Raw genomic sequence first — 229,614 nt, 5'->3', positions numbered from 1 at the left:
ACCACTACTTGAGTCACTGACCGACGCTATTTAGTCAAACTAATGATGATGCACAGTCCAAGCCATCCCTTGATAATTAAACGAAAGCTCCATCTCTTTTGCTGTATTAGCTTTTTTTGGGTGTGTGTGAATTAACAGGTGCACACAAAAACACATCGAGCTGCAGACACTTTGTTCCTTTAAATCACTTGTGGCATTGTTAGCTGGGAAATGACTTTTATTCAGAATCAATTCTCTATCACTTGTTATTGATTAAGGAAAGTAAAAACTGTTAACATTTTTGTTTTGAACATTTAGTCAGGTGAGCCTGTTTATTGAGCATGCAGCATCTGCTCGAAAATCTCTCACTTACCGAAACTTTCATTTACCATGTTTTGGCTGTCAGTGTTTTGGATAATATTAGAATCTGCACCTGATAATAATCTCATTTATTGTTCTTATTTGTGTTATTTGTTTCTTTTTATTGTTTTTAGACTGCTCTTAAGGTTCTACTGTAGGTTATTTCCAGCATGTTATCATTTATGATTCCATCTGCATATTTCATAATCAAATTTTTGTTTAATTCAGATCTTGTGACATATTTTGTGTTATCTGTTTTATGTTTTTAGGCTATAACTAATTGTTATTGCCTGTCTTGGCCACGATACTCTTGAAAAAAGGATTTTTGATCTCACTGCTTGGTCATTTGTTGAAATGCTTAAAACGACCTCATTCGCATCCTGTCTCCCACTAACAGTCAACATGATCTTTCATTAACCTTAACCAAGTTTTAGTTGCCTACACTTACCAGACCAAACTAAACCAAACCTTAAACATGACAGATCAGAAAATGCCCATATTATCACACTTTTCCACTGAAATTTTGTCATTTAGGGGTGAGGACTTGTAAATAAATACATTTTTAAAGGATCTGTGAGTTTCTTTTCAACATTACTGCCACGTCTCAGAAAGGAAGTTTTTGCTCATGGTGGACATGCTCTACACCTACAAGTTTATTAAAAATTCAGGCTCCATCCAAAGAAAAAAAGAGTTGTTCTGTAATGCGTTCCCTTTTCTGGCCTGATTGACTCTGATACCACCAGTGTCTCTAAAATAAAATGCCCATGTGTCCCTGTAAACACACAGCATTTGTTCTGAGGCAGAGTGGCACAGCAGAGCTGAGCAGAGCTCCTCTCCAGCAGCACTGAGCCTGACCGAGCCAGGGAATAAGTAAATGAATAAATAGGCTGATGTTGAATTTTCCCCTCACTTGCCTCCACTGACACAAATAGGATCTACAGTAATTTATAATGCTGTTAGAGAGGCGGCTCTCTCTCTAACCGAGGTGTCTGTCACCTCGTGTGCAGGAGGCCTCTCAGTGCCAGAGTGGAGGACCTGCGGCACCCCAACATCCTGCTTTGCTATTCCACACACACGGTCCAAAGGCTAAGTGACATCAAGCCTCATTATTGTCATCACATGCCACATTTGTAACTGGTTAGCGAGCAAATTGTGATAAAATAGGCTGATGCCCCTTCTGAGCATCTCTGGCTGCACAAGCTGGACTGTCCACAATGTTGGGAACCACATCTGTGTGGAAGAAAAAGAGATTGAGAGGTGCTTTTTGTGGCAAAAATACAGGTTTTCTTCTATCTTGTACACTATTTATGTAACCGAATGCTTCATGTGAATAGCTGTGATGTTAGTGATCTTGATGGCACTCTGGAACAGGAACTAGTGAACTGGAATTGCTTTTCTATCACCCAAAAATGACAAAAAATAACATTGAGTTCTGTAGCATCTATAATGCTGGAATTCTATATTACACCAGAGGCTGTGCAGTCGGTTACATAAGCCCTGCATTACCATTTATGTGCTTAGTATTTCTGAATGCATGACATCTCTATGCTGTCTCCGGTGAGCTACTGCACATGTTCATATACTAGTCCCTCAGTCGTACAGTTCTTTTCCCCCTTTTTTTTCAATTCATGCACAGAAATAATGAGGAGGAAAATCTCTTGCTTGCATCAACCTCAAATTGGTGAAATGAAAATCTGTCTTAAACAAAGGGAAAGACCCCCATGGTGTATGGGTCTACAGTTTCTGTCACATATATTCCTTGGAGGTTTCATGTGACAAAACACAGAAAGTTGCTTTGTCCCTCCTCTTGTCACGTTACATAGTTTTTTCCCCCCTTCCTGTTGTCTGGCTGTCTGTGCTGTCAGCCCATAGCCTGGCACCTGCTCTCATGTTTCTAATTAGTCTCATTTAATTAATTATATACTGCAGCACATCTCCTTATTTCTGGCTTCCTCTGGATTTTATCGCCTTTGTTTCAAACTTGCAGAGAAGATCAGCTCAGTTTAGGGTTGTGACTACCATTCCAGTGTGCGGATTTAACACTTTTTGGATGATCAACTCACTACAAGGTGTTTATTTAAAGCACTGTGATGCCCATGTCGAAGGGAGGTCTGGTTGAGAAACCATTTAACATTACTTCATTAAGTTTCTATGTATTTCCTGTTTCATAAAAGTGCTTTGTAATGCTGTTAGGGCAGGTGAAGTTGTTGTTTTTCTGTGGGTTGTTGTGTCATCTTGGTAAGGAATACCTGACGGCATACGCAGCTTCCCAGCTGCCACTCCATCCTCCTGTTACACTGTGATGCATAATGTGCTAAAGAAAAGGTTTCATCAAATATTTACCACCTAATCAACACAACACAATAGGGAAAGATCAAACCTTTGACTGAATAGGTCAACCACAGGTTCATTGAGTTTCCAGCAGAGAAAATAGAACCGTATCAGCCATAGGAAGACAATAGTTGCATAGCTGCACTGTTACATTCTGTGGAAATCCTTATAATATTATTATTTTTTATTCTTTTAGAAATGTTTCTTTTTGCATTGTCTGCCCAAAGATCTTGCCAGCTTTCTTATATGTACCTTGAGGTGACATCATCCCTTAAAGCACTTTTCTTTCAGATGGACCCTGGGCTCCACATTTAGAAAAGAAGCGCTGTCCTATAACAGCTTAGCTAATCAGTCATTCATTTATTCATTCCTCTCATTTCACAGATTATCATTTACACAGAGAGACTTACATACAATCAGCTTGTAGTATAAAAGTCAATGGTTTGTGTGACTGTTAAGGAGATGATGTGAAAGAAAGGAAATCATTGGAAAAGTAAATGGCTGAACTGAACAGTGAGGTGAAGGGGACTTTTAAAGAGTCCCTTAGTTGATGTTGAAATAAAAAAGAAAGTACAAGTGACATACATGCAGGACAATTATGTGATGTCCAATTTTTACCATCTTTGATCCTAAAGGCCACAAGTGTCTACCATTGCAAACTATTTAACATCTCTCTCACAAATAAAAAACACTTTGTATTACCCTAAAAAATATCTATTGTCCAATAGATCAGTAGATTTCGTATTAAGCTCATCATCATGTTAAAAAATGTCCTTATTTTCTCAGTCTACTTTACAACACCATTTGTTTGCCCGCACTGTATTGTTGTGATGTTATGATTTGGGAATTAATGTCCCTTTAATGAAAGGTGATTGCTCTGCCATATGAACTAAAAACTCACTGGTTACTGCTGGTTACTTGAGCAGTTTTTAGTTGATAAACTGCAACTAAAGTAAAGGTTATCACTGATAACAAAGTCTGTAAATATAGGATATTTCTGGAGTTTGAAAGGTGAATTTACAGTGAAGTACTGTAATATAAAACACTTAAAAACTTCAAAAGCAAACTGGTATTTCTGTTTGCTACATTATTTGACATTCAATTCATGAATCTAAAGGGTCTGATCACCAGCTGATAGAAAATAAGAAAAAAACATTTTTATTTGTCAGACGTTTCTCCAATCTTTTCTTTTTTTGTGAAATACTGTACAGTTTTATCTCTCCGGGTCTCTAAAAAGTGAAACAGTCTGAGAAGAGAAAATCGCCCTTTGACTGACCTGCTCATAACTTGTACACATGCATGGGCCACAAGGACGTATTGCTTTGTATTAAGGGGTCAAAAGCAAAAAACAACGTTGGGAAACATTGTGTTAGATGTATTTTTCTAACAGGAGTTTGCGTTCTTCGAGGGGTGTTTATGTTTGTGTTGTGTTCGTGTCAAGAGGTCGTGAGAGTGACCTGACTTGCTGGAGCACTTCCACTGCTGACAGCTGATCAGCTGACACAACACAAGGCCACATATTGTTTCCTTGATGACTATCAAGTGTTTAAATTTTCAAAGTGGGATCACACTTCTGAGCAACTCTGAGCATGACAATTGAATTTTGTTTTTTTTCTGAATGCAACAGCAACAATATTTGTCTGCTCTGTGAATAATTACATTTTCTCTTGCTTTGATTCGGGGTTTGTTTCTAAAGGACCTGTTTATGGAGAGAAAATGACAAGAAGTCGAGTTGACAGGCCTGGAGTGAGACAGTTAAATGCCCCTTGCTGCTCTGGATAATTAATAAATAAAGTACCAGGGGAGTCCTGTCATGGCTTCCTCTATGACAGGGGCTGTCTCCAGTGCGCTAAAGCATTAAATGACCAATTCCTGTCAGGCTAACTTCCACTGCACTCCCTTGGCACCCTCTTTCTCATTCTCCCTCTCTCCCTCTCCCTCACACACACACACTGTCTCTCTTTCTTCCAAAGAGAGCTACTTTGCTCTCTTTGCTCTGAGTTTTTCAGCGACTGATGGCTCTAGTTCATTTCTGCTGAATTAATTGGTCCCTGAATGAATTCTGTTGACAGGGCAATTCATCATGTGTTTGGCCTGACAGTGACTGGGGTGTTGGGAGTGTGGTGGTGGTGGTGGTGGGAGGCGAGGGTGAGGGGAGCAGTAGGAGAAGCTGGGGTTATAGGGGGGAAAGGATGGGGGTTGATGATTCTGCCCTCTCTTCTACCTCCTTCTATTATTCCCTCTTCTGCTAACAGGAATAGCCTGCATCAAATTCTGCTTTCCCCCCTCACTTCTCTCTGAATATTTCCCAGCTCTCCCGGTTGCAAACAAACACGCCTGGCTGACAGATCCAGCTGATTAGGGAGCTCTCCTGTCTGCTTTGGAGGATATCCCCATTACTGGCCAGTCAGGTAGCAAGCCCCGTTAGCCCAGGACCACCAGTGTGGGACCTGACACGTTCACTAAGAGAGGTGCATTGCATTAGGCTTTAATTGCATCATGTATCACAAAATAGCCATTAGGGTAATTATTTACTGGTGAAGGGTAAATGAGGTTTGGCGCTGGGCTTAGCCAGCCAGGCAGCTAACCTTGTTTTGGCGTTCACCTATATGCAGATATAACAGATCTAATCGCTGGTCACCCAAACCCTGCTGTCCCCCCTCCCCCTTTTCTCACACTTGCTTTCAGTCAAGCAGGGCACTTATTATGTCCAATCAATCAATGCTCACTCATTAGGAACCTCCCCTCAAGTATCCTCTGGATGGCCTCACACAGCAAGAGTCAAAAATTACCTCATAATTGCTGCTCAGGCATCATAACAAGCTAGGCTGCCCCAGTGACACGGCCATACAAACAGGTCTAACACAGGAATTGATGGATACTGGAGAATCGTATTATATATTGCCATATCCAATTAGATACAGCACATAAAGCAGCAGATCCATTCCCTCTTTTCATAACGTCCAAACCAGTGCTCAGATATAAAGACGTGAAATGCATTTTCATATTTTCTCTACAGCCCCCCTCGTCTTGGTGTCACTGCAAATGATAACATCCTGAGGATTTATTGTACATTTGACAACCCAGTAACCAAATTATAATTCAGTTGCTGCGGCATATTCATAGAACCACTGTAAATTGCACAGAGAGAGTGTTCAGTCAGCATGTATTAGTGCGGAGCAGCTCGAAAAGGTCAACAGTTAGATCTGACACTGTGGTTTGAAGTTATGCATGATGAGGTTCACTGTTCACTTTTATAATAGAAATAGAAGGGTTTCCTATTACTGCCAAAACTGTATTTTAATACACATCCTACCACATGAAGAGCTCCAACCTGTTTCTTATTTTGAAAATAATGATGAACAGTATTTAAGGGATCATAAATTTTCAAGATCAATTGTTCCATATGTACATGCTTTTGTCTTGTGTGACTTTTAGTCATAATAATTCAACTTCCTCTGGAGCAATCTACAGAATGAGGTCTGCACATTAAGATAATTACTGCTTATCCAATGTGGAGTAATAACATTAATGTCACAGTAAGATATGGAGCAAAAAGTTGAGTATAAAAAGATGAATTAAAAATCATAGCTGCAGAGCGGCCTGTTTTATGTAGAAAATGTGCAGTAAATCAAGATTTCAGCACTCATGCATTATCTTGATTACTGAACTAGTTTTTGATCTGAATAAATATCTTTTTAAAAGTTGAACTTTTACTTTTTTGTATATATATATTTTATATATATGCTTACACTTAGATTTTGTCAATCTGACACAACAAATCTCATTCTTGTGCTTTTACTGATGATTTTTTTTTTATTATTAACTGAGTGTTTGATGAGCAGAGACAGTGACAGGTGCTGATTAGAGCCAATCAGATCATCCCACCGCTCTTATATATATATTCCAGAGGATGCTGTTGTCATCTGGCATGCTGCAGTCAATTTGAGCTTGATTGACAGATACATCCAGGTTCACAGTTTATTGGTTTCGGAGGAGAGAGCCAGATATGCCAATTTGGACAGGAAAGTGACAAAAAACTTTCCATCTAAATAGAATAATTCTGCTTCTGGGAATTCTCAGCTGGGGAGAGGAAAGAGTCAAGCTCCTTTTTTCCCCCTCCTCCTTTAACAAGGGCTGTGAATGACAAACATATACGACAGTTAGGGGCTGACAGAACATCAGGTTTTGATGCTTCACAGGGGAGCTATGAAATAAACAACAGGCAGAGAAATTGAATTACAAAGCAAAAAGGGGGTTGCTCCTTGTAGACCCAGATGCATCAGAGTGCACAAAAAAAACACCTCATCTCAGTATGTTTTAGAGGATCTTATTTTCTCTTTTTACAATGCTGAAATTTGGAGGAAAATATGCAATAGGAGGATGGAAATTGAGTATTGTACCTAATAAACTTCATAATATTTTCATTTAATATCATATCACTGCTGTCCATGCAGGATCAGAGAGTAAAACTCACTTTTTCGCCATTAAAACAAGATTGAAAATTGTGTCTGGACCAAGAAATTGATGTCTGAATTAACAACTGAAAAGCTCAACAACTATATTATATATTCCCATTCTTTCTGACATAATTTCAAATGTTCATGCTGCTTTATCAAGTGCTCCCACAGCCCAAATCCTTTGCAAATCGCACAGTGCTCATCAGGACAGTGTCCACTTGTTGTAAATCAATAATGATATAACTAAGTCATACAAGGCGGTGGTGGCGGAGGGATTACGGAGCGAAGAAAGAGTGAATATAAGCTCTAAAAGGGATTTCATGCATAAACCTCTCCCTGCAACTTAGCACAAATTGAATTCAGGCACACTGCTAGAAAAATTAATTCAGCTTTACAAAGCGAGGAGAGGTTAAACACTTTATGTGCTGCTCAGTGATCCAAATCATGGAGAAAACATTTAGAGGCATTCTCACTGTAGCACCCGTGCACCATGTGATCCTTATACCTGAAAAGTAAAAACATTCATCTCAAAATAGTCTCGTTAGGTACCTGAATTCATTGTGGTATTGTTTTTTTTGGTTGTTGTTTTTACCCATCAGCTCCCAGAATATAAGTTATTTGTCATCAACACTTTATTTTAACCCATTGTTTAGCATTTATAAGCAGTATGTAAACATGTAATATACTCTTTACACACTATAATGTAGTTTTAAGCAATAATAAGGACATTTTAATCTATTTGTCAACAATTATAACTTCTGCAGAATGGAAGTGGGATCTTTCCTATAGTGAGACCATTCTGGTTCAAAGTTATGGAAGTCCGGTGTCATTGGTTTCGTTCAACAATCCCTTTGATTTGACTCCTGTTTCATTTTTATTGGGGAAAGGATCTCAGATACCAAATATATCAAAATGTGCATTTTCAGTTATTATGGTGGGTATGATTACAGCCTCCAAAATAATTTTGAGACATTGGACAAAAGCAAAATTTCCAGATTTGAAAGATTGAGTAAATGCAATGGTATGCAAACTGCATCCTCAATAGATTAAAAGGTAGTTCGGAAGATGGGACTTCCTCCAGGGACCTTTTCTGGACCTATATAAAAAACCTACATAAAACTGAGTCTCTCACTTCTGTATGTGCTATTTATTTAAAATCTTTTATTTCCTACACCATATCTTGTAATAGTGTGAACTCCTGTAACCCTGAAATGAGGTCTTCTTACTGCCACGTACCAACCAATTCTTCAAAACATCAATATAATCTTAAATGCCAAAAACAATTATTACTTCTCTTATCAAGCATCAATAATGGGTGTATAAACAAATAATGAATGACTGTAATAATTTTACATGAATATGAATAATGAAGTAAATATGTTATATTTGAAAATAATATTACAATAATTGCGTTTATCAACAAAGTATTTATTTTTTAATAAATACTTTGTCACGCTCCAAGACAACTGAGCAAACTCCATCTGCTGCTGGATGCCATGAGATGCAGCTGAAAGCTCCAGGAGAAATCTACAGTGGTAAGTGAACCATGAGTTGAGACTTTTTTGTTGAACTACTATTTCCGAAGTCAAAAATGACTTTCATGCTCACCATTTTTAAACCCATTAAAGTTAATAATCATTAAACAAGTGTAAGCATGTTTATTGTGTGGAATCATTAAATATGATCACAGCTATATTATACTGTGTTATCAATCATTCACTGTTTATATACCAGTTACAGATGCTTAAGTCAAAATTCAAGGTTCTAATACATTATACTTAAAAATGTCCTTATGTTTGCTTACAACTACATTATAGTGTATTATACAGTTGTGGAAGAAGTATTCAGATCCTTTACTAAAGTAAAAGTAGTAATATAGCACTATAAAAATATTACACATAAAAGTGTCTCTTTTGTGTTTTTCTACAAAGTAACTTTAATTGTCAAATAAATGTAGTGAAGTAAAAAGTACAATATTTCTCTCTGAAATGTACTGAAGTGGAATTATAAAGCAGCAATTTAGATTTCCAATATGGAAATACTCAAGTAAAGTACAAATACCTGAAAATTGCACTTAAATACAGTATATGAGTAAATTTATTTAGTTACATTCCACCATTGGTGTTAAAAACCATGTATTAAGTGATATATACTAGGGGTTTAAATAAAGTGTCACCCTTAACCTAACTTAATATCACTGTATTGACAGATCAGTCCAAATCAAGCTTATGATAAGTGCTTTTTGCATTTCAAGGGCTAAAATTTAACAAACAGGATTTCTGAGGCCCATTTGTTTGAGTTTTGTTATTAAAATTAAAGCATTTGAGTCCAAATTAGGGCCACAAATAAGGATTATTTTCATCTGTTGATTTTTCATATTAACTTGCTACAGTCCAAAACCAAACATATTAAATTTACAATGATATAAAACGGAGAAAAGCAGCAAATCCACATATGAGAAACTCAAAACAGTACATTTTTGGCATTTTTTTCTTAATAGATAACTTAAATGATTAATCAGTTATCAGAAATGTTGTCGATTATTCTTTTTCCTATCAAATAATCGTTTCAGCGCTACTCCAGATAGTCAAAAACACCATGAAGCCCCTTTTGCGTAAAAGATTTCAGACACTTTTATTATTGTACAAGTGAGACCAGCATAATGAAAGTGATAATACCCATGAACATGAAAGACATTTTTTCTTACTGTATTTACAGAGAAGTGTCTTCACATCACACACAAAAAATCCTTCTACAAAATGAACAATTTGTAAATAACATAATTAAATAAACTCCACCTACCTTTAGGTTTACAGCTGAATATGCATATGATGACCATCTCTGCACTGCATAGAATTTATACATATACTTTTCCTCATGAACAACGTGGGTTTTTCCTAATAATAATACTGCTCTCATGATGCATATAGGCGACCTGTAAATAAACATTAACATGAACTAAGTCTTTGGCAAATGCAAATACATTCACTTGACAGATGAGAAAACCATCATTCCAGCTTGATTCAAAGAAATAACTTGGCCTGCAACATGTGAGGGAGCTGAAGTTAGGAGGGAACATGTTTAAGGCATTTAGCTGAAACCGCCGTGCTGCTTTTTGACGTCATTGGAGTCGTCAGAATCATCCAATCAGAGTGAATCTGGACGCTTCTGGCATCAAACTAGATAGATGATGATACTGGTTTGACTTGGGATGGCTGTTATATCCTTTTCTGTGGTTGAATGCCAAAGACTTAATAAATTTAAATAAAAATGTAAGCTGTGAGAACATAGTAGTGCAGGTCAAGGCAGTGACATGATGGGCCTTGAATTACAGGAAAAACTGTGAAACTGTAAGTGCCTTTTCAGACTGAGACTTATTAGACTTACAGTCAAGTTTCATGAAATAAAGCAAATATGCATCATAATTTTTCTGCATAATAACGCTCCAGTGTTGCAAACCTCCAAAATAGTGCAAAATTAACAAAAAACAAAACACAAAGGGTTTTGCCTGATGACCTCTTGTATCCTGACAAATAAGAAATAGTAAAACACTAGCCAAGCAGTCAGCAGTTTAGTCATTACGAATTATAAAAATGAAATAAAAAAATTATTTTAAGAATATATTTACTAGTTTCTTGAAATCTTGCAAATAGCGGGCCATGGTGATATATTGTCATGGCTCCCTCTATTTTCAAACGGATGTTTCTTTATTTATTTCATTTTCATTTTTACATCTTGATTGTGTATCACAGAGAACATGTCCTAATCTTCTCATGGCATCAAAAGCGGTCGATTTACTCATGCTGGATGTTTGGTCGGTGACTGTTCAGATGGATAAAAAAACAACGTTAGCCTGCCACAGCCTGTATGTGCTGCTGCTAATCTCCTCTGATCTCACTGCGCTGCCATCTGAATCGAGAGGGAGACGAATGGAAAAAGGAAAAAAGGCTGCTGCTACATTTTAAGCTCCGGACAGCGTCCCTGCTGAGAGCCGCCAAGAAAAGGAATGTACAGTATTGATCCACGATAGGATGAAACCGTGACACTGCTACATGGGGAAAATAAAGTCTGATATTTTAGTTTTCAGTCTTTTTCTTTTTTTCATTTTTTTTTTTAAACCACTGCAATGAGCCCCAGTTTTCATCGTGTGTGTGTAGCAACTTTCAGTGTCTCTGGTGATGTCTTGTAGATTTTTTTTTGGCTTTGAGTGTCCAAAAAAGCTGCGAGGAGAGAGGAGAGAAGTCGTCTGGAGTCCCAAAAACCGTTAAGTTTCTCATTGTGTGAGCCGGGAACATTTTATGCGCAGTTGCTCAGTGTCCAGTGGACCATGCCGCTCACACCGGGGCAATATGGAGGCTAAGGCCATGGTCCTGCAGGTTGATTTGGTTTCCATGGTAACTAGTGACGGTCATAGGCAGTGGCAGCAGTGGGAGGGGCGGAGCCTCTCGATGCGGCACTATAATAATAAGGGGAACCTGAAAGTTAACAGAAGAACGAACCATTTGAAACAACAACAAATACAGTTTTTACTGCCATTTACCAAATGTATTATCATTATTATAAGTTTAATTGTTATGCTGCTGTTTTACACATTATTTCATACTGAAAAGCTCTTTTTCTTAAAATGTTTATGGTTAATTGACCGTTCCCTCAGCCCTATCCCCTTAGTTACTGTTGCTATGCCTGTCAAACTTTCCGTTCTTGCACAGTATATAATGCTTCATGTTTACAATGACGACGGAGGCAGATTTACCACTCTAATTTTTTATAATTTTTGAAACAATGGGTCCTAGAGACAGAAGGTTTCTCATTTCTAGCTGAAATTACAACATTTGCCAGCAGATTGTATCAGCTGTAGCTGTTAGCTAGCTAGTTAGGTCCATGACTTGGTCATCTCCAGCTGACTTTTTAATGTTTCGAGTTGAGTCATTTTAAGATGAGAATCTTGTAATAGTGGTCTTAAATATGCACTTGATGGCTACATAAATGATGGTGGGCTAAAAGACTGAGGCTAAAGCTACATGTCCCAGGCAAAAAGTTAGCATCCTCACCAATTGATTAAAGAAACAGCATTGTTCTTGTATTGCAGTGTGCAGAGCTAGTTAGCTTAGTATTATAAGTATAGGAAAAATGTAATTATAATTATAATTACTGTATTTTCAGAACAAACAGTTCAAAACAGTATGTTTTTACTTTTAATCAAAAGAAGAACAGAGCCCCTAATGTTAGCCTCAACCCTGATAGCATCCAGGACCAGCTTTCACACAATTGGTCTGCTAGTCATGACAGGGATTTCATTTTTTTGGTAACCTGTAACCCCACATAATAATGCAGTTAGTTAATGATGTGCGTCTGGTTTTACAAGTAATGCTCGGTTACTGCTGTAAATAGTAAGCTAGTTAACAGGACATGCTAACGATTGCAGCTCAGGACAGAGCAGATAAACACACACTTCATTCCTTACACTTTTCCTCTTGTGTACCACCCTCCAAACTCTTTAAAGGCAGAGTTTCGCTTTTATTACAGCCCCATGCACACTTGCATGCACACGCTTAGGCATGTGGAGAAACCCAAAGCTTAATATCCTAAGCCTGCCGTGCCTAGTTACGGTTGCTAAGGCTACAATTGGACAATCACTGTTCAGGGGAGGGGTTTAGTGAACGGTCAATTAATCGTTCTCATTCTGTTTCTCACTCTACTCACTTAGTAATGCTGGGTTGCTGAATCGCCAGGCTTCATTGTAGGTTGTGTACTGTGGATGACTGTAGGGGTTCCCCGAAAACTCACTCCCTGCAAAACAAAACAACAAATCAATTAGCATTTCAATGCATCAAACCATTACCCCTTCACATGCAGTCATTTCTCGTCATTCAAAACAGGATGCAATTTGAGGGGGAAAATGATAGTCATCGTTGTGCGACCAGTCAAGCAAGTAATTTATTTCTTTTTCATTTCACTTAAGTTATGCAACACTGAACAATACAGGATGTGACACTGAAGGAGGCTTTCCCTGTCCCATTTATGGATATCTACCCATTCTTCTTCCTCCAGTATATTCCAAACTGGCCTAATAAATACAGAGTGGTAATAAACAGTTTCATGCATACATTTTTGATATGCTGCAATAAATCCTGCAGCCTTTCTTGGAGGAATTTTAACATCTCCAATCTGAACCCCCTCCGGTCTGAGCTCTGGTGTTTGGTTCAACAGAATTTCATTTCTGGGGAAGTAACTTGGAGCATGTCAGTAAGGCACTGCTGTTGGTTCAACACGCTTCTTTCTTTTATGAGACAATAAAGGCTAGATTTTTATATGAAGCTGGTGAGAAATGGCTTTGCTTTAACAGTGTTTTGCGCCTGTCACTAAATCTTAGTGGTTGTGTATAGGATGAATGGGTTGTAACACAAAACCACAAGCCATGGGATTAAGGTCCTCATCTTTTGCTTTGTGCCACATAAGAACAAATGGAAAGTAAAAGTATGTTTGACTTGATGCTTTTCCACCAACATGATTTACACATCTCCCTTTGTTTTTACTGGTAGCTGTTAAATGGACTCAACTGTGTGCAGAAGTATGTCAAAAAATGTAAAGTCTACATTTTCAAAATAGCTTTTCATAATAGAAGCAGAAAGAAAAACTACAAAGCTCTTAAAGAGTGCATGCCTACTGTGTGTCAAAGTTTATTTAGATTGAAAGGCTAAACTAAATTAATTATTTTAACAATAGAAAATGTTTAGAAAACAGATCTGCATCAAAATACACATAGCTGTAAAGCATAATGGGATACATCTGGCAGATTTTATTTTCAAGTAATGTAGTAATACATAGGAAATTAGCAAAAGTGATTGAAAATGCTGTATCTTGCAAGGGCCAGTTCACCCGAATCACAAAAAACATTTCTGTCTTGAACACCACAAACAAAATTATATTCACGTTCATTGTACTGAGGTGGCAGAAATATAAGAGATGGATATTTTATAATCTGGACAAATAAAACTATCTGCACTGCAAGTTACCACTATAGTTAAGAAGAAATATGTATATTTATAATTTTGGTCAACTGTCACTTTACGAAATCCTTTAAAAGCATTTACAAAAGCACTTGTTCTTTGTTCCATGACCTTTCAAGTTTCAATGAAATGTGTTTGCAAGTTTGTTTGTTTTAAAGATTACCTGCTAACAGAAAAACACATGGGACAGTAAATATAACCTTCTTGGCTGAGGAGATAAGGAAACACGTCATGGCAGCCCTTCATAAAGGAGAAAAGAGAAACAGCCAGAGCCTGTGATGGGTTGTGTGATTGGTAAATTATATGCTAACACAGGACACACACCACTGGTTTCCCCATCCATGTGGTTTAATCACATCAAAGCAAAATGCCGGCTGTGTTTTGGTGAAAATGTGTGTGGTGATACTGGAACTGAAGAAGCGTATAAGCCCAGCACCAAACAGCATCCCTGCTCTATTCCTGGCAGTGAAACACAAGTCTGACCTCCTCAGAGAGACAGTGATTTGAATATTTACCAGGCTCCCATGCCTCTGCCTTTTGACCCTTAACTGTTTGCTGTGAACCTGAACTGCAGGTTAAGTAGAGGAGGGGAAAGGGATATGCTCTGGAGCGCAGAGGCTGGGGAGGGCTGGTAGTGCTGTTTATCGACGACTGGTGCAAACGGCCACGCGGGGAGATAATGAGCCAATAAGGGAGAGAGGAAAGCAGGAAGAAAGAGAGAGAGAGACTGTCCTCTTCCCTGTCTCTAATCACTTATTCAGCCTGTCTAATCCAATCATACACACAGAGCTAATATAAGGGTGTGTGTGCCTCTTACTCTGCAGGTCAATATTTATTGCCTTTCTGCGTAATTTGACGCTAAAGTATCTTAAAGTGCTACTATAGCTTCTACACCTGTTCATTTTGAGGGCAATGCCACCTGTTAAATAGACCCTAATGACAATATGAAGCACTAATGTCATCTCTCACTCACCAGGAACCATTCCAGCGAGCGTGGAGGTTGGGTAGCTGCCCTGGCCTGTGGGGGGAACGTGAGGGGGATACCCAGGTAAGGTTGTGTTGGCCATATCTCGACCTGGAGAGAAAAAATAAAACAACACAAAAACACATAATGATTTCCAGTTTTAATTTTTGACCTGGAGAAATAGATTATTTTACTGAGATTTTGGCACTTTTTCTGATTCAAAACTGGAAGCTCTGCATTAAAATTAAAAATTTGGATGTAATATACTGTAGTGGAAGAAGTATTCAGAGCCTTAATTAAAAGTAGCAATAAAGAATTGCAAAAAAACTCTATTACATGTTAAAGTCCTGCATTCAGTTAAGTATTATCATCAAAATGCACTTACTGTAAATATCAAAAGTACTCATTATGCAGATGGGCCTGTTTCAGAGTGTTAATGTTCAGAGTATTATTAGATTTATTATTATTTATTTATTATAGTATTAGAATAGTATTACTGATGCATTAATGTGTGAGCAATAATTTAATAATGTAGCAGGTGGAGCTCATTTGACCTTCTATATATACTGTTGGTTAGTTAAATCTACACAAATTCATCATATTTTACTGATTTTATATTTCATATTTAAATACAAGTAAAGAACTATAGCTGTCAAATAAAAGTAATGAAGTGAAAAGTACAATGTTTCCCTCTGAAATGTAGTATGAGTATAGTGAAGTATAATGTAACATAAAATGGAAATACTAAATGTGCTTAGTTACTTTCTATCTTTGCTTTTAGTGTTCAGTTTCAAAATGTAAACCAGCTACTGTAATTATATAACACAGCCATTTCATCACTTTTGACAGACAAAAATATGATGTTACTATAGACATCATGCCTCATCACCACCACCGCAAGTCAGTCATCACAACAACTCGATTTTCACTGTAGTTTGGGTCAAACATTTCAAAGAACAGTGTCATTTAAACCTGTCACTAAACACCAGAAGGCATCAGTGCGCCTCCCTAACAAGTCAGTTAAAAACAAGAGAACACCTTCTGCTGCTTTGAGGCAACTGAATACTGGTTGCATAAATATGCCCCCTCTTTACTGAATCCCATAAGGCTCCTCTCTTTCCCTCTGTGGCTGTAAAGTCCGAGCACCCTGGCCCCTCTGCAGAGCGTCACCCATCCGGCTGAAGATATTCAGCTCTGTAATTGAGAGTGACGGTTGGGTTGTCCTCGCTAGCCACGGGGACGTTTGGACAACGGCACGTAACCCCAATCTGCACAGGGGCCAGGGTAGGAGAGGCCGCAGTTATATTGTCAGCAGTGAGGGCCACTTGGACTCAAAGGGGAAATCATCTCCCAATGGAGCTTTAATGAGGAACTAGTGGACAAAATGCACTGTAACACCACAAGACAACTGTTGTCCATGTTGTTGCCTTTACAACCAAAGTCCAAGGAAACTCTCGACTTCCTAACTACCTTTTGTTTGTTTTTAATTGTTGAGATACTTTTTGCATCCTTTAACATCAGTGTAGACAGAAGTCATTTAAAATTTTTCATGACATACATTACAAGATCAGGATGGTTTTGCTTTTAAATGTATTGTTCCTACTTTATTTTATTTTGTTTTGGAAAATTATACATGTTTATTCATCTTTACTGGATAATGTTTAAACTCTTCTGTAGTTTTGCAGTTGTCTTTTGTTTGCAGTCTGTTTGTTGTTGTAACAATAGTTTTATGCTGCCCTCTTGGCCATGTCTCTCTTTTAAACTTTTACCTGGTTAAATAAAGGAAGTTGAATTAAAATGAAGATATAACATTTATGCACCTGGTAGAGAAAACTCACATTTTTTTGTTTCGGTAGACGGCACCACACCTAGAAGGTCTCAGTTTAAAGTGTTTGACACATCTCTGGGATATGCAAAGATATATATATTACATAATAGGACAAAAAAAAATCAGCTGAGAATACAACTCTGTTGCAACACTTTACCTCCAAAAACAATACAAAACACATTCATCTGTCTGAATATTGAAAACTGAATAGTGCTGCCAATTAGCATCGCTAATGAGAGCATAAACCACAGGCAGATTCAGGTATTGACTTAAAAATCCAATTCATACATGTGCAATATCATGAGCAACTTATTTGTTTAATTGAGGGTGAGCAAATTAGCCCTCTGGGTACTGAAGTACCTGCTACTACAGACTGGCAGGCATACTGGCTGCAGTGGGGGCCACAGGGGCCGGGGAGTGAAACGGCTGGTAAATCTGTTGAAGAGGCAGGGTGGCAGGCCTGGAGGGTAGAAGGATCCTTGGAAGCCTTGTATGGCTCTTTCTTAATGTAGGGTGATGATGGATGGATGACAGACTTTTTTTTTCGTAAATGGAGGGGGGATGCATAAAGAGGCAATGCCAGAGAGACAGTCGCCCATGTGACTTTCTACATTTGCCACATACATACATACATACATACATACATACATACATACATACATACATTATATCCCGACACAGACATAAAGGTAAACACATCAAAGGGAAAATCCAGCCAATAAGAAAATTCATATTGTGCTACTACACTAATCTTGGACTATAAAATCATTTACAAACATAGTAAAAATACTGAAATTAGAGCGACACGACTTGTTTTCTGTTGTCATGTCACACTTTTAGCAGTTGGTCCATCGAATTAGTGACTGATTTTGTGGCCGAAAGCAATTGTGCATTTATTCAAGTACAGTACTAGTTTTGAGGTACTTTTAATTTACTACTTCTATTCCAATACGTTTCTGAAATATGGTACTAGCTAAATCTATTTTACAGCTATAGTAACTCGTTACTTTGCAGATAAAGATTTTATACACAAAACATGTTGTATGATCTCAGAAAATACACCTGTCTCTTAATGAAAATACCACACTGTTGGCATAGAGTCCTAGGAGTTGTTATGGGCTGTCTTTGGACATTTAAAACAAATGCCAAAAAAAATTTACTTTTCCATTTGTGATCATGAATTGGATGATAAAGAAACGATTCAGTCTCATGTTGAACAACTGCTCTCTATTATTAGCAAATCTCAGCACTGATGGCTGTATTGTATGAAGCCGGGTGAGATGAGTCTTTTGGTTAAAGCGCTGAGACTCGAGGGCTGCAGAGTTAGAGAGCTTTACAGAGAAGAGTGAGGTCATACTGGACCTTTCATTTATAATAAGAATTAGTTATCCACAAGCCAGTGCACATAAGTCAAAGGGAGCCATGGGAGTACTGTAGGTGGGGGGTCCAGCAGGGGTGAGGCCATTGTGTGTGTGTGTGTGTGTGTGTGTGTGTGTGTGTGTGTGTGTGCATGTAGACATTGGTAACTATTGTCTAACTGTCTCAGCAAATACTGACCCAATCTTTTCTTCATTATTATTGCAGCAGCTACAGCTGCCATACATGTTTAATAACAATAAATACTCTTATCTTTTCATTAGCTTGCTTCAAAGAGATGAAATACATAATGAGAACAGGATCCCTGCCTTTACTGTACAGTCTCAAGGGAAGCATCTAGTTTAATTTCTTTAAAATGTGGCAAAACTGCCTAGAAAGTTGCTTTATTGTAACTAGGGATGAACCAATTACACTTTTCCCTCTACTTTTCCTCTTCAGATAGTGATTCCAATTCACACTGGCCAACATTGATCCGATATCAATGCTGTGTTTTTGTTTGTTTCACTGGTGAAACTGATCAATTTTGAGGAGCTATCAGTGCATCACTTCTTAACTATACATGGACACTCTCATACACCAAAGTCCATTAATGTTTGTGCAAATGATTTTAATGATATTGTTCTAGAAGGTTTATAAAATTGCATTTCTACAATTTTATAACATCAGTAAATGGCTAAGAAACTGTATTTAATGGGAGTTAGTCACTACCGATAACCTGATCAATGTTAGTCCTTATACCGATCATGTATATCGATCAGGGCATCAATACTTTCAACTTAACCTTCCTTAATCTTTATTCTTACCTTAAATAGCAACAATAAAACACATTGTGGTGATTTTTTGCTTAATTTTTGAAGGAGATGAGTGAAAATCATCCATGTATTTTAGTAAAAGAACAAGTTATTGTTTTAATATGCAAATATACGAATGCAAAAGATTGGAGATGTGAAGAACATGTTTTTTAAATGGTTTGCATTACCCAGTAAGAAATCAGTGAATAAATGTGAACGTCAGTCTATGTATGCTGAATGTTTGCCATCAACTTCAGTCTTTTTCATCACATGTTGACACTGATAATAATAATCACAGCCTCTGCTGAATCCTGTTTTTGTATATTCCAGGATACAGTTGGCAGTGACTGCCAGCAGCTCTGTGACTGTTGCTTTATGTCCGCTTTAAAGCCCTCTTTCAGAGAGGCGCCGGTTCGGAGAACTCTCTGTACAGCAATGATAGCCTCATTAGCTGCTTCCTAGCCTTTGTTGTTTTTACAACAGAGATGTGTGTCCAGATTCTCATTAAAAGATGGGCTTCTTTATATTGTCTGCTTCCTCTGACAGTCCCCTTAGATTGAACGCCAGCAAATCAAGCTATTTATTTTCCTCTGCCCTCTTTTTCTTTCCCTGCGAAAATCAATTGAAAGATTTTTTGGTTTGCTGTTACAAAAGCCTGTTGATTTCTGTCTTAATTTGAGAAGTGGCTTGTAACAGTCACTGATGAGCTGGGAATACAGTATTTGATGCTTTTAGTGTGCCTTGAAATATCTGATTTTTACAGACAAGACTGTTTGTCTTGTGCCTTTGCAGGTATTTGACAAAAAGGTACAAAATGAGAACAAATGACAGCGTTAAGTACTGCTGTTAATTTTCCTGATTTGAACTACACAGAGTGACTGAAAACATACAGTTTCAACTATTTTACCACTGAAAATAAATGTTTTGTCAACCCTTGATTATACTGTGAGAAGACAAAGATTCATGGGTTTTCATCTCAACCCACAACAACGTGACAAGAAACGTTATGCTCAGTTTTTGCATGAACATCAACTCAGTATCTTAAAACACAAACAGAAAAGCAGGGTGACCTCTCTATTTGGCACAGGAACAAAGTCATTTGTGAATGACTCTTTTGCTTGCAAGAGTATTAAATTTAGCATGACAGGGACACCTTCATGTTTGCTACAACAACAACCAAAAATCTTTGACCTCCATTTTCTAGGCTATATGCAGAATGGGGCAATTTATCACAAGCCAAAAAATCTCAGCACCCTAATTAATTACAACTAAGTAAAGAATGTTTGGAGAGCCAAATTGCTTTAATTCCCCAAACACCGGCTGAAAGTCATTCATTATCAAATGTGTGCTCAAAGGTTAGTTTGCTTTTGTAAAGACGAAATAAGCATTAATTTCGGAGCCTGGGCCTGCGTTTCCCCCTGTGGGGAGACAGGCGAGCGGTTTGTCATGAGGCCACACATCACTGACGGCAGGTTCGCTGTCTGATCTTTGCTCGCTGCTCACTGGACAACGGCAGGTCTTGATACTTTCTGTGTCGTTCCCTGAGAGCACTCACTCACCTTAATTGAATGTTAAGTGTGGATAGTTGTGTTTGCTGGTTGAAGTTTTGTTTAGAGAGCTGACAAAGGAGTGTACAGAAGCAGCAGCCTGAGGAGGAGAAGTGTCATTGACGCAGGGGCATTAAGCCTTTGGAGGCCTCCATTAACAGACCCAGCAGGGAATATGTTTAAAGAGTCTTCAGTGAGTGGAGATGTGTAAAACTCCCACTGAGTGCTCATGGGAATCCGCTCAGCGCTCGAAGATGGCTCTTAAGTCTGAACCACCATCAAAAAAACAGGTGGGCTCTGACTAATTTCAGGAAATACAGAAACTCTCTATAGAAATAGTGGACAATTGGCAATATCAAGGCCATCTCTTCATTTATTTCTCAAAATACACAAAAAAGTTCTGGGCTCCTCCTTCTGCTATTCATAAATTCACCCATGGCTCACACTATTTGAATTTTAAGCAGTTCAAATGAACAAGAATAAGAAGCACTTGAGATGAAATCCATCTCTCGAAAGGAATTCATCAAAGAAATTACTTCCCATATCAACAATAGAAATTACCTCACAATATGCAATTGTCCTATCCACATATTCATGGAACCCTTTGGTGTTTTTATGGGGTAAGAGGGACTATTTAGCAGGTAATACAGCATTAATGTGGAGGAGAGGGAGAGAGAAAAAAACAGTTTTAATGGAAGTGGCTTCTTGCCTCTGAATTTCGATGATGTGCACAATGCCCTTAAATCCCTTTCTTATTTGAGCCTGCTTTGCAGGTATTTTTGAGTCTTAATAGGATAAGCAGAGGACACAAAAGATTTCTATCTCTCAAGTCTTTCAGTTTGTTGAGAATCCCGATCTCTGGCAATGAGCACTTCATGAATCATTCATTTTTAATAGATTATGCAAATTCCAGGACATAAAATCAACAAGATCAATAACTGCAGGCATTTTAATTGGTGTTCGAAAACATTTTAAGGATGAACATAATCTTCAGTTCTTTCCCCCGTAAAGACACAATTAATTTGAAATTGGATCTCGGCCTAAATACTGCAGATAATTTACTACTTTTTGCGTGGCTTAAAATTCCTCTGGTAGGCTTATCGCTGGCAAGTAAACTGTAATACTCAGCCATTAGAGAGACCACACACCTGAATATCACCTAATATCCACACAGGCAGGCACTGAGGGAAAACCAAGCAGAGGAGCCACTAACTAAATACTAATTACCAAGTGGAAGTCAGAGTGATGTTTGTTCCATTAGTTTGACCTCTGCATGCTTTATTTCTCTGCCTCCAGTGAGAACTACCACCAGAAAAAGGCATGGAATAAACGTATTAACTAACACAAAAGCAAGTAATGTGCTTTTCATACGCAGACACACACATACACACACACACACACACACACACACACACACACACACAGAGACACACACACACACTGATATGCATACAATCCCATCTTTCTTCTTCTACATGTCTCTTTGCACCTGTAAAGCAGTAAGGAGACCCTCTCTCTGCAGAGACCATCTAAAATATCCCAGGTGCAAACAAAGCTGCCTGCAGAACCAGGCCTGCTTTCTACGGGGCCATCAGTGCACAAAGGACAAACACACACCTTTCTTCTCAGGAGGCCTGCCTTACAGGGGAAATCTACCTCCCACATATTAATGAGAAAAGAGCTCTTTCTTTTCTCATAAGACTGCTTGGCTATCATTTGAGAAGGGGGGCCGCTGCAATTTTCAATCACCCTGTCCTCCCCCACGCAGAACTCGTTGCCTTTGATGGCTGCTGCATAATTATATGAATTTTAATAAAAGCTCTGTATATTAATCTCAGGCCCCCGACAGTCATCGTAAACTTTCAGTAAACTTAACCTTCTTCTTGGTAATAACACGGCAACAACGAAACAATATTTCAATTAGCCAGGCAGTCATTAACTGTGACAAGGAGAGGAGACGACAAGGGGGGAGAAAGGAGAGAGAGAGAGAGAGAGATAGGAGGGTGAAATAAATGATCATGGTGTTAAAGTTAGGCGGCAGAAATGCCAGAGCGTATTTACCGAGGCACATTACTCGTGCTTTGAGACACACAAACTGTCTCCCAGCGAACAAATCAAGGAGCAACACAACAGCAGCCAACAAGCAGTCAGTCCTGCATGGTGGCCTTTTTTAGTGAGACCTTGATACACAGTCATAGTTCTGATGTGCTGACACCCAAAGGTCCTTGTCCAGTGGTGACTGAACAGCTTGCCCCCCAACAATCTCTCTTATCGCCCTGCTTGCTCAGCAAAAAACCAGACGGAGGACAGCTGCTAAGCTTTTATCGCATCATCGTACCACCTTTTCAGCTCAGAGTGAAATGGTATTAAAAAAGTCTTCACACTTAACTTTTTGGTTTGCTTTTATTTTCACACAGTTCATTTTTTTTGTCAATTGCACAAGCATTGTTTTTCTTGTTCTTTTACATTGTTCAAAACCCCCTCAGCTGAAGCTGTGGCTCGGCAGCATAAAGGCGTACTGTATGGCACTTGATCTTACCTACAGGGTAGCTTTGCGACACACTGGGGCCCAGGTCTGGGTTGGCGCTAGAGGATAAACTGGGCTTGACTTCGTCCAGGCTGGAATTCAGGGCAGGGAGCGAGTACTCATTAGCCTGGGAAAAGGACAGTTGAATCATTACACAACCAAACAATACCTAGATGGAAATCCTCCCTTCTCCTCCTCCATTAAGTGCTCCACACAGGCCTGTGCGAGTATAAATTTGTATGAGAGCATTGTGTGTGTGTGTGTGTGTGTGTGTGTGTGTGTGTGTGTGTGTTCAAGCTGCAGGGTGGCAGTTCAAGCATATCATGAATGTATTTTGGTATTGTCTGAGAGGAAGTGGGATTTTGAGATGAGTGAAAAGCCAAGGCGTCAGCTGGCCCTTTGTGCTTGACTGCAGTCTTACCCCTGATCAGCCAAGGGAGAAAGCAGTTCTGCTTTGTTACAGGCGCACCATGTGGCCCTGTTTGAGAGACATCCATTCACCATTTTTTCTCTTTTTTTTTTTTGCTTTTTGCTTTAAATTTGGAATCTAAACCACCTTTAAATTTCATTACCTCTTATCTCTGAATAGAATTACTTGTACAACTTGCCCTTTTGTCACCATTTAACTGTTTGAGTTTTTGCTTCTTGTGTGCATTCAGATGTTGTGTTAAAGAATTAGTTCACCCATATTTTTAGCGCTAGCAGTATCAAGTGATCCAGATAATTCTGGTTTTATGTGCCCAGATTTTGAGATGTCCACCTATGAAATTTCTTGCCTCTTGAAACTTCCATCTCAACCCCACTGTCACAGAGGTGAGTCAAATTTGTGCATTTTTGCTGCTTTAATTTTTCAAAAAACATTGACAGTTTTAATTTAAAAAACTCAACGGTAGGACTGTATTGTTTGAAAATGTTCGATACTGGTGCCCATATGATACCTGAGTTACCTGAGTACCAATACCAAAACAATACTTCTTTACAGAACTTTATCTTTTCATTTAACAAATGAAGCCGAAGATATCTGATTCAAAAAATAAGTGAATGTCTTTCTGGAAACAATGTCCTGGTTACTCTCTGGATAATCAACAACTGTTTCTGAGTAGAAAGTAGTTCCAGTAAAAACTGTTCACAGCCAAGTCTGAGGATTATCCAGAGTAACTGGGACATTGTTTTGGGAAAGATGTGTTGCTGTTGAATTTGTTTTTTAAGTAAATGTTTCAATACTTTGAGCTCCACAAATTAAATCCCATTCAGTTGAATGTAAATGTCAGAGGCAGATATCTAAAAATCTAAAAACCAAATGTGTCTTTTTGTAATTTGGGTGAATTTACCTTTCAATAATAAAACTTTATTTTTTACTCAATCCAAAAATAATCTCTCCCCAGCTTGTCTCTCATCGTCATGTTTCCTTTGTAAATCCGCTAACACTCATGGCAGATGTTAGCAGGTTTTTTTAATGAGATGAGACTTCCGGAGTCTGAGTGTTGACAATGTTTGTCCAAAGCCCAGTGTGAGTCTGAGTGGCTCAGTGGGCCGCGCTCCCACAGGGGGACGCCCGTGACCCCGCTCTTGTCTGCCACTATCACCGATAAACTCTAATTGTCTGCTACAACTGTTCACTGGCACAATGTCGGATGTTTTCCTCTATTCTCGGAGGCTTCAGACGCCAAACAGACATTTTATCATGCAGATAAAGGGCAGAAGGGGGGAAACTGAAAAGATAGGTCTGAAAGGGATGACCAAATGGCTAGCAGAAGTGTGGGAGGGGTGAATCCATTGAGTTTTGCATCTCCAGAATGGGTTTTTAATGCCTCGCTACAGAACCCAGACACTGGCTAATAGGGCCACATTTTCCAGAGGAGAGAAAAGAAAAAAAAACGTGAGGCACCCATGAAAGGGAAAGTGCTCTGATTAATATTGCATTAAATTAAACCAGATTTTTCTAGACTGTTCCTGACCTCCTTTTTCCTTTTTTCCCTTACTTGCCCTCTTTTTTAGTCTAACCCTTTTCCCACTGCCTTTTAATACTCTCCCTGACGCTCTTTGTGATTGCAAGTCATTTCCAATTCGTTTTGGTATTGATCTTCCAGTAGAAATCAGTTTTGTAATTAGCTGCAAATTAGGCCCTCTTCTGGAGGTGAGGCCTGTCCCACTGATTTATCACCTGCGTAATTCGCTCCGATTGGAGAGAAATTAAAATGAACTCAATTAGGCAACTGCTTTTGCTTTATGGGTCCGACTTGTAGTTTGGTGGGAGAAATTAATAGTCTCGTGTTGTTTAATAGTATAATGAAAGTAAATAAAGGTTATCCATTGTAATAAGCCCAGAGCTTTTAATAAGCGGTGGTTTTTGGCTGTCGTTTTGGCATGGGGGTGGCTGTTCCCCAAATGCCTCTTAATTTTTTAAATGAGGATGGATGGCGAGTGTGCTTTTAATGTTAGAAGGAAGGAGCAGGAATATACAGTTTCATACATCCATTTCATGAATACATGTTACAATAAAGGCAGCCTTCAAGACTCTGTCAGTCAATAAACATCAAGATATGACACAGACTTGGAAAATAAACAACAAAGGCAAGAAGCAGCAGTTAAATAACAGCAAAAATGAAGAAAAATCTAGTTATTGATTAATTCTGTGTTGCCTTACTGTTATTCTCAATTATAGGGGATACAAGGAATGTGTTTTTCATCACAAAATCAATAATGTGTGGGCGTTTTCCTGGTGATCCCGCCAACATTATACATGCTTGGTTGTATTCCAATACTTGGACATCTCAGACGTTTGTTTAATTAGCTTTAGTTTCTGGATATGGTTTGGGAATATTTGTGACAAAAGTGTTTTTTTTATGCTTCATTCAGCATCACATGCACAATTTGGGTGTATTAACTGTATGTGAAAAGTGGTGAGTTGCAGTGCTACTAACCTGTTCAGGTTTGATATGCTCCGATGTAGGGAAGACGTCAGGGTACGAGGGGCGTTCAAAGACCCGGTCCAATGCTTCCAGCTGCTGCTGGGTGAAGGCATCTGCCCTAAGGTGTTTCCGTAAACTCTCCACACTACCCTGAGAATCACTGTTTGGGCCAGAACCATCTGAACCATCTACAAGAAGAAAGAGCAACAATCGAGACACTGACCCTGGGAAGCTGGCCTTTACTTCAAGCTATGCACTTTATATTCTCCTCATGTTTTTTCTGTACCACCTCTGTGGGGGATCTGAGGAGGACAGAAAGGGATGGAGTACAGGTTTTTTCCACTCCTTAATGGCTGTAGTAAGCCACTGGCTACATCACACAGGCTTTTCCCTGCACCCCCCACCACAGTAGTAACACCATCATGATCTAAAAACCCTCTGGTAATTGATGGATTACCATCACTTGCAAATATATACATGTTGTGGCAAGCATGTATACTAATGAAAGCAGCAGCTAGCCCATTATAGTGCCTTTTCATTCCAGTCAGAGGATTTATTCCCCCTCCTTCCCCAAAACCCTACTGCCGCTCACTGAAATCAAGAGCAGTTTTTTTTAAATGCACAATTTCCCTTTCACAATTCAATACTGCTTTCATTCTCTGCAAGTGTGTGGTTCCATTTGGAAACAACGGCGGAGGACAAGAGGGTGAATAAAATCGTACAGTCTAGTTCAATCATGCTGCTCTCCAAACACAGGAATTTTCTCCCGACTCCTGACCTGATTACCCGACTGTTGGGAGAAGGATGCCTTAGCTTTTCCCCTTGTCACTTGTGTGCGACGCTTTAAAGCCTTTACAGACCATCTTAGCATACCTCCCTCCCTTTTTCCTCCCTCTGTCTCTCCCCCAGCCCTTCTCCATCACCCCCAACCTCTCCTGGCTGCAGTGGCTGTGTCTGTAGGTCTCCTCCCCGATCCCAGAAAGCTTCAGCTCCCTTACAAATCTGTCATTCTAAATTTGCGGCAGATTATGTTCTCCCCTCAGTGGGAGAGTGGTGATATATGATATGCAAGGCCCCTATTGATTGCCTGATCTGGTGGCAAGAGGGAGCTGAAATGAACTTGAAATGAACATCATGCCTCAACTCATTGTGCGTATAATACTCTACTTAATCCCACATTTTTCTCTGCCATGGAATTCAATTGATCAATCATGTCTGTGTGATAGTACCATTTGGGAGGGTTATTGCCATTCTATTCTGCTGCTTGACCTTTTTTCACAGACTGAGGCCAGAGGATGAACCCGACTCTCCCATGAAGGGCTGAAGGAGCTATAAAAGAGTGTGTGAGTGTGTGCATGTGTGTGTCTGAGCACGTGTGAGCGTGTGTAACCTGAAATTGTGCTGATAGCTGCAAAAATGTCAAGCAATAAATAAGTTATGAGTTTGCTAACAATGTCTTGTTAACTACTTATTCTATTATCACTGCACAAATGAATGCAGGACTTATTTACAAGCGATGCACCGATACTATATGCCCGATCGTTATCGGTGCCGATACTGACCTTGTTCGGTCGATCAGGTTTTGGCCATGATGTGACTGATCCACATTAAATTTAGCTTCTCGTCAGTGTCATTATACCAATCAAGGGCTTTTTCTATGAGTTAATTCAGTCATGGCGGGCTGCCAAGTCAGTTTTTAGTGGTACAGTAATCTGTCCTTATGTTACCTTACATAAGGGTAAAGGGAGCACTGGTAGCGGATCAGTACTCGGTATCAGCAGATACCCCGAGTTGTGCTATCGTATTTGGGAGAGAAAAAGTTGAATCTGTGCATCACTATTATTTACCCCTCAGTATATTATCTGTTATGTTGTTTAGCTAGTGAAACTCTTGATTTTACCTCTAAATTTCTTCTTACGTCTCCTTATATTTAGGGGAAGCAAAACACTTTTTCCATACTGTATGAGAGTATGTCACCCTCCAGTAAAAACCATACAATTCCACATTTTGTGACACATAAATTGAAGGATTACATGCTCCTTAACCATTTCAAAATCCACCATATTATCTCAAAAACGCTTTGTCATCTAGCTTAAAAGGTGGTTGTTATCTTAGTTTCTGAAAGGATGATATGTTGGAAATATGTAGTTTTCACAGGACAGTGATGTGTATGATGTATCTGCCTGTTCCAACCTTTTTATGAAGCTATATTTGCTCACACTAAGTGATATAATCAAACCCAAGATGTCGTGTTTTTATAGCTGTGCCATTACAGCAAATTGAAAATATTCTAAATGTTTGGTGCATCATTTTATACACAATTTCCCAAATATTTTGTAAAATTTTAAACTTTTGTATCTTGAAAGATTTTGAAGAAAGTTTTGTGGTTTTTGAACAACACATGACCACAAAACATGTTTTTAAAAATGGACACACTGGTGGGTGCTGTAAAATTTAAAGGAATCATTTTGGGAAATAGACTTATTCGCTTTGTTGGCGAGAGTTTGATGAGAAGCTCGATACCACTCTCATGTTTGTCTGTTAAATATGAAGCTTCAGTCAGGAGAGGGTTAACTTAGCATAGCATAAAGACTAGAAACAGGGAGAAGCAGCTCATTCAGGTGAAAATTCAGCACGTTTTCTGCACAGACTCACCTACTATAGCTGCTGCTTGTCACTTTATCAAACTAAATTGTTCTCTTTGCTACCAAAGCAAATAGAGTCATTAATTACTTTCCATCAGCCCGAGCCACAACATATGATCAATACCTCCCACCATATTTGTCATTCACCAATGTGGAATACACTTCCCACACCAAGACAGACCATCCTGGGTCAACCTACACACTCTTCCTCCCACTCAGACTGAGGACAGTCCCATCTGCCCTCCCAGCTACTGATTGCCATCTGACAAATCAGCAACAACTGTGTTTTGGTGATGAAGATGATTCTGGTGTAATTACGCTTCATCAAGCATAAATCAAGTTTATGCATCCATAATAATTTTCAAGACTGTTTTCCCAAGAAAAACTATAGCATCAGTGGCTTCAGCAAATGCCCGAAAATGTTTGTTTACATTCAAGTGACAAAGCCCTCTAGCGGTCGTAGACTCTTGTCCGTTTGGAGCAAAGGAGGAAGTAGTGTGATGTTATTATAGCGCCACAAAATGTCAACAAAACGTCAGACTTTAACACCGGAGTCAACTGTTTGCTATCTACTTCCTACCGACAGTCAACGTTGGTGTCTTTCAACCATGACCACAATTGTTCCCTAACCTTAACAAAGTAATAATTTTAACCCAAAGCATGCTCTTTCCCTAACCCTAACCAAGTTGTTTTTGTGTCTAAACCTAACCAAACCTTAACCAACTGTGTAAGATGAGAAAATAGATTTATTTTTCAACAGTTTTGGAAGGCACAGAGAAATGATGTCATGCTGCTGATAGAGGCGTCAGATTAGAAATGTGTCAATCTGAAGGGCAGTTTTCTGTATTTGTGTTTCGTCTGTGCTCAATCTTGGCAGAAAAAGGCGACGCCATGGCATTTCCATGCACCAATCAGAAATCAACAATATAAAAATCTGATGTTGGGTTGTTTGTTTAGTATGTTGGCCAGGAGACGCCACTGTCAAGCAAATCTGATCAAACTTCACCTGCACAGACCTGATAAAGCAGATTAGATGACTTTTTGGGCATTAAATTCTTATTCATTTGTACTAATTATGTTTTTTTTTCCAAATTTAACTTTGATTTGTGCTTATTTAGTCATTAACAATTAATGTTACATAGAAATATTTACAATTTAAAATTTTTTTCATGTGCTGTTAAGCACTTACTGCAAGAAGTCAGATCCATTATTTCCAACTCTGCCCATTATGCAGCGGTGATACTCACTGGAGTTGAGTGTATTCATCTTGACATCAGTCTGTATTAACACTCCGGTAACGAGGGAGCAGCCTCTATCAGATCAGATAACCAGCTCTATAAAGCAGACTCCTCTCTGCGGGTTTGGCACCCAGAGGTCACGACCCCTAGCAGGAGGCTTTAGCCAACAGCAACTATGGGAGTGGGAGTGAGTCTGAGTGACTGCTCGCCAAACAAAAACAGAACAATTATCATGAATGAAGCACAGATTGAGTTTGAATAGTAGTATTTTCAGAAAGTCTGACTCTGAACAGGAAAAGAATGATTTCATAATAAAAGTTTAAACTTTTTTCACGCAATGAAAATAGAGTTTCTTAGTTCTTGTTAGAGGCACGGGGAGGTGAGTTGGCACCTTGAGGTCATAAAAGCCCCCCTCAGATGAATGAGCTTATACGCTCTCATTCCCTTAACACATTGTTATGTATTTCACAATAATACACCTGTATAATTTCCCGCCTGGTTCAATTCTTGGCTAATGAAATCAAATTAAAACAAATTGGATGAACTCAGCTGCATTTTGTTTTTCTAATTGAATGTTTTGATTATGGAAACATAAATGAAATACTGTATTTGGAAGGTGACATGTTTGTTCTGCATCACCAAAGATCTGCGATTAGTGTTGAAAGAGATTAGATGATAAATTGATTAGTAGATCGATGGAAAATTAGTCAAGAAAAAATGTGATCATCGAAAAATGCCCAAAAATTCTATGTTTGCAGCTTCTCAAATGTGAGAATTTGCTGCTTTTCTCAGTTTTATATCATTGTAGGAAGGAAATTAGAAGACATCACTTTGGGTTCTGGGAAACTGCATTTTTTAGTATTTTCTGACATGTTATGGGCTAAACAATGAATTAAAATAATCAAGATATTCCTTAATTATGTCCAATTACTCATACGATTCAGAGGGGAACATTTTGGAAATGTTGCTCACTGTTGGCCATCAATTTGCTGTGATGTTCCTGAGCTTTTAAAGGCTTTATTAATCTAATTTGGAGGTTGCACTTTGGTGCTGACATTTTGCTGCGCTCTGAGTTCCTGTGTTGATTCTTCCTCTCCCCCAAAAACAGATGCTGATACACAGAGCAGGGTGTGATGGCGGCCCTCTCCATCACTCATCTCCATCCACACACACGGTTCAGTCCTCATGACGCTCAGAGAGGAGAAATAATTAATTCAACAGCTACTGAAGCACAGAATCACATCCATTCTGACTGCCACTGGCTATTGTTGTTGGGTTTTGAAATATATGATGATCATCTTATCATGAAATTTCTCTCTTGGTATTTCTCTCATAAATCAAGAAGAAAGCCCTGACACAAAGCAAGAAAGCGATCAGAATGGCAGAAATTAAGAATCGTCTACAGGTCTGATTGTGCAATTTGTGGGGCTGCTCTAAAAAGGACGTGCTATTATGACTTTGAAAGACTGGACACACTTCATGGACGCTGCATGTTCTCAACAGACCTCAGAGCTATCTGCACAGGTCAATTCAACTTCACTAACGCTCACTAATAACAAGAAGGTGAACAAAAACATGCATGAAAGCAGGTTTGTACTTAAACTTTAGATACTGTATGAATGATTTTTATTTCAGCAGCTTAAGCTTCTCCTTTGTCTTTTCTGAAGCCTACAGTGTCAGAAGCAGTGAGGGTGGAGGAGTTGGGATGCGGGGTACTTGGATGTTAATCTGTGAGGTAATAGCTTTTCTCTGCAGAATTGCAAATTCTAATAAATGTCACTTTGTAAAATGTGCGGATAGCCGTGGTCACCACGGACACCATCTCCAGAGGTCTCTCTCTTTCTCTCTCCCCCACTCTGTCCATTCGCAACAATGGCTGCCAAGTGTAACATGCTACTTTTAATTTGCAATAACACGTGACAATAGCAGATTAATGGCTCTTATGACACCTGTGTCCCTGAAGCTCCTCTTGCCGAGACCCAGTGTACATAACGTGTGTCACACTACATTATCTCTACATCCCTCCTGTAATGGGGGACCTTTTTTTAAGGGCACTGCTGACTTGGAAACTTAGGAGCTGTCTGCCTGCTTGGCAGAGATCCACAGCGACTGCCTAAAACAAATACTCTGGGCTACACAGCCAATCCATTTCAGCGGGGTTTGTGTTGCACACCGCCTCCCCTCCCTAACCCTTCCCCTCCTTTCCTTCGCTCATTTTTGTTCATGTTTTCAACCCTTGATAATGACTGCTTGTGCCATAATCATCATGAGGCTTACCAAGTTAAATAGGGCTCAGGCAAGCTACTGTGCTGTGAGGAAATTTAATCCAAGCATTAACTGGATATAGACTACTGCCTACTGAGGGAAGCAAAATACCTCTGAATAGCAAACAAGGCAACACTGAAACACACTGAAAAAACCTTCTTTAAACCAAAATTGACCATGAAACATGACAATAGCAGAACAAACATGTTTCTTACTTCTATTTGTTTGATTTTAGAGCCAGGAATTTCCACATACTGAGGTCTTATATGTAGCTTTCTTGAATAAGTGTTTTTTGCCTTGTTTGGTTAGAAAAACGACTAACCAGTTTCGTTATAACATTTGATCATTTCCAGACATATTTCTATAAAAAGGGAAATGTCTTGTTTTTTCAATGTAAATGTTGCAAAAATGCATGAATGGAAGCAAAGAAAGAAAGCCCCTTAAAACAGTTGATGGTATCTATGGCAAATATGGTCAAATATGGCATCTGTGATGATTTTCTTTTCTCAACAATACACCCCTAAAATAATAATACATGGTTGTATAGGGCCATATACACCCCAGGTTATGACATACCGGAGCTGCAGCCTAAAAAAAATAAAACTACTCACTATTTTCCTGATGACACTCAATTTCCAACAAAACTGAAAGTTACTCATGGTAAAAACCTCCACATCCCTCAAAATACTGAGGGCATAACTTAAGTGTCCTAAATGACAGCTACAGCCCTTTTTCAGAGGACACTTCAGCCTACCAGTTGCAAGATCTTGAAATTCGTTTTTTTTGTTTTTGTTTTTGGGGTAAGGTGCACTTTAAGAGAAGACAGCAACAGGACAATAGTGTCTACAGGGTAACATCGTATGTAATATACTATTCTTACAAACTGTGGCTCGAGGCAAGACATTGCTTTTGCAACCGTGTGTGTGCGGCCAAGGCCTGGGGTTTATGTTTTGGAAAGATAAAGTATCCCTGACCCTGTGATTCCAGGTAGGCACCAGCTGGCCATTGAGAGAGTATATAAGAACCACGGCTCCCTCCGTCACCCTCAGCACAAGTCCTACCCTGACGCAAACACGAGCATACGAGCTCACACATCCACACACACACACACACACACACACGCACACACACACACACACACACACACACACCTTTCTTCTCATTCATCGTAATGCTGGCCGAGCACCTAAATCACAGAAATGGCAGCACATCAGGGGTATCATTTGAGACTGAATAGCCATAGAAACATGGCGCTGTCACCTGGAAGACCTCCACAAAACAGACCAGCTATCCCCCTCACACACACATACCTTATTTCTCTCCATGCCCTTTAATACCTCTTTGCCCTTCAGTAGCAATCTGCATAGAAATGTGTGCATTCTATCATTCAGTGACTAGACATTACACCCTGGCTAATATGAGAGGTCCTCGAACGACTGAAAATGAACCCTTGAAAATACCAGACGTTTGCATTATGCCTCCGCGATTGCATCTCTTACAGGGAAAGACTTGATTATGTCATTTGCCATGTCCACGTCATGCTGGTTTTTATATCTTTGCCAGGAAATCTACCTCTGACAGGTCATTAGTCATCCCTCCCTCCCTGCACGCACATAAAACATCAATTCCACTCAATATCCCGCAAACCCCCGTGCTTCTCAACAAACGCTAGAACAAAGAAGACGCTATGTAAACTACTGCCGTGCTCTGATTAGCTCTCATTCCAGAGCACTGCAGAAAGAAGGCACTCATTCCCCACCCTGTTTGAGATAACTGCCCCTTTTCAGCAGCCACATCATCCCTCCATACCCATACATGCCTTGTAACATGAGTGCATCTGTTTAGCTATTCTCATCAGCTACTTATGTAGTGACATTAAGGAAGCCTATTGCTTACAGAACCAATAATCTATATCGCCTCAGGCCCCCTTATATCCACTAACCTACTACTTCAGCAGCTGAAGTGGAGCCACTTCTGTTCAAGAAAAAAAAAAAAAACCTCCACAGAGCTATAGCGGCTTTCTTGACTGACCTGGGTGGTTGGCTACATCATCTTGACATGTAATTATCTAAAGCCCTTTAATCACTTCCATAAAGATTAATTGCAGGAGACAACAGCGGAGGTCGTGTCTTCAAATCAAAAGACTCCTTGGCAGATTGACACAGCGGTGTAACATAGTTCAGACTTAGGTGTTTTATAAGGGTCATCTACTGGAACTGAAGCAGGTTTTAATGCTGTAATTGTAAGTTCAGCAAAGTGGGTTTTATAGCATAAAGCTGCAAAGAATTCTATTTTTAGCTTCTTTTTTTGGGGGGTTTAGACATTTCTGAATGCTAATCCTGAGCTGAGTTTATGTGTTTTTTTCCCCTCAAGACAAGAAAAATTCTCTTACCTTCATCTCGTTTCCTCTTTTCACCATTGGATCGTGGAATACCCAGAATCCCATTGATGGAATAGGATCCTGCAGGGTCATTGGAGGCGCTGGTTACAGGCGGAGAGGCTGTGCTTGGTACTGGGAAGAACGCATGAATACAATGAATACATGCATGTACAGTATATGCTGTGATTCCATGTGATGGCCCTGCTGAAGCTGATGCTGTGAGCTGCAGTGTTACCTATAGTATGGCCTGGTGTCGACAGGGATGTCCCATCCGGAGATGGATGGAAAGGCTGCTGGACTTTTGTTCGGATGATCCTGGGGAACAAAGGAAAAGTAGACGTCACAGCTGCTTTTCTATGACCCGACTTCTCATCCTGGAGATTTCCAAACTGCCACTAATGTGAACGTACTGTTAGATCACAGCAGCTACTATGTAGATATTGTGTGATTAAGATATCAGACGCAACTCATACACAAGACGGGATCTGGTCAGTGGTTCTACCTTAAAGGTGAGGTGTGGAGAAAAGTCTTCATTGCACTTTTGGTCTGAGTGATCTTGCAAACAAAGCATGAAATCACATCAATTCACCTCAATGATCAGCTTCACTGACTCTACCTGGCCCACACTAATCGGCTCTCTCTCCCCCACTGTGGAGGGGGTTTCACTGGGGCCAATCGCAGCCCTATAGTAGCCCTTTGCTTCCCAGATCAAACATCTCTGTAGAACCAGCGGCCCCCATGTGCCAATGCGGATGAGGTTGTATTGATCGGGGCTTGGGGAGAAAAAGTTGGGGATTAGTCACACAGGCAAACAGATGCAAATAGAAAGCTATAAATTATATGTGACAGGAAAGCAATAGTTCCTTATTGCCTTGCACAAGCTTACGCCAGCATTAGATTCCTTTAATCTGAATGGCACTTGGGGAGAAAGGGAGCTGTCACAATAATTTGTAAACTTTAAAACTATTCATCGGGAATGCCAGGAGAGCTATTTTAGAGCACAAGGAAAAGAAGTCGGGTGAGGTCTATGGAGCCTTTTAGGGTTGATTTCTTTGCACAATTCAGATTTTGAACATTTTATTTCAGTAGAATGAAACTATTTACCCGCTCAGATAAAACTGAACAGATTATAATTTTAAAAAACACTCCTCTTGTATTTTTCTCCATATTATCCAGAAATGCATCAGATGATTTGGATATTGATGTTACTGTAGGTGCCAGAAGGTGTCAGAGGAATAAATCCAACACTGTCACAAATTTTAAAAAAAGAAGAGAAAACTCCCCTTGGAGGCAAAGCTACCTAACAACAAGCCTTTCCAGAGAGCGCATATTGATGTTTTCATTTTTTTCACTTCTCCCCATAACAGTTATTCGACCCCTTGACTTGTGTGTGCTACATAAATTCAAAGACTTTATTTGGTATCCATGTTCTTGATATTGAATAAGCAATTTGGGAAAATGAATTAATGACCTGACTGTTGCTGAAAATCCCCTGAAGAAATATTAAAATTGCTTTCCTTCTGAATCAATAATATCTAGCGCCATTGAGGACCTTCTTTTTTTAATGTCTACCAGCTGGGTAGCGTTACTTGTTGGTTGTGGTGGCCCTGACTTGTAGTACAACACTATCTCTGTCGCAGTTAATATTGCATGCAGGGGAAAGGTGTTTAAATAGAGCATCCTCTTTTGTCAACAGTCCTGAGGTCAGACTGTCTGCCACAGAAACCCACGACTGGCCCCAGTCAGAATCAGCCAACTGGAAAAGACTTTGGCTCCAGTCTTTTGCTTTTTTTTCTGAATTGTCTTAAATGGGAAAACTCTGTTTGAACACTTGAAGTGAAAACTTCCCTTGTCATAATTTTTACTCACTTTTTCTAGGGATTTTTTAAACAACTTGAAGTAGCGTCAGATGATCTGGAGTCAAGTCTGCCATAGTGATTGAAGCACTAAGGATGTTTTCATTGATTTTTGCGGACTGCTCCTTTAGAAATTCAAACATGTATTGAAATATTAACCTCCAGCTAAATCAAAACAAATGTGCGTGTCGTCTCATTTGTGTGTATCCTCCATTGTGTGTGTGTGTGTGTGTGTGTGTGGCACTGGAGTACAGAGCCAACCACTGAAATCTTACTTCTTCTTAAAAAAAAGGAAAATATTCAGCATTAAGCCATAATAGAAATTCTAAGTAGCTCTCATACTGTATTTGGCTGATAGAATTACAGTTCTTTGTATTCACAATTTAATTTCCCACATAAACAAAGACACATAAGGCTCCCCCCGGTCCAAAATAGAAAGCTTTAATTGGAACTGAAAAAACTTTATAGGGCTCTCTTAATGATATTAATGTACGTTTTGAATTTATCACATACATGTGTCTGAGCCTCCTTAAATGGGGCTTTTTAAGCAGCCACGAAGCATGAAATGAATTTTCTTCAGCCTTTTCTCTATTTAAAAGATGTCTTGTGTGGAGCTGTCCATGCTCTCCCATCAGCTCATTAAAATGTAATGCTGATGCTGGCTCTATGGAACAGTGCCTCTTAACCAAAGTTCATCACCAGGGATCTCTGGTGGGGGGGTGAGGAGGGCTGGGTGGTGTGGGGGTTGTGTCCTGGGTCCTCCTGTAGCTGCCTTTCTATAACAAAAGTGCTGTTTCTGAATTTCTTTAAGAAAACTGATGATTTGTAGCAAAAATAATGACACTTGAAATGTTAAATATAGTGTTAAATATAGATAATTTGTCATATGAGCGTTTTATATGAGTTGTAATGCCACAATGAAGGCAAAATTGATACTGCACTTTTATGCATCATCATATTGTTACATCAATATTAATTACAGCAAGATATCACCTCCAATTTTAATGCAAGGATTTAAATCAGGAGCCTTGTTGATAAACAGGAAGTGATTATTAAGCCTCACAGAAAGCGCTGTTGGTCTTGCTACAGTATATTTCTGTAATTTTTTATTTTTCACCTTATTTTCACGTGATGCAATATTTCACAAACTACAGCCAATCTGTTTCACCTTAATTCCGTTTTCAAGCCATTTCTTAAAAAATAAAATCTTGCAGAAAAGCCAGTGTTGCTCGCTCTGCTCGCCCTCTCTGTGCAGCTCCAGCACATTAGATGTGCTAAAGAAAATTGGCCTGCTTTATAGGGCCACGGGATCTGGTCACCGAATATTGATCGGTTTTCATCTCGACAGATTCACTCAGTCCTGGATGTACTGCTGATTGTTGAGGGAGTTTGGTCTGAAAGATTGAATTGCACCTCTGAGACCGGAGGCAGCCTCGGCGTGCCGGGCAGCACAAAGTTGGTCAAACAATATTCCGTTGTGGGTGTTGCGCTTAGCACAGATATCCTGTGATAAATGATTTTCAGTCTGCGCTCTGTCAGCCCTTCAAGTGTTCACATCCTGCAGCCCGTTTGTTAAACCCAACTAAATTTACAAAAGGAAAAAAAAAATCAGAATATCCAAATTTTATATCTGTTTTTTTAGGTTATATTTTAATTTTTGTTTCCTACCTGTTAATGGATGACACGCTGGGAACAGTGTCGTTGTCGCAGACGCCTTCTGCCAGCAGCCTGTCTCTGATCTCCCACGCAAACATGGTTGGGTTTTGTCTCTTGTAGTCTGCGATTTTGTCCACGACCTTTGGCGTGGCCACTTTAGGTTTAGACCCACCAATCACCCCTGGTTTGATGCTGCCAGTCTCGTAGTATCTGCAAAAATTAGATTCTCCAATGAGACGATGGCTTGCAATATTTAATAGGTAATTCTGCCGATAACCTAAGATAGGCGTTTAATATCATTTTAAACGCAATGATACACCCATAGGTTACAAGCTTTGTGCAGTTATAGTTTCTGCTAAGAAAGTGTCCAAAAGTCAAACTTTTCCTCAGCAAAACATCACACTTGAGGGTTTTATGAGCATAACTGGCGTCTTCAAACATTGACGATGCCTCTAAACAAACACATTTTTCCTTTAAAAACAAATTAAAATGCAAGAAAAACGCATTAGCGCATGCATGAAAAGACGGCAAAGATGTCATTCTGTAAAATTGCTTTTCAATCTTTTCAATAAGCACGAATATCGGAAGAGAAGCTCAACTGAACGATACTAATCTTCAAAAAGAGTATTTATCCATAATTTAGGACGATTCAAATACAATTAAACCAATTTAAAAATGAAAAACTTTTTTTGTTGAGTTTTGTAGGTTCTCCTTCACCACCACCCCCACTGCACATGGCTGTATATTCAACAACTCCCTTAAACCCAGCAGAGTCTACCTGGCTGCAGGACTTGGCCGGAGACTCTTCACCCACCTGCCCAGGATCTTGCTGACGCAGCCGTGGCTGACCCGCAGCTGTCTGGAGATGTCGCAGGGCCGGACGCCCTGGTGGGCCAGCTCCACGATCCGCTGCCTCACCACGTCCGGGAGGGGTCTGCCGTTCACAAACACCCCGCCGAGCTGGTTCACACCTCCGTGCCCTACGTGGGATACAACAGCAGCACACACACAACCGTAACATTACATAAAGTCGTAAGGGAGAGGAAGGCGCAGGTGAGTATGTTTTTGAATTACAGTGGAGACAAAAATGACGGAATAGCCTCTATAATACAGCATAACCAAAGGTGCCTTACTTGTTTCTATGGAGCAGGTGGATTTACACGTATTTATGGTGTTATGGAGAAGCCTTTAAGGATGCATGAAACGCTGCAACATTCCTGTTTGAAAATAACCTGTTTCGTTCATTTTTATAAAAAAAAAACACCTTATTTTCTTTTTTTTAAATTTGATGTAATCAGAAAGTTGTTTACTGCCATCATTGAGGCATCAATACAATAACAATACAGCACAATGACCAAATAATATTTTGTCAGTCATCAGGCATTATTCCAAATAATGAATGGATGAAAGAGGATTTGGAGGTTTTGGTGATTTAAGAGAAAGCAAAGAGTGGAGATGAACACAACACTGCAACTCAAATGTGAATGTGAATATATTTGAATTTATTTTTTATTTTTTAATGGAATAAAAATGCACATTGCAGCTGAAAATTTGTCTTTTATATGCACGTTTTTGTCCCTCACCTTGTGTTTAAAACAAAGCAATTCACCTTTAACTTTAACCTTTTAAAATTAATTACAATAATGTCTCCAGAATAGTGTTTTTCAAAATAAAATAAAACACAAGGTTACATTCAAATACTGAACACCTAATTATGCTGCATATATGCATATATTTTTGATTTTATTTTTCATCTGTCACAGTGTTATTGTAAAGCTTGTGCAATCACTGCATTAAATCCAACCTACACTGACCCACGTGGGCCTGTGTCATAACTGCTGTTTAATTTCTAAAAATAATTTAAAAAATTCATTTATTTGAGTCTCCAGTACTTTGAAGTTTCTCACAGCCAAAACACAGACCTCATATTTTCTTAGCAGCTCCACGGCTCATGTTGACTATTAAATTGCAGGCTCCCTCGTTTTCCCTGCACGGTAATTTTAAATAATTGAACGAGCTTTGATTACTCATATTACATATTATTTGTTAAATGAAGAGGCCATCAATTATTCACACACATCCACCAAATTACAAGTAAACCACACTGGATGTGGACTTCAGTTGGACTTGCAGACCTTGCTGTTATTTGAATAATTTGAATAATACACGTGTAACTAATGTGTCCTAGCTTATTAGGCCTAAATACACACACACACACACACCCACACCCACACACCCACACACACACAGTGCGCGGGAAGCTGGAGGGTGATACACGTGTAAATTACAGAGTACCTGCCAATGCATGTTCTTTGTTTACTATGGCAAGTTAAATTTCTGCACATCACTGCTCCGTGCACAGAAGTCTTGTTGTCATTTATTATAGTCTATTATAGTATATTTTAAGATTTTTTTAAGCAGTAGGCTATGTTGGCTGAAATTTGCACACAAGCTGAGGTGTGAAATATGAGGAGATTGTTTATTCCACTATCAGCCTTATGTTTCCATGTTTGCCTGCGTGTCAGTTTATTAGCCTGTAACTGTTTCCATGCGCCAAGATGCTGTTAGCACATGAAACTCGCTATGCTCTCTGCTACAGGCCTTTGTAATATGCAGAAAATACCTATTTCTTCTTATTATTTTTATCCGCATGTACAAGCTGCAGTGGCAGAGGAACCCGGGTTGTGCTACTTACGGTGCATCGCTGTAAAGGGGTCTGCTTTGCAGTGAATATCCATTGGATAGCAAAGGAAAGAGAGATAATCAACTGAAGTCGCCGTTTCGCCTTCCTGTCAAGGATGAAAATGTGAAGAAAAAAAGGTGATTCTACTCGATGGAGGGACTTAGTTTGCCCCTCCACCCCGGCTTCAACAACCGATCTGATGGCAACTTCTTCCCCCAAAAGTTGCCTTTCTTTTCTTCAACAGTCCGGTCCGGGAGCGGAGGTCTGGCAGGTGCGCAGCATGACCGGAGGATTGTTTCAGGAATACGACCTGTGTTTAGTTTATCTGTATTTTTTTCAAAGCCGTGGAGTGACCAGAGGTAATTCTCACAGCGTGCCAGCGAAGACACCGCGTTTCTTTTAAACGAGTGAAACGTTGAGGTCCAGCGTGCAGGGCCCGGTATCTCCTCAATCCTGGTGGCCTTGATTCACGCGTCAAAAACGTCGGAGAAACACGCACACACACGCGCGCGTCGGGTTTCTCTGCGCTGGATGCGTTAGGCTGGATCTTTGGACTGGGAATGAAGCCTCTCTCTGTGTCTGTGGTTCTAAAAGCTGCAACCCTCCCCTCCTCTTCCCCCCTCTCCTCCCCTCTGCAGACCCCCCTTTTGCTTATATGGATGACTTGTCAGACAAAGGCAATAGATGCCAACACTTTGTGATTCGCCAACGCAAAAAACCGGGAGTCCAAATGAGGAGGTCTCTGGGTCTGACACACCGGCAGGAAGGGGAGGGAGATAAATAAGGAATGGATTCGGAGTTGCAAATATCAGTTTATTAGACATTATAACAGCTGTGAGTTATATGCTCGCTTACTGGAAGTTTTGAATCAATGAAATAGAGATTATTTTTTAAATTTGTGTTTCTTTCTGATCTTTTTCCCCTTTATTACACGGACGAACAGCCTGTCTCTGGGAATATACAGGATATCTATATGTGCACAGGTCTCCTCACAACCCGGATTTAGCTCGAGCCTTTGAATTTTACCTTTTTATTTAATTTTCTTGCTCATCTGTCTATATGTCCCCTGTGGAACCCACGTAGGCCGAACATAATTTGTTTCTAGCGTTATTTCTTCCTTTAATTTGATATAGAAAATGTTAAAACTGGTGGCTAATATATGTAAATGCTGACGTATTGACCTTTTTCCATTCAGCTGATGGTGTGATGATTGCACTGGTCCGGACTGAGAGCAGTGGTGGTGGGTGGAGGTTGGAGGTGAAACTGCTCTGCACTCAGCAGTGCCGCTTAACTTCTGTAGATGGCGCTGTATAGTTTCTCAAATTTGAAGGTGCTGTCGAAGTAGTCCAAAAAAGTAAAACTTGGGGTGCACCTGAGTGCATGTGGTCAAACTGATAAGTAAAAATATTCTTCTGGAACAATTATCCCTATGCATAGATCCATGTAAGGTGTTGCAAAGAATTTAACTGCAGAGAAGTCTTGGCCTACACCTGCAGTATAAAGTCATCTGAATGGGAAATTAAACTAGACGATTCATGATGGAGTCATGTGAAAGTCAAGGTGCGTCGTTTTGGATCCTATTAATATCCTATTTTTAAAAAAATCTTCTTAGAAATAGTTATTTGTAATATTTTAAATAATCAAAAAAGTTGTTTTAATTCACTACATAATTCTATGATTCTTTAGACAAATATATAGAGAGATACATTAGAGAATAAATGTATAGGCTATAGTAATAGTTATTTTGTGAAGCACTTTTCTTAACAAAGTTACAAAGTATTTTACAGTGTAAAACCAAAAAGCAAGCAAAAAAGGAATAAAACAAAAACATAAAAATGCATAAAGATGTATTTAAAAATACATAAATAGGAATAAATTAAAATCTCAAATTGATCGAAATTTCAGTCAATTTGTAATTTAATATTTCTCTATACCTGAAGTGACAACAACAACAACAACAACAACAACAACAACAATAATAATAATAATACAATTTCAAAATAAAATACAGAATTTCAGGTGCTTTTCTTATTTTCCTTGTCATTTTATTTAATGCACGCGCTCTCGCCACATATTTGGCAATTTTTTTTGAGGGGGGGTAGGTAGGGTTAGGGGGCATCTCTTTGGGGCAGACGGCCACATCTCGCGCTCTGCCTCCTGGTCAGGTTAGGGGATGATTTCTCTTTTTGTTACTGTTTTTGGAGTGAGCTTCTGGTACAATATGTAGCACTATAGGCTGTAATTTCACACCCGGCTGCACATTTCCCTTAAAGCTACATTCTTTTCTCTCTCTCTCCCCTATAAGACCCACCACCACCACCCCCTTCCTCAGCTAACCCCCCCACCCACCCAATGCCCTCCTGCTCCCCACAATTTGATCTCCCCACTGCAAAAATTAAGCAGGAGGGAGGGAGGGGCGACAAAATGCTGAAGTTGTTGTTTTGAACACATATCCAAACGTATACACCGTTTTACTTTGTTTGGTTTGTGTTTGAACAGCACGTGCGGTGTGGCGTGTTTGACTGTGGTCAGATGGGCCTTATATCCCCTCTCTTTTCAGGAAGGGGGCCGAGGGTCTATTCAGCTGCTACAACATGGGGTCAGAGAGCTCCTAAAAAGCCATTTAAACAACACAAAGACTGAATCAATTAGCGCCTCTTTTTGTGTGCGCAGTTTTCCCTTTAATAATTAAACCTTTATACTTCTAATTATCTGACCACTGAAGCCAGAAAACAGCCCAAATTCATCTGTTTCATAAAAAATAAATTTGAAAGAATTTGCATCAATTTTCCTACAATTACCGACTCATTTCCACTCTGACACACAACTGCAGTGTTTACGACGATGCCACTCCATGTCAAGAGTTTGGAAAATGTTTTTGGAGCCCGGGTGCACCCATTAGGAGAGGTGTAATGTATTGACAGAGAGCAATTTATCTTTTGCCCCGCTTCCTAATGGCCTGTGCAGAGGAGAGAGGAGAGGTGGTATGGAGGAGGAGGAGGAGGAGGAGGAGGAGGAGAGGGAAGAAGCAGCACCGAGGGTCCAGCAGCTCCACCCGCCGAACATCAGCTCACACTTTCAGGCAAATGTGGGGAGGATGATCGAGGCGTCTGGGTGGTGGTAAAGAACTTTTATTTCTAGAGGTGGGAGAGGTGTCATTTATGTTTTCTTTCCTCCTCCCGTGCAGACTCTGCTGGTTGTCTCGCGTTATTCCAACGTCACCAATCGATCTGAGTTTCCCTGCAGAGGGGAGCTGACACCACTGGTTGTAAGTTGAATATTAATCCTTTCGGATTTAAGGGAGGGGTCTGTCAGGAGATTTATGGTGATTTAGATGAGTTTGTGGCGAAATCAAGGCTGGTTTTGGACTATTTGCACTTTCTGTAAATATGAGAGTAATGTAAAAAAAATGTGTAGCGTATAAGATTGTCTGCATGCGTAAATAAATTCTTTTTTCAGACTCTTTATTTGACTACATTTGTCAAAAATATACATTAAACGTCAGCTTCTTGCTCTTAAAATACATACAAATGAGTAATAATTATAATAATTTTAGATTTGAACGAAACAGGAGGAGATTTCAGAAGTTCAGCTGCAGCCTCCCTGCAGTAGGAATCCTTTAACACTAACAACAATATCTCTTGACACTGAATATTGGATTTCCTCACTGTGTCCTGTGCTCCAGCAGCAAGGCTACTATACTCCGGGCTACAAATCTTGCTGGCGTGAACAGATGGAGCATCAATTTGATTCTATCTTCAACACCGTGAAAGATTGATTTTGCACTTGCTTTTAATTTTGCCCATAATTAATTGGATCATTACAACTGTTTTCCATTGATCCCTTCGTTTAAGTGTAAAATTAGAATGTGATCTTTGTTTCTAATCATTAGTTTTATTCATTTATTTGTCTGTTTGCTCTGTGGAAGAGCATCCTACAGCAAAAATCCTCTTTTTGATAACTGAATATCGTTTATCGCCAGTTACAATGCAGTAAAACCCAACTAGCCCAAGTTTATGAAGAGTTAAAAACTCTTCATAAACTTAGAATGTGGCCTTTTGATTTAAACACACACACTGGTTATGTTCAGTATCTCTTTATGAAAAATTGCTATAATATTCGTATAGTTTTCTATATTTTCTGATAGTTTTGCATGTATGATATTCCTATAATATCTCCAATAATGTCCCTGGAATTTTCCAGTAACATGCACACAGTGTAATTCGGATTTTATTACAGGATTATTATGGGCATTAATGTAATCAATCGTTAATTTGTCATCAATTGTCAGGCTGCATCTCTTTTTAATGCACCTAAAGAATTTTTAAAAAATAACTTTATACGTATTTTCTGTAATTATATAAAATAACATGCCAATAATGACAATGACTCCTCAAGTACAAAGTTAACACATATTCTTAACCTTAATGGTTCAGGTGACAGGCAGGATAGTGAGAAACTGAGAAGATCGACCACTGCAGCTCACACAGTAACAATAAATTATTTTTTAGTCGTTTACTTGATTCCAGGGATGTGTTGGTGAGTTATCCACCTCACGTTTAAATTAAATTGTTGTTTTTGTTTGTAGAATACTTTTTAAAAGCTGAAATACATTTTTTAAAATGGCAAATTCAAACACTATGAGTCGCTTTTTTTTTGGATTTGTTTCTATTGGTAGTTCGATTACCAATTCGATGCCACTCTATATTTCAAACAATTTTGGAAGTGTACTTAAATCTAAATATGTCCGTTTAATGCAGCCGATTTCAACGTTTACTGTCTTTGATGGGAAATCATCAAAAATTAAGAATAGGCGTAAAAGTCAATGCGAAAGTTTACAGCTGTCAGGGTCGTATTTCAGATGATAAAACCCACACAGGAAGGACTTTGAGCTGCTCTGACTCTGCACTGTAACTGTAAAATCCAAACAGCTACCTGCATCCAGTTTGCTGTTAACTCCAATTAAGTTCTTCTTATATCTGCAGTGTTTTTCAGGTTGGCTGTTCAGCTGATGATCTGTCCCGTCATTAGTCCTCAACACCACTCCCCGCCAACACACACACACGCACACACATAAGCACACAAACACACACACTGAGTGGTTCCAGTGATTTTGTATTGTATTAAAGATCCAAATGCAAGTGAGATCAGGTTACATTACTTTGATTAGAAAACACTTTGTTAAATTACTTTTCATACCCTGAGCACAAAAGCAGTCAGACAGTTGCGTTTCTGAGCTTTTCCATGCCTCAGGTACAGCAAATCATTAAGAAAAATTAACATCTCATTTGCATTTAAACGTGAAAGACAAACATTACATATTATAATAATAATAATTATTATTATTTTTATTATTACAAGCTTTTAAATCTAACGTATCAAAGCTAATTTCAGCATCTAATTTCCTTGTTTTCATATACAAAAAATATAAATTACCATAAATATTGCAAATATTTCTGACACGTCTTTCCATCTCCATTGCATTAACACACTAAGTTGGGGAATAAAGTGCCAAAGACTTAAAATACACTCTCGCTCCTCATTCATTATGCAGATTTGCAAGTAATTGTTAAATATGCCCTGCAGTGCTGGATTAAAAATAGGTCTGTATCTTGTCATTTTCAAAAGTAGCCTATTCTCCATGTTGCATTTATTGTACTGGGGAAAAGTGCTAAATCCCTTCTCTTCCCCCATCAAACTTTCCACATGAATAGTTAAATATGTGCCCCTCTGGTTGGAACCTAACAAAGACTGGAGAGGATTTACAGTAAAACTGTAGGGGCATTGGAAACTAAAGTCAGGAATATTGCAATACCTTTACTTTTTCTACAAAAGTTCATCCTGATTGTCCCTGATTTCCAATTACAACATTTCCATTTATTATTTTACACAAACAAGTCACTAAACTAAAAAAAAATCATCCTCATCATCTCCACCTTCACCTCCACCTACAACAACCACCACCTCTCTTCCACTGGATAAAGGCAGCACACACCAGCCACTCCTTCCATAAGGCCCTGGGTTCATCACCGGGGGAGAAGCTGATCCCACGTCTGGATCCTTTAGTGGATCAGTGTGTGTGTGTGTGTGTGTGCAGCAGAGATCAGCCTGAGGCGGCTCGGAGGTGTCCCGCCAGCTGCCTCTGTCCCAACCAGACAGCCAACAGCTTCAAATCACATGTCAGCAATATGGGAAACAGAGCTTCTGTCCATTGGGCTGCTGACATGTGTTAGCCTATGGCATGTGAATGCATAATGTAGCAGTCACCTCCTGGTGGCAGGCTTTGACCTCACAAATGTAGATTTTTTTTTTACCACACACAAGTTGATTTCTTTCATTTTCCCTCTTTGTCTTGTTGTTATCTTTCATTTTTCTTCTTTGTCTTTACTCTTTGTAATGATGATTTGAGGAATGTCAGCTGCACAGTGTGATTTGCTGATTAGTTTGTGTGTCTGTGGGTGTGTGTGTGTGAGACTGTATATACACATATATTCCTCTCCCCAGAAATCTACGGATGAGCAGCTCCCACATAAGCTCCTGATCACTTCTGTAAATGCTTCCTGTCACCTTCAGTGGTGTAATGATCATGAAAATTGTGACCTTGATCTATGGAAAGCCATAATGTGACTGAATGGCCTCCTCCCACATACTTTCTCACCGGCTCCGAGCTCAGAGGTACGCCAAAGGACGGCTCCAAGGAAGATTGTTTAGTGGTAATAAAAAGCCAGTAGTTTGGCTTGTAATGGTTCGGGCATTCCTCCTCTCCACAGCCATTTGGCTAAATCTTCAGTGATGGAGGCCTGTGTGAATGTAGATGAGAATCTGGGAGATGTTGACACTTGTCCTCAGGCAACGGGGAGATTTTATTGTCTGGTGGTCCAACATGATAAAGCGCATAACTGTGTTTAGGGGATAGAAGGGTGCAACATTGATGTTATGTCCTGTGCTTATCATTTAAGTGTAGAATTTAAAAACCCCACTGCCATGTTGCCATGATGTTATTGTGCACATATTGGCGTTGGAAGTTGTCAGCTGCTGGTTTATTATCATTGTTTACTTCTGGACAGAAAGAGGAGAGCTGTAATCTGTGACTATGACCATAAAAATACATACTTTTATGGCATCAGTCACATAAGACACAAAGCTGGAGTCTGTTTTCTAAAGTGCATTGTTTTGTGCTTTAAATAAAGTGTCTGTTTATATGAATTTTAATGTGTGACAGTCTGATGTGTGTGGCCCGAGAGCAACTTTTTCCAATGTTTGTTTTTCATTTGTGTTTTGCTCTAAGTGAAGATAGAAAAAAAAATCAATCTCTGGCATGATGTCGCATGAATTCTCATTTAGTCTGGAAAGTCTGGTTTGCGCAACATTGTTTATGATCACACCCTTGCCAGCTTTTCATATTTAAACGAGCAAAGGTTTAATTACCAAATGATGACAGTGTCATATGGTGCCATGATGGCACAGGGTGTCTAATGAATGCAGAGGAGCGAGGGATGCGTACGCGACACTGAGTGACAGTGGGATGCACATATCAAAACAGAAAAAAAGAGGGAGAGACAGTAAAACATCTGTAATTTGCAGTTTACTAATGTTCAATGGTTGCTCATGGATTAAGAATTTTAAACTATTGTCTGCCAGATGGAAGAGAAGAGGGAGGGATGGATTGTGTGGAGGAGGAGGGGGCTTCTAAGCAGCATATTTACATCTGTATATAAACCCTGGATTTAGTAATCAGACAGAGGAAAAACCAACTGCCTCCAAAAACACTCTTGGGCCATTTCATCTATTACCTATTTTCCAGCAGCACAAACATTAGAGAATGATTCTCCCATTTGTTTGTTTTTTCTGAAGCGTATTTAAATTTTCCAGGACAGCTTGTAGATTGTGGGGAGTTTTGTGCACGACTTGCTCTATCTATCTCGATATAATCACGAGACAGTTTGGCGTACCGGACCTGGGTCTGCTCACACATCAGAGTTAATTTCACTTGGATGTTGATGTGCTCTGAAATATTGCACTAAAGTAATATCAGTTAGTGGGCCGCCAAAAGATGTACATGCTTAACCAGGCATGAAACCTTGCTGAATTACACCGTATTTATACTTATCTCAGATCAGCGCATTTGTCATTAAAATTTGGTCTGGTTGCCTGTCTGTTTTATGGATCTGTTTAATGATGCACTGTGTAATAGTGTTACAATGTATAGCCCAGCTATTGGCACATTTCACTCATCAGCATCAATAAATAACCACAGCAACCTTTCATCTCAACTCAGAGGCTTCTTGTATCCCACAATCCTTGTTGTTTAGCTCCTGAACAACAAATCATGTACAGTATACTTCATCAGTGGGCGAAGAAGTTCTCAGATTCTTTACTTATGTAGAAATACTGCAATGTAAAATATACTTAATTAAAAGTAAAAGTCCTACGTTCAAAATTTCTAAAAGTACTAAGTCCACCTATCAGTACAAACTGTACACAGGGTATCAAAAGCAAAAGTATTCATTATGCAGAATGGTCCCATACATACTGTTATATTACTACGTATATTATAATATTGTTTTATTATTACTGATCTTGTAACTTGTAAGCAGCATTTAAATACTGTAGCTGGTTGGGACAGAGCAAATTTTAACTACTTTATACTGCTGGGTAGTTCGATCTATAACAATCATATGTTTTGTTTGTAAATTATGAAAAGTAACTAGTAACTATAGCTGTAAGACAAATGAAGTGGAGTAAAAAGTACAATATGTGTCTCCTAAATGTAGTGGAGTAGAAGTATAAAGTAGCATGAACTGGAAATTCTTGAGCAATGTACAAGTAGGCTACCTCAAAATTGTACTTAAAATCATAGAGTACGGTCTAGACCTGCTCTATAGGAAAAGTGCAATGAGATAACTTCTGTTATGAATTGGCGCTATATAAATAAAATGAATCTAATTGAATTGAATACTTAAGTAAAGTACTTGAGTAAATGTACTTTCCACCACTGTACTTCATGGTGCTGCAGATCATTTTCCAAACCATGGCTGTAGACTTTTTAATTTTTGAATGTATATTCTTACTTTCCTGACATCCATTGATTTCCAAACAGTATGAAAATCATTCAGCAGGCTTTTTGAATCCTTCACTGCTTTATATTTGACTTGACTTGACAGCATTCACAGTGATGGATTACACAACTCAAGCAAATTCAAAGTCTGCCAATTGATTTTCATACCATAAGGAAATGAATAGAAATAGGTCCCAACCTTGGGGGTCAGGACGGTCCAAGGGGTCGCAACACAAGTCTGAGTGGTCACAAGATGGCTTACAGGATAGAAAAGCAAAAAAGTCACATTTCTTCTAAACAAAATCAGGTTTATTTTTAATAATTAGACCTCTTCAGCCCTCTAAAAAGCATTACAATAACATAAACTAAGAAGGTATAATCATCCCCTGGTTGAAGTGGCCACAACCCGTAGACATATGCAAGCTGTGTAAGGAGATAACAGGTAGAAATAGCTTCTTCTAAGCCAAAAAGGTTGGGAACCACTGGCCAACAGGACATATTAAAAAATCTGAATCACACCATGTTTATACTTATCTCAGGTCAGTGCTTTCGTTATTAAGAGGGTGTGAAATAGAGTGTCCTGGTAGTCATGTTGTCTAAGACGCGTACCATGTGATCGCAACATCCCTGGTTTGACTCCAGCCAGGCACATTTGTTGCATGTCTTTTTGTTTTCTCGTCTGTCTCCACTATCTGCTATCAATAAAGGTTAAATTACCAAAAAACAAAAATAAGAAAGAAAAGAAAAAATAGGAACGATATAGTGTAGTTTGCAAAATAGTCAGTTGTAAATGTATTCATAATTATAAGTAAAATGTTAAAACAATCAGTGTCACTGGTACGGTCTTTTAATCCTAGATTCATTCAACAGAAGTGGACTGTGGAGAGCTCACCCTTTCATTAGTAATTAAGTGCTGTTGTCATGCTGTGACGTAATGAGTTTACCCTGGCCATCCATCCTGTGACACTGAGAGCTCCTCCCACTGAATCACACACCAGGAAACAGCACATGCGTGTACCATAGATATTTAAATATGTGATTTGATATTGTTTTAAAGAAAAGAGCTGACTCCTTGTTTTCAGTGTATGCTACATGTACACTTATGCAGACACATGTTGTAGCAGTTGTTGCCAGTGATATATCTGGGCCCTCTGACTGTACAGGTCTCCCATGGCTCTCTCCCCAGGACTGTGAAAACATCTGTCACGGCGGCTGCCATTTTCCTCTGTGGTCAGAGCGTCAGGTGAAGGTGCTGCCTGCTAGCCTCATGACATGGTACACATGGGTACCTCCAACAACAGTGCTCATTAACAGGCAAATGGAGCAGGAGCCCCAGCAAATTGAGCAGCGTTTCGCCAGGATCGGCCCTGCCAGATTGTTCAGATAGCCAAAGTGACATCACCAAGTGCCAGCCCTCTTTGCCCCCACCCCCCTCCAAAAAAATTAACATCCCTAATCATCTGCCAGGCTAAACATTATTCTTCATGATTCAGATCAGCCATGCTTGCCCTCCACTCAAAGAGTATCTCTCCTCTCTCTGGGCCAAAAGCAGCCAGCCTTGGACTGATTGCTCAGCCTTTTGTGCCCTTCGTTTGTGAGAATGGCAAATCGATTCAAAAATCATCACCCATGAGCAGCTATCATGCAGAGTTGGGCGCGTGAGTGTTGCAGATATGAAATGGAATTCAGGAAAACAGAAAGTGGGGCCCTATTTTTGGAATAAGTGTCACTGAGAAATAAACTCACAAATAAGTTTGGGATTTTTTGCATAAAAATTAAATGATTGAATCTGTGATTTTAACCCTAAACAATAGGGTCACCCCACCACCAAAATAACACAGAATTAAAACCTGCTCTTAAATTGATTGACAGGACTTAACACTACATAACAAATAGATTACTATAATAAGTATTATGTTATGAATGTTTTCTGATGCTTTTAAAGGTTTGTTTAGGTATATTGGTATCAACTGGAATAAAATACTGTTTTTATTAGCACAAACTTTTCAATTATTGTATCTGAACTGAACTTAAATCATATGATCGAAAAATGTTAGGATCAGGCCTTTAATATCTTGACAATTTCAGCCTTTTAATAATTTAATAATGTTAATTACCAAATTTCTTAATGATTTACTCTTTTGTGCCCTTCTATATTATAAGATTTTGCCAAAACTGACATCTGAGGAGGAGCTCCTTGTATTTGCTCTGGTCCAGTATATTATGACTCTATTAGTTGAGCTCAAAATGGAAATAAGGAGACCAAGCGCAAATCTTGCATCTTCTTTGTGTGGACTGACATGTTTCCCATCTGAACCAGAAATAACCCCCAAAATTTGAACCAAAAAAGTGAACTGCAGGAAGAAAGATCAACAAGGGGAACAGAAAGGAAGCTTGGCATATCTAATTAATTACTGTATATTAGAATGTTTGTTTACAGAAACAAAGTGCTACAAGAGGTCTGATGTTAATTAATTTAAAGTGTACTTCCCCCCTCACTCCCCACAATGTGTTGATGACTGCTGCTGAGGTACTTTCATGGCAGGTAAACCTATGTCTCATTGGATTTCCATCAATGGCTCTGAGGTGTGTATGGAACAAAAGCTTGCCACACAGATTAGGGAGAGTGTTAACATGATTGCTGATTAATAACACCAATTAGAAACAGCAAGGCAACGAGAAGAGCAGATCAGCGTGATTAGGTCAAGAGCAAGCAGGATTGTCTGAAGTGTACTGTCTGAAGAATCACAACATACATAAACCAGCTCGGCCGTAGCATTTCATATCATGTCCAAAGGTTGAAGGAAGACAAACGTAAGATGTGTTAACTGCATCATTGAGGAGTAGACTATCACCCAACATAGTTATCTGTCCTCCAGCTGTATTTATAGATTTTGCAGAGCACTGAAAAGGAGTAAGAAGTGCTTATCCATGTGTCCTGTTGACTTTTTTTGTTGCCACTTTATCAGTGTGTCTGGAAGTCAAGCTCAGGGCTGCACACACAGTATAACCAGAGTCTCAGGAGGTCTCTCTCTGGACAATGATGTATTTAAGCCCCTCCAGAGGTCAGATGGACTCTGTCCAGAACATCACCTGCAATCAATAGTGTTGGTAAACCAGGCACAACTGAGCAGACATGGAGGGTCCTCTTCTAAACACACTGTGAGGGAACCGCATGGGCCATTGCACTGCTAAAACTGTGAGAAGAATGGCTTGACGCGCTGTTACTTAAGCACCGGCGACTGAGGGAGGACTTATTTATGTTGGGCTCCACTGGCAGACTCACATTGTTGTCGCATTTCCCCAAAACTTGGCAGCAGAAAATATACTGATCTCACTGAAAAAATAAAATAAACAGCATTATATGAATTTATGTAAAATGTCACATCAAGGTCAAGGTCTATGTCTTTTTTATTCATATCCAAGCGTTGTTTTGCAGGCTGGAGATTCTGCATTCAAAGACAAACAACAATTTAACAGACTGCAAAAAGACAACAACAAAAAAATTTGTTTAGAAGTGCCTAGAGTAGAGGTTATGTTTAGTTTCCTCTAATCACTGATACTGATTCTTTCCTTTATTCGTTATTGTAAAGAAGCAATGGGTGGAGTTGAGACTCACCTACAAGTTTTCTAGCTTACTTTCCAATTTGTTTATAATGCTTTTCTTATTTTCCAAAGACAGGTTTACAAACCAGAACACAACGGGAAAATGCAGGATAAATTCAATATAAATAATAAATAAAATATAAACAATATCATCATTACTTTTTCCATGATTCGCCTTTTTGTACACTGCCTTAGAGTTCCTTTTGAACTGTTGTTTCAAAAGAAACTTTAAATCCAAAAATCTGATTTTTTGCATGCAGATTTTTACCCCCAAAAAAGACTAAAAACAAAACAGAGGTAATAGATCACATTCTCCTGAGTGACTGGATAACAACATGGAGAGAAATACAAACAAAAGGAAAAATGAAACGTTATTGCTCTCTTAGAACTAAGATAGCAAGTCAAGTACGGTGGAATAAACAAGTCACTGTGAGGGAAAATGTAAAGGTAAACCAAGGTATTCAAGATATTCAAGGTATTCTGTGGACTGAAATGTGAGTTCCAAAGTCAGTAAACATTTCCACTGGTGGCGGGTCAAAAGCATTAAAGTTTGGGCACATTTTGTATTAGTACATGTATTTTTGGTATTTTTATTCGACATGATTATTTATTCTATTTGGATAATTTTGTACATCCAGATGCTCCAAAATAATCTTTTTTCTTTTATGTTCAACTCCAAAAAAGACTCACCAAACTCACAACGGTGGGGTCTTCTGCAGATCTGACACATTTATTGCAGATTTATCTTTTCCACATATCCAAATATCATTCTGATCTTTGTTCAGTGTCTTTTATAGTTCTGTTTTCTGACCTGTACTGGGGTCCGGTTGAGTAACAAATATGACATACAAGTGTTCAGATCTTTATCCTGAGCAAGCCTTTCCAAAGTTGGTCGGATTCAGTTATGTGTCTACGAACTTGAGCCCCAAAAACGATGAATGCAGAGGCACCGAGTGTCAACTGCAAGTGGGTTTTGAAGAATTGGCATAGTCATTTAGGCAGCACCTCACATCCTTCACAAACAAATGAAGCCCCCAGTGCTTCAAAGTGAGATTGATCTCCTTTTGAGACTCGGCACAGAACACTGGGATTCTGAATATTGAGAAAGGTGCCTCTCTCCATGGAAACCCAGTATAAGCTTGCCCTTCCCCCCATCCCATCCTCCACTGGAGTGATGTAGAAAAAGGGACCCGGTGGAGTTTTCAACTTCATCAATATTCACTCATTCATCGTGAATCCTGGCAGCAAATTCTCGACTGTATTACTGGATGGATGTTCTCCTTTGTCACTGTGAGGAGTGTCTGAAATTGAATTTTAAATTAGAATAGAACAATTTCCAATTTTTATGGACTCCGGTCACAGCCATATATATCACTTAATGATGGAAAACTTTTCAATTTTCCTGTGTAGGTCTTTGGCACAATTCAGCCATTAAATAGGTCAGGGATGAATGTGCATAGTTTACTCTCAATTCTTAAAAATAGATGGGAAATCCTGTGTTATGTTGATAAAACAGCTTATTTGAAAAAGCATAATCAATAAGAAAAAAGGATTACCTCATTGAATTTCACCTGCCTGCCTCTTTTATTGTGTTTCTTCACTATGAATGAAAAGTGTTCATCAACATGATGAAATAAAAATCAGCTGTTGATAAAGATGTTTCTAGCAGGTTTAAAAGTCAGTGAACCCACTAAGTGAACGGCTCATAACTGGTCACCCTCGCTCTCAATGACCCATGTCAGCATGGGTCACAACATCTGCAAAAGCCTGTGACAAAGAAGCAGCGAAAACTCTTTTCATGGTGCGCTGTCAATACGTGTTGAAATTTGGTTATTGCATGATTAGCATGACAAACTGCTTGCAGTGTAATTAGATTAGTGTTCATACATATCAATGTGAGAAAAGAGAGACCTTTCTCTATTTCTGTAGGGTTCTAAGCATCCAAAAAAAAACAAAGTTTTTTTGGTGGACAGTAAAATATGACACATCAGTGGCATGTTTGCTGTTTATATTGTTATTTTGGACATATATAAAAGAAAGCTATCATGTTATCTCAGCCAATAATAAAGGCCAAAATAATGTTTTAGCATCAAAGCTATGAATTTCAGTTTTTTTGTTAATTATTCCTTGGTGTAATTCAAAACCTTCGAATCCTGATTAAATGTTCTTTTAATCACTCAGCTTGAAACCTGAATTAATTACAAATCTGCTACAAAAAGTGTATTTTGTCATAAAAATGTTAATTACCAGGGGGGTACTGACCTCCCTTTTGGCTGTTGTGTATCCCCAGCTGAGGACAGGGCGTTTGTCCACTGTCGCCACTTAATGACGGTAATATTAAACACTCACAGAATGTTGTCACGCTTTTGTCTTCATTCATATCAAAATGAAGTTCTTGGGGGCCCACATTTATCAATCACGGCAGGGCTCCAGCTGTTCGCAAGTCTTTGGCCAGGCTTCAACAGCCGGGCTTACAAATTGTCTCTGAATAGCGTCGAGCAAGGCCCCTTCAACCCCCTTTTGTCACTGTCTCCTGACAAATGCTCCTCGGCTGCCTCTCCCAGACACATGTACATCCTACCTTCTGCTCTCTGCTATCAGATGGCCTGCTTTGCATTCTCGCATGGCTCACTATGAGCTGCTTTATCTCCACGGCTGCTGGAAGCCCATTATCAGACAAGGTTATATCATATCTCTTTAGCTTTGAACTGGGATTATTATGCAAAAGCTTTATACTGTTTTCTCAATTTAGCCAATATGCTTTATGAATTTTATAGCTAGAAGGAAAATGCTTGTCTTTACATTTGCAGTGTTGTTGTGAAGAGAAGTTGACAGTGAGAAAAGGCATTGTATAACCTGTTTAACTTCCATCAATTTGACACTTCTTACAGATTTTACAAAAATGGAAATATAAATGTTGGTTAAGTGGGCTTTTTAGGGGGTTTACTGTCTACTTAATTTTGTGTAATTGCAAACACGAGTTAATCAAACATGGGTCATTTGATGAAGTCCTTTCAAAGAATTTAGAAAGCTATTTAATTCAGATTGACTGTAGCACGCATCTTGTTTATCAGGCTTCTGTTTGTTATTCTTTATTTGAGTCCTCATTGACTTCCACTAAGTGTTAAAATCACATTAATGAATGAAGGAAAATGCAGAACAAAAACACAAACAACAGAAAATAAGTCAGCTGATTTCACAAAATTCAATCTATTTCTTAAAACGTTTTTTTTTCTTGAAAAACAAATGCATTTACCTATGCATCATTTCTGTTCCCCGTCAGCTTTATTTTAGTAATTTAAATCATATTGATGTGTGTAAAAGTAACCCTTGAGAACAAATTGCTTGACTGCATTACCTCACAAGTTAGAAGGAATATTGTTGTCAAATCGTCCTAAAATATACACAACATTTTCTGTCCATTGGGCTTAAATCAGCAGTTTTCTGTGGACAGTTTGGCTGCAGTTTGGCTGTTTTCTGAAAGACAATAACAACTAATTCTAAGAACCAAATTTTTGGAAATGCAGTAAAAAGCACAGTGTAAAGAAGGCCATAGTTTGTTAGATCACATGTTCCCAAGTGACTGGATAACATCATTGAGAGGAAAACAATCAAACAAAAACAGATTAATCAAATTTCAGTGCCAAGAGGTATAGTGTGTTGGTATTGGTATCCCAAAACTAAGAGATCATGCATGTCAAGAGATAAACAGGAGGATATAAGGGAACAAACAGGGGAATAGGACTGGAGGGGGAAAGGGGACTCAGTATACAGGACCTTCATGTGAGGAGGGCCCACAAAGACACTTGAATGAATAGCCGTAGACGCAGGGAGGGGCCCATAGAGAATGCCTATGTACAGGGTTCAGAATTTTGTGCTACGCCTCTGGGAACATATAAAGGCAAACCAGTCAACTACCAGAAACGCTTTGTTCTCTCTCCGTCCACAGCATCATTTAGAGCTGTCAAACACAGGCTGGCTGCCTCTGCCCTCAGCTGACCGACAGCCAGCACTGAACCTACATGTTGAATCATCTGTCAGACTCTCAAAAACTCCCGCTGATGGAGACCAACTGAGACTGACAAGCTACAAGTGCTTCCAACACCAGCACCTTGTAGATGACAGCAGACAGTTTTAGCCTTGAGTGATTCAGTGTTGAAGGACAGGCTGAGCCACAGTATTGCCCCAGTAAAATTAAAAGCAGGACAAAACAGTATCTGAAGTTAAAAATGATCAGTTGATGGAAATTATGAAAAGTAAGAGGAGTTTCTTCCCACTTATGTTTGAAATATTCTGTGGCAGCCAACCATTCACACAAAACTTCACACAATCTTTTTTTATTTCACATATTTTAACGCTAAAATTATGTTAACAATTTTAGGTGGTTTTAGCACCTTTGTGCTTCCTACCATGCCTGTAGCATTTTCAGTACTTTTGTATTAAATAAAAGATGCTTCAGTTTTGGTAAAATGGTCAGTTAGAGGATTGGTGAGAGGAGCAATGTCAGTAGCTGCTAGCCTGTGCAGTTAGCTAACCACATATTTTTTCCCATAAATCTGTTCTTTAAGGGCACCTTAGCGCTTCCTACGAAGCCATGTAGTGCCAAACTTAGCTTTAGTACCATATATGAAATAATCTGTACTGCTCGAGGTTTCTGCCTCTAAAAAGCACGTTTTTCCTTGCTACTGTCGCCAAGTGCTTTGCTTATTGGGTCTCTGTAAATAATATTATAAAGAGTACAGCCTAGACCTGCTCTATAGGACAAGTGCAATGAGAAAACTTCAGTTATGAATTGGCACTATATAAATAAATTTGAACTGAAATGGTTCAGTTTTGGTACATTTAAAAATAGCAACTTTGAGGCTTGGTGAGCGCAATCTCATCAGCTGCTAGTTTGTGCAGAGTTGACCATACATTCCCCCCCTAAATTTAGTCTTTAAGCACACCTTAGCTACAGTGACCAGATGTCCTGGTTTGTCCGGGATTGCCCTGGTTTCAAGCTGGGTGCCCCAGGTGCCAACAAATATCTGTAAAACACTACCCGGTTTTCAACATTTACTACCAAATTGTGGTTTTCATTACAGTTAAAATAATAATTAGAATATGAACGTGCGGTACACTTAAGGGTCCTTGTTTGGGGGTTTGAAAATTGACTTGAATTGGATAAATAGTTGTGATCTACACCAATCCCAGAAGAGGAGAAAAAAGAAGTTGCCAGAGGATTTAGAATCTGTATAGCTTTAACTTATAAGGGAAAATTTCCTGACAACACTTTGTTCTGTCTGATCATTGTATATATACACAAGTTTAATCAGAACCTATTTTCCACTGTATTCCTATAGAGGTCCTGGCCTTGAAATGTGGCTACAGTAAATGACTCAGTCTGTACATGGTGTAGTGTTTGTTGACCAATCTCCAGAATTCATAGCAAAGAAATGCTGCATCACGTCAAAAATGAAGGCATTACCACCAGATAAAAAATGAAATTGTCATCTGAGAACAAATGAAATGTTCAGTTTGTCTTTTGTGTCCATTTCAGAGGAAAAAATTAAGACTGATGGGCAGATGAATTAGCTGTCCTCCAAGGTCAAACGCTGATTGTCTTATTACTCTATTATTTCACTCTGGTGGAACTATTACCACTGACACTTTTTTCACAATATTTTGTACATCCACACCAGGAGAGAGAGAGTGAGAGAGATACAAATTGATTGTTTGCCGGCCAAATCAGTCACAGTCATCTTCGGTGGGTGGATTAATGGCTTTGATGGCTGTTGCAGGTTGAAGCAGAGAGACTGGCTGGAGACAAGAGAGATTGGTTTGAACCCCAGGGAGCTGAATGGATGTGAGTTGCATGTAAGGTTGCTTGGTTTTGTATAGAGGGAGAGGCTGGTGAAAAATGTGTGTGGTGGAGTTTGGTGTGTCCTCAGGATGCACTTTTGTTCCTTTGCTATTACAAGTGATTGAATACCATGTTCACGCTTCCCCAACGTGTGTCAACCAGCCGTCCTGCTCCCATACTTAAGATGTCATCTTTAATACCCGGCTTTTTAACTCCATGGGTCATTTTTGCAGTTTTACATTTACTAGGGAACAAAACCTTTTAGTTTTACACATTGGAAGCCCCCTAAACTTTTCATGTGAAGATTATGGCATGGAATAGGTAAATTTATGGGGTGAAACAACTGAATTTGATCCTTAAAAGACCAAAGAGAAGCCCTAAATGTTGCTTATGCATCTCAATCTGCTCTTGCATTAAATATGAACAGTTTCAATAAAAATGAATAGTTAATTTAAGCACCCTGTCCCTGAATCTTGCAAATTAAGGGAAATTTGAGGCATTAAATTCTGATATTTGACGAATCTTGCGTTAATATTTAGTTGCATGTGTATAGGTGGGGTGATTAAAGCTTATTCAATATTCCATTAGGGATGTTTGTCTGTTAGTGTTTTGGTTTGGCATTCTAAAAACTGTCCTTATCACTACTGCATGGCAGCACTTTTATGCAGAACAAATTCAGTTTCGTTTATGGCAGTTTTTTTCCAAATAATTTGTCAAGCAAAAATCAAAAAGGTGACACAAGATTTGGTGAGAAAATAGCTCTACTTCTACTTGGTGTAAAAATATTTAAAATTTTGTCCACTAAAAGCAATCAGTCAGTCATAGATATTGTAATTAAGTTTCAGGGGTGGAAGGAAACTACTAAAGTAAAATAACTGAATTAGCAGAACTGTTAGCAGTCAAATCTACTTAATTAGCAAAAGTAAAAAGCTCTCACTGGTAAGAATTGTTCCTGTCAGAGTATTGTTGACTCAAAATAAGCTATGTTAATTCATCAGTAATGACAATCAACAAATTAAACCCTCCCAAACAATATTTCACCCAGGGATTTCCTTTTTTCAGATTACATTATATGCTCCTCCATAGGTAGAAATGAACTAAAATGCTGTAGATAATGTCTAAAATAAATTTTTTTCATGGTCCCTTAAAAGTCGATTTTAGAGATACCAAAGAACAGTGATATTTTTATGATCTGATCTCATGTTGAATGTAGAATCTGAATCTCCAAAGTAATTAGTAGACTAATTCCAGCTGTAATTCCAAATATTTGTCGCAAGCACTTGATTGGGGTCAGTGCCTCAATACTGTATCAGGGGAACAAGAAGTCTCATAATGATTTATTACCAGCCCAGCTGCACATATTATTATGAAATGAGTTTATTAGTTTTAAAGCTAGCAGTAATGTTCTTTTGCTTTAGGGGAGCAGGCATGGGCGACGACAACCTGCATTAACCACTTGACGTGAAGGCTCCATTGTACTACATGTATCTCTAATTCGGTTCAGTACCATGACATCATGCACATTGCAACTCAATTCAGCTGTGGTACATGATTGTATGAGTTGGAATAGTGAATGAATCTTTCATTGTTTCCTGTCATGATGTCAACTGTTTGCATATAATTCTTCTTTCACTGTCTTTATCTACAGGCATCTAAAGGTTTACAAGCTTTGCACATATCTATCATAAGAAATAAAAGTTTTTCAATAGAAAAGTGCAGCATGTGGCTCCTCACTATTTGTTTTCATAGTTGTATAGTCGTATAGTTCATAGTCTAGAGAATAATAACTGAACAAGAATGTTGTTACTCTAATGGGAGGGAGACAAAATGGTTTCTCTCACCATTATCAACTCCATTTCTTTCTTCCATTCCATCTGATGATCAATTAGATCTTAATGGATAGCCTGCTGTGCTGTGAGATGATGACCAACATGGTTTCTTTTTTGTTGAACTAAGTAAATGACAAAACCACACACAGCAGCCAGCAGCACAGAACTGAACGTCCCATTCAAATCTGTCTGTATGTTTCAGTCATTGATTACATAATTTTAAATATGTCATTATTGGATTTGTTTGTCATTTTGAAATAATTTATTTCCACTGTTGGTGTTTAAAACGAATGTTAACTTCTTGAGCCTTAATGAAAGTTTCTATACCAGTAAATCCTTTATGGCTTTCAGTGTTGCTGTCTGCTGAGCTTCTTCTTCAAATTGGACTTCTCCTTACTTTTTGTGTAAGGAAATTTAACTATAATCATGCTGCAGCTATTGTGCATGATTTAAAATTTTTCAAAAGATGACAGAATAGAATCGTTTTTGTCAACTTCCATGGCTTCCACAGTCCTGTATAGCCAACAAAAGTTGACACTAGCCCACATATGTACTTTATAACGTTCAACATTTGGGAGGTCCCATCTTGTTAATACAAATTAATTTTGTATTTCACTCGGAAAGTAGATGCTAGAAAGCTAGGCTAACTCACTTCCATACGGAAAGTAGAAGAAGAAGAAGCTGGTTAGCCTAGCTTGCTAACGTTAGCACTGATTCTCACTAGATGGTACTTTTGGTTCATGGTATTTTAACACCTGTTGAGTCGCTGACCAACCCTGTTTCCTAGAAATTACATTTATGTATTACTAAATTGTTGTCCCAATTACGTTGTGGCAAACGTAATCACTGACTGGATTGTGTTCAGAGGCAAGGAGGTGGTTGGGGTGGATTGTCTGCTAACAAAGCACAGGACATTGACTCCAGAGTCTGTGGTTCGCATCCAGACTCCCATTTGTAGTTAGGTTTAGGTTGTTTGGGCAACAAAAGCACTTTGGTTAAGGTTAGGGAAAGATCGGGAAAGATGTTAATAAACACGTAGTGTCTCAAGTCACTATGGACGTTTTCTGTATTAAACCAAGACCATGATCTTTCCCTTTAAAAATAACCATAAGAAGTTTAATAATGCTGTAGTGACTACGATCGAATATTGTATTGTAATGTATATAAATGTGCCACGTTCATCCTGCAAATAACTTGGGTAGTCCTGTGACCTCAATACTTCATGATGCCATGATTTGATTCATGACACGGACTAACTAACATGTGGATTAAAATCACAGATGGGACTAAGGAATAGCTAACAACGTTGGCCCCCATGTTGGTTTTAATGCACGCCCACTCATACATTGAACCAATCAAATTACAGTACTAACATTGCCAGTCACAACCACAAATTCACCATGCAGAAAATGTGTTTAATTTATTCTTTTTAGTCATTACAATTTTTAATTCTAATTCTTTAAATTAGTACACAAGTCAAACAAACACCAATGATATATTTACTGAATTCTTGACAAAAAAATCATTTTAATTTAACACCTATAATTTTTCTAAACTTTTTTGGTTTATTGCCATTTTATTTCTAGAGGTAAAATATTAAGTTGGATATTTTTCAAAGAATTCTTTCACGTGAAACTCTAAGAACATGTAAGTAAAGTGAGTGTACTCTATTAAGCATCCTTACTACACAGTTTGTCTTTTTAGACCAAAATGGACTCATAACTGGATGTTTACATCTGTCTTCATAATAGAATGTAACAGTATAACATGGTGTTTCAGTCCTATGCTCATTTCAGTACAAATGGCAAGTCCCTATTTCAAATGACAGCACCATTAGTAGGATAAATATTCTAAGTGAAAGCAGCTAAAAACCAATATTCACCTGGTAACCCAGCACACATTAACAGTCCTGCTCCTCTCGTAATGCTAAGTCCTCGCACACTGCCTCTGACACAAAAGCCTGATCAACATCCAAGGCTGCCGCTTGTCAGCTGTGGAATATATAAAGATAAATGATATTATGTTAAATTCCACTTAATGACAAATTTTTAATTTTCTGAACATGGTCATTTTCTGGCTAGTGAATCAAGTGTAAGGAGCTAATTACGTGAGGATCTGAGCAAAAATAACTCCTCATTTTCAGGGATAATGGAAGAGAAATGTTGTAGATTAATGGCACTATTTATCTTTTTTAAATTTCTATCTTTCTCCGGTGATGGCTGTGCTCCCCAAGGAAAATATTCATAAAATGAAATTGAAGTCGTAACTTAATAGGTTATTAAAAATTTTGAGTGCATATCACTTCTCTTTTCGCAGCGCTGTAAATTTAAATTGAAGTTTGTGGTGTTCAGAGTCACCAGTGGAGTTTTTTTCTTCTTTTTTTATGATGGCACAATAGAGGAGGAACATGCATCTTTGTCAGAAGGTATTTGCTATTCTAATTTTATGGCAGGCCAGATTATCAAAAAGGAATGTCACAGTGTTGGCTGCTGACAACACCTCAGCCTTCAGCCATGTGTTTCCATTAGAGGCCCTGGGCCGTCCAGGGGTTTGTTCCCTCTATTATTTTCCATTTCAGTCTTTTATCTTGATTTAAAGTGAGGCTTGCTGAATACCCCCCCCCCATTTCGATTCCCCTTTTAGGAAGTGAGAAATGCTATACTGTGTAAGGTTTCACAAGAGGGACTGGTGTACTCTGGGGAGGTGATGTAGATCGGTTCAAGGTGGAATAACTATCTTTAGCTATGCAGCGTGTTTGGAAATGCAGAGAGGAGGGACAGAGTACCTGCAAGGAACAGAGAGGCTAAGCAACCTGCAGAGTGTTGCTCTCAAGGTCATAGGGCAAACCTTTTCCTCCAAGCCAAATTTATGATACATTTTTTACTGAATGCATCCTGGTTATTATGAGGCAGGCCACAGTCCAATAAATTTGTCTCAGTTATTGGTCAACAACAATGAAACAGTTTTTATTTGTGTTTCAGAAGTAAAGTTTTATGTATTTTGTCTTATTACAGCTTTGTTTATGCCAACTTTTCTACAAGCGAAAAACTCTGTGGATAACCCCTTGTGTTTGGTTGACCTTGGCGTTACTTGCTGTCGTACTGTATGTATAAACATTATAATAATAATTGCAAAATCAACAAAGTTATTTTTCTTTAAATATATATACATTTTTTTCTGACCTGATTAAAACACAGTATGTAGAAAAACATGAAGCATGGGGATACCCACCGAATAAGAAAATATGCATCAACAAATGTATATGCAATATGGACATTACATGCATAGATTCTAACTCTGTCAGGCCTCTTATGAACAAACTGTTACAAAACTCCAAAAACAGAAATCCAGATAGACTTATTTAGGAATTTGGAGGTGTAGTGCTGAGTAAAAAATACTGTCAACACCACTCACAGATATGGAGCATATGAAAATCAGAATCAGATCAGAATCAGAAATACTTTATTGATCCCCGAGGGGAAACTCTTTTTTTAGAAAATCATTTGACTTTGACATTGCCATTGTATTTTACCATGTTTTACAGCTGGGGTCTCTGAGACCTCAAGCAGCAATATGACATCAGTTCAAAATTATGTTTATAAACAGTTCTCTTAATATTAGGAAAAGTCATGAAGGTGATAAAACAAAGTATGTTTTCTGAGGTGATAAGGAGAGCCTGGGGGCCCCAAGACTCCAAACAAAACATTAGGGTTAAATAATGTTATGTACAGCATTACTGTATTTTATATAGAAAAGGACAGGTTTACGACCACCAAAAACATTTAAAAACATTTTTAAAGGGTAATTACACATTCTCACATATATTTATATATAGATATGTGTGTAGAGGTCACTTGTACAGCAACAATAGTCTTTTTCAGTGCAATTATTCTCTAAAATTGTCTGACAGTCAACCTATTTAATACCAACTGGGTTGAATTTGTGACAGCCAACCAGCATGCTATAACCTCCGGCCGTATCATAAATGAGTCTAGAAGTGTTTATATGACACATTCAAATACAACTCCAGATCAAATGGCCTTAGTTTGCCCAAGTCTTCTTATGAAATCCCTTCTTTCTTTCTTTCTTCCTTTCTTTCTTTATATACTTCTCCAGCCTCTTAATTGCTATGGTCTCTATGGTCAGTTATGAAACACTAATAGTTTTTGTGAAGTCAGAGCGCTAGCAGAAGACAAGAACTGGGGCTTATTATATCGTTTGACTGCTTCAAGACAAACTGGAGCGTAGGGATGCTCCAAAACACTCAGCCCGCACAAAAAGCCAAGCTGGAGCGCCTGTCAGTCAATCATCCTCTCCAGGAGAGTCATATTACTTACAGTCTGAGAAATTGTGATACGGAGGTCTCCAGTTGGCTTGAAATTAATAACATTTTGTTCCCACGTTTCAAAAATGGACACAGTGCAAATGTATCATTTCTTGGGCAAGGGGCTCTCTAGCATCCCCTTAAGGATCCTTTCTTTTTTCCCTTTTTTCAATTTCTATTTAGAAATTCTGCGAGCTCAAAAACCTTAAAATATAACATGTAGGAATGCTCATACAATCCTGACCTGTTTATGCGGTATAAAGTTGATAGGCTGTCAAGCCCCCAGCGAAAAGGCCCAGGATGAAGCGAGCTATCCTTTAAATTGCCGGGGTGATATTTTCAGATAATAAAAGAAATAAATCAGACAATGGGGCTGAATATTTCATTTGTTATCCATATTCCTTATGGGCAAAAATGATACAGAAATGTAAAAACAGCAATTCCACTTTACCCCCTCTGGAATTGTAACACTTGAGATGCTGTTTTCATGTCTGAAGACAAAGTGCATGCTTTCCCTCAGCCTGCAACAGATAAATCTAATAGGCAGTCAGAATTACTGGTTGTAATGTTGTGTAGTCTTAACCTAGTCTGCTCTTTCACTATTTTTATTTCTGTCAATCTCTCAAACTAATGGATACTCAGCAGAAATAGCTGGGGACTGCTTTCTATTTATAGATTTATAGAATGTAGTACAAGGCCAAAAAGAGGTTAGTCGAACCTATTTTTTGTTAAAATACTTACATTACGACTACAAATATAACATTTCACCTTGTGATTTCCTTTGAATAAAGTGTGCTAAATGGTACTAAAGTGTATTTAATGCATTTGAATTTACACTGATACATTTACTGACAACATGTTCTCTGCTCTTTTTCCAATTTCAGTAATAGAAAATATGATGATATGTGATGGCCTAATAACACTGTTAAGTATTCATGAAAATTATATGTAGGTCATTTTCTCAGTAAGATTTGTATTAACATCTGTTTGCTTTGTCTGTGTCTCCATTGTTAATCCAATCTAATTTAACCCCATTATTACATTAATAAGATGTTTTTCACCCTGTGAGTCCCACACTGAGAAACATGGTGTCCTGCTGCTGCTGTGCGATGGGTCTTTTGCTACACAAGGCCCAGAGCATATCGCTCATCACCAAAGCTGCTGTACATTATGTTTCTGAGATGACACCTCAGACCTCCCACAACCCCTGGGTGAGATTTCCTCCCCTCTGCAGTGGCACTTTAATCTTTATTTCGTCATGTCCGTCCTCCCCGACCTCTAATATACTGTCTCATTTCTTCTTCGCCCATTTTCTGCTAATTCACCACCATCTGCCTTAGCATCTGTTTGAAGGGAGAAACAGGGGAAAAATCTTCTCGTTGAGGAAAGTCTGTTCTTTCTACTTTTTCTTCTAACTCTCTCTCTTGCTCATTGTGTCTTCCGCCGTCTTTGTCAGAGCCAAAGCCTCCGCCCCTCTCTGTCTTCCTTTTTCGCATAAGCCTCCTCAAAACCTTTTTAAGTCTAATGCTACATGTAAACCTTGGACCTGCTTCCTCTCTTGTTCATGGAGGCCCCCCAAAGACGACAAAAAAAAAAAAAAAACACGGGAGGAGGGAGGGAGGGTAAGGGTGGGGGTCATATCCTTTCCATGTCCAACCGCTTAGTCAATAACCACTGTCAACAGGAGTGCACAAAAGATCAGAAAAGTGCAATTGTAATTTTTGGACAATGGCAGGGAGCTCTCATAAGGCTGGGCTGAAAAAGGGACACCACCTCCCCAGTGCCCCGCTGTCCCCCCTCCTCTCTCTGGCTTCCTCCCTGTCCTCTTTGAGCATTGCTGACAATAGGGAAGCCTGCTGCATTGCCGGGGAGAGCCACGGGATCACCTCAGTCAGCCTACGGATTACAGACATTCTTTGGCAGGTCCAGTGTTGCTGCGGAGAGCCCGGGTCCTCGTGGGCCCTCAGAGGCTGCAGCAACGCCTCAGGCCCCCCTGCCTCCCTTCCTTTTTTGTATTGTGTTCACATGTTTGACAGACACAGAGCCCATAATAATCTCTTTCCCGCAGGGACCTGCACCATTTGTTTGGCAGACCCTACAAACAGTTTCAATCCCTTTTCTCCCTACCTTGTCTTCACGGCTGTAGCCCATCGGCATCATCTAATTAATGCAGCCTCCCTTTTCATCTCCACTTCCTGTTCATTGTTTGATCCTTTTCCCCCTCCTCTCTTAAGTCCCAGATTTAAAAGTCACTGCCTCCACTAGTTATCATACCATATTTGAGTGGCTGGGGATTAAAAAGGTGTCTTTTCTGTGGATTATGACTTTCTTACATATTCATTGTTTTACCATTACTTCTCTTAATATCCTCAGAAATGTAGTTAAAGAGGTCAGGATTCATTTTAAACAGACCAAAAAGGATTAACCAGTTCATGCTTGCCTTTTATTTGAAGCAGCTTCTTGTGATTTAATTTGCAGCTAATTGTGTGCTTTCACATTGTTCATGAAATTAGCATTTTAATTAGGATATCCCAAGAGACATAGTTATATTCTGAGACTATATGCCTGAAACAGAGTAGATATCTGTTACATAATGATATATGTAGAGTGATTACCAAGACAACAAGCCACTAAAACAGCCATATTGAATGTTCATAAAAGGGCAGGGATGTAGCATGAATTTGAAAACAGGTAATGAGTCCAAATTCCTCGATTGCAACTCCATGCCCTCTAAGAAGTTTTTGACCAGCCATTTTCTTAATATTGCATTTTTTCACATTGTATATATTAATTTAACCATTCAGTTAAATTTTTTGTATATTTTCTCTCCACACCAAATCCCATAATTTAGGCTTTATGGCCTAAAAACAGTAAAATGTAAGAATACTGACTCTGATACATCTCTTCAATCTTCAGTGTTAGCTACTGTATGGTCTTAACAAAATATGATGCACAACAATTATCTTTGGATTGTGCTTGAAATCTAGAGAACCAATAATATGTGATTCAGGAGATGTAAGTTAGATGAAAAAGCTGGTAACAGAAAAGAGCTGGAAGAAAAGGTACATTAAAATCTGTATGTAGTCTGGCATATAAATTTTTTTTCAACATCACAAGGTCTTCCTCAGGGCAGATATAATAAAAACAGATTCTTAACTCAAAAAATCCAAAGGTCCACCCCCTTGCCTTTTCAAACTGAGAAGTGGATTTTAAGATTAAGATTGTTTATTTTTTATATTTTTACTGTTTCCATGGTCAAGAATGAACTGTCATGCTCAGTAAAAACAGACTGATTACACTTGACACTCCACAGTATATAGGCAATACACCAAATGATGAAATACATCCAAATGAGGTTTGTTACATTTTTCATAACTAATCTCAAACAGTCACACTGCGGTAGTGCACCTATACTTTGCAGTCATTACAAGTAATTTTCATTGTAAATAAATTAGAAAGTTTTTCATGGTGACACTACTCTGTTTAGAACTTTGAGTTTTTTCATGCTTGTAGCTTTTTACTGTACTCAACAGTACAGCATGTGGATGGCTGTTACCTATAATGATACAGACAGACAAGCATCTCCATATGGAAAGATATACAGCAAGTGTACACAACTATAGCAACCTATTTATGACCTCTCCCTCTGAGAAAGAGAGATTTGAGGAGCTATAATTGGTTCTCCTCACATGTATTCTCCCCAGTGTGCGCCCTGCTCTCTCCACAGGGAGCACTTTGATGATAACTTGCTGCATTACACGCTAACTTTTCGACAATGGCTACACGCTCTGTCTTTATTGCCCCGACTCCTAATGGCTATCTTGAAGTGCTGCCTCAGGCAATCCGCTTGCAAATAAATAGAAGCTGACACAGTAATTTACTCAAATCTTCTCTACAGTTTTGCCCCATTCTCCCTCCAGAGATTACCCCTGTAACAACAATTATTTCAAATGTCATTGATTCCTGCCTGCAGGGCGCAGACGAAATGAACATAAAATCTTTTCACATGGTCAAAATTAAAATATTTAGGGTTTTCAAGAACAGAAAGGGTCTCATGAGGAGGACAACAAATGCTAAGCATTGCTTGGTTGTGTTTGTTTTCTGGATCAGACATAAAATCTGCCATTTTCTTCACCAAATGACTATTAACCTTTATCTAATAGGGGCAATGGTTCTCATTTAGAGAGAAGACCCAGCGGAGGACATATAATTCCCTTTCAGTGGAGTCTTGTCAGCTCAGTGCACTAAACAAGATGAACACAAGGCCATAGTGCCACTGTCTAGTTGAACAATCCTACTCTTGCACAGGACATGGAATTCATATTTTGACCTGAGATCTTTTAAAAATATTTTAAATATCCTGTGAACATGGCTGAGATCAAAATCTAGCTGAGACTTTTATTGTGATAAGAATAAGATCTATTCATATTTATAGTTGTTTTATGTTACCATCCCATCTTTGTGTTTGTATGTGTGTGTACAAGTCTGAGTAGCTAGGGGGGTCAGGAAAACGTTTTGTTGTTAATGTTGTTGTGCAAGGCACAGCTCAGTGGAGGGGATCTTAACATGTCACAGTGTCATGCCAGTGTCTCTGTCTGGTTCAACATGACCTCTTTCACCCTCTGCTCTCCTCTCCATGGACTCTGCTTGGCCAGACAGACCAGATAATATAATAAAGATATTTCTGCTCCAATAGGAAATAAAGAAGGTGTCCTTGTGTGACCGACTAGTATTGAACTGTGCTCCTCTATGGACCTGAGCTAACCTGCTGAGCATAAGACTGCAAGGTTGTGGTTCAAGTAACAGTTCAAGATAGTAAGGTACAGTAAGATGGGCTCATAGTGAAATATAGAAAGTCAACTCTAAACAAGCACTTAGAGAATGTGCATATTTACTAAGGCTGCACAAATGTGTTATTTCAATTATAGAATATGTTTCAAAGTTTTTAACTGTCATCTGGATCCAATCATACTAACTGGCTGATAGCAGCCATTTCTATAGGTAAACCATGTCAGGAAATATTCCACTTGTAATATCATACAAGGATAAGTTGTGCAAAGATATATTTTGTATATACATATATATACAGTATTTGTCAAGGTGAAGCAGCACCACAAATAGATTTTGTAGAAATGTTCTAGATAGATTTGTGCATGTCATTTGGTTTCATTTGCAAGCAAGTTATTAAGAATCATTTAATGTCAAAAAAGGTCACTCAAACAAGAATTTGGTAACTGATTTTATGAATGAAAATGGCACGAAATGGGGATTTTGTGGGTTTTGAGAGTTTAAAACTATAGCACTTGTACTACAAGTATTGCTGGAGTTTTGACCTCTTCCGACTTTTTCCCTTCTCCATGCTCCTTGTAAGTAGGTGTGCCAGAAATCCCTATTTTGTGAGGTTCAGCTACCTGGGGAGAGTTAAAATTCCACAATTTAAAAGACTAACACATGGAGGGGCTTTTATATGCTGATTTTCCAGTATTTTAGACACAGTATATGTGACTGCTTTTAAGCCAGCAAATAAATATTTTTATTTCTGGCAGTGTGAAGAAAGCTTTGACTGTTTAAGATGTTCATGTTGGGAAATAAAACTTAAATCAATAAATAAAATTGGAAAAATCCACGGGTGCGGGACATCAACTTGAACTCATGATCTCAGTCAATTGCCTTCAATCCTGTTTCAGGGTATTTTAGAAATATGTAGAAACAAAAAATGCCAAAAATCTGTGTAAACCGAGGTCGCCAGAGAAACTTTGCCTCTACTCTTCTCTCTCTAGGCATTACGAACATAAAAGGAAAAAAAAGTGCCACTTATTCCGTTACCCATAACCTCACCAAATATCAAAGAAGTTTTTGAGATATCCTAACTAACTTTATTGACCAACAAACAAAACAAAAGGGATCAAAAACGTAACAAATAACCTGATATCAAAAGAGGAAATAATAAACAGTCCTCATTTTGCATGTTGAGCAAAACATAAAATGCTACGGTGACACAAAGAAAAAGTGTTTTATCAAAGCCCTCAATTTACACCGTCATCATCAACATCATCATAATCCTCTCTGGATATTCTTTATTCAGCAGTGTTCATGTAGTGAATATGTTCTGCTGTATATGATGATCAGTTTTAGATGAAGTAATCTAACAACCTCTTATTGTGCTTTATAGCTATTGTCTATCAAACACTACATTTGGCTGTGATGAGCCCTGAAGCAAACCCAGAACTGTCCCAGATTGCTCAATAGTCAGCTTCTGGCCCAGTTTGTTGATTAGTTAGCCTCTTTCACATAAATACTCACTCACACAGACAGACACACAAATGAGAATTGCACCCATGGGACACAATGATTCTATCATACTTAAGCTAAACATAGACTGGGAATTAGTTGACTGGATAATCAATTTGACAGAGTACCTCAGCAATAAGTGAGTGAAACGCACAGACAGTGCGTGTTGGATAAGCCTGTGTAAGTCTAACATTTGTCACACAGATCACACATGTTATCTGCATGACGAAAGAGCCTGAAAAGTTTTGACTTCATTTTATACCAACCTTTTTTTTTTTTTTTTTTTTTTTTTTTTTACCAGAAACTAAAATAAACATGTCTAATATTTGTATTCATGCAGGAAAAAAAGATCATGCTTGTTTCCCTGAAGCCCAGCATGAAGACTTTTGTTCATCCAATTTTGCTTTGACTATTGACTATTTCGATGTAAAATGTCCACTACATAAAAGTGATCCCAATAAAAGTTCTCAGAGAAATCAATGTGTGTTATATTTTTTTTTGGGGGGGGGGGCATCATGTCAGCATTTTAACAGCAAAGCAGATAAGCACTAAACACCTCTAAAAGTAAATTACTTCTGAATAATTACTACCTATAACCTCTGCTCTCAAGGGAGCAATTTAGTGAGCCCAGATGGCCACCAAAATAGGATTTAGGTGCCAAATTGACAACATTGCTCACACAGGGATTATCAGTTACCTAAATATCAATTGCAGTGTAATCTCACTGAATATGAAGAAGGCGTCTTGGAGGAGGCGTCACTGACCATAGTATAGTGACTGCAAATCAGGGGACTCTGACATGTTTAGGATAATTATCTTTCTACAGCAACCTAATATTTCACAGTATATTTCTGCAGTGGCAGCATTATGGCAGTCCGTTTGTCACCATGTATGTTTGTTTCTATATGTAGTGGGGGCTTACAATTGTAATGTAATGTAAGTACTGGTAATCATATAAATGGCACATGGTGGCATCACACTTTTTACAAATAGCATGACATGATGAGCATGTTTCAGCTACATAATGTTATATACGTGTATATGAACAATTATGGCTGTATTGTATACAGCCACGATGACAACCTGGCAGTGTGGTATCTTATACTTACACATCTCAGTCTGTTAACTTTTATTTTGAGCTTTACTGCAAACAGATTTGGGCCATCAATGAGTATGAAGAATTAATTAATTAATCTTAAGCCTTAAATAAAAAACTCAAATAAAAAGTTTAAATCAAATTGAGGGCATTAGACTACTGTAACAAAGAAGTTACAGTTGTGCAATAAAAAAAAAGGTAAAACTGTCAAAGCCATCTCCAGAATTGATTTTGTTAATCATGATATACTGTAATACAGATACACTAAATCACTGGACCACATTAAAAAACATCAAGGCGTTCTGTAAATATCACCAAGGTATAAAAACAACATGTTGACTTAGAAAGTGGTAAACAATTGTGTAAAAAATATCCCCCCTGCTGTTTTCAAAAAGATTTCTGTTTGTGCGGTTGTGACTGTTCTGCCTACATATCACATGATTGGACAAGCCTGTCGTCCTGCTAACCAATCCAATCAAAGCACCGTTACCATCAGCACGCACGCATCGGGCACGCACCGGAACGTCAAGTGCGATTTTTTTAAATAACCTGTGTACTGTACCTTTTGATGGAAATCTTAAAACGATAGCCTAGCTTGAGCTAGTTAAATACAGAAAAAGGCATAAACAGCACCAACATTTATAACTATCACCAAAATATGGAGAGATTATTATTTTTAGTCAATGTTAGCTAAGCCAACGTTAGCCTAAAAATGTCATCTATAAACTAATATAGCGTTAGCTATAAAACGTTAGCTTTAGCATTAGCCTACTAGAAGAAGTGCTAGACAAACTGTAATATTATGCAACGTTCGTTGTGGGGATAATTTAGCTTAGCTTATAGCTCTTGAAAGAGCTTTGTCAGCAAATGGAACATTTTGATGCTAACAGGATTGGGCAAGATGTATGGGGACATGACTTTAAATTCATAAAAGTGTCACATATGAGCAATGCAAGGCTATAGGTTGAGTAATATACCCAGTGCAGAAATAGGAGGGAGGTTTGAGCCACTCTGCATACGGCTCCTGGAGGACCTGCCCCGTGCCCTGACAAGATTTTACAAACTTCAGGTATGTATATGATGTATACTGCATGCATGTTCACGGTTTCACTTTTTAATTATAGTACAGAAAAGGCAGTAACACACTAGAGATATGACATTTTATTCACATTATATAACGAAACGTTTTTGTTGAAAGTTTGGTCAGGATGATATGATATCTTTTTGGCCAAATAAGAACCAATGCATGTTTACTTACTCATTCGCAAGAACACTTAAATCCTTACAATGTAATGTAATGTAATCCGGTACAGCAGGCGTGCTATAAATCCTACCTCTGTGAAGCTTAAAATATGTGGAAAGACTGTCGGAAAGGTGTTGATTCAATTTTGTGGTCATTTTGGAGGCCATCAGTTTGTGATGGTGTTATATTATGAATACAGTCTATTTACCCTACACTCATGTTCATGTTACCTGGTCTGTCAATGTTGTCACTGCATGAGGTAAAGCAATTTCACAGATGTTAATATTAACACATCTAAACATTATTTATTTATCCACAGAATGCAAAATGTGTAAATATTGGAGGCTGTACATCCACCTTAGAGATGAACTAAACATTTCCTATAAATAATGTCTGAAATAGTTAAGAAGCCAATAGATGTATTGTTTAGATGCTTTCATTACTCCAACATCTTGATTATTTTTAATCGGCAGGTTTTACGTGAAACCTTTCACCTTACACGTTATTAATTTTTCATCAAATTAGTAAAGTTTGGATCCATGTGATTAAGAAGTCAGGCAGTGTAAATGAAACGTTTCAGTAAGTTTTCATGACAGTGATATATACTACATAGATCATCTTCACTTATTTTGACTTGCTAATTAATCAACATTATTTATTCAGGAAAAAGCAAACTTTGTAATTAGCAAATGGCTTGATCTGTTGCAGCAGACTCAGCAAGAATTAAGAACTTTGAATTTGATCTGGAAGTCTAAATAACTCATTAGCATTATGATTTAGTAAATGTTACATGAAGTCAGGCAAAAACAGTGCTACTAATGCTTGACGTGTGAATGATTATATTAGTCAGTAAATTAGCAGACAAATTAATCTCTGGGCAAATAATTCTATATTGTGGTGTGTATGAACACAGGCTTCTCTGTTTTTCCAGGAGAGCAATGTTTACATTCAATAATTACTGATACAATAGATTCACGCTATATCACTAGATAGCTTTGTTGTGTGTTTTGGTGACATTACATTCAATGCAAAGATGAACTTGTACTGATAGTCACTTGTTACTTTCTGTTTGACTGGATGAAACAAACATCTTTTCATAAGGCACAATAAATACAGTAATACTAAGGACTTTTCCAAGCAAAGATATGTTTCCTTTGTGGATGAGGCTCAAAAGACAGAAATCTGGTCCAGTTTTCAAGCTGTAGCAGGCAGTGAGTGAGCACATTAATCTAATGCATCAGCAGGTCCACATTTGTTTTAATGCAAACTGAAGAGAAGAAACGCACTGCATCTCAAGGGAGAAGAAGCTTAAAATTTCAGTCTAATGATAATAGATGATAATGTTAATGAGTTGTCCAAACATAACAAATGGAATGAATTACTGCCTTAGAACCAAGTCTGTTTCATTAAAATACAATAAAAAGGAAAGATTAGTTTTATATGGGAAATAACTTTCCTCTTTTGTGTTATTGATGAGAGTAAGGGGAACATATCAAGGTTGGCTTGAGCCTCTGGTCAATATTGATAAAATATTGCTACTGTATAGTGTAGCCATTTTTCTTGGATGCTCATGTTACATTAAGCTAAATCGAATTGTTATTATGACTGCTGACCCCTCAATAGGCAACATGAGTCATCTCTGGTCAAAGTATTAGTTGTCTCTTTTTGGGAGGCAAGATTATCTAAAATGAGAACCCATGCGCATTTGAACGCAAGAGGTGACCAAAACCATACACTTCCATCTATCTTGATGATCTTATTCCCCAAGTAATGGTCTTCCACTTTAATCAATTTTGTGGCGGGCCTGTGTTCATAGTAGCCAGGAACACTGGGATTATGTGCTGAGGCTACTCGCTCTCTGAGACGACCTTGTCTCTGTAACAGTACTGTTAGCCCTCGGCCTCGAGCAGTCAAACACACACTCAATCACCCCTGTAACCCTTGCAGTCAACAGCAGACTGTCGCAGGCCGTTTGCTACAATCTCAATTTGTATTTCGTCTCAGACTGTGATGACTTGACAGAGAAAAATAAGAGGATTTGTCTTGATCTTCAACTCTCCCTTGAGGAAGTAAGTCTTCACCTTGAAGTTTAGCAACTGCATGCGCGCTTGCTTTCGGCCAAACACGTCCCTTCATCCGTTACAATGTGTTTTTTTATAAACAGAATGCATTTAGACTGGACGAGTACAGTTATCCACAATCATTTACATTATATGGAATCTTTTTCACTTCCTCTAAAGGTGAAACGTCAACAATTCAGTGTATTTAGATGTATTGTGTACACTGTAAACTCAATGCGTGTTTTCAGTTTTAAGATAATATACAGTATTTGCTAATAGGGTTGTCCGTGGACATTTTAATGATATTTTTAGGAATATATATATATATATATATATATATATATAAAATAACTTTCTCTCTTAGCATTTTGCCATGCTTCAGTCAATACTGTACATGTCCTCACCGCCGTCTGACATCTGTTCAGCTTTAAAGTCATACAGTCTTGCCAGGAATTTAATTAATTAATGTGTACAAAGTCAAAAATTCCTACTTATATCGGAAGACACAAATAAAAACCGTGCATCACAAAATTATCAACTGACAATTATTTTCATTATCAATTAATCTGCAGCTTATTTTCTCAATTAATCGAATAATCTTTTAGTCTATGAAAAAAGTGAAAAAAATGGCCATCACTGTTTCCCAGAGCCCAAGGTGATGTCTTTAGATTGCTTGTTTTGTCTGACCAAGAGTCCAAAACTCAGAGATCTTCAGTTTACAATGATGTAACTTATAAGTAAGGGATAATGTACAGTGAGCTGGTCATTATTGCGAAATAGTAAATCATTTTGCAATAATGACATTATCCCGCTTATTACATGGATACTAACTAAAGAAATCAATCATTTTTCACCAAATATTAATTTCATTGATTTAAAAATTATTTTAAAACGTGTTTTTTTTTGCCACAGGACTTCTTTCTGCGGATCGACTCCAAAGTCATGATGATCAGAACTGCGTCCATAGCAAAGGTCTGTAATTCATAGCAGCTGTCTGCTCTTCAGAAATAACAGATCAAAGAATGCCATAATTGACCAATCAGAATTGAGTATTCAACAAAGCTGTGTAATAATAATATATAATATAATGTAATATAACAGAGAAAAGCAGCAAATCATCACCTCTGAGAAGCTGGAACTAGTGAATATTTGACATTTTTGCATGAAAAATGACGGAAACGATTATCTAAATATCTGCCGATTCATTTTATGTTGATCAATAAACCCATTGATTGACTAATAATTTCCGCTCTAACTTAAATAGTTTTACAGGAACAAATTAGTGTTGACTTTTTAAGTTGACTGCACTTAGCTTTACAGTGTGCCAGAATCATAGCAGCAGCCCTAAATGGTAGAGCAGTCCTCTGCCAAGCCTGCATCAGTAAACACTGCAAGCCTCTAACGGTGATGCACTGTAATGGCTCAGTCTTGAGCCTGGCCAGAACATCGCATGAGGTGCTAAACAGCAACTGGCTATAAATATAAGTGGTGAGCACTGCCAGTTGCACTCTTGCGGCTGAAATGAGCCCGATGATGGGAGCTTGAGAAAGAAAGGGGATATCAGTGGTCACTAAATCATTCTGTAATCAGCTCTCTATGCAGGATCATCCATGCATGTTCAACGCCCCATTCTGGAAGGTTCCAGCAACAGAATGCTCCAGCTGACCCCATCTGTACCCCATCTCGTTTTGCATTATCCCTAACCCATAAAAGTCCCATGCAGCACAAAAGAGTTAATGATTCCCTTTGTTTTGTTGCGGGGAACAGAACCAAAGCAAATGACAACAACAAATCCATCAAACTTAGCAGCAGTGAGCACATCAGCAGTTTTTGCCAGCCCACCAGAGGCCTAAAATGCACATATTGCATGCTGGCCCCCCAAGCAGCAGGCGGCCCTGGGACTCACCGGCCCCTCGGTGGCCAGAGAAGACTTGATAAATGACTGGAGCAAACTTCTCTGTCACCAGTGAGGGAGGAGTCCCCCACAGTAAGCTACATCATCCTAACAGCATTATTCTTTTCATGCCCATTGTCGATACGGCGTCCTGTGATTGGCGTCACGCTTTGCACAGGTTAATTGGAATCCTGAACTGGAAAACAGCAGGGGAAAAGTGCAGATATCTTCGCCCAGAGAATCACCATACGAAGACCATGGATGTGTGTCGATTTCAATCCATGGCAAAGACATGAAATGTTAACAATGTTGAAGTTCAATTTCTACAAATGGTTAGCAATGATTCCTTACAGATAGTTTATCAGGAGCTAGTTCCTAATTTTAATTTATGTTTTCTAAAGAGCTGTTAATTGACAGTACATAGTACAACAAGAGCTATGAAACCAACATCACTAAGCTCCAAAAGATTTTCCATTTTAAATTTTGAATCATTGGATTTTAAAGAGATAAAAGGTCTCATTTAAAATGAAAGCAACATTTATCAGAATACTTGGGGATGCTGTAGAGCTCACTTTCCAAGATGCAGTGTACTATTCAGGTCCATTACTGGATTGGAAAAAGGTAACTCAATCACTGCATGTCTCTGACCACATAAAAAGCATATACTCAGACCAGAGGGCACCCATATGTTCAATGACCTATGGCCTAAACACAAGAAGAGCAACACCTTGATAAAGTAGCTTAACGTGATGGAATCCACTATGAGATCTGCAGTTGGCACCTTAAACATAGCTTGTAAGTTTCAGCAAAATTAGAGTAAACACTATTGCACTTAGTAAATGTAAAAGTGAACCATGTTATCGAGGTTATGTGTGTGTGCAGGACCTGATTCTTTAGCCACATGTCAAGATGTAGGACAAACGCAGGGCCATTACACTGGAATGGACAGCTTTCCTTATCAGGGCAAAATAGAAGATGATGTCAGATGGCCTTATTGATAAGTTAATGAGGCACAACACACTTCCTAGAAGACCCATCCACCACCCACCCCACAACCATCTCCTCAAATCATTGATTTACACATTATTCACATTGCATTGTTTACATTGCAGAAATAGTCTAGGCAATTAAACGTTGTGTCCACGTGAACAAGTAACTTAACCATTTCCTTTACTCTTGATCCACAATTATCCAACATGGTCTTGCTGACATATGTTTGCTGTATTGTGTCGTCAACGGACGAGCAGCAGGGAAATCCCTAATGAGACCCGAAATACTTGTTTCATGTTTGAGCAGTAATGGAAATTACTTTTCCTTTTGGAACAGGTGCATGAGAATCACAAGAATCACCCAGACAGCAGATCAAGAGTAAAATGAAGTATGCAAATGTAATCATATTTATCAAAAAATGCTTATGGCAGAAAGCTATTAATTTCTCCTCTGCTTCTTGACACTTCAACATATGCATCACCTGCTTCTCGCAAATGATTATTTTTGTGTTTTCCATCTCCGTTGACAGAGCATTATTTTCTTTTCCATTGCGTCTTGTTATTTATCTAAACTTTCTCTGTCTGAAGAGTGTAATGGCCTCTGATTGAAATTTCATTCAGAAAAACTAAGTGAAATACATGTTGTGTATTAAATGGAAAAAATAATTGCACATCAGATGAAACAAAGCACGACACATAGTAACCAGGAAGAGTGACTGAAAACACAAGTCAGCAAAGAGGTCAGGCTGTTTACGCTCTTATATGTTACACTCATTCATTTACTCATTCCATCACTCTCTCACCTAACTCTTGCGCTCGCTTGCTCACATGCTCACTCACTGATTTAGCTGTCCATAAAACAATTTGACAAATCCCTATAATACAGTAAAACAGTTCACATCAGTGAAGTACTGTAGAACTGTAAGTTTTCATTTCTTAAAATGGATGATTTTAATTGTATGGAGGTTCCAGTTTCAGCATATTTTATATTTTTTCAAATATATGATTAAAATCTAGTAAATGGCAAATCATATGACCATTTGTCGAACGTCTAATTATTTTGTTGCATATTAGCAATGCATTACAGTAGCTAGACTAACTAAACAAGGGTGCAAACATGTTGTTTAGCTGTTAAGTTGCTCTTAAACATCTACCCTTAATGTCTTGTGACATAGCCTCTTTTTCCAGCATTTTTCGAAACCTTTTCTGGTTTTGTATATAACTATGCTTCCCTTTCAATCTACACCAAACATAATCATCTCAAAACAGCAATGTTGCCATCCAAGGAACAGAAACTACTGACTAGAGTTTCCAGATGACACAATATGTTAATTTGTTTTGCATTATATGCTACAGTCCTTACACTTAGCAGAAGGAGGCCAGCTTTGCGCTACGTATGAGAAGTGCTGTGATCATCAGACCTCATCGTAGCATAAATCATCAGCTGGGCCAGATTACAGCCAAATACACCATACCACCATATTTGTTACTACTAATACTAAAAAGTCGGAAATCTAGTGACACATACTTTGCACAACTGCAGTTCAAGGAATATACCTTGGCTGTATACATGCAGTTTTGTGCTTACGTGGGTTTTGCCTTTCCAGCATAATCAGTACTATACTGTATATGTAAACATGGGAACTTGTTCAATCCGTGATAATAAAGTACTTCGGTAATACCATTAAAAATGGCATGGTAATTTGGTTACTATCATGGTGATACAGTGCTCCATGGGACTGTATCATCATGGGAGTGAAACTCCTTCTTTTTGGTCACCGTTGCACAAAATACAATGTCTAATTGTAGAGTGATATTCCATTACTACAATTAAAATATTAGACCTTTTCTTTCAACAGCCTTTATTGATAAGCAAGGTTCTCCTCTTCAGTCATGAAGGTGACCTCTGCAGAATTGTGAATCCCACTGACAGAGAGCTCTTGTGCTCTCCCGAGAAGCGCAGTTGCTGCATTTGGATGAATAAACAGCAACATTTCCTGTAAAGACTGTCTGCAAGACTACTGTACAGGGGTGCTATTTCAATTCATTCCTGGAGCAGCCCACAGGAATTGAGCCCATATTGAGCTCACTCCTGGTCTCTGAGAGTGGTCAGGAAGATTGATTCCAGGGCTAGATCACCGCTCACTGAAGACTGAAGTGCATTCTGGTTTGAGGTTGTGTATCACCTGACCTTGTAGGATTGATAAGGAAACAAAACTAGAAATATTATGTGAAAAATACTATGAATGCTATGAAGATAGAATATTACCAGTGGTCAAAATAGGGCATTCAAAGTTCTGGTCATTCATAATTATTGTCTATCATAATAGAACAGCAGGCTATCATATCTTCACTATGTATAGTATAATAACCTTTGGGTTATTGCAGGGACAGTATGGTGGTGATCACTGTCTCTGCCAAAGTGCCTCTAACCTTTTGAGTATCACTTATAATTAGCGGGGAGAAGACATGCAAAAAATACCAGATGGTAACATTATTTGATAGTCTCCCAAAATGACGACCACGGTCCTTTAATTCTTGTGTGATAGTTTTAATTAAAATGGCTTGTCAAAACGACAATTTACGCTAAATTGATGCTATGCATGATGCTATTAATACAATGTCACTGACATTCCTATTAATTATCCTGACTAGTTGATATCACACACATCTTCATTATTGACATAGAGATTAAGATTGCCTTAACTGTTAGAGGACTGGAGAACCCTAAGTGATGTATTCATCTAATATCCATCCAATATGAATATTAGCTCATTTTGAGGCTGGCTCAAGTCATAAATGATGTACCTTACCTGACATATTTGTGTTTCTTGTTTTTTTTTTTTTGTGTGTGTGTGTGTGTGTGTGTGTGTGTGTTTCTTGCTCTGTGACCAGAGAAATGGCACAAACAATGACAAGCTTGACAGGGAAAATTGTGGACAAAACAAGTCTCTGTTTGGCTAACCAACCAGCAAATATGTCTGATGATGCAGTTTATTCACTTCATACCACAGCATGACGTACAACGATCAAGCTGAGCAAATTATTTGAATCTACCATTGAAAATCTACACATCTAGATTACTATTGCAGTCAGAATACAGTTCACTATCACGCTAACTGAACTGAAAAGAAAATGCATGCCAAAAATACCACGTCTTTATATTTCAATTTAGCAGCCATTTTGGATTTGTAATGAAGTATACTGAGTCAACTGTCCATACACTGAAAACATGATATAGAATCTGTATAGTAACCTATATTTTAAAGGCCTGTCAGAATCATTTTTGTAACACAATATCAGTAACCCTACAAAAGAGAGAAGCTCAATATATTTTTTACGTAGTTTATAAACAGAGATAAGGCATGGGTGAACATACTCCACCACTATTGATCAAAAGTATATCAGCTAAGTTGGAGTGTGTTGTATGAGGCCCAGTTTGCGGTAAGTGAACAGTTCAGTCAGGTCTGTCTGGTTCATCTGTTTTTTCCTGTGACAGGGTAGTCATCTTCATTCTCTTTGTCCTTACTTTGGAGCAGGAGGTAATATATAAAGGTCTGTACTCACATGAGGTGTCTCCCCTCACCTCTCCACCTGTCCTCCTGGACTGAATAATGTCTGAAGCTTCAGTCTTTGCTTGATATGATGAGTTATATCCTGATTTCAGAGAAGTGGCCATTTCATTTTTTTGGTAATGTAGACATTTTATGATCCAGTCATGTATGATTCCATCTCATTTACTTTGAGGTTTTGTTGTCTGATAAGAACTGTGTCCTATTCACATTATAAGCTTAGTTATCTAAAAATCTCTTATGTGTATATCATGAATTCTGTCCCATATTATTCATAAGTTAAGGAGTTACTGTTTAGAGTTGTTTTTAGAATATTGTATATATTTTTCTAGATGTTGGCAAATGTTCAGATATCATTTAATGAGTGAAAGCATGTAGCAGCAGTCAGGATGGTCTATATTTGCTAAAAAATACTTAGGCAAGCCACATGTTTTGTTTGATAGTAGTGTATGCTAATTGTTCATAGTTTATGACTGTTTGTCCACACTGTTATCCTTTGTTTTATGGTGCTGCCAACCACAGTGAGCTCAAAGTCAAACTCAATATGATGAGGTATTAGCCTCCACCACCATTTCACTCAGACATGTCAAGGTCAGGTCACTGTGGGATTGTCTCCAACCCCCAGCGGCCACAGCCACACATCTTCCCTCTGTAGAGGACGCACATTATTTGTGTTCACCTCATCACTGCTCAGATGGGCTGTGCACAGATAATAATACCCCCTTTAACCTTCTAAATGATTACAATTGTAAGAAAACAACTGCTTTTGCTAGCACTGGCGCTGCTTTGATTTTGATTTCAGGCTAGATTTTCATTTTACTCTGTCACAAGAGGTAGCAGTTTGTTGTACTGTTTAAATCACAGATATATATGAGCAACATGGATATTTATACAGGCATGATCCATGTTTTATAGGGGCTCCATCCTGCAGTAAGACTCCAATGATGGACCTACCCACCTGCCTGATGAACTTGTACTTCAGAGCAATGAGACCTCCAGTTTTCTGCCATGGTGTTTACTCTGAGGCTGCCAAAGGAGGACGGAGAGGGGATCCATTTGTCCCAAGGTGAGACACACTCTCCAACACCCCGATGTTAAATAAACACTCCTAGACCTCTGGCCAGCTCACTCCAGCCACTGGAATACCACTGGTGTGTCTAGATGATGGAGGGCTATTGTTATCTATCGCCTCTGCACTCTGCTGAGAGGCCAATGAGAAGGCTGGCCATGGTGGCGCGTTATATATAGACTCGCCCACTCAAATTAAGTTATATATGTTGGTCCTAAATAAAAATAGAAAAGGAGATTTACAGACACTTTCTTAGAATAACATCTGATTGAAGAGGGAGAGAGGGAAAAAAAATTGAGCGCAGCTCAGCGTGTGTTTCATCACCTGCAAAGCCAATGAGGGAGAGCGTCTCCGCGTCAACAACTGTAAAGCGTATCCCAGCTTCTGCTGCTGCTGCCATCGCTGCTGCACGCTACACTAACCAAGAATGTGTATTTCTGCAGATGATTAAATCAATACCATTTTGACAAGACTTGTTGGAACATGCCTCTTTATTTTACGCAATTCCTTCCCTTTCGTCAGGGAGCATTTATCAACCTGCCGGGGCGCTGTCACCTAATGGAGATTGTTCTTTAGTCTGCACTTGATAGAAGGGAACGATTATGATGCATGTCGATAGTTTGCAGAGATATTGACACAGGAACAAAGAGCAGACCCTTGCGGCTGATAGCCTTTTCCCTCACACTCCCTTGGTCATGTTTCAAAAGTGTCTTTCTCCCTTACCATACCTCTCCCATGATGATTTCCTTTGTTTTAGAGGTCAATTAAGGTATTAAGGCCCCATAATGCTGCAGTTGGTGAGGGGATGCCAGTGTTCCCTTGTATTTACTTTTCGACACAAGTCAGGCATTCCTTCTTCTGTCATCTTTTGGCCTTAGCCCTTCCCCCCAAACAAAAAATCTGTCACCTTAAAAAGGCCTTTACATATAGTGTTTGGTTTGGCACACAAGGAGTTAATGATAAAACCAGTCCAGGGTGTGACAACAGGCCGTGAATATAATAAGCTGGAAGGAGACAGGAATGAGAAAAGGTGGGATGCATATAAAAAGAGGGAGGAGAGTGAGAAAACAAATGATGAGCTCTACCTATAAATTCTTCATCTGCATTGGCTGATTGGAATGGCTTGACTGTGCACTCAGCTGTGACTTAACAACTAATCCGGTTTGTAAGTTATTATTTATCTTCAGGAAAGTTTGTCAAACTTGGGCTTTGATTTTCTACCCTGATTTCCCTCTTGTGGCTCGCTCTCGCACATGCTCCCCACATAATTTATGACTGCCTCTGGTCTTGATGACAGATTATTAAAAGTAGAATTAGTTTTTTGCGCGGGATTTCTCCACTGGGAATTGGGAAGGCAGTGCTCTCCGCGGAAGGTCTCTTACGAGGTCTCCATTACTAATAGAAGTTTTTTTCTCTGATGGGGGGCAAGGCGACTAATGATTTGAATTTACTGTGGCAGCCGTCACGTGGTCTGGAAGGCATCAGTCGAACAGACAAGAGGTTAACTTCCTCCCTGTGGAGAGGTTTATTGGATTGTTTAGCAGCAGAAGGATAATGTTTTTGTCATAGACTGCTGCGGCAAAACAGCAGTGTGGCAGAGAGAAGGGGAGAAGAGAAATGAAGGGAGGAAGGACATAGAGAGAAGGGGTCCAGGGATGGATAGAGGGGCAGAGATGAGAAAGGGATGAAAGAGAGAAAACAGCATGATCGGAGCACAGTGAGCAAGGCAAAAGCTAGTTATTTTTAATATAGGTGGACAGATACTATAAAGCATGGTGATAGTGTACCATTTCTCTATAGCTCTTACATGTGTGCAGGAAGAAACACACTCCCATTCAGCGGTGTGCACAAAACATAAGTACACACACACATTCAGTCTCACTCACACGCAGACAAAAAGAGAGATGTTAGTTCCTTTCACCTGATGGCCGTTTGGAGCTTGTACTCCCAGCATGCCTCGGCAGTATGGGTACCAGAGGGGAGTCACAGCGCAGCTGAGAGCCTCGGCTTAATCTTATGCATCATTAAGCACTCAGCGGCAAGCCAGTGCTGTTCATATACATCATCCACGCTTAATAAACATAATGATGACATAAGATGTAATTCTAGATGAATTTTCATTTTATAGGGAAATGGAGAATTCCTGTAGAAAGGAAAGAAAAAAAGTAAATTATCTGGGAAGTACAAAATAAATTATGTTTTTTTTTTCCCCACTTAGATGAATGTAGGTGTTTGGTGCATCTCAGTTGGGGATAGTGTGTTAGGCAGCATGGGGATGTGGTGTTGATGGTGCCGATGGCTTTTGGTTATGGCGGTGGTGCTGATGCTGTGGCAGGTGTGGTTGGGTGAGAGGCGGGGTTGTGGCAGAGCTAGGGGAGGGGGAGTTGGAGAAAAATGGGGGTGGCTATTGTGAAACGTTTGCAATTTTTAATTCCTAATCGCAGTGCATGATGGACAGGCTGAGACACCCCAGAGTGTGGAGCTCATCCATCATAGGAAGAGGAAACCAGAGAGAGATAGAGGGGAGATGTAAAATTTCAGATGGAGTTACCTTACAGGGGGTGGAAATAGATTACCTATAAAAGGGAAGGATGTGGGAGTGAAAGGGCAGTGGGTACTGTGGGAGGGCATCACAGGCCTGAGATTGCTTCGTGTCTCCTTGCTGGGACTCCGAGGTAGCTTGGCTTGGAAATGAGTTCCGCTTCCAGGGACTGTACCAGACATTGAATCACCCTGAGAGTCATCCTCGCTGCACTTGTCTCCAGCAGATAGTAGACGTAAAGTGGTGGTGACCTGGCAATGGTAAAGTGAATAACAATGGGATATAATCAACTAAGGAAACAGAAGAGTTACTCAAACACAAGGGATATAAATGCAAAACTCTCTTTGATTCTCTGCTTTAAATTGTCTCTGTAGCATTTTGCTTCTGAACCTGGATGCCTCCATTTGTAAATCAACAATAAACTGACAAAAAAGAAATCCTTGAGCATAAGCTGAGGTCACTTTCACATTGTTTGACATGACAGCTTTATCTGCTAAATGAGTCTTGTCATCTCCGCCTGATTGTTTCCTTTTTGTCAGAGCAAGTTTTCGCAAACTGTTTGTGTCCTGATAGCAGAGAGCACCCTGAGAGTATGTGAACTGTACATCAAACATGATAATGTCTCATTATGTCTGAGAATTAATTAGCTTCAGTGTGTTGAGGTCCTGGTTGCCTGCCTTTTTTGAGGCGTAATGCGAGTTTTAGACCTCAGCAAGTTTGGAGCCAGTGGACCATATGAGCCAGTATGCCAGTGGGTGAGCCAAGTCTCTCAGTGCAGGGATCATTACCACTTCTCTTTCTCTCTGTCGTTCTTATTCTCTCTCCCTCACTTTCTCACTACTCTTTATTTTTTCTGCCCTTGTTAAATGAATATGAAGCCTCCTTTTTACATCTATTATCTAAACACTTTCAGTTTCTTCATCAGACAAAATACATATCCCCTTAAGTCCAGTCATGTGGAAATAAAATAAAATCTACAGCTTATCAGACTTGAAGTATCCACCAAGTTACTAATAAGGTTGGGCCTATTGTGATGTCATCTTCTTGGTAATTAGTTACCCATAATCCCCCTCACTCTCCTTTCTAGAAAAAAAGAACAGTAATAGGCAGAGAACAGTGACAGGATCAGAGAAATGGGCTTTTAACTAACATGCAAAGTGATGAATGGATTGACCACAATGTAGACTAATGGAGCCATGGAACTAATTAGGCCGAGCAGAGCTGTGCTTAAATGTAAATGGATTGAGCTGGATGAAACGAAGGAACAGCTGAGAGAATGATGAGGTCCTTCACTTGGGGGTCAATCAATGGCCAAGCAAACACAATCTATGGGCCTCTGTGAGGTCGTAGCCAAGGAGTATTTTATCTGTTAGTATTCAGGTATTGTTGCATGTATGCAATACGTCTGTATTTATGCTCAGATGTCTTATACATAGATCCTCCGTGTCATTGATACATATGGCCAACTGCATGACTTTGCAGAAAAGCTGTCATAAATCTCTAATCTTTCTTGTCCCTGGTGCCCAGCTTCAGACCCTGCAGCTTGGCACCTACCACATGTTTGCTGGCGTGCCCTCTGACTTTGCGGTCCATGTAGACCGCTTCTGTTGGCCGCGCCTCAAATCTGCTGCTTTCACCTCAAGAATGGCTGCAAAGATAATTAATGCGCTCAGCTGCAACACCTAACCTGTGTTTCTTCTCCGCACATTGAGCTGTGTTTCCTGCATTCATTCAGTCTTTATGGCCGTGCTGTGACCTTGTAAACATCTGTGGAGTGAAGCAAGTGACACCCCCTTTACAGACTTGGCACATGCATTTCTCTGTGTGTTTGTCTTTGCCTGCTATGCTTCCTAGTGTGTCTTGTACAGCAGTTTTTGTGAAAAGAGCTTACTAGCTAGGAGACTACAGGGTGGAAGCCTACCGGTTGCTGGGATGCTGTTCATGCCCTCTGTAGGCGCTGCACATCCCAGAATTAATGTGTGCAGAAATGCAAATAAGTCACCCCAGTTAAAGTTGACATTGCCTCCTCTGATAAATTTTTCTGCTGAGGTAAGAGACAATTTAATGCAGAATTAGAAGTCACTCTCCGCCACCATTTACATCCTTAATTAGCTGTAATTTCTCTGCACCCATTAGAGAGAGAGAGAGAGAGAAAGAGAGAGCAAGAGAGAGAAAGAGGACACAATAGAAGAGGAAGAGGTAAGGATGAGAGCGTGTTGCTCTCCCCGGTGCCAGGCTGGTGTGGGTCTGTTTGTGTCAGAGTGTGCGTTGTGAGTTTGTGTATCAGTATGTCCTCCCCAGTTAGGTTGCCTTTGGTGATTGATACACGTCTTGCTCAGTCACTAGCCATTGGCACTGGGGTGGATGTAAACACTGATTAGAGGGAGGAAATGAGGCCCTCACTTTGTCCTCTGTGTCAGGGAGCACTGCAGTGGCTGTCTCTGTTTGTCTAGTTCTTTCCACCTGAGCACGTTTCAGAGGACACCGTTAGCTACGCTTTATAGCCATTATTTAGATAGCGACACAACAGGATGCTCCTTTTTGCTCTTTGACTGACATGCCCAGCCATGTGCTCAGCAATTCAACTCCCTGAATCGGACAAAGTGCCGACAAGTTTGTGAGTGCACAAAAATGATGATGTGTCAGTTTGTATGAAGGAGAGGTTGAACTGGGTTACTGTTGATTAGTTATACACAAGAAGCTAGTAGTAATTTTCTGTCAATTTAGTGTAGACGGCAGTTTCTTAAGTGTTTTACAGCTTTTACACCACTCTGTCTTTGTTTTGCGTTGTATTTGCAATTTATTAATTTCACAACTTATTTACTGTTGGTTATATTTGACTAAAAACCAGACAGATTGTTGATATTGTTTTTCCAATATTATAAAATGCATATGAGCAGTACGGTGTGCTGTATGTTCACGTTACTGGTTATATTTTGGGATATTTATCATACTGTTTACCTGTAATGTTACAATACATGCAAATCATGAAACCGGATACTTTCCCCTTATGAAATTATGACAAACCATTCAATTTGGACAACAAATCAGCTTCAACTACTTTGGTGGCGCCTTATCAGGAAAAGAACAGCTCAGAAAAGAGTGCTGCATCGAAAACATTTTTCTTTCTTTGCCAGGAAAAATGAACTGTCAACATTTAATGATAGATATTTGCATTGTGATACAAATCGTGTCCTTGGCCCTAAACATAAGATATAGATCCATTTATAATGAATTCAGATAAAGTGTCCTTTTTGCATTCTCGCTCTAATGGATTTGTGGAGCTAGCGTCAGTGACCCTGGTGCAATCAACAAAAACCTGTGCCAGTGGATGATCAGACAGACATCAATCATTTCCTCTCACACCTTCTAAGATGTCGCTGATACTTAGGTGCAAATGTAGTTTTTCAACTAAATGTATGTGTAACTTCTGTAAGCTGGCTGACTTTTTTTCATGGTTTTGTGAGAATGTGAGGAAGAAAGGGGGCAAAAAGACATTAGATTTTTTTTTTCCATCATTAAGCTGTGTCTGGGAGATGATGTGCTAGCCGTATGTGGTCCAGGGGAAGTATTTATAGCCCTGCTGGAATCTTGCTGTGCTGCGTTGATAGCAGAGATAATGGGAGAGAATGGGACGCAGCGAACTGTTCTAATGACACCAACAAGACAAGAGAACAGCGAGGATAAATAAATGTTAGCCATTTTCTCTCGCACATCATTTGCATTTTTTCTTGTTAAGGTCACTTATAGACTCAGACAATAACAATGAGGGGGAAAAAGCTCTTGCCGAATATAAAATCAGAAATAACAAAAATAGAGCTACTTAGTATGCAAGTAATTGATTTTATTTCCTAATAATGTGACATTCAGTTAAAGATAGTGCCGGTTTTTAATTTTTAGCCGCTTTAATTCCCGTGTAGCTGCTTGAGTGGGTTTTCTTGCGAAATAGGAGGAATGCAAACAAGATTTCACTTCATTACACAGGAACAAACTGTACAGAAATTGCACTTACTTATGGAAATGACTGTTAAACATGCACAGCATTATGTGCTCTGCCTGTGCCGAAAATGTTGGAAACATTAAACCATGAGCATATGAGTACAGACAGTGAGCCAGTAAGGAGGACCAATTACCAAGGACTGAGTTTGAGGAGCACTGTTCCCAGGGATGATCAAAAGGGACAACTGATTAAAGAAATACATTGACCTTAAAATGGGCCTAATTTAATCAGCCACTGTTTCTGACGGCGGAAACACACTCTTAATGATAAACTGACTTTCCTTCTTTTCAGAGGCTCACTGTACCACCTAACTCAAATAGTATTCAAACTGCTAACAGATCTAGCTGCTCGTGTGTGGAAAATAACTGAATTGTTTAATTTCATACTTCCATCTGACGACAACAGTAGTTGCAGTAACTTTGTGAGAGAGTGGGTCATTAGTGTAACCTCTGGGCCCCGTTTTGCTGCCGGAAGGTAATGAGAGATAAACAGCTTGGTCAGCAGTAGGCATAAGTGCTGGGGTTTATGGGCAGTGTGTTGTGTCCCAGGTTAACACTGATGCCACCATTTAGAGCTCTGTGTTTTAGCACCCGCTTGCTAATTGAGATGACAAAGGCCATAACAATGACATTGTTGGCCAAACGACCCTCTCTAGACCTACGTCTGGCTCCAGTCAAGGACGTCCAGCAGGCTGTAAGTGCAACCTTGGAATTTAAGATGGTGCCCAAGACCTTATGTGTATCTCGAAAACAATTAGCACAACTCAGGTGGGCCAACACACATTCTCAGACCCTTTTTAAGTGCCAGAACTGCAGCACTTGTTTTGTTTGTTTTACTTAAAGTCACATAAACCACATCCTCCACTGACAACAATAGCACATAAATGGCTCAGGAAAAGCAACTGGAATGGATATTGTGTTGTTATTTCAGAAATCAAGTTAGATTACCTTATTTGTCATTTATGCTTCTCATTACACACAGAGGCATCCTTGTAAATAGGCTGCTGCTGTTATATGAAACAACATCAGTTGACACCCCATAAAACATATATAACGTGTTAACAAGAGATATAAACAAGGCCAGCTGTTGAATTATCTTTGACTATCCTAAAACTGTGTTTGTGATCAATTAAGGCTCAGTCTCACAATTTCACATTGAAAACAGGATGTCTTCTGTTACCAATCTAATAATAGTAATGCATATGGCGAGTGTTTTGATTAACATAATGGAAAAATAGCCCACATAATTTATCTTCTAAGTCCGAGGGAGAGAGAGCCAGATTGGAGCCTGAGGACTCAATCCACCTCAACATATGCTGCCATTGTAAGTCTCTGAATGTGGAGTATCTCAAGCCTCGTTCCCATGATATTTATTGAAAAACATTTGACTTCATGAGCTGCATACTTAATGAATGCCTATCGATGCTGCGGCTTAGCAGATGAGGCTATAATTCTACATATAAGTATCGCAATCACACGTGCGTCTGTAATGTTGTTTCTAATTGTGATCTATTCTAATTTCTGTTTGTCTGTCCTGGACTGAGGCTGGGTAAAAGACCGGTGTGCACCACCATTTACATTGTTAATTTGCAAGCTATTTTAGCAAGATATACTAGCAGTATAGTAATTTATTTCCTCTTGAAGTGAACATTTCCTTTTTCTGTCCTAACCAGATTTTTTCAGGTACAATAAAAGAGAAATAATTCCTGATCTGTACGGTTGACAGCTGGTCAACTTAATAAATGAACGTTTTCTACTTGCTATTGAGATTTAGCTTCTAATATCGGTCAGCTGTGTCAATCCACCTGCCATGTGGCAACTGAAACTGCCTCTACTGGATAGGAAGGCATTTTTTGTATTAACTGTTTATATACTGTAAATATACAGCTCCAGCCTGATGCAAGCTATGACTGAACAAAAATACCTGCACCGATGAAATCCCTCTTTGCTACACCTTGCTGTAAGGGAGATGTTGATGTCTGGTCAAGCTCCAGTTTTATACCCAGCAAAAGACAAACATAATTCGAATGCATTGCCTGGCTTATCTTATCTTGTAAGTTGAAAAACAAAACCTTGGAAGTAAATCTCATTCATATATTTGTCTGAAACTAAATCTGCAGTTGCTACTTAACGCTAGTCCATTGGTTTTGTCTGAGTGATTCACCTATCGGAGGAAAGTTAAATGTATTCCACTGATTGTCTAGCTGCAAGGAAAAATCCATCTTGGAGCATCCTGCGGCTGCTGGGCCTTTTTATTGACATATCAGATGGGACATTGGAGGAGAAATTGGCCTCATTTGTTTCTCATGTCACCTTAATGGCAGATCTCTTTCAAGGGGCAAAGAATTGACAGACCCCCGGTCTCAGTGAGCAAACAGCCAAACCTAGTTTATTGGTTTCCTCTTGCAAACACTCTGCCTAATGTGGCTGGCTAGATCAGCCTCCAAAGTTGAAAAGATCCCCCAGAAAATATTAATCAAGTCCTCTGACTGATTGTCTTTACATGATAAATTATCTGGAAAGGGACAGTGTTGCTATAGCCCAGGGACATTTATCACACACATAGGCTGAGTTGGGATTCCAGGAGAGAAACGACTGTGCTGACAGAGTAGAAGGGTCAATTAGACATTTTCAGTGGGGATGACTGTATATAGCATCTCAGGAACAGTGATAAGATGTTTGAAACTACATTGTGTTTGAGCTAGCAATGAATGACTTGTTTCACAGTAAGATTTCAGATGTTGCCCAGCCAGCTTCAGGTATATCTTCTACGGTTGTTATCCACTAACTATCATCATTGTCAATACTTTTACCAATCATTTCCCTCTTCAGCAGCATTAGCGTCTTGTTTCCAGGCTTGATTGAAGTTTCTGTGCGTCACTTGGAAGTGAACAGGTGTCAACCTAGCACAGGCACCTCGCAGATGGCAGCATAATTAGCATTGATTCTGGCAGGCTTTCACAGGCCAGGGTCTAGATGGCCGTGACGACCAACTAACCTTCCCACCTCTTGATGGGCTACCTCTGGGACAGATCGAAGCTCATTTTACTCCTAGAGTGGTGCACACTAAAGGACTTAGTAACACACACCATCTGAGGCACACAAATCCTGCTGTATAGCCTCTGAGAGAAACAACCGACAGTGTAAAAATGCTCTTTAGTTAAGTAAAATAAACCACGATTAGTGCTTTAGCTTATCTAAAATAGTAATGACTTCTGTTGAAACTTATTTTCTGTTGAAATTTATTTTTAATTTTTTTTAATTTGGGCTGCAACTAATGATTATTTTCATTATCTAATACACAATTGATTGTATGATCTGTAAAATGTCAGAAAATTGTGAAAAATTCCCATCACAATTCCCCAAAGTCAACCAATTCAAATTGCTTGATTTATCTAACCAACAGTCCAAAACACCAAAGATATTCTGTTTGTTATCATCGTTAACTAAGAAAAACAGAAAATATTCACATATGAGAAGCTGGAACCAGAGGATTTTTTTGCATTTGTGCATTAAAATGACTTAAATGATTAGTTAATTATCAGAAATATTGCTGAATTTTTCTGTTGATTAACTAATTGATTAATCAACTAATCATTTCAGGTCTATTGTTGATCTTAGTCTAGATCAATTTAATGATCCAGAATATAGATTAATCTTAATCTAGATCGATCTATCTATCCTCTTATTAAATTCATTCAACATTCATATATGTATTTCATACATTTTAGACTTATTTTTACATTATTTTGTCAAGGATCTCAGATTTACTGAGACTGAATATCAGCAGCCCTCTAAGCAGAATGAATAAATTAAAGCACTGCACTAAGTGTATAAATATTGTATTATACAATGCTGATTTCCAATTGACAGGAGGATAAATTTCAAAAATGTGGCAGAATCCTTCAAAAGCGGACAGCAGGATTATTCTGTAAGTGTGTCAACGTTCATGCCTCAGTACGCCTCCTCTCGCTTGGTATTTGTATATTGCAGATTGTATGCGGGAAAAGGCCAGCCTCTGCACTTTGAAATGGATCTCATCTAATCTTATTTCACCATGTCAAATGGCAGCATGACATGCTGTTTTACTCCGTAACATTTGGTTGTAGTGAACCAGCTGACTGCATCTGAAGCGAGGAGTCCCCTTGTTATTATGAACCACTTGTAACGGTGTGTCTGTGGGGTTGTTGTCAGAGTCGGTGGGTCATGCAGACATGTTGGTCACTAATATAATACACAGAAAATTGCTTCTGCGGCAGACATTTGTCGTTTGTTTTCATTCTTGTATTTCAGTGTGTTCAATCCATTACAGAAACATAATCTGAATCGGTAGACAAATTTGCACAAATACCTTTTAATAACATCCAGTGTAGCTTCAATATGGAATCATAGCAATCTAAATGTCTTTATTATAGCAACCAAATGGCAAACGCAAAACACACATCAGTGACTCATTATAGTCAGTAGCAATAATATAATTGATGATCTCCAGTGCATTTTTCAGCTTTCACCTGAGTCTTTTCCCCCAAATACTGTCAGCAGTCAGTCTTTAACAATGAGAACCACCCATGCTGTATACTGCTCTGGTCAGGTGTCAGGATTCATTATATTTGGCTTAGATTTGCATAATTCAAGAGGCATCAAATTAAATTTGCATAATTCCTTTGATTACACTTGTTATTAAATGTGAGTGACATTGATTTACAAAATGGCCTGATATAAGGTTAATGGCTGATGTCACCTTCTTGCGCCTCTGTCTTTTCTCAATTATCTTTGCTCAGTGTGTCATTTATGTTTCTATATCCTTAAGTAACATGGCCTTCTACTGTATGCATCCCTGCCTTCACCTCTATACATTACACTGCCTCTGTGCTTGAACTACCCTCTTATACCAGGTTTCTGTAATTATGTAAGGCAAAAAGTAATTTAAATAGGATGAACAGCCATAACATTGGTGTGCCCTGGCCCAGTTAAGCACATTTACGTGGGCCATTATTGACAGACGGCTAAGTGTCATTTGTCAAGGAAGGAAGAATTGACAGGGCTAAGAAACAGGGTGAAGTAACGGTCAATCAGACCTACTTTACAGTCATAAGGGGGAAAAGCGGCCATCTCCAGTGTTTCATTTTCTTCTGGGTGGAAGCGTAAGATCATAATACCTATTTTCATAATAATAACAGCCTGTAGGCTACAAAATAAGAAGAAGGCCTTACTCTGTGTATCTGTGCATTGCCTGTCAGAGACAGAGGGGTTTCAATCTCTTTTTCATTTCATCCTGATAGCTCTGCCTTTTATTACCGAGGGACAGGAACGTTTCCTGAGGTAAAAAGGAGTGCACATTCCCAAGATAAAGTTGGAGGTTTACAGCTATTTCCAGCCATAATGTATTATTCCGTTAAAGCAATGATCAGGTAGTGTTGGATGAATGGGAGATGTTCAGCACCATTACTGCCTGGCACATCAGTGAGGCATTATTACATTATCGCTGCTCTTTAGTAGGAGATTGGGTGTGTGACCGGGTTCTGAATACACTCATCCCGCTCTCCACGGCGTAAATTGCAGATTGGCTCATTGACTTCAATGATAAAATGTAAAAATTGCCAGTAAAGAGAACATAGACTCAGGTTACTCCTTAGCTGTTTGTCAACGGCAGATGTGACTCAGTTGGTGCAGAGCATGTTAAAGAGTTCCATCTCCCAGAAGTCAATGTCATTTATGCCTGAAACTGCTAAAGCAATAGCTCATCTTGTCTCTTGTGTGTCATACTACACTGCCTTTGTCTCAGATTAAAATTTGCTCAGGTGGTGGGCTAAAATCCTAAAATGTCACTTATATCATAGAGCAAAGATTTACTAACAGATGTAACCAGAATATGTTGAAAGGGAAAAAAAGACACTTTCAAATTTACATGATTCAATATTTAAAATTAGATACACTAAAGTGCTGTTTCTGTTCAGATCAAAAGAAAGTTGTGATGTACTCACACAAATAATTCACAATTATAACACATGTCACTAACATCTTTAGGATAATATGTGTTTGATAATTGACAGCTAATTAATTAAATAATGCATCAACCATCCATCCCACAGACCATGTGTTCAATGTGCGCTTTAGTGCCACATCAAAAAAAACCCTGAAAGCATTATTATTCTGCTCATTAGACCTGGGCAGGTTATTCTGGCAATGGATACCGCTGATGTTATTTCTCATGACACTCTAGAAAAGCATTAATCCATGATAATTACCTTGGAAGAAAGCAAATAAAGACAAACTAATGGTGGGGTTGATCATCAATTGCAAACATTTGACTCAAATGCCCTACATTTTTATGCAGGAAGTGTCTAGTTGCGGTGTTTCTGCTTGGAATGCCTTTTTAAGTGTATATTATCCTGTCCTTGACTGGGGAAGTGCTAGGAGAAATCATTAAAGCAAATTAGACTATTAACATCCTAAAGAGCATTTATCTTGTGGATCAATAGGCTCTCATCTTCTTTAGAGGACCCTTTGGTGTCCTAAATCCATTATGAGCCAGATTATGAGGATAGTCAATTCATTACATGCAGATAGGCCAATAATTATTGACACCACGGGTACCAATAATAATTTCAAGCACATATCTTTTGTAACTTTTAAATATTTTTTTAAAAACTAAAAGACAAGCACATGTACTGTTTTGAATAAATGTAAATGACTAAACGTCAGCTGAATTCATTAAAGTTTTCACACAATCTCAGGAGAATTCAGCCGTTCACTGAAGAGGATATTTAAAGCATCCTCTCAGAAAAAAAGAGTCTCTTGGCATTGATGCACTTGTCGTAGATCAAGCAACACTTCACCATATGATTTTTCCTGCTTTGCTGACTGCGTGTGAAGATGCCATACACCAGGAATGGATTGGATCTGCAGTCTACCATCACAAGATCTGTGATGCTCTAATCAACACACAAGATGTTCAGACATTTACAATTGCATCATTTTACAGCACCCTGCATGTGACGTCACGGCCGCCTCATTTATGTTTGCACAAGCTAACACTTGTGTCTCTTGGATTTGTCATCAAGAAAAATTGACACATACATGTGTTTTGTTACTCAAATTGTTATTTTAGGTATTTATTTTGTGTCAAATATGCATTTAAACAAGTAGAAAGAAAAGTAGGAATAATCAGATGTCATGTGGCCTACGAGTCAACATACACAAATCAACAGATCAGCCACCTTTGACATGATGTTGATTTGATGAACATGATGTGGTACCATTATCTCTCCCCGAGCCTTCGTCAGTATGTTGACCAAGAAGGGTATTGTTCAAAACCCATAAATCTCACCCCCTTATGCCGTGCCAATAATAGCCCTAAATGGGAATAAAATGACTTTCCTTTTTTCATCAGTTGTTATGCTAAAAACTGTAACCCTAAAGTGACCGCTGCCACACATAATATGCTACACCGTTTGTTGTGCGCTGAAAAGGCGAGCGGGAGATCCTTCTGTTCCCCATATGGCCCCATTGTCTTGGTAATGCCGTACAATGCGCCCCCTCCAGAGCATGCTCTTGGCCCTGCTGGTAGAGAATAAACTGTTGGTTTCACAGAGGCGAGCAGGAGGCCCGTGGACACAGAAGTGTGTAAGATGTGGGGGCTCCCATGTGCATGGCCTGTCGATTCCACCCCACGGCCTGCGACAAGCCAGCTGAAGAAATGAAAGTGTTCTCCGAGCACTGGAGGAGGAATTCTGCACCACAGCAGGATGTGTTTGAAAAGTTTGTCAGAAGTATTTTCTTGGCTTGTAATTACAAACAGGGAAAGTGCACCAGGTGCAATGTGTTGAGTTCCTAGTTAACAGCCTATTGTTGCTGTTTTGGATGGATTATATTGGTGATCCCTTCCATTGTCACTTGTTTTTGAAGTACGATTTGGTGACTCACTCCCTGTCACACAAATTTCAGGTCCAATTTTGAAATTCAATGTCAATCAATTAAAGCAGCCATGAATTTTGCATTGATAACGATGTAAAAATAAAATGGAGCAACGTGTCAACTCTTTAGATTAATTTAAAACATCATTTTTGATTTGTGCTTTTAGACACACTCCATCAACAAATAATTACAGCGGCCTCCAACAAATAATTGTAAATATTTTAATTTATTGATTCATTAGCTATTGGCACAGCAGTAGAGCATTACTAAAGCTGCATGCTTTGTATGGGCTGTGTGAATATTCCCTCCATAGCTTCCATTGTCTGGCCCCTGGTAGCACTGAAGCTAAAGTAATCAGTCAAGGAGTTGCTGAGTAGACAACAACCACACACAAAAACAGACCATTAAAACACTAACTGACCTTACCAGAGTACTGTCACATTTTAGCTGCTTTTTCAACATACACTTGGCAGTATACATGTAGAGCTGCAGCTATCGATTATTTTTATTATCGATTAATCTATTTTTTTTCTCAATTAATAATTTAATTTAAAAAAATGCTAGAAAATTGTGAAAAATGTCCAGTTTCTCAGAACCCAAAGTGATGTCTTCAAATGTATTTTTTTGTCTGACCAACAGTCCATAACTGAAAGATATTCAGTTTATTATTGTAGAAGATCAAGAATACATTCACATGTGGAACCAAAATTGAAGCTGTAGAAAATAAATGTTTGACATTTTCGTCAGTTATCAAAATAGTTGCAGATTAATTTTCTGTTGTAAAACTAATCATTCAGCTCTATATACATGTATGTTTGTAAGTGAAAAACCCGTATTTGTGCATATGCACCATGCAAAGCTTATGATGTCTTGTGTTCGTTTTTTTAACCCACTAGCCTACTGGCCTTTTGTTGTTCTTTTTTCTGTCATTCCTCCTTTGTGTCTTAATAAACAGTTGGCCAGGACATTAATAAGAGCACAGTGGAGACTTGGACCCGGGAGTCTGTGTGGATGGAGCTGGAGGCTTTGGGAATGTAAGGGTCACCTGGTCAATGAATATGAAGGCCCCTCTTATTATAACTTTGTCAATGACAAATAACAAACTGTTGGTATATCAAATGCTCCGTTGTATCATTTTGTGGAGGACAAGGGAAATTTTAAGCTTGGCTGCCTGTACACTAGCCTTTGAGCTGGCCCTGGAAAAGCTGTTTGTTTGACCCTAAGGAGTGAGAATTGACAAAGCAAGCCGGGAGCATTTGTTTCATCTGTTAAGCCATAGATTGAAAATGATTTCCCAATGCCCTGTTTGAGATCCCCGTGAAGGGGGTCATCAATTATTTCCTGATACGTGACACAATATTGTACCTATTTTACTGACCACTGCTTTCTGGTTGGTCAGATAGCATCTCTTTTATCAGCCCATTATTGATGGTGAATGGAAGCACAGTAAACAGACCTGTGGGTTTATTTCTACTTTCTCTCTTCCAGGGTGCAGCAGCTCTTCAGGATGAGGAGTGAGGTCAGTAACACAGAGGATGAAAAAGATACCAAAAATCACAATAGCAATCTTGTATAAATGTATATTTGTCCTATTGCACAAATACAGTTAGAGCTGATTAGTTGATTAATCAATTAGGTGTTCTGCAGCTATTTGGATAATCGATTAATTGTTTCAGTAATTTTTCAAGCAAAAAATTCACTGGTTCCAGCTTTTCAAATGTAAGGAACTTGCTGCTGTTTGCTTTGTCATATATAACAGTTAACTGAATATCTTTGGGTTTTTCGTCTGTTGGTTGGACAAAAGAAGACATTTGAAGACACCAACCTGGACTCTGGGAAATTACACTTCACTATTTTCTGACATTTTATAGACAAAATGATGAGTCGATTTTTGTAAGAAAAATGCCTCCAATTGTAGTAAAAACAGACTAATACCTTTTTACTCAACCCATTTCTATACACATACATCACACAAAAGAAGAAAAAACACACCTAGAACAATTGCGAGACATTCATATACAATAAAACTCTTTTAGGCAATGCTGTTTAATCTTCATTTTGCTGGTAGAACTGTGAGTCTGCTGAAAGCACACTGTTTTTTTGAGCAAATGGAGTTCTAAATTGCTTTTTTTAAGTACCATGCGCCAGGGTAATGTCTAGAGGTACCGACACAGCATTCCGGTGGCAATGATTTATGGTGTGGGGCAGCCACAAATTGACTTGTATGCAAGAAATGTAAATGGAAGTGGGACATTTGATGGAGAAGCTCATTTCCAACCTTAAATGTTTTAAATTAACCACACAAACTCACAAGGCAAAATGTTAATGGGCATTTTTCACTTTTTTCCCCTTCATTCTTTTCCCCCCCTTAACTTAATCTACATTACCGGTCAATTTATTATACAAACAGTAATGTTGCTCTAGATTTGCAGGGATCAATGGATTTGACAAAGGGGATTCATTTCAGGAAATAAACCTTTGAAATTAGCCAGGGAATGAGGTAAATATCTGAAATGATATATGTTTAGCGCAGGACAGTGTAAATTACATAAAGGTGCAACCAGAACAAAGGAAGCCAGAAACAGACCAACAAAGACAGCAGTGCAAATTCACTCATTCCTCAACCAGGTTGTTTAGCACACATTAGACTGCAATACTGAAATACTACTATATAATCTAATGTCATTGTTTTAGTCATACTGTAACTAGGGTTCATACACAGTACAAAGGAACATTTTTTGCGAATCCTGATGTATAGATTACTACTTAGCTGCCTTGTGAAAAATATGAAATCTGTATTTAACTTTTCATTAGAACTGAGGATCACAACTTTCAACCTTTTTTTGGGGGGCATAATTTATTCATCATACATGAGACTGTAGCTGGATAACAGGATGGAGGAGTGAAACGTGGAATCAGTGGTGCCCTCGGGCTGAAGAAGAAGTGGCCTAGAGGGAGAAATTGTTTTCTAATAACAAGAGCTTCTGGTCCCCCGAGGGACAATTACAATGTTAGCTCCCCTGTCAGAGTAAAAGCCGCTTTCAAGCTGCTCCTTTCATAATGCTATCATGTTTGCCCCTGAGATATGCCCATGGTCTTCATGTCTCTGTCTCTTTATTTCTCTCTATCACTATTGATTGAGGGGCCATTTATATTCGCAGTAGGGGGTCTTAATTATGAGTGTGAGTGAGGCCAGCCAAATAGGGCTAAGTGCTAACAGGGGGCCAATGCCTCTGCCACAGGGCTCTTTACCTATTTAACATTCAGTGCCTTACTCCATGATCATTGGCAGTACACTTATAAAATCAACGTTGCTCAGTGGAATAATAACAGTTTTTGAAGTGGCTTCAGTTAAGCATGTAAGCACGACAAAAACTGGGGTTTTGTTTGGTACAATTGGAAAGCAATATATATGTTATCTCACAGGGATTGCTATATGACACCATTTTTGAGCAGTTATTTACAAAAAACTGTATTTTTCTTGTAATTAACAATCATGCTTTATTCTGGTTGTCATTTAAATCTTTTTCTGCATGAAAAACTCTTGTGGTTTGTTTAAACACTCCTATTCGAGAGAAAATACTTATTGCTTCCATGTTTTTGAAGTATGGTCTTTATAATGTGCCTGTGCTGGATTATCTACTGCTAAGTGAAAATATTACAAAATTCACATCCATTTGCTCTTTTTGCGATATGGCAGTCCCCACGAGAATAGCAACGTTGAGACTTTGCCTCCTCTTTAATTTTAAATCCCCTTATGCAGTTTGACAAACTGAGACCATCCAGCCAGTAAATGTTCTGGGTGAGTGTTAAGTCTCTACATTTCAGTCAATCGTGGAAATGAGCTCAAGAACAGCTCCCAATATTTTGGTAGCTTCAATCTGTCGATCACACATAAAAAAATAAGCCTTTCATTTTACCTTTTAAGGCTTCTCGCAGTACAAATTCTTCCTTAAATGACAACTGGCAGGAAGAACGGCTGAATACTTCTTATTACTCAGTGTGTGGATGGCATTTACTTGTTCACTTCATTCACTGGACTCTTAAATGTGGTAACAGCTTTGATTAAGAAACATCTTTCACTTTCACTAGTCGCTGTTTGAAATACCCGGATTCCTTTTTGACATCTGACCTTATAGAAGACTGAGAGCGTTTGGGTTCAAGGCCTCTCTCTGTGTGGCAGCGCTCAGTGGTGTGGCCACCATGGTTGAGGCGGTGGTTTAAGGTTCACGTGGTGCCTGGCTCATAGGCCTCTGTATCTGCAGTCGCTGACAGGAGGACATTGTGTTCCTCTTTTTTTTCCGCTTTAACCAGTCAGCCATGGCTTACATGGTTTGTTGTGGCCCCAAGATCAGAAGGAGGAAGCTGAATAATGTCTTCCTATTCTTTAAGGGGAGGGCCACGGTTGGTTGATTATAGAATAGCTTTGACAGACCAGAGGGAACTAGGGCTTTTGTCCAATTCCCCACACAAGAAAGGTAAGTTCAGAAAGAGCTTGGGTTGGCTTTTTTAAGCAGATTCTGGCTGGCCTACTCCTCATCATGCCATCATAAACTTATAATGCCTTCAGGGACTCCCACCTATACAGGCTGTCAAAGGACAGGCAGCACCACTCACACTCTTAAAATAAGGCATGAGTAACTTTAATCCAAGGCCAGCATGAAGCGAATGAATGAATTTAGAGTTCAGACAAAGAAATGTTAATTATTTATCGCATTAAATGTTGCTATAGAGGCAGATTAAATTTCAATACATTTTTAATTGTAACTATGTTTAAATCATTTTTTTTACTACTTTAATTTGTGGTTTTTAGATCACTGACTAAATTCTATTCCTATGCACATGTGCAACGTGTGTGACCACACACACGCACACAAAAACCCACAATCCAGACAGACTGTGAGAATTAGCATTTCTTTCAATGTAACAAGGCCCAATATGTTTCCAGAAGTGCTGCCATACTGAAACAAGTCCCTTTACAAAACAGAGCCTGAGGGCACAGGGCTGACTCCTGGGACCCTGGCCTCCACGGCCTATTTGTTCAGCAGAATCTGTTATTCTGTCACAGCAGGCCTGTCACAAGTGAAATCATTTAAATGTCCAATCCTGTATTTAAGCAGACCGTCTCACCACGAGCAGATGAGCGGCACTCAGAATTTATAACCAGACATATCAAAGGATAAGCAGAGCAGTGTGCAACCTGGTGAAGCAGTGGTCCTGTGGGAGCTGATTTAGTGGCTCTCTCCCTTATGCAAAAATAACAAACAGCCTCTCATAATGAATGCCCTGGGTATTCCTCATTGTAAATTTAAATTCAGTACTAACTTTACAGTAAATGTGATGAAGGGTTCTTAATACCACTCATTATCACTAACTCAATAATCAAAAAGTTGCTCCTACTTTTAATCCATTGCAGTTATTATTATTTCTTGTTTTCACCAATAATTTAATATCCAACACAAACAAAATAAAAATCAGAAATTCAAACTGCTCTGTTTGCTAGGTTGCTAAGTGGGACATAGTGGACAAAAGGGTTCAGACCACCAAAAGCAGTTTGATGTTGGTGTGTAATGGACCTGTCAACTCTGATGGATTTTCAACTCTGCTGTATTGTTTGTCCCCTACAGACAATGGAAAGCTAAGGAGACAGCCATGCAGGTCTGTCTGTGTGGACAGCACAACTTGATCAATAGTAAATTTTTATCTGCAATTGGACCAAAATATATAATTGCATGAAGCAAATAGGGGAAATACGATGCAGACTGCTCTTAGGGTGATTTCTCATAAACATAAAAGCTGTTTGGAGGATTATAATCAATGGTGCAACACGACCCACCACGTTGATGATGGACTATCATTACAGATTGTTCTCTGTGAGTAATGGGACTGAAGCAAAAACAGATAATGCGGTTCAATAATATATTTACAGAATTTGTGAAGAGAAAGAAATGGGAAAATCTCTGAGTAACCCAGAGGCTAAGGCCTTAATTAGAACTTGCCAGAATAGGGTGGATGTCACAAGATCACAACAGAGACTCCAGTAAGTCAGAGCTGGTCATTGTCTATTTACAGTATGCATAGTTGTGTCATATTTGAAACAGAAGTGCCTCTCAGCCCCCTAATGTTGGGTGTAGACATTAAGATCGATGATTTGTTTATTAGATTTCCAATCAAAATATAATGGCTTTGAAGCATTAGCTGCTGTAGGGTAGATGTGGCTGAGTGTGTCTGCTGAAGAGCCCCCCACCCTCCTGATTTCTTAGCTCTTCCTCTGAGTGTAAACAGACCAGAAAGAGAATTAAAAGAGGTTGTATTGCTGTGTGCCATGCCACTGTGCAATTCCCGAGAGATAAACATTAAGCAAAAGGCAGAATGGCTGTGTTTTTTTTTCTTACAGTCATAAAAGACCCCACCCTCTGAGATTGTTATTAGCCAGGATCCCGGGGAATGTCATATTAACAATGAATGTCTGGTAGTGAGGGAGATTGTTCTAAGTATGAGCCCGGCAGGGAGCTCTCTTTAACTCTAATTCACATTGGAATCAGATCGCCCTGCTAAGATCTCATCAGCGTTATTACTCCAGTGCACAGCCACTTCTCCACTGTCCATGTATGTCCTACCGAGGCAGGCCTCTGCCATCACATTATGTCATTACCACTCCCTTTCTCATTTCTTATAACCTAACCTAATGGTGATCAGTTTGAAGGTGGTGGGGTAGTGGGTGGCATAAATAAACCTTTTCTACTTTTGTTTCTCTATTTTGTCACAATTTCGCAGACAGATAAAACCTAAAAACAGATTCAATATATTGCCCCTTATTTTTTAAATTTTCACAGTTGTTGTTCATAACAGCTGGTGAGCAGGTCTACCAGTAGTTTGTTTGAAATAAATACCCACCATGGCAGGCAAATAAAAGAGCGCCACTTAGAGAGAATTAAACTTCATGACCAGAAAACCCACAGAAGAAGACTTCACAGTACTGGACAGCAATGATGGCTTCGCACTTATATAAGTACTCAACTAGTGAGTACTGAAAATATATAAAACATATACAGTACTTCAGCTAAGGGTGCACAATTCTCTTAGTTATTTAAATAATAGAAGATATACACTCAGTTGCCAGTTTATTGGGTACACCCAGCTAAAACTAATGCAGTCTAATACAACAGTCTTGTGATAAATCCTACCTGCATGAAGATTGTAATGTTCAGCTTTTCTTGAAACTGTCCTCTCAGTTTAACACCTCTCTGTATAATGCAATACAGTTCAACAGCACCACAAACTACATCCTCCAAAACGACCATACAGTTGAATCAACCTCTAAAAGAAAAGGTTTCAACAAAAACTGAACATTATAACCTTCATCCAGGTAGGATTTATTGCAGGACTGTTGTATTGGACTGCATTAGTTTTAGCTATGTGTACCTAATAATATAGGTCTGCTCAAAATACACATAGTGATAGAAAATAATGCGGACGGTCTGATGGTGCCCATGATATTTGGTGAATACCTAAATCCTGTCTGGGAATATTAGGGCTTTGTACAAGAAAAGATTGTGTAAAATCTCAAGAGAGTCATGTTGTTGTAGCGCCACCTATAGGCACAATGCCATCAAGTTTGACACGATTGCTCAGAGTTGGAAGTGTGACTAATTTCTGAAACTATTAGTTAAATAATAATAATTGATACATCGTTCTGACATTTAATAGACAACTTGATTAATCCATTAATTGAGAAAACAACAGAATAATTGTTAGTAGCAGACCTTTTGCTAATAAAATGTAACAAAAGTAAAAAAGGAATCTTGCAGAATATCACTTTAATACAATATCACTGTAAGATTGCATCTAATGGTATATAGTTCATCGTGGTATCAAAAATGTGTTGGTGTGATGTACAACTGAGGTTTTTTTGTGCTCTGTAGCATAGTAAGGCAGTAATGACATGCAAACTAGAACTTAATACTAAAATAAGTTGTTCATACATGTGAAATGCGCTTGCTAAATAAAAGCAAAATCTTACTGAAACTTTAATTTTTATTCCAATTTATAGTTAACAGCAACTTCATGCAAAGCAGATGTACTGTATTTTGCACTGAGACCCTGTGGGGAGACTTCACTGTAGAAACCAAGAGGACTCTGGTTGGGTGTAATGTGTTTGGTATTGGCTAAGAGACTGAGGGGGTCGAAGACTTCACTTGTTTTACTCAGATGAATTGGACAGCCTACTAGAAGCGCAGAGGCTTCAGCATCTTGATAGCAAACTTGATAGAGCAATGGGCCGTGGTGGCACTGAACATAGGCTTACATCAATAAAATGCAGCGTACTGTGTATACAGTATATATCCAACGAGATGTGTATTCAGTTGAAACCATTAAAATGCTGAGAGAACCCTATAGCATAAATGAAATTGTTGTACATACTCACTGGGCCCTGACCGACAAAATGGAGTGCAAATGTTAAGTACTGCTAGATGTAAAGTACAAACACATTATGGGCAGGTATTAGCTTATATAACACTGCAAAGCAGAGAAGAATGTGAACAGTCCTTGCACTGCTGTAGCTCACCCCAAAAAATATCAAAGTTTATTATTGTTTTCTGAAAAAAGTAGAAAAATTGGATATCATGTCATGACATTTAAGAGTAAGCAGAGGGTTGTGCTTCATGCATTGTAAAGCAGTCATGTTTTATTGTCTTTTTTTTCTATTTGCATATATATAAAAATATTTTGGACCCCTAAGGACTTCATTTGTTCTACATTTTCAGCTTTCAGGAATACATGGAAACATAATCAGCAAATTAAGTATGATGCAAACATGTTTTAGGTACTCTACAGACTAACTTCATGAGGAACAGCTTATAATTGTATATATTAACTGAAAAAATACAATCTTTATATAATCAGGCAGACTTTAATTTTCACTGTTTTTGCTAGACTAATTTCTAAGGTTTGAACAAATGTAATCTTATTTTATCATGTTTTATCAAATCATGTCTGGCAAATCTGCCAGACATTTTTGTGCTATATAGTATGTCAATCAGGCATATATGATAACTCTAAGTAACATGTAAGTTATGTTTTTTGCTTTAACAAGTGGAATTATGGTCTGTTTGACAACTGTGTTTGACAACCTTGGTGGCATTAAAACTGAGCCACATGTTGTCATTTAAAAATATACTTCAAACTTTGCCATACTCTTTAGTCTTTAGTCTTGAAGGGGGAATGCTCACTGATTTGTTACCACTCAGCAGTACTTTTCCTCTTAATGAATTTTTAATATCCTTAATGACAGCAGAAGAATGATGTCATTAGGAGTGGATGTTTGGAAAACGCTGACTTGAACTCTTTTGGACGACCATTTTTATAATGATTTAATATAGATTAACGCCCCATAGTAATGAGCAGTTTGGCTTTGAGGGGGGCAACCATTTAAAGTAAGACCCCACCATTCATTTGCCTGTACACTTTGAAAACTTCAGAGGTTTTTTTTTGATCTATCACTCATTCACTTAAGTTTTTTTGTTGAGTGACAGTGCTTTTGATTAGACATCAATATCATGTAAGAGTTTACAACTAATAAGGTTATGGTATAACACTGATTCAATCATGGAGTCATGTTTTCAAAGAGTACACTTAAACAAATAGTGAATTCAGTTTCCATCTCAGAGATGGAGTCACACACATTTTCAGAATATCTGTGGCAACTATCTTCCTACAACTATCTACATCCACTAATGCCATGATCATCTCCAGACAGAGCAGTAATGCCATGGAGGCAGAGAATTAAGATTGTGTCCTCCTGGTAATTTACCTACTGGACCTTGTACGCTGGTGAAGTGTGAATCAATTTGTAAAGGATAGTTAAATTTCTATAACAACCTCCCCCTTCTTCACACTTGACTATCCCACATCAGCTATTAAAAATGAAAAGAAAAAAAAATCACGTGGCGTCTTATGAGGATGATCAAGGGGAAGGCCACTTGCTGGGAATGATAAAACGACTGGCTGCACTTTCACCCCTTTTTTTTTTTTTTGCTGAATGGACCGACCTCTCCCTCTGTGTACTGTATGTGTGTATGACAAGCACATGCATTAGGCCGAAAGATAAATAAACAAGCCCGGAATATAAAATGAATAAAACAAGAAGGAGGAAGCAGGCTGGCTAGGACACTGATATCCCTTGGCAAAATGTTTTATCATATTCAGCAAAGGAAGAGCCTTTATTTTATTGATTTAAAAAAAAAAATCCCAGAGGCACTAAAAGGAACAGGCAATGATTAATGTCCCTCTCAGAAAAAGAAATTATATGGAATAAATTAAACTACTGCGGCAGCAAATTGGAAAATAAGGATGTAAATGAGGTTTGAATACTTAATATCTTATAAAGAAAAATAGTCAATGAGGCCCAAAAATGATGAGGGATTGCCAAAGAAACATAATATTAACTCTAATGACTGGGGCTAGATTTTCTGTACTGTCAGAATTTACCTGTCACAACTGATTTTCTGGCACAGATATGAAAAATGAGGGACAGTGTTTGAAGCAATTGAATGAACTCACCCTGTTCGCATTGGAAGAAATAAGAACAGAAACAGATGAAAGTGGCATTAAGGAAGTAAAATGTCTTCAGCTTTATCTTAATACTTGCTTGTATAACATTATACAGTACATCCATGTAAAAGCTCCAAATACTTTAAACAACAGCCTGAATGCTACATCTGTTGTAATGCAAGCAAATGCTTCAGTGTAATCACACATCAGCCTATTACCATAGCGTGCAGGTTAGTATGTGCATCATTGGAGTGCATTATGTTCATATAAGGAGCTCATGTTTATCACAGAATTCATCTCCAGGCTCCATCAAACCTAAGAGCACGTCTTTATGTTAATGCAAATGATCTGTGCTTGATTTATCCAGCATTATGACGTTTATTTTTCTCTCACTATCATCGGAAAAGGTCAAGCTGCTGAAAGACAGCTCCTGCTGTATTTGTCATTTGGACTCTTTTAGATCATCCTCATCAAATTCACATGCTCTCAATTAAGTCACAGCACAATCTGGAATCAGTCATTCCTCCAGCTATTGTTCACATTACAGTACACGCTGCACAATGCCAGCTAAATGAGAGGAAAGCCAAAAGCGAGAGAGAGAGATCTGTAGTACGCTATCAGTCGAAGTCGTTGTAGAGTTGGCCCCCGGTCCTCCCCATCCATCAGAGGTGGGGTAAAGATGAGAGAGTGAGACGGGGCCTGGGGAGTGGCAGTCGGGTGCTTGCATTGCACCCCATTACTTCAGATGGATAGCAGAGGGGTGCTCCACATTAAACACTGTTCCCTCAGTCGGAACCTTTAATTATAACTCCTCAGTATCACTTACAGCAGCCCAGCACAGATGTTAAAAACCTTTCGCGGCTTGGTTACCCCACCTTACTTAATCTCAAGAAGGGGTGAAGATACAGATGGCATATCAAGAGTCTGAGGATATGCTTGATCTCTGACAACAGAAGTGGTTTTCCTGTTGGGGAGGGTGAAGGTCTGTGTTTGTGTGTGTGTGTGTGTGTGTGTGTGTGTATGTGTGTGGTAACATGTTTAGGCATATTTTGCAGTGAGTCAAGTTGCAAAGTTGCCATAAAAACTGGTAAGGGGTAAATCAGAGCTCATACTGTCACCAAAGCGGCACAACCAATTCAGCAGGGAGCAAGACTTGTGCTTATAGGTAGGGAGGGTGCACTGTAAATCAGTGTGCCTATGAGCAGCTTTGTTTACATATTACACTCTTTACTCTAGTCTGAAGGGTTCAGCAGCCCTTACATCACCCAGCCTCTGTGTATGGCTCATAAAACTAAAGAAGGAATATAAAGCTGGTGTGGTTTGCTGCTTCAACACTGTTGTACCATCATTGTCAGAGTAGTACGCATGGAAACGTCAAAGAATATGTTGAATTATATCCCATTACACTATCCAAGCAAAGAAACAAAGAAAACAAGCAATGATAGTTATTTAATAACCGATTGAGGAGAGTGTGCTGCTACAGACTCAAAGGGGATCTGTAGTGTTCTCTAGAAAGTTGTTGCTCCTCATTAAAGGTATAATATGTAACTTTTTTCATATTAAAATGTCTCAAAATGACTAGATCTACGTTATATATTTTGTTGAGTTGTGTACTTACATTATCCCAAATGTTTCCAAAAATTTTCAAACCTAGAGAAATTCGTAATTTTAATCAAAGTAATGGTCAGTTGCCTTTGAATGGCGTCCCCTTTGTGTATGCATCAGCGTTGTGGTTGTCTGCCAGAAGCTGTCATAAAATGACTCTTTATCCAGTTTTAAGCCACATTTTTATGATAACACTTTGGATATCAGAGAAACAAGCTGAGTAAACGTTAGCGACAGCTCTGCTCGCAGCCTCTCCGGGACTTTCTTCCACCGAACAGCGTCGGCGAAAAACTGATTTTTAACGAACTGCTTTATTCAGTTTCACCGGTTTTAATCATGTGGTCCTTTGTTTTGGAGAGGAGGAGATCTCTGCGGATAATTCCCGGTAAAAACCTCCTGACGAAGAACACTGAAGGAATTCTAACCGGGCGAAGCTGACTGCAATGACAGCGATGGTGGTGAAGACAACAACTCCTATGATCCCATGTTACTTCACGACGTCATCAAACTACGTCTTTTGTTATTGTTTTGATGCGAGAGACCCCTAGCGGCAGACATTACATATTGTGCGTTTAAGAACGCCTGAGTGACCTGAAGAAGAAAAAATCCACCTTTTCACATTTTATTTAGAGAGGTTAATATACAGGATTCCTTTTTATTGAACTTTGGTGGGTGCTGTTGTACACCAACACACTCATTAAAAAGATTCTACAAGAATTACTTCTCACAGTCACCTGCATTAAATCAAGCAGGTAAACTCATGGGCAGAGAGCGGCAGTACATCCTACCTTTGCACTCAGATCACTGTGTTTGAATTACATTATACCACAGAGCACTACTGTATCTCAATGGGTAACCATTTAAAGGCTGTTACTGGGGTGCAATTTAAAGCAGTGCCTTGGCAAATTACCACACTCAACTGTGATACAATACTGCAGAAAAATACAAATCAGGCTTTGTTTGCTGCCATTACCACTCCATCCGCTCATCAAGAGGTCACTGCACACCTGCCTCTTGCATTTACGATAGCCTACTCATTTCAAAATGCAGTAAATTACATCTGTGTAATCTTGTAAAGCATGAGTTATTGCTGTCACCTTCAAGTTTGCAATCACAAAAACTTTGCAGTGTATTCCCACTCCTTTCACAACACCCAAATCAAAACACTTTTAAAGGTTTTACTTAATTGAACATCCATACTTAATTGTATTTACACTACCAATGTGGAGTTATATTGGATCAGTATCAAGGTCATAAAACTTGGTTGTTAAGTTAGACTTCCAGACATGTTGCTTGTGGCTCTCTCATCCAGCTGATTTTATTAAGCAGGATCTAATTAATTGACCCCTCTTATGCTCTTTTGTTGTCACGGGTTGTCTATAAAACACTGTCTTTGGAGGTGATTTTATATGGGCCAGAGAGTATTTGTGTCAACGTCAAGTCAGTCCTGGATACAAGGTGCCACACTCTAAAGGTTTGGTAAGTGTGATATCCTGACATGGAATCCATTTCCCTGAATCTATAAGCCTTGCCTGAGTGACTATGTATTGTGTGAACAGATAACTCCCTCACTCTCGCTCTCTCTCTCTCCTCTGTACAAACATTCATTGCTGATGGTGCATGCATGGTACCTGAGCAAACACACCAACAATGTGTTACAACAACTACATTTCAGTTTTGCCACGTTGCCACTGTGATGCAGATGAACTGTCAAAGTGTTTCACAATTTGTTCTTTAACATCAAAGAATTGCATGTAAACCCATGGGGCCTTTTGTGTTAAACTGCCAGTGCTTTCTGTTCTGACTATTACTTACTAAACAAGGCAGGTAAGGAGGGGTCACATTACACTACCCCAACCAAAGACCAATGCGATGAAACAAAAAAACAAACAGTTAAAGCCATATCTTGTTGGAACAGTCCTAACCCTAACCCTGCCTTTATATCTCAAGAATCTAATAATAAATGATCGACTAATTAATCTCGTATCCTGCAATCCAGGTCATAATTTACAGTAATGGTTTTGAACATGGTTTAAACTAAATACCTTTTCTCAATAGGCATTTTTATACAAATAACTAGCAAAGAAAAATGAAGCATGTTTTGGATGATGTTACTGTGCATTGTAATCACAGATATCATAAAACAACTGCATCATAATTATTCTCATAGTTCATGCTACCAGTGTATCTTGTGAATCTTCCATCAGCTCAGTAAGCTCTGTCATATGGTGGATATTTTGAACATAATAAAATACATAATCTGCAAGATGAAAACACCCGTGCAGCTATTGACTGATGTATTCTTGTTGTGGCACTGGTAATATTGTACACTGTGGAGGTGACTCTGCTGCACAGCACTGGAATAGAAAACTTAACTTAACAGACCTATGCATTAAACATATTGTAGAATACAGTGTAACATTCATCACTGTCAAGGACAGAGTTTGTATAAATTTAAATGCAGTGAAGCGTTCAGAGCATTTTTTTCCCTCCTTTTCCTTTGTCTATGGGTGGGAGTATATGTGTATCACTATCAAGCTGCCTTAGTTTTTGTAATACTGCAGAATTAAATATGAAGACTTCAACAGCATAATGTTCTTGTTTAGCATGGGTCATATTCAAATTATTTAACATTAGCTTTACTATTAGGGCTGGAATACTTTGTCTCAATGTGAAGTGAAGTCAGTTCAATAAAAACCCAAGCAAAAACAATTGCATTGAGATTTGTGGGAATAGCTTGTTCAAAGATGTAGCCTAGTTTAAAACCAATCATGGCCCCAAGTGCCAAATGTATTGGGAACCAAGACATGGCTGTGTAAGTGCCTGACAGTTTTAACATTAAAATAAATTGCCTAACCTTTCCAACATCCAGTGACAAAAACAGGAAAAATGAAAGATAATGGGTTATTATTCACTGAGGGATCCTATACATAATAATGATATCATCAATAATGGTACACTAGGGCTCATATACTAGGGCTCCTGTGGCTTAAAAAAACATTTAATGGAATTACTTATTTAGAATCATTAGTCCTAGTCCAGTCTTCAGCTACTCAAATGAAAAAGGGAGACAGTGGTGTATAAATGGAGAGAGGGAAAAGAGAAAGGGTGAAACAGAGAAAGAAAGGGACAAAGAGCAGGAGAATGTAACACGTTATAATTCTTTGAGGACTGTTTCCAACCTTCAGCCATGAGTCAATTTGCCAAATAACACAAACAGAACCACACAAAAGAGGCACATCAGTACCGGCTTAAAGTAGATGGCAGTAAGTGGGCAATAGACTTACAAAGTATTGCAGCGCTCACCTGACAAATGCAATAAACAGCATTATCCTTCAGAGGCGATGCTGGTGGTGGCGGCTGTGCTCCACAGCCCTGTGCCCACCTCCTCACTGTGGAGGCCAGGGACAACACAGAACACTTCAGAGAGTCTGGGAGCAGTGGGGGTAGTGGGGGGGGGGTGGGGGGTTCTTATGGGTGGGGGGAGAAATAGGAGTTGCTGGTAGACCGAGACTGGCACCGACATGTGGGGAGGTGTGTGTGAGGCAATCTACAGAACAAATGAGGGCACTATCGCCTGTCATATTTCACATTTTCTTCGTTCTAAATAAGACAAAGACCATGTGAGCAGAAAGCTCTTAGGAGGCATAAACAGCTGGAGAATGCTGCACCTCCACTGCACTGTGACCCACGCTGCAATAAATCTGTATAAAAGTGATTATGATGAGGCAAAGTGATCAAGCAAATGAAATATCTGGGCTTTAGCATATAACTCAGTGAGGTGAGGTGAGCTTTATAGCCCTTGCTCTAGGGGAGCCATACCTTGCATGTCCTGGGCAATTTGCTTCTCTTATTGCATGTTCTGTCTTTACTCTGAGAGGGTTTGGCAATGTGATCGTTGCATGTTTGAGAGCTTGCTAATGTTGTTGTTTGGATACTTGAAGATTGTAAAAATAAAGACAGGATTCATTTGTTTATAGGTTCTGCATTCCTACCTTTGAGCGTAAAATATCTCATATGTTGTAAAACAATTTTTTTCACCTGAGTGGAGAGTTAGTTGACTAGGCCGCTGGAATATAAAGTTTCTTTTTCTGGATCTGAGCTGGCCCGAGCCATAAGCAGCTGCAGCCACCAACGAGTGAAAATTGGAATTCTCATTGGGTTTTGTGGTGTATTTTTTTTAAAATTGTAATTTAAGTATGTAAAGATACACCACCTGATTTTGCTGTAGTGCCATGTATAGGACCCAAGTAGGATTTGGGGTTTCTATAACACATTGTGAGAACAAAATTTGGATATCTGGTGGGATTCTAAAAACAATTCTGGATTACAATTTTGTAGATGCTGTACAAAATTTGGAGGATTTTTAAAAACATGATGACAACAAATTTAGAGGACATCATACTTACATACATCATATTGTACTTTGAGGTGTTAAAACAAATAAATGGATTATTTAAAAAAAACTGGTTTTGCAGGTGCTCGACCAAATTTGGGGGGTTCTATAGCAAAAAGTGCAATTTTGGGACTGGGATTTAGGGGCTTTATAGTCTACCAGGTTTGGGGTTTTAGGGGGTCTCCTAAATGCTTTTTGGAAATACTAAATTTGTGGGGTGCTATACCAAATTTTCTGATTATAACAACCAACATATTTTGGGGAAGCTGTATCAAATTTGGTGGAACTATAACAAAAACCATGCACATTTGAGGATAGGGGTTGTGGTTAGGCTGGTTGTGGTGGTGGGGGGCCCCTAAAAAAGCTGGGACCGACCCTGGCCTGGATGCTGCTCTTGTTTGTCCCGACCATAGCTCAGCACCTTGGCTTTTTCCTCCAGGCAGTCACTCAGTCAGTGAGACTCCCGTCAGTTCAGCCAGTCAGTGTCCCAGCTCTCTGTGCTGCTGAGTCTATATAGTGATGATCTAGCAATGATAACTGGATCAATACCTCCAGCCATGTGGACAGCCGGCTGGGAGCTGCATCACTACCCTCACAGGCGACTGCGTTGCAAACACCTAACCCCTCTCCCCACCCCCAGCCCCCACCCCCCACCCCCTCTTCACAACTCCTCTGACACACTTTATCTTATAATTTGATCAAGAAAAGTGTCACATTAAGCAGATCTTACGGTCATAAATGAGAAATATGTGGATTTTATGATCTGTAAATGAGTGCCCCTTCATGGATGGTTATTTTAGTGTCAAAATATATTAAATACATAGGAAGGAAAGGCTGTACCTGAACACGGATTCCATACAGTCAGCACTGCACTGTAGTTAGTTGTTCATCTTGTTACAGTTTCATTCACTTTGAGAAATCATATTAGATCAATTTCTTCTTCCGAATATTATAGGAAAACCAGCCAAGAAATAAACAAACATGGATATGGATATAAAAATTATTTTTAACAAAAAAAAATATAATCCCAAGTGTGTTGGGAATAAATGTGAGCCTGCAGCATAGGTAAAACCAATGAGATGTTACTTGTAGAAGAATGAAATTGGTTAATACAAAAAGGCATGTCCGTAATAACAATGTCCTTTCTCCGGTGACAAAGACAAAGTGCCTGCGTTTGGAGCGTACAAGCGCAAGAGACAAGTGATGGCTGAAGGTAGACTTTGGGAGAGCATTTGAATTTCATGTCCAAGAAGAGGCAGCCCATCATTAAAAAACCCTAATTTCTGTGTCAGGTGGAGTTACAGGTAATCGATCATCTTGTCACACCGATTTATTTTTTTCTGCCCGTTCAAAGTGAATTCTGCTTCTTTCCAATTAAACTTGTTGCTGAAAAAGAAAATGTCTCTGACTATTAAAGGCACATTTTGCCGTGTTAGGTCTTTTTCGACAAAAGGTAATTTCTGTACATTTGGAAGAAAGGAGCACAAGAGAGGCTGTGGCTTCCAGGCAATTCTTCATGTAGAGCTGATCTGAACAAAGTAGACCTTTTGAGGTTGGCATTGGACATCTATTAATGTATGTACATAGTCTTAAATAATTTGTTTAGATCTTCTCAACTGGCACTTCAACAACATAGAAACGCTACTATTGGTTTATCATTTCCTATACTAGTTGTACTGATCATGTCACTTCCGTGTCAAAATCATAATTGTTATGTTTGTAGTTATGTGCTGCATATTTTTAAAATGGATCCTCAAGTTAGAAAATTTTCATGTTTTATATTTGAAATGGTGAAAACAATGAACAAGTACATAATTTCATTAATTATTCTTAGTTATTAGCTTCCAACAACAGGTAACAAAGGAAACTGTGTTAAGCTAGAAGCTGAAGTGTTTAAATACATGAAGTATGTAAATAAGTTTAATATGATTCCAGTTTATTTATCTACACACAATGAGGCAGCAGTGTGGTTTCATCAAAGGACTAATAGATGCTTTAGGTCTTGAGAGGGGCTTACACTGGAGAGGGTTTCCCCGCTCTGACAGCTTCACTCAACCTGACACTCCTGAACAGCGGCTCTGGCCCTGACAGTGTGTGCCACCAAGGCACTGGGATATGTCTGCATAAAAGCCATTTATTGGTACATTTCTAAATGTTAACGGTTGTCAACTTCAGTTTCTTTAAAGACCCTTGGCTCCCGGGGGGGATAAAATTCATGTGCTGTTTCGGGGAAATACTCCTCTGTCCCTGACAGACAATGACAAAAATGCCACTGCTTGTGGCCTCCGCCACTAGCACTGAGGTTTCACATGAGAGCGAGTGCTCCCATGTCCCTGGGCAATTTATTTATGTGGCTAATCTTCAGGGGGTGGAGCGGCCATGCTCAGAGGTGTGTCATTTTACAGGGGGATCCACCGGAAGGATCAGTGACCTTGCAGAGACATTGCCATAATTGCCGCGTGATTCATTTCAATTAACATCAGATCTGTCTTAGCGTGCAATCACATAAACAAGGATTATCAAGAGACACCTCCCAAAAAAGTCCCAAAAAGTTACTGCGGTACATCACCAATCACATTGGAGCACTTAATTCCTCTCCCATCCATCATTTACAGTCGTACTCAGGAGATTCTCAGTAGAGAAGTTAATCAAATTACTTGAAGTAGTTAATCAAAGTAAATTTAAAGTTGACTGTTTTCTTTGAAAGTTGTAGTCTGGTTTAACATGACATGAGAGCTGCATTGCAGAGCTCCTATAAGATTCAGTGTCAGAGCCAAGACTGCATTCATCCTTACCCAACAGCATTTATTTGGACAGAGGTGCAATGGCAGCAGAAAAAGAGTGGAGGAGATGGAGCCTTGATTAGCAGCAGCCTTCCCAGCATGCTCTGCTATGACAAATGACTGACTTCGAACAATATCTAAGGCGATCAGGATAAAGTACCAACCATTTCAAGGCTCAGCAAAATTCTAATTCTAATTAGACTTTGCACCACACACCAAATAAAAATTGTTCCCATGGCATTTTGGCCTATCAACTGTTTCTCCTCTAGCAGAAACAAAACGAATAAAGAAAATGATTAAAGTGATAACAAAGGCATAAAATTTAAATTATTGAGGCACCACATCTGGGATCTGTATGTCACTGCACTGCCATTTTTACCCTCTCATTCAGCTCTCCATTCTTTCTGCATGACAGAAACTGCAAAACAGAGGGAAGGAAGGAAAAGGAGAGAAAGAGCAGGAAGAAATTGTAACATTAAAAGGTAGAAAGCGAGAACGCAAATAGGCCTTCAGCTTTAGCGTTATTAATGACTCTTCAAAGATCTCCGACTTTTCCAATCTCTCAGAGAAGCGCATGAAGGAGTCTGCAGATGAAGCTGACCTTCAAAATGTTCTTTGGTCTTTAGTTAAGAAATTCACTCGCCATTATGGCATCATTAAGGAAACAAGGATAAAATTACTCCATGGTTAATGGCCTATAGGATCCCCCACCAAAATTTGTTTCAGATCTAATAAAACTGTGCTTAACACACTCGAATGAATTATGAGGACTGTTATGCAGGGTATTAAAATGTGGAAAATAGATTTTCGAGAGCTTGGAGGACTGGACTTTTCAAATCAGATAGTAGAATGGGATTTTCTGGGCAATAAATTCCACCATGTCTCAATTTAATATCTTTCAGCTTTTAAATCTGAAGGTATGAATTATCGTCTGGTTTTGATTATCTTTAAAATACACTGTTCACTGTTGCCAACTTTGCTATATCCAAGAAGAATAAACACAAGTGTGCATTCACATGTTCTGCATACATAAACACATAAAATAGCTTGTTTCCAGACATTGTTTTGCTTATAGAACTACATTAAGGAAAGGCTGTGTGATTAACAAGACATTTCTTATTTGAGGTAATAACTTATATATTAAGACCTTCATTAAATTGAAGTTTGCTTTTTCATTTGCTTAACATGTTGTTGAGAGAAAGGATGCACAGTTGGTTATTAGTAGAGTAGAGGGTAGAGTAAGAAGGCAGGAAGCTGTTATGGAGAAAAATGAAGCTGCAGGCTATTGAGTCTCTTCATTGTCTCATATACAACCGCATCGCAAACCTGCAGAACTGTGTCATTTTCACCACTTATTACCTGCTATTGTAATCCAGACCTCGATGCCATCATGAAATACAGACTTATTATAAAGAGGGGGAAAAGTTAGCCCAAGATGGTGCCACAGAGAGGTGGTTTGTGTGGTAATGGCATTTGCTCTCTTTAAACTTTAATCTTTCCTATTAATTCCCTGCAACTGGAGAATGTACGAGAGTTAATGTTCCATGAACGTGTTTCTCACTCCGCAATCTCTTCAAGCTAATTACCTTCAGGTGCTAAATGGTGGGAAATTGCCATCCATTTGGATGAGAAAAATTTCACCTCCTGCTCCCTAGTGAAACATTTTTTTGCCGGGAACATTAAGGAAAAAAAGAAGAAAAGAGGCAGGCCTCCAATAAGGTAAACAGTGGTCATAAAACTACCTCTTCCTGGTCTTTTCTGTCCTGCTGCCTGAAACAGGAAACCATAGTCCCTCTCTCCCACCACATTGCTTACCGGCGGAGGTCAGGTAGAGGTCAACAGGTGCTCCTCTTGATAAGGGGAATGCAGAACAGATGTTTGATTGGCATGAATCATCTAAACTGCCCATTAGAAAGTTATGATGTGAAAGGATAGGACTCCTGATACTAGGACACTTTTTAATTTGACGTAACAGAAAGGAGATCTTGAAGTTGCTGCATTTTTAATTAGACTCCAATGGTTGGATGTCCAGTATCACTGCAGCCATTTGAGCTGAGAAGATTGTGCTTCAAATCTGTTGGCAGACAGTATGTTTTTTTTTTATTAAACCTTACCATACATTCATAGCAAATTTCCTGGGCCATCATTCCTATCTGCTCTTATAACATTTTACAGTATAGTCCAGTATTCAAAAACTCAGTTACTGAGATGTGTGTGTATAGTGACATAAGCCAGGTTTTCATCCAAATGTAGCAAAAATTTGAACCAAATATCCAGAAAATCAGTTAAAGAAAATTATTATTTATGCGCTTTTCCATCCATTGCAAATATTACAAGTTGGTTCATCGAAATAAACAGCAGGGGCTGCTAATTCTCCACTTTGGTTCCATTAAACCATCGCAGAAGAGGGCACAACGAGATGACAGAATTAAAAGAGCGCCAGTTAAACCATAAACAGTGGCAAACAATATAGAAAACATGATGTAAATATGGCATTTATTTTTGTTTCATTTATTTGAGGAACGTTACAGTCTCCTCATCATACTCTAAACATGTCCATATTTTGAGAGTGAAAACAAAGGTGACTGTACCTGAAATGTGTTATACTGTAATTGTCCACTGCATTTTAAACATTTGTACATACACAGCTAAGGTAACTACATTAGGTCAAAGTTGATAACTGAACTTCAATTCAATGGAAAGAACACGATTTGGGCAATATTGTTCACATTTACTTTGAAACAAGTTGTTTAGTCAATATAATTAAATTGAGGACTTGTTGAAAAACCTTTCTGACTGCTTGTGTGGTTACCTGATGCACTCTTTTGTAAAGGTATGTATAGTGGTGCTGTAGTGTTTCCATTATTTACAAAAAAAGTAGCAATAACAAAATGGCCAAAATGGTGACAGTAAGACCCAGGTTGTTTAATAAGAATACGAAAAGAACCCTAATGTTTTTACACAAACCATATGTAAATATTTTGTTATTTTCATACATGTTGTAGTTAATTGTTTCCATGCTGCTAATGGAGAATCAAGCCACTTTGGAAGCCTTAAACACTGAGTCCATCCAATTGTATTCAGCCCCCTGTGAACTCCATATGAAACCCTCACGGTGCAGTTCAGCGGGTTCTCAGAAAGAGTCAGGAAGATGCATCATATGAGGGGAGTAAAAAGGCCAGCTGGGATGGGTGGGCCACATTGTGATCACTCACCTTCATCCCTGATTTGTAGTCATTATCCCTACCAGCGTTTGAAGATCAAAAACAAGGACAGGGAGAGTGATGGGGGACAGAGAGAGGCAGCCAGAGAAAGAGAATGGGGGAAATGAGTGAAGGAGGGAGGGACAAAGAGACGGCTGGGTATGTGTGTCTGTCCCAGTGACTGCCATTTGCCCCTATTTGGTGGATATAGGAGTGTAGGTGGCAGCGATGTTGGGGAGTGGGTGGGGTTGGGAGGAGGGTGGATAAGGGTGATAGCACCTTAAAACCAACCAAGCTGCAAAAGCAATGAATATTAAATTCACGCCTAAATAGCTGGGTCTATGTGAAGCATTACTGTATTATAATTTTAGATTTGTCACCGATGGGATGCAGGTTTGAGTTGGAACAACAAGGCACGTCAGAGCAATCTTTACTCCTCTGATAACAGCAGAGCTGTAAATTGATAATCTAATCATTAATTATTATGAATTTGGCTTTTGGTGGTCTTGCAATCGGACAAATGCAAATAAAGAGTGTTTTATTTGTGCTGGGAAGTGTGATAAGCTAAGACAGTAAAAATAGGAACATATAACAATTAGTCGCAAATATAATTTCTCTTTACCCATCCATGTCCCAGGCAGAGTGTAAATGTTGAAGGACTCCCATCAGGCCATTGTATAAATTAGCCAAACCCTTACTGTGCTGAAATCTATCCCCAACTGTTTGAGTGAGAAAGCAGAGATTTTTCCCTCCTTTTTTAGATTTAATTATCTTTTGTTGTTCTTTTTATCTACCTTCAAGGATTGTACTCAGTAGGGGGTTAAAAGAATGGGAAGTGGAAAAGACGAGGGGGGTGTCTGATAGCGAGCGCTGGGTATGTAGGGCTAGTTTGTCCTCTGTTTGATCTGATTCCTTACAATGACACAGCGGGAAATTAAATATGAAACTGAATTAAAACCACTAGTTAATGAACAACGGGGAAACAAAGTTGGCTCCCTTCCAAATTAAGCGAAAGTCTAACTTCTCCTCAGAGCATTATCTCTTTAGTTCGGCTTAGTCTGAGGTAATTTTCGCTTCGTTTAGACACAACATTTAGGGAAGTGTTTGATTATTTGTAATAAAATTTCAAACCATTTATCTTTTCACTTCATTTTTTGTGTGATGTATTGGAGGTGAGTTATCCACAGTGGCAAGCCTTCCGACATATTGATTTAATAGACCTTCTGAAAGAGCTTTGCTCTCCTTTGAGAGAAACAACACATGTAGAACATTAGCTGAATTGACGTTAAATACTTTAGTATCAACCTATACTGTATGTGCAGTCATTCAAGTGAAGGCTGAGGTACAGTACAGAAATAAAACATCGTTATTGGCTGTTCCATTTGTTTCTTTCCTCTAGTTCATTGTTCTGTACTTCATTGTGCTACTCTCAACTTTAGATCGTAGAAAATTGAGAAAATATTGCAGCCATCCAAAATATTTGGCTTTTATTATGTTTTTACTTCATTAAACATTTGCAAAAATGTATGAGAGGATTGGCTGGGTTAGGCATAAATAACATGAAGGAGAAAGCCAAATCATGATGAAATTGGTCATATAAACATAATCAAATAGTAAAGTTAAGGTTGTATAGCTCCTTTTTCTTTTCCTTTCTATCACCAAAAATATCATTCTACTTGTAAACAAATCAGCAGCGTGTTTTACTTCTGACAGGTGGAAATAAGGGGGAGTAATTTCAAACTGAAAGAATACTGAATGCAACAAAAACACTGTCGAATGATGCCTTTGGCAGGTGGAACTGCTCCCCTGCCAAACTGTCACCATTTAGGCCCCGATAACGCAGGTAATTGCATTTCCAGAAGAGCAGGAGCAGATGAAACATGCTGTGGACAGATACTGCTGGCACACTGGCCCCTTCTGTTGGAAAATTTCATTTTTCCACAAGGAAGCCATGAATGCTAAGGCTGAATCCAAATCCGTTTTTCCGCACTTTATCAGTGTGTGGCCCACCAAGTGGGGAGATGGAGGTAATTCATTCAGCTGAGACTCACCACCCTAATCCAATTTCCAGCCTCCCCCAGCAAGAGATAATTACAAGTATTAAAGCTGTTAGGACAGGGGGGAAAGGGCCCTCTCTCTGAAACTCTGCTGCAGGCCCTGGAAATATCGACTGAGCGGGGGGATTTCTGCTGGGAGAACTCAAGCTAAGGTATTGTTCAAAACTAAGAAAGTGTGTTAACTAATGAGGCAAAGGGAATCTCAAGGTATAAAAGGACACCCATAGCCACATGTCATTACAGACCCCAGGACTTTTTTTTTCTCTTTTGCCTCGTGCATCACTTAAGCCTGCACGAACAATTGGTCATTTCATGTGTAAAGACAAGTCGGGGTTCTTGCACAATCAGTATGCATATAATAGTCCTTGGAATGTCCCATTGCTTTTACCTGCATATGAACTTCAGGATCAGATGTACAGCACTTCACTATCACTCCAGCTTTTTAAGAAATACTCTAAACTCAAGATGTGACACCTAACTAGTTACTTAAATGCCGACAATCCTTCTAAAACTACCAAAACAAGTACACATAGCCCGGTAGTTTATCATAACATCCTCTGGGGTGAAAAATCTCACTTTTCACTGTTTGTCCTTGCCTCAGCCACTCCAACATTGCAGCCACCTACACCCCAACCAGTGGTAAACTATACCTTTTCATGTCTTTGAAGACACAATGGAGGACTGAGGTTGGAGCAACACAGAGGGCTTCTTTTTTTCTTCAGTGCTTAAACTTTGACTCCTCAAGGAGCGGAAGCTGCAAAAAGCTCTAATTAACGGAAGCAGAGACGCTCCTGCGCTCTCCCATTCAGGGCTCCACAATAGACAAACCTATGAAGCAGAACCAGGAATGGAATATTGAAGGAATGAATGGAAACGCACCCAAATAAGAGACCCAGCGTCACCCCTGTCCACTCTTAGTCCCTGCTCTTTATTGTGTATCTTTGTTGAAGAGGGTCTGCAACAGGAGTCCTATTCTCTATCAATTACTGAAGATCAAAGAGGCACGCTGACGTAAAGAAATGTGTTGTTGAGTTTTTATATCATCTGAGACTACTTTTCTATGAAAATCTTTTCACACACAAATACAAACTGTGTAGTTCCACCAAATGCATTTTTTGTGCCAATGCTGCACACTCCTCTAAATGTGTTATTTTACAGTAACAGTAGAACATGTTTTTACTCTGCATCTTTATCAAAATACACACAGTGATAAAAACAATAGGCAATGTGCAAGATTTTATTCATTCAATCCAATTTTTATACATTCAGTTAATTGAAACAAATGTGAGAAAATAGCCAAAATGTTCAAAAATGTTGCATCGTGCAATCTTAGAAATACTTTAAACACTACCTGGACCTGCACCAAAAACAAATCACTTGTTCCTTGGCCCATTGCCTGACCTCACACCATTGCAATCTGTCAGAAAGTTTTTGACAGAGGCACTAACAATAACTAACAAAAAACAAACTAACAAACAACAAAGAGGCACTGTAAAACATAATCTCTTTGGTGAATATTATATGGTGTATTACCTTATATGCCATAAAACTGATATGTTTCTGCCCTACAAGAGACTTAATTTGTCTCTTTAATGTACAACACTTTCATATTTAGGTGTAACAATGTAACTGAGTCTAACTACTTGGAATCAACATTGGAATGTTTTCTCTAACTCACATTTTAGAGACTTCCCACCGCTCCATGCATATTCATACCAGCCATTTTAGAGAGGTGCTAATCCAGTTAATGAGACTCAAACTGGTCCTTTCCCATTACGATTTAGGTGTGTTAAGGCTCCAAGATGAGTCTGTTATCCCTGTTTGAATGTTGTGGTAATTCAAGGAATAAGCTCTAAATGTTTTTGCAACAGGTTCCATTAGGAATGCAATGTTTTTCTCTACAAAATGGTCTAATTCTGCTCTGACCTGGTTTTAATCGAAGAAATCATCTACTGCTATTCCGAGTTTTAGGTCATTTTCTTCCCAAAGTGCAATCAATAAATACTTGAGAGTAGGCGACAAATGTTTCAAAATCTTAATAAGGCAAAGCTAGTTTATTTGTATATTACTGTTCAACAATAACACATTTCAAAGTGCTTTGCATAAGACATAAAATATATTAAGACAAAATATCAAATAAACACAAGGCAATATAAAAAGACACATAAATAGGATTTAAAGAGAGTAAACTAAAATAGGAGATAAAAATAAGCTAAGCTAGAATAGGACAAATTAAACAGGAGAACAAACATTCAAGCACAGCTACAGTACCGTGCAAGATATGAATGAATAGTCCCAAATTAAATTAAATAAAAGGCAGTGGCAAACAGAAAAGTCTTAAGCTTAAACCCAAGTAAGTCAGGGAGTTGCAATACACTGTACTTGAGATAAATGGTTGCATATTACATCCAGGATCTTACAGTAAACAGTGCATTTGATTAAATTGGGTATTGCTAATTATCCCTCTCATTTAAAGTTAACATGAAGAGGGTCTGAGAATGGTATATACTGTATATTGTTGCTGAAGGGGCAGAAATTGCCTCTCTGCTCATGTTATTTGAAATAGTGACATTCCTATTCTTTCCCAAGAATGTTTACTATTGTTTGCAAGCTTTATTTCCTTGAAATATTACATATCCTTGGTGCAGGGGGAAACTGCACCAAGTCTTGTGTGAAGTTTTTAATATGTCACAGGCATAGAGCTGTTTGGAAACGCAGTGTATTTTACTCAGCCCCCAATAATCTATTCTGTTCAGCCAGGCGCACACATTGACAAATGTTTCCAGCATTAGGTATTTACCTAGTGGAATGTAATGGATGTAAAGAGTTTGAAAATGCCTGGCGCACTAACAGCATGGGCAGTAGCAAGACTATCAAGACTCAGGAGAAAATACACTATTCAAAACAGAATCAATGGTTCTGAAGGATGGTGCGTGTGTTTGTGTGCGTGCATGCATGTGTTTGTGTTTAGCTCTCTCTGTATATGCTGTATGTGTGCATATCTGTTTGTCCTCTAAAGCACTGACTGTAAACTTACCATAAGTCACTCTAGACGCAGTAATAGTTTCAGCAAAATCCATGCAGTGGAAATGTAAATATTTTTCCTAACGCAAAGACAATGTAGAGGCATTAAGTGTCAAAAAGTATTCCTGTCGGAAAGAATAAATGTGTACTGCCGCCCACAAGTTTAGTGGTTTAGTCCGCCATAACAAAAGTAGAACATTTTGACAGGACACCAAAAACAGCATAATATATATCTATATTTTTTTTAACATTTAATTTATTCATTTATTATTCAGTTGTACTTTGTATCTCCGAGCTCTATGCCAAACATCTATTGATAGTCTAAATGCTGAGCCATTCGAACACTGCCAGGAATAAAATTCTGGTGAGGACATTTTACTTGACTCCTTTGATTTTATTTCTTGTTCATAGCCCAAAAATAGTCAATAGACAGTGTTCAATAGACAAAAAAGTTGACTTTCAACTTTCAGTTGTAGAATGTAAACCACTTCAGACCACTAAATTCCTGAATGTCCAGGAAGAAATACCAAGGACAGAACCTGATCTTGTGTCGTCAGGGCTCGGTATCATTTAACATTTTCAATACAATTGCCAAATACAATGCTATAGTTTCTGTAGCGAATATAAACACATTTTTTTAAACAAAACACATTTTTTTCTTTTAGAAAAGTAAGTTCTCAATACTTTTGTGTTGTAGCAGCTGCACAACCACGTTTTCTAAATAAAATGAGCAAAATTAAAATTTCACTCAGGAAATATCTGATCAAAGAAAAAGTAAGCAAAACGAAGACTCGAAGACAAAGCATTTGATACCAACTTTCAGCACTTGACATTTTTCGTCTCCAGTTATCGATACCCGGTGCTATTGACACATTTGGTCTGTACTCAAAAACCCTTAACAAGGTAGACCTACATGTACGTCCCTGGCAGGCTGAGAGATGAGAGTTTCTGCTGGGACAGAGGTCTGTTTTGGGACAGTTTGAAGGGGCTGATCCCCTGTTCAGCTTAGATTCTCTTCTTCTCATCTGTTGGCTGATCTTTCTTTCTCTCTCTCTCTCTCTCTCTCTCTCTCTCTCTCTCCTTGAAACTACTTTTCAGCCCTATAGAGGCCTACACCAGCCATCTCATTCATTACATGCACCATGCGTCCTGTCAGACGTACAGGCGGGCAGGACACTTTCAGACAAAAAGGGGTAAGCTCATTTAAAGTACAAAGATTTTATAGGTCTACTTGAAGTATTACCAACTCTGTACTTATCCAAATAGTAGCAACATTATTGGCTTTGTATGAAAAATTGGATCAAATGTCTAATTACCGTACATGTAAAGTACTTTACAGTGACTTTAAAGTCGACGTTGAACTGTTTTGGGATTAATGTGATTGTAAATGGAAAACAAAATCAAACATGCGGTTAGGTTGAAGAAAAAGCAGGTCTGAAACATCAAATGTCCCATATATCTTTTAGAAATGGGATTTATAATCCAGCACACAACAGGGCTGCTATGATGTGCAGTCAATATATGGGTGGCACTCCCCATAAAGGCCTCAGCCTTCTTCCTGTGTTTGATTTATTGTCACAGCACATCAGCTCAGACGGCCTCATGAAACCTTTGTCAGTCCACTAATGACACTGTTTTTGTTATTTGAATCATTTTTGTCTCTTTTGCCCATTTACCATCCTTTAACTGTTATGCTCTATATTCCTGCACCAAAAGAGTCACAGTTTCTACTTCAATATACAGCAATATAATATTTTTTAAACTGAGGGTCGTAGTTTAAGAGCCATAGCTATGTATTCAAAAAAAGTGCATCAGTGGTATCTTTGCTTTTATCATGTAGTGAGTTCTTCTGAGGGAGGTCTTGGCTCTCTGACTAGAAAGGAATTACTGAAGAATTAATTAGTGTTTTTTTGATGCCAATGAGCAATGACATCTTAGAAACTGTACATTAAGTTCAGTGTATGAGATGAAACTGTTGTGACATACTGCTGGATATAATTTAGCCAATAATCTTGAATAGATGGACAGTAATATTTGTATTTTAACAATTATCCAATGATTGTAGATCACATTGAAGGGTGTGGTTTTACTTTACTTACAGTCGTATTTTACGTAGACACATCCTACATATTCTTGTCTTCAACATCTGGTCTTTGTACTTTTAAATGATGATGTTTTGTTACGATATAATATGTTTGTCCGGTCAAAATAATTAGTGAAGTTTTGCTTTCCGCTTGTCAAAATTAGTGGATTCAAGGTTAACATGGGTTAATATGTTATAATATAATGTAATAATTATTCATTTTTTAATTTTATGAAATCTTTGCAATTATTTATTTTCATTATTTACTTTGTGACTTTTTACAATATGTATTCTTTTATTTTTTGTGACAGAAATGTCCAGAAGTGGCTCCTGTATGAAACCGTTCATTGCCAAAATCCTCTTGTAATTTGAGCTTAATGTTGCTCCATACGAATTAAGTGCAAGTTAATGATTAAGCTATGAATGTATCAGACACTTGGTATGGGAAAGTTTTAGGGAGGAACAGCTTTGGGCCGGCTCAGCAATCATTAAAACGTGCTGACAGCGATGGGAGAACAAGTTTCCACTTTGATCCGATGACAGACCTGAGCTCAGCCTAACGTCATCCCCCCTGCTCTGCCTCTGCTCTCTCACTTTTATTAACTCTGAGGTTCAGACAAGAACGCCTTCCACTCAAAATGTGGCGAATACACACTTACAATACTCATATGAAAGGAATTATGGCATATAAGGAGCATAATCCACCAAGAGTCCAATAAGTGTTGTGTTGTTTTGCTTCCCATACAGATTTGTTTGTGTCATAGATAAGCAAAATAGAAAGTCAAAATCTTAAGATTTGATTGTTTTTCTCTATCTCTCTTAATTTGAATAGTCTCACTATCCAGTATGATGCTTTTATTTAATATCTGACATCTAACAATCACGCTCATTAATGTCTATCTGTGCAATGAATGCCAACAGACCGATTATCTTGGCAATCTGACAGTGATCTCCTCTTATGTTCTTATATATCAGGTTTGTATAAATAAATCAAACTGATTTATTAATGAGATTCTGAGTACAAACATATAGTTCTGAATATTTGCATTAAAGAATTTTTTGCCATTAGTTACGACTACATCTGTGAGGAATATGACAAAGACAGACAGAGACAGAATAAGAAAGAAAAGAAGTTTCTATGAAATCTTTACCTGTTTATTTGTAAGAGCAAACTTTATTGTTTCTTTTGGGAGAATTTATCAGCAGCCTAAATCGTGTCCTGACTTGAGCCTCAGCAGTAGGTGACAGTGGTGTAAGTCAGCCGTAAACAGCTGCACCAGTGTAGAAATGAAGGTCTTCTGCTGCCCCCCAGGGGTTTATAGGGGAGATCACAGGCAGTTCTGCAGCGGCAGCTCTCTCTTCTTCACACAGGACTCATTTGGGGAGATACAACTTAAATATATATTTATATGGTCATACTGAAGGAACATATCTCAGGACAGTAGGGTGGACATTGTGTGCTTTTATATGAATATCATGCTCAAAACAATGTAAAACTGGCTGCTAGTACTCAGTTGCAGTTTTTTTTTTTTTCAGTATCTGTGAAAATACATAGTATTTAATTACCCTGTGGTTGTTAGGGCTGCACAGTTAGTATGCAGATTTTCTGTTTACATGTTTTTATGTTTAAAATTTTATTTCTGTTACGTTACCATGAAAAATAATGCACGTAATGCAATAGTATAACATTGATTGTGTTTTCTTGCTCTGAAGCTGATTTTCAGAAGAGAGTCAGGAAAATAAACTAAATTGATATTTAAATGACAATTAGAACATCTGTTTAAAACCATAAAAACAATCATGGCCTATATTACTGAGTAAATATTTACTCCAGCTGCAGAAAACCAGGCCTTAACAGCAAACCATTCGTAAAGACGTCTTATTGAATCACAGTATGGAGCTTCAGTTCACTGTAAAAAGATGAAACGCTGAAGTGCATTAGGACGCAGAAATGCTCATAACATCTGTTTTCTTTGTGTTACAGAGAATATCGCTTTGTAGCAAGCAATATGTGCCACGAGTGACTGGTGGAATAATATTTGTGTTCCCCCCTCAAACAGACACACTGTCACAGAAGCACATGTCTACATTTTGTAGTTGCTCGAGGAAAATAATTGCCTTATCTGCAACTGTCAAAATGATGAATGCCCTGGAGAGCACCGAGAATTGACTGATGGAATTGGGGGAAAATCTAATCCCTGATCTGAACACTTTGTATAATACATTAACCCCTCTGGTACAATAGGCTGCACAGAAACAGATTTGTATAGACTTGTAGAAATAAATTCAACAGAGGCTAAAGGATCGATAAACATCAGGAGTTATAGCCTCGTCTGTACTGAGTCAAACAGAGCATCAGGACACATTAAGTGTATTGAGATGTATATAGGAGTTGAGTCAAAGAACAGATGCAAAAAAAAAAGATATAATACAAAAATATCTGCATTATCTGCCACATGTAAAACTATAATTGATATGGATAAATAGAGTAATTCATTAATCCCAAAGGGAAATTGTGCTGTTACAGCAATTGAAAAGCCAAATAATATACAACAACTAAAATAGAATAAAATAAAAAACAGAGTATTGAAGTAAAATAGGGTTGAACTGTAACATGTATTGAACATACACTACACGGATAGTGCCAAGATAAGTATAATGTTTCGAAGTTACTGTATTTGAATGTTTGGTTTTTGTTTTTAATTTTTCACCCACATGGGTCTGAGAAATAAACAGAATCACTGTTCAGGTCTTGATCTGTTTCATGTAGAATAAAGGGAAAATGAATAGACTGACTGACAGATCTAATCAATATTTCTTACAATTCTTTGCTAGCAGAATACATGTAGGGCTAGGCAATATGGTTAAAATGAATATCCCAATATGAAGATTTTTCCAATATACTGTGTATAAATATATATATATATATATAATCAGATGTGGTAAATGTATGTAAAATCACATGTAAAATAATCAAACGGATGTTTAATGCATTTATCGTGTTCCACTGTTTTGCCCTACATCTGACAAATCCCTTCGAACATTAAAAACAAAAACTTCAATAACTCAGTTTTATCACAATTTACTTGGAATTATTCATTTGGACAACAGATTATAACACAATGTGTTTATATCATCATGATAAAATTCCAATGAAAGTCAAGAAACACTCAAATAAAATTATCACCTTACCCCCAAAACATGCACTATACAAATTAGTATTGAAGGGAATTGTCACTAATATGCAAAGCAATGTTTTACAAAGGTGCTTGAATGCAATCTTATCTTTAGCTGAACATTTAAGTGACAATGGCAAAGAAATAATGGTTAGGTTAAGAATTCAGTGCTATAAATGAACACAGTGTGATATGCACAGGAGGAGGATGGGTCATTATCTTGTACTCTTCCTCTATTGGTCCAAAAGCAGCAGAGTGGAAATCTCACCCAGATATGAAGGGATATCTCTTCTGATTAAAATGATATTAACTTTTCATAACCTAATGTTCCAAAATGAAGTTTTCTAAAAACGAATAGCTAGCACCTACCTGTGAAAGAGTTCTCCCTCTTTTTTGTCACACTTGGGTGGAATACATTATCCCTAATATTAGGAGAGAACATACCTGTAACAGGTTAATGACCTCACACTTTACACACCATTTCACTTAGCGGGCCATAGCCAGGAAAAGCTAAACGCTTCACTCCCACTTCACTAAATTATGAATTAACCAAAAGGTGAGGCGATTAAAGATTCAACATTTTGCGGTTCGACCAATGGACAGTCTCCTCGTTGAGCTTGGGTTGGATGTCTTCAACTATTAGCTGAAAACTGTCTTGATATCCATTACGGAGAGCATAAATATTGGAAGAGGAGAACAAATAATCCAGAAATTACCAATCAAAGTGTTTGCAACCTCAGAGAGAAATTACTATCTGTAGTATAAATAAAATCAACAGCACAATCTTCATCTATATACATTAATGAATAAATAAAATATTGGAAAGCATTGAATCATGGAAATTTTAAATTATTTGTCATAGTGGAAATATTTCAACATCTGTCATTTTGATCATGTAACCCAAGACTATGTAACCCAAAAAAGATTTTTGAACCAATTATCAGTATTTTCTTAACACGTTACCTTGAAACATACAAAACTAGTTTTAAACACTGGCATTTTCAAACCACCCAAACGCCTACAGTGGTTGTGGCGCGTCAGACTTCTTCAGCCTTACCCGTTCTGTAACGAGCGCTGACAGGTCACATGGCACAAACTGTGATGTCTGAATAATTTGAACAAATGCTAAATCATTGCAAAGCAGCCAGAGAGATCAGCGACGTGAAAGTGAAGTGTTTGCACTTCCCCAAGGCTCAGTGGCATCTGTTCTACATGTGTGCGGTAACAACATCCATGTTTCACCAATTAATTGTGCTTGTATTAGGGTGAATATTTGACTTTGAAGCGCTAAAGCGTTAATTGGGGTCCCTTTCTGCAAAAAAATCTATGCGTCAATATTCCACAGCAAAATCTGAGTTATTTAAAATAAATTAAATGATCTATGCAGAATTCTTAGTTAATATCAATGATTTTAAACTTGTAGCAGTAGCCTACATTTCAGAATCTCAGTTTTCCATTTTTTGCCTTGTAAAAAATTTTTTGTCCTGAGCACAAATCAGCAGAATAAGACAGGCTGATGTCTCTCCTTAATTCTGTAAATTGGAGGGTTGTGAGTCCAATTACGGTCTGTTGGTTCAGCCTGAGGCCACCAGGGAGAGCTGTGCTTGTTTCTCAGAGTCACTGGAACTAACCACTCCAACAGCCTCAGCCCTTCCCATAAGAAAAGTTATCACTAATTACTGCTACACTGTTTTTTTATTGCCGTTGTTGATTTATAAGCACAATATTCTGTCTGAGTTTGAAAAGCAGATTTAAAAACAACTTATTTTCACATGAGGTTGTGAGCAAGTTTCATCATAAGGAGAGGATATATATTCTTTTTCTTCCTGCAATTATGATTACTGATGTATTTTCACAATTTGGGACTCACTCTTTTTTAACCTGGCAATGGAATTATGTACATGAAGCCTCTGCAGGATGTAAGGGTTGTTGGGGTCTGTTGCCTCTACTGGCCATTAACTGAGGATTAGTGCTGGTGGGGCACACATCCCTTTGAAGGGGTAATTCCTCACACTTCCTTGCTATAGAAAATCAGGAAGCAATCATAGAAGAAACCATGCAGATGGGCCAGACAGGGAAGCCCATGACCATTTTTTTCTTCAGTCACAATTAAGACTTGGAGTAGCCGCTGCCATTGTGAAAATGTAGCACATCAGAAAATTCAAAGGGACATCAGAATTAGCAGGAAATGCTCCCGTCATGCAATCGTGCTTAAAAATGAAAGCGGGGAAAGGTTAACAGTGAGATCAAATGTTTCTTTTTTGTAATAGTAAACAGTGTTTACAAGCTTGTGGAGTCACTGCAGCTCAGCACACTTCACTTCACAGTTCCTCATATATCTGTCAACACAATATATCCGAGCATCAGCAAGGCTGGAAGACTATAAAAGTTTTTGGAGGGGAGCTCAACATGATGTCACATAGAGAGGCTCAGAAAACGTATGAAAATATGTTGGTGTGAGTGATGACTGGGCATGAATCATTGTACAGCTGCTGGAAAAAAAAGAAAGTTAGTGCTGTATGTTGGAGCACACTGACCTCTACAGGGACAAAAGGTTACTAGACAAATATCTCCACTAGGAGTCTGGGGTTCTGCTGACATTAACTTTTCAAACAGAGGAAAGTCATCTGTGTGTTATACTTAAATTTTACAAAATTCTTCATAGTGATTCCCAAGTTAAAACACTTCTAAACATGTTTTGTGTGTACTGTACAGCAGTAGGTTTTTACATGTTTCTCTTTCGTTTCCTCTGGTGGTCTCTCTGGTAATTGTTAGCATGTCATCCAAGCCAACCATACAGTGTTGTATATAGCACTGGGGGTTTGTTCACTCTTTCAGAGCTGTTTCTGTATTTTTGTCCTCAAATCACTGACTTTGTAAAACCAGGGGCCACTTGGTTTTACTTGTAAAGCTAAATTGAAGGTTGGAGATTGCACTTGTATTTAAAGTTTGCACGTAAACTGAGAGTTTTAGTTTTAAGGGCTGCAGTTGTGCTGTGGGTCTTCTGTGCAAGTCAAAACACAAACGTATGAATTATCTCTTTTATGAGGTGTAATTCTGCCTTTACAGAGTTTGCTTTGGTTTCTCCCAGTGAGGAGACTATAAAGGCAGTCGCTTGGTCCATAATATGTATGTTTTATCTTTGTTTTGATCATGCCATTTTAAACATTTTAAGATTATGTCAAATCAGCTATAAAACAGATCTGATATCGATCAGTCTTTGTATTTTCTGGTGGTTTCTCAGCTGTATGCTCCTCAAAAACTAAAACGTAATGCCAATAAAGTAACTCTGAAACAAATGTAGCCAAGACTACCCTTTACAAAACTCCAAAACAAACAAGAGAAAGAACATTAAAATGTTTATTAGTTTTATTAGCTGTTTCATTTTGTAACTTGTTTGCATACAGAAACCAGTGTTCTTTTTCTATGCCCATACTTACTGTACATTTTATATTATATTTAATATAGGTCCTTTAATGTAATGTATAAACCCTATACTGTATTTATACTATGGCAATGGCTGCGCATGTAGATGCAGCAGGTGGTAACTCCTTCAAACTTGCTACATTTTTGTTTTAATTTTTATTTTTTTGGCTTTATTGCTGAAACATCATTGAATGATACCTGATTGGATTTGATTTAAAGGGCTAAGCCAAAATTGTTCAATACGACTGGATCAGGAGATTTTGACTATGGCAACGGCTCTGCTTGTAGATGCTGCGGCCTGTAGGTTAGCTCCTTCAAACTCCACTACATTTTAGTTTTTATCTGCTATCTTATTTTTTTCTGGCTTTATTGCTGAAACATGTATTACCTATTCATCGGAAAAGGTTTGGATTAAAGAGCAGCGGACCTTGAGACGATCCACTCAGCCAGATCAACCAGACCAAACACCACGGCGAGTGCTGTGTGATCGCTCCGGAAGGAGAGGAAGAGTTGGGATAGGAGTCAAGCTGGCCCAGTTTGGACTTAAGGTTGCTCCTGGCTAATGTCCAGTCTGGACTCAGGCTGGCCAAGCAACGGGAAATCTGAGACTGTTGTGCCCACATATTTGCAGGGTCCCGCTCCACCAACATCCCGGATCAAACACTCAACAGGCGGACTGTGCTCCGAGCTGAAGGAGCACAGGACTCCGGTGGGATGAAGGGAGGCGGACTCTGTGTTTACAATGATAGTGCTTGGTGCTCAAGCGCAGTCAAAGTAGATGGACACTGTTTCCAGATATCAAACATTTTATGTGAAGATAATAATCATATTATTATCTTCACATAAAATTGTTGCTGCTGTCTTGCATTCCCCCAGATGCAAATTCAAAAAATGCACTAAATTATTTCCTGGATATATACATGTATACACCCAGGAAATGACTGGGTATGTAAATAACTAGGATAAATATATTGTATGTGTGTAGCATGAATGGACTACTAACTTAATTTCGTTGAACAACCTTGTGTTGTATAATGCTAAATAAATTACCTTGTACCTCAAATTATTGCATTCATTACATGCCATAAGTATCTTAATTATCACTAGAACCTGCATGCAAGTTAATTAGATTGAAAGTCAAATTAAAATGAAAGTAGTTATTCAGTACAATAAATATAATTACAGGTAAAGTTACCTTACAGGTTAAAGGATAACTGTGAGAGACCATATTGAACTTGATGATAAAGATGCCAAATATACACAATGAATCCACACTTAATTTGGTCATTTGTGATGAAGTTTATACCCAACAAAATCTGTGCAGATTTTGTGTAGAAGAACAATGGTTTATAATTGCATCTCTATTTGGTCAGGGTTCAGGTTTTTTCTGAGGTACACTTTGATTATTCATATGCATTGTTTGGATTTGTTTGTCATGAGCATTTAACAACCATGAAAATAAAAACAAAACAAAATGTATGTCAGAGTTAGTGGCACAGCAGAATCCACACATCTGTAATAATGAAGCTCAGCCTCATTTGTAACAGGATAGAATTTGTTGCCGTGAAACTTAAAAGTGTTGTGTGACATGTTTAAAAAAAAGATGTCTGATTTTGTGAATTCAGAATTCAGAACAATAGTCCAAGATAACCTTATTACAGTATACCTATCTAACACTTAATTTCCCTGTTAATTAGAGGGCATAAACCATTTGTGGTCTGTTGGATCAGCACCTGTACAGATGTGAAACTATAACAACAGTGAAAATTTTAGGTCAGTAAATAATTGTGTGTTTCCATGGAAATCAAACATTGCTTCAGTCACTACAATCACATTATGTTATCTATCTTTTAGCCAAACATCAGCTATGTGACCCCGCTTGAAGGGCCCCCGGAGCCACAGTCACAGCTCCCTCCACTCCAAACTGCTGCCATCTGATTATCGGCCACTAGGTTACACGTCAGTCTGCCAGAGATTTGATTGGCAGCATCTGTGTGAGCAACTGGTCATTTACGAGCCATGTGAGAGGCCCATGTTGCTTGTGGATACTGACTGGCACTTTGGATTTTGTATTATACCATTTAACCACAAACTTCTTAATTTATTGTATGAATTACATATATTAATGTCACAGCAAATTCTATTACAATTTTAAACAAATAGAAGATTATTATTTGACAAATCTGACATGTGATCCTACTCTGTATAGTGCATTTCAAACTAATCTTGATTATGTAACACCCAGATAAAGATGACTCTATGTCAGTGCATTTACCTCCATGCATCAACTGCACCACATTCCCAAATGCTAAATACAAGAAACTAGTTGTTCAGCCCATGCCAAAAATTTAATTTGCTAAAGATAAAAGTCAAATGAATGTAATGTAAAATGTAGAGCACTGTGGTCAGGCTGTGTTGAAATAAATATGTATGATGCTAGCAGGTAGATGTATATTAAAATAATTGAAATTATTCTCTTTTTTTGTGGAACCCCAAATGAACCAATAACCTGGCAGTTCTTGAATCCAAAATGTGTATATTTCCTTAGCTGTTTATAGTACATACTGTAACACAAAACCATACTTTGTCAGTCATAAGAAGAGAAGCGCTTTCAGTCCAATCAGCTTGTGCTCATCTGTCATCAGGCATTAATGAATGGTCTTGGCCTTACCACCTGTTCTGCATATTCTAGTGCCACACAGATGTTTGTGTATCTGCAGGGGATGTTGCTCTGAGGCGAGCGGTAGTTTGCCCTGCCTGAGTAATAATAATAATACAAGTCTTCTCTGTTCCTTGTCTAAAAGTATGCACACCTGAATCTGTCCTCGCCAGGACACACAGGTGCACAGTGACAAAAAACAGTTTTTTACTATACTGCCCTACAAAGGCAGAGGGCAGTAACTTTGGAAGCAATGAAGTTGAGGGAAAAGAGTTTAAAGTTTTCAGGCTGGCTGGCAAACTGCATAACAGATAAAAGGTTGTAATGCTTTTATTTTATGCCTTTTTAGGTTGATTATTTTAACCAAAACATCATTGCCATAAGACCTAGATAATACCTAAAACAATGTAGTTTGTCTTTGGATAGTCTTCACGAAATGCTCAGTGAAACTGCAGTATCTACAAACAAAATGTGTTCTTTCAGCTTTCTTGTCCATTTAAAATCATTTAGAAAAATAAACTTTATTGTGATTATATATTATTATTACAGCTTGTAGGAATGTATGTATCTGTTTTGCTTAGTGTCGGTCGCTCAACTATTGATATTCATATTGAAATTAATATAGTAAATTAAACATTTTTTATATGGTAAAACAGTTGTCAAAACATCAGAATCAGGTCTAAACGCAACTCTTTGCCTTTATAGAGCAGTATGGTAGCAGAAAGATATAGAACACCTTTCTCTGAAGGATTCTCAGGATGCATCTTTGTCTCTGAATTTAATATTTTTGTTTTATATGCAACACATTCTATGAGAAATTGTAAAGCTGTTGTTACTGTAAACCAGTTGATTTACACATAGCCAAAGACAGAACCAGTTCTTGGGATGGGAACATTGTGGGTATATATTGTAGGTGCCCTTTTGGGAGTGGACCTCATTGTTTTGATAAGAATCTTGCAATAAGAGAAGGTAAATGTTAACTTGTTAGATGCATTGGCCTCTTTATAAGATGTTTTTCTCCAAGGGGAATTTTACCTGTACTTTATCTGCACCCACCATCCGTATAAGACCACAGCCTTGTGCTCTGGAAATAGAGCAGCTTTGTGTACGAGAAATGGCCAGGGCAAAGGTATGAAAATGTTCCCTTCCTGCTGCCCCAATCAAAGAGAGTGAGGGGCCCACTGTGGAAAGAGCTGACTTGTTGACTCCTCTCACAGTTTTATACAGTATATATTTAGAGGAGGACAGAAGACAGAAGGAGAAGAAACCCATGAAGGGTTTCATTGTCTGCCATTGTCTAACAATGGATCTATTTATAGATCCATTGTTAGGATTGAATTTGATTGGATGTCCTGGAAATACCTGCACAGATTTTAGGCCACTCTGTAGGTGGTTTGATTTCTTTTCACTTAAAACCATTTCAATATAATTTTAAGTGAATGTCAGTAACATTAAACTTGACAAATGACCATATTACCCTTAGTTTGTTCTGTTATGAGTTTCATGCTGACCTGCTGTGGTGTGACAGGGGTGCATTCAGTTATTTTAGCACTGTGGTTTGTGGTCATATGTGGACATGAACATATCGTTAATACAGCGCATAGCTCTATTTTTGTCACTGACCAATATTAAAATTATCACAGTATAGTAAATATAAAAAATCTATTTAATGTTTGCTATGACAACTCCAAATTCTGAATCCCACAACAGGGCGCCACAGTCTATAATTATTGTTCAGCTTATACTCAAAATAAACTCTCTGTTCCTTGGTTAGTGGTGCATGATACGCTATGAGTAACACAAATGATTCTTTGTTTCTGTAGCTTCTCCTTTAAGAAGGGCAGACAAACTTCAAAGTGAGGGTCAAAGGTGGGAATGAAAGCCCACAATTTAGATTTTTCAAATGGCTGTGGTTCAGTTTCTCCACCATCATTTCCTACCAGTAAAAATGGATACTCGCTGTCTGCTTCCGGTGGTCATTCTTGTCTCCTGTATAAAACATTTTTCAGCATCTTTATTGGATCCTTTCATCTTTGGCAACCATGCAACAGCTCACATGGTTGGCGCTCACATGGCATCTGCTACGTCAAAAAGGAAAAGGTCTGTCATTACACTGTTGAGGCTGGAGATTAATCTGTAATTGGTAAATGCATCAGCACCACATCTTATGGGAAATGAAGACGTTCTTTATTGATGCTTAATGTTTCTCATCAGCCATCCTTGCTCCTTCTGCTCCTTTTAGCCCTAAACTGTAATGCCTGTTTTATTGTGAATAATAGTGGCACTAGAAAGGCACTTACTCTGTATTTGGAGTAAAGCCAGCAGAGTGGGACAAATGGAGCAACCCATTCAGTAGTTCTAAAAAAAATTTAAGACCTCTTCGCTCTAGCTTGGTGCTGACACAAAAGGAGGTATTGATGTAAGGGAAGACTGAAGCTTTGTGTTATGCCCACCAGAACTGGCTGAGGAAACAGTTCTTTCTCAAACCTTAATTCAAAATGCAAATGGTGGCACATCTTGTACTCGAGAAACCTACAGTAAGCCTATTTTATTTGAGCTATGCAGTGCTTTAGTAACACACAACAAAGACATTCAAGAATGTATGTGATATTGACATTTAAGCAAAGTTTGAAGGATGCAAAATACAAATACTTGTTTTTCTTTTTAATTCTGGTTGTTTGCAATTCTCAGTGTTTTGTATATACAGTATGCTGTAATAAGACAGTGTAGTCCCTCATTCGTCCAGGAGTGTTCCATCGTAGAAGAGTATGCAGAGTATTAAGAGTATGCTGTAATGTAAATGTCCCTACACACTCCTGTTGTCAAACAGGGGCCTAAAGAAACAAAGAAAACAAACAAAAAGCTTAAGAATGTAGAAAATTGTAAATGTGTGTTTTTCTGGCAAATGTTATGGTATTTCCACATATTAAAAAAAGAAAGAAACAGTAAGTAAATATAGGAATGACACCGATTCACTGAGAATCAGAGCGGTGAATTGTCATCTTGTTTTCTTTGCACCACCTGCTGACCTAATCCCGAGTATTTACTTAAACTCTCCCCTCACCCACAAAGCCATTGTTTGTACTGCAGGGGGCAGACTGAAACTAAGTGTCATTTTAGATTGCTAAAACCATGAAACGTCCATGTTATTTCAAACTAGAATGGATATCTTCATTTAGAGTGCTATGCTTTGTTTTCTTGTGAGACTGGGTAGAGGGGTTGGCAGTACTGTGCATAAACACTGAGGTCATAATCAAAATGATAAAGGGTGGTCCAGTGAAAACAAATGTGAACCAAGAGAAAACCAAATAGGGAAGTCAAAGATTACACTGTATTTGGGTAGAAAGTCCCTGGTGTTTATCACATGTCACATGCCTATTAGTACTCTAACAGGCCTTGGAATGAGGTGTCATGAGTTTGCACTTTATCTTTGTAAGAGTAAACATTTTTCTTAAGAAGTAGGATTTTCAGGTTGTTTTTAATAGCACATTTTTTGGAAACACCTGACAGAGAGACTTTATTGTAAAGATGAAAATTGGTTAATGCAATTTTTTAAGCTACCACAGTCATCACAATTACTGTTATTCTGTTTCTTTATGCATTTTGGTGGCTATAATGGTCAGACAGCTTGAGTCTCTGCCCACGTCTCGGAGGCACTTTTCACATGTTTTGCTGAATCTAATTCCAGAGTAAATGGGCATCCATTTCCATTCTGTCAAAGCTTTTATGGCGTGGTCAGCCACAATGGAGTACTCAAAAAAAAAAGTTGTCATGTTCAAAGAAATAAAGAAATTTAAAAATGTTACTCAATAGGTCAGTGAATCGTGATATATATGTACTAATATCTTCAGCGCAGAGTTGCCCAATTGAAACAGTTGCTGACTTCCTGCTGAAAGATGAATAGACACATAGATGAGGCTAAAAAGATAGCAAGGGATTTACATAGATAAAGTTTTGGCATGTTAATACGTTTCTGCTTTTATGGTTAATTGTGTATAAGGAAAAACTAGTGTTCATACTCATTTTTACACTGCTTTTAGAGACTATGTTGACAGCAAACACATCAGTGTAGCTGTGGCAGGGAAACCAAACCACATCAGATCTTTGATGTATGTCTATGGTTGTATGTGAAGGGAAAAAACAGCACTCATAAATCCCCAGGTTACCATTTCCTGTTTAAGCTCAAAATTAGAAAAATGTCTGGCTTTAATAACGACGAGACAGCTCATGTGACATTTGATCCCATGCCAGTAAATGCCTGCGAAAAACAGGTTTTATTGCCAGCATTTTATTTGAAGCAGCATGATATTGGCCAAGAAGTGCTTCCTATGCAAAGTTTGCCACAGAGCTTTATGCAACTTCTGCAGATACACTGGAAAAATGGCCATATGGATTTTATGTATAGTTGGGAAATGATCAAAGACGAGAGAAAACTCGATAATAGTGACTTTTCCAATTCACCAGTTTTATATGACAGATGAAAACTGCATAATTTGTCTCCTCATCACTCATCAGTTGTATGCAGTGGGTTTTGTGCATTGAAATTTTGTGCCCACTCCTCGTCACTCATTATCACATGCAACAACCTGAGTTTTATGAATTGCATTCCTCAGTGTGAGATAATTTACTGTGTATTTAGATTTATCTCGCCTCCTCAACTATAATTATCGCCTGCAACAGCACAAGTTTTATGAGAGGTGTCTGAATTAACTCAATTTTGTGTTTGTTTATCACAGATCGTACAGCACGGTATCATTCAGATCCTCTGTTTTGCATATTTCAAACCCCTCATGGTTGATGTGGCATGGCACCATATAACAAGCAGGAGGGTGGGGTTACCTAAATGGCCTCATTTTACTGCGGGGGGGAGGCTTTAATTCAGTGGAAAGTGGTTATTCTATATTTGCTCCAACCATACAGTTACTCCACCCTCCACACGTCCCACATAAAGCCACTCCAATATAAGTTTATGAATGCTGAACCTCTCCTCATTAGGTTAAGACTCGACGCCGCAGACCTGGGATCACTTTCTATTAAAATAGAACAACCAGCCCAAACTAACCAGATAATGATCTGTTGATATGAGTGAACACACTTTTAAGTGCACTGAGGTGGTTTTGCTTAGCAATGTGTGAGAGCTGAATTAATAAATATTTAAACAAAAAAAGTCACTTTTTTGTGTAAAAGACAAAGACTGAGGCAGAAAGACAGACTGTATAAATGACAGATTCCCTGCGTTTCTGTAAGCGGGTGGGGTCAGGTGGACGAAAATGACTTGGACCACATTATATGTAAAGTTGGGGTAATTACTAGGTTTGGAGACTTAAATAGCCGGGCCCACAGTGGTAAACACACTGGAAACCAAGGCAGCTGCCTCCACAGTATCCTTCCTTCTTGGCTCCTGAGAAACAAACTAGTCAGTGTGCAGAAAGCTTAAACATTTGGTTAAGGTAGAACAAAAAAAAGTCAGGGACACATCAATTAACCTCAAACAAAAGTAAAGAGACTCGGAAATCACTGAGTGGTTGTGTTTCACAACTAAAACTATGAAATGAACTGAGAATGTTTCTTTTATAGATTTCTTTTGCACAAAGCACAAAGCAGCTCAAGAAACCCTTATATGCACACAAATAAATGTGAACCAGCCATGAGCAGTCTTACTGGTAATGGACCAAATAGCAGGAATAGCTTAAGGTACCAATACTAGTATCAGAAGTGCTGGTCAGATAGTCAAATAGTGGGGGACAACACATTGTGCAAACTATATTTTTTCTAGCATAACCCGACCTTTACAGTCCAGTGCAATACAAGATGACAACCCTGCAACAAAAGCTACTTTTGTGATTTTTATCATATTTAACCACATTTGCACAGGGGCTTTAAGGATGGAAATGTCGTTCTTTTGGTCCACCACTTTGGTCTACACTGAAATGTCTGAACTTTTGGAATTGCTGTGAAATTTGTTGCAGATATTCATGATCCCTCAAAGATGAATAATAACTTTACGTGGTGAACACCTGCTAAACATCAGCATGTTAGCATTGTGAGTATGTTAGCATGCCGATGTTAGCATTTACCTCAAAGCACCACTGTGTTTAAGTACATCCTCACAGAGTCGCTAGCGTGGCTGTAGGCTTTTAGTTTGAGACTGCGTCAGGGAGGTGTTGATTTAACTGTGGTTATTTTTGAGGCCGGAGTTTGTAGTGTTGTTGAGCAAATAATCTGTTAAGTCTCTTTCAGTGTTGATGAGTCTACTTGTACCCACCGTTCCTCTTTGCTAATGTAGTGTTCCTGCGTTAGGTATAACTTTGGAAAAGACATGCTGTAGTTACAAGCAGACCCCTAAACACTGATTGAAGTGGGACATTCTATTAGAAGCTTTACGAAGGTAGTATGTACTGCAAGGGAACTGTTATACTATATTGACAGGTGTTCCCTTTATTTTACACCACATGGGTATCTTTACACTGATCTGCCACATTGGCTTCCCTTTCTGTTGTCAGTGCTTAGTCTCTTTGATCCTCTTTGAAAAGATAACTGACAAAGATGACGAAATGAGGAAGTTGTGCTTGAATGTAAAACTCTTTCGGACAAGTTAACTAAATTACAGTTTTGCTATAGTTATGGATGCAGTATTTCCATGCCAAAAGTGAGATGTTTTACAGTTAATGTAAAAGAAGGTTTATTGTAACAAACAAAATGCAAAAGGAACAGACTGGAACATCAGCAAACAGTCTGGCAAACCAGAGTATCAGGGCCTCTTTTTATCATCAGTCAAGAGACTTGTGTCAACAGACAGAGACCTGCCGACAAACCTCACACAATCCTGCAAACCAGCTGCAGTTGGAATGTTTGCATACAGTGGCAGTGTAAACATTGTTTTTTACAGAATGGGTTCTTACAGTCCTGAGGACAACTTAAAACTACTTTTTTCCAATTACAAACATGCATGTACAGCAAACTACTTTATACATGTGCAAGAAAAGTACCCCTGCAGAGGGGAAAAGAACCTGTGGAGCACATTCCGAGCTGGAGTCATTATGACTTTTAGCAAAGAGAATAAATAAATAAAGTAGCATGGGACATTACTTCTAAATCTCATGCGTAGAAATTACCTGGCAAAACATTGGTATTTCCTCTTCCTGCCATGAGCATTGCTATACAAAGCAATTTTTTTTTTGGCTATGCATAAACATTTCATTTCAAGTTTCCTTGATGTAAAAGCAGCTTATGCTGCTAACTCAGAAGTTGCTGGACAAAAATAACTAATGGAGGTTCCTGGAAGTGTTTGAAACAGCTCATTATTATTCGCAAACCCTCAGCTATCTCCGTTAGGACTTTCCTATATTTGCTAAGGAAATAAATTTGGACAGGCCAACGATACAGTTTGCTGTGGACAGAAAACAGTCCAAAGTGCAAAAACAAAGCTTTCTATTTTCACTATGCTATACCCAACAAAGTTTCAATATTGTTTCAAACACCCTTGCTTCAAACCTCAAAAGCTTTATATATATTTTCCGCTCAACAATACATTTTCTTCATCAAACTATTTTAAATATTAAAAAACTTTAAATAGCACACTGTCAGAAAATATATATCTCTGTATCAGGATAAAATACCCTAATAAATATCAGTCATTCCAGAGTTTTCCAAAAGGTTGTTTTTTCCTGCATCAGGGTTCAGAGTTCATGTCCGTCAAAGTCTATAAAAAGTTGAACACTTTCTCCTCAATCAAACTAATAGACTTATCTGTTAGCATTTCTTCACTGCTTACAAATTTATACCCAAAAAGCTTCAGCGTTGGCCCACAAACTTTTTGTACAACCTGAGCCAATTTGAATGGTAAACGGAACCTCCATTTTTCCACTTGTTCTGAGGATTTTTTCTGTGTTGAGTAAACACCGCTGGTCTCCTTAGAGGCCTGGGTGTTCTTCAGGATCCAGGATTTCACTTGTGGAGTGAACGGGATTCCAGTAAACCTGTACATCTCTGTTGCCTTCCTCATGGGGAACCGAGCAATGTCCTCATACCGCACCAGCATGTAACGTCTGCGCAGCCACGGTGGTTGTCTGAGGCCGATCTCAGCGGACATCCTGATGTTGTCGCAGTTCCCTTTCAGCTTCCTCACCTCATCATCATCAATGGGCACATCCACATTCATAGCCCACTGCTTCCAGTTCTTGTATTTTGCTTCAAAGGCCACCATGCGCGAGGCTAGTACAGCCCGAGGATCCCGAACCAGTTGAATAAACTTCATGTCAAGGCGTGGGTCCTCAGCCAGAGGACGGAGGTTCTCCAGCTGGCGCACCCTCACTGACTTGATGGCCCTGTGCCCCTTTTGGAGGCAGGACTCAGACGCCATGGTCAGGTTCAGGGGCCCACAGCGTCTGGTCCTGCAGTGATAACGCTCAAAGACCCCTTTGATGAAGGGGCTGCAGACCGACTCCTCACACAGAGAGCTGCTGGACTCTCTGCGGAAGAGGGCAGGGGTGATGTGGTCCACAGGGAGGGGTTCAATGAAGCTCTCCAGCAGGGAGAAGTCACACAGGAAGAGCTGCTGGAGCACATCGCGGTACGCCTTGGCTGCCACTGTGGCATTGGTGCCGCCGGTCTCCAGCGTCAACATCTTCTCCACATGCCACAGCGGCTCAAACAGGTAAAACATGTTGTCACCCTGCTGGTTGAAAAACTCGCCCACAAACGAGGAGCCTGTCCTGGTGGTGGCTAACAGGAGGATGTGTTTCCTGCCCCTCGTCACCACCTCCTGGTGCTTGCTGTAGTTCTCCAGGCGCCGCTTCATTAATGTGAAGGCAGAGTCCATCTTGCTGAGTGGGGTTAAAGAACCATTGTGCTTCAGCAGTATGTGGGAGAAACCACTGGGCTGAAGAGGGGTCTGAGGGGTCTGCTTTAAGGTGAGCTTATCAGACACCCTGAAAGTGTGAGAGGAATCAGTTATATTATCTTCCAGAGTTAACAGAAAGAAGTCATAGTCTTGTTATTTAACTCAATATTTGCAGTAATTGTGTGTTGCTCAGGGAGTTTTTGTAAAATATCTCTTAAAAGCTTTGAAGAGATAAACATACACGAACCTGCTGGAAATCACAAAAGCACTCCATTGATCACTGAAATGGACTTACCGTGAGATAATGTTGTTTTCCTTCTCAATGATAACAAGTGTCACAAAAAAGACGATGGATATTGTGTATTTGATCCTCATTCTTGGATGTAGCTGTGCCTGGATATGCTTACAGACTGCTTCTTAATAGGTTCTGCCAATCTTGCAAGTCTCCAGTCGCTTTCTTAAAGAGCCTTCCAGTTATTTGTATTCCCCGTTGCAGGCAATGTTTCATCCTGTAAATGAAATGAACATCAACCTGTCAGCTACACATTTTGCACATTGGAGCACAGCTGTGGGTAACTACTTGGGTCTCAATTCTTTCTGTCGAAACACTTAGAGGTATTTGTTATAACTACTCATGGTAATGGGGAAGTTGGCCATCAGTTGTTGCATATGTAAAACAGCGCTAGGATGTAGAGGCAGAGTAGTGGTTATACAGAGTGGTTATACAGAACAATTATACAGAGCGCTTCTCCTTTCCATGCCGCTTTTCTTCCTCTATTTGTTAGGCATGCACATAACCACTGTACGGTATATTGCAAAACTAATGATGGAGCCATTTACTCAGAGACAAAAATATCATATTTTAAGAAGGTAAGAATAGAAAATAGTTGAGTGTGTTGTACTGGAATCTAAGCCAGTTCTTTCCACGAGGAAGTCTTTGTTATCTTTAAGTGCACCGGAGCATTTCAGGAACATGCCCACCCACCATGGGCTGGTGCACATAGACAAACTGTATTTATAAGTCTGACTTTGTAGAAGTTATTTTAAAAATGAGTGTAAAAACAACTGTGAGAGCACAAATTAAATATGAGTGACAGACTGCAAGCGCAATTTTGTAATTAAACTGTAATTCCACAACTGCAAAGCTGCAAAGAGTTGTCTGGGTTAGAGTGATGATCCTACCTCCCACTGATAACAAAGCAGCCTGTGGTCCAAACTGGGAGCTGCTCCTCCATGTCAACACTGGGAGGAGAGCCTTTCAACAGAGGCCCTCAGTGACATGGGCTACTGGTACAGAAGACCATCTGGTGGTGGCTTATGGCTTGCTGCTTCCTCATAATATGCCTTTATACTTCTAAAACACTGACTGAGACTGAGGGGGACACATGTCCAAACACTGAGAGGTATAACTGCACAGTGCTGAAATTGAAGGGGAAAGCCTGCTTGTCATGAAGCCATAAATTGTAGTGCTCTAAGCCCGCAGGTCATTTAATACTTCTCTTAGTCTGTAGAGGGCAGATAGTGGGTAATCAAATGAAGATATGAGTGGAATTAATGATGCCTATTTGGGAATGTCTTGCACATTCCTGAAAGATTTATTTGAGTTCACTTTTAAAATAACAGCAGCTTGGCTCAAATCCCTGACTTATTTTCAGATTTTAGCATAATCCTGTCTTTCCTCATCTGCCAGTGAAAGGGTCAATAACACGGCAAGAGTAAATGAGACAGTCTCCACCCTGAGGAAATTGGCAGTGTCATTTTGATGTGTGCCCACAAGCACACAGAGGGTGTTGAGTCGGTCTTATTAAATCCTGAATCAGACGTCTGGGTTTGTAAAAACATTTATTTATTGGATCTGTCAGGTGCTACGGACAGTATCCTGAGTGTGTCTGTGATTTCTTATGGATCACTTTTAAACAATTGCAAGTCTAGCCTCAGGGTCAACACATTAGAGAAACTGTTGCTGTTAATCAGCAGAGCCACAAGCAACAGACTAACCTTTTCGCTCACTACATGTGTTTGACACGAAACAAGCAGCACTGTGGAGGAAGTGAAAAGCCTGATACATGACCACGTCTGGAGGTCCAGTTCTCACATCCTGTTGTGACCTCTGTCCCAGACTGGGTTTTGAGCACAGGAGCCAACCCAAATGACTTCAGTCTAAACACAGCGAATGGATGGACACTGCCTGCGAAATTCTCTGAGAGGGAATGGGAAGTTTACAGCTCCAATAGAGAGCACTGTTGACGTGGAACGATGTATAATGAAAAGGTGAACAGCCTGTGTACTGAGACACGTTTTCACCGGGAGGAAAAATCAGTTCTGTCTTGCACCACCCTGCCGCATGCCACAGCCACAAAGGTCTCTACACAGGAGTGACTCTAAACCTCCTTTGGGCTGAGAGTGCAGAACATAAACTCCCAGGTCACTCACACGCCACAGGGTCAGTGACTAATGTTACAAGTCATGTAGAACTGGTCTGATAGTTGGCTGCGCCAAAGGAAATTACAGAGTCCTTGAGCCCTCAGTGGCCATTTAACAATGTGCAAATACAGCCACAGTTTGTCATAAGTAAACCAACAGAAGATCTGAGTAAATCTACTGTTATAGTACAGCATATTTGTTCTGCAGTTTATTTTCTCCTGTGACTGTACCTGAACAAATTAAGACAAACACCAAAAATGATTTGGCCTAATGAACAAGACATAAGTGAACGATTACTGTTCTCTCAGTGGGAAAAGTTGATTTGATAAATTTAGAGTACTAGCAGTATAGTTGTATTGGATTGAGTATGTATTTAAGCAGTTTTAGTGCTCTCCATATGTGATTTAAGATAAACCCAAAAAGAAGTTATATCAATAATTCATTAATAAAATAAGTGGTCTGAGGTTTTGTCATTTATATGGTAAATTAGATGTACACCAATTATCGTTTATTGCATCTACTGTGTAAAGTTAAAAAAAAAACACCACACACGAGCTGACATTCTTGAATATTCACAAACCACTGAGGCGTGTGACACTTTTGATCATCTGCTTATAACAAAACCACCACTGCACCGTTTATCATCTTGCTACAAATGCTTTTAATAGCTGCCTTTTTATTTAATGTAAATCTTATGTGAAGACAAATGACACTACCCAGCCAAACCCACTTTGCCTGAGATATTGCAAGTGCACAGTATAGTACTGCAAATAAACACTCTATATTTACAGAACATCCCATTCCAATCCCATTTCACTGTTTTCATTTGTTTTGGGTTTTTTTAGATTCTCTCTAAAATGCAGTATGTAGGTGTGATAATTACAGGATGATGTGTCTCGATATATACATAGTAGAAATATGTCAACTGTCATTTTTCAATACCAGTTATATGATGGTATCTATCTTTGTGATATTTCTGATTATTTGAAGTGATTGTTAGCAATGTTATAAATCAGTGAAGGAAACTGTACTCCACTACATTTATTTGATATTACTGACTTTGCAAATTTAAGATTTTACCTATAAAACACATCAATGGATAAAACAGGATGGATTGTTATAGATTCAACTATATGAAATTGTTAAAATTAGCTATTAAATTACTTAAAAAACTTCACGTATTTAATTCACTGGATTGGCCAAACACAGACATTCCCATCTTATTATTTTATCTATAAACTGTTTCTGAATTTACTTACCTGAAAATGTACAATTTACAATCATGATATAAACGTAGCAAAGGAAAACAAGGTGGGCTGAGTTCAATCATTCACCATTTGTTTGATAAGTGTTTTCGTGGCATAGGGCCGTTTCAGTGAGCGTTATTAGGGTTACCTGGTAACATTTGTTGCCATGGTTACCGGCGAGCTTCGTGGTTGTTGATAAATCGCCGCATTGTTCTGGACAATGCGGGGATTTATCAACAACCATGAACCATGAAGCATTTCACTTGGAGAGCAGATGTAGTGGCCATGCAGCACATGATGTTACCTACTGTAAATCCAGTGCAGTTACTTTGCGAGCAACTTTGCTGTTAATTTATAAACTGATTTATAAACAGGTTGAACAGAAACCTTAATGGGGGACAACGTCAGACTTCCGTAATGCAACATCGGTTAGGATCCCTGGACAGCATGCGCTGCGTTTAAAGGTCAAAAGGACTAACAGGCCAAACTGAAATCATGCTTTCTTAATTAAAACGCCCTTAAAGAAAAGACACTTTCCTTTTAAGTGACTTTTATGTCAGAGATACACAAACAGTTTTATAGTGATTTCATTGTATTTTATGGTGTCATTAGAGTTTAAAAGTCATCCCATGTGATATTGTTAGTTTATAGGTTTAAGTTATTTATGAAGTATCATTGTCCGCTCTCCATACCCACCATCATGATGAGCTGCGGTGTCTGAAGGCGTCCCCGCTTCGATTAATCCCTGAAGTCGATCAGTCTTTCCTCAAAGAGCGACTCCGGAGAGAAATTAATTCCATTACTTCCCAAGACTATACTTCACTTGTGTGACAAAAAAACAATCTAGTCCCAAAGAAGTAGCTTGATTAGCTTTTGTAAGTAAAACCTGTGGATCAGATGGAGTCATGTTGGAGGAGGCTGCAGGTCAGGCCCGGTGAACTGAATGACAAGTCTCAGTGAATCACATGGGAAACTTTGGTCCAAAGGAGCGGAGCTTCAGGCAGGAGGGCACTGCACCACCCCTCATAGACCCTCTGTTTCTAGTCTGTAGTAATAGATAGCAAACAGACTTTATACACATAAACAATGTTAGGGTTAACGGGGTGTTGTCCTGACATCATGTGCTGCTGTTATTTAGGCCTCTTGTATGTTTTTAGTAGTTACTGATTTACTCACAATAAAAGAAGAGGCAAACACTCCACCTAGTGGTTAAAAAACACAACATGTGTCTCAACTTTTACACTGACATGTAGGTGGATAGAATATGATAATTGCAAAATTCTTAGAGATTCTGTCTACAACGGGATTTATATTAAATTAAATTAAAAAGCAAGTAATTTACTCAAGTAGCCTACTGTAGTTGTAGTAGGCTACATTTCAAAGGGAAATTTTTACTTTTTACACCACTAAATTTATTTGACAGCTGCAATTTGTTGCTTTGGGGATTCAAGATTGTGCCTATATAAGATCAGTTCATAGAATATGATCATTTATTTTTACATTGTATGTAGTATGTAAAGTAGTTCAAATTAGCTCTACCTTGATCAGTTGCAACATTGACACATCACTCCTCACACATTACTGCATCAGTAATAATAAAACAATGATATAGTATAATTAAATTACACTCTCAAAGGGGCCATTGAGCATTATGAGTGGCCTACTTTTACTTTTGATACTTTAAATACCCTTTGCTGATAAAACATCACTTAATTTACTAAATGCAGGATTTTGCTTGTAAAGGAACATTTTTTACATTTTGGTATTGTTATTTGCTAGGATCTGAATACTTCTTCAACAATGATTACAACGTTAAAGGGTTATAAAATGCAGCCCGATTTAGAACTACGATTCCCATCAAACCTGTCGCTTAATGATGACGCACTAAGAGAATTTTCACGAAGGTTGCAAAACAATTACGTCAGAAACTTGCGCATTTGTTTCTAGAAAGGTGAACGACGAACATTGCTCTCCCGGTATGTAACGTTGACTTACATCTACATTTCTTGAAATGACCAGTCATACATCAGAAAATATATTGTTAATGGTAATATTTAATTTATTTGGTTAGACTAATTAACTAACTAGACCGTAATACCGGTAGTTCCCAAAGACTTTGTAGTGAAATGAGTACGCAGCTGTATCGTGCTAGCTAACGTTAGCTAGCTTAGCTAGTTAACTAACGTGAAATGTTCTGATTTAAAGTTTATTTTGGTCACTAATTGGCCAGTGTTATTGCTAAAGTACTTTAACATTGTTGTCTAACTGGCTTTGTGACTCTCACCGTAACAAATATGTGTTCAAACATTATGTCACACGACAGTTACTGTACCTGACTCTCTGTTTATCTTTCAGACTGAGACAAGATAATATATTGTGACCATGTTGGTGGCGAGGCTAACGTGTCTGAGGAGTCTTCCTCTCACCGGGCTCCGCCCTGTGCTGTCACAGGGCTCCCCAGCCCTGAGAGCACCCACCCTGAAGGCCTGTCCACCTCTGCTCAGGCCCCAGCAGGTACTGTAAATTTACCACCAACAGGCTGGCATCCATGGCTCTCTAACATTTCTCTAAGTTTTCTAATTGCGGCATTCACTTTTCACCACACCAGTACCACACACATACAATAACTATTACTTTGCACTGCTCTTACTAAGATTAGACTAGGTTAGAATCAACTTTTATTAATCTTGCCACACAACGGCAGATATCTAAGATTACATCAGATAGTGGGCACTGAATGTAAAGAAACTGCTTCCCCAAAACATTGCATGTGATACATCTAGCCTCAAATCCATAGAATGTTTTTTAATACATCCAAATCTGTGTTTCCTTGACAAGACCTATCTTGAATTTTCATTACAATTTTGGTATATGTATCTTTTGTTGATGAAGGATGGATATAGACAGGAACTACAATTGGACAGAAACATACTAAATGCCAGATAATCCCTCATCTCCATTTTTTATGTAAACTTAATTTTGTTTGTTTCTCTCAATAAGACTACAAGGAAAACACTTTGACTGTAAAAGTGGTAAATGAAATGAAGTTCAATAAAATGGTGTATCCACACCTTGCCAGTTTGTAGGCAACTTGACATTGGCCAAATGCTCCCTGATTGTTTTCAGTTTTGATTGATAGGACTGGGTATGAAATCCTAGCCACTAAATTTGTGTTTTGTGTAAACTTAATTTTTCTCTTACCAGGGTTATTCCTCTAAGGCCAAATTCGGTTTCCGCCGTGGTAGGACAACCAGAGACCAGCTCCAAGAAGCAGCTTTTGAGCCTGCAACAGATACCGCCATTAGAAGTAATCACTATTACATATACTAGTGAATGTACTCTTACATACTGTTACATAGACTGTACTGTTACATAACTGGAGTTTTATGCTATCCACGCTCTTAACCAAGCTGTAGTATAAATAATATATATTTATATACAATGTAAATATAATGGGCTCACATAGTTTGCCAAATTAACTGTTGAAGCACAAACCAAACCTTTTACCTGTGACAGTCACTATGTTTATCTGTAACATTTTTCGAGTATTTAGGTTTATTACATTACAAATCTGTCTAAAATAATTATTATTGTGTCCACAGTTGACAGCATGGGAAGAATAATTCTGGCCGGAGGTGCAGCAGTTGGCCTTGGAGCTCTGTGTTACTATGGACTCGGCATGTCCAATGAAATCGGCGCCATTGAGAAAGCAGTGTGAGTAACAGCTTTTTGTAACGGCAGCTATTTAATTCTGTTTTTAAGCACAGGTCTATGGAAAGTGTTACCTACTAAGAGCTCCATATTCAACTGGCTCTTCCCTCTCTGCAGCATCTGGCCTCAGTATGTGAAAGACAGGATCCACTCCACCTACATGTACTTTGCAGGCAGTGTTGGACTAACAGCTTTGTCAGCTGTAGCAGTGAGCAGGACCCCGGCACTTATGGGTCTGATGATGAGAGGATCCTGGCTGGTAAGCGAACTTGAGTGGACCCAACGCATTGAATTGCAACATTTATTTTCAATTTAAATTGAAGGCTAATACACCATGGAGATGGTTTAGTAATGTCTGTACTTGTCAATAGTGACTCAGAAGTATTTGACATTTTTAGGTGTAATTACAGGTTATAATTATGAATGCCTGATGTTTGTTCTAACTAAGGCTATTGGAGCAACCTTCGCGGCTATGATTGGTGCCGGCATGCTGGTCAGGTCCGTTTCATATGAGCACAGCCCAGTGCCCAAACACCTCGCTTGGATGCTCCACGCAGGTTTGTAAGACAATGTGTAGTGGAAAATTATTGTCCTACTCAGCCCAGTTGCTTCGGTTATGTAGTTGCCTCAGTTGAACACTAGAGGGCATCTATGTAAAGGCTCAGAGAGTTAACGGCCGTGTTGTGTTTGACACCTCTACACTACATCTAGACGTATGGCACAGATCTCTTTTGTTGTTGTTTGTTTTGAATGTAGTATTAAATTTCCTTTCTGTTTTGTTTATTGATAAGGTGTGATGGGTGCTGTCATCGCTCCCCTCACTCTCCTGGGAGGGCCTTTGATGATGAGGGCTGCCTGGTACACAGCAGGCATCGTGGGAGGTCTGTCTACTGTGGCCATGTGTGCACCAAGTGAGAAGTTCCTCAATATGGGCGGGCCACTGGCTGTCGGCTTTGGAGTGGTCTTCGCTTCCTCTATTGGTTAGTAAAATACACTTCAACTTCACAAACCCTGTCTCATGTGCACTACAGACAGTTCTGAATGCAATAAAAACAATTCAAGGGGTTGTGTTGGCGTGTTGCTTCAGGTATAAATGAGATGATAAAATATGATCGAGGAAGGCCAGTTTAAGTAATAGATCCATGAGGATGAAGGCTCATAAGACACCAAAAATACTGCACAGCATTTTATTATGCTATAAGACAAGATTTAATACCTCTGGAAAGTTACCACAATGACAATCATTTTATCCTCCAGCTCGGCGGTTGCGAGCTAAACAATAGAAACACGCTGTTCATGTTACAAAGTAGTCAAGTAGTAGCTTTTGCCCTCTGCATCAGCACTTGCTGAACCGCCGCAGTGGTCTCATTGAAATAAATGAGGAAGAGGCATTTTAATTTGTTTTAACGCAGTGCTGAACACGACCTAATGTCTGTACTCACACAGTGGCTCTGTGTTGTTGTGTTATGAACATCTTAACAGAATGTCACTAAATGACATGATATGCATTTGGTGATTATGGTTTAATCTTATTATATCTATAATACATGCATTTTTTATTTAGAATGTACATTCACTTCTACAGTACACTTTACTAATAAATGTCGTATTTATAACATTAATAATATTTATAACATAATAATATACAACACACCGCAAATGTTTCTGTCTTCTTCAGGATCGATGTTCCTGCCGCCCACCTCAGCGTTCGGAGCAGGCCTGTACTCAGTGGCCATCTATGGAGGCCTGGTCCTGTTCAGCATGTTCCTCCTTTATGATACACAGAAGGTCATCAAGAGGGCAGAGACACACCCACTCTATGGTGTACAGAAATATGACCCCATTAATGCGTAAGTCCATCCAAGAAATATTCAAGTAGACTTTAAATGCAGGTTTCTGCAGAGTAATGTTAGTGATGTACTTGCACCAAGGTATCGATCTCATATTCTTTTTAATCTTACAGGTGTATGGGGATTTACATGGACACAATTAACATCTTCATTAGACTGGTGATGATTCTGGCTAACGGCGGTGCCGGCAGAAAGAAGTAAACAGCAACATTCAGCTTCAGTTTTACCTTCCACAGAGCTGAACAAAGTCATGTTTTATTACTAGCAGTATATGCCAGGTGTTAGTGTCTTATCTAACTGGTAAATAAACATGAATGCTTTGCAAGTGTGCGAAGAAGAAGATTGGTCACTCTGGTACAAAGAAGACAAATTGTTGTACATTGATAACACACAGAGCGCTTACCTTGATTGTGGAAGTATCTGGTTTATCCTGGGGGGTTACAGACAGGTTAAATATGTCTGTCAGCATCATTTTGCTTGCCTCAGATGTCCTATGTATTCTTTATGTTTTCTATTTATTTCCACTTGGTTGTATTTCTGTTTCTAATAAGGATGAGAGTTCAGGAATATCTGGTATATGCAACAGAAATGCCACATATGTCAACCATAGTCTGGTCCAGACTCAGTACAATAAATGACTGTGCTGTATGCGCTTGCTCCAGTATACACTGATATTGTACTTCTGTGATGGGGGATTAAAGAGGTTGGCACTAGTTCATATATTTCTGAAAAAATATACAGTATTTTCAACAATAGAATCACTCAATAAACAAGTCAAAAGTGATATAGTTTTTATGTCTTGTGTTGCAGTTGTGTCAGATTTTGGGGGGGTAAATCAGTTGTAGCTTACCTATTTTGAAAAATCTCCTGATATAAGCCTTTTTCACAGAAGACATTTTGACATGTCACAGTAGCAAATGCCCTATTAAATAATAATACCATTAATGATGACTGAATTCTATTTACCTGTTTTGGTTTCAGGGTCCTGGTATTGTGCATGCTGGCTCACTGTCATGACTTACTGCGACAGAACAAAGCCATTGATAATGTTATTAGTAACACCTGTGCTTTTGCTACTATGGCAAGTCAAAATAATGTAGAAAACACCTATTGTCATTGAAATATAGAAAATATATTTAATAAAGTATATTTACATATGGGGTGCACGGTGGCAGAGCGGCTACAGCTCCTGCCTCCCAATAAGGAGATCGTGGGTTCGTGGGTTCGATTCCCGGACCGGACCAACATCACACAATCTCTCTGGGTGGAGTCTGCATGTCCTCCCCGTGTTACCGTGGGTTCTCTCCGGGTTCTCCGGCTTCCTCCCACCGTCCAAAGACATGCATGTGTAGGTTAATTGATAACTCTAAATTGCCCGTATTGAATGAATGTGTGAGTGAATGGTTGTCTGTCCTTGTCTGTGTCTGTGTTCGCCCTGCGACGAGTTGGCCACTGTCCAGGGTGTGCCCTGCCTAAGGCCCGAAGTCACTGGGATAGGCTCCAGTCACCCGCGACCCCCTAACGGGGACCAAGCGGTAGAAAATGGATGGATGGATGGATATTTACATATATGACAGGGTGCATATCTGCCGTCATCTTACGGTGAAATGCATATTTGCGTTTTTGGGCTCTCTAATAAGAATATAATTCATATACATAGTAATAAATCATATTCTAACCCTGTCGTCTAATTAGTTAGAATCCTTTTACAGAGGAGCTTTGGTTCTTTTAAAATTTTCTTCAAGCAATTATTAAACTGTTTTAATTTTTCTAGTCAGTTAACTTCTTGGAAAGCCATGTGATGAACATTTCCAATAGAATATTACCAAATATTCATAAATTTGCATTGACCCTGGTTGAACATCAAATATAAAATTGTCATCTACTTGCATGCTGGCATTTGTAGTATGATAATGTCCAAACAATGTTTGGAAATAATGGATTATTCCAACAATGGGAAAATCCATTCAATTTGTTTCTAAAGGTAACTATAATTGAGTTTTAGGTGGTTTTAGAAATGTATTGGCTAGACCTTGCATGAGCATCGCAAATAAGTTCAATGACCTGCAAAACCACCAATGTGCAAACAACTCAAGCTGCAGCTGAGATTGTGAGTGGTGTCTAAAATCAGTGTGAAGAAATTTTGGTGTAAAGTTTTGCTACTAAGTAAGCCAAAACCTATATATATATTTCACCATTTGTCATCCACACTCTCAGCAGCTCTGACAAGCCCATGAGGGACCGGTGGGGGTCCACTTTGTATTTGCCTGTAAACAGTCAGCGTGTAGCAGCAGATGACAAAGGCTTAGCATAGTAATCCTCTTGTCCACCATCTGGCTGCTCCTCTAAAATTAAACCTCCAAACCAGGGCACTTGCAACAGATGCTAACATCTGTAAATATGCAGGTGCTTCATTAAAGCACGTACATGTGGCGCACACAGCTGCCAGGTAGTGTTTCAGTCTCTCAGATCATGTTCACCTTTAGGAGAAGTATGATTCATATATACTGTGTATCGAAAATGCAGATGGGAGGGATAAAGAGGGCAATAATGGATGAGAGTGGGGAAAGCTTCGGCATGTGGAGATCTGCCATTACTGGGAATAAAAGTTACTCTCTGCCAGTCATTTTCAGATTGATGACCAATATTTGGTTAGGGTCCAAGGTTTTTACTGCTTAACGTAGGCTTGACGTGGTGTGTGTGTGTGTGAGAGAGAGAGAGAGAGAGACTTTAAACCAGTTCAAAGGACAATGAATAATGGCTATGGGCATATTAGTTATAGCTTCACCATTTTAACTCACAATACCTTAAGAAGTCTGACCTCTCAAGCACTTTCATAATCGCACAGACTCATGTCGTTTTCATATGTGCCTAAAGCTGTTACTGTACAGTGTTTCAGTTAATTTCTTAAACAGATTAAAATATCTCAACAACTATTGGATGGATTACCTTGACATTTTGAACAGACATTCATGGTGAAAGTTTTCACTCATCCTGTGAAATAGCTCCTCTACTAAATTGATTGGGACAGAAGTTTGTACAACATTCATGGTGCCCAGGTGATCCCATGACTTTTCCTCTAGCGCCACCATGAGGTTGACATTTGTGTTTTTTTAGTGAAATGTTTCGACAATAGTGGATATATTGCCATGAAATTTGGTACGCACATTCATGTTCCCCACAGGATGACTTAATAACTTTGGTGATCTTACCTCTCGTGCCTTCATCAGGTCAAGATTTTAATTTGTCCAATAATTTGGTTTATGACCAAACACTTGCAAACTACTTACATTCCCATCAGCCTCAGCTGTACTTTGTGTTTAGTGCTAGTTAGCAAATGTTAGCATGCTAACACACTGTAAGAAGAGACATTAAGTTAATTCATATTTGATTTAATTTACTAAAAATATATTTACAATATTTACTTTGTTAACTATTTACATATTCATTTACTTTGTTAACTATTTACATATTTATGTTTACACATTAAATTATTTACATATTGACAAGTTAAAATATTTTCATCAGCAACTTTAATCCTTCTAAAAATCTTCTGAAGCTGCTTAAGAAAGTTATACATCTCCATCCTGCTGTTGCCTCTCATTAACTGTGATCCAACCACCACATATCAGACCAACAGTTTACACACACTAAACTAACATGGTGAACATTGTAAACATTCTACCTGCTAAACATCAGCACGTTAGCATGCTAAAGTTAGCATTTAGCTGAAAGCACCACTGTGCCTAAGTACAGCCTCAAAGAGCTGCTAGCATGGCTATAGACTCCTAGTCTTGGACTACATATCGGTTTTAGATAGGGGTACATTATTTAAATATTTAAGTACATTTTTGAGGTACTTGTAATGCTACTTTACACTTAATAAATATACTTTAAACTAAGTCAAAAATAAATTACTCCACTACATTTCAGTAGGATATTGTACTTTTTATCCCTCTACATTTATCTGACAGCTACAGTGGAAAAACCTTATGATCACCTTATAAAATCTGATTTATTAAAGATGAAAGCACCCAACAGTATAAAAGTAGTTAAAATTAGCTCCACCTTGACCAACTACAACATTAAAATGTTGCTTCCATGTTAATAAATCAGTAATAATATTCCAATAATAAAATATTTATAATAACACTCTAAAAGGGGACATCCTGCTTAATGTGTTTTGTACTTTCAATACATAAGTGCATTTTGCTCATAATACTCATTCTTTTACTTAAGTAATATTTTGAATGTTTTGGATGTCTACTTATATTTGCATAGTTTTTCCATATATATATATTTTCTGCCATAAATCTTTAACATTCAGTAACATTAATTCTTGTGTCTGCACTGTCAAAGTCCACTAGAAACACTGAGCAGTCCTTGGATTCTGTGTTTATTTTAGTGAGCAGAGCAGATTTATCATTGGCTGCCGACCAGTAAGATGTGTGAGTGTGTCACTGAACGTCAGACACTATTTTTATACCTGTGAATATAGAAAGTGCACAGGTCTGCACCTCAAAGTGAGTGAGTCAATACAGTTAACACACCTCGCTGAAACAGCAGGCAAACATGCACTTGCATGACACCTGCTTGTAAGCAGATCTGATTTATTTATTTTTTTGAAAGGTGCAAAACTCTCCCAGGGCCAAAGTGGAAATTGTGTTCAAAAATAAAACGCATGGCGTTTTGGGCTTTTGACTCTCATCAGATACGGGCAAGGTTGCAAAGACAAAATGTAATAGTATTCCACTTTGGCCTTCAGAGAGTGTCACATTTTTTTATATTTTTTATCTGAACAGCTATTTATTTGTGGGCTGTATCTTTCAGAATTTGAGAACACGATTTGGGTTTGACTTTCCTAAGCTGCAAGTGATTCATACCAGGAGGATTTCTTACAATTTTAGACAGTGCTTGGTCTTCTGTAACATGACTTACTTACATTAAGCTGAACTAAAAACATAAAATAGGCTTGCAGCTTGAAAATTTAAAATCAGACAATGCTGACTATTTGTAAAAGCCTTGTTTTGTGTCTTGAGGCATAGTGATTGACAGGTCACTGGGTTTCCTGGGGAAAGTGGACTGCAAAGGCCAAAGAAAGCCTCTTGGCTATAAGTGCATCACAGATCCACAAGTGCAGCTGAGGCTTGTGTTGGTCAGCAGCTGCCAAGGAGAGCAGCTACGGGAAGCTTAGGCCAGTGGGACTCGCTACATCGTGTGACTAATGAGTTTGTTGAAACCCTTTAAAACACTGGCGAGAGGAGCCAAATGTGCCATGTGTCCATACAAATAAACAAAAAGAAACAAATGTGCAGCACATGACAGAATGGATGTTTGTTTAAGGTTCCCAGTGTGTAAGCTTGAGTAAATTTAATATAATAATACACATCATTGATTTCAAACACTCCACTGTAAAGCAGAAGTCTTAGGAAGTATATTATATCACAAAGTCTTTGATTTAACATTAATCATGGCTGCAGTGTCTCATATGTGCATTGTCACATTTGTGCAGAGGTGTGATGATCACACCATATTGTGTGAAACTTAAACTCTCTTCCCTCCTCGTGTAGTTTTTCAGGAGAAATCAGAGTGAGCAGTGTGGTAGAAGATGTCTGCAGAGGGAAGGGATGCGTCACTGGATTAGTGCCTGAGAATCTGTCCCAGCCTCTTCCTCCTGATCTGCTGAGACGCCTCCAGAAGGGCACGACACTCACTGCTCGCTTTTCCCTCCACCAAGCCTTCCACATGAGCCAGCCAAGCCTTACCTCCCCACCAGGATGAAGAAAGAAAAGAAAACGCATGCTTTACTGTTTCTCCTCCTGCTTCACTTCACCTTGGGTAAGGCTCTGCTTTTCTTTTTTTGTTCTTTGTGTTTGTGGTTAAGACTTCTTGCCTCGCTCTTATCTGGTTAATCCTCTAACACACAGAGGGCATGTCCATCTTAGCGTAGACTGTTCATGCTGTCTGTACTTCATATTTAAATGTGTGATTATTTGTTTGTGTTGTGATAGTTGAAACTTAAATCCAAATGTATTTATAATTCATCTCCATCCTCCTCCTCCTCCTCCTCCTCCTCCTCCTCCCTGCTTTCGGTTCCTACCCTTTTTAGCAAGTGAGTGCAACAATTATCACTTAATTAGATAAGCATTTCCATTAGAAGTAGAACAAGATATAGACAAACCTATATGATGTATTTGATATTTTCAGGTTTTTACATGATATTTGTAGCTTGCTAATAGGTTATATCATTATTTTATAATTTCTTCTCTGCGCAAATAACTTGGAGCATGTTTATTTGTTTTCCCATAAAGGGCAATCAGACTATGCGCCATATTTTTATGATAATGGACCCAGCAGTACAAATGGGAATATGGCCTTGTTCAGCATCTCTGAGGATACACCAGTTGGTAAGTATCATGTGCAATCTAATGATGATTTAAACAATCACAGATCTGGTTGATTTCAGTATGAGATAACATTTAGTGTAGTTGAAAGGTGTTTATTTCACATGCGTAGGTGTAACAATGAAATTATCACACACTGAGGCTCCAGCTAATCACTGTAATACCTTTTGGATTGTGACGTACATCAAGACTTACGGGAAGAAAACAATATGGGTGGTGGCTCATCTGACCTGATTATTAAACGTGCCATTCACACTGAATAAGAAACACTGATAAATGAAACAAAGGCATTTGCACCTCCCCTGCATGATTTTAATGAACATAGAAATGTTTTTATGCATTTGACATTATTGTTTCTTTTTCATTTTTACCACATAGGGACACAGATATACATTCTGAATGGTACAGATCCAGAGGGAGATCCGGTACGATATGGTCTGACTTTTGAAAAGGGCTCTATAGAATATTTTATGGTGGACCCCAAATCAGGGAATGTGACTCTAATTCAGGAGCTCGACAGAGAGGTGAGCCTGTTCACAAGACTCTTGTTTTGAAGAAACCTGCTGTAAATCTGTCACCACTGTGGCTCAAAGTGACATTTACCTCTTCTTTGTAGAAACAAGGTGAAATCTCAGTGCTCATAAGCATAACGGACGGTCGCAATAAAGTAAGTTTTTACTCTTAATGTGATATATTTTTGTTCATACTTTATTGTCGTCAGTTCACTGCAATAATCAAACCATTTCTGGTTGCATAAGCTCCAATCCATTACATTTTTTACAGCTGTGACTATAACACTTCAATCTAATAGGGAAATAAAAAAAAATGTGGGAGGAAAGAAAAAGAAAAAAGAGAAGAAAAACAAGTGCCGTGACAGAATGTAAACAGCAGGAAACTTACTATGCTTATAGTCTGTGCTTGAGAAAATACTGTATTTAAATATATAGAATGATCTTTTTCTGATCACTTTCAGTGAATTGTTTCTCTCTGAAAATGGATACAGCTTTGAAATAAATTGCGATAGGTGCAGTTGTTTTCATTTGCAGTTGAGAATTTGTTTTCTTGTTGCTTTCAGGTTGTTGAGACTGTGAGAGTGTTTGTCACTGATGCCAATGATGAACCACCTGAATTTCAAAACCTGCCCTTCATCATTGATATCCCAGAGGTACTGTGTATCGAATAAATACACCCAATACAAAATAATAAATATGAATAAATAAGAAATAATTTCTCTAAATCTCTAAATCTGCTAATTGAGTCAAACCAATGATTGAGAATAAAGTGGGTTTTAGGGTTATAACATGTCTTGTCTCTACCAGGATACTGCTCCAGGAAGTAGCATCTACAGAGTCCAAGCGGTGGACAAAGATATGGGCTCAGGAGGCAGCGTCTCATATTATCTACAGGTAACCCTACAGCTTTGTTGTTATGCATATGATGCACAGTTGTGACCCTGGCATCTCTAAAGCTCTGTCTTGGTGAAATTGAGTGCTGATCTTTTTTTAATTAAAACAAGGTCGCCAAAGGCTGTTATTTTTTTGTTTGCCCAAGTCAACCACTAATATTTCAGGAACACATTGGAGGCTTCGTGTTGAATTTTAAGAACTAAATCCTATCTCATTCAAATTTGTAATATATCCAGAACTAAATATTTCCTAAAATGTAATTCATGCTTTTAGTCTTGCTCACACTACTGGATCTATCTTTACTCTAGCATTAGGCAGAAAAATCTCCCTCCAAAATGCAACAGCCAGGCTTTTCCAGTAACATTTGCCCAGAAAAGTGACCAAGGCTAAAACAGTTAAAGCTTTTTTAGCCTCCCTGCATACGGCCTCCAGTTGAATTCAGAGTTGATTGTTAGGTTTTACTAATCACATATAGAGCTGTTAATAGCTTGGCTCCAGCATACATCTCCAGACCCTTTTACTCCTACACCCTGGAATACACCCTGAGGTCTGCCAACAAGTTTATCCTCTCAGTTCCCAAAACCTTTTTTTTTTTTTAATCTTTTTACTGTTTCAAACTTACTTTTTATTGATGGTTTTCTATTATTTGATTCCATTTCCAATTTGTAATGTATTATTTTTATTATTATAACTGTACCATTATTTTCTACTGATACTGTTAACTGGCTCTGTATGGCCCTAACACTCGGGGGAAAGACCAGACGTCGAGCTGACATCGTGAGAGCTGTGCTGCCGTGTGGAGGGAGGAAAAGGGCATTCGAGGGATGGGAGGGAACGATTAATCTCATACCAGAGAGCAGTCTGGAAATGGTGTTACTTTAGTGGATTAAATTTCAATTACATTTGAGCAAGGCACTGAAGGCTTAATAGGGGCTTAGGTTTGGTCCGGGCCAACAGCTGACAGCACAGTAGTTGTTACTGTTCATGTGTCAACTGTGAGACAAAAACTACCCTGATGGAAGTGTGTAGAAAAATGTCTTTAAGCTTTAAGTGAGGTAGGTTGAGAGTTAGTACCGATTAGAAGTATCTTTTAAATTAGCTAGATTGCTCTCAATTGCTAAATTCAAGAAAAAATAAATTTAAATAAATCTATTGTTACCCTAAACACTGCTGTGTTACTTTTTACAGACCTCATCATTTGCCAAGTTTACCATCGATGGGCACAATGGTATCCTTAGAGTCAAACCTGGTGAGACTTTGGACTACGAGACCACGCCCACGCACTTTGTGACGGTGGTTGCAAAGGTGAGAGGTCGCTGACGCCTTTTGCCTTTTGGTTTGTCTTCTCAGGTGCCCTAAACACACATTCGCACTGTGAACAGCTCGGCTGCTTTAAGTCATTTTAATCATTTAAGTCATGTATTTATTGCAGTTCATTGTATTGTTTCTGTGAGTTAACACGGCTACAGAGCAAGGTAAATTAGAAGCATTAATCAAATCCAAGCAGAGAAAATGCATGAAATTACTTGAGTTTATCAATAACCCCAACAACCTTTCTCCAAGAGCATTGCTTTTGACACGTTTATTCTGGTGTTCTTCCAAACAAAATCTGTCGGGAACTGGAAAGTTTTTAATGGGCTGGTATCTACTTCTGTACCATGTTGCACATGAAACAAGGTGACACTGTCAGGAAAGCAAGGCAGCACAGGAACCCGTCTGTTGGTGGCTGAAGGTCATGAAAAGTTCAGTCATGACTAATCTTTCTGAACACTAACACTTTGCTGAATTTAAATGGAAGTCTGGTGAAGTGTTGACAGTGTTGCTCCCAGTGTAAGTAACCTGAAGTGTAATCCTTCCATAGTGAGGTTCAGTGTGAAGGGTTTGTTTTTCTAGCCTCAGCTATGTGTGTCTGTGGATTAACATACAGCATATAAAGCTTCTTAAAAGCCTGATTTTATTGACGCTTAACAAATCAGACACTGAGAAGTTAAATCTATGATAAAATATATGAATTTATAAGATTTTTGGTGCAGCCAGTTAATAATAATATAATAATTTAATGGTTAAATTGAGAAAATACAATGCAGCATATTGTCCGCACAGAAAAATTAGTCTCTGCATCTTTCACTCTCACTGACGCATGTTGCATGTTAATCATGCAGATTCTACTGTTCCCAATGATATTAAATTTGACATATTAAGTGTGTGCTGTGGCTTACTGGTAGAGCAGAGCGTCCACTAATCAGAAGGTAGGCGGTTTGATCCCGGCATAGTTAACAGAAACCAAACTCATCAAACCATTTCAAGCTAGACATCTGGTTAGTTTCGGCCAGTGGGAGGCCTCTAATCATATTATTTATAGTAAAATAATATCTCTGTATGGATTTCAAAAATACCTCAATGCTGCAGATATTACTTGATGAGAGGGAGCAGCTTATACAAAGATCACATGAACCCTGTATCTAACATTGTGTGTGTCCACTACCCAATATGTAAAATAAAAATGGCCTTTACCATGACTTTTTTTATTTGAAGACTGTTTTATCATAATTTGCTCAGGATAAAGTATAATCCAAAGTCTAGATAAAAATTCATTTCTCTAAACATTATAAAATGTTCCAACTCTGCATTCTGCCTCACAATTCGTTTCCTCAGGATGGAGGTGGAAAGTACAAAGGGAAGCACCAGGTGATGACCTCCACAGCCACCATAACAATCAATGTAATTGATGCCCAAGACATGCCTCCATCTTTCATAGGAACCCCTTACTTTGGCTACGTCTATGAAGTCTCAGTTCCTGTAAGTCTTCATCTTGTTCTTTACACACCAATGAAGGTGACCAGGGCACTGATTTTGTTTACATGCAGTAAATATGTATAAGATTAATTGTATTTTTTTTTCTTCCAGGGTTCTGAAATATTCTCTGTGTACGCTAAAGATGGAGATCAAGGCAATCCCAACCTAATACACTATTCCATTATTAATGGTAAGAACATCAGGAAATGAATTCCATCTTGTTTACTCTTTTCAGCCTGTTTATCACACATTTCCAACTTTTCTTTTATCACTTTCAGGTAGTGATGATGTCTTTGTCATAAACAGCACCAGTGGATGCATCACCCTGACAACTTATCCATCTCTGCTGAAAAATGAATTATATGAAATTAAAGTCAAGGTAATGTTTTTTTTTCTTTGAGTCTCCTCCTAATTATTTCTTGGGAATTACACTCATTTCTTATAGATTTAACCTACTATTACTACTGAATGTGTTGATCAGTGTATTCATTTTTAAACCCAGGCGTCTGAGGTAGGACCAAACGATCAGCTGCTGGATTACGAAGTTACCATGGTGACGGTCCGGGTTGTGGATCTCAACAACCATCCTCCGACCTTTTACGGAGAGAACGGACCACAGAGCAAGTTTGAGGTCACCATGTCTGAGCATCCTCCTGCCGGAGAGATCCTCCGAGGCTTTAAGATCACAGTCAATGATTCAGATCAGGTACATTTATTCCCAAATTTCACTCTTGTGTCTGTGACCTCTACGCATCCTTTGATTCTTTCCTCAGGGTTTATTGCTCTGTGTGTGTCTGCTGTACCTCAGCTTAACATTCATTCATCAAGACATTCACTTTAGACATACAGTAATGTGCTGTTACCTGTCAGTAATTGTAACAAAAGCATGTTTTCAGAATTGATGTTTCCTTCATGTTGAGTTTTTTCCTCTGCTGTCTCTGGGTGTAACGTTGCATAAATATCTGCCAACCAGCCTCAAAGTATGTGCAGTTATTTAAAAAGTGCAGCATTTAAAAATGTTCACAAAATCTGTATTCAAGATAAACATGTTACTCATTATGCCGTCATGTACATTCTATCCATACTGCCTCAATGACTCATGTAACATTAACTGCCAGATTATTTCCTTTTTTTTTTTAAATCCACAGAGGTTTGTTGAAGTCATCTTGAGTCTGATGAACCGTCAGTTTTCTTGTTTTTCTAGGCAGCAACATTCTTATTTACTTTACTAATTCACAGTTTCTATGTTTTATTTGTCTTTGCAGGGAGCAAACGCTAAATTTAAACTGAGACTCGTGGGGCCGAGTCGAGTGCTGCGAGTTGTTCCCCAGACAGTCCTCAATGAAGCGCAGGTGACCATCATTGTGGAAGACACATCTGGCATCGACTATGAAAAGGGACCAACACTTTCTTTTAAGGTTAGACTTCATATATCACTAAATTATTAATGAGTATTATTGAAATGACACCAATATTTAATATAGGGCTTCAACTAATTATTATCTTCACCTATTCTTATTCTCTTGGTTATCGTTTTGAACAGCACAAAAGCCAAAGATGTTCAGTTTATGAAACAGAGTTTTCAAAGGCAGTCTATCTGTCCACTACTTTGGTCTAGACTGAAATATCTCAACAACTATTGGATGGATTGTCATGACATTTTGTACAGACATTCATGATGCCCAGAGGATGACTCCTACTGACTTTGGGGTGATCCCCTGATTTTTCCTCTAGCGCAACCAGCAGGTTGACATTTGTAATTCAGAGGGAAATGTTTTGAAAACTGTTGGATGAATTACCATGAAATTTGATGCAGATATTCTTGGTCTTTGTGAACTTTGACGATTCCTTAACTTTCCATCTAGCGCCGTCGTCAGGTCAAAACTTCAATTTCTCCAGTATGGTGGATCAAATACTTTCAACACCAACATTCCCATTAGTCTCAGCTGTGTTTATATAGTGCTACTTTGCATATTAGCAAATGTTAATATGCCAACACACTAAACTAAAATCCTGAATTTGATGATAAATAATATATGAACAATAAAAAACCTATTCTTATTTAATAACTTGAATTACAGTATATAAGAATTCACTACTAAAACCAAGGACTGTATTTTGAGGTTTAAAAAAAGCTATATCTTTTAAGACTTATTCATGAGAACTGAATAATTTCTGTGGCAAATTATTACATTTACATCACTACGACTGCTAAATTTCAAGAACAAATGTTAGTGGTTAATGGAAGCATGGCTGTAGATTCTTACTTTTGTTTGTCAATAAACTAATCGATTAATGGACTAAAGGTTTCAGCACTAATGTGATCACACTGCACGCGTCTCTCTGCAGCTGCTGGCAGTGGAGATCGACACTCCTGAGAGGTTCAGTGCAACAGCTGACATAGTGATCAACCTGCTGGACACCAACGACAACATCCCTAAATTCACGTCCGAGTATTACATTGCCAGGGTCCCTGAGAACTCTCCTGGAGGTTCCAGCGTTGTGTCTGTAACAGTGAGTCAATCAAGATTAAACTGCTTTAACCCGACCAAAGTGATTATATAATCCATCAATCCTCCAATAAATGCATATTACTCGGTGCAGTTCATTAGATGAAAGCAGGTTGTCGCCAGACCAAAAAAGCTCAACGGTCCCTGGCTTTGTTTTTGTTGGTCCTTGTTATGAAATTCATGTCTCCATGTGACATTTGGCATATGCTCTATGTTTTACCTCAGGCAGGGGTTTTATTAGTAAAAATATTGGCACATTTGTCTCTTCCTTTCCATTATACTGGATGTATCCTTCAACTGGGCAACATGTCAGAGCTACTCAGTGTGAAGCAAAAAGCTTAATTTTGCCTCAAGGTTAATCATGCTGACCTACACCTCCATCCCCACCCACCACAGGAAGAGACTTCTAGCCTGCCTCACCCACTGTACATGAGCTTAAGACCCTAGCTGGTTATCCTCAACCAGCACCAGTAAAAAACATCTAAATGGACCACTTATAACCACCTTAATTAAATTTTTACCTCCCCAGTGTAACTATATTGAATTAGATTAGTTAAGATTGGTAAAGTGTTAATTTTTCACACTTTATTTTATATATATATATTGGGCTTCTAATCTCTGTTCCATTTTTTCCTCCAGGCAAATGATCCAGATTCAGGGCCTTGGGGTGAAGTCAAATACACGATTTATGGATCAGGATCAGATTTGTAAGTAAAAACCTTTCACTCCTGCCGGTTTAGGTTTGGTCTGATCAGATACTTAACTCTTGCACTTCCACAAAACACATTTCATAGACTAAAAAGTTATTTTATGTGTATATGACTCAACATTGCTCAGAGGCTCAGGGTGTTTGGTAAACGCAGCCAGAAGGACACCAGTCTTGATTCATCTTTGTCTCTTTGATGGAAGTTGTAAGCAGGAAACCAGTTTGATTGGCCCCTCTGCTGCACAAACAGCTCGCTTTAAAATGGCTGCAAGATGCTGGCTAATCTCCTAATTGGATTGGAGGGTTAAAAATAGACAGCCTGGCCCTTCTCACATAGGGAGAGCCAATTAACATGCAATGTGACAGCTGGAGCCACAGAAACGGCAGCTTTGAAAAGCAAGGCAGCATGCAGCAAAGGAAAAGTGAGAATTTATGCTCGTCTTCGTGAGTTAATTGTGCAAAAGTTATCAGTTTCAAGGCAACTTGTGAAATTTCACAGTGGAAAACGAGATGAAAAGACGGCTGAATAAAATGGCAGTAAGCCCGATGTCGAACTAGAAAGCACAAACCTACGCCAGTGATATAGAATACTTAAAATTAATTTTGTATGTGTAAAATACTTGTGTGATTATAACATCTCTGAAGTTATTCTGATGGCAAACGTTTTTACTTGTAGAAAAATGCCAGTCTTAGTGGAAATTGGTGCAGTCTGTCACATAGCAAGTCTCAGCATGCAATAACCACTGGGAAGTCAGAAAATCTTCAATAATCTGTTATTTCTTGGCCTATATTAACTTTTTATCAAATGGCATCTGTTAAGTAGCTTTTGAGCTATCAGATAAAGAAAAGTAGACAACAATATGTAGAAATTAACCTGAATTTGAAAAGGTACTTACACTGATGAGAGTGTAGCTACCCAGAGAAGGCAATACAATTAAAGGTTATTAAGAATCAACAGGCAAACAAATAAACAGATATTCAGGACAAAAACCTAATTCAGATTAAACAAATAAAATGAAGAAATTAAATTTAAACGCTATATACATTATATACATTACAACACCTTAGACCAACTAAAGGACATATTCACTTGGTGAAGTTTTGGTATCTGTTAACTTAAACCAAACATTTCTCTTCCGGCATATTGTTCCGTCACCTGGATTAACTTCAGTATATTTTTACAAAATGTTCCCTGCTACAAAGGATGGAAATCTTCCTTTTATAGACAACTTTTAGTGTGAGTCACGTAGAAATGTGCTGTAAATGAGGAGGCCAATATTAGAAACACCTGGTTCGAGAGTGTTTGACACATGGACGTGGTTATGACTCATACAGTGTCTGAACTGTTCTGAACCTGCAGGTTTGCCATCCACCCGTCATCAGGCCTCATCTCCACGCAGCCCTGGACCAGCCTGGATGCAGAAGTCAGGTCTAAATACAACTTTTATGTCAAGGCTGAAGATTCAGAGGGGAAGTACAGCTTGGCTGAAGCCTTTGTCACTGTCCTCGACATGAACGACCACTCTCCAGAATTTGATGAAAAACTCCTGGAAAAGACTATGATTATTGGTACACCTGTCAGAGTAGAGGTACATAATGTCAAATCATTTTCTCCTTGTACTGAAAATCTATTTTTAAATCAACATTAGCTGTATGTGATCACACTGACATTTAGAGAACATTTTATGTCCAGGACTGCCAGTATTAAAATGAAATCATCCAAAATGATTAGAATGTCAATTGCCATTTGTGTGCGTCATATAAAACAAAACTGATAAATTCATGTCCAAAAATCTCATTTTCATGTTCAAAAACTAATCTACTGCCAAAACTAGAGGATAAGGCTAGTGATATTCTATATTTTTCTTATTGATATCAAATCCCATGAAAAACCAGCAATGAATTGATCCTATTAACAATTGCTGCCTTTGTATTTAAAGCCTAATATGGCTTATTTCTTTGTGCCATAGAGCCCCATTGTTGTGAAAGATATGTTCCTTCCTTACAACTATTAATCCGCATCTGAAAATAGTCCCCAATAAATGTAGTATTTACTTGTGTTTGAGTAACATTTGCTAAAAATGACAGTGCCCAGCTGTTTCAGGAAATTGGTCTTCTTTTTTTTTACTCAAATTATTTATTTGTGATGTAAATCTTTAAAAATTAAGTGCTTTTTAAAGATTTACATGTTCATCAGGAACAAATGTTTAATGTTTAGGGCTTTGTGCCACAGACAGGGTAGGAGCGTCGGAAAGTATTGAGAGACAAAGAATTGTTGCGTCTTTTTATGGGATTTTGTTGACAATAATAACAATGTAGAAGGCCAGCCTTATCCTTTGATGGCCATACTTTTGTACTTGTTTTGTGATTTACAAAGCAAACATTAGGCCTTGGATTGAATAAATTGGCGGTCCAGTATGCAGGACCTTGAAATGATTTTATGTTCTGCTACTTTTTACAGGCAGTGGATGAAGATGCAGAGTCTCCAAACAACGTCATCGAGTACTCCATCATGACAGCCGATCCTGACAATGCATTTGAAATAAATGCAGACACTGGGGAGATCAAGCTGAAGCCGTACATCAAGTCCATGGAGATTGTGCAGAACATCACCAAGCAGAAGGACTGCAAGTGGTCTCTGGTGGTCCAAGCCAGGGACAGAGGTTCTCCATCCTTCAGCACAACAGCCGTGGTCAATATCGATATCACCGAGGCGGTAAGACCTGGTCTGACTCGCAGCATGCTCGCAGCGCTTTCTATTCCAACCCTGAGCTTAAGGCAGCACAAGCTGTAGATTGAAGCAGTTTAACATATGATAATAGGCATTGTTGTCATGCTATGCAACTGCTAATTTTGCATCCTTGTTTCACATTTCATTGACCTCATCTTCTTTATATGATAGTGCTGGTCATTTTTATGCTTTTTTTTTATTTTCAAGTCTCATGAAGAGACCAAAACCAAAGATGAATTTATCCTACTAACAACTGATGTCTGTGTCACGTCACAGCCTGATATACCTACGCCTCCACTGCCATCCAGAAACTATTTAAGCTTCATCAACTAATTTTTGGGCTATTTGTTAAGTTGTTATGGTTCTGTTTTGGTTTCCACCAATCCCTGAGAAAAATATCTGGTGCTTAAGCTGCTAGTTGTTCCTCTTTCTTCACTAGCCAGTTGCTAACTATCTGTTGTTACATTTGGTTTATCAGAGCTTTTTCTATAAAAACAGCTGCATGCTGAAGCGGGAAACACTAAATATGATATATTCTGGTACTTCCTAATAAGGCACACTTTATAAAGGGTTTATAAAGTATAACTAATTATTTTATTAATGGTTAATAAATGATTTACTAATACCTCAAAGATCAGTTATGAGCTATAATGAGAAGATGTTTGGGTTGTCAGGTTGTGAAAAATACCTTTGGTTTAAAGCCCCTGAATCCTGGTTTCAGATCTTATGAATTTCTCTATAACTTTAAATAGTCACAACTAAATGTGCAAGAATGTAAGTTAAAGTTTGAAAAAAAAAACCCATCCATATGTATTTTTTGAAGAGTTTCACTCTGGCAACACAAGAAAACAATCCCACACTTATTAATTTTAATATTGCTACATTCTGATTGGTGCACAGGACTATGTTGCATCACCTTTTTTCCAAAGAGCCCCTCCCACTTCAAGCCAGAGTAGACAAAACAAACAAACAAACAAACAAACAGAAAATCCCTCATGTTAAATAACCAAATTGTTCAAACTTAGGCAGAAAATTGTGTGTTTATGTTGAACCACATCGCAAACATTAAGAAACTGATAGTCATCTTGTTTGCAGCTATAAATGTTAATAAGTGATAAAAAGGGGTTTGTAATCCATCAAGTCTATAAAACATTAGGATTCATTAACCATTGAAAAAAATATTAGTTACAACTGACAAACCCTTTATAAAGGATGCCTTATTAAAAAAATCATACCCATTTTTCTTCATTACAGTGAAAATGGCCAGTATACAGTTGTTTCTTCATCTCAGCTTTTCTGACTAGCTAAATGTGTAAATGCTGAACTGCGGAAACACAGCTGCTAAAAATGCCGAAAATGCGATCACTGTTTAATCTTTTTCAGAATAAATTACTTTTTAATAATGGAGTTCTATGGCACGGAGGAATAAACCTGAGGTTACACAGATAATACTTGTTAGCAGTATAAATTCATACTGGTTTTTGTCTCTGCAGTAAATTATAATATATAATATAAATAAGAAATATAAAATAACAGCAGCATTAGCCTTTAAAGTTCTCAGTTGTTTACATTACCATATTTTTTTATACGTTTTCACCATGTTTTCATTCCTTCACTCTACATGATGAGATGACTCAGTGTTTTTGGTGTTGTTTCTGTGTTGTGTATCGTGCATTTCAGGTCAAAGGTCGAATTATTTCATACTTCATGGGCCTCAGCAAGCGTCCGCTGACTGTTTTTGGAATTTGTCTCAGCATTGTCACTTCCCTCATTTTACTAACAATCTGCATATCCACAATCCTGTACTGCAACGCAGTGAAAAAGTCCCGAATCAACCCTGAGAGTAACTATATTAAAGTGGTCCGCAGAATCAAGTGACACCGGTACTTCATTACTAATTCATAACCTTTAAAAAGATATTGATTTTTTTACTGTTCAGCTATTGTCTGTAAAAGAGTCCTGGAGCACATTTGAAGGAATAATATAACAATATCATGAAAGTCTCTTTTTCTATTTTCCTTCTTTTTTTCTTGATTGGAATATATTCTAAATGCAATATTTTTCCAATAATGTAGTTTGGATTTTTACACTCCCAAAACCCCATCTTTGATAATCTAAAATACTTTTTTTTCCTAGGGCTTGACTCAGACTATTTGCAAAGTGACTGAGAAGGAGTGTTTTACTTTGGATTTAAGCCTAGATTTTCTCACTTAATCTCCATTTTTCTCACACAAACATGCACTTCACTCCATTTTGGTCTCATGAAATGTCTTCTTGTTCTCATCAGTCACATGCCAAAGAGAAATCCTAATGCACCGCACTGCCAGACGCATTCCCAACAACTAGTGTTGTGCATAGTTCTTAGCTTTGCATCAGCAGTCCTGTACTGTAGGACAGAGGAAGACGGATGACTGAGTGTGAGTGTGGGAGCATCGCATTTTTGGTAGACATGTTGTTTGGGCCTCCTCTGTCAGTGCTTTGCGCATTCATCTCTCATGCTTACATGCTTTGGAGAAATGCTGCATTAACGCTTGGATTCAGTCCCTTAGACTTGATTTAAACTATTTTATTTGTGCTCTTTTACAGACTCCTCTCAAGGGGCCTATGGCGGCCTTTTTAATGAAAAGTAGGGACAATCCTATGAGAGCTCTAGGCATGGTCACTGTTATCATTAGCGTATTGGTGGGGGTGACTGTCTTGATCTCTACGGCTTTGTACATGCGCAACTCAAAGTCAAACAGGATCATGCCGGCACGTCGCATCATTAAGAGGCGACCCCGGGACCAGCAGCCCTGGACCTTCAGGATGCCCGTTATCAAATTCAACGACCCTGCAGATAAGTTCCTCATCGACAACCCAGAGAGTGGCCGCCAGCGGGACACCAACAAACACCGGCTGAAGCCTCCACCCCCCAGTGCTCCGAGTCTGCCCCCTCCACCCCCGTCTAACACACGGCCCAGTGAGAGGCTCCGGGCAGTCCCAACAATATCCGGTGCGCTGGCCTCCAAAGGCTCCAAGAAAGCTAAATCTAGTCGCCGCAAAGAGGGAAATGTCAGCTCTGCTTTAGTGTCAGAGCTTAAAATGAAGCTGGAGCAGAAAATCAATGAGAGCAACAAAGGTTATTATTAACTCTACTACTCGTAGCTCATCTACTGTCCGAGGGTCCTCACCTGAACTTCATGTGATGACCTGGTAGGTAGGCCTGCCTTTAGATTATTTATGAGTAAAGGGTATAAGAGGAAGGTTTGCAGATATTTATGTCTTAAGACAAGATATTAAACAAGTGGGCTCCATTGCATCCTCAGTTGACCTGGCTTAGGTAAAGAGAGGAGAGCGCTTGAGTCCGTCACTGGTGCAGTTGAAGATAATTCACCACACTGCCATCTTGAGGAAGATTACATCATCTTAACAGTAAGAAGCACCACTGTAAATTGTCCAGGGAGAGGATTACTACGACTTAATGTGTATACATAAGTTGCATAATTTCCTGAAAAGTGTAATGTTCACGACCATGTAATGTTTTCAACACAGAACTAGGATTTCACCCAATAAATCCTACCAAAAAAACATTTCTTCTTGCTCACTGGAGCATGCAGCTGAATGAAAGAGTCATGAAAAAACAACACTGCTTCTTATAAAGTGCTAAAGGACCTGTGTGTTAATATTTTTACTGTGTTACATCAGCCGCTTGAAAGCTGAGAAGTTGCTCTTTTGTATGATTACAATGTGCCACTGTAGGTTTTCACAGTAACACGAGCTAACAGAGTTGCTTTTATTTATTTGAGTGTCATTCTAGAAAAATGCTTTTATATAAATAACATGGGTCCATTTTAAATGTACAGCATTGTATTATTTACATTATTTTGAGTATACATATATGACAAGATATGAACATTTCCCAGTTGTATCTTGTAGCACAATAATCATATGCTTAAGATTTTAAAGCACAGATCACCATGCATATAACCGGCTTGGTCATTTCTATTAGAGATATAGATATTGAAATATAGAGATTGTGTCGAACGTTTAGAGTCCACGCACAGTTACTTTCCATGTTACTCTTCAATGCCTTCAAATGCAGGCAAATAACATGTGAGTCATTTAATTGCTGTAATACATATCTTGTATCTGACTATATCTTAACTCATACCTATCTTAAATAAGTTGAGATAAACTATATATCTTAACTATAAATTACACTTGCCTGGTCCTTCGAAGTAACATATTTGTACCGTCTTTGTACTGTCTTGATTTTGAATAAATATTTGAAAATAATTTGGTCTGTGCTCCATTTTGTCCAGAGGCCATATTAATTATTATTAATTTAGTTTAGTTTAGTTTAGAACACTTTATTTTATTTCAGTTTAGTTTGTTTGACTAATGTAATATTATAATAACGAGAAGAACAAAGGATCTCAAACATGGGTGACACATTAAAAAGTGAGAAAAGCATACACTGTTTTCCATGGATGTAAACAACATGGTAAATCAAAGCCAACATTTATAAATAAATACTGATATATATGTATATAAAATATATATTAATTTGAAATGCTCTATGTGGTAAAGTAAGTACCTTTACTCAAGTACTGTACTTGAGTACAGTTTTGAGGTACTTGCGCTGTACTTGAGTACTTGTAGTTTGTTACTTTATACTTCTACTCCACTACATTTCAGAGGGAAATACTTTATTTACTCAACTACATTTTACATTTTTCTGCAGAGCAAGTACTTTTACTTTTTTAGTTCATTTTGCGGATAATACTTATTTACTTTTATTAAAGTAGGATTGTAAATGCAGGACTTTTACTTGGAATATTTTTAGATCGTGTTATTTGTTCTTTCACTAAAGTAAAGGATCTGAGTACTTCTTCCGCCACTGCTCAAAATATTACATCATGTAGAAGAAAAATCATTATAATTATTTATATATTTTATATAATCATATTTAACAATAATTAACACCTTCTCATTTATCAGTAAAAAAAATAATTATATAATATGTGATAACAGATGCAGTGATTCATCTGAGGATGTGAACTGAATAAACATCATTTATGTAACACAATCAAATTTCCATCATATTAAAAAATATCTCTTTAAGTGATAGGTGCATTTTACTAAATAAAAAGGAACAAAATATTTTCAATTAGACTGAAAACACTAATTGAAAATGTACACCCTCTATTTGCCTGTACAATTGAAGTACAGACACAGTGAGCTCGGAGCTGTCATTAAATGGAAATATCATGTCCTGCTGACTAGGATTCAGATAGAAAATCTCTTTAATCTGCTTACGAGTGTATGTATAAATGCACGGAAAACACAGCTTATGTAACAAATCCTCTGAGTGATTGTGCTAAAAAAATCAAGAGTTTGTCTCAGCATTCGTCTTTGACTTCCCTTTAATCCACATCAAACATCATTTCATCCCATTACAAGACAGCAAATCTGGAGTCTGTAAAAAGAAAGACAATAAAAAAAATACGTATTTTTTCAACATAAAGAGGATTAAAATTCCTAAATCATGAACCAACACACAATCCTCTCGATTACAATTTAGTTTGGTGAAGTTAATAATAAAGAAATATACAAAGTATATTATGTAATACACATTTTTCAAATTTAGGATTGTATGTTTTTGCATTCAGTATCAAAACAGATCCAAAAACGGACCCAAAGAAATATCAAATGCATTTTAGCATAAACTTTTTTTGTTTGTGAACTTTTTGTGTTATATTAACACAGGTAATAACAAACTCTCCTTATATTAGGAAGAAAGGCATCTCCAGCTGATAGCATGATATATATATTTACAAGATGACTATATACTCAAAATAGCACCAGTTTGTGCTTCTCATGTATTAGTATTAAATGCTATCTTTTACAAAACCTAGAAGATCATTTAACAAAACTTGAATTTGTTCTGAAGGTATTTCCAGAATCCTCAGAGACTCTTCTGACCATCTGGATGACAGAATATTGTGTTTGCTGTACAATAAAGTTTTTTTTTTTGCTGGTTTCCACAGTTCCACGACTCTTTCCTAATCCAAACAAAGCCAGAAATGACATATGCCCTTGTACAAGTTGTACAGTGAACCAAAATATTTTTTTTTTTACTATCACTTGTATTTGTCTGTATTGATTTTACTTTCCATTATTTTATATTTTCAAACAAAATAATGTGATAATATTCTACTCTTGTAGTACAAAAACAGCAAGGAGATATGTAATTGCCGGCTTCCTGGATAAGAAAGAGTCTTGGGAAACAGGTTAAAAATCTTTTTCAGCGTGCAGTAGACAGAATATTTTTTCATCCAGATGGTTGGATGAGTCTTTTTTGGATTCTGGAAATAGCTTCATAACAGTGGTAAATTTTGAAACGACCCTCAGTTTTTCAAAGTTTTTATTTTTCAGAAAATCAGATGCTTACTGTAGCACTGTGACTCAAATGTAATTATAATACATGAGCACAAGCACAAACTGGGGCTACGCTCAAAACTGTCATTATTTACAAATACACATGTAAGTACATTTCTTGACTTTGATGCTAGTACATATGAGCTGCACTTCCTCCTTTGCACCTATCCTCAGACTTCCGCCTCTTTTTTGGCTTTTCCTCTGAGACCCCACACAGGCCTTCATCGCTGGCCGCCTGCAGGCTGTCGAAGGTGCCCTGCCTCTCCATCCCCTGCAGGTTCTCTCCGTGCAGCCAGCGCTTCTTGCACAGATCCACGCAGCGATCCACGCAGCTGAACCTGGCCTCCGTGGTGCAGGCGTACATGCCGGCCGGCACTGCCAGCACCATGGCGCACACAATGACAACAATGTGGATGAGCCTCTCTCTTTGCTCCAGCTCACTGATGTCACTTCCCGTCACGAAAACGATGCACTGGCCCTCCCTCGGCGGATGGTTCTTCAGGGTCACACACACCTCATATTTAGTGACAGGAAGCAGGTCGCTGACGGAGTAGCTGTTGATGCCAGGGCCGATGTAGATCATCTCCTTTTTGGGTGAATCATATTTGCCAAAGTGGATGGTGAACCAGGATTCTGCTGGGTTGGCCGTTGCTGCGTACCACTCAAGGGTGATACCGTAAACTGTCTGCTTGGCTATGCGGATGTCAATGTAGGTATTCTTATCAGACAACAACATGGGGACAGGTGGAAGGAGAGGAACAGAGGAATTGGAGGAGCTGATGTTAACCGTGATGCTGACAGAAGAGTTGCCAATGGAGTTGTTGGCCATGCAGGTGTAGAGTCCTCGGTCTGCCAGCTGAAGAGAGAGGATCACCAGCTGGGAGGAGGCGGTCTCGTCGTCTATGTGAGTCTGTTTAGCTGCAAGGAGAAAACATAGCATCATAGCGTACTGCATTTAAATCAGAGGCTTGTTTACATCTGATAAAGACATGGTAAGGTAATCCTAAAGAGGATGTTGTTCCTGTATCTTTTCATAAAGCAGATGCAGCCTGAAAGTTCAAGACATACCACACTAAGTACTGCCAGAGCGGGTTCACAACAGTTTAATGGATGGTAGTAATAAAAAAAAAATCTTACCAGCAAATCCTCTTATAATCTTCAGACTGTACATCCACTGTATGGTCGGGCCTGGCCTGGCCTTGACTAAGCATGTGAGTGTTACATTTGCTCCGAGAGGTAAAGTGAAGTCAGTCTCCAGGGCAGAGGCCACCGGCTTCATGCATGTTTTTAACTGGATCTCGTGGAAAAACTTGCCAGCTTTGGAGGCAGGGCCCGAGCACATCAAATAAGAGTTCATCAGAATGATGGGAGGGCTGACCACCCTGATGAATTCAACAAAGCCTTTAAGGCGACAATCGCACAACCAGGGGTTGTCATGCAGCGCCAGAACCACATTGGAGACCAGCCCTTCTTTCCCCCACACTTTCTCTGCTGTACGATAAAGAGGCCAATTAATGAAGACATCTTTTGATATGACACTAAGCTGATTTAAAGATAAATCTAAGTAGGTCAGTGTGGGTAAGTGTCTCAGAGCGTGTTCAGGCAGGACGTCCAGTCGATTGTGCTTCAGGTCCAAAATCTTCAGTTTCGGTGTGTCCTGAAACGCCGTCCATGGTACTGAAGTCAGCTTGTTCCCTTGTAGTCTGAGCTCAGTCAGGTTGGCCAGCCCCTCCAGGCTTTTGATGTTCATTAGGGTGATCTCATTGAAATTCAGCCAGAGGAACTCCAAGGAACAAACTTTAGAAAAAGATCCTTGAGGTAACTCGGTCAGGTGGCAGTTTTCAATTTGGATTTTAGTGAAATCATGTGGGATGTCCTCTGGGATTCGTCCCATGGAGGTTTCCATACATAGTAAAGACCTAGAAAGGTAAGATGAGATATGTTCAGACAAGAGAAGCTAATGACAAGTGTCACTTCACAGCTTGTACATGCACCATTTGCACATATTTATGGATAAGTTTGAACAATTTGGTTAGTAGGTTACTTTTAAAACGGGGTTAAGGCTAACATAACCTATTTTCAAAACTTCATGTAGTTTCAGTGGTCACTTACATTCCCAAGTTTTCATCTGTGCAGGAGCAACCGATCGGACAAGTTGATGTTCCAGGGGTGATGAGATAAAATACCAAAGCGATGCGTAATGCGACATAAAAGGTGTCCATATTCCTGGAGGAGCTTGTGAAATAGGCCTGTGAGGGCAGGACATGCCCATGGGCTGAATGGAAGAAAGCCTATTACCTTAATCTTCCTTGACGTAACACTTAAGACACCATGTGACATGTGAGACACACTTAGAAAAGGTGTAGCCTATTTATAGCAACGCTCCACTTTGTCTACAAAAATCAGATCTCCTCAAAAGCATGAAAAGACGCACCACAAATGTTGTTCAATCAAGATTCGGTGAGTTATGTTTGATTGTACTGCAGTTCTACTTTCAGGTATGACCCCAAACTGCTTTGCATTCATCTAATTTAATTTATTTGTCCCGAACCAAAGCACAGGCATTGACATGACAGGAGGTCCATCTGTATTAAGTGGGCCGGAGCCCGTCGGGCTTAGCAGCACAGAGTGGGAGGGCTGCAGAGAGACAGATGTCTGGAGAGGACTGTAATCTGACCTCAATAAGCTGAACACTGGTTGTCTCACAGGTTGTTAAAGGCTGAATCAGCATATAAAGCAAGTGTGAAAACAGACATTTACAGCACTGTAGTTTCAATCTTTAACAGACATTTTTTCCTTTAATGTCCAAACTTTTTATAGGCGCACGGCCTAGTTTAACAGGCAGTCTCCCAGTTATCATACAAGTTTGAAGTTAAGGACATAGATACTGGTCATTTCTTATTGTTAGTTTGCTTACAAGGCACTACACATCAACCTGAGACATTTGCCCAATTTCTTTAATAAATACTTGAGTTTAGTTTTATCTACCTAGATACTAGTTGCATACTTTTGTTAAAGGGCCAAAACAAATTGCAATGAAGTTGATTTAGCGTTTTTATTGACTGAGGGTGAATTAGATGAATCAGTTGAATTGTGTCATTAAATCCTAAATCTTGATCAGAGGACGCTGGTGTTACTGATTCTTCACTTTGTGTTAACAAAACTGAAGAAAGACGAGCAGCTCTGTGAGGCTGTACTTTGGCACAGAGTCTTTGAGTTTGAGTTAATGCTAACATGCATGTTTAGCAGGTATAATGTTTACCATGTTCACCATCTTAGTTTAACATGTCAGCATGGTAACATTTGCTACTTACAAGTGCAGCAGAAGCTGATGGGAATTCACTAGTTTTGCAGGTATTTTGACATAACCCAAAGTAGTGGACAAATTAAAATTTTGAGCTTATGATGCTGCCTGATGCAAAGTTAAGGCATCACCAAAGTTATTATAATTCACCCTGAGGAGAACATGAATCTCTGTACCAAATTTGACAAAACCACAAATGTCGACTTCATGGTGGTGCTAGAAGAAAAGTCAGGGGATCACCAAAATCATTAGTATTCATCCTCTGGGGACCATGGATATCTTTACCAAATTTCATGGCAATAGATTTAATGTATTTCAGTCTTTCCCTACAGCAGCGTTAATTTTTCAGTGAATTTGTGATCTGCATAATACGTGTTTACGTTCATCAAATGATACTTTTTAATGCGCATAGCAGGCTAATTTCTGCTTCAGTCAAGATGAATATTGATCTATTCAAAAATCAATATTCTGAGTTGTAAAAAAAAGTTTGAGCATATATAAATATAAAAAATATTTATTCTTATACACATTCATACATTCATACATATACATATATTTCAGGTCACAAATTAAAACAGATTATAAAATGTACTGTATTTTAGGTTTTTGACCCAACAGTAAACCTGGCACATTAACATCATACTGACATACAAAATAGACTAATAACTGTTGGTTCCTTTCATCTTTTCTCTAAATACTTAATGTTTTAAATAAAGATTTTAACACAATGCAGAGGTTACATCTTGGAAAAAAAAACTGATTGGGTTTTAGACAGTTCAGGGCAACATTTCAAAACATTTTCCTCTGCAAAAGATCCCCTTTAAAAGTGCATGATGAATTAAAAAATACTTACATACATTTACACCACATGTAAAATATTGATACTGTGTCATTGTGTATATTTTCCCTTTTTTTGCAGTCCACCAAATGAATGGTGGTTTTTATTCCCACAAGGCTGTAAAACATCCAATGCTGACATAGCTATCAGTGTCCTCTGAAGACCCCTAAAAGGGGATCATTTGAGTCCCTTGAGTCTCTGAGCACAGCGGTTTATCTATTCACATCACAGGCCGTTAGAAAAAAGTGCATCCTCTGGAGGCTGTGGCATACGTTTGGTTTTAGCAGAAGTACTCGTTAGGTGGCCCCTCAGTCCTGGCTGTGGCCTCTGAGTCAACACTGGACCTCGCTGAGAGCAGCCTGTTGGATTCATCAGGATTTAGCCTGGTCAGATACTCGCCCTCCATCCCTTTAGCTTTGGCCCCGGGGCCGAGGGTCTCAAACGTGACATACGAGTCCTGCATTTCCTTGGACTGCCGCCCCAGCAGCTTTTGGCAGCGCTTCTTTAGCGCCCCGCAGCACACGATCAGTGTCAGGGGGACAGCAATCACGCACGCCACAGTTATCACCACCACATTAATGAGCTTCTGAGTGCCACTGGCACTGGCTGCCTCATCTGTTGAGAAGATTACACACTGCTCCTTTTTCGGGATCAGGCCTTTGACGCAAACACAAGCAATGTACTTTGTCTTTGGCACAAGGCCGTCAATGGTGATCCGGTTCTTTCCTGCGCCTACATTGATCCGACGCATGTCTCTCTCACCAAATATTGCATATAGGACACTGAATTCTGTGGTGTTTGTGGCTGTAGGGGCTCGCCAGTTCAGAGAGACAGTATGGTCGGTGTCACCAATCACCTTCACCGAACGCACTACCCTTTTCTCCGGAGCTTGCTGCAAGGATGAGGCATTGGCTGCTAAGTTACTCAGAGCATCCTGCTCCACCTCCACCGGCTTCTGAGGGTCTGACGCCTTGCCTCGTCCATGAGAAGCACCGTCAGAGATGCTGTAGCTCTCGATCTCATACTTCCCGGTCACGCCTTTGCCATTGAGAGGTTCGATGATGGGTTGGGCAGCAGTGGTGGTTGGTGGAGGAACATATCTGGCAATAAGTTTCTCCTGGTATGCCGCTCTACCATTGCCACCAGGTTTCTTCCCTCTGGTTCTCTTAGAAACACCGCCACCAGTTTCCTCTGACCGAAAGGAATCTGTGATCACCAAAGAGATGATGGCATCTGCAGTGCCCACAAAGTTGGTTGCTTTGCATACATATTTCCCAGAATCTCGGTAGGCGACCGCAGGCACGCTCAGAATCGACCAAATGATGCCCTCCTTTGAAATCTCTTCCTGAACTGAAAAATAAAAAAGCAGACATCCACAAGGTTAAGCAGATTGACACAAAAAGAATAACTTTAATCTCACTGACACTTTGACTTGAACAGAAATAGATACTGTTCTAATCTAAGCACATCTGGAATTAGTTCAGCAGGACTCACCGGTGCCGTTCATTTTCTTGCCATCAGCGCGGCTCCAGGACAGCTCGGGGATGGGGACGCCAACTGTGCCACAACGCAGCAGGACGTTGTTGCCCAGTGAGCTTCGTACACGAGCCACGGCCGTGTGCACCCGAGGGCCCTGGCACCTCTGCAGCTCCGCTTCAGTGAAAAGAACCCCTGACAAGCTCTCCGGATCAGCGCACCTCAGCCTGGTGTCGATGAGAGCCACGGATGATGATGGGGATTTCTGAAACTGAACCAGATCGTACAGCCGGCAGTCACATAGCCATGGGTTGTCATGGAGACCTGCAGAGGAAACCAAGTGTGACAATGTGCCGTCAGTGAAAATGAAAAACTGATTTTTTTTTTTCAACTCAGCATCCTCATATGAACTACTGTTACTACCATCCAGTATACACAACATTTAAGACCAAGAACATGTGGCTGTGAGTTAAAATAAATAAAATTAGTCTGACAAATTGACACACAACAACTATAATTAGACTAATCCCTAAGTCAGCTTTAAATGCTTCTGGTGTCAAAGAAGCGGTTGTCATGCAAGGCAGCTTAGAAAGAATATGTTCCGGTATTCTTATATGTCACTTGATCCTCACCGAGAATTAGTTTGGAATCGGTGTCCTGGGATAGCTTCACACTCAGCCACATTGTGAGAACGTCAGCAGGAACGGTATTCAGACTGTTGCTGGATAAGTCCAGATAGGTGATATTTTTTATGTACACGGTGGCTTCGGCAGGGATGGTGGAGATCTTGTTGTTGTGTAAGTCAAGGAGCCTCAGGTTTGGCATATCAGTCAGGGACTCCCAGGGGAAGGAGGTGAGGGAGTTGCCTTCCAGCCGGAGCTCATCCAGGTTGTAAAGACCCTGGAAACTGTCAACATTCAGTGAATTCAGTGAATTGAAAGACATCCACAGAAACTCCAGGTTGTTGAGGTAGTGGAAGTTGTCACTTGAAATCCGTGTGATAGCTGTCTTTTCAATGCGCAGCTTCGATGTGTCAACTGGAAAATTTGAAGGAACCACAGTAATCTCTGGATCATTGCAAAGTACACTCCTGCAGGGAAAAAAAACGAAAATATGATTATTCATAATATGACATTTAAGAGGAACAATATTAAAGCTACTTTCAAATTGTAGGGGTTTGTAGAAGTGGATTTAATAACAAACAAAATATATTTTCTGACTCCATTTTACATATTTTCTTATTTGAGAAAAACGTAGTAGTCTATTGTTCAGTAACAAGCAAAGGAGATTAAAGGGCAACTCCAAGTTAATCCTCCACTATACAGAGTGACTGAGCAGGAGAAAACTGCAGTGAAAATCAGTTTTGCACACATCAAAAAATAAAACCCATGTACTGAGAATACAATTCAGAACAAGAACATTTAATAAGTGCCATATTTACCTTGCTTTTGATCCGTCACTTAATTTGTGGAAGAAGCAGCTGCATTGTGCAGGACATGAACTGCTCAGCAGAGGAAGAAAAACTAAAGCCAAACAAAAAGCAGCAGTAAAATGTCGACTCATTTTTTCTCCTGCAAGCTACTAAACGCTATGCAGCTAAACTACTATTGCAATAGGCGCTACAGCTCAGTCTAATGGGGCATCGGATGCATCGTGGTGGTTTGCAGGCTCACAGCTCCATACTGCTGCGACTGGTCTGAATCCTGAGATAAAAAGGATAGGCACGGATTAGTGAAGGACTTGGGTTATTTTCATTCACACGATTAGGCTATTGCTTCCTGGAAGCTGATAGGCTGCATAGTTTTTACTTTCATTCTCAAGGAAATACTTTCCACTAGTTGATTGGATGGTTAATTATGGACACAACAAACTGTACAGCACTTAAATGAAGCGGAGGCTGCAGGTAGACACAACAGAAGCCCCAAATCTACCTACAATATTTGAAACATTCAACTTTTTTTCATGTCGGCTAGAAAGATTTTAAAATGAGGAATTCCTTAACAGTTTTGAGATATGTTTTGTTTTTAATGCTTTCATTTTTTTGAATTAGTGTCAATATTTTCCTGTCAAGTCATATTATATACTGCCAAATGTTGGAGTAAACACTATAAGAGTGACAGGCCTCCAATCCCACAAAGGTCGTCAAATAAAACGTCAGGACCCCTGTCCTTAAATTATGCTAATTGTTCGACGTAGTCTGCGAAATGTTTAATGTTGACAGACTGTAGTTTGCATGGAGGCTAGAATTAAGCAACAAATGGCCACTAGATGGCAGTGTAAAGTTGCTGCCTGTATTGACTGCATTGTGTTACTCACCTTCTTGTTATTAGACACAAACTTAAGAATCAGAAATACTTTATTGATCCTCAGGGGGAAATTGGTCATGTTACAGTTGCTCCCATTCTAGAATATAAATATATATAGGCGTAGAGACATTTTAAGAAAACAGAAAATAAGAAACACAAGAAGTATGTAAACATATGTGCATTATACTATAATGTAAACAATATATATAGAAAAAAATAGAAAATAAGAAATGTGTTAAAATATGTGCATCATACTACAATATATAACAACAGTGTAAATAATAATGCTTAGAAATGAGATGTATAAATGTGTTAAAATGCTAGAAAAGTACACATAGGAATAATAGTTGAAGTATAAATGCAGTATTAATGCCAGAGTATACCAGAGTATTCCACAGTTGAAAGTTGAATGAAAACCCAGATTAATGACCCTTGACAGCACTATGTAACCCATTCAGTTGATCACTGGGTTAAAATAACAAATAAAGACTTGTTCGTAAAACGTGTCTTTCATTTGAGATTATCACCATCTTTTATGTTTATGATTTTTGACTTACAAGAGGAGTATAAACTCACTCACCCAAGTTTGGATTTTTGCAGATCATATAAACACCCAGTCATCATCTTCTCCTTTGTAAATGCAAAGTCAAAGAATTATGTGAGCATAAACTCCAATTTTTAAGATTACTATTATACACTTATTCTGTATTATGTAGTTATAATTTTCAGTAGTATTCTGCAGAACATGTTCATATTTTATGTGTGACACACTTTGTGGATGACAGACGTGTTGTCACAGTCTCTGTGTTTATCACAGGTGCAGAGGTTTAAAGACATGGCTGTCCGGCGGGATTTCAAATCCTTTAATCCAGCCATCTCTCTGTCTCTTATTAATACATCTTTGTTCTATTTCTTTCAGGAGATTTGTCCTGAAAGAAATAGGCAGGACCTGGGAAAACCTCCAACCCTGTACCTTTCCCTACCCCCCTCTCCCATCTGACCTCAGTGGGACACATCTTGGATCAGGGGTCGGGAAGGAGATGATATATTGTCTCAAGGTCCTACATTCAAAAATGTCTTTATAGTAAAAGTAAAAAAGTATTTGCAAGAATAAATGTTCTCCTAATGAAGAATGGCCCCTGTCAATGTTAAGTTATTGAAAATCTCCATATTTGGAGAAAGTGAAATAATGAAAAAATGAACTTTTAAAAAACTGGAGATACAAAATGAAATAAAAAAAAAGATTTCTCTAATCTAAGAAATGTTCATTTATAACACTTTGGATTGTATAAACAAATCCTTAGCAAGGCTGTTTTTTCATTTCCTACAGTGGTGGAAGAAGTATTCAAATCCTTAAGTAAAAGTAGAAATGCCAAAATGCTCCATTACAAGTAAAAGTCCTGCATTCAATATGTTAAGTAACAGTACAAAAGTATTATCAGCAAAATGTACTTAAAGTGTCAAAAGTAAAAGTACTCATTATACAGAAACACTCCTTTCTGAGTGATATATTATTAATAATATATTGTATTATTGGATATTATTACTAAATGTTGTAATTTGTCAATGTTGTTATGTACTTTATACACTACTGGTTAGTTTAATAGTAAAGCACAGCGTCTTTTACAGGCTCATCATATGTTTAGTATGTAAAATTTTAATCTGAAAATTAACTAAAGCTGTCATATAAATGCACAGTAGTAGAGTAAAAAGTACAATATTTCCCTCTGAAATGTAGAGAAGTATAAAGTAGCATAAAATGACAATATTCAAGTAGAAGTACCTCAAAATTGTACATACAGTAATTTAATAAATGTGCTTAGTTACTTTCCACCACTGCATTTAGCTGTATCATACTAAATGTAAAATATGAATGTAGTATCTAGCATCACATATGCATGCATAAATGCATAAATGTCCCTCTGAACTGTTGTGGAGAAAAAGACAAAACTCTTCCCTAGCTGAAAACTGTATTTAAGTATCATTTCTAATGTTATCACTTGATTCTTTTACAGGAATAAACAAAAATATTTGTTTCAGTTTTTCATCTTTGCCCCTGATCTTCAGAGTCTGTCGGTACAAATGCAGTTTCAACACTGAAACCTTTGTTTCATTGCAAAACCAGCAGATTATGATGGCGCAATCAGCCAATGCATTAATGTGCAACCAGTGCAAGGGTGCAAGCACTTTGGAATAAATATGACAGACAAGGTATCCAGGTCAGTTAAAGTCATGGGTTTTATTCACAAATTCCTCCATTAAGTTAAGGCTTTAAATGGTGCTGACTTTTGTAAAGCATATAGCTTTTTGGTCCACTGTCCCTCAATATATATCACAGAAAGAGAGTAGAAGTTTTTTCACAGTGCTTCAACTTGCAAATGTTAAAAAAAGTTGAAAGCTATAAAGCTAAAAGTTCTTCAAATTAAAAACAAGTCTTTTTGTTATTATTTCAGTGTTTGGCATTTGATTCAAAATTGAGTTCATAAAAACACAAAACAAACCTCCTAAACAAAGATTACAATTTACACCAGTTGATCAATCCACTGCATTCATGTTCTAGACCGGCTCTTACTTCATCACACTCAGCTGCAGTAGATTATAACAGATTGTTTAATTGAATCTTTTGCATTGTGAAATTGTCACTCTGCTGCTTTATGTTCCTGCGCGGCTTCACACTGCACCCTCAGCTTCTGACAAACACTCTTATAGCCCTCTTGTTGGGATTTAAGGCAGCGGGCAAACATCACTGCTGCAGTTTATCTGTAAGACATCAACAGTTCTGCTGCCACATTTGAGTCGCATGTGTCAGAGCAGCAGAGATAAGCATCAACACTCAGCTCTTTTTTTTTTTTTGCTGAATGTAAGGAATGTGGATGGGACGTTGAGCTTTCAGACGGGACAATATGGGCAGTTTGAGAAAAGGCTATTATAAGTCTATTGGGACACATCATTACTTCATAGTTAATGAGTGTGTGGTAATCTGTGAACAGATTAGTGGTGCAATCAGAATCTGCCCAAATGTTACATTTTAAAAGGTTCAGGCTGCTGCGAGAGCCAGTGGTCACTTTTCTGCTGTCCTCGTTTTTTTACAGGGTATTTTGGTCAACAGTTCAAGACAGATACATGAGTAAATGAATAAGGTCCTGATGCCTTCACAGACTTTTCATCAGTAGTGTTATTATGCCATCATTGCCTCTTTATTTCAGAAATGCCAATTAGCAAAACATATTCTCTAGGAAAATGAGACATCAAATAAAAATGGAATTTAAAATGAAGCTGAATAACCACTGAACAGAGTGATTTTACTCTGTGTGTGGTATATTTAGGAGTTATGTGTGGTTGGCTTTGGGCTGATTGACAACTCAGAATGATCACATCTAAAAGTCAGCCTATCAAACAACGTTGGTTAAAAACAACATTTCCTATGTTTCCATTCTCTTTTCTTATCATCCACAACAACATAGACACCGCCCTCTGAATTAAGTAAATGAGTTGAGGGTAAAGTTCGTCTCTCTAGAAGTTTTCCTGCAGAAGCCTAAATTTACTCAAACTGACAAAAATCACAGCAGAGCCCTGAAACAACAAACTTTAGATCAAACACTTGCGCAGCAAACTTTTGGCGATCCCAAACTTGCAGGTTTGAAGGGCGACTGCTCGTTAGGACATTCTTCAAGGGATTGCAAAAGGGGTTTTATTAAGATTAGTCTCTTTATGCTTTTTCACGTGAAAGAGCCTTTATAAGGCGTCATTTTGGTAGAGACGGTGGTGTGCTACACAACACGAAAAGGACTTGTGTTTTTGTGCAAAGTTTAACTTGTGCATTTCAACATGGCAGTGCATACGTTACCGGAGGGATTCACGGAGTCTGATATGTTTACATTCGGCTCAGCGCTCCTTGTTGGGGGTAAGTGGACCGAGGACCGAGGAAGACGTGTTTCTACAGGAATTAAAGGGCCAGTTCACTCTGAAAGCATTTGCTTAGATAATAAAAGCATCTTAAATTATGAAAATCCCAAACATGCATCATTATATTTTAATTTTTCTCATGGTGATGTTTGAAATTTAGAAGTTTTTGAGTTACAAGCTTGCAGGCAAGTAAAGCTGGTTTAGCCTACTCTAAACTTTTAAATATAGGCGTACAGGGCTTTGATGTTTGGACACTTTGTGGTGCCTGAGGGTGAGATCAGGGTGATATGACTGTGCTGATGAATTCAGACAGTTAACAGTGTGAGACAAGAAATTAAAGGGGCATTTCTCTTCTTTCTTCCTCTTTCAGGCATGCTTGGATTCTTCCTCAATGCCATCAGCATCGTGTCTTTCCTCACAGTGAAGGAGATGCGGACTCCCAGTAACTTCTTTGTGTTCAATCTTGCTGTGGCTGACATCTGTTTGAATATTAATGGACTCACAGCTGCATATGCGAGCTACCTCAGGTATCAAACAAAGGACACACTGAGATTTTAAAGTGCTGTTATTTTCCTTCTACAGGCACTTTTTTGTGTAAAGTTCACAGTTTTCAAGCATGTTGGAAGTTACCTAACATGATCTTAATTGAAATGTAGCAACATTTAACTAACTTAATATTTTTATATTATTTAAATAATAATTGTTGTGTCCTGTTTAAACCTCTTTATATTATACCTCTATATATTTTAGTGGTTCCCAACCTGGACGTCAGCAGGGCCGGATTAACCCACTAGGGGGCTCCTATTGACCCCCCTTATTTATCTCGTGCTCTGTGCATGGTGTATGCATTGTCTATGTATTAAGCACAAATTTATTTAGTAAAATGAACTGTGTAAGCACAATAAACTGAAATAATAAAGGCCCTAAAACTAGATTTTAACTCAGAAAATGGGTCCTTAAGATCAGGAGTTGCCTAAAAATATTTCCTATTATTTCAGTTTATAATGTGGTGCATACAGTATTAACAAACAAATTACCATTTTATTAAATTACCACAGACTAATTGCCACATAGGAGCTGAAGGGTTACAAGATGATTAACAACTTTTTGACTGACTTTTTTTTTGGTGAAACACTGGAGAGTTTTACCTTTTCAGGATGTTGACTAAAACAATCTGAGAAGGGCACATCACTTTTTGGTTTAACTGCTTACAGCTCATAGACATATGCAACCTATGATGAAGGGTTGTGAGTAGGCATTGTTTGGCTATAAAGGGTCACACGCCAGAAAGGTTGGGAACCAGTGAGTTAATTTGAATCAGCTGCGTAAAATCATTATTTTGTGACCACTGTGTTTTCAAAAATGTAACCAACATGCTTTTACAGCCTGATATATTCATATAATAACACTGTTTTGTAATATTGGGTATAGGCAACATTCCTCTGCATGCTGTAGTAATGGTTCAAGTTTCTTGTCTTTTCTAGATATTGGCCATTTGGTCAAGATGGATGTGCCTATCACGGTTTTCAAGGGATGATAGCGGTCCTGGCGTCCATCAGTTTCATGGCTACCATTGCTTGGGACAGATATCACCAGTACTGCACCAGTGAGTACAAAATATCACAAGTACTGCACCAGTAAGTACTACTCACTGCACGGAATAGCAAAATATAGTCCATTATAAATCACTAATACCCCGTGAAAAAAATTATTAAAATAAAAAACTTTTAAACATAATGGTAAGATATACACTTAAAACACTCATATTGTATTGTTAAGTTTAAGCTGCTCTAATCTATATGTTGAGAATTATCACCAACTCTGCAAATTACCCTCAAATCTGCGTTTTAGGGTCTTTGAGCTCATTATGTGCATGTGGCATGCAACTTTACTGGTTTGGTTCACTCTCACCGCTCTCATAGTGTCGTTATTTTTAATCAGGTGGCTAGAAACACCTTAGATTCAGTCACACCTGTTTTTGTTTCTGGTTGAAAAGCAGACAAACTCAGCAGAAATTGCAGAAAAATGTCATTACACGTCATCTAAACAAACAAATTAAACTTTAATTCTCTTTAAATCCTAATCAAATGTTTACTCACATCCAAATGACATGAATGCATGTTTTAATTCTGTAGGACAGAAGCTCTTCTGGAGCACTACTCTGACGATGAGCGGCATCATCTGGATTCTTTCCATCTTCTGGGCTGCTGTTCCTCTCATGGGATGGGGCGTCTATGACTTTGAGCCTATGAGGACTTGCTGCACACTGGACTACACCAGAGGGGACAGGTAAATAAATAATGAATATACTAATTATACTAAAACAGGAATGTTGGCATTTTGAAACTGGACATTTTGCTGTTGTTTTCATCACTATCAATTCATATCGCAATGTCTAAAAAATGGTAATTACTTATTTTGACAAAACACCATCTAGAGTCTAGAAATGTAGCTATCCATAGCATTTTGACAAATGTTTACCATAATACATATTTTTCCATTTATCTCTTTTTAACAGGGACTATGTGACCTACATGTTAACTCTGGTGCTGCTGTACCTGATGTTCCCAGCTTTCACCATGATATCATGTTACGATTCCATCTACAAACACTTCAAGAAGATCCATCACCACAGGGTAAATGTGCTGCAGTATTCTCAAAATCCCTTTCAAAGGAACACTCCACTTCTTTTTTGTTTTGATGTTAGATCAGATTTGGCAGAGAAAATGCACGTTTCTACTTAACTTGAACTGGACTGGTTTGTTTTAGCTGTTCCTGTAGTACACAGTGTCCATTGTGATTGTTACATTTGGACACACAGTGATGTCACCAGATACTGGAGTTGAGTGAGCTCACTGACATCTCAACAGTGATCAGTGGCAATGTGGGGAAAAACAGCTTGAATGTTCCACATTTCGGGAAATATGGTTATTCGTTCTTGCAGAGAGTTATAAACTCGATACCGCTCTCATGTCTGTACAGTAAATATGAAGCCACAGCCAGTAGGCAATAAGCTTAGCTTAGCATAAAGACTAGAAACAGGGGGAAACAGCTAGCCTGCCTCTGTCCACAGGTATAAAAATACACCTACTAGCACAGGTAGACTGAGACTGAGCAATCTGAGGAAATGCACAAACATGAGAGTGGTACTGATCTTCTCATCTAACTCCTGGCAAAAAGGTGATTAAGTGTATTTCCCAAAATGTCAAACTATTCTTTTAACAAAATCTTTATGCAGGCGCAAAACATATATCTACACTGGTGAAGTGGCATTTTTCCAAGGTGTACTGAGGTTTTTCCATTTGTTTCCATTCCGTTTAATTGGCAGCTGTTTTCTACCAAAATGTTTAAAATGTTGAAAATTGTCCACAGCGAATTACCAGGACACTGTTTCTGAAAAGACAGGTCCATGTTGAGTTTGTCATAGATAATTTTATGTGCTTTTAGAGCCACAAACAAAATTGCGTGCACCTGTATAGAGGTGGTGGCAGAGTTTTTAGAGGCCCCCTTTGAAGGAGGTAAAAAGAGCTGATGTCATTAGCCAGGTTTTAATCCAAATGTAGTGCAAAAATTCCCAGAAAATCTGCAAAAGAAAATGTGAATTAATGCAAGTTTCCATCCACTACTGTTATGCAATATTAGGAGTTAAACGCATTGAGATTGGTTGCGATAATTCTCCAGTCTGGTGCCATTAAACCATCACAGAAGAAGAGGGCGCAACATAATGTAATTAAAAGAGCGCCAGTCAAACAGTGGAAAACAATGTATAGTAGAAAAGGTGATATAGCATTAATGTTTGTTTCATGTTTTAATTTGAGCAATGTTACCATTTCCTCTTCGCTCCACACAGATCTGATGTTTTCTTTTTTGGCTTTTATCAATATATCAACTTTTCCAGCTCTGCAAATTTATTTTCCAATTTTTGAAAATTTGCATTAAAACAGGTGGACAGAAACCCACTTATTGACCTCAATTGTTACTAGCCCATATCACACTCACTGGTAAAATATATATGTGTATATATATATATATATATATATATATATATATATATATATATATATATGTGTGTATATATATATATATATATATATATATATATATATATATATACACACACACACATATATATATACACACACACATATATATAAATGGGCTACTGGAACAAGACGGAAATGGGCGAGATGCGATAACAAGGCTCTGTTGGAATGCTACTACTCCAGTAACCCTAGTCAGAGGGGTTACATGCACAGGATGTGGGATGAATGGTTACTTCGAAACCCACAATCGAGGCTTACGGCGAAGCAACTAGTAGCTCAGTGTTCCAACATCCACAAGCGGCAACTGCTATCACAACTTGAGATTGACGAGGTACAACACAAATGCTACGGCAAGGGGGAGCCAGGACTACAGGTCAGAGGGGAGCATCCAGCAGCTCCCCAACCAGAGATTGGGTACGAAGCCCCAAGAGAAATCACGCTGAACGAGGCAGCGACTGACCTGAAAGATAAGATCATGGCGAGGATGAATACAAGGCAACCCCGACGCCAACTACAACGGCTAAGTGAAGTACCATCAGAAAGTCTCCTAGAAGATGTGAATGCAGCATTGAGAGCGATCCCTACCACAACCATCACTGAAACCAATGAGCTGATATACGCCTCAGCAGCAGTGATCCTAGAGATGCTTGGCTACAAGAGCAACCATGGGAGCCATGAGAGACAATACCCACCATGGAAACGAAGGTTGGAGGCAAAAATCAAGGAGGCCCGGAGAGAAGTGAGCCAACTGACAGAGGCTGAGAGAGGTGCAATGAGAAAGCAAGTACCCAAGAAGTACAACCAGATGCCCATACCTGAAGCACTCGAAACTGCCAAACAAAGGCTCCAAGCCTTGGCCAGCCGCCTAAAGAGATACACGAGAGATAATGAAGCCAGAAGAATAAACCGGCTGTTCGCAACTCAACCTACGAAAGTGTACGCTCAATGGCAGGGTAATAACAACAGCAGAGCAGACCCACCAAGGCTGGAAACTGAACAGTACTGGAAAAGTATATGGGAAAGGGAGGCATCACACAACAGCGATGCACAGTGGCTGGCAGCCCTGAGAAAGGACCACAGCAACCTCCCTGAACAGAATCCAGTCACCATCACAGCGGCAGACATCCAAGAAAGAGTCTCAGGTATGAAGAACTGGACAGCACCAGGCCCTGACAGGATCCACACCTACTGGCTAAAGAAGCTCACTGCACTCCATGAGCGCCTAGCAGCACAAATGAACCAGCTGCTAAGAGATGGGACGCACCCTGAATGGCTTACCGAAGGGCGCACAATCCTGATCCTGAAGGATCCCGCAAAGGGTACAGTCCCATCCAACTATCGGCCAATAACCTGTCTCTCCACAACATGGAAGCTCATGTCAGGCATCATCGCGGCTAAGATAAGTGGACACATGGATCAATACATGAGCAAAGCACAGAAGGGCATTGGCAGAGGAACCAGAGGAGCCACACACCAACTCCTGGTTGACAGAACAGTCACCCAAGACTGCAGAGCCCGACACACCAACCTGTGCACTGCCTGGATTGATTACAAGAAAGCATATGACTCAATGCCGCACACATGGATCACTGAATGCTTAGAGATGTACAACATCAACAGGACTCTAAGGGACTTCATTGCGAACTCGATGAGGCTGTGAAAAAAACCACCCTTGAGGCCAATGGTAAGCCACTTGCACAAGTATCCATCAAATGTGGCATATACCAAGGAGATGCTCTGTCCCCACTGCTGTTCTGCATAGGTCTGAACCCCCTCAGCCAAATAATCAACAAGACTGGCTATGGATACCGACTCAGGAACGGGGCCACCATCAGTCACCTCCTCTACATGGATGACATCAAGCTATACGCTAAGAGCGAGCGGGACATCGACTCACTGATCCACACCACCAGGATCTACAGCTCTGACATTGGGATGTCATTCGGGCTTGAGAAGTGCAGTCGAATGGTGACAAAGAGAGGGAAGGTAGTCCACACAGAAGGGGTCTCACTCCCAGAAGGAACAATAGCAGACATTGAGGATGGTTACAAGTACCTTGGAATACCACAGGCAAATGGCAACCTCGAAGAGGCAACAAGGAAGACGGCAACGGCCAAATACCTCCAACGAGTAAGGCAAGTCCTAAGAAGTCAGCTCAATGGCAAGAACAAAGCCCAGGCAATAAACAGCTACGCCCTGCCAGTGATCAGATACCCTGCGGGAATAATAAGATGGCCAAAGGAGGAGATACAGACCACAGACGTTAAGATGCGAAAGCTCCTCACCATGCATGGAGGGTTCCATCCCAAATCCAGCACCCTGAGACTGTACGCTAGTCGTAAGGAAGGCGGCCGTGGACTGGTGAGTGTGAGAGCCACTATCCAGGATGAAACATCCAAGATCCACAAGTACATCCAAGATAAGGCCCCAACAGATGACGTGCTCAGGGAATGTCTCAGGCAATGGAGAACAGAGGAAGACGTGCTGGAGGAAGGACCATCATGGGAGGACAAACCCCTACATGGGATGTACCACCGGAACATAACTGAAGTGGCTGATATCAAGAAGTCCTACCAATGGCTAGAGCGGGCTGGATTGAAGGACAGCACAGAGGCACTCATCATGGCTGCACAGGAGCAGGCCCTGAGCACCAGAGCAATAGAGGCCCAGATCTACCACACCAGACAAGACCCAAGGTGTAGGCTGTGCAAAGAGGCCCCTGAGACAATCCAGCACATAACTGCAGGGTGTAAGATGCTGGCAGGAAAAGCATACATGGAGCGCCATAACCAAGTAGCTGGCATAGTGTACAGGAACATCTGCACTGAGTATGGACTGGAAACCCCGAGGTCAAAGTGGGAAACACCTCCAAAGGTGGTAGAGAATGACCGAGCCAAGATCCTGTGGGACTTCCAGATCCAGACTGACAGAATGGTAATGGCGAACCAGCCTGACATCGTGGTGGTTGACAAACAGCAGAGGAAAGCCGTTGTGGTTGACGTGGCGATACCAAGCATGGCAACATCAGGAAAAAGGAACATGAGAAACTAGAGAAGTACCAAGGGCTCAGAGAAGAGCTGGAAAAGGCCTGGAAGGTGAAGGCAACAGTGGTGCCCGTGGTCATCGGAGCACTCGGGGCAGTGACCCCCAAACTGGAGGAGTGGCTACAGCAGATCCCTGGAAGAACACCAGACATCTCGGTCCAGAAGAGTGCAGTACTGGGAACAGCAAAGATACTGCGCAGAACCCCCAAGCTCCCAGGCCTCTGGTAGAGGACCCGAGCTCGAAGGATGAGACCACCCGTGGAGGGTGAAGGACAAAGTTTTTTTTTTTACATATATATACACATATATATATATACACATATATATATACACATATACATATATATATACATATATACATATATATTTACACATATATATACATATATACATATATATACATATATATACATATATATATACATATATACATATATATATTCCAACCCTGTGTTTGCAGCACACCTTTGGCCACAAAAATACCAAAAGTGCACCCACTACCCACTCCACATCCCACTGGCCTCAGCATGTACACACAAGCTACTATATAATGAGCAGAACTCACATTATTTGGCTAAACTTTCACATTTCACTGTTTCATCTTGTCCTCCTCAGTCTCTTGAAATTAGCTTATTTTAAAAGTAATTGCAGCATAACTGACTTCAGTGTAGCCTATCAAGCTCTAACTGACAAAATCGAAATGTTTTCTTATTTCCAGCTGAATATTGTTAATACTAAACCATCAAAGTGTAATATCTTCAGTAACACAATGAACTTTATTTTCTAGTTTAACACCAGTTTGCCCTTGAGGGTAATGCTGATGTGTTGGGGCCCCTACGTCCTCATGTGTATCTACGCCTGCTTCGAGAACGTGAAGGTCGTATCTCCAAAGCTAAGAATGGTGAGCAGTTACCAGCAATTGTAACAGTTTGTAGGAAAATACAGTCAAAATGATGAAAAAGGAAAAGAAGGAAGTCATGTTACAATGTTTTCATAACTGATAGAAATGATGGCCAAAACTACAAAAAATGAGACCCAAGGTGTAATAAACTCAAACTGTCCTTTAAATCAAGTACTTGAAAAATGATAGAAACACTTGTTTGTGCCCGCAGGTGCTTCCAGTTGTTGCAAAGACAAATCCCATCTTCAACGCTGTCCTCTACTCTTTTGGAAATGAGTTCTACCGAGGCGGAGTGTGGCACTTCCTCACTGGACAGAAGATTGTTGATCCGGTTATTAAGAAGTCAAAATAAAAGGAAACTCAAATGTTCTGGCAAAACTCCAAAACCAACATTTCCTCTTATGATAGGTTCCTCATACTATTGGTAAGGTGTTGTAAACATCAATGAGCCATTTAGATGTCTGTACAGTTGTAATATTTTCACATGTGGACAGTAGCTGAAACTATGGACGATCTCTACATTTGGAGCCGCCACAGCAGCCTCATGCTGGATTTGTATAAATCTACAAAATGTATGTTGCAGGTAATTTGTATTTAACCTGCACTGCTCCTCCGTCCGTGTTAGACCACTAACAATAAACACATTGCGTTGCTGCTCTCCTTCTGTATGCTCCATCTACTTTAAAGTGGTTTTGAACCTGAATAACTGAGCTGCTGTAAGTAAGAAGCCTAATTTCGACAGTTGACCAGCATCTAGAGGTGCCCTTTCATGGCACGGCTGTCTGAAGCTAAGCAGATTAATCAATTGTGTTTTTGTTAGGAAGACTGTTTGAGGTGATGTAACTTCTGTACATAGTAAGGAAGCATTCACTGTGTTAAGATTGTATTATGCAATTATACTATAGTCAGCACCTGCGGCAAACACCTCAAAATAGCTTATTATTTAAATGCATAAACTGAAACAGATTTTTATCTCATACTGCCTTACCTTGGAGCTACTCATATCAAAATTGTATGGTGTATTCTAGTTCAAATTCCCCTAAAAGAACTTATTCAGCAGTTTTGACACTTTTTACATTGTGCTGAGTTGTTAAAAAACAAATGTACAGCCCTTTCTAGTAAGACAAATTGCAGACTCTGGTCTTGTCTGTATTTCTGTCCATGCACATGAATAAAGTCGCCAATGTACATAAACACATTGTTTATTGAGAAGACCAGATATCAAAGATTTAAATTAAGATCAATCTTAGGAATGAAGGTAGGTTGAATGACAGATAACAAGTTATGCAGGTAGACTGAGCAATTTGTGGAATTAAATCCCAGCTGACACCAACCTGTCATGGCAGCGATATTAATAATACCAGCATTAAAATTTCTTTTGTTGTACCCATTTCCTTGGATTACATGCATGCATGTAATCTCTTTTCTAAACACGAGTCACATTTAAGGTGTTATGTCAGACCGGGCACAGAGAAGAAAAGACTGCAGCACATCTCTGAGCTGCTAAATACATGCACTCCAGAAATAAACCACAGTGAGAGAAAGTCTGTTGTCACACTAACCTCAGAGGTGACTGACGTCCCTGCCAAGCAGTCGTCAGCAGGTGAAATCCTCTCACACCGTCAATGGCAGCGTCTTAACAGAGGAGTCAGCCTTAATTAACAACAGTCACACAGGTTCAGAGCCATCTACAAATAGTCCTTACATTAGAATAATAACACATAGTGTTTAACTCTTGAATTGCAGTGTTTAGCAGCATGCAGCAGCCATGATACATGTCTAATGAAGGCATAATTTAAAATGACCATTGCTCACATCAGGGGATTACGTGACCAGAAGGGAAAGCATCTACATCTTCACAGTATGAAATGTGTGATTCTTTTAAAGAATGGGACAGAAGGCTTGAATCAACTCAGAATCAATGTATAACCACTGACCAAACTCAATGCCTGATCAACTCAAAGTCATTCATTCTAGATTAAAGCAACAGTGAAACTATAAATTAACTCTTTTTTTCAATGTAAAGCAAGTTTTTATTAGCTAATGTCAGTCAGTCGGTCCACCACTGGTCCAGAGGGAGATATTTCAACACCAATTGGATCAGAATCAAAATCAGAAATAATTAATCCCCGAGGGGAAACTCTTTTGTTACAGCAGCTCACTATCACGTCAGTGCACACAGGAATAGAAGTACTAAGCAAAAAATATAATACACTTATAATAACAAATATAATACACATTTATATGAAATTTTGTACAGAGATTCGTGGTCCCCAGAGGAAGAATCCAGACAGAATACAGACTTTGGTTATCCCCTGAGTTTTCCTCTAGCGCCATCATGAGGCTGACATTTGTTGTTTAGTGAAATATCTCAAGAAATATTCATGTTCCCCTCAGGTTGAATTGAAATCTTTTTTGGTGATCCCCTGACTTTTCATCTAGTTCCATCATCAGGTCAAAATGTTAATTTGTCCAATACTTTGGTTTATGACCAAATACCTGCAAAACTAGTGACATTGCAATTAGTGGCAACACTTTGTGTTACTGCTAATTGGCAAATGCTAGCATGCTAACAGACTAAACTAAAATGGTGAACATGGTAAACATTATACCTGCTTAGCATGTTAGCATGCTGACGTTAGCATTTTGCTCAAAGAACCGCTGTGCCTAAGTACAGCCTCACAGAGCCATTAGCACGGCTGTAGACTCTTAGTCTTGTTACATTACAAAGGGGATTTGTAATGTAGCATTTAGTTTCTTCTTTTTAAAAGTCTGTGTCAAAAAGAAGCTGAAAGTAAGTGTAAACTTAAAAGTTGAAAGGAAAAAAGACTCCCCTAATCAGAAGCTGACTCTGTTGTTATACAGCTGACTCTTTAGTGTCGATGTCCTTCCAGCACATGAACAAGCTCTTCTCATTAGCAGGTATTAAATGTTGAGCATAATCATGTACTTCCTCATAAACTTTACTGATCAGGGTTTTTCTCAGGAAAGACTGAGGAATCCAACAGATAAGCCTCAAATTCTTGGAAACAGTCGTCCCTATGACTGACAGCTGATTACGAGACAGCGTGTGTGGACTAGTGATCTAATTCAGTCAGAGATGTAGATAGAAGCAGCAGTAATAGCAACAAGCTCACAGGTAGAAAGGAGAACGACTTGTGACAGACAGATATAGTCTCATTGAGCCTTCTTCCAACACGTACAAACACCAAAATCTGACTGCAACCCTAGTCATTCAGTAGAGTCAGGATTTAGATCACCATCCACCCACAAGGTGAGGTGAAGGAGTTCCTGATTGTGCTTGAATATTAACGATAAGTGTGTTAAATCTAATGCTCGTCACAGACAGATGGTGTAAAAAAGAAAAACATCTGTCATGAAAAACCTTATGCCGCACAAACAGCAGCCCCACCACACATGGGTGCACATGTGACATTTTGAGAGATTTAGTTAATCAGAGTCATATTCTGACGTTAAGAGCACCAGATCACCAGGGCCGTAGCCAGAAATTTAGAAATGCTGAGGCCATGAGTTCCCCTGGTGCAACCCCAACTCACCAAGAAATCTTTGATATCAGGTTGAAATTTTTCCATCCTTTTAATCATCTCATCGCCAGTTCTCTAAAATATTCTCCTCACATGAGGGCCCTGTATTCCCAGGGCCCTCTTTCCCCCAAGTCCTACACCCCTGCTTGAGCATATAGTTTAGCAGCAAAACTGTCAAACTAAAGAAGCACTTTCTGAAGCACCAGTGGCATTTGAAGATCTGGATGTAATAAATCAAGTGCTAGTCATCATTTGACACAAGCTCTGATGCAACGTATTGAAACAGTGCACTTTGTAGGGGTGATACAAGCTTTCGGAGCCTCAGTGTTGTCTGCTCATCACTAATAAACACCAAAAAAAAAAACTAACTGTGAAATGTTTCTGACCATTTAATTCAACTGTCCAAACATACAGTATTTTCTGTATATTTTATTTCCCCTACATGATGGCCTAATAGCTGTTTCCAAGCCTTCTGCACACTGATAGGAATATAACTCAAGGGTAGAAATATTGAAAGAATAACACAAAAATAAAAATAATAAATCCCTGAATTTAATGTTTGGCCTAAAATAGTCCAATTTAAATATGATAAAACAAGCCTTAAAAAATCTGCCATCTGTAATTTGTGTATGACTTTAAAATGTACATTTTTCTTCAGGTTGTTAAAACTCCCAAATTCCTAGAAACAAAATCGAGGACAAGACCTCCTCAATGATCGCAACAGCCCTGAAGAACATATTATGATTTTAATTTCCAAAACAGTAAAAAAAAAAAACAACAACAAAAAAAACATATAACATTAGTCAGTACAGCTTACAATTATCATTCTGAAACTCTTAAAGTTATAGATTTTGGAGTAAGCAACATAAATGCTGTTAACTGCAGCTGGATTAGATGTCTACAAAAATCAAAATGCATAAGGACTTTTAAAACGAGGATTATGTTTGAAGAGCACTTTATCTTACACCAACTGATGATCTTTTTAAGTGCACAAGATCTGCTGCTGAGTTATGATTTGAGAAAGAAAACAAACGGAGCATAACAGACTTTACTGAGTAAAAGTGGAAGCACAGAGGTCAATTAAGAGAAACATTGTTTGCATAGACTCCCAGCTTAATGATCAACTTTGTATTGGCCCAATAAGCACAATGGTTGATGTTTATGTTATATAATACTTTCAGAATCATGATGAGTTTGTCCTCTCACCGTCATGTAAAAGATAATCCAGGTCAAAGGTGAGAGCTACTTATCAGAAAAGTATAGTTCAGAGTAAGCCCTACATGATTTCTCGTTCACCATGGTTAATTTATATTTATATTTTAACACAACCACAAACCGTGCCAAAGATGTGACATATCTCCTGTGGATTTTTCTTAAAATCATTTTAAAGGGTTGTGGCCAGAGTTTAATCTGGATTAGATGATATTTGCGTCACTAGCCTTTAGGCAGCCTTTCTTCTGGTCTCATTTATTAAACCTCTCGTATCGCCTTCACATCAGAGGCCAAGTCACCTTCCATATCTCAACCCAGAGGACAAAGCTGACACTCTGAACTCCTGCGGACGCTGCCAAATTACTAAAATGAGTTAGCAGAGATTATCCATGTAGTCACATGTTTGCATCTCGTATGAAATCTGTATATATATATATATATAAAAAAACTAACGTGGCTGCAGCATAAGACTATAATATAAAAAGTGCTTATCTAATGCCTGCTGCTGTGCCAAGCCTCACTCATTAGTGAAATTGGGTAGCTATTTCCTGTGGTGTGTTAATCCTCCTCTTGGTGTATTTTCTACATCAAATCATCCACTGAGCACACTGGAAACACTCCTCCACTCTCACTGTAATCATCCTTGTGTTGATATTTTTTTTATGGCACCAGAAAACATTATTTATTTATTCATAAACTTAGCTTTGATCATATTACTTGGTTGTTGTCTTGTGTCAGAAAAAGAAGGTTCCAGTCCTGTGTTTTGAATTTTGGTAGGAGCTACCCATAGACGTTTCATAGTTGGATCATGGATTACACATTTATTATTTGCAAGTCTTCGCCGCCCTCTGCTGGCAATTAATAGATGTAGTTAAGAAATGAATAAAATAAATGAATAAGCAAGACTTTTATAATTTTAACATGATTCTGATTTTATTATGGTGATTTTTAGACCATAATAAAATAAACTAATCCAAATAGGAATATAACTTTAGGAGACAAAAAGAATAATAAATAAAGTGAAATCATGAGAAAGGTATCTAATCTTAATCTGAAACTGTTATGATACCATTAGGTTACAGTGGTTGTAATGATGTAAATAATTTTGTTATTTTTTAATTTGATGGACAATATGACTGTGGTAATGGGATGATTTTATGGGTATTGTGTGTGCTTGTAGATTTTCACCACAAGGTGTCGCCTGTGTCTTGTATTAAATTAAAAAGGGCACCCAAATTCCCCGTACTGTCTGGTACGATTTCATCTCAGGACATAAGGACATGCTGCGTGCAATAGTTTTTTATTTTAACACACAGTTTTATTATTGTTGTTATTTAAATATTTAGATTCCTTGGCTAAATTCTAATGAAGTGAGTAGTTTTGTGAATGAAAAACTCCTCTTCTGCCTTTCATGTTTGTGTGTGGTGACGGTCCACAGACTCGTGGTGCTGAAATCGCTTCAGCTCCTGCGGCAGTGGTTCGTTTATGAGCGCATGTCTGATACACAGTGTTTGTAGGAATTCAAAATTTTAAAAGCTCAGATTGTAAACTACAAACTTAACCTTAAGCAGCTAATGAATGTTCTGACATGAATATTTTATTAAGCTTCAACACCGTGTGACTAATATTTGAAATTCCAAAAACACACACACACACACATATATATATATATATATTATACTGGGTAGCGAGAAGTGACTTTATTGTTGTTTTATGTTTTATGTTTGTGGTGTTTCTTTAGATTTATATATAAGCTAAGAACATGTACCCACACACACACACATTGGATAGATTTTCTTTAGTAAAGATTTACTACTGCAGATACATCAGCTGTGCGTGTGCGCATATGTCTATGAATGTATACAGGAACATTGAAGAATGTCTTCCTTAACACCAAAGTCAAGAGTCACACTGGACATTAAGAATAAGAAAGCCTTTTTTTCCAGGCTCTTGGTCGTGATGTGGTGCTCACTGGCTCTCATTGGTTGAAGTGATTGCTGCCATGGTTGGAAATGAACATAAAAGAGGCAAGTGGCGAAGGGATCCACTTGGGGGCAAGCTGGTGATGCGTCATAGCTCTTGGTGAAAAGAGGAGACAAAAAAGGGACTAAAATAGCGCTGAACCTGTGGGTTAATGTGCACCAATGGCCACGAAGTCACCCGTGGTCCTAGAGCTGAGCGCTAAAGTGCCACAGGTGATATGTATGGACACAGAGCTGAGAGACTTTGAGCGTCCGAGGTGTTGCAAATAAGTAACAAAAATCGCTCCAAACTAACTTTGCCATGTAAGATTAGCGGCCGAAACTTCTGCACGGTGCAGAAATTCTACGATTTCACCACGTCACTTCTCGGGAGATCATGAAACAACATCGGATGTGGCTGAGGCGAGGACAAGTTGAGGAAGCTGAGGAAAGCCATCTTCACCGATGAAGCAGCCAAGTTCCTCTTCGCCTCTCCCTTTACGCACAGGCGAGGTGAGGACGGAGAGCATCACATCAATGTAGAGAAAACACCAATGAGTCATCCGAGGTGTTGAAAGATCGCAGCAGACGAGAGAAGCACAATTACAATTTTTAAATCGATTTTTTTTAAAGCACACCATGGATGGAGAAGGAGGATCATCCGGACTGGTCAAATCAGCCGCCGTAAAACTGTCCGAGATGGGCCAAAGAACCAAGCAGTTAGGCACCGCGATGAAGGATCCTCACCAGCAAAGACGGATCATATTAGTGATTGTTTGCGTGGCTCTCCTGCTGGACAATATGCTCTACATGGTAATCGTGCCAATTATTCCAGACTATCTTGCTGAGCTGGAGAGTGAGCAGTCAGAGCACGTCCACTTAGTGATGCACCCCAACTCTTCAGCCAACAGCACAAGCCAAGACAAAAGCATCAAGGACAATTTAGATGTTCAGATAGGAGTACTTTTTGCATCTAAAGCCATCCTGCAGCTGTTAGTTAACCCGCTGTCGGGAACTTTCATAGACCGGGTTGGATATGACATTCCACTTTTAATTGGACTGACTGTTATGTTCGTGTCCACCTGCATATTTGCTTTTGCGGAGAACTATGCCACGCTCTTTGTGGCCAGAAGTTTGCAGGGTCTGGGGTCTGCTTTCGCGGACACCTCTGGAATCGCGATGATAGCTGACAAATACACGGAGGAGTCAGAGAGAAGCACGGCGCTGGGCATTGCTCTGGCGTTTATCTCTTTTGGGAGCCTGGTGGCGCCTCCTTTCGGAGGCGTCTTGTACGAATTTGTGGGCAAGAAAGTGCCCTTCATCGTGCTCGCCTGCATTTGCCTGGCGGACGGCTTTCTGCTGCTGACAGTGATCAAGCCGTTCTCCAACAGGACTAGAGAGAACATGCCAGTCGGCACCCCCATATACAAACTCATGATTGACCCGTACATAGCTGTGGTGGCCGGGGCGCTGACAGTGTGCAACATCCCCCTGGCTTTTCTAGAGCCCACCATAGCCAACTGGATGGAGACCACCATGCACTCCACTCAGTGGGAGATGGGACTCACCTGGCTCCCAGCCTTCTTCCCGCATGTCCTCGGTGTGTACATAACAGTTAAATTGGCAGCAAAGCATCCAAATTTGCAGTGGTTCTACGGAGCGTTAGGTATGGTTATCATAGGAGCGAGCTCCTGCACAGTCCCTGCATGTAAAACTTTTGGGCAGCTCATCGCCCCGTTGTGCGGCATTTGTTTTGGCATTGCACTGGTAGACACTGCCCTGCTGCCAACACTTGCGTTTTTAGTTGACGTGCGTCATGTTTCAGTGTATGGAAGTGTTTATGCTATAGCAGATATTTCCTATTCTGTCGCATATGCTATGGGTCCTATAGTAGCCGGTCAGATAGTGCACACTCTCGGGTTTGTACAACTTAATCTGGGCATGGGCCTTGTCAATGTGCTTTACGCACCAGCCCTGCTGCTGCTGCGCAACGTGTGCCAAATGAAACCGTCCTTCTCAGAGAGAGATAACCTGTTAGAGGAGGCTCCGCAGGGGCTGTACGATACTATCAAGATGGAGGAGAGGAGAGCTAAAAAGAAGGGCTACAGTTCGGCTGGGAATTTCTTGTCAGTAGATGAAAATGGGTTTGACCCCTTCAGAGCACAGCGGTCCTTGTCAGAGGAGTCGTCCGGTCCGGAGTACACTTAGACCGGCCACACTCTGACCCCCCCCCCATCCCCGAAACATTCCCCCTGAAGAGGTTATAGTCTAGTAATTTAAACTTTTATGTAAGTACCGATGTGCAATATAAACACCCAATCACCAAAATCAAGATTGTGTGACACGTTTTCCAAAGTTTATCTTTTCTTTTGACTGTGATTTCATTGTGTCGAACAAGTCTATGTAGCGTTTGTCATGGACGTGTAACTGGAGTTTTTGTGAGAGATTTATCAGCTACTGTTGAATTTGTGTGTATCACTGAGTATTGTAAAAAGATATAAATAGATAAATGTGCGTACAAGATTATATGGGACCAACTATAAGCAGCACATTTCCCCCCTTACACAAAAATAGCCTATATTTTTAGTCTGAGGAAACTTTTTTACTTGCACATCAAAGGCCTGATTTCCTTTATAGGTTGTTAAAAAAATCGTGAATTTCAATTTTGTAACAAGTGGGCCTGTTTGTTATTTATTTTTATTTCAGATGTTTTTTGTTGTTTGAAATTAAATGTATCATAATAAATGGATTTTGTACATATGTGGATATATGCACAATGTAAATTGTTAAAACATACGTGGACCTCTACAAAGTGTGTGTGTTTGTGCGTGTGCGCGCGCGTGTATGTCTGAAACATTTTGTCAAGATGTAGCTAATGAAGTCAGTGTCCTTCAGATGAACAAATATGTATTCATTTATCAACTGTCGTTTTAATAAATCTCTGTTTGGATCTGTGTGACGGTGGTGATTTCATTCTGTTTTCAAGCATCAAATAAATAAAACAAATAAGTGTGGAACTTATTTCGTTGGAAATATAATTCATTTAAATAATAAAAGTGGTTCAATTCCACATTGCTCTTCAAGAAATAAAATCCCATGATAGAAAAAGACAAATCTAACTTTATTATGTATGAAAGGTGAGAAAAATATAAAACATCCTGTGATGTAATGAAAAATAATGACTCATAAGTGTAATTCATACTTTTGATTTCCACAAGTTACAGCTCCCTCACGGTGTACAATCAAGCACACCCAGAAAGGACATAGGGAGCGCACATTAGCCACAATATGAAAACAAAAAGATATATAAATGAACAGATCCAAGTGCGCAATAGTATAGAAAATTAGGCTACAGCTGCAAAACAGATTCATTTTCCGGCCAAGTGCATCCCGTATTGTCTAAAGTCAGGCTGACAAACTCTGCAGAAAGCGTAGGACTTAAATCTGAACAGCAACTGTCATTTCTGTCAACCCGCCGGGACCATCACAGGACCTATGAATGACACCAAAACCCGACTCTCCCTCCTTTTTTATATATTAAAATTATTATCGGATGTGGGCAGGGGGTGAAACAAGCTGTTAGATAATATGTTCCGCGAATAGATTTCGATGGGAGGAGTTTCTTGCCTCAAGGGGGTAGGTAGACGCAAACACCTTCAGCATCTTTTCCAAGGCGCGCTTTAATGTGGAGTCACAGCCTTATGGCGAGGCGAGGGGACGGGGGAGCAGTCCGGCGCCAACACGGAGCTCTACGCTAATATGGGTTTTCACGGCGTGGACGTGGGAGGACTTCCATGTGAACTTCCACACACTTCTCTGACCTCCTGAGTGGTGCACTGATCAGGTAAGGTAACTTTTTTCATTTTCAAAAGGTTTTTTTGTGTCTAGTACAAACGTATTATCCACTGTATGAGCCTCTTTGTTGCACAGCGAGGAAGATTATTCATCTTAAAAACTAATTTAAGCTACATAAAAGTCCACTTTACTCTGAAAGGAATTTAGAAAAGTTTTATGATTGTTAATCATTTCACTTGTTTTCAATAAAACCAACTTGCATCCAATGATACAGAATTATCTACAATTTTATTTATTTATTTATTTTGTTGCCAAGATATTGGCACTGTTTTATTAAAATGCTTTAAAAGTGAAACAGCACTGACAATAAGTACAAATGTTCTTCCTTTATTGGCTAAAATGTTCATTTGTTTGAAAAATTGAGCTTTTAACACTGAAATAGAGATGAAATGAGTTTTTGAGATGCATATCTCTTTGCAGTGGTGAGCGATGAGGCACAGCTGGAATTCAAGGACATGCAGCAAATTGCATTAGGCTGCAAAATGATGAAGCATGGAAGCCTGCTGGTTCACTTTCAGACAGCACTATGCAGCTCCATTGCTCAGTAGGCCTAATTCTATTTACTGTATTTTTTCTTTCTCAAATGTCTTAATATGGTTCGTGCAGGGAAGGCTGACCGTCTCTAGAGGGTTTCCACAGTATTTCCCCTTGACTGGACTGGAGTGCAAAGATGCCAATCTTGGAGAAAGAGACAGCCAGAGACCGAGACAGCCAAGTATGTAAAAGCATGTCATTGTTTCTATGGTGAAAGTGTTTTTCATTACATCAGCACTCATTCCGTATCTTCACTTTTTAGAAGGTTTTAATACTGAGCGCTGTCGCTGTCCAAGGTGCTGAAGGTGGCAAAGTAATTGCTGAATTTAAGCACCACGGACAGCGACAGCTTCATTTACGTTAACTGACCGCTAGGGGCGAAAATTATAGCAGGCCGTTCATCTTTCAGGGGTGCAAAACCTCATTCCAGACATTGACAGTCAGTGGTTAAATGTAACAAAGTAAGTTTTATCGAGTACTGTACTTAAGTACAAATGTGATGTACTTGTAGTTCAGTATTTCCATTTTATGCAACTTTATACTTCTACTCCACCACTGCTCAGACAAATATTGTACTTTTTACTCCATTACATTAGTCTGACAGCTATAGTTACTAGTTACTTTGCAGATTACAATTTTTCATACCCTTTCTGTCCAGTGGAAACCACGTATCTCCACATTTGATTTTGAATTTGAATTTTTCCTTTATGGGTTTGAAAAAATAACTTCTTAAGATAAATAAACTATTTAAAAACCATTTTGGATTAGCTGGAAAATGCATCACCACAAAGCTGAAAACAGGGCTGTTTTTCTGAGCTCATGGAAACTTGACTTTTTAGAGATACATGATTCTCACAGGACAGCGACGCTACAAACATATGATGATTTTATAGAATATGATGCATTAAACTACCCAACAGTATATAAAGTATTTAAAATTAGTTCAACCTTAAACATCTGCAGCAGTAACATGCAACATACACATTAATGCAGCAGTAATATTAATCCAAAAACATCATATATAATAGTAAAACACTGACAGGGAACATTTTACTGCAGAATAAGTACTTTTATTTTTAATACTTTAAGTAAATTCTGCTGATAATACATACTTTTACCTTCGTAAGGTTTTGAATGCAGGACTTTTACTTGTAGTGGAGTATTTTCACAGTGTGGTGCTGCTACTTTTACTTAAGTCAAGGATCTGAATACTGATGGATTATATTATAATGGAGTTTGCATTTTGTTTACTGTGGTTTGATCAGCTTTGAATTGACTTCCCAAAAAAAAAAATCTGCACTTTCCTCATTTCCAGGAATCCACGGCTAGATAACTTATTTTACAATTCCAATGTACTGGTCAATATTAACATCTTGGGTTACTAACAGTACCATTATGCAAATGATCAAACATCAGAGAGAAAAGATTATGAATTAAAAATTTCCATCCTTAAAAAACAAGAATGTTTTCAAGTCCCAAAGCCTTGTGGGACTTGAAAACACTCGAAGCATTTATGATGAATTATTAACTCAGGTTCTAATAATAAAACCATGAAGAAAAGATGTGAGGGAATTACCCCTTTAACTAATGAACCCTCAGTGAATCAGGGGAAGGCCATAAAAATGCTGAACAGCTGCTGTCCTTTCATTTCTCGTTATGAGTATTAATATCAATCTGTTGTTTTTTATGACATCAGGTGTTGCCAAAGGTCCCTGTGCCACCACTTAAACAAACCCTCGACACGTACTTGAAGTGTGTCCAACACCTGGTAAAGGAGGAGCAGTTTCAGAAAACAAAGGCCATCGTGGAGAAGTTTGGGGCTCCTGGAGGTGTCGGAGAGGTTCTCCAGAAGAAGCTTCTAGAGAGAAGTGACAAGACAACCAACTGGGTAAACTCTCAGATCTACAAGATAAAAAACACTGCTGCTCTTTGCTGTTGGTGCATTAACTGGGAAAAAGACAGAAAAAAGCCCAAATCCTACTCAGTTTCCCCCTGTATCAATAAAGATTTTTTGTTTTTATTAGTCTTTAAGAGTAGTTGGATGTGTTTCTCCTTTGTACCTTTTTCTAGTTCATCAAACGTTCATTTGGAAACCTCAGTACAGTCATTGCAAAATCATTGTCTAATGAATTTTCTTCAGTCAATATACTTTTCATATCATTCATTATCATTTTTATCCAATTCATTCAATTTGACCTTTTACAATACGTAATAATCGAACTCTGCTCTTTTTAGTCTGACAGTAAGAATGAAAATTGCCTCAGAATTTAGTCTCTGTCTAAAGTAATATATAACCCATTCATAGAAGTGTTGGAAAAAGTGAAACACCTGGCGATAAAGATTTATTGGAGCCTCTGCTCGTCCTTTGTTGCTTCAGTCTCTCCTCCTGCATCTGGGTGATCGGTCACTCCACATCTCATCCAGCTCGGTGAAATCTATCACACTCCCACTCTCACACAGACTCTCTCCCACTCTCCTTTTTCATCTGGCAGTGATACACCATAATGGTTTTTTACTCCGTTGCACACAGGTCTCAGCTCTGAAAGTAATAACTTGAGTCCAAAATGCTTAAGGAACCAACATTTCTCAAAAAGTCTCTCTGTGTTTTTATTTAGGTCTATGACTACTGGCTAGAGGACATGTACTTGAACAACAGGTTGGCCCTACCGGTCAACTCCAGTCCTGTCATGGTGTTTCCTAAGCAGACATTCAGAGATCATAAAGATGCCCTCAGGTATGTGCTGGATTTGTTTTTGTTCAGACTCTGACAGAAACTACTACTGCTACCTGTGTAGGTCAAAAAAAGAAGAGCAATTAAAAAGAAAACCTTGTCCTATCACTTTGTACTGAAAAAACAGCTATTACAATATGATTAACAATATGAAAAATATGTATCTGCAACAGAACATCTAGATTTTAGCAGCAAGTATTTCAGCCATGTAAACTTCTGAGGTAAAAGTCAGGTTTTGGATTGAGTCACCTGATCAAAGTGAAAGGGCTGAATGATCATACAGGGAAAGAAAAATATTTCTCTTGTGACAGCATCCAATCAAAACAGAATACAATTATTTTCATCATCGATTCATCTCACGATTATTTTCTCAATAACCGATTTGTCCAAAAAATGTCAGAAAATAGTAAAAATTTCCCACCACAGTTTCCCACAATTAAAGTTGAGTTGCTTGTTTTGTCTGACCAACAGTCCAAAACCCAAAGATATTGAGTTTACATTCACATAAGACAAAGAAAAGAAGCAAGTCTTCACAACTGAGGAAGCTGGAACTTTTAAAATGGTTTGCCTTATAATTGACTTAAATAATACTTGACTATCAAAGTAGTTGCAGATTAATTTTCTTTTTGTTTCAGCTCTTTTGGAAACCCTCTTTCTCCCTTATTGCTGTTACTCTGTACCTGCATCTAAAACCAACAAGCCGAATGGTTATGGAACATTCTTTGACAACTTTGAAGTCATTTTGGGAAATGTAGGAAATCTGAAACTTAAGTAGAAGTACAGAAATTCAGCAAGTTCCACCGAAAATGTAAATCACAATACCTCACATCACATAACTCCCAGAATGCACTGAACACCACAGATTGTTGTTTGCAGATTGCTTGAGAGTATCTGAGGGTCAAGTTCTCAAAAGCACTTTAAGTGAAAACATCCACTAAACGGCAAAGGTCAACAAGGTTGAATACAACCATAATGCAACACCATCACTAACAATACAAAGTACACAGTATATCACTCAGTTCTGTAGCCACTGACAGGGTTTATGTCCTTCTCAGCAGGCATAGACTCAGATTAAGATCTGAATGACTGAAGGTCTGAAAATCAGTTGCATCATGTCTTTGCCAGATCTCTGCCCGCTTATTAAATAAGCCGTGGTCCACCAGACATTACACCAGTCAGTCCAGCCCTGTAACTCAACATTAGCTTTTGTCAGCTCTTGCTGCACTAACTGAATATGTCCAGAGCACCCCAACATGGTAATCTATTGACACAGGCACTTATTAGATTGGGAGTGACAGGACCAAGCTCTCCACAGAGACTGCTAGTCAGGCCTCATTTAGGGGTGTGGTGCACTGCGGCCGCCTCCTTTGTATTGATCTGGCTTTGAACGTAATAACATCAAGACAAATGACATACAACATAAGACCTGACAAGGCTCTGTGTTTCCCTATTTGCTCACACCGCCCGCCCACTCACATACAGACTGGCTCTCTCTCTCTCACTAACACAGATAAACACACACAGCTCGCCCACCTAGTAACTTACCATAATGTGATTACTGTTAGTCCTTTGAGAGATGAGAGTATATCTAATTATAATCACTGGCCAGTCCGCTGTGCATGTTCAGTGTTTTATGACAAACTCTGCGCCCTGTTTTTTAAATTTCAAACTTCTCACTCTTTTAAGATTTGCTGCTCGTCTCATTAAAGGAGTGTTGGACTATAAGGCTCTCATTGATGCGTAAGTGTAACCTGTAATGGATTACCTGTCACCCTGCACCCTCAGTGTCCACCTGCATGTCCTACACCTCATCTATGTTATCTCTGCAGAGTAAAGTCAGTGAATATAAGACGAAAATAAAATGGAATATAATAATAAGTGATAAACTGAGAATCTTCAGAGGTAATTTGATGTGCGTAATAACATCTCTCAGGCGAGCGCTGCCAGTGGATTTTGCTCGAGGCCAGCTAGCTGGGACCCCTCTGTGCATGGAGCAGTACTACCGCCTCTTCACCTCCTACCGCTACCCGGGGGTAAAGACAGACACGCTGAAGGTCCAGATGAACGCAGCCTCCTCAGCGCCGGAGCACATCATCGTGGCATGCAAGAACCAGGTCAGGACGCAGGCATATCTATTCTGTCAAGGTGCCATCTTTGAATGGAATGTGTTACAGATATGGGGGTGTGACCATTTACTTTCAACTGAAAAAGTAAAGAGCAAGTAGTATGCATGGCTGCATTTTATAGTTTCAGTATGAAAATACTGTCTTTTTGAAATTGCAAAGTGTAATGCTATCTAGGGATGTTAAAGTGTCTATTTGAATATCTGAAATAACAGACACTGTGGAATGGTCATGTTTGTGTCTTATCTCCCTTTCTGAGCTATAGTGAAGCTGCATGAGGGCAGCAGGAGCTGAGAGAGAGAGAGCAGTCTCCTTTCACAATTCCCAACCAGACTCTCCCAGCTGCCCTGTGAATTTTAACTGGGAGATGTTTCTATTCATAAGACATTGTCCAAAATTTCCAAAGTATGGTGGAAGCTTAATGCTGTGCTACAGTATGTGGATCATATCAACAAAGTTGTTCTTCAGTTACTATTTAGCAAGTTTCAGTACCCCAAACTTAAATAGGAGGAAGACATTTGATTTATAAATGTTGAACATAGTTGCTGTTCTTTTGTATTTATTTATTTTTTACAAAATTGGTGACCATTCATTTTTAAGTTAAGTCACAAGGTCCTAGTTACAGACGCTAAATCTGCATTTTGTGTGTTTCTCAACTGATCATGATTAAAAATTGAGGTTTTACTCCAGTGTTTACAAATTGAGTGTCTAGTCGAGTTTTGTGTGTTTGTTTCTTTAAGACCACACCAGCCCACTCCCACAATCCCCTGCACCAAACCAGCTTGCCTACGATCTGTAGTCTGTGCCAAATTATCTTTAAAGTCCTGACTGATAATCCTCTATAGAAATCCCCATAAATGCATAAAACCCCCGCAACCAACATCTGCAGGTCCAAGGCTACTATTTTGATTACATTTAGTTCACAGACTGTGCCTTTAAATTACCGTGGAAAAAGGCACAGTAAGAGCTCTCACCTGGAAATGGTTCTGGGAGCTATCAATCTGTGGCACATGAGGGCCCGTCCCTATGGAGATACAGGCAGTTAACTAAATTACTGTTAATTGAATCTGCCACTTTGAGAGCTTTGAGTCGCATGTTTAACTGATTGCAGTAGAGGAGCCATATGTTAGGTAGCAATTGGCCATTTTTAACCTCTACCATTACTACTACTGTACTTTTTATCTCAGCTGTTCAAATACTGTACCACAGTAACAATAAGCTCAGATATGAAAGGACTTTTAGCAGACAAGGATGCCATCTAAACACAAGTATTTACTATTACAGTACATTATGGAATAGTTAAGAAACACAAGTTCTATAATCTGTTTTTCTCACTAGTTTTTCGCGTTGGATGTAGTCGCAAACAGCAAGCAACTCAACGAGATGGAGATCTTATCCCAGCTGGAGAAAATCATGAAAATGGCAGAAAACGCTGAAGAGAGATTCCCTCCTCTTGGTATCCTGACATCTGATGGGAGAACAGAATGGGCACAAGCCAGAGATGCATTAATAAAAGGTCTCAGCTCAAATGTTTCTCTTTTTTTATCACTTTCAGAAGTTTTAAAATTGTTTACAGAAAATGTAAACAATTTTCAGACAAATAAACCAAGACATATCCCATCTTCTTCCCTCCTCTATCCAGATCAAGCAAACAAGGACTCTCTGGCCCTGATCGAGAGCTGTCTGTGTGTGGTGTGTCTGGATGAGCCCAGTGGCCTGGGGCCTACTGATACCAACAGGGCCCTGCTGATGCTGCATGGTGGCGGCCGTGAGAAGAATGGGGCAAACCGCTGGTACGACAAGTCACTGCAGGTAGGACTACATTCAAGGCACTTCAATTCTCCATGAATGTAGAGTTTGGTCTGTTAGCTAATCCACCTTCTCTCAGTTTGTTGTAGGAATGGACGGGATATGTGGAGTCGTGTGTGAGCATTCGGCATTCGAGGGAATAGTTCTGGTGCAGTGCTCTGAGTACGTGATGAAATACATGTAAGTCAGCCCATCGCAGAAAGATATAACCATACACTGAATATTGTTGTCTTAATGAATGCTGCTGAGGCCAACAGTGAAGGAAGTGCTGTTGTTGTCCTGAACAGAACAGGGAATCCCTCCAAGATGGCGAGAGCGTCCAGCATGAGAGAGCTTTCTCCTCCAAGAAGGCTGCTCTGGAAATGTAACCCACACATCCAAGGACTCTTAGCAGCATCTGGAGACAGACTCAAGAGGCAAGACCAATACAAACAAACGAACACATAACCATATCCACAAATAATTCCTCTAAGTCTTTCTACAGACATCAGGTCTCATATCTTCTGTGCTTTCTTCCTCAGGCTGGTGAATAATCTTGACATGGATGTTTTCAAGTTCAAAGTTTATGGGAAAGAATTTGCCAAAAAACAGAAGATGAGTCCAGATGCATTTATTCAAGTTGCCTTACAACTTGCATTTTACAAGTACATTCATATTTGTTATCTTCAAATTTTATTAAAGAACTCTTGGCCATTAATATGCTCTTTCAAATATGCTGATATTGCCGTGATCATGTCTATCATATACTCAGATGCCGTGGAAGGCTGGTGTCCACTTATGAGAGTGCGTCCATTCGGCGTTTCCAAGACGGTCGGGTTGATAACATTCGCTCTGCCACCCCTGAGGCTCTGGCCTTTGTGAAATCGATGACAGATGAGAGGGCCACTTTCACCGTGAGTCATTTTTCTCACTTTGACCCCAATTACTGAGTAACTCCCACATTACTGTTCATCACGCCTGCTTAAATGAAACAGGTGCAACCAGCCACCTCGCAGGCCAATCCCAGTGTCCCCATTCAAACAGATGATCTCCCCGCAGATTTAACAGGTCCATGAAAAATGAATTTACTGGCTGTACTGCTCTCTTTTTGTAAAATGTGAAAAATGCCCTGTTAACTTTTTTCTCTAAATTATTTTTCACTTCTCCAACAGGATTCAGAAAAAATTAAACGATTGAGGGATGCAATTAATGCCCAGACAAATTATACAATTGCAGTAAGTATTCTAAAACAGTTTATATATATTTTTTATATATATTTAAATATATAAAATATAATTTATATATTAGTGTGACAGCCAGAAGTAAATATGATGTTAAAATGTTGCTCCACTCTCATGCCTGTATGGTAAATATGAAGCTCAAGCCAGGACACAGTTAGCTTAGCTTAGCACAAAGACTGGAAGCAGAGGGAAACAGCTAGCCTGGCTCTGTCCAAAGGTAATTTTTTTTTGCCTACGAGCACCTCTAAAGCTCACTAATTAACACGTTATATCTCATTTGTTTAATCCATGTGCAAACCGAAGGGTACAAACATCAATTTGTGGTTTTATGGTTTCTTAGCCGGGCCCAGGGACTTAGTGGAGTATTGCCCTCACTGTTAAGTAACCAGAGGAGACTCCAGGAAGTCATTGCACCCGGCCAAGAGACAGTCTGGCACATAAACCCCTGTAAAACCATAATCTGTGGTTTTTACACCTCAGTTTTCGTATGGATTAAACAAACATGATTAAACTTATTAAATAGTAAGCTTTAGAGATGCTGCTAGGCATATTTCTTTAGCCTTTAGACAGAGTCTAATCTGTTTCTCCACTTCCAGTCTTTATGCTAAGCTAAGCTAACTGGCTCCTGGCTGGAACTTCATATTTAACGCATAGATATCAGAATCAGAAATACTTTATTGATCCCAGAGGGGAAACTCTTTTGTTACAGCAGCTCACTATCACATCAGTGCACACAGGGATAGAAGTTCTAAACAAATCAGAATATAATAGATATGAGAGTGGTATAGATCTTCTCATGTAACTCTCACCAAAAAAGTGAATAAGTATTTCCCAAAAATCGTTGTACGAAGTTTGTTTCATCATTATTCACAGAGGGCGGCAGCTGTGGTCAGCTTTTAATGGCAGAAAAAATTAATAAATTAATATATTTTGGGTGGGATATCACTTAAAAGAAATCTTTAAAACTTTAAAGGCACAGTCCACAATAGGTGTTGTATTTCTATTCCACTTATCAGAGTCCACATGGTTTGTGGACCAATTGCAGCCCTTCAGTGAACATGGTCAGAAATCTAATATTATGTGAAATGGTTTAAAAAGTACTGTACACAAAACAAGGACTGGGCCTGTAAATCATTAGCAAAAAATATTTTTCAGGCTATTACAGGAATGGCAATAGACAATCATCTGCTCGGGCTTCTGAGGATCGCAAAGGAGCTCAACATGGAGAAGCCAGAGATCTTTTGTGATGACACGTATTTGGCCAGTAACCAGTTCATCCTTTCTACCAGTCAGGTAACATGTGATCCCATTCTATTCTAACATATAATGTTTTGTTTTTTTCACTTGAAATTATTGCTTTAATGTCTCTGCTCATGATTGACAATGGACATGAAGTACAGTAAATGTACACATACACATACTTCCCCAGAATCCTGACTCATCAAGTTCCACATTTGACTTGCTTCAGGAAACGTGCTCTGATGAAACAGAGGGACAAAAAGAGAAATATGAATTGGCTTTAGAGCTATCATTTGATGAAAATAGAGAATACAGAGGAGGTACTGTTGAGGAAATACTGGTGCTGATAATATTCTGTTGCTTTGCATATAATCTATCCTTACTTCCTCCTCTTGTGAGCAGAGGTACAGTGATAGGAAAACACCTTCAGCCACTGCAACAAAAATAGATATACATACATACTAAGATTCCTATTTGAGCATGATTAAGCTGTGAAAGGAGATATAGTTCTTGGAGCCCAGGAATAGTTCCTCTACTTTTTCACTACCTGACCATGAATTACAAGAAGATGGAGATCAACCAGGTTCCATTGAAAGTCCACACTGACTTTTAAACTGTTGTACTTGCCGAGAAAGATAACCAGACTGCCATCTCCATATTTGTTGCCACCTGAAATCAAGCCTGCTAATGGTGTGTTTTCTGCAAATTTAACACAGTTGTGTGTATATATTTCAAGATGAGGCTTAGTTAATTAATCGATCAACAAAAAATGTATATTTTGGGTAATTTATCAAGAAAAAACGGCAACCATTTGCTTGTTCCAACTTGTCAGATGTGGGGATTTGCTGCTTTTTCTGTTTTACATAATTGCAAACACAATATCTTTGTGTTTTGGACTATTGGTTAGACAAAATAAGCCATTTGAAGGCTTTGGAACTTGTAATGAACGTTTTCTCTATGTTCTGGCAGTTTATAGACTAAATGCTTAATTAGAAAAAGAATCAACAGATTAAGCAATAATAAAAATAGCTAGTTGCAGCCCCTATCCGATAATTTTTTTCTTAAATACTAAACAAATCGTTCTCTTGACTAGCTAAACTGGTCTAACCCAGACTGTGTCCTCTTGTATCCAGGTCCCTACCACAGTGGAAATGTTCTGTTGCTACGGCCCCGTAGTGCCCAACGGCTATGGCGCCTGTTACAACCCGCAGTCAGACCACATCATCTTCTGTGTGTCTAGTTTCTGGGAGAACACAGAGACGAGCTCTGCCGTTTTCGTCAAAGCCCTGAACGAGGGCCTGCTGGAAATCAGGGACCTGTGCAACAGAGGCAGCACTGCAGTTACCAAACTGTCTGATAGCAGCCAGGGAGCCAGCCAGCCTCATAAACCAGGGAAGTAAGCCATACTGAGAGATTACGCCAACTCAACTGCTCCACTTAACATTCTTAGACTTTAACTTTAGACTCAGTAGTCAAGATGTCTTTGTGTGTCTTTGTTGTCTGTGCAATAGTGTTCCTTTAACAACAAAATACAAAGCCTTAAAGTTCATATACTGTATGTAAATATAAAAAAATGTGAATGAAAACTAGAAAACATTTTTGTTTTGGATGTGTGTACACATCAGAATGCTTTCGGTCCCAACACTGAACCCGCTTTACTCGGTAGACTGAGATTAACTGGTCTGCTGCCTTTAGGAAACTGAAGCCATGCCTGCTTTGTAGCACTGATGTGAGGGGCAACTCCTCTATCAGAGTGAATCAACTGAGTGATCCAAATGTATATTTTATACATATAGAGTAGTAATGTAATGTACATGACAGGATTCTGTAACAAAAAAAAAAAAAAACTAAAGTATATTTAAGTGACTAATAACAATCATGACATCCTGTAAATGTGATCCTGCCAGCCTGTTTCACTTTGTGTGTGCCATCATGTTAACAAACTGGATCAGTTATACTATAAGATCTATTTTAATGTGCTAAAGTTATTCTATTGACACCATAAGGTTGCCAAAGAGGTTGTGTGTATGCGAAGTCGTCTGATGAGGCACTTTAAGATATTCATATAAAAATATGAATGAATAAATGTACTGTAAACGTTAAATGACTGGTTATAAATGATGTGTGTAGAGGGAAAACATATGATATGGTTTCAGTGGCACATTTGAAGTAATCTAGTTATACTGTAGGTATGTGTTCTATATTATAGCAATAGTTAATAAGTGTAGTGTAATGAACAGTGCTACTTTGTAAGCAAAATGCAGTCCAGTGGTGACTGAGGCAAACCACTGTGTTCATGTGTATATAGTGATATAAACTGCACTTAGAGGTAGAATGAGGGTAGGGATTTATTGTTGTACTGTAGGTACTGTGCAATAACACAATAGCAGGTGCATTGACTGTATATGTGCAATTTACTAAATCAGTTCATTAGATGCATGGCGCTTATGTCATATCAAATTAACTATGGTTGCTATTTTTGATACTCAGCAATATCAGAAATTATCGGTAACGTTAGAATGAATTACAGCAATCTACATCATGCATGCTGTTTTGGTCAAAAAATGTCCATTCAAAGCGTACTGTGACTTGGATTCTTGTGGGTCTTGTTTCAATCTGCGATGGTTCATGTAACAGCAAATTGAATAAGTGGTCTTTAACTGTGAAAATGTGAGGATATTTGTTCTATCGTGTCCAGAAGGCACTTGTTTGTTATGTATCTATCTATCATCAGCCAAAGTGAATGTGATCCATGTAGATGATTTCAGAATCCATGTCAAGAAAAGACTACAAGCAACACACATGCATGTTTATTCTTACATACTAACTGTATTTTTATATGTTCACATGAAAAGATTATATAATGATATAGTAAAATACTGGTGAAGGTTACACATAAGTAACAAAAATGCCTTAAAACAAAGTGATGCAAATGGTTTTCCACCATTCCTGCCAGATGTAATATTCTATAAATGTTTAATGTTTTACCTCCGATGTTAATTTGATCTGTTTCTACTTGGTGTTTGCTGTCTAATTTGAGTGTAGAAGTGTAATGTAGAAGAATGTAATATTTGTCATGTATTATTCAGTTGGGGTTCCTTCTGTCTCATACCTAATAATCCCTGTGAGTAAATCCGGCTGTTATATGTACTGTATCACAGCATAATATTAATGTGGCTTGATAACTTAATGTTACACTCATCCATGATAACATTTTTGTGAATGGTAATTAATGTGTAACACGTCGTTGACAGGGAGAATATAGTGTTTTATTAAGTTGTTTAATATTTAATGAATGTTCAGTGAAAACTCATATATTTATCATTATGAAAAAGTAAACAAAAGGCTCATTTATTTTTTTAAGGCTACAACAATATTTTGTTCATAGAAGACATTGCCATTTTAAGCTGTAATAAAACTGTTGTGTAGCAAAAACTGATGCTCAATTCCAGAAATAAAATGAACTTCAAACTATTATATCTAATTGTGTCAGTGTTTTCTGTTAAAATTGAAGTCCCGTCTAGCTAATTTTCCTTAATATATTATTCTCAAATTAGTTTGGTGGCACAGTATGGTATAATGGCCGTTAGGTCATCATAGTAAAAAATCAAATTTTGTGTTGTTGTCTGGGTGTTTAATCAACTTGTGCCTTTTGGTGGGTTACAGCACATAGAGCCTGAATTAAAACAGAACAAACTTTATATGCTCTACTTATGCTGGAAACAAATCCACAGAACAATTTAACAGTACGGCCTGACGGCACTTTGCACTTTCCTGGATTTAGTTACAGTTACATTTCTGAATTCCACATTATTTAGTATTGCTCCAATTAATACAGCCAATCTTGTATGTTGCTGTGCTCTAAAAAAAGAATGGGTACTAACTTATTTAAGTCTACTTACTCTTACTCTTTGTTTCAGTGTGACCGCACTATATACTCTAAACCTGGTTAGAATTACTATGTAGTATGGAATTAGGATGTAGCTCACTACTTGTTTGTACAATATAAAACAAGTTATCTGATGCAGAATGATTATACTTTGAGTCCAAAAGTCCTATAATTACGCCAGTAACTTTTAGATTTCCACACTTAGTCTACAATTACTTTTGTAGTAACATTCAGATGCTGAGGGATGATTCAGTTACAGATGTTGCTCACCTGACTTGAATATCACAATAAAATGGTACATATAAATAGCACAGTCAAACATTTACATGACCCCCAAGAAGTGATAATTTCCGTCTTTGTTTAATCTACGATTAAAATGCCTGGCATTTACCCAAAATTGATTCATCAATTTTAGTTACAAGAACCACAACCAAAGTCACTGATGTTTTCTGATGCTGTGAAAGGTTTGTTTACATCTGTAATGGTTGTTAACACCAAAAGTGAATAAGTAAAACAGTTTGTAATTGTGGCAATGTCACATCCTGAACTAGGATATCATACACACAACAACAAATTTACTCACTTTAATTTCTGTTTTCAAACATAATGCTAAGCTAACATGGCTGGGAAGTAAACCCTAACCACGATGATCAGTCTCAAGTACAACTGTAATTAAAGAAACAACTGGACTCATTTGCATAGGGTTGTCTGTTTGCAGCATGGCCACTTCACTAACACACTCCCAACAGATGGCCTCGTTTCACTGGCATCTGATAAGGTCTTCAGGGAGAGCCCCAAATTTAATTCTCCATTGGTTAAACTACTGAACCAGGAGGTCGACCAAGTGCCCAAAAAACATTAAACATTTAGTCAAGCTTCTATGAACTGGTCCAATTAAATTTGGAATACAAATTGGGATGCAATCATGAATCATGCAGAATCATATGGATTAAACAAACAGTTCAGTGTGTTAGTGGTAACAAGCATAAAGCTGTCCGGTTCAAAGATATTGCTTATCATTGTCTCTCTATTCGGTAGCTGTTTGATTTATCAACTGATGGGTTGGTTGAACTAAATTTGCACAAAATTTGCATTAAAGCACATGAGTAAACAATGCACTGCAATAATTCAGCAAATTCATTTGCAAACAAATATGAAAGACAATGCCAGCATGCAGTTATTTTTCAACAAACACCGGCACCATGTTTAGCCTGGCATAAGCTTTCCTGGGGAGGCAGGGAAGTGTGACACCCCAATATTTGGACCACATGTCTGGTCTCTTTTAAAAAAAATGGCAGTAAAACTGGTGCCTCCTTACAGAGGAGCTCAGTGACCTCTGCCACAGAAATGGGCAAGGCTCCCCGTGAGTCTTCTGGCTCTGCCAGAAGGGAGTTTCAGTTGGGTTCAGGAGTTCCTTGAAATGTTCCTTCCACCACCTGACAATGGCCCCATTTGGAGTCAGTAGTTCTCCTCCCCTTCCAAGATCAATATGGGCAAGGCCCAGCCTCCCCTTCCTGAGTCATCTGACCGTTTGCAAGAACCTCTTTGAGGTCAACCAAGAGCCCTTCTCCATGGCCTCACCAAACTCAACCCACACCCAAGTTTTGCTTCCACGACCACAGAAGCTGCAGTCCTTCTGTCCTCCTAATACCAGTCTGCTGAATCCAAAATCCAGAGGCCTCTTTCTTCATCATGATAGCTACCTTCAATGCTAAGTACAACTATGTGAAACATTTAGAAACACAATTAACAGTTCTCAGCCACCAAGAGCTGTCGACCTCCAATACACTCTACATTGGTGGGGGTGTGCTGTTTAAGGTACCGATGAGACATGAAATACAATACAGGAAGTGCAGTTGGAGTAGAGATTAATGTGTTAAAAGGCTTATCAGATGCCAGAATGTTTATAATGCTCACAGACAGGATTTTACAACTCTGGAAAGTTATCACGGCAGCAACTATGTTATCTTTCGTCACAACAATCGTGAGGTAAGCAGTAGAATTATGACGTTAATGTTACAACGTCATCTACCGGGAATGCCCTGGCATATTTTTGATTGGCCAGTGCAGTGCCTTGCCAGATGACGTTGCACTGTGTTGCAGCAAAAGCTGAGCCAGGTTCACCTTTTTTGCCAGACGACCCTGAGTTATTTTTTTGTTGAGAACATTTTTGTCACGCAGCGCTACTGTCAGTTTGAACACCGCCTTAGAATCACAGAAAGATTTATCCCATTTCACTGTATTAGAAGAGTGCATGCTAACTAACTGAAAAAGAATATAGATGTAAATTCACATATTGAGTGATGTCATCTGAATTCACTGCCATACGAATATGATTATAGGAGATTAATAGCTCAGGTTTCATAAACCTCTGTGCCTGTTTGTCCAGGCTGAATTTAGGTATTGAAGACCACTGTGGGGAAAACATGTCACACTGATGTGCAAGTCACCTCACAGTCCTAATGCCGGCTGTCCAGCTGCGAGTTTATTGACAGAACATTAAGCCGGGTCATCTAAAGCCAGTGCTGGCGGTGACCAGTGCTTTTGCTGCGTGAGGAGCAGCTAGTGACAAGCCTTGGCGTTGAGATCAATGGCGGAAGCCCACCTGGAGATGGATGATGGGAGTACATTACCCCTAATAAGTGTCTGCCATGCTGCAGACAGAGACAGAGCCTTACCTGCTGGCTGCTATCGACTTGAGAGGGGAGCAGAAGGGAGCAGAGCTGTCCATCCAGAATCCCTCCTTACTGCTTAGGGGCCTGCCAGAGTCCAAGAGAAATGAAAGGCCAGCCTAAGGCTGACAAAAGCAAAGCAGGGGCAATGTCTCTGCAAGTTAATAATAAATAATAATAAAACTTTATTTATAGAGCACTTATCAAAACAAAGTACAAAGTGCTTCACAACAAGAGAAATAAAATACCACAGTGAATGACGAAATATTAAGAAATAAAATACATAAAATACACAAAAGCAATAAAATAAACAGCCAGTTCAGGTAAAATCCGGATATGCTTTCAGATAAAAATGTGTTTTGAGAAGAGACTTAAACAAAGACACTGACTCAGACAACCTAATTTCTTCAGTCAAGTTGTTCCAGAGCATCGGGGCCCTGATAGCAAAAGCTCTGTCCCCCTTAGTTTTCAACTTGCCCCTACCCGAAGATCTCAAACTACGTGAAGGTTCATAAGGGATTACAAGGTCTAAAATATAGTCTGAAGCCAGGCCATGAAGAGCCTTAAAAGTAATCAATAAGATCTTAAAATCAATCCTAAAACAAACAGGGAGCCAATGTAAAGAGGCTAAAACAGGTGTTATGTGGTCGTACTTCTTGGTCCTGGTTAACAGCCTAGCAGCTGAGTTTTGTACAGTCTGCAGTCGTTTCAGAGTTTTTTGATTAAGACAAGTGAACAGGCTGTTACAATAATCAGGGCGTGAGGAGATAGAAGCATGTACAACAGTTTCTGCATCACTAAGATTTAGAATAGATCGGATTTTTGAAATGTTTCTGAGGTGATAAAAACACGATTGGACAAGCTTTGTGATATGTTGCTGAAAACATAAATTGTTATCAAACAGGACACCAAGATTTCTTGCAACAGGCTTGATATGTTGTGACAGGTTACCAGTAGATGGCAGTATTTGTTTAGTGATGTGTTTGGGCCCAATAACAAGGATTTCAGTTTTATTTGAGTTGAGCTGAAGAAAATTTATCGACATCCAATTTTTTATGTGAGACAGGCAGTCCTGCAGAGAACTCAACATACTAAGGTCAATGGGCTTGAGAGGGAGGTACAACTGTGTGTCATCCGTATAACAATGAAAAGAAATACCATGTCTGCGGATTACATCACCCAAAGGAAGCATGTATAAGGAGAACAGTATTGGTCCCAGAATTGAACCTTGAGGCACACCATACTTGATATGGGAAAAGGATGACATGAAGTTATTAATGATGACACAGAATTTCCTGTTGGACAGATAAGATGAGAACCAGTCTAGTGCAGTGCCAGATATTCCCATCCAGTGCCTCAGTTAAGACCCTCATACATAGAAACGGCCCCCTCAATAGGTAGAATGCCTAGGTAGAGTGAGTTACAAAAAGAGATACACTGGCGTACAATGAGACATTGAAGATCAGCAGGAACAGGGAGGAAATGATGAGTAGCTTCAAGGCCATAATTTTGTAAATTGGATACTCATTCAGAAGTGCAATTTAATTCTAAAAATCACAAAATATGGAAACAGCAAATATCTTTAAACAATGACAATAGCTAGAGTGCACAAGGCATCAATTAGTAAAAACATAGCTTCCTTTCTTTACAGCTGACCAGATAACATGCTCTAAAACCCATCAGCACGTCAGCTCTCACAAATCATGTGATGTACTGTAATCACTAATCACCATGTAGTCGTAATGAGACTCTGTAATTGAACATGTGCACATGAATCAAAAATAACAGCTACAAGATTACAATCTGACTCCATTCAACAGCCAATTAGTTACACTGAACCTGTCATCCAAATGTGTTCCCCACATCATTAATATATTAGGTAATTCAGAAGCCATGAGCAATGATGGAGCCATCTTTGAAAAAGAAACTGAGGTGACATTTTCCCTACAAAATGGAAAATGTCCCATTGTCTTGTGTTTCAGATATTGACATTTAAGAGGAAATACAAAGATAGCACTGCCATTCAATCTTTCAATTAAGGCTGAGTCTATATTATAGCTGTCTGTTTTCACTCACAAAGGAATTCTGATAATGGCCATTCTGGCATTTATGAGGAAACTGTTCCCAGGGCAGAGGCTACATTTACACACCATCTTGGAGCCTAATTGGGCAAGAAGCGAAGCCCCATTAAATAATACGCCACAATACAGTATATGCTGAGAGCTGAAACGAAGTACTTGTCCAATTTAAGTTAGATGTAGATAAAAGCGCTGCTACTGCTATGACAGAATCTTGTGCATTTCAGCATCATATAGTGACTGAGTGGCTTCCATTATGGCTTTTTAAACAGGGAACAAGTTTAAGAGGTATGTGAAGAATTAGTTTCCATCACATAAAATAATTGCCAAAATACAGCATGAACTGTTCATACTTTCTGAAGAACTGCTGTATAATAGAATCATAGGCACTGCAATTATTCTCAAATGAAAATATTAAAATGACTGCAGTCATAATCACACATTATTGCACATCACCACAGTAGAATAGCCAATTTCAAGCTCTTCACTTTAGAGACTGTCAACAGTTTCTTCAGCTGTTTTGATATCTTATAATGAGGCTCTGCTAGATGACAACATGACATCTATTCATCTCAAAGTAGAGTGCTTCTAATTTCTTTTCCTATTTACTCCCTGTTCAGCACAGGTACTTGTTTTCTCATGGTTTCTAAACAATAATCCATCCCCAGGCTGCATATCAGCAGTAACACAATCTGCGCTACTGTAAACGTAGTACCTAAACAGTGTTGGCAATGTATGATTCATTTTGTGATTGGAAGATCAATAACCAATTTGAAGATGACCTGGTGGAGAGGATCCAGATTGCAGGGCTGTGCTTCGATGTGCAGCGTAAATATCGGGTGGTGGATATGCGTCTAGGCCTGCCACAACTCCTGCTCTGTGGAATGATTTATGCCTCGGTCCTGCGACATGTCCTGTAGCGGTTGGGTTCTCACAGAACGGCTGGAGCTAATTTGAGTGGCCTCGGCGAAAAAGGTTGCTGAGTGAATAGTGGGGATGGTAAGCAAAAAGGTCAGGGTGTTACAGTTAGAGAAAGTGCAGAAAGTCATGATTGGTGTGGAGGACAAAAATATCAACAGTCATTAATCACTAGTTTTATCATCACAATCATCATCATATGCACACTGTTCAGTTCACAGCAGTATAAACGCCCAACTTCTCTCAAGCACACACATGCACTTACTAGATCTGAGCAGAGACAAACAAAGAGAAAAGGAGAGAGAAAGTGAGAGTTCATGATGCGAGTTGAGAAGGTAAATGGTTGTGCCAGGCCATCATCTTAAGACCAGAGTCAATCATCCACAAAAGCACTGCAAAGAGACAATCGCTTAAATGCTCTCCTCACATCAGAGTAACAACCGTTCGTCCGCTTGCACAGCCTCCCAGTTCAGCATGAGAGCAGCTCTGAGAGCCAGTTGCATAAGTGCCAAATATGAATGGATCCAAGGCGACAGGAGGGATAAAAGTTAGATGGAAGGAACTCATTAGGAGCACTGCACTCTCCTCATAAACCTCATCTTGGTAATGCAGAGAAATTTGTGAACTGACCATGAGTTCTGAAGGGTATCTCATAACGCTTGACAAGTGAAAACAACCACCAGGCAGCTAATAGCTATACTGTCATGAGGGCAAATAAAAAGGCATGAGTTTGCATGCATGTAGGCTTTGTGGCTTTGGTCACGTGAGACACACACTTTGCAAAAGGCAATTCCCTCACTCCCTAAGTTCCCCAACAGATCTGTTCTGCTGCCAGGCCAGATGTGAGATGGAGGGATTGTTGGTGTGAGGAAAAGGGGTTGATTGAGGAGAAGAGGAGTAAAAAAAAAGGTGTGCTTCATTAAGTGCTCAGCTCCCAGGTGGCCATCTGTCCCAGTAGTGTTGTCCCTGTGGAGCAGAGCTGTGTGGGGTGGAGAGTAGATGAACAAAGGCCTGCAGTGAGCAGCAGCAGCATCCTCGAGCCCACAGCTGCCAGCAGCTCCATCACTCTAAGGACTCCAGTAACTAAACCACACGGTATGGAGCAGCGCCCGCTTCCTGACTCCGCCAATTACAGTGACCCATTAAGACCAACGAATGCAGCTTCAACAGATGGGAGAACAGAGGTGTGTTCATTCGCTTGTTTGGTGAAAGAAGAGACAAAGCCTATTTTGATGCTGATGGGCTTTTTTGCTTCTGCTCTAAAGGAACAAAAAGAGACAAAAGTTTCCATAATGGATCATGCTCATTTTTATGTGACATTTATTTGGTTATTTTGCCAGTGTGGTTTAAGGATCAAGTAAAAGTCTTATAACATAATTTGATACTTGCCATACTAACATGTATCAGTATTACTATTTAATGTTTATGAAAAATGAAAAGTTGAGTTATGTAGTTCATATTGCAACTAAACATGTAATGTATACAGGAGAGTTAAAGGGCATTATGCATTCTCTCAATCTTCCGCAGACCTTTCAAATTGTACTTTTCAATACAACCACTATTTCACTATCAGAAATAATTAGACAACAACCTAAACTACTATCCTACCTCTACTGGTGAAGCAAACAACACAGTTTAAATACAAACAATACCATGGGGAATGCACACATTATGATCGACATTACACTGCATAGTTCACAGGGGAGTTTCTTCTGAAATAAACTTAATCCAACCACTACGAGATGTTATGAGAAATATGAAAAGAGGCATTAGGAACTTAATGGGCCACACAGCTGTAATACTGTATGGCCACCTTTCACAGGTTTGGCTCATGTGTTTTCTGTACATTCTCAAGCT

At 38.9% G+C, this 229,614-nt stretch overlaps 9 protein-coding genes across 20 annotated transcripts; 5 read left to right on the top strand and 4 right to left on the bottom strand.

Moving 5' to 3' along the window:
• Positions 1-9,738: 9,738 nt before the first annotated feature.
• On the bottom strand, positions 9,739-41,421 carry pax2b (paired box 2b). 10 transcript variants are annotated; one of them, XM_044178038.1, is made up of 10 exons: positions 40,822-41,420; positions 38,905-39,121; positions 38,139-38,336; positions 34,850-34,929; positions 34,627-34,746; positions 26,099-26,274; positions 23,187-23,301; positions 15,114-15,215; positions 12,834-12,920; positions 9,739-11,586 (listed from the first exon to the last, which is right to left on the bottom strand). In XM_044178038.1, exons 1-10 carry the CDS (start codon positions 40,862-40,864, stop codon positions 11,465-11,467), a joined length of 1,260 nt encoding a protein of 419 aa, XP_044033973.1. In that variant the 5' UTR covers positions 40,865-41,420; the 3' UTR covers positions 9,739-11,464. The 10 variants fall into 10 exon arrangements, with proteins under 10 accessions (XP_044033973.1, XP_044033974.1, XP_044033975.1 ...); XM_044178039.1 differs by having other exon boundaries at positions 38,905-39,118; positions 40,822-41,419; XM_044178040.1 differs by having other exon boundaries at positions 38,905-39,106; positions 40,822-41,419.
• A 31,976-nt stretch (positions 41,422-73,397) lies between these two features.
• Positions 73,398-176,008, top strand: LOC122867349 (cadherin-related family member 1). The gene is made up of 23 exons (XM_044178032.1): positions 73,398-73,924; positions 77,071-77,130; positions 83,529-83,679; positions 99,629-99,659; positions 126,861-126,955; positions 160,751-161,018; positions 161,290-161,292; positions 161,492-161,587; positions 161,963-162,108; positions 162,201-162,251; positions 162,660-162,749; positions 162,904-162,990; positions 164,179-164,295; positions 165,646-165,789; positions 165,898-165,976; positions 166,065-166,165; positions 166,289-166,492; positions 167,052-167,204; positions 168,136-168,300; positions 168,936-169,003; positions 170,363-170,591; positions 171,464-171,718; positions 174,320-176,008. Exons 6-23 carry the CDS (start codon positions 160,958-160,960, stop codon positions 174,860-174,862), a joined length of 2,592 nt encoding a protein of 863 aa, XP_044033967.1. The 5' UTR covers positions 73,398-73,924; positions 77,071-77,130; positions 83,529-83,679; positions 99,629-99,659; positions 126,861-126,955; positions 160,751-160,957; the 3' UTR covers positions 174,863-176,008.
• Positions 143,772-150,838, bottom strand: chst3b (carbohydrate (chondroitin 6) sulfotransferase 3b). 3 transcript variants are annotated; one of them, XM_044178033.1, is made up of 3 exons: positions 150,316-150,838; positions 146,244-146,457; positions 143,772-146,036 (listed from the first exon to the last, which is right to left on the bottom strand). In XM_044178033.1, exons 2-3 carry the CDS (start codon positions 146,321-146,323, stop codon positions 144,809-144,811), a joined length of 1,308 nt encoding a protein of 435 aa, XP_044033968.1. In that variant the 5' UTR covers positions 146,324-146,457; positions 150,316-150,838; the 3' UTR covers positions 143,772-144,808. The 3 variants fall into 3 exon arrangements, with proteins under 3 accessions (XP_044033968.1, XP_044033970.1, XP_044033971.1); XM_044178035.1 differs by lacking the exon at positions 150,316-150,838 and adding an exon at positions 149,632-150,167; XM_044178036.1 differs by lacking the exon at positions 150,316-150,838 and adding an exon at positions 147,131-149,565.
• ghitm (growth hormone inducible transmembrane protein) lies at positions 151,458-155,964 on the top strand. Its single transcript, XM_044178037.1, has 9 exons — positions 151,458-151,595; positions 151,975-152,133; positions 152,824-152,926; positions 153,222-153,333; positions 153,448-153,589; positions 153,779-153,887; positions 154,122-154,310; positions 155,009-155,180; positions 155,294-155,964. The coding sequence occupies exons 2-9, from the start codon at positions 152,002-152,004 to the stop codon at positions 155,379-155,381; spliced, it is 1,047 nt and encodes a 348-aa protein (XP_044033972.1). The 5' UTR covers positions 151,458-151,595; positions 151,975-152,001; the 3' UTR covers positions 155,382-155,964.
• A 1,112-nt stretch (positions 176,009-177,120) lies between the features above and the next one.
• On the bottom strand, positions 177,121-180,419 carry LOC122867348 (leucine-rich repeat, immunoglobulin-like domain and transmembrane domain-containing protein 2). Its single transcript, XM_044178031.1, has 3 exons — positions 180,266-180,419; positions 179,291-180,072; positions 177,121-179,071 (listed from the first exon to the last, which is right to left on the bottom strand). The coding sequence occupies exons 1-3, from the start codon at positions 180,373-180,375 to the stop codon at positions 178,284-178,286; spliced, it is 1,680 nt and encodes a 559-aa protein (XP_044033966.1). The 5' UTR covers positions 180,376-180,419; the 3' UTR covers positions 177,121-178,283.
• A 1,999-nt stretch (positions 180,420-182,418) lies between these two features.
• Positions 182,419-200,097, bottom strand: lrit1b (leucine-rich repeat, immunoglobulin-like and transmembrane domains 1b). Its single transcript, XM_044178029.1, has 5 exons — positions 199,534-200,097; positions 185,213-185,474; positions 184,404-184,861; positions 183,790-184,095; positions 182,419-183,645 (listed from the first exon to the last, which is right to left on the bottom strand). The coding sequence occupies exons 2-5, from the start codon at positions 185,332-185,334 to the stop codon at positions 182,576-182,578; spliced, it is 1,956 nt and encodes a 651-aa protein (XP_044033964.1). The 5' UTR covers positions 185,335-185,474; positions 199,534-200,097; the 3' UTR covers positions 182,419-182,575.
• rgrb (retinal G protein coupled receptor b) lies at positions 189,565-198,635 on the top strand. Its single transcript, XM_044178030.1, has 7 exons — positions 189,565-189,981; positions 190,354-190,510; positions 191,468-191,589; positions 192,119-192,272; positions 192,502-192,619; positions 197,858-197,971; positions 198,183-198,635. Exons 1-7 carry the CDS (start codon positions 189,906-189,908, stop codon positions 198,321-198,323), a joined length of 882 nt encoding a protein of 293 aa, XP_044033965.1. The 5' UTR covers positions 189,565-189,905; the 3' UTR covers positions 198,324-198,635.
• A 4,663-nt stretch (positions 200,098-204,760) lies between the features above and the next one.
• On the top strand, positions 204,761-207,645 carry slc18a3b (solute carrier family 18 member 3b). The gene has a single exon (XM_044178028.1). It carries the CDS (start codon positions 205,329-205,331, stop codon positions 206,895-206,897), a length of 1,569 nt encoding a protein of 522 aa, XP_044033963.1. The 5' UTR covers positions 204,761-205,328; the 3' UTR covers positions 206,898-207,645.
• Positions 207,646-208,329: 684 nt separating this feature from the next.
• Positions 208,330-221,679, top strand: LOC122867343 (choline O-acetyltransferase-like). The gene is made up of 15 exons (XM_044178027.1): positions 208,330-208,533; positions 209,151-209,259; positions 210,775-210,966; positions 211,694-211,812; positions 213,496-213,549; positions 213,743-213,923; positions 215,271-215,448; positions 215,575-215,744; positions 215,821-215,921; positions 216,029-216,157; positions 216,263-216,385; positions 216,493-216,634; positions 216,893-216,955; positions 218,117-218,254; positions 219,334-221,679. The coding sequence occupies exons 2-15, from the start codon at positions 209,215-209,217 to the stop codon at positions 219,598-219,600; spliced, it is 1,902 nt and encodes a 633-aa protein (XP_044033962.1). The 5' UTR covers positions 208,330-208,533; positions 209,151-209,214; the 3' UTR covers positions 219,601-221,679.
• The last annotated feature ends 7,935 nt before the right edge of the window (positions 221,680-229,614 follow it).

The sequence above is a fragment of the Siniperca chuatsi genome, linkage group LG20 (assembly GCF_020085105.1).
Source record: "Siniperca chuatsi isolate FFG_IHB_CAS linkage group LG20, ASM2008510v1, whole genome shotgun sequence".
NCBI lineage: Eukaryota > Metazoa > Chordata > Actinopteri > Centrarchiformes > Sinipercidae > Siniperca > Siniperca chuatsi.
This window is presented reverse-complemented; position numbering and strand designations above follow the sequence as displayed.

Excerpts from the sequence above, each read along its gene's own strand:
- pax2b (XM_044178038.1), bottom strand. The coding sequence starts at position 40,864 with ATGGATATTCACTGCAAAGCAGACCCCTTTACAGCGATGCACC. Across the intron at positions 39,122-40,821 it reads CCCCTTTACAGCGATGCACC|TTGTATCCCACGTAGGGCAC; the intron begins GTAAGTAGCACA and ends TGTGTGCTGCTG. Across the intron at positions 34,930-38,138 it reads AGCGTGTCATCCATTAACAG|GATCATCCGAACAAAAGTCC; the intron begins GTAGGAAACAAA and ends TTTGTTCCCCAG.
- chst3b (XM_044178033.1), bottom strand. The coding sequence starts at position 146,323 with ATGAGGATCAAATACACAATATCCATCGTCTTTTTTGTGACACTTGTT. Across the intron at positions 146,037-146,243 it reads GAAAACAACATTATCTCACG|GGTGTCTGATAAGCTCACCT; the intron begins GTAAGTCCATTT and ends TCACACTTTCAG.
- ghitm (XM_044178037.1), top strand. The coding sequence starts at position 152,002 with ATGTTGGTGGCGAGGCTAACGTGTCTGAGGAGTCTTCCTCTCACCGGG. Across the intron at positions 152,134-152,823 it reads CTCTGCTCAGGCCCCAGCAG|GGTTATTCCTCTAAGGCCAA; the intron begins GTACTGTAAATT and ends TTCTCTTACCAG. Across the intron at positions 153,888-154,121 it reads CGCTTGGATGCTCCACGCAG|GTGTGATGGGTGCTGTCATC; the intron begins GTTTGTAAGACA and ends TTTATTGATAAG.
- LOC122867349 (XM_044178032.1), top strand. The coding sequence starts at position 160,958 with ATGAAGAAAGAAAAGAAAACGCATGCTTTACTGTTTCTCCTCCTGCTT. Across the intron at positions 169,004-170,362 it reads TATGGATCAGGATCAGATTT|GTTTGCCATCCACCCGTCAT; the intron begins GTAAGTAAAAAC and ends CTGAACCTGCAG. Across the intron at positions 171,719-174,319 it reads ATATCGATATCACCGAGGCG|ACTCCTCTCAAGGGGCCTAT; the intron begins GTAAGACCTGGT and ends GCTCTTTTACAG.
- LOC122867348 (XM_044178031.1), bottom strand. The coding sequence starts at position 180,375 with ATGGACACCTTTTATGTCGCATTACGCATCGCTTTGGTATTTTATCTC. Across the intron at positions 180,073-180,265 it reads ACAGATGAAAACTTGGGAAT|GTCTTTACTATGTATGGAAA; the intron begins GTAAGTGACCAC and ends TTACCTTTCTAG. Across the intron at positions 179,072-179,290 it reads GATTATAAGAGGATTTGCTG|CTAAACAGACTCACATAGAC; the intron begins GTAAGATTTTTT and ends TTCTCCTTGCAG.
- lrit1b (XM_044178029.1), bottom strand. The coding sequence starts at position 185,334 with ATGAGTCGACATTTTACTGCTGCTTTTTGTTTGGCTTTAGTTTTTCTT. Across the intron at positions 184,862-185,212 it reads AGTGACGGATCAAAAGCAAG|GAGTGTACTTTGCAATGATC; the intron begins GTAAATATGGCA and ends TTTTCCCTGCAG. Across the intron at positions 183,646-183,789 it reads CAAGAAAATGAACGGCACCG|TTCAGGAAGAGATTTCAAAG; the intron begins GTGAGTCCTGCT and ends TTTATTTTTCAG.
- rgrb (XM_044178030.1), top strand. The coding sequence starts at position 189,906 with ATGGCAGTGCATACGTTACCGGAGGGATTCACGGAGTCTGATATGTTT. Across the intron at positions 189,982-190,353 it reads CTCAGCGCTCCTTGTTGGGG|GCATGCTTGGATTCTTCCTC; the intron begins GTAAGTGGACCG and ends TTCCTCTTTCAG. Across the intron at positions 190,511-191,467 it reads GCATATGCGAGCTACCTCAG|ATATTGGCCATTTGGTCAAG; the intron begins GTATCAAACAAA and ends TGTCTTTTCTAG.
- slc18a3b (XM_044178028.1), top strand. The coding sequence starts at position 205,329 with ATGGATGGAGAAGGAGGATCATCCGGACTGGTCAAATCAGCCGCCGTA.
- LOC122867343 (XM_044178027.1), top strand. The coding sequence starts at position 209,215 with ATGCCAATCTTGGAGAAAGAGACAGCCAGAGACCGAGACAGCCAA. Across the intron at positions 211,813-213,495 it reads GATCATAAAGATGCCCTCAG|ATTTGCTGCTCGTCTCATTA; the intron begins GTATGTGCTGGA and ends CACTCTTTTAAG. Across the intron at positions 215,745-215,820 it reads GGTACGACAAGTCACTGCAG|TTTGTTGTAGGAATGGACGG; the intron begins GTAGGACTACAT and ends ACCTTCTCTCAG.